A 288358-nucleotide genomic window follows, 5' to 3' on the forward strand; every position below is an offset into this window, starting at 1 on the left:
TAGTCAGGAGACTCCTAAGTTAGACCCTTAAGCCCTAAAGGTGAGAGAAAGTAGTAACAAGGAGGGGGAGGGGCAATTAATACATTATTTTCAATATTTCAAAAACACCACGTGGAAATTGTACAATTACCAGAGATAAGGCTAAGCTAACCACAATGCCTCATTTCTAAGCTTTGGGCTGGAATTATTTCAACTTAAAATAAGAATTCTGGTAATCTTATGCTGATCAGAGGTTTTTGTTGGTAGTTATAAATAGCACTGGTTAACAAAAGTGAGAGAGGAAGCCAATTATTACCTAATAAAGCAGTTTATTTTAAACATGGGTGTGGGTCCAAGAGAACAAAGTAACAATCAAAGGGACTCTTGGAGATAAAATAGATGGAAACCTCTGATATGGCACAGACCTCTCTAGTACAGATAAGGGAACCTGGGGCAGTCCAGAAGGCCACCTGGCAAATTAATAGCAGGAATTGAACCTACATCTATGGGCAATTCAACTTACCCTTTAAGCCTACAAACATAGCATGGAGTACACAGCCACTGCCCACTAAGTCCTATGATTTAAATAATATGAAATATAGACCAGTGCTGTCTAAGAGAACTTTTGCAATGATGGAAATATGCATATCTGTACTGTCCAAAATGGTAGTCACTAGTCACCTGTGACTATTGAGTACTTGAAATATGACTAGTGAAATTGAGGAACTGAATTGAATTTTTACTTCATTTAATTCTAGTGGCTATTGGTCTGGAGAATGAAGATACAGACATTTGTGTCGTTTGTAAAATTAAATTCTTCCTCTAAGCTGTTTGAAGTATAGGGCAGTTATTTTCAAACTTTAAAATCACAGAATCCCTTCTTAAAAAAGGAAAGTATTGTTCCCAAACCAATTCAAAATGTAAACTAGCAGAGCTAACACGGAGGCCTGGAGCCCACATGCTCCCTCTTCTACTTTCTACCATTATTGACTCTCACTTGCCCTGACCCACCCGGACACATGCTCAGAACCCCTAAGACTGACTGTGCTGAGCATGGTGCAAAAATCACCAACAAAAGTGCAGGAGAATAGAGCAGCAGCAAGTAATTCCCCCAACAAATATTTACCAAGCAGCAACAGGGAAGTAGGCACTGGGTTAGATGCTACAGGAGTTACATGGGAAATATGGCCCCTGCCATGAAGAGACAGGAAAAGACAATAAAGTCTATAAATGACATCTTAGCCAGCTGCTGTCCATGCCTTATCTCATTTTGTCATCGTGTTAGCCCTAAAGTATTATGATCCTCATCTCACAGTTTAGTACACCAGGCTCTGAGAGAGAGAGAGCTCACTCAAATGCACACACACAGCTGGTCAAGGAAGTTCTGGGACCCAGGACTGCCAGACACAAAATTGTGTTGTGCCCCTCCAGGGCTCACTATCCTGAGGGGGAGGTTGTCTGTACCTGGAGGCTCACGTGAGCTCCATAGGGAACTGGAAATGTGAGAAATAATATTACTCTATGAGGGTTAAACTGTCATTGCATCAAAGAGGAGATATTCACAAGTAGTTCCCAGGCCCAGAGGCTTCTACTGTCACCAGAGGGAATATATTCAATATCTAAATAAAGTTGTCAGGTGGGGCTGGGGGTGGGTCGGCCATGCAAAGACAGGAAAGAAGAGGCCAAGGCAGACACAAACACAGTCAGGGGACTGGAACTTAGCTGAGGAGCTGAGTTATTTCTAACCCAGACACAGGCTCCCAGGGCATCCAACTATGTGAGGCATACAGTCATGCGCTGCATAATGACATTTTGGTCAACAATGGACCACATATGTGATGGCGGTCCCATAACATTGGTACCATCTAGCCTGGGTGTGTAGTAGGCTGTACCATCTAGGTTTGTGTAAGTACGCTCCATGATGTTCCCACAATGACAAAATCGCCTAAGGATGCATTTCTCAGAATGTCGTTAAGAGATGCACAACTATATATCAGTGTGATATTTGTTGTAATAAGAAATACACATTCAGTCTTCATTCCCACTTCCTGGCATAGAGCTCCTAAAACCGTCATAATTTTCTGAGTGATAGGATCGTCTTTTGTTATATTTGGTTTTAGTCGTTGTTTCCTGACACAAGAGCTGCTAAGACCCTTGGACTCTCCAGAGTGATGAGTGTCTTTCTATATGCTAACGAGACAACTGGTGACTGGGGCCCCCAGATGGCTTCAAGATGGGGACTGATCACCAGAAAGACCAAGGCATGATTTCAGCCCCACTCCCTGACCTCTGGGGAGGGGAGAGGAACAGGAGATTGAGTTCAATAACCAATGGCTAATGATTTAATCAATCATGCCTATATAATGGGACCTCTATTAAAAACTCTGAACAATGGGGTTTGGAGAACTTCTGGGTTGGAGAACACATCAAGGTGCTGGGAGATGGTGTGCCCAGAAGGAGCATGGGAGGTCCACAGCACCCCCCGCCTTCATACTTTGCTCTATGCCTCTTTCCGTTTGGCTATTCCTGAGTTGCATTCTTTATAATAAACTGGTAGTAGTAAGTACAGCCATACCTCATTTTATTGCACTTCACTTTATTGTGCTTCCCAGATATTGCATTTTTTACAAGACCCTCCACCAGCAAAAAAAGGCTAGGACTCACTGAAGTCTCAGATGATGCTTAGCATTTTTTGCAGTAAAGTATTTTTAAATTAAGTTATACGCATTGCTTTTTTAGATGTATTGCTATTGCACACTGAATAGACTACAGTACAGTATTAGCATAACTTTTATATGCACTGGAAAACCAAAAATGTATGCGACTCACTTTATTGTGATATTTGCTTTATTGCGGTAGTCTGGAACCAAACCCACAATATCTTCAAGATATATCTGCAAACTCTTTTTGAGTTCTGTGAGCTGTTTGTGCATATTCTTGAACTCAAGAAAAGAGTCATGGGAACCCCAGATTAATTAAGGAACTCCTGTGGCTACACAGCCAGAAATACAAGAGGCCCAGACATGCGATTGGCATCTTGAATGGGGGCAGTCTTGTGGGACTGAGCCCTCAAAATGTGGAGTCTTCACTAACTCCAGGTAGTTAACATCAGAACTGAATTAAATTCCAGGACATCAGAGACTGCAGAGAACTGGAGAATTGCTTGGCATGGAAAACCCACAGATTTGCTATCAGAAGCGTTTTGAGCAGGAACGGACCATAGTAATCATCCTCTCGAGCTTGAAACCAGAGAATCTTCTGTTCTTCCAGCTCCCCCTGGTTCTGTGTCCAGGCTCACTATGCCCTTCCTCATGGGTTGTGGCAAGAGAGGACATGCTAGCTAGAAAACACTTTCTCTCATCCTTGGCGATGCCTGTCACTGCAGTTCTCCCAGAAGGCCCTGACCACCAAGCCAGGCCGGCCAGCCATGGTTCACGCTTCTTTCTCACCCTAGAGCCCTCTGTCCTCAACTGTTCCAGCCCCAGAGGAGAGTGGCAGCTGATGAGCAAGTCCATAGCCTTATAGGTTTCTATCCTTGGACAGGGATTTCTCACGGTGAATTTTTTTTTTTTTCTTAAAGGAGCCTTTTTTTTCCCCAAAGATTTTATTTTTTCCCCTTTTTCTCCCCAAAGCCCCCCGGTACATAGTTGTATATTCTTTGTTATGGGTTCTTCTAGCTGTGGCATGTGGGACGCCGCCTCAGCTTGGTCTGATGAGCAGTGCCATGTCCGCGCCCAGGATTCGAACCAACGAAACACTGGGCCGCCTGCAGCGGAGCACGCGAACTTAACCACTCGGCCACGGGGCCAGCCCCTCTCACAGTGAATTTTAAAAGTAACTACTTACAATGACTTGGTTTCCCATGAGGTTTTGACCACCGGGAGCGAATGTGCGGATCGCACACTGAGATGCGAGATTCAGGTTTGAGTAACCAGCAGAGCTCATTGACTCTGCACGGGCCCAGAAGTCAGATGTAGCAAAGACTTCAAAGCAGCTGCTATAAATATGTCGAAAGAATTAACGGAAACTATGATGACAATGACTCAGTATATACAGAATCTCAATAGAGAGGTAGAAGCTATAAAAAAGAATTAAATGGGACATTCATTTCTGGCATGATGGAACGAGGAAGTTGACACATCATCTCCCAGCAATTACAAATCTGGACAAAACAGTCAAAACATATATCACATTTACTTCTTAAAACTGAAGAACCCTTTGTTCCAACAGAAGTGTAGATGGGAACTCATCTGGTAAGCAGGGGAATGGCAACACCTGAGGAAGAAGCAGACCACCCTCCACCCCCAGCCTGGCTTGCTGCCTCTTTTGATTGGTCTGAAACGCACCCTTGAGAACCATGTCAGTGATCCAGTAAACCGGCATTTGGGCCTTTAGAACTGAGGGTGAGGTTGTGGATTATCCAGGAATAAGCCCATCCCCAGCCGGCCTTGGAGCTCAGTGCATCTCACTAAAATCAATACCCCCCAGAGGACTTTTGGGGTTACCTAATGATTGGGGGATATTGCTGACCTGCCGTGGGTGAGGGCCAGAGTTGCTAGGCGTGCTAAAATGTGCAGAACTGTGCCCCACAATGAAGAATTGTCCTATATTCCTTGCAACTTCTGAATATCCTTTCAGTCATTCATTAGGTGAAAACCTGTTTATAATTATTTGAATCTAGAACCAAACTCACTTTACATATAATCAAAAAATATTTTTTGAATAGTTTTCATATATACTGAATCACTAGGAATGAGACTACCACATAAATCAAGGTGAGTTGTACCTTGGCTTTTTTTATTTTTTTAACTTCAGCAAAAATTGTTCATCATTTCTGAAAGTCACATATTAGCACCGTAACTCGTGGTATTTGAGTTGTGATACAACACCTTGCATCAGTCTGCATTTTCTCCCTAATTCATTGTGGCTTCTAATGCAACCATGTCAATCATTTACATATTGAAATACATATTACTTCATCATAAGTTACTTTCCTTTTCTCCTCTTTTATACTGTCGCTAGAACATTGTATCGATATATCTTGAAATTATATGTGTAGGTCAGTTACCTTATCTATGAATTTCATGATACATGAAGACATTACAAAAATATTTCTTATGAAAAGGGGATGTTGGTCTGACAGAGTCGAGAACCAGAAACTTAGACGATATTCTTATCACTTTCACCTTCTCTCTACTTTCATTCAACTGGGGGGCCCAGATAAAACATTAACTAACAAGAGAAAATATGGGGTGAGTATAATTAAATGCCAAAATAAACGGCATTTAATTATACTCATATTGGGCATCTAGGAAAGATTCTTCAAAAAAGGTTGCATAGGGGCTGGCTCTGTGGCCGGGTGGTTGGGTTCATGCCCTCCACTGTGGCGGCCCAGGGTTTGGATCCTGGGCGCAGGCATGGCACCGCTCGTTGGGCCACGTTGTGGTGGCGTCCCACATCCCACAACTGGAAAGACCTGCGGCTTAGATCTACAACTATGTATAGGGGGCGTTTGGGGAGATAAAGCAGGAGAAAAAAAAAAAAGGTTGCTTAGTGGAGGCTGGAGTAATCAGGGAGGGTTGGTGGAAATGGGACTTAAGCAGGACTTTTATGGGGGGAGTAGGACTCAGAGCACAGAGTGGGGAACCTCTCCCAGAGCTTTGCACATGGGGAGAACTCTATGCAAATTTATTGAATGCAAAGGCAAGAACCATCTTGGGCCAGACATTGAGCAGCACACACCAGGCAACCATGGGAAGACCCAGGCTGTCGTGCATGTTCTGCTTCCTAAGACGCTCCCGGGGATTTCATTGGTTAGTTATGGATTTCGTTGTTATAGCACTTTAATGGTTGTTTATCGTCATAGCCTGCACTGCTGCTAAGGAACAAATGTTTAATTTTCTAATTTAGAGACACTAAAAATGGTAATATTAGAGTCACTCATTTAAATATAAAGATTGCAGATCCCGGTAATAATGGTAGGGGACACTCAGTTTGTAATAAGCCACTGCTTTTTAACAATGAACATTTCCAAACACATGGCTCTGATTGTTCTGTACTCGAGCCAACGGCATTAAGGCTCTGACTAGAGTCTCACATCTGGGTGACTTTGACTGAAATTGAAGAAAAATCACAAGTGAAATTGATTTTTTAAATAAAGACATTTATAATGTCCCAGAACAGAATTCCAGAGATGAGGCAGTCGCAGGGCTGGTAAAATCAGTGATCTGATGCAGTTCTCGAGGATGCCGGCTCCTCCCACTTCCCTGCCCGGTGATCCTCAGTGTTTTGGCCTCTGAGGCTGCCTCCCTTTGTGGTCCTAAGATGGCTGCCAGCTCATATACAGAAATCCAGAGATACAAAATGGAATGTTGGTATCTTGATTATCTTTTTAAGCTTGAAACAAATCCTCCTAGAAAACGCACCCCAGAAGATTTCCTCTCAAATTTTCTTGGCCAGAATTGCATTACATGCCCATGGTTGAACCAATGGTTTGGCAAAGGGAATGAGATCAATGTGTTGGTTTGATCCAATCAATATTCATCCTCTGGAGCTGAGGAGGGGCCCAGCCTCCATGGAAGGAGACGGCCACTCTGGACAGCGAACAAATGGAGCTTCTGACAGCAAGGAGGAAGCAGGGGAAGGCTGTGGAGGAGACAACAGCAATGTCTGCCACAGTCAGGGATTTCCAGATTGTTTTCTAGAGAGCATTCTTCGGAGGTATAGGAAAAAGTTCTTCAGTCAAGTAAGCGTGGGAAAGGGTGCACGAGATCACCTTCCTGGAAATTCACAATGTCACCAGGACATTAAAGGCTCTGAGAAAGCTTGTACTTTGTGCTTAACCCAGAATTTTCTGGGTGTATTTGACCACGTAAACTTTTGTTTGTGAAAATCTATGAACAATCCAACACAAGTAGCGTTCCATGAAACATCTGTTTGTGAGACACTGGGTGGACACTTGATATTCATTTGGCTTCCATAGCAATATTTTAAGTTGGATTTAGGTGTTAATAAGTTTTATGTGCAGACGCATGTATAAGAAGAATTTTAGACGGCTTTGTTTTGGAATGTTTTGCTACTTTTTTTCAAGAGCTTAAAAATGTTGCCGAATTCATTTGTTCCCTTCTCTGAATTAGAAAGGGTATAGTGGCCGTGGTAGGCTGGAGACTGACTTGTTTCCTGAAACGAGGTCTAGTGAAAAGATCTAGATTCTAGAGCCATTGTTTCCAGTACTTAGCCTTTGGAGCAAACAAAAGTTAAATCTGTTGGCCAGGGTGAGCTCCAGATAAAATGTCCAGCCTCTCTATTATTTTTGTTTTCCCGAAGAACACAGGGATGGGAACATCCAAAGAGACTATCCCAGTCACATGGTACTTAAACCACCCCCAGGGCAACGTAATGGCTAATAGTTTCCAACAATGAGTGTGTGTGGCCTTGCTGAGCTCATTAACCAATCAGAAAAGCTTCAACTTAGGAAGTTGCTCCATATACCCAACCTGCATCTTCTATGCTCACTTAACGAGTGTAATTGAATGTTCGTTGTGTGGACAAGGCCCTGGAAGTTTCAAAGGTGAACAAAACCAGAAATGTGCTCCTTGCTTTAATGAGTGCACGATCTAGTTGAGATATGAGTCCAAATGTTAAAATGATAGAATAGCTAAATGATGCAGGGCAACTTTACAAGAAAAGTCAGCAGACAGTATTAAAACTACATGAGACACACTGTGAATTTTGGGTTAAAAACTTATTTTCCATTGTCTAGTCCTTACCAAAAATAAAGAACAAGTTACAAACAATCATACAAGCATTTTTCACATAATTTAGTTGGCAGGAGCCCCCGCTTAACCTATAGTTCTCTTTTGGATCATCTTCTTCATATGAAAATTCTTATGAATTGCAAATAAGTAATTATATATGAAAACTATGCACACACATATATTGCAATCAATGCTGAGCTCCTTGTTCATGCCTAAAGAGCTTTTGTATACATAGTGTGGGTAGAGAAGCAAATATAAATCTAGTCCTTGTTTATAGAGAAAAATGTGTGGAATTTTTAAAGTCACTGGAAAATCGAGTGTTGTTTCTTTTTTTTTGGAGAGGAAGATTGGCCCTGAGCTAACATCTGTTGCCAATCTTCCTCTTTTTGCTTGAGGAAGACGGTCGCTGAGCTGATGTCTGTGCCAGTCTTCCTCCATTTTGTACATGGGATGCCACCACAGCATGGCGTGTTGAGTGGTACATAGGTCTGCACCTGGGATCTGAATCCCCGAACCCTGGGCTACCGAAGCAGAGCACACAAACTTAGCCACTACGCCACTGGGCCGGCCCCAAGAAGGTGTTTTTTAAAAATATTTTTAGATAAATGGGTAGAATTGAAATGCTCGTGATTTAAAAATCTTGACAATTTTCTGCAAAAATCTTAGGGAAAAAATGCCTTTGGATTTTCTGGATCCCCTCCTCTGCTCCCGCCCCTATTTTCGTTTGGACTTTCTCCTTCCTTTGGCGCTGTAGCCCATGCCCTGATGAATTTAGATGATGCTTCTAGTAGTATCGCCTAAGTGCAGGACTTTCTGGAAGGGACCTTTGTTTTATCGATTTGGAGTTTGCCTCAACTTCATCCCGTCTTTCCGCTGTGGCACTCCCCAGCAGACTGGAGTCTGGAAAATGCCAGACTCACCCAGTCAGGGCTGCTCTTCTCAAGAGGACCCCTCGTGCTGTCTCCTTGCAGAGAGAGGATCTCTTTCTCTTTCTCTCTTCCCTCTTCTCCCCTGAGTGGGCCAGACCTTCCAAAACTAGCGTATAAGAGCTAAAAGGCAAAACTCAGCAGTTACTTTGTTCCTGGAGATCTTTCTCATATGAATGGTACAAAAGTCTTGGAAGCTGAGGAGTTTTGCAAGTGTCTGGACCACGCCTTTGTAACATATGATCCCTCAGGAGTTGGAAGCACAGACGGTAATAATGTACGAGAACCACAGTGGGGAAACAGAGGAATTACACTCTCTTTGGATCCAGACTAGGCGGGTGACTTCTGCTTCACGTTGCAGTTGCAAGTCCAGAAGGGACAGTTGCTCTCATTGGCGTAACTACAGGTTAAACGGTGTGGGAACACAATTCAATGAACTTCCTCTTGTTGAAGTAGGAAAAAAAAAAAGATGATGGGTGATGCCACCAACACACAATGATGGAGTCCGTCATTTTTTGAGAGTATCCATTAAAGAAGCTTAGCCCTGGGGCCTGTTACATAGCCTCTGCTTATAAGAGTGCTCCTTGGTGTGAAAGGTGGTGTCTTTCATGGTGTTCAAACGGCTGAGCTAGAAGTCGGCACAGATGTAAGTGTCATTCTCTGTAAAAAGAGAGATCATCAAATGAAGGAGATAAAGGATATTAAACTTCTTGTTTATACTAGAAACATACATTCACATACATAGAAATTGCAAGGGAAGAGACAACCAGTGGAATCCACATTTATTGAGAGTCTACTATGGGGCAGGCATTCTGCTGGGCACACCACATATTATCTCATTTAATACTTTAATTTTATGAGGTAGATGCTATTTTGGCATTTTACAGATAATAAAACAAGACCAGAGAATTTCAGTAAACTCTCCAAGACTACACAGCTCAGAGGTAGAAGGGCTGGGTTTCAAGCTTAAGTTTATCTCCAAAATCCACATTCTTTCTGTCATGCCATGTTGGCTGATGTGGAGGTAAATAACACAACTCAATAATTATGAGGGACTCTAAATGGGAATTAGCCCTGTGGTATTTAACCGGTTCAGTATTTATGGTCTTTTCTGCAATGTGGTGAAAATATAATGGGAAACACCATGAAATCAACTTGGGGACCCTCAGTCAATCAAGGTTTTTCTGCTCTTGGACACGAGAAAGGTACCCCCTCCCAACAAAATGTTGATATCAGGGATTAGGTTCCCCCAAACACTTCTGAGGCCGCCACTTGGGGTGACTCCCGGTCTCCTCTGCTCCTATACCTGCCATCTTCACTGACGTTCAATACACCAGCTCCACGGTGCCAAGAGGTGCACGGATTTCCAAGAAGAACATACAATTTAGAAAAGGATTGTTGTTAATGAAAGCTGAAGACTTCGTATTTCCTGCTCAGTAAACAAAAAAAGATTTTTGTATTTATATAAGATAACCTATCTGCTTCTCCCTACTCCCAAAGAATGAGATTAATTTATCACTCAAATGCCACATGGTTGCCTGGCAAGGTTAGAAGTGTTAGGATTGAGAATCTCTCAAAAAGGAAGGTCACTTGACCCAGAGGACACACAGAAGAGAGGAGGAGTGAGCAGGGCAGGAGAAGGGACGGAAACTGACTCTCTCACTGGAAGGAGGACCGAAATGCTTTTTACAGGGACAAGATACTACTCTTTGCCTATCAGATTGGTACATAAGATTGCTTGAGGTGAGTTTTGGTAGGGCCAAGGGATATGGGCACTCGCATACACTATTGGTGGGAGTGAATTAATATAGCCTTTTGGAAGGTAATTGGGAGTATGTGTGAGAAGAGTATGGTGTAAGTCAGTGAGTCTCAAACTTTAGCATGCATGAGAATGACCTGGAGGTTCATTAACACACAAATCGCTGGGCGGACCCCCAGGGTTTCTGATTCAGTGGTATGGGGGGGATTCTGAGAATTTGCGTTTCTAACAAGTTCCCAGATGATGCTGATACTGCTGGTCCAGGGAGTATTTTGAGAACCACTGGTACAAACGGTTAGGAATTTGGCTCTGATGCTTATCAGCTGTGTGACTTATACAAGTTACTTAACCTCTCTGTCTCAGTTTTGTTTTTCATTTATTAAAAACTGGGATACTAATGGTGCCCATCTCATTCAGTTGTTGTGAGAATTTAATGAGTTAGTATGTGTAAAGTGCATATAGGAAAGGCTCGGTAAATGTTAGATCAACAAATGTTATCATAATTTAAAAAGCTCATTCCTTTTGACTTGACAATCCTGTGTCTAAGTATATATCGTAAGAGAAATATTTACCTTACAACTTAGATGAAATAAATCAATTGGAAAATACAGCTTAACAAAACTGACTCAAGAAGAAATAGAAAATCTGCATAGCTCTATAGCCTTTAAAGTAATCGAATTTATAATGAAAATGTTTCTCATAAAGAAAACTCCAAGCCCAGAAGGCCTCGCTGGTGTCTTCTACCAAATATTTAAGGAAGAAATAATACAAGTACTGCACAAACTCTTTCAGATAATGAAGGAAGAGAAAACATTTTCCAAGTCATTTTATGACTCCTGCATAACCCTAATACCAAACCTGACAAGAATATCCCAGGAAAATTATAGACCAGTATTCTTCATGAATATAGATACAAAAATCCCTAGCAAAATATTAGTAGATCAAAACCAGCAAATTAGAAAAATGATAATACATCATGGCCAAAATCTGTATTAGCTTCCTATGGTTGCTGTAACAAATTACTACGAACTTGGTGGCTTACAACAGCAGAACTCTATTCTCTTTCAGTTCTGGATGCCAGAAGTCTGAAATGAAGGTGCCAGCAAGGCCACACTCCCTCCAGAGGCTCTAGAGGAGAATTTGTTCCTTGCCTCTTCTAGCTTCTGGTGGCTGACAGCATCCCTTGACTTGTGGCTGCATCATTCCAATCTCTGCATCTTCACATTGCCTTCTCTTCTGTGTTTATCCCAGGAAGGCAAGGATGTTTTAACATTCAAAAAAATCAATCAGTGTAGCTCGTGATGTCTGCACCCTATACAATTCCCCTCACTTGAGCAGGACTTGTCAATATGATGGAATAGTCACATCTGTGATTACATTATATTCCATAAAACTCCATTGTAGCAGACTAGAGAAAAATTTTCCTGATGGCCTTGAAGAAGCCAACTACCATGTTAGGAGATGGCCACATGGCAAGCTACAGTGGGCAGCCTTTAGGAGCTGAGAATGGACCTCCACTGACAGCAAACAAGTCCTACACCCACAGGAGCTGAATTCTACCAACAACTAGTGATCTTGGAAGAGGACCCCAAGTCTTAGATGAGATCGAAGTTCCAGTTACCACCTTGAAATCTGATGAGACACTGAACAGAGGACTCAGTCAACCCATGACTACACTTCTGACCCACAGAAACTGAGATAATAAATTTGTGTGGTTTTAAGTAAAAAAACCCCCAAAACAAAAAAAAACCAATCAATGTAATTCATCCCATTAACAGCATAAAAGAGAAAAATGATCATTTCATATGCAGAAAAGGCATTTAATGAAATTCAGCAGCTGTTCATGATTAAAACTCTTGTCAGAATAGGAACAGAAGGAAATTTCCTCCATTTGATAAAGGACATCTATGAAAAACCTTTATCTAACACCATAGCCAATGGTGAAATACGGAATACTTTCTAAGATTGAGAATGTTGCAAGGTGTTCGTTCACACTAGTTCTATTCCACATTGTATTAGAAGTACCAGCCCATGCATTTAGGCAAGAGAAAGAAATAAAAGTTATTCAGATTGGAAAGGAAAAAGTACTACTGTCTTTATTCACAGATGACATGATCGTATATATAGAAAATCTAAAGGAATTCTCTCCCATCAAAAAGAAAAAAGCTACTAGAACAGTGAATTTGGCAAGGTTGTGGGAGATAAAGGCAATATGCAAAAATAAGTTGTATTTCTACATACTAGCAACAAATAATTAGAAAATGAAATTTTAAAAGTGCCATCTGCACTAGCATCGACAGCTAGGTAAGATGTGTAGATCTCTCCACTGAAATTTGCAAAATATTGCTAAGAAATATTAAAGAATGTGCTAAATACATTTTAATGTTTAAGTCAATATTTTCATTTCTTTTCCATATATTTTATTCTCTCATTTAGATCAAATTTCCCTATTAGGTTTGTGTGTTGCTTGGCCAAGCTGGCTTTCTACTGGCTGCCAGACAAAATGACTCTATGCGAGGCTTTAAAATGCCTACTCTGGGCAGCCAAAAGGAAGATGGCTTCTAAAGAAGATTGGCAAGCATGGCTAACTTAGTTCAATTTTTTCTTCAAATGCAATTTTTTTTCCTGCTTTTTTCTCCCCAATCCCCAAAGCACATAGTTGTAGATTTTTAGTTGTGGGTCCTTCTAGTTGTTGTATGTGGGATGCTGCCTCAACGTGGCCTGACGAGTGGTGCCCTGTCCGTGCCCGGGATCCAAACCAGTGAAACCCTGGGCCACCGAAGCAGAACACGTGAACTTAACCACTCAGCCACTAGGCCGACCCCTCAAATGCAATTTGAATCGTTTGCTCCTCTGGGGTGATATTTTATTATAACTGCAGCCAAAAATGTAAGAAATGAACCTATTTTAAGAAATATCTATTTCTGGCATTTTCATTACTCATGGAACAAAATGACATTCGTTCCTCTTTGTCTATATACAAATAAGGCATATTAAATGATCCAGGAATTCTATGCCAGTGTACAAAAGCGATGTTAATGACTTGCCGTATTAATTGTCTGCTCTGTGTTGGGCACCACGTCAGGTGCTGAAAGTGCAGGAGGAATAAAACCTGGGACTGTCCACAAAGAACTTACAGTCGGCTCGGGAGACAGATCTGCACTTGCAAGCTAGTTTCCCAGGAGTTGGTAAGGGGTGCGCGCAGTCATCCACTTTCTCTTGCCCAGGCGGCCAGTTAGACAGGCAGCTGCAATCAAAGAGCGGTTTTCTAAGAGAAGCTCTACCTTACAAACAGCACAGTATTAAGCCGCAATCTGTGCCGAGCAGGGAGGCAGTGGGACGCAATAGTGCACCATCTATTTTAAATAGAAATGCAAGTTTTGTTTTTATGTCACTGAAACATTTCAATTCACTCCATGATGCCTTTGACCACTGGAGTGACCAGCGAAGCTTCCTCAAGGAGAAGGGGCAGCCAGGTACAACGGAACGTTCTTATAAAAGGAGAAACTCCCAATGCCACTCTACCCACAAAAGGCTGCCTGTTTTTTTCTAAAACATCCTTGTAATTTTCATTTTTAAAAAGAGGATGTTTTCCGTGGAGATGTTTTAAAAGCTGTAATTTTGCTTCTGAGGTGTCTGCAAGCCTTGCCTCTGTGGTTTTGTGACATCATGAGCATCCTGAATAAAATGACACATTGCAGCTCACAGGGAGACTGCATCTCCGCAGGACAAGCGGAATCTGAAAAGCTTCTAGGCACACAGATAAAATGTTAGCACTAAAACTTATAACCAGAGTTTTTCTATAACTAAAAAAACCCACACAGAAACAAAGTCAATTAAGTTTTATTACAACCAGGAATATAAAATAAATGCAATGTAATTTATTTTAGTCTTAACAGTCATTTCAAGAAGGATGTCAGGACAACTCAAAAGCGGGAAGCACTCCGCTCCAAAGCTGCAGCTCGTCCTGCGCCCCCAGAGCAGCCTCGCCCGGGCGCAGCCGGCTCAGCGCATACCTCGCAGTGGAGTCTGGAAAGCACACACAGTCGTCTCTATAATCATAGAAAGAGGGATGCGTGCAGAAAATGACTGAGAAAAGAGACAAGGACAGGTACACTTCACAAATAGGAATTATGGGAAATACAAACTAGGCAGTTTAGAAAGGCTATACTACATAACATATATAAAAAGTACTTTAAATTGTTGTTAAAAAGGACATCTTCGGTCCAGATTTTGTGTAATACTTTTAGTGTCTACACAGACAGATCTTTAAAAAAATTAAATAGTATTAATTTACTAAATATTTAGGAGATAACAGTGCATTAAGGACTTTTTTCATATAATACATACATATCACTCCTTTGCAGTGATAGCATAGAATAGTAAGTATGGCCTTAGGTACAACACATTTTTAAAAAATCCTAAAACAATGAACTTCACTTTATGAGATTTGTGACTATTCTTGAAGATTATGGGGACCTAAACTGCTATGTTTTATATAAGACATTACTTATACTTGACTCCTTCAAGCCTCCTTTAGTCTAACTGCCATCTTACTGCCTTTCTCCATTCCCTAGGAAGATAACACCATAGAGTTTAGGATTTGCAATTTTCATAGAATTCTTCCTTCATTGTAGAGTTTCTGCTACATAAATTTATTCAAAGCAGAGTAAGTGGCAAGCCTTATTGCCCAACTCTTCTTTTCTTTTCTTTTACCTTTAGCAGAGAAAACAGCATCATCTTAGAGGTGTACAACTAGCAGTTGTTTCACCAGGAATGAGGCAGTGAACTCATAGGTAAATGTCATCCCGTTCCATTCTTAAATGTAAATTGTTTACAAGAGCAAGAGAGTAATGCAGAAGGCCAAAATTCTAAGTACTAAAGTTTTAAAACCACACAGATATAAAAATATACAAGTCCTTGGTTTTTGTATGTTACTGCATGATCTACTTCATCACAAGGATTGTTTCAGCCTCGCAGTATCAGCCCTGCTGCCGGGCGACCTTACTGTTGAGCCCAGCTGTCCTGAAATTCTAGAACCCCTTTTCCCAAACTCACACCTCACCAGAAAGCTGACTTGAACACTGACTTGTAATATGGAGAGCAGACAACCTTCACTAGATCCCTTCCTTCAATACCTCTCCTGGTTTGGGTGTTTCCATACGCTGAGGGACGTCCCCCTGGCATTCTCAAGGGACATGACAGTAATAAGCTTTCAAAGAGGAATGTGACCATTTGGGGGCCAAAAAGGTAAATGTTAACCTCAAAAAGCTTCACAGGTCTCCTTTGAGGTCCCACAGTTTTAGGGCTCGTAGGTGTATTAAAGGCTTTGTTCCCTTTTACAGGGTATTATGAACCAAATTATTTCAAAGGGTAATGGGCACCAGTGGGCATCATCAACCCTGAAGTGAGGACACAGCAGGAAAGCACGCTGATGGGAAACCCAGTCACGTGTGTTAACAGGGCTATCTGGCTATATCCTGGAGAACACCATGTACTGGAAGCAACTGATGAAATCCCCTGACAGTTTCCATACCACTTCTGCCAGTAAAATTCACTATAAACAGGAAAGCAAGGTAGTCCTGTGATCGTATAAACACATATCATAAGAACTGTATATCAACGTTGCTTAGAAAGTATTAAGGGGCAAGGTATTTTGGTTCATGCCCACATCTGGGTCCTCCTTTTATGAAATGTACACTCCCCTTGAGGCCAGGAGCAGAGCCTCTATTTTCACTGTAATTTCCTACAACCACTTAGTAGCGGGCGTTCTGCCTACAAGGGCCACCCAATTGTTGTCGAAAGGCTGCTGTGAACATTTCACATACACATTAATGCCGGTTGTGATCTTTAATCACTGGCTTTCTCAAAGGTAATTAGAAACATAGAAACCTCTCCATAACACTGTTTATTATAAAGTAGAACTTGGAATAATAACTCTAACCAAGCGGTTTTAGAAGTAAACAAAAGGACCTTCATATTCTAAGACGGTTTCACTTACAAGCCAATCCTCCCAGGAGAGCTTCCTATCAGGGAATCAATCACAGGCTCCTTAAGGACAGGGAGTACGTCTTGCCCTTTGTGTCTTCCACCCAGCACGGCATTGGGCACACGGTGAGGTGCAATAAGCATCTGATGACCAAGCGCTCTGGACAAGGAGGTTTCAGGGCACAGGACAGAACTTTATACAGGTAGCTACATTATGCAGAGGGCTATTAATTTCTCATTTTACAAAATGGAAGGGGTAAGTTACCATGGAGACAATCAGAAATTCCTCCCAATGGAGCATGTCAACTGTTTCATCTTCAGTGTTGATGAGGGTCACTACATAGTCCTTATTATTAATAATCATTATTATGCTGAGATCAGTAAGGTCCTTGCTGGCTACAGTATCACATCAATAGTGCAAAATGTATACTGGCTTCTGTCTAAGAGTCTTATTTTACTTGTGTATGGACCCAGAGTATCATAACCAGGTAGATAAGTTCACAAAGAATAGTAAAAAAAAAATGCATATAACTTGCATATACAACAATCAGCTATTTCTTCTAGCTCAAGAAAATGTTTAAAACAAGGCTGGTGCTGCTAGTAGCATTCAGAAGAACACAAATTTCCTGCCCCTTACATTACAATGGGAGCTCTACAAGTCTTTACATTTCCTTGTGACTCTGGGGAGTCAGGGGTTCCTTACACTGGCTAAGAAAGAACCCAGCCTCTAATTCATAGATCACGGAAATGCAAATATACATTTGATCTGGTATAGTCATATACTATCTGCCCATAGTCTTTTAGGCACAATTATTAAGTTTTCTCCTAGGGGCAAAAGAAAGCATTCAGTGCAATGAAAAGATTCTTGATAGAATTAAGTTTCAGTAACAACAGCAAAATTATGCATACATAATACATACTTTAAACATGAATGAAACCTAAATTTTTAACATGCTTTAAAAATAGTCACTCTATGTCTAATGCAAATATGAATGGAGAACACTGCTATTTCTTTTAAGAGCAGATTAATTTGCAGGCTTCCACTTGAGTACCCTCGATTATGTAAGAATGTTACTCAAGCTAATCCAGATGCGAAGAAACCAACAGTTCTTTAGAGAAGCCAACTTTATGTACAATACACACTAAAAGCTTTTCCTTCAAAGGGAAGTAATACGTCCTTTGATCAACATTACTCCTTAAAGAAATCCTAGTGCAGTTAGTATTCTCTTCAGCTTTCTGGAGTCGGTCACCACAGGACTGTATTCATCAAAGCTCTTGAAACCCTTTTCAAGGTAGACTGAGCTACACGAAGGTTAAAATTATAAACCTTAATGACCGAATACCATTCAGAATAACAGGATTCTGGGAACTATGTTCCATATGAATGATTACATAAAAATCACCACCTACGTCAGGTCTTCTTAGCATAAAGCATAGTAACTGCAAAAAAATCTAGGCTGTTTTTGGTTGTAGGTTCCCTCTGTCCCACCACTTGTCTTTTTATTAGACCTCCCTGAAACTAGATAAATAAAAACATAATAGTAAAGTACTTTGGGACAGTAACAGATTCTGTTTAAGACTTCATGAGCAGAACAGTTATATTCTGTGAGAACAACGTAGTGCTTTAAAAGGTGCATTTTTACCTGTGTTGCTAAATTAGTTCATGAAGTATAAAACTATACACCACTGGAGTCCTGTTTCTAAAACATTAAAATCCTATTAAAAGAGCTTTGAAAAGATAAATCATAGTGATTGATACAGCATGAGAAAGGTGCACCAGGAAATCCTTCCCAAAAAATGCTGAAGGTTACAGGAGCTAAGTGCTGGGGTTAGATCAGACGCTTTATCAGAGAGCCACGATGGAACACATGCGGGGAAAGGGTGTCGGGAAACTTCACAAAAATCTTCTTTAAGTCAATAAAGAAGAGACATCAGGCAGTCCTGCAAAATGCTCAGTATGTAGTTTTCCTCCTAAGTGGATGAGTTTTAAACGGCATCATAGTTTGCATTTTTGGTTCTTTTCAATGCAGACATCATATTGCTGGAGTCGGTGCTCTGGGCTGCGGCTGGTCAGTACCGGTGGGCCTGGTGAGATGGGTGGTACTGCGTGCTCTGCTGGGACGAGGAGGAGTAGCCTAGTGTGCTCTGGGACTGAGAGGATCCCTGAACGCTGCTTTGGTAATTCAGGCGAGAACTGGAGTGCTAGGAGAAACAAACAAGACAAAGGAATTACTGGTGGAAGAAGAGAATGGCTCAGGATTAATCACAATAGGATGGAGAAATGAACCCTTTCTATCTGAGGCTCCTGGACCAGCTCCATGGGAGCTGACAGCTAACTTAGTTTGTTAATTAGTACATTCTGCTTATTTGAAGTCATAGCCTGCCACCACCGTAACCACATGTTCCGGCAGGCACGAAGTTTGGCTGGATTTCTTTGGGAGATAAGTTACTGGCAAAGAAAGGCAGAGGGGAAACTTATGACCCCCTGCTCTTTATGCTGACAAATTCTCGTTAGTTATTCTTTGGATAACTGACACTTGCAAACAAGAATAATCAATTTGGCATATTGAATCAATGGCATTCATAATGTACACTGAGAGGCTGTTAACATACTCATTATAAATAAGAAGGCTGTGATTAAGAAATCATTTTTAGGGGCCGGCCCTGTGGCCAAGAGGTTAAGTTCACATGCTCCGCTGCAGCAGCTCAGGGTTTCGCCGGTTTGGATCCTGGGCACGGACATGGCACCACTCATCAAGCCATGCTGAGGTGGCGTCCCACACACCACAACTGGAAGGACCCACAACTAAAAATTCACAATTATGTACCGGGAGGCTTTGGGGAGAAAAAGGAAAAATAAAATCTTAAAAAAAAAAAAAAAAGAAATCGTTTTTAGAGAGAAGAGCTTTCAGAGGTAGAAGCTAGAGTGGCATCAGCAGCACCACTCACCTGACAAAGCAGGACACGGCTGGGGGCGGGGCGGCAGAGGTGGGCTTCACAAACTTCAGGTAATATTTAGAATAGAAAATGCCCTCAAGAGAAGGCGGAGACAAATGCGTTTCAACTCCATGTATTTTATTACTTTAAGTGAAACATTCATCTTCATAGCACCAAGAGCAAATATGAAAAAGTATATAAAAGGAAAATTCGTCTCTAGAGTAAGAATATGGAGCCTGGTTAAATACAACTGGGACCCGTGTGTTTGGCTATGCTCAGAAGGCTGGTTCTTCCTGTGAGCCAAGTGGGAAAGCATACACATCACAAAACCATTACTTATAGTTAAAAATGTAAATGGCCTTGAGGTGGCACTAGGGGCTAAAGGAAGGACAAATCAGCAAGGTCCTCCTCTCCTGGACTTGCAAAATGTAGTCCAAGAAAACAGGGCAATAAGACTGTCTTGGTTAAAAACAGCGCCACTTCTCCCCCCTTCCTAAGTTATATAACCCTGACTAGCTGTGTTGGTGTAAGAAGCCTTTCAAAATTCCATATTCTAGCTACATGCTTTATTTTGAAATTTAGTATGAAAAAACGTTCTTTCCACTCAGAAGCCCTAAATTGTTAGGCGGGCTACGATTACTTTTACTTGAACAGAGTAGACTCAGCACAATAGCTCTTCCACACTAGATAAAGAACACACACGTCGATGATGTGCAAGTTGCACACTGGTACAAAGGGACTCCCTCACCCCGCCTCATGCTAGTCTCTCCACCTCAACAGCTGAGATATCTACCCATTTCATAGATATGCTGTTTTGTTTTTAAGTAGATAGCACAGTATGGACAAAGCATTTTGAAGAACTCCTGGATCTGAAAGGAGTAAATACAGCAGGTAAGTATTCTGTCCATGATGGACTATAATCAGGTTAATATAATACAATCACAGACACAAAGATGAGCTGGTATATAGTAATGACTTATTGCTCATATAATAGGAATAAACCAACATTAGGGGAAAAACTGAATGTATAATTAAATTTAAATATGTTCACGACTACCACCCAAAGAGCAAGCTGTTTTTAGTGGATCAAACTGAAGCCTTGATTAGTTTAATTGGAACCAAATGGAAGTGCTGTTATATACTCCTCTGCTCGCAGGGAATCTTCGAAGAGAAGTTTTCAGAACAGCAATTGTGTGAAAACACATTAGTTTGTTGAGATATTCAAAACGTAAAGCCAGTCGAGGCGGCTATTTCTCATGTCGTTTGGACCATGGTGCTAAACCTTTTTTTTTTTACCTTTTTTTCCTCTTCTTAGATCCTTTCTTAGCTTGTTGCTACCTTGAAAATGGTTTTCTTTTGCAAGATTCTCTAGATTTTTCACAAGTATTTTTACCACTCTCTCCAAATACCAATCCTGAGACTTTTTTAAATTTCTCAAATTAGTAGTAGAACTGTAGTTTTCTTTTGATCTTAATAACAAAAAGTACTTCCCAGTCTCAAAATTATTTCAAGTGAGATTTAACAGTTATTTCTGAGAAATCTCAATTTTAATCCCTTTCTCTTCTAAATTTATGTGGCTACTTACTGATTATTTCCTCCCAGTGCCAGCAAATCTTTCTGAAGTATGCAGCTAATTTTGTCCAAAATAAGCTGCCACTCCTCTCCTTTTTCAATTGCTTACCCAGGTATCTTTTTCTGACCCAAAGCTGATAGGCAGCTGTAAGGGCACAATGAGAAACTTCCTTTGAGGAGGAAGGTGTATCAGGATAAACAAATCAAGAGACGGAAATATCTCACAATTACATGAAATATGACAAAAATCTTCATTTTCATGTAATGCCCTAGAAACAAGATTGTACAAACTTCAGGGTTAAGTACTACTTAATTCTAAAAGGATCTATTATAAATCTACTTCCTATTTCATAATACGTGTGAAGGTGAAGAAGTACAAACTTCGGGGAGTACCTGATAATCCGACGGCATCACAGGCCCGCCTGAGTTGGCGCCAGAAGGCCCCAGCCGCGGTTTCTTGTTGGGAGGCACCTGGTTGAGGCTGGAGTCCTGACTGTGCTGCAGCCCTGCTCCGGCGCCCCCGGCCCCAGCCCCGGCCCCTCCTGCAGTCCCGTTGGTCTGGGTGCTGTTCTGCTGTGGTGGGGGCGCCTGTGGAGGGGCTGCTGCCTGCTGTGGAGGGGCTGTGGGCTGCTGATGTTGGTTCTGCTGTTGTTGCTGATTCTTGTAAGGAAAAACAAAAAGCAAGCTTGGTATGGAAATAAATGAACAGGAAATCTCTTTCATTACTTGATATGCACATGTGACTGCTGACCAACCTGGAGAGTGACCTATGCCGGACACCAAAGTGATGGGAATGACTAGAGGATGGAGCAGCCAGGGAATACAGCATCCCCAGAGGTCAAAGTACTGAGCCCTGAATAGGACTCATCCTCTGAAGCTCATTTAGATTGCAGACTAATCCTCCAAATCACACAGACATCCCACTGAAGACCATAAGCACACAGGAAATGGTTCTACATTCACTAAACCAGCTCTACTGGTCTTTTCGATTACGACTTTGGAAAAGTAGAGGAGTGTGGGGAGGGGCCTGATTATCCAATTATGATCAAAGGACAGAATGATGCTTTGAAAAGCAGCCTGCAGAAAGGGATGGTAATGACACTGAACAAACAGAAAGGACAAGAATTAAGAGTCAGAGAAGAAAACAGGCTATAAAACAAATCAGGAAGTTCATTTATCTGTAAGCTGATTATATTTTAAATTTCAAAGGACACCTACAATAAAGTGAATACATACTTGATTAAATAAAAGGCAGTTAAATACATAGGAATTATACTTCCCTAAATTCTCTCCCCCCCCCCCCCCCCCCCCCCCCCCCCCCCGCCTTACTCTCTGGATGTGAAAGTGTCCCATGCAGGCTATACCTTATCACCTTTCTCTTCAGGTTCATCTTCATTAAGGAATTCTCGTTTGGGGTATGGAATCTGGCAGCCAGCAAACACACTAAAAATCATTAAAAAAAAAATATATATATATATATATCATGAACTAAAATCTACAATATCATTGACCTTTTTAATTTAAAATTCCTCTTTTTTTCCTTATTTCCTATTCTTCATCTGTGGCTGGTGTTCCCCGGATGCCTCCCAACACAACTTAATCCAAGCAATAAGAAAAAAACAATTAGTTGTCTGAAGTTTGACACTAATTGCTACTTTCAACAAAAAATCTTAATCGCTGTTAGCTAGCTGACATTTTTGACAGAGACGTCTCTCCACACAAACTTCATCAGCACTAAAAATAACTGAATTTGTATTTGTTTCAACGATGAAAATAATTTTTTTTTTTTTTTTCAAGAAAAGCTGGCCCTCTAATAAATCCGAGCACCATTTGTATACATGGGTGTAACAAGGCTGGGGAAAAACAGGAGTTTGGTAGTGCAGTGGACACACAGAATTTTACATTCTGAGTTCCCTATGAGATTGGTTTAAACTGATCTGGCTGATGGATCTGTAAGAGTCCCATCTGCTCTCAGCTTTAGTTTTTATCTGTAAAACTGATTAACAGTCATTCCTAAAATACTTGTTTTCATTCACACCTCTCTACAGCTTTGCCTATTTCAAAATATAGGACCTTTCTCTTCAGTAGTTCTTCTCTGGGGTAGTGTTAATGAAGAAAGTAAAATACTTCAGTAACAAGTACTTTTCTTGCTTCCAGCCACCATCCGACATGCTCAACCTGGAGCAAGGACAAAGCAAAGGTAGGATACGCACTCTAATGTCGGCAAGGGGTCCTCCTGGAAATAGGGATCCTGCAGAGCCTGCTCTGAGGTAATTCTCTTGGTTGGATCCATAGTAAGGAGTTTCTGAAGCTGTAGGAACCCATAAGTTGAGAGCACATGAGAAGGCTGTTTGCAAGGCAATGTTTTGACTTTTGTATTAATGTCTAACAGGATTAACATCAGATGCCATTTTGTATAGCTCACTGCACTATGAGCATACCACACACACATATGTGAAACTGGCAGAAATCATTAGCATTAAATCCATTATGGAATTTAACTTATTTTCTGCTAAGTCACTAGAAAAAATTAAGACGAGAAGTCAAGGGTGATATCTCTAAAGAAAAATATTTAATTTTGCCCCAGCATCCACCAATTTCTTCATCTTCTAACGAGGAGGAATACCTGGGACAATTCCATGGGAAGTGGGATGAGGTGAGACCTGTGCTAGGGATGTGACTGCCTAGTCTGGGAGAGATGCACCTACCAAGAGGAACACTTTGCTGTCAGGCTTGACCTTGTGTTTCTCCATGTACTTTATGAGGCTACTGTTGGCATACCTGCAAGGACACAACAATTACACATCATTGGGGAGACTCACACCATGTATGTTTTTTAATGGAAAGCTCCAAGATTGGTTTTCCTATAAAGCATGTGTTTACACCACTGTTTTTTCCTGATTAAAAAGGAACATGTAACCAAATATTGGTAAATGTGTGAAGAAATAGGAATTGTTACACACTGCATGTGAGAGTTTATATTGTTACAATCACTTTGGAAAATAATTATGCATTAATCATTAGAGTTGAAAATGTAAATATCTTATGACCCAGCAATTCCTTTCCTAAGTACATACTGTAGTCTAACAGATATCCACCAGGATATATGGACAAGAATGTTTTTAGCAGCATTTTTGTAATAGAAAAAAACTGAAAACAACCCAAATGTCTATCAACTAAAGAATGGGTAATTAAATTGTTATATATTCACAGGATAGGATGTTATACAATAGTAAAAATGAATACAGAGGTTGAGTGGGGAAAAAAAGCAAATTGCAGAAGAAAATACACAGTATGATACTATTTATATAAAGATCAAAGATATATTAAACTGAGCAATAATTTATTTAAAGATACATACATATGAAGTAAAACTATAATGAAAAATGTGGTATGATAAACACAAATTCAGAAAATAATGGCTACCCTTTTGGAGGGACGTGAATAGGAAGGGAGGGTACACAGAGTACTTTAGTAATCTTAGTAATGTTCTGTTTCTTAGGTTGATGAGTGACTGGATGAGTACTCACTTTACTATTCTAAAGAGACTACATATCATATTTTCACCATACATATTCTTTCCTATATGTGAAATATTTTAAATTAAAAAGGTAAAAAATAGGTAATGTATGTTCATGGCAGAAAATTTAGAGACTATAGAAAAGTGTAAAGAAGAAAATTAAAATCACTCATAATCAAGCCTTTCAGTGATAAAGAACCACTGTTGAGATTTTGATAATTTTTCTTTGGCATTTTTTCTATGCATGTATATATGATACAAACACAGAAGAATTTTTTTTTTGTTTTTATAAAATTGGGATCATACTAAATGGATTGTCCTAACATTTTTCACTTAATATTGTTTCATAAACTCTTTTCCTTGTCAAATGCTCTTTAAACTTATTATTTGTAGTGGTTGTATATCTCCTACTGTTACTGTTGTTTGTTGTTTGTTTCACAATAGTTATGAGACGCAGGTCCTTCTAGGTGAATCTGGTATACATTGTAGGGAGACAAGACTGCATAGCAGGTGAGAATCAGAGACCCCTGTGGGACCCCAACTCAGTCATTTACCAGTTGTGTGATCTTGGGCAGTTAGTTAACTTCTATGAAGGGTTTAGATTCCTCATCTGAAAAGTGAGCTTTATAATTATACCTAGCTTATAGAATTGTTATAAGGATCATATTGAGACAATGTAGGTATAGGACTTAGCACCATGCGTGGCACAGAGTAAGAATCTGGTTTGCTATGTGTGGCTGCTCTGCCTGCTCTCACAGGATAAATTCTTGGAATTATTAGGCCAAAGGGTATGTATATTTCAAAGCTTTTTTTCATGTGCTCTAGAACCTTGCTACCCAAACCTGGCCCTCAGATAAGCAACATGGGCACCTAAGAGCCTGCGTTAGAAATGCAAATTCTCAGGTCCTGTCCCAGATTCTGATTCAGAATCTGCATTTTTAACAAGTCCTCCAGTTGATCTGTAGGTACATTAAAGTTCGAGAAGCATTCATTCTCACCAGTAGCATACAAGTAAGAGTGCCCATTTTATTATACTCTTGCCAATACTAGTACTTTCATTTTAAAAAGTCTTTGCCATGTGTGTAAATTAAAAATTTTTTTTTTCCTCCAATACCAGGAACATTTTTATTGGCAAGGTAGCCACTAAGTTTGGTAATGGGAGGAAACTGTTATGTAGAAACGGAGTCTCTCTGTTTGTCTTTAATCTTTACATTGATTCAACTCATTTCTTGGGTTAACTCCAGATTCTAGGTTATTCGTTTCTATCGTAATATAAAAGGTCTTGACCCTGAGAAATCCTTTTTCTCAATTCACATTACGTTTTTTCTTATCTTTCCTAGTATTAAAGGTAAGCTGAACTGTTTGTCACACAGTGTAGGAGCTGAACCATTTTCAAAGTAATTCAAACTCTTTATAAACATTACGAAGCATTTTATCAGACCAAGTTTATTTGAATATTCAGTTTTTAAAGTCAACTTAATGATTTCTTTTTAATTCTCTTTTCACCTTGCCTTCTAATGAGCCAATGAGAGCTGACACTCTGGAAAGATTACAGAAACTTCCATTGTTAGTCTTTCCAATTCACTTTGAGAGAACTTTTGAGGCTCTTTTCTTTTTATCTGATATAATGAAAATAAGTTATTCTTTTACTCTTTATGTCCTTTGAAATAATATTTTCTGGAATTTTTAAATTATATTTTACTTTAGTAACTTATATGTATTGTATTCAATTGAGCTGTCAATAAATCCTGTTTTGTCCTGCATATTAGGAACCTACTTTTGTGCGGGTAGCATTGTTTGCTTAGGAAGTTTGAGTTCTTATCTCTGAACTTTCCCTATTACTTTTCTAACTGAATTTTACTTATCTTTTAAAATTTATGTCCTAAATTTTATTTCTGGTTATTGTGAACACTATCATTTTATGTAAAAATTTTCCTTTGGTCTTTAAATACTAAGTTAAATGTTAAGTACTTTCATTAATTTTCTCCATCTTTTATATTATTAGAGAATCTTTAATTATGTGAATTGCTTTCATTTAATACCCATTTGACAAGTAACTAATGAGTATGTCACTAGGCACCAGGCCCTGGGGATATATATATAAGCCTATAAAACAGACACAATCTATACTGTCTAGAGGAAAGGCAGATAAAGTACCCAGCAGCTGACTAGTACAAAATGCTCAGTGCTGAGAGCAGCAGCACAGGATGCTATACGAGCGCAAAAGGAGCACCTGACTCAGACCCAGGAGGTCAGGGAGGCCTCATCAGGCAAGTGACGCCTAAACCAAGACCTAAAGGAAAAATAGGAGTTAATCTGATGAAATGGGCGAGAGGAAAGTACATCCCAGACTAAGAGAACAGCATGTGTAAAAATCCAGAGGTCAAAGAAAGCTCAGGGTTTTTAAGATTCTTAAAGAAACTCATGATGTCTAGGCTATAGAACACAAAGTGGAGAGTGGTTTAGGAGATGAACTTGGGGATGTAGAAGCCAAAGCTTTGTAAGCCGTACTAAGGAATTGAGAGCAATGGCGAACTAAGAGCGAGGAAGAGACCGACAGGATCAAATTTGCTTTTGGCAATGACTGCAGCGTAGACAGCGAGTTGGAAGGAAGACTGGAAGCAGAAATACCACTTAGGAGGCCACTGCAGGACTCCAGGTGAGAGAGTGGTCGTCTAGACTTTAACAGTGGCAGGTAAACGGAGAGAAATACAAAGTTTCAAAGGATATTTAAAACAAAGAACTGACTAAATTTACTAATTGTGTGGACGCTGGGGGGTAAAATGGAAGAGAATGAGGTAGAAGAAGGATCAGGCATATCTTTGGGTGGAACAACTAAATGAATCACGGAGCCATTTCCTAAGATAGGAAATACAGCAGGAGGGGAGGTTTAGGAGGATAAACGATAAGTTCAGTTTTGGACATTTATTTTGAAGCATTTATGGAATACTCAAGTTGGGATTCCATAAGGCAATTAGATAAATGGGCCTGAAACTCGGAAGAGATCTGAGTAGGGTGTATAAATTGGGAGTTATCAGCATAATTGATGGTAAATTGTGGCCACCAAAATCATGAAGACTGCCTGGGAAAAATGTCTAGAGAGAGAAAAGAGCCCAAGAGAAACCCTTGAGCAGTATCGATGCTATTTGTAAGAGATGGACAGGTGTTGCATGAAAGCAGAGAGCATTAGCACTGCCCTTGACAAGCATGGAAGAGGCCCTCGAGCCTGACAATGGGCATCTGACCATGGTTTTGTTAAAAAAAGATTGAGGCAAAGGACCCTACCAAGGACTGTGTAACAGAGGGGCCAAAAATGATTAGTGCCATTCTCTGCATCTCTTTATGATTCTGCTTTTGTTCTTACACAAGCCATCCTGTCCTGAAATTTTTCTAAGTTGCCCAAAAAAGAACCTTTTCCACCTTTTCCTCTAGGCGCTCATATTTATAACAAACTCCTCTCATGCTGTCATTTCTACTCTCCTCTCATTTCTCCTCAACATACATGGCCCCACCAGTTTCTTTTACTCAGATCCCAGGCCATGTGTCCTTCCTTCTGTCATCCTTCCTGGTTGCCTGGCCCAGCATTTCAGTCACCAGTCATTACTCAGATAAAGATAAAATCACAGTTGTGGCCTTGAACTGAGCCCTTTATCACACTAAATCAGAAGAGACATTTAAACTACCTATTGACCTTTACATTCTTAAAGTTTTTAAATACTGCAGCCTAGGCCTGGCGTATATGTTAACAACATCTGGAATATCTTCTTTAAATCATAGGCATAATTAGTGTACTAAAACCTAAGTTTCTAGTTTAAATAATAATCTATAGCTTCTTTTTAAAAGGATTAATTTAAATATTTGCATTGAAGTTACTACTTATATTTAATATGGAATTACTTACGTTGTTCTTCTAAAGTCTTTTTGAAGTGTGGGGTATTCTGGCATCTTTCTAATATCTTCCCAGTCTTTATCTTACAAAAAAATATTAAATATTGTTATAGGAAATAATGCGTTACTTTTATCAAAAATCTCCTAGTTATTATAGTTTAAAAATATATATACAAAAATTCTTAAAATATGCTTTTGAAAAGGAATTATTTTGAAATATGACTCAAATATTATTTTGAAAAGGAAAATAAATTACCTGCAGGAAACCCCATGACACTAAATATCCGATCTAGTTGATCATGATGAAAGGGATTGCTTGTTTTTATATCTTCCTGACGACAGTGAAAAATAGGTTCTGAAGTCAACAATTCAGCAAATATGCAACCTATTGCCCATATATCTATGAAAGAAGAAAAACACATTTTTGCATACACTTATCATATTTCTTTGGTTATAATTTCTGGGTATAATCACAACCCACATACAAACATACTTTTCACTGAAGCAATATACAAAGTACAATAAGTGTGTTAAGAAAACACATATATGAGACATGGAATAGCTATATCATCACATAACAGATTGAAAGCCAAACAAAAAACATTTACTTACAAATTTCCTGATGAAGACAAGCTTGGAAAACTCAACTGAGTAAGCAATGAATTTACTTCCGATTTAGGCAAAAGCCTTTCTAACCACTGTTAATAATGTGATCACGGAAGCATTCAATTGATAATCTAATTCAGAGCACAATACTCAAGATCTGATAGACTAAAACAACATCATCACCAAGTCTGGCAATGCATTCCCTTAGAGCTATCAAATGCATAACGATAGAGCAGAATTTCTTAGTTGCAAGTCTTGACTGACAGACACTACAGATCACATAAAATGATTTGGAAAAATTCAACTTCTGTCTGAAAGACTACCAACTTCAGTTTTTTCAACAAATTGTAAGGTCTAGAAGCTGATAAACACACCAGTAGACACCAGTAGAGACAGAGGTTATCTAAACATATTCACTTAGATGCTGCCCCAACCCTCTAACACCCCAGGATCAAGTTAGGCATCTTTAAAAGTTTTATTAACTTTTCAAATCACCAGTTAAAGATAATTCTATTTGGATTTTACACATTCAAAAACTGTAATCTAGATTGAGACTATAATATTATATTCACAATGCTTTGCCAAATGTACAGGTGAATTAATTTTTGTGAGATGTATATTCACACTTGCTCACTTAAATAAATGCTGTTTAATAAGTATTTTTTAAAAAGATGATAATGCACAGACTATGATGTAGTATAGAAAAGTACAGTGTTTAGTAGTCTACCACATGTGGGAATCACATTCTGTAAACAAGATAAATATGAAGAAAATAAAATTATATCCATTAGCTAGAATTAGTGTTGGCATGCTATTATGTAAAACAAATTGCCAAGTGTAAAAAAAACCATACAGTAATGTCTCACATATCTGACTCCATTCAAGAATGGATTCCTTCCACATAAGTTAGCCTTTTGGATAATGGGAGCATATCCCTTTAATAACCATTTTTTTATTACATCATTACCTGTCATCTTAAGAGGCTATAAAATATAATTGAATCATTCTTAATGACACAGGAGGATCATCATCATCATGAACATCTGTCACTAAAGAGTGGAGTAATAACATTCTTCAGTGTCTACTTCTGAATTCTTTTCTCTGTCCCACGTCATATTGGTGGTCACTCGTGCCCCTGATACGGCTGTCTGACAATCCCGTCTCTCTTCCTGAGGGCTGCCTCTACTATGCAGTCGACTAGGACCACTACTGTATGTTGCTGGTCACACCAATTCCTGATTTGTCCTCTATTCAAAGGACAGGAGTGAGGATCTAGACTTCCTGAGAATTGCTAAGAGAAGGAACCTTAGTGTAGCAGGCAGTGTTAAATTCTAGGGTGTCCTCTCTCATATTAGCCTCTAATTTTAAATAGTCACCTGGGTCCTGTCCTATCTATACTCATTTCTCAGCTCTCTTTCCTCTATCAATGACTTGTTCTCTTCTCTCTCTCTCTCTCTCACATACACACACACCACCACTCCCCTCTCCCACTAAATGTCACTCCATAAACCTCCACTGATATCAAATCATCAAATTCTCTTTTTTCCATGCTCTGAATAGAAATAATATTCATTTCTGACACGAACCAGGTATGGAAAAGAGTAAGAATGAGTGAAGGTGTTTATTTATATGTCTGCTATGTATATACCTCAAGCTTATTCTTTTTCTGTGTCAACTTTTTCCCTAACTTCTATCCAGAGTGGATAATTGAGACTTGACTAAAATCAGAAATTAGTGATTAAGGTTTTAAGTGGTAAATCTCATTTACTGAGCAAGTAAGTTACAAGCTGGTTAAAATTCAATTTCGGTTCTCCTTATCCTGAGGAAATAAGAAATATAGTTGGTTTCCAATTCATACTCAATTACCTTTATTTCCAAAAAAATACTTCCATTTTTATTTCAACAGTATAGCAGGTAATCAGAAAATATTCATAAAACTGTGCTTCTCAAAGTGTGGGCTGTCAAAGTGTGTGGACAACGTACAACAGGATCACTGGTAGATGTTAAAAATGGGCCTTACCATGGATCTGCTGAATAAAACTCTTCGAGAATGGGACAGAATTTGGTGGGGAGTCAGTTAGTTTAACAGAAGGTTTTGAATTTGCCTTTTCTTACTGGAAATCTCCCTTCTAGATATGGCATGGATCAGTGCACGGTAAGAGCCCAAAGCATGCGGATTTCTGCTGTTATCACATCCTCCACTCCCTACGCCATGCCCTGGCTTATCTCACCGTCAATACTGTTCTAAGGTACCACCTGTTGCTTCCAGCTAACCCTCCCCCTTTCTCTGGCTTACTTTCAGTCTCTTCCTATCCTCAGGTGCCTTCTGCGATTGTCTAAGAGATTTCATTGTTCTCAATAGAGAGACTTAATAGCAGAAAAACAAACACAATTTTAAAAGTCTCGAAAATACAGCCCCTAAGTAAAAGTCAAGTAGAGCCAGGCTCTGATTTTAGCTCTTCCTTCTGAGGACCACTCCATTCTTTCCATTGCTTCCCCCAGTTCTCCTTTCTTCCCCCTTCACAGACAGCTGCCACTGCCAGTTGCTGATAGTGTGGCGGTGGCAGCCTTTGAGGTGGGGCCTGCCTGCGGGCTCAACCGCTCAGGGAAGGGTCTAAGGTCACTCTCACGGTCCTCTGCTGTCAAACACATACTGCCTCCCTCACCGTGCTGAGGCCACTCATAGGCTTTTCCACGAATTTAACACAATCCTGCAGCAGTATTTATGAAGTATTACAATACTCCAGTACCGTGCTGGCATCTCAATCCCTGGACAGAGTAGAAACGCGGTCTGGGTGTCTGAGCTTTGCAGAGATCAGATCTCCTGATGAATGAGGATACTACTACATTTAAATTTGTGTTTTCCTTTCAATCCATGAATAGGTTAATTGTCAGTCTAATCTTTCCAAATGTAAGAACTTCCTTCGTAGTTCTTTGGGCGCCACTAGGTTTTTCATAAGCTGAATAGAGAAGGGATTGTGTTTACTTGTCTATTTTTAGTAATATTATACTTTTAGTGCATTTGTTAATTAGAACTCAACAAAAACAGCTAAATACAGTCAAAATTGATTATTAGTCTAATGCCAGTAAATAGAAAATTCAACAAAAGGGAAATTTACAGAAATACACTTAGCAAATGTAGGTTCCTTATGGAACTAGCCCTTCACACTAGCAGTACTACTTACTCCCTCCCTAGCCTCTCTTTTCACCTCCTTTAAAGAAATCTCTAGGGGGCCAGCCCTGTGGCATAGTGATTAAGTTCAGCACACACCTCAGCAGCCCAGGTTCACAGGTTTGGATCTTGGGAGCAGACCAACACCACTTGTCAGCCATGCTATGGTGGCAACCCACATATAAAGTGGAAGCAGATTGGCACAGACATTAGCTCAGGGTAAATCTTCCTCAGCAAAAAGAAAAAAAAGAAAAGAAATCTCTAGGTTTGAGGTGGGCTCTCTCTTTCTGACTCCCTCAATTCACAGGCAGGCCCTCTGAGGACACTATAGTGACCAGGTAGCAAGATCTCTGAAGGCCCTGTTCAGAATCAGACTTTAAATCCTACACACAGTGTGTTTATAACAGGTTTTCTTACACAGATTTTTTTACTTGGTGAGATGGCAAGATGCTGAGCACAGCTAATCTGCCAGACTGTATTTCCTCCCTTAATGGAGAAACTGCCATTCTGATCACTGTAATGGCAAGAGAGAAAGATCGCTCATATTATTTCTTGCATAGGAAAGGACTGACTGACTAACTTTTCCCCAAAGAAAAGGGGCTCTCTCCAACATCACACTACTCCCATTTTCCTTTTTCTTTTTATGAAGAAAACAATTCGAAACCTCCCTCTAGTTCTTCTGATCAATAGTAGTAGGTAAGTGCAAAATAAAACCTGCATGTTATTGTTTCCATAGCAACTCAACTAGAGAGGATCAGACACTTCTATTCTCTGAAAGGAAATACTTCCTTCTTTTAAAAGAACCGTCTTCTCCTACATAGTTAAAAATCCACATCTACCACAATGTAAAATCTGGGAATACAGAAGACAACAGGACTTTTATAAAGAAATGCACATCAGTTTTTATAAAGCAGCTTTATTATTACACCATTTGGTATGTATGATAATTCAACACTGAGATAGTCAATCATTTTAGACTAACTTACCAATGGCCTTTGTATAGTGCCTTGCACCAAGCAAAAGTTCTGGAGCCCGATACCAAAAAGTCACAACTACTGGATCCAAATCTGCTAGTGGCTTTAGAGGAGAATTGAATAATCTGGCAAAACCCATGTCAGCTAAAAAAACAAAATAAATTAATATAAAACTCAGTCTGGCATGCTATTAGAACCACGCAAGGTTGATGACAGTAGCCACTAACCCACCTCATGAAGCAATCCTTCCCTCCCTTTCCCACAAGCAGTCTGTACCAGGTGCCACATCTCCCCTTCTGAGCTAGCTGCTATTATTGTGCCTATTTTCCTGAAGAAGGAATTGAGGCTTAAAGATATTCTGACTTGCCAAAAGTCAAAGAGCTGGTAAGCACAGAGTCAGAATTAGAATCCAGGTCTGACTGCAGATTCCTGGCCTTCAGAGACAGTCACAATAATATTCTTAAATATTTTTGTAATCAGAAATAGTCTAAAAGTTTCCCTGATAATTATGACTTCTGTATGACTCTGTATGCCTATACATCTAAAAGCTGATACATCCTAGTTCAGTATGTGCTAGAGTCAGCTCTTACGGACTCACAAGAGCCGATCTGTACACATCTCTTCCCAACTCTGTTCAGTGATGTCATGTTGGTGACTTGAAATTGGCTATGGTGGGAGTATTTACATCATGGGAAACAGCAAATGCTACAGATTGGGGCTTTTTTCCCTCAGAGAGCTGGTTGTTATACAGTTACCAGCACATCACATACATGTTTCCAAGAACATACATAGAACACATAAGAGAGGGGGCTGGCCCTGTGGCCAAGTAGTTAAAGTTCTGTGCACTCCACTTCTGTGGCCTGGATTTGCAGGCTCAGATCCCAGGTGTGGACCTACCCCACTCATCAGCCATGCTGTGGAGGCATCCCACATACAAAGTGGAGGAAGATTGGCACAGATGTTAGCTCAGGGCGAATCTTCCTCAAGCAAAAAAAAAAAAGGAGGAGGATTGGCAACAGATGTTAGCTCACTGTGAATCTTCCTCACCAAAAAAAAGAACACATAAGAGATAATTTGTTATAATTCAGCACTTAACAAAGATGTATACCAAAGCTAACAGATTTAAATATCAGAGGTGTACAAAAGTAGTAAAAACAATATTTGCTACTATCATAAGGTCCTGGAGACTATCTAATTTTCTTAAGATTTCATACATAACAAACACCTTATATCTATAAAGCACTTTAGAGTTTACAAATGGTTTTCACATACATCATATATCACTTTATCTAATCCTCATAAAAACGTTGGTTTAATAAGCATTCTGTTCTCCACTTCTGAGATGAAGAATCTAAGGCCCAAACCAGTTAAACGACTTGCCCAAGGTCACAGGGATAGTAAGTAAAGATGCCAGTACTCAAATAAAAACCATGTTATAATTTAGCAGCTACATTCTTAACCACTGATATGACATCCAATAAATGACACATAGGATAACTGCATGTCACAAATGCAAAAGCACAAGAATGCTAAACCTCTGTGATTTGAAATATATAATGTACACAATATATTTTGAGTGTATAAGGGGCCCCAACGTACTATAAAATGCACAAATAGTACATTAAAGTTCCAACTTTAGAGAATCATTTAATCTAAAACTAATATGCTATGATATAACATACATTACAATTTTAATTTACAGCGATTTTGTTTCTTTATAGTATGAATAATTTACAAGACTTCCTGAAAACGCTTTGGCGAACTCAGGTCTTAAAAAATAAAGCTGTCCGAGGAAGCTTATGCTGATGCTTACTCTTTCTTAACTAAATTATTGCCCTATAGCAAACAAAAATATTTGAAATCATTCTACCAATATTATATCTACTTCAAAGCACTGCCTTATAGATTTAATAGATGCTGACTGTTGTTGATGGTAAAGTAATATGATGGAATGCTGTCTCACACGTTAAAAAGCATTTTATTTTTAAATAAAGGCTAAAGCCAGTATTACTCTCCTTATTCTCTATCTCCTTAGTTTTATTTATACCACATCTATTCACTGTCAGATGAAATCAAGGCCAGAGGAAACAATAAATATCCTTAAAAACACTTCCTGTCTATTGTATGAACTTTAAAGGAGTTTTAAACCATTTTTTAAATAATTACTAATTTAGACAAAAGGTAACTAGCCTAAATGTTACTAACAGTTGTTTTCCTACAAATTAGATTATGTGTAAAATTGCTCAATTCAGTGGATAGCGGTAGTAAAATTCTGGTGTGGGGCTAATTAGGCAGGATCAAATGACAGAAAAGTAGCAAAAGCTAATGTCTACCACCAAGGAGCTGGCAGGAAGATGAGATGACAAAGTACATGGACAAATAAAAATAAAAAGGATAAGAACTGTAAGAATAAAGGAAAGCTGCTACTGGTTTCGACTGGTTTCGACTGGGTTCGAAGTCCCTTGAGGGAAGGGTCTAGGTCCCCTTCATGGTTTCATCGGGAACAGTGTTTGATAAACATTTGTAGAAGTCGACTAAACCGAAAGTGGAACTTGAGCTGGATCCTGAAGGATGAATATCGTGAATGGTGAAGAAGGCAATAAGCATTTTAGGTAAGGCCTGGGAAGCCTTTAGGTTGCCGGAAGGGAAAGGCCCAGACACAGGGAGAGCACAGTGTATTTTCCATTCGACTATGCTTTTCTTTTCAGCCAAAAAAGAACTGTATTAAAGTGTTAAGCATGGGCATCAGGGCATTACTAATTTTTAAAAAATAATGTGCTATTAAAACAAAACTTAAAAGCAACTTAATCAACTACATTAATCGTTCACTAGACTTTTATTATTGATTACTGCTTACTTTTAACCCTAGTTTTATCCCTAATCTTGGACAGAATTACAATCTTAAAACTCTTAACAGTAAGGCAACTACCTGGTCTGGCTAGAATACAGAATTTCTGTTGAGGAGTAGTAGAGAGATTCGGGAGTAAGAAGCAGAAGACATTAAGTTTGGGTGACTGGGATAAATGTGATGATGGGTGCAAACAAGGGAGAGTATAAGAAGAGGTGATGAATTTGGTCTGGAACAGTGGAGTACAGGTTGCCAGCAGGACATCCAAATAGAGATAAAATTTCAGCTAGGGTGAGAGACTAGACTGTGAGATCCAGACCTCAGAGTCATTTTCATTGAATCCAAGATTTTGAGGCCACAACTTATCAGTTTCCTAAAGAAGTAACTGTAGAGAGAGGCCATGTCCCAAGCCAGTGCCTAGGGTGTCTTCAAACGAAAGATTACTAGCAGTAAGAGGCAATAATGAATAAAATACAGAAATAACAGCAAAAGCGGTAGATAGAAAAATAGAATTATATGATGTCATAGAGACCAAGGGAAAAGGCAGTCCCAAGGCCAGCCTGGTTGGAAGAACAAATGGCTAAGGCAGTAAAGGAAAATGGTGACTAAATACAGGCTGCTAGATTTGCTTAAGATAGAGGTTATGAGTGTCCTTTCAGAGACCAGTTTCGATAGACGGATGGAATTAGAGGCCAGATTATAAAAGATTAGGGTGATTGGAACAAATGGATAAACATCATGTGTTCCAATAGGGGCGAAAAAATAGAACAATGGTAAAGAAAACAAAATGGATATGAGATGATTTATTTTAAACTTGGCAAGAGGATGACGAATGTTTAATGGTGAAGAGGAGAAACCTGAGAGGGAAGAATGGAGAAAGTGTAATGTGAGGAGCTTAAGCAGAGCAGGAAGGAATTTAGAAGCTAGGAAGGAGACTAGATAGGATTTAGGCAGGAGGAGTCGCTCTTTCTCTGAGACTGTTTCAAAGGCAGAGCTGTGCTGACTAAAAAGTGGTCAGTAAGGTCACGCTGACAGCTCTGATATCACCAGGCAGCAATGTCTGTATGGAAAGAGACTCTCTCTGGACTTGGAATTCAAGTCCTTCCTTTGAAAGGCTGAGCAAGCCACAACCTTTCTAAATCCAGCTTTCCAATCTGTCATATCTACTGTAGAGGGTGATTGTGTAAAATGAGTGAGGTAACATATGAAAGCATCTATCACAGTGGATAGTAAACTGCTTATTTTACGGTTTCTCACAGGGAGGCACCATCCTTCATCTCCCTTTTGCTTTCACTGGTGTCTAGCAAAAAGGTCCTCAATAAATGCCTGCAAGAAAGAGAGTGTAAGAGTGGAGAAGAACTAGCGAGGAGAGGTGGAAAGGGGATGGGCAGGGAAAGGGGAGGAGAGGGCAAGGGGAAGGAAAGCAGCTATGTGGTTCTTAATTAACATCCACAGAATTTCTGAATGACTCTGAAGCTCAGTAAACGCAGCGTCGAGGTTTAGGGAGAGAGAATTTGGTTGAGAACAGCTTCTTCAGGAACTGGGCTAGCAAATTAATCGAAGAAGTAGAAAACCAAGCAGCAGGGCAGGCTCGGCTGAAGCAGGACGGAATGGATTTGTAGGAGGTCAAGTCAGCACAATTTTGCATCACCCCGACCTAGCACAACACATTCTAACAGCAAAGAAAGCAGGTTGATGAAACAAAATTTATTTTAAAACCCTTCTAAAAAGCAATGAACATTAAATAAACGTAATTTCAATGAAAAGAAATTGAATAAAGCATTTCTTAGTTCATTTTCTCCCCAAATGTGTCATAGGTATAAATAACGCTGATCTCTTTTAGAACCTTCAGGGTTGCAAAGGAAATTTTAATATACAGTTAAGACTCCTGTCAGTGCCTTAATCTAAGACAGGCAAGTAAGAGAGTCTATAAACATACATATTCACTTGGAAAAGATGCGTTGGTACCTGTCACAGGGCACACAGTGGGTGGGAGGCAGTAACACGTGAAGATCTGTGCATATTAGCTGAGGGTGGGAGGGACGCATTCAGGGAAAGAACATTCAATAAAGCTGAGGAAGAAGTAAGATTCAGGGCATTATGTTTGGGGTGACTATGGAGGACAGTGACAGTGACATGAACACACGCTTGGGATAGTGTATGGGAATGAATTTTTTGTGGGCTTCCTTGTCAATTCCCAGTGATGCCTCAGTTTGTAATTATAGAACCTTATTTTGGAAATAAACCCAAGGGTTTTATAAACTATCTATCTACATTTCCCAACATCTTTTCTAAAAATACTGAGGAAGTAATTTTAAAATTAACTACTTAAATAAGAGTATTAAAAAGGGAAACCATCTTTGTAGTCGCTTCAGTTTCTTAATAAATTATTTTAGGAATAATTACCTACCTATTTTGACTCTCCCCCTCTCAGGACCTTCTCCCATTACTAGGATATTTGCTGGTTTCTAGAAATAAAAATAGAGCATTCAAATTACTGTGCTTATTCTTTTGACATGCTCTAAAATGTACAAGAGTTCTTATAATATGAAAATATCACTTCTGTAATTTCATCAAAACTATAATCGAATATTAAGCACCCTCGACACAGTTAAAGCATTTGACATACTTGAAGTTAGCACTAACTTTACATAAACATCCTTGCCATGGAAACACATCTTATTTTCAAAATTATATCATACAAATAATTACAAAGGAATCAAAACTATCATTTCTATTTGCCCCACAGAAGTAATGAATATAGTAATTTAAAAACTTGCACAAATTATAAATTGTCTGCTTGTTTCCCACAACAAAGAGTCTTTGTGGTTGAAAATTTTCATAGAAAACCTCAAACCACAACATAATTACCTTCATTTAAATGAATCAAATGGAATATTCCTTGCTAAATATTTCTAAACTACTGTAAGAAAACACAATAAACATTCAACAGACTCCATTAAAATTCATATGCCTTTTCAGCTATAGTTCATGCAAAAGTGAGAAATTCTAAATATAATTTCAAGATGTAGGAAAATAAAAATCAAGGTTAATACTGAGCTATATAAAGAAAAGAGTAGGCTGAAAATGTAACCACCAGCTTTTTTTTTTTTAAAGATTTTATTTTTCCTTTTTCTCTCAAAGCCCCCCAGTACATAGTTGTGTATTTTCAGGTGTGGGTCCTTCTAGTTGGGGCATGTGGGACGCCACCTCAGCGTGGCTTAATGAGCGGTGCCATGTCCGCACCAGGATTCGAACTGGCGAAACCCTGGGCCGCCGAAGCAGAGTGCAAGAACTTAACCACTCCACCACCGGGCGGGCCCCAAACCACCATCTTTTAAGTCATCCTCATTTGTAGGCATTTGGAAACAGAAGAAGTGTGGAGCCAGGTTTTTGGGCAAGTAAGTCACCTCTGGAAACTCTTTGGAGAGAAAATTTATAATTCATTTATCCTATCAATGAATATATTTTTAGTGTCTTTTAGGGACAAAGAACCATGCTAACCATGCTAAGAATTAAGAGGAATGACAAAAGCACAGTAAACCAAGTTCCTAACTTCCAGGTGCTCACTAAATAAGTAGAAAGAAAAATCAGAAGCTTAGTATAATATTAGAAGCTAGTGCTATGTATGAGTTATGGAGAGGATTGAGGTCTTGGGTTAGAGGTTAAACTAGATTACTTTTAAGATTCACTTCCAGGGGCTGGCCCCGTGGCCAAGTGGTTGAGTTCACTACTCTGCATCTCTGGCCCGGGGTTTCACCGGTTCGGATCCTGGGCATGGACCTGGCACTGCTCATTGAGCCATGCTGGGGTGCGTCCTACATGCCACAACTAGAAGGACCCACAACTAAAATATACAACTAACTATGTACTGCGGGGCTTTGGGAGAAGAAAGAAAAAAGAAAGAAAGAAGAAAAGGATTCCCTTCCAATTTAGTGACTCTTTTTTAAGTTTCAATGAAAACAATAAGCACTAAAAAAATAGTTCAAAGGAGGAAGTGATTAGGGTTTCCATTGTTAAGGGAAATGTTCATTGGAGATGGGGGCAGGGGCGGTGTCCATTATCCCAATCCTGAAAAATGGACAGGAACTAGCATGGCAGAGTAGAAAGGCAAGCACACTGCAGGAGGTGGAAAAGGCTACGAAAGAGGTAAGCTTAGGAGACAATAAGGAGTCTGACTTGACAGAAACCAGAGGACTCATGTTGGGGGTAGTAGAATGAACGCAGACTCTGGACAGTCTTAGATGCCAGGTGAAGTCATCTGACCTTTATACTCCAGGTAGTGAGATTACAGGAGGGGGGAAGTGATAAGGGCTTTGTCCAAGGTCTTCTCAGCTGAAACGGAGAGGCAGGCATGGAGTTGAGTAATGTTTTAAAGGAGAAATTAACAGCACTTTGTGACTAGTTGAAGTCAGAAGATTAAGACAAAGGTTGATAAAGATTTCATCTAAGTTTTGAGTTTCTGTGACTGGAAGAATGATGGTGCCTTTTATATGGAAAAGTTATGAGAGGTACTGGTTTGGGAGGCAGAACCACAAAGAGGAGATGACATAGTGAGTTTGAGTAATGTGAGATGCCTAAATCATACTGGCCAGGGGAATAGCAATAGGAAAATTTGGATTTGGAAGTTATTATCACTGGAGTGTGATAATTGAAGACAGGAGACAAGATTAGTTTACCATCAGAAAGAGAAAAATAGCATCGGACAAAAACCAAACCTTCAAAATTCAAGTTTGACAACTATTTATCAAAGATCCATTATGTATAAAACATTATACTGCAGACTTCTAGGAAACAAAGAGAAATAAGACACAAAGCCCTTGACTTAAGGAACTTAAAATCTAGGAGGGAAAGACAGACAGACAGCTTTTTAGAATAGAAGGCAGATTACAAAAAGTACCAAAACAGCAAAATAAAATGCCAGAAATAAATGATTCTTCTTGGAAAGTATAAGGATAGTCTTTAGGAAGGAGATGACTTTGGATGAATTTAAGGATGACTATGATTTTGATAAGCATAAACAAAAGAATGACTTTTCAGGGTCAGAAAACCCTATAAATAAGGGCATTGTCATGTTAAAACACAGACATGGCATAATGGGAGAGCCTGTAAGTATTTTGATATGACTAGAGCATAGAACACTCAGTGCAGAAATAAGACTGGAAACTATGTTGGAAATAAAATGCCACATTTAAGAAACTAGAATTGATTCTACAGGCTAAGCCGAGACAAGATAGTGAGATAATCAGATGTATAGTTAGGGAAAAAAAAACTCTGGTAGCAATGTGAAGGAAGAATTGGAAAGGATGGATGGACCAAAAGGTAGAGACAGAGAGACCAGTTGGAAGTGGGCTACAATAGTCTAGAGAAAAGTAAAGGCACTCTACTCACGACAGTGGTCATGGAGGGACATATAAGAGTATTTCAAGGTAAAAGCTCAAGACTTGGCATCACTCTTTTACACTACCCTCTCCACCCTCCATAGTCATTGAGTGAGCACATATTAAGTATTAGGTAGTGATTTACATGATAGAGATACAGCAGTAAACAAAACCATGAAAAATCCTTGCCCTCATGGAGCTTACATTTTAGTGGAAAGAGAAAGGCAATAAATAAACAAATATACAGTACGTCAGATATTGATGAGTACTGTGGAAAAAAATAAAATAAGAAGAATATAAGAGATTTCCACATCTGGTATTATGGCTGACTAGGTGCTCTGAGGGACCCTGCCATTACAGAATAACAGCCGCATTCCTTGAAGGGTCCCTCATCTCACAAGAGATTGGGGATATCTACAACAACCTCCAGCCCCACCCCAAATAACCTATCCTTGTGACTGGAGAATGAAGGAAAGGCAGGATGAGCCTGAGGGCAGATGCCAGTAACACACTTCAGTGGGAACATTGAACCTTGGGCCACCAGCCAGGTAAAGAAGCTGAGCCTGCTACCCTACAATGAGCTAAGACTCTCAAAGGGACTACAGTAAACCTAGAGCTACCAGTAGAAGCAAAAGGAAACTTTCTCTGGAGGAAAACTTCCTAACTTATGTCTAAGGACTAAATATATTTTCCTGCTAAAAGCATATTATTTCCATATGAGATTAAAAACAAAATCCACTCATACACTCTTTACAAGAGATCCACCTAAATAGAAGGACCATAAAAGTTGAAAGGCTATTAAAAGATATATCAGGGGGCCAGCCCCATGGCCAAGTGGTTAAGTTCACATGCTCCACTTTGGTGGCCCAGGGTTTCGCTGGTTCGGATCCTGGGCATAGACCTAGCACTGCTCATCAGGCATGCTGAGGTGGCATCTCACACAGCAGAGCCAGAAGAACCTACAAGTAGAATATACAACTAGGTACTGGGGGGATTCAGGGAGAAGAAGGAGAAAAAAAAAAAGGATTGGCAACAGATGTTAGCTCAGGTGCCTATCTTTAAAAAAAAGAATAGATGGATGGATAAATTACAAAATAAAAAAGATATATCAGGCAAACTGCTAAAAGAAAGCTGGATCAACTATAGTAATGTCAGACAAAATAGCTTTTAGGACAAAAGCATTATTGAGAGTAGAGATGGTCACTTTATAACAATGCAAGGTTCAACTCACCAGAAAGAGGCAACACTCCTAAACTTGTTACATGCTTGAAACACATATAGAGCAAAAAAATTGATATAACTTCAGAGAGAAAAGACCAATGATAATACACTTTTCTCAATTAGTGATATGTCAAGCAGACAAAAGATTAGTAAGATAAAGACTACCAAAGACACAATGAACAAAATTGACCTAGTGGACATATATACAACTTTTTATCCAAAAATTAGAGAATGCACATTTTTCTCAAGCACACATGGAACATTTATAAATATTGATTCTGTACTAGCAGGTCTCTAGAAATTTCAAGGTATTATTATCAAACAGACTATGTTCTCTGACCACAATGCAATTAAGTTAAAAGTCAACTACAAAAGTATAAATTGAAAACAAAATACTTCCAAATCACTCAGAGGTAAAAGGAGAAACTATGAAGAAATTGAAAATACTCAGAAATGAAATTAGGAAAGTACTATCTATCAAGACCTGCAGGATGCAGCTAATGCAGTACTTATAAGGGAAATTTATAGCCTTAAATATTTATGTTAGGAAGGAAGGAAGGCTGAAAATAATCATATGCCCAAGTTAAGAAGTTGAAAAAAAAAAAAGCTCAACAGAATAAACCAAAAGAAAGTAGAAGCAAAAAGATAAAGGTGAGAGCAGAATCTATGAAGGTTAGAAAGATTTAAAAACCCTATGAAGAACTTTATATCTATTAATTTTAAAATGTATGCAAAACAAAACGTAATCTACAAATTGACTCAAAATGAATTAGAAAACCTGAAAAAACCAAGAAGTGCTAATAAATTGAAACTGTAGCTAAAAATCTTCCTACTGAGAAAACACCAAAGCCTAGATGATCATAGAGGCAAATTCTCCAAATCTTCAATGACAGGTTGTTTCAATCTTTCTTTTTCAGAGACTAGAAAAAGAAAGAATGCTCCCAACACGTTCTAGAAGGCCAGAATAACCTTGACAGCAAAACCAGACAAAATATGAGAAAGAAAAATTTCAAGCCAACCTCATTCATGAGGATAGATGAGAATATACTAAAGAAAACATTATTAAGCCAAATCCAGAAACAAAAATGCCACGGTGGCTTAACATAAGAAAATCTATATGAATCCATCACCTTATTAACAGATTAAAGAAGATGATATAATCATCTTGATAAAGGCTGAAAAAGCAGTTGATAAAATTTAATACTCATTCATGATAAAAAAAACTCTCAGCAAAATAGACTAGAAAAAACTTCCTTAACCTGACAATGTGTATGTACCAAAAACTAAGAAGGAAACATTGGAAGCATTTCCTTTAAAATCAGGAACAATGCAAAGATACCCACTATTACAACTTCCAAATCAACTTCTCAACTATAAGCTCAGTGCTATAAAACAATAATTAAAGCCATATGGATTAGAAAGGCAGACACAAAACTACTGTTATTTGTAGATGATATAATTATCTACATAGAAAACCCAAACTACTTACAGACAAATTATTAGCAATAGTAAAAGATAGTTTAGTTGGATGTCTGGCTAATTGAATAATATGAAAAAGTGAACTATATGTCTACATACCAAGAAAAAAAAAACCGACAACAACTAGGAAATATAATTTTTCAAAGGCAACATTTCTATAGCAACAAAAAAACTATAAGGTGCCTAGGAATAAACATATATCAAAGGATATACAAGATTTTTATACAGAACACCTTGAAACTTTATCTTAAATGACATTAAAAAGTCCTAAATTAAGAACCCATGTTTATAGATAAGAAGACTCAGTATAGTAAAGACATAAATTTTCCCCATACTTATCTGTAAATTTCAATCAAAATTCCTTAATGGCTTTTTTCACGGAACTTGAAAAGCTGATTTTAAAATGTATCTGGAAGAGTGAAGAGCTAAGAACAGCGCCAAGATACTCCTGAAGTGTTACGGGTAGGGGATAAGAAGAGGAACCTGGCTCAAAACATGATATCAAATTTATTTTAAAGCTATGTAATTAAGACAGTGTGATACTGAGAAAGGGACAGACAAACTGGTCAATGGGATAGAATGGAGAACCCAGATGGAACCATGATACTGAAAGAAGACAAACTTCAGATCAGTGGAGAAAGGTGGAACTATTCAATAAATGGTGTTGGCACAACAGGTTATCCAAATGGGGAAAAAATAAATAAAATGAATCCTCACCTCACCATACACACATCAGTTTCAGGCAGATTAAAGACGACTTAAATGTGGAAAGCAAAACTTTAAAACTTTGGGGGGGGAATATAGGAGAATATCTTTCTGAGCCTGAGGTAGGGAAGAATTTCTTATACAAGATATGGAAAATAATCATAAAAGACAAGACTGATAAATTTGGCTATTAAAATAACTTTCAATCATCAAAGATAAATAAAATTTTAAAAGTACAACCCAGCAGAAGTATTTGCAACATACATAAGCAACAAAGATTTAGTATCCAGAATAAGGAACTCCTACAAATCAACATGAAAAACAACCTAATAGAAAAACGGGCAAAATGTCTGAACACACATTTAACAAAAGAAGAAACATGTTTAACCACTAAGCATAAGAAAAGATGTTCAGCCTCACTAATAATGAGGAAAATGCAAATTAAAATCACAGTGATATACCATTTTACACCTAGTAGACTGGTTAAAAATTAAGAACTGTTGAATAGGAAGTGGGTCAGGGGGAATTCCAATACATTGCTAGTGGGAGAATAAATTGGTGTAACTTCTTTGGAAAACAATGTGGCATCATCTTGCAAAATTGAACAATTTCATACCCTTTGACTCAGTAATTCCATTTTTAGATACACCAGAGAATATTCATAGCAGCACAGTTTTTAATACAAAAAAAATCTGGACACAACCCAAATTGCTAGCTAATAGGAAAATGGAGAAATTAATTGTGGTACAGTCACACAATGAATTTTAAAACAGCAGTGAAAATCACTGAATTATAAATAAAGGTAAAAAAATGTTCAAATCTTGGCAGCATTATGTTGAGTAAAAGAAGCAAGTTTTAGAAGACTATATACAGCAGGATGCCATTTTCACAAAACTTAAAAACAAGCCAAGCCAAAGAATATACTGTTTAGGCATGTACACAAATGTGATAAACCTATTTTTAAAAAGAAGTTAATAATAGATTCAAAATTCAGGATATTTATTACCTCTTCGGAGGAGGCAGGAAGATAGGATGGGGGAAAAATCATAAATAGAAACAAGCATTTGGTAACGTTCCAATTATGGGGTTAAGTGACAGGTTCTCGATTGTTATGCTTTGTAGGGTACACAAATGTTCCAAATGTTCTTTTGTATATACCATATATTAAGAAGATAATAAAGACAAAAAATAAAGCAAGGAATGGGGATAGGCACTGTTGAGAGTGGGTTGAAGGGGTGTTATTTTCAACATTATTTAAGTATTATTTTAAGTTACTCAGGGAATGTCTCCGTGAGAAGGTAACATTTGGGATAAGACCTAAAGAAGGTGCAGTAATAAGCCAGATGGAATCTAAGGGAAGAGCAGTCTGGGCAAAGGGAAGAGCAAGTTGAAAGGCCTGAGGCAGGAATTTGCCTGGTGAACTGGAGACACGCTAGAGAGAACAGTCAGTGTCAGGAAGGACAGTGTGATATGGCACTGATGACTCTAAAGAGAAGGAACCCAAGGTGGGGCTTGCTTGCTGTTTCCAATGGTCCTGCTTTTGGCACAAGTCATCTGAGCACCTGAACTGGATAGGTTCTTGAGCATTGTCTGGCCTGTGTTCTGAGAGTTGGTGAGGCTGCCACAAGATTTACAGAAGGGTAAGGTCATGGTGTTTGGAGCAGTTAAGAAAAACCTTGGTGAGCTAGCAGGCTAGCCAACTGGAGACAGCAAAGAGGTCAATGTGGCTGGAGTCAATGCAAGAGGAGGAGAGTCAGTGTAGAAGTTTACTGGAGAGGTAAGGCAAAGCTTGGGGCTGGGGGGTCGATCATACAGAATGATGGAGGAACTTGTAAAGACTTTAGTTTTCACACAACTACAATTAGCATCATTTTGCTATCTTTCTGTCTTACCCATAACTTTTAGAAGTTGCATAATACACACACACACACACACACACACACAGATTTTAGTATTCTGCCCAATCTCTGATAGCAGGGTTTGTAGAGACTGTCATTTTCTACTATATTATATATTTCCATAATGTTTGATTTTGCATATTTTGGTATTGGGTATAATTAGAGATATGGCATTTTAAAAAATATATTAAAGCAATAATGCTGAGAGGAATAAAGGGCAGTTAGAGGAAAAAGGCCAATAGAAGAACCCATGAAGGAGCATCAAAGGTAAGAAAACAGCACAGGTTCTAGAAGCCAAGAGAGTTTAAAAAGGAAGAGGTGGTCGTCAGGCGCAACAGAACAAAAGCTAAGAAAAGGCAACTTTTGGACAATTAGAGGGTCATTGGTGACTCAGAAAAAATAATTTCTGTGCATTTACAGAAGTCAGATAGAGTAAATGAAACCTGAACAAGTAGAAAGAAGGTAAAGGCAGATTTAGAGGATTCTTTTGAAGGCCTTAGTGAGAATGGAATCTCTGAGATATAGCAATTTTTAAAACTGTAAAATTATCAAATAAACCATCTCACATATCATTTGCTACATTATTTGTAACTTCTAAATTTTGCACTTAAATCCTTTCAAAACAAAGTTGTAAGATAAAAACACAAGATATGGGAGATACAGGAGCAAAAACTGCTTTATATAAGAAATGATAATAGATTATGAACTGCTGAATAGAAGAAAAGCAGGAAGCTGGTCTTCGATCACTGTTAGCTCGCTCTTGTTAGAAGGTCCTGCAGTCACGCTACGTGGAAACAGAAAGAGCACCACATGCAATGAGCATACAGAGAGAGAAAAGAGGGTCTAGCTAGTAATGAAGTGAGTAGAGAATATCTTTTATATAACGTACTTTAAGCCTATGGAAGCTCTAATTGTGGGGTCTCCATGTGGAGTCTGAGATGAGGGCAGAGGCAGTGACATGAGCTCTTTTGTACAGTCTGAGAAAGGAACCCAGAGCTTGGGCAATATCTACAGGGCAGGGCTCCCGGAGTCAAGTTAATATCTAGAATTGCAGAGGGAGTCATTTTTAAATGTGCACCCCTTAAGTGAGATTACTTGTCCCCTTCAGAACAAGTAAATAAGTGTTAAGGTCACAAGATACTTGATGTTTCAAAATAAAAATGACAACAACAAAATAAATTACATAATTGACATTAAAATGCGTTTAACTTCTCAAAGTATTTTCACATCAATCATTTCTTTTTTCTTAATGGAAATTCTCAAGGGCCTACAGGTTTAGGAGCAATTCTTGGAACTCCACCTAATCCTCGAGATTCCACATTGAGTCGTACTCACAGATATTATGTTTAATTTTCAAAAGACTAACTTTAATAGTGATTAATTTAAGTGAAAGTACATTTTTAAAAATTAAGGAGCCTGCAGCTCATGCACATGCACCCACACCTACACATACAAAAGAATGAAGAAAGGATACCAAAATTGTTCTGACCTGGTTACATCCCAATTAACACAGTCTATGCTCTACTAAAACTACTCTTCTCACTGTGAACACAAAATGCCAGCTGTGAAAGAAAGTGATACTGCTGGGTTTGCACACTTTCGTTACCATAGAAACAGTAGAAATGGCAGGAGTTGGATGCCTCACATTAAAGTTATCAGCAATAAAATCGGATAGACAAATCAAGGCTGCAGGGTCCATTTTAGTTAAATTGTATTTTAAAGGCAAAAGTCAGGGAAATTATGTGATAAACAATATGACTACTCAGAAACTATTCTTGAAATATCTACATTTTAGCAGAATTTGGTTAATTCTTGAATTTACATTCATGACGCTTTACATGTACTCCAGATTTGCTTTTTCCTTTTATAGAAAACATTTTTTTTCCACAGGGTTAAATTTATTTCAGTTAATTGGCACATCATAAATAGAACAGCCTAAAGATACACAATTATCCTACTACATTTGCTTTGCACTCGCCACCCCAGGACATTTGGAACAAAAATATGAAACCTACAGGATGACTCTTATCAGCCCCAATAAAGAAGACAGAAAAACAAACACAATTGTCTACAATCCTGAGTAACAAGAACAAAACCAGAGTATCAGTCAGACTAGTTTCTGAACAATGAACAGTGCTGGCCTAATACTAATGGCTACAACTATTCTTTTACTTAAATATAGTAGTGGCACAACTCTCCTCACATTTGATACAGGAGTACATTCCCAGGAGAAAACCCTCGGTTTATGTTCCTTTCTTTACACTGTTCTCCATTGTTCACCTTGAACAAATAAAATTCTGTGTTGTAAGAAATACAGCAAAGAACCATTTAAGAGTAAGATGCATGCTTTTTTTCTTAGCAAATATGACAGTCATTTGCTAATAGCATCAGTCCATCATAACTGTTTACCCCTTAAAATAACCTCATTGATATCAGAGGATTTAAAAATGCAGAGAATCTGATCACTGTGATTGCAATCTCCTAAAGGGCATGGAAATACCTTCACCATTTTATGTGTCTGCTGACATCCAGGCACATAGTGTTTAATAAATACCTGTTGAATGAATGAACAAAAATTGCCAGCGGTTATTATTCATGGTCCTTTGATAGGCAAGTTTTCAATTTTAAAAGAAGTTGCAAGAAACTAGAGTAAGCACCTACCCCAAAATATGCCAAGCTCACTTTTGAAGGTAGGTTCTCAAAAATTCTGATTTTACTTTATTCCAGGGTTTCAACGATCACCCATGTACTAATGATTCCCAAATCTATACCTGTAGGTCTTCAAACTTCTACATATTTTAGAGATATGTCAACACTGTGCTGGCCGTCTCCACAATCATCTCAAACTCAACTTGCTCAAATTGAATTTTTACTGCCTCTTTGATATTCCTTTCTCAGTTACTCACTGAACAAAAGCATAAGTCTGAACACCCTGTCCTTTATCCCTCACATCTGATCAATCCTCAGATCTGATTATCTTACTTCCCAAATATGTATCTACTACCTCCCCTTTTCTCCTGAATACCTCTGCCCTAGTCCAGGCCTTTGTCATTTCTCACCAGCTGATTACAACCGCCTGATAAAGCAACTGTCCCTGTACCCTCAAACCAGTTCCTATATCCTTGTCTGAGCGTCTGTCTTAAAACCTGATCACAGGAAAAATCCACACTTCCATACATGACAGTTAAGATGCACCATATCAGGTCCCTACCTTTCTCTTCTGCCTCTTCTTCCACTACTTCTGGCTTTGCCCTAGTCTTACCAAGTGCTTGCAGTTTCCAACCCCAGGCCCTCATTCATGCTGTATCCTCTGCCTGGAATACTCTCCCCATGCACTTCCCCGCTTCATCTTAGAAATTTCTCCTCGTCCTTTTAGATTGAGCTTAGTGTGAGTCCTCCAGGAAAGCCCGCATCCTACCTGGACAAGTATTCTCCTTCTGCGCTCTCAGTACCTTAAGCATAGCTGATCTCCGAATGTACCTCATAATTTCTTTTTTAAACCTTCTTGTTTTATGATTATCCATTTGTGTATCTTCCCCACCATGCACTCGTTGAAAGAAGGGGTTATATTTTATTTATCCATGTACTCCCAGTGCCCACTACAGTGTCTGGTACATATTAGGAGGTCAAAACATGTTTGTAAAGCAAATATTCTACATCTGCAAACCAGTACTTCCCCCACAGAAATCCAGTTATAAACAAATAATCTAGTTAAAAGTGACAGGTTCCAGAGTTCTATGAGTGTCATATTTTAGGTATATTGCAGGTTAAACAGGCCTTCGTATTTAGAGGACCTAACCACTGTTTGCAGTGCTGTTTCTAAGCAAAAATGCCTTCCCAGTTTGAAATTATGTATCTACAACTAGCTGCAGGCTAGCTGTAAATCGGGAGCAGTCTACAATATTAAATGCTGTGACTCATTTCATTTTACCTTAAAATGGTCTAGAGGCATCTGTAACAGGCATCCATGTTAACCAAAGCTTGGCATTCATAGTAAACAATTCTGCCAACCCAGCACTGCACAACAGTTAACAATGCACTTCTTTGTCTCTGCCTTTTAGGAGTGGTTACAGGCCTGAACGGCAGAGATAAGGTTTTCTTTTCTCTAACAAGAACCGATAAAAAGCAGTCATTATAAAAAGCTTAATGCAAGACAAACACATGTATCTAGAAGGCTATTACCTAACTCACTCCAAGGTCACTAAGAGAATATAATCAAGCTATATTCTACATTGACAGCAGTGCCAGGATAACGCTACAAAGACATTCAGATTCTATTCTGTTCATTAACAAATACAATCCATCCTCAGAGAAGCAACACTGGTAGAAAGTAGTTTCCTATTTACATTTGTGACATTCACATTCAAATCAAACAATTCAGTCTTATCATAAGAAATTAAGAGCCCTCTCGTTTTAGTCATGAAGAAACAGAGGCAAAAGACCTACAACCGTAAGCAAGTTCACTGTCCACGGACTCAGGATTGGAACCGAAGTCTCTCAGAGATGCACTCAAGGACAGGGTTACGAGAACAAAAGCACACTTGGAACACGTACAATACTTAATTGATTTATGGCCCTCACCTCTACAAGGCTTCTACCCAGATGTGTGCTTAATATGACCAAACAAAATGACCATCAGATGTAATCTCCCAGTGAATGAACTATCAGTCCTTGCATACAAGATCCCCCTCTTGATGAAGATACCATCGTCCTCACTAAGGGACCTTGAATCATGCTATAGTGCTGGTCAAATACAATGCCTGTGGTGGTGATTACCCAGGTATATACACTTGTTCAAACTCAGCAATTTGTAATTAAAATGGGTGCATCTTATACATATATACATGCATATATACAATATGTACATAAATTCTACCTCAATAAAATTAATTTAATAAAATAATATGTCTCAATTGATTCTTCAGTTTTTAAACACAGGCCTCAAAGTACTGGGGCTCCTGTCTGTAGCCTTTGGTTCTTAATTAGTTCCTGCCTTTGCTGTCAGTGTGGAATATAACTTGACTATACCCAATTAGTGACTTGGAAATTAGTTTGGCACAAGTAGCCTTATAAATTTATGTGTTTGCCACTACAGGCTACTGAAACTTTATGCTAAAGTCAGGGATCATCACAGCAGCCCCATCCCTGAGCCAAACCTTGAGAGGCCTCATGGGCCACTGTGAGTCAACCACATCCCTCTGAAGCTGGCTCTCTTGGAAGGGGGACTCTTAGTGTGTTATCACCTGCCTATAGAATAGATGGTGAAGCATTATGCTCTAACTCAAACTGACTTATGAGTGGGACTCTGTGGAAAGCTCCAGTTATGGGGTTACGGATGTAGATGATGGAAAAACTGTCCTGTCAAAAAATCACAGCCCATGTCTAAAAAACACCCCAACAATACCTTACATTTGTAAGGTGTGTGTCACAATATCCAGAGCACTATAAGGAACATTACCTCATCTGATCCTCGCAAGGCCTGTGGAGAGGCAGCAGGACAGGTGTCCCCATGCATGGAGGACATCACCACCATCAACGGCCTCCAGACTGCAGACATGAACAACTGAGCCACAAACTATCAAGGATCCAGCTCTGAGGAACTATTAATTAGGAACCAAAGTCACCCACAGAAACCCTAATGTGCTCCTACAGCATGACAAGATGTGTAATTGTCCAAAATCACCTAAAATTGCACCTTAGAGGATACCCAAGCCATATTTTACTTTTTAATTGTTAGCTCTGCATTTTGAAAGAGATTAGGATGATTAAGTCATGTTAAAATAAATGCTACTTTCTGGCATAACTCTTTAAGTAGAATGTTCATAAATCAAATGAAAAAAATAAAGAGAAAGTCATTTGATTAGCATAAATCAAATGAAAAAATAAAGAGAAAGTTAGAATGAAAAGTAAGTTATTTGAAGCACTTACTAATTTTGATCTCATTTAAGCAAGTTTTTTTTAACTTTTATATTTTTAAATGCGAAGACTTGGCAAAAAAATATTAGCAATATTTATTCATTGATTCATTTTTGAGGAAGATTAGCCCTGAGCTAACATCTGCTGCCAAGCCTCCTCTTTTGCTGAGGAAGACTGGCCCTAAGCTAACATCTGTGCCCATCTTCCTCTGCTTTATATGTGGGATGCCTGCCACAGCATGGCTTGCCAAGCGGTGCTATGTCCGCACCCGGGATCCGAACCGGTGAACCCCAGGCCGCCGAAGCGGAACGTGCACACTTAACCTCTGCACCACCAGGCCGGCCCCAGTAATATTTAAATACAAACAGGATGAAACATGGCCTACTTTTTTTATTTTAAACACTGAGAGGTATGTTTCACATATTTATATTAGGGCTCTACTTTGTATAGCAGAAGGGGCTGGGATCAGTACCAGGCTAAAGGAATTCTGGGGAAGAAAGCAGTTAAAAGAAAGGGCGTCTTTAGAGTGCTGATGGGATCCAGAAAGAATGTACAGAAGCTCCTACAGATGAGAAATTAGGAGGAATTCAGGAACTCTGGAGCTAAGACTAGAGGGTCAACAACCATATATAGTACCTATCATTATCTTCATTTTACAAATGAGTAAACTGAGACAGAAAGATCAAGACTAGCTATCTTAGAAAAAAATTTTCTTTTAAGTCTAAGATCTCAAAGCTCCCGTATCCTAAGAACTCAGCAAGGCTAAAACTCTAAAACAATATTAAAATATTTGCAAAATGCTGGCAAGACGGCTACATTGAGATTTGAAGGCTTAGTTCCTTTGAGGTATAACACATTCGCCTTATCAGGCTCTGTTCAGCGTAGACAAAATAAAAGACTTGATGTATCTCCTTGTCAGACAGGTTATGAAGAGAAGTTGGGCTGCACATAGAGATGTCTAGACAATTCTCCAACCACCAAGCACTTATTTTAATCACACTTTCACACAGATTAACAGCATAGCACTCTTTTTCCAGCTGAGTAGAAACAGAGGACCATCTCTGACTTTCATACATTGGCCTTTCATACGTGATGCTCCTCAAGAGTCTTCACGTGCTCTCTGTAGCAAAAGGACTGTAACATGTCATGCTTCTGCATGGTGTCTTTTCACTGCTTGTCAGCTAGCTGTTACAACTCAGCAATATGACCAACCTTGGAAAACAATGTTTTTGCCAATATTTAAATTTTTATTTGCTTTTTTGCCCTGTTTTACACAAATGAGTGAAAAATAGAAATTAAAAAGTACTAATACTAGTGATAAGCATAGGCCTCAGAACGCGTAACAAAGATGGAATCACTCAATATGTCCAAAGTGAAAAACTCTGGATCCCGATTGAACACACCCTCTAGAATTAAGCAGGTGATACCTGTGGTTCAATAGTGGGGAGGAGAAGGAGTAGAGGGGACTAGAGAGGAGGAGAAAAGTAAGGAACATATACCAAATTCTGGAAATAAGTCATTGAAGAGTGTTTGTAAAAGGGAAGGGATAATTGGTACATTATAATATTTTTTATTCTCTCCAGAACCAGACCTACTCAAACCCTTACCACCCACGCAACTTTTATACATGGAAAAAATTACATGTGAAAGGAGGGGACTTCTTGCATTTTCTTTATTATATTTATACTAAGTAAAAAGGACAATAGGATCCAAATATCATTTAAAAGCTTCTTAGCCTCTGTGATAGGCAGCTTTGGACCTGGCTTCCAATTATCCCCACCCTGGTATACACACTTCTGTGTAACTTCTCCCCTTGAGGTGGGTTGCACCTAGCGACTTCTAATGAATAGAACACAGCAAAAGTAATGAGCTGTCACTTCCATGATTAACTAGAGAAGACTGTGACTTCCATCGTGCTAACACTCGCCCTCTTGCCCTCTTGTTTGCTCACACTGGTGAAGAAAACTGCTATGTTGTGAGATGCTCCAATGAGAGACCCCTGTGGCAAGGAACCAAGGAAGGCCTCTACCCATCAGCTCGTGAGGAAATGAATCCTGCCAACAACCACATGAGTGAACTAGGAAGTGTGGGAAAAACTAGGAAAAATATCAATAAACTAAAACTATATAGTTCTCTGTCAGCTGGTGTGAAAAGTATCCAGAGTCAAATATTATACATTTCTCTGCAGCTAGAATATCTATTGCATCATTTTCTTTAATCAACTGAATTATATTTGACTCTAAGTATCGGCAACTTTTTATTATTATTATTATAGACACCTAATAGAATAAACAAGTCTTTAGGTCTGTGATAGACGTGACTTTTTGACAATCCAATAATGTTTAGTAGATGTTAATTAACAACAAACCCAAAAGATTATTGGATACAAAATTACTTTCTCCCTCAGCTGGATCTCACAAAATTTCCACGTACTGTGTTTGCAGACTGTGTAGTAATCTGTGCCTGTGGACTTCAAAAGACTACAAATTCACCCACTATTGTGAACAAAATAATTACTATTCAAAACTCAAGTTAGAGTTTTGGGTTGGGATCTCCACAAATATTTTTCAAAGACAGAGCTAGGCTCAGGGTCCTGGAACATTCATTCAAATCCTTCATTCAGTAAAGACCTAGCATTTATCATGTGCTATGTACTGAGATATGAAGGTGAAAAAGAGTTTAACTTCCAGTTCAGTTTACGCCACTGATCCAGTAGCAATATTCTGTAACTAAGGAGGCATAAATCTACTTAAAAATACTACCATTTAGGCAGCATTTCTCTACCTTTGCTAAAGAATAATGTGCAATTGCCAGATGCTTTACTGAAATTCAATTTAAGTAACTTGTGAGCACAAACAATATGCCAACACTAGGAATACAAAAATTAGTGAGAGATGATCCTTGCTCTCAAGAAGCTCATAATTTTGAAAAACGGATAAACTATATCTTGGCATTCTTCCAACCCACCAGAATAGCAATTCCATAAAAATGAGTCATCCTGTATTTCATCTTTTTACTCTTAGCTATATCCTGCTATAAAATTAAAATACATCTTTTCTCCCTTGGTGTTTACAAGTTCCAAATATTTATAGACTTATGTCTCTACTTCACTGTCTCTCAGCCAAGATGAATATATTTAGCTCCTTTTCTCCTTTCCTTTTAAAGCAATTCCTCAATATAAGTAATCTTTTTGGTGACTTTATTTCAATTCTCTATTTCTGTATTAAATTCTAGGATCCAAATAACATAATTTAAATACTGTTCCAGATACGAAATCAATCACAATGAAAAACAGCAACCTCTTTGATGACATAGTACTTCTGTGTGTGAAGTCCAACACACTGGTTTTTATTTACTTTTTAAATTTTGGGAGATATACTATTACATTGCAAATTTATATTTATTCTAACACCTTTAATTATATGCATTTTCCAGGTTTCTCACATAAAATGAAAATTTAGATATGGTATGTCCTCCGAGACAGTTGAGACTAACAAATAGTATAAAGCCAGATCTCTAGAGCAATAGAAAACAAAGCACTAAAAAAACCCAACTACTCATTGACTAAAGCTGCAACTCTACTCTTAAGCTCACACAAAAATAATTTTTATATGTCCCCATCATGCTCCTTTTAACAACATACGTATATTTGATATATTGTATATTTCGGTATCTACTATAGAATATATCTACAACATAAACATACAGTTTAAATCTTCTACTCCTGAAAATACTTTGGCAAAATCATGACAATATGGTCCAGGTATTAGGACTTACGATCAGTGAAAAGAACTGAGTAGGCTGTCAAGACTAGATTCCTATTGGTTCAGGTTTCAAATCTTACTGGAGTTACTTACATGAGGGGTAGAGGCATTTGGTGAATGTGGGGTAAAAGATAAGTGCTATGCTAGGTCAGAATCACATTTTCAACATTGTGGTCATGCTATGGATGAGGTATTAATAATTAGAGGTGGCTTCTTCAGTGGGGAAAAAGTTTCATTTGGGGGGAAAAAACCTTCATTCTGTTGTTTACAAGCTTTTAGTATTTAAAAACAAACTCCGTAGCCTGATATTTAGGGCCTTCCTCAATCAGGCTCCAACCCCTACCTTTCTAGTCTTGCCTCACACTACCCTAACTCAGCTTATGCAAATTTGAGCCGGACAGAACTACACAGACTTTCTGGGATAATTCAAGTTGTTTCTCACCTCAGAGTTTTACATCCTGCACTCCCTTAGGTTACCCTCACCTCTCAAATTTCCATTTAAATTCTGCTCATCCTTCAAAGGCCTGCTAAAATGGCACCTCTCTAAAGCTTTCCCTTATCCTCCCATTCAGAACCTCTTCTTACCTTGAATGGCATTTAGTCTACAACTCTCACAGGGCCATGATCACATTCTCTCTCATCTACCTTACAGGATAACTATTTGTGTATATCATATTTCTTCTCTCAGACTAAACACCGGAGAAGAGGCCTTTGATGCAGTCATATTTGTACTGTCCCCATCCCTCCGTACTTTGCACATACAAGGAAATAATAAACATTTACTGGGGACAGTATGTTGAAATACATAATATATCTTACTTGACCCAAAAACATGCCATAATAATCAACATTCTTACTGATATCCATTCACTTAGGAAATGTTTACTCTGTACCTATGATGTAGTGGAGTAGTAGGGTAGCAAAACCAATCACAGACCCTGCTCTGTCAAGAAATTTATGGTCTAGAAGATGACCTAACATATCTGTCAGATTACTATAACACTCATAGATAAATTCCACAAGAGAAGTCAAGACAAAGTACAGCAGCAACCAATAAGGAGGAGAGATTATTTCCAAGTAAGGATGGATATGAAGATAAGGTTTTGTGTGGGTCCTCAAAGACAGGTAGTATTTGAATATGTACAGACAGGGTAAGGGGTTTTAAGACAGGAGAAATAAAGGCCATTGAGGCAGGAGATCTCAGGAGGATACGGGAAATAATCACTAGCTCAATAGTACAGTGTAAGTGAAAGATTATGGGGATAAATAACATTTTTAAAGACAGTTGGAGCTATATCTCATAAGACCTCGAAAGCCAAATAAAGAACAAGAGCTTTTAGTCTGAAACATGAAGAACTATCTCAAAGTTCTTAAGCAGGAGCTGAGTAATTATTCAGAAGGTCTAAAGTGGACTGGAAGGGAAAGAGATTGTTGATGAGAAGACAAGAGGCAAGTTTCGTACTATAAGAAAGAGATAATAAAGGCCAGAACTAGGAATGAGGCAGTAGGGATGGAAGTAGATGAATGGAAGAGATATTTTAGAGGTGAAATTGACAGGACAAGGCAAGCTCTGGATGTGGAGTACAAGGGTCTGCAAGGGGTAAAAGAAATTTCTAGGCCAGGAAGAGGGTAGGGCCATAGCCAAAATAGAGGACACTAAAGCAGCAGCAATAAGTTTGGATAGGAAAAAACTGAGTCCTGGTCGTACTGAGTTTTAATACCTGTGGACATTCAGATGATGACATCACAAATATAATGCATTAATCAATGCGATTTAGAACAAAATATACAATTCTGTGAAAAACGACAGGAGTTTAAATTAACCTTCAACAAAAGATTCTGATCAATGATTCAAACATGATCTGACCTCAAAAATATAACTCACATAGGTTACATTAAGTATATAGCAAATCAGAATCTGAAAGCATGTATGAAGGAGGTTTTGATCTAGAACAACCTCATGTACCCAAGAGTCATTTAAAAACGTGCTGATTTATGATTAATAGTAAAGTGGGTAGGTGGACATCTTTGAGAACCTTACAGTTTAAAATCATGAGGCGAAATGCTTCTGCTGATACGGTAAATCCCTCTTTGTGGGCATAGTCATTTAGCCCCAGTTTAACTTCAATGCCACAGCAAGAGATGGTCAAGTCAGATGACCAGGCCTGACAAGGTAGCAAGGGATACTAACTAGCTCTCCTTGTGTATTCATTCCTTTTTGTAATAAATACTTCTCCTCAATCATTAAAACTGAGTTGACCTAGATTTATCCCCACCATATGCCTAGAATCTCCAAAAGCCTAAGACATAAATGATCATGAAACCACTTTTGCAGGGAGCAAAATAAAACTACCAGTTATAAACTCATGTGTATTACAGCTATGCAATTATCTTCTCAAGAACAAAGAAAAAATCTCATCAACATGAACTAAAATGACAATAATGTGAAGATGAATAGCACATAATTTGACATTAAGAAATGTCTGTTATATGTGCACTGAATAAAAAAGTGAAATCAAACATTTGAATTGTGGTTAATTTGCCTAATTAGTATATTCCACCTGTTAGATCTATTCATTTATTTATCATTAATACTGATGACAACATTCTATTTATTGGATGCAGTGTCATTCTTTCAGCTTACTCTTAAGGAAAACAAACAATGAGAACTCAGTCGTTAATTATCAATGTTTTTACTAATGATGAGCAATAATATGAAAAACAAAATGGATCGAAAGACACTTTTCACATGACTATCCCACTAAGATTATACCAATCATTTGCTGAAAATCACACTCACATTTTATAGCTATCCATAAATATAAGGGAAGAACATATACCAAATGTTAATAATGATAATCTTTTGATCACAGGCTTATGGGTGATTTTTCTTTCTTTCTTTTTTTGCTTACATGTATTTTCAAAATTTCTATAAGTAATGTTTATCATAATTGTACAGAGAAGAAAAGATGTTTTTTAAGAGAGGGGGAAAAACATATTGATCACTTTAAAAGAAACACACTTACCAGATCTCTGTGAAGCACCCAATTTGCATGGAGGTAATGGATACCATCAAGAATCTGGTAAAGTAATGATTTAACCATAGATCTTGGCAGCTGCATGGGCTTTTTATTTGCTTTTGATGCACGGTGAAACTTAATAATATGCTAAAAATTAAAAAAAATAAAACATACTATAATATATAGTCTTTGCTAATATCTTTATCAATAAAACACAATCAAGGCTGCAATAAATTCTCTACATTTTAAAATTACTTACTAAAGGGCAATAATGTCACAAAGAAAAATAATTTGAATAATAAGGTCAACCAAAAGGGAATCTATATTAGGGGTGAATAGGACAGTGTAAATGTGGGTATTAATGACTAGATTTACTGAAACCATTAAGATTTTCATTAAATAGGACCAAAAGGTAGAAAGGGTTGATATTTAAAAGCCTGCCTAAAAATAGTACTAGTTGTATTCTCTACTGACAGAATGAAAGCTTTTTAAAAACGGAGAAAAAACTGTAAATTTTTACTATTCTATAAAAAGTTAGCACTTAACACATTTAGGTAACATCACTGACTATGTTTATATTTGAATTATTGAGAAGTTTCGCCTTCTTTTGGCACAGAATAAAATTAGGATGAATTCCTAGTAGTAAATATTAAATAGGAAATCACTAGAAAGGAGGAAGGAGAGAAAATGGAGCATTCGATCCCATTGAAATAAATACAACTACATCACCATATTCAAATTTTTATGTCCACATGTTATATTGTGGGTTATTAAAACCTTGTAATAAAAGGGAAGAAACGCTACCTGCGCCCCACATCCCCACCTCTACATCCATCTCCAACCCACCCCTTTCCTAAACACGTCAAAATGGGTACTGAATATCCATGAAAAAGATGGAGAAACACACTGGAGGTTCTTGTCAATATCTGCTGTAATAGCATAAACTCTGAAAGTTCCTTCAAGGCCTAGGAGTCTGTTAAAGTTATTCCTAAATAGATTTGTAATTTATATAGATGACAAACCACACTGCATTGAACCAAAATTTAATTATCCAAAATTCGAACTTACCGCCAAGTTTGAATTTTTTCACTTTTTTGCATCTCCTCGGATAATATGTTTAAAGCCCTGATTCCTAATTTTAAAAGCCTGAAATCAGAATTTTTGGCTTCTTTTATATATTGATAAAACATCCTTAATATTTGCAAAACCAAACATATACTTCCATTTGGTGAAGTTGGTTTTAAATGGCAAAATGCTGCAAGAGATTGACCTTAACTTAGAGAAACTATTCATGAGTACATAACTGATTAAATTTGAACTACTGTGTGTACCACAAAAGAAATTTTCACTACACATCAGTACACTGCCATTAATTACTTGCATAGAATTATAATCTCCCACTCATTAACATTTTCTGAAGTGAAATTTCTGAATATTACAAATACTATCTTCTCAGTAAAATAAGATGTTAATCTTTACTGGTCAGATTCTTTTAAATCAACATTTACATTATATTTATTTTGAACTATGGTCAACAGAGCAAGTTTTCCTTTCTATGCATTAGCAATATGCAGTGCATGCATTTATTTATGCATATCTATATAAAATAATATTAAAAATAGAGTTCAGACTTACCCACAAATCATGTTCTGCATAATCAAACAGCAGCCACACCTTCCTGTCACTGTGAGAAAGGAACACCTTCTGCAGTGCGATCACATTAGGGTGCTTCAGTTCTCGCAAAAGCTGAATGCAAGAGGAAGAGACAGGTCACTATTCTGTGAGCTAGGAGGGGGAATGATGAATCTCCTATAACTTCAAAGTGACAGTTTTGAAAATTTAGACAATTCGGATAAACAAAATGAAAGGAAAAAAATACCACTCTGTTAATATCTTGGTGTGTATCTTTGAAATCCTTTTTCTATGTATATGATGTATGTTTCTAAAATGAGATCATTTTAAATGGTAAAATGTAAAAGGATAAACAAAAGTAACATCATATCACTAAAGAATTAAATTTTGGTATGTGCATAAATTTTTTACTAAAGGAAAACCTTCTTGGGAGGCAAGAATCATGTATTAATACTGTTTCTATCCACCATAGCACAGTATATGCTCAATAAGTATTTGGCAAAAGAAGGAAGGACAATTAACAATCCCCACAATTAGCTATGCCTAGAGCATCCGCTCGAGGTTCTTTAGAAGAGCAGTGAGCATGAGGGAATGATCCTAACTTCTTTCAGCTAAGTTCTCCCTTGCTGATCTGGTTTATCTTGCTGTCTTATTATCAAAGTCCAGCCTGAGAACCTTCTGCTTCGTGGAGGCCTGTTCCTGTTCTCTATTTAAGGACCCCTTCTCCACACCAGTTGTTATCAGTGGGTGTGAGGGCACATAACAGGCAGTTACTTAATACAATATTTAGCAACAATAACATTAGCTGCTCAAGGTGAAAGCCTCATAAATATGCCTGCCTCAGGCAGCCCTTCACCAGGGTTCAGATTTAATAGGCAGAGAGAAACAGACTCAATTTGATAAATATTTTGAATACCTTTAAATGTAAAGCTCTGTGGAAGAAACAAAAAGGGAGACGGAACAAAACTTTTATTGATTGCTTTCTATGTGCAAGATGATTATATATAAATGTTCTTCTCTCATTTAGTCCTTGTAGCAACCCTATGATGCACACAGAACCTGAGGTTCAGTATAATAAAAATAACTTGACCAAAGTCACACACCTAGAAAGAGAAGACGTTTAAATAGATTGGCCTGATTCCAAAGCCCATGCTATGTCCACTACGGCTGTCCACTTGTCTCCAATTCCCACAATGTGTGGGGAAAACACATATAAATAGATCAATGAGGCAGAGAAAAATATGTTGCTTACCCATTCTAACAACTTTAAATGAGTAAAGCATACCTTGAGTGCCTGGGCTGGAATCATGTAAAAATCATCTGAACTCCACCTCTGGAACTTCTTGAGACTACTTCCCAGGTGCCTACTTCTTTAGTACTTTCAATGATAGATTTCCTAGTTCCTCAGTTCTGTCATTTTGGCTCTGTACCTCAGTCTTTATCGTTACCCACACCTTGACAGCCTTACTGGGAAGTGCTCTACCAGCTGTAATTTGGGCACAATTCCTGGATATGACTCCCCAGGCTGTCCCTCCAACCCATATGCCCTGGAACACAGCTAAGAGGCAAGTGCTAGGATGGGCTGGGCTTCTCCTAGCCCACCCTCCACTTTTCAGAGGCTGCCTCACAATTCTGTCTGTATTTCCTGTTGGATCTAGGTGGGAAAAGAGGGAAGACATAATATAGTCCTATCCCTTGGCAGGGAGAGGGAGTGGGGAGCAATTAGATGGGTGCTCAGCTATCAGCTGCTATCTCTGTTCCTGCTGCCTAAGAAAAGTTAGGCAACCCTGCTGCTTGTTTCAGATACAAATGTTAGATATAATATGCTCCCAGTTAATGATGGAATCAGAGAAGGTGGCATTTTGGAGGGATGCAGAGCTATATCCAGACAGTTTCCTGCTTTTGAATGCTTTATGCTCCCAAACTTGGTGGAGTAATGTGTTTAATGACACCACCTGCCATGGTCAACCTTCAAGCACTTGGGCCCTGGTAAAAGTCCTCACTCCGGGCGCAATGACTTGTCTCTCTCTCTCTCTCTCTCTGACTCCTTGGTATTGATGAACTTCACTCCGGGCGCAATGACTTGTCTCTCTCTCTCTCTCTCTCTCTCTGACTCCTTGGTATTGATGAACTTAGGTGCAGAATACGCAAAATATGTTCTCTTTGCTGCTAGCAGAGGAAGGGAAGGTAAAACTCACTTCTGCATCTAAACCAGGCTCTTGAAACACCAAATATTAGCACACACTCCTGACTTCTTGACTCCACTTGTCTAGGAGAGGGGATGTCACATGTAGCAATGTTTAATCAATACCTCTAAAAAATTGTGTTTTCTGTGACCACAAATTATCGATCCTTCTACAACGAATCCACTTGAAGTCCCACTATTAAACACTATTTTGAACAGGTAACACGTTTACCTGGCTCAAAAATCAAAAGTACATAAAAAGAAATACACTGAGATGTCTCATTACCTACCACTCCTGCCCCCAGGGACCCCAGCCCATCTTGCCTCCTAGAGGTAACAACTTTTATTAGCTGTTCATTAAGCCTTCCAGGGTTTCTTTATGCAAATACAAGCAAACATGAATATATATTTTTACCTGACCTTATTTACACAAAAGATAGCATTTTACCCTTTTTATTATTTTTTTTTTTTTACTTAATCTATCTTGGGAATCTCTCAATATCAGTATAATATTAGTATACAGAAATCTTTCTTATTCTTTCTTAGAGCAGCATGGTATTTCTAGGTCATCTTTTTGTATTGTGATAAAATACACATAACATAAAATTTGCCATTTTAAGTGTACAGTTCAGTGGCATTAAGTACATTTGCACTGTCGTGCAAGAATCACCACTACCCTTTCTCCAGAACTTTTTCATCATCTCACACTGAAATTCTGTGCCATTAAACAACATCTCCCCATTCCCAGGCCCTGGTAACCACTATTCTACTTTCTGTCTCGACAAATTTAACTATTCCGGGTACTTGATATAAGTGGAATCAGATAGTATTTGTCCTTTTGTGTCTGGTTTCTGTCACTTAATACGTCTTTAAGGTTCATCCATGTTGCAGCGTGTGTCAGAATTCCCTTCCTTTTTAAGGCTAAACACTATTCCATTGTACATACATACCACATTTGCTTATCCATTCATCCCTCCCATCATCCCGTGGACATCTGGGTTGATTCCCCCTTTTGGCTATTAGGAACAACGCTGCCTTGAACACTAACGCACAAGCATCTGCTTGAGTCCTTGCTTTCAATTCTTCCATACACCCAGAAGGGGAATTGCTGGATCTCATGGTAATTCTATATTTAATATTTTGAGGAACCACCAGATAGGTTACCTATTAATATGACATACAGGAGGGAAGAGTGTAAAGTTTACAACTGCATGCATTTACTAGAAATTTTTCCCTAATTCTCAAATTTGCATTTTCTAGTACAGCAATATACACTTTCCATTTCTTCATACCTGTTTTACCTTTTATACCCTACAGGTGTCTATAAGTCACTAAATACTAATTTGAAGGCAGACTGAGGCAAAGAAATAGCAGACTAATGTTATCAATGTTTATTTTGTTCTAATTTTGTTCTTCTAATTCATCTTTCACTCTACAGCCAGAAATTTCAAAAATTTCAAAATACAAAACTGATCATCTCCATCACTAGGGATAGATCTGAGGAAGTAAAGCAAGAGATAAGACAAAGGCCAAATAATGACGAGCCTTGTAAGTCATGCAGAAGTGTAACTAGCGAGGTTCTTTAATATCACTGGCAACGTGCTGGGTGCAGTGGGTTGTTGTAGAAGCCAGCTGATATAAAAGGTACTACAGGTAACAAAAGCAAAAATAAACAAGTAGGATATATCAAACTAAAAAGCTTCTGCACAGGAAAGGAAATCATCAACAAAATGAAAAGGCAACCTACTGAATAGGATAAAATATTTTCAAATCATATATCTGACAAGGGGTTAAGATACCAAATACATAAAGAACTCATACAACTCAGTAGCAAAAAAACAATCTAATTAAAAAATGGGCAATCTGAATAGGCATTTTCCAAAGAAGATACACAGATGGCCAACAGGTACATGAAAAGATGCTCAACATCACTAATCATCAGGGAAACGCAAATCAAAACAACAGTGAGATATCACCTCACACCTGTTAGACTGGCTATTAGGAAAAAGACATAAAACATGCTGGCAAGGATGTGGAGGAAAAGTGAACCCTTGTGCACTGTTGGTGGGAATATAAATTGGTACAGCCACTATGGAAAATAGTACAGAAGTTCCTCAAAAAATTAAAAATAGAAGTCCCATATGATCCAGCAATTCCACTTCTGGGTATTTCTCCAAAGAAAATGAAAACACTAACTTGAAAAGATATATACACCTCCATGTTCATTGCAGCATTATTTACAGTAGCCATGATATGGAAACAACCTAAGCATCCATAGATAGATGAATGGATAAAGGAGATGTAGTATGGGTATATACACAATGGAATACTATTCGGCCATAAAAAAGAATGAAACTTTGCCATTTGCAACAACATGGATGGACCCTGAGGGCCTTATGCTAAGTGAAATGAGTCAGAGAAGGACAAATACCACATGATCTAACTTATATGTGGAATTAAAAAAAAAACAAAAACTGCAACAAAAAAGCAAGCTCATAGACAGAGAAGAGATTGGTGGTTGCCAGAGGTGTTACCACACAAAGGCACAATCTGCTCACCACGAGACAAAAGCCAATCGTCAAGAGGCAAGATGGTGGCACAGAAAGGGCATTTTATTACAGCTTGCTAGCAAAGGGGAAGATGGTGGACTAATGTTGGAAAGAACCTTCTTAAGGGGCCACAGAATCTTGAAGCAGTTACATAGGCCAGTGGGTTATGGGGGTGGTTAGGAACGTTGACCCTCTGTTGTTACAGACTGGGGGTCGCCACACCAGACCTTTCTGTTTTCATTGATGATGGCTATCAGCATAGACTCTGTTCAGGGGTCATCACGTTCCTAAGGAACTCAAAAGAACGAAATTATCATCTTATTGCAGCTGGGAGGTACATGCACAAGCAGGGGTCATAAAATCTACAGAGTAGGTGGATCTCCTGGAGGGTGCTTATCCAGTCAGGTTAATTAGTCAGAGGTCATTTAAAATTACAACATGGTTTCTTTTCTACAGTAGGCTTCCCTTATGTCAACCTTGTGTTGAGCATGGGTATCAGAGGCGGGCATGGTGGTGGGAGAAATGAGTGAAGGGGGTCAAAAGGTAGAAACTTCCAGTTATAAAATGATGAAGTCATGGAAATGTAATGTACAGCATGGTGACTATAGTTAATAACACTGTATTGCATATTTTAAAGTTGTTAAGACAGTAAGTCTTAAAAGTCCTCATCGCAAGAAAAAAAAATTTTGTAACTATGCATGGTGATGGATGTTACCTAGACTTACTGTGGTGATCATTTCGTAATATACACAAATATCAAATCATTGTGCTGTACATCTGAAACTAACATAATATTATATGTCAGTTATACCTCAACTGAAAAAAAGAGGGGCGGGCCCTGTGGCCGAGTGGTTAAGTTCGCGTGCTCTGCTTTGGCAGACCAGGGTTTCACCGGTTCAGATCCTGTGTACCGACGTGGCACTACTCAACAGGCCATGCTGAGGCGGCATCCACATAGCACAATCAGGAGGACCTACAACTAGAATATACAACTATGTACTGGGGGGCTTTGCGGGGAAGAAGAAGAAAAAAAAGAAGAAGACTGGCAACAGATGTTAGCTCAGGTGCCAATCTTTGAAAAAAAAAAAAAAGAGTCCCACACTGACTACTGCTATGCATGTCTCCCGGCTGGGCCACTGAACAAGCAACTTCAAGAGGGATGGAGTTTAGGATGACTCTCAGATTTGGCTTCGCTGAATCATCTGTACTTTATGTGTATTTACATTAGTATATTTTTATACTGTTTTAACTGTTTATATTTGCCTCCCTTATTAGACAATAAGCTTTTTGCGGACAAAGACAATTTTTAACTTACCTGTGTATCCCCAGGGGCTAGCACAACGCCTGGCACATAGAAGGAGCTTTTTTTAGTGATCTCATCCAGTTTGGGGGGCTTTAAATGTCACCTATACACATTAACTCCCAAATGTTTATCTAGCCTACACATTTTCCCTGAACTCCAGCTATGTGCATCCAACTGCCTCACCATTTCTACTTGAATGTTCAATGCCCAAAACTGAGGTCATGACCTACACCTCCCCTGCCTTCTACCCCAAATGCTCTTCCCGTATCTCAGTTAATAGCAACTCCATCATTCCAGTTACTCAGGCGAAACACCTCATCTACTTTAGCTCTATTCTCAATATCACCTTCTCAGTGAGTCTTCCCTGGCCCTTCTATTTGAAATTATAACCTCCCTTCTGCACCTTTATTTTCCTTTCTTTCTTTCTTTTTTTTTTTTAAGATTGGTACCTGGGCTAACAACTGCTGCCAATCTTTTTTTTTTTTTTTCTACTTTATCTCTCCAACCCCGGCCCCGTACACAGCTGTATATCTTAGCTGCACGTCCCTCTAGTTGTGGGATGTGGGATGCCGCCTCAACGTGTCCTGACGAGCGGTGCCATGTCGGCGCCCAGGATCCGAACCCTGTGCCGCCACAGCGGCACGTGCGAACTTAACCACTTGGCCACGGAGCCGGCCCCTGCTCCTTTATTTTTCTGCAAAGCACTATCACTATGAAACATACTATAGCTCTATATCCCTTCTCTATAATTCTAAAGAGCTCAGAAAACCAAAAGCTTTACAGTAACTAAAGTAGGAAAAAAAATGTACACTTCAATGGGAAAAAAAAAGGCACTGTCAAGGGCACAACCTTCCAGGTTATCTGATTCTGACTCTGTGGAAGCTATTTTACAACTCTATACATTATAGACAATTGATAATAATGCAGAATAACCCTTGTCTATACACATGCAAATTCTGCCCTGTCCAGTTCATTGACTTCCCTCTCCCACTGTGGAAGAAGGGAGTTTTCCCTTAATTTGCACATCATTTTAATATTCCTGATGTATAAATGTCTGTTCTAAGGAGTCTTCTTTGAATGCATTGTAACATCTGTGTGGTTCCTTCATTTAATAAGTTAAATAAAGTCTTTAAAATGTGTTCACTTTATATCTGTATCACAGACATTTTACCTTTTTTGAAAATTATCCTTTAATAGTTATGTTACAAAAATATCTCACTTGCACTAACATGAAGCTGCTACAGTTGTATTTATCCCACTGAGTGTGATGTTCATATTTTTATTACTAAAGAAACATTAATAGGTTTGATTACTGCTTCAGACCGCCCCCCCACCGAGTGTTAGGCAATCTATAATTTACACCATATTATCTTTCTAACATTTAAAAAAATTGAATCTAAAACACATCTGTTCCCAAGACTTTGCTTAAGGAATTGTGGACTTGGGTGTTGTTTGTTTATTTTATCTTGTCTATTGTCTATCTCTCTGCATTAACATATAAGCTGCATGAAAGCAAAGCTTTTTGTTAGTTTTATGTGCCCAGTGCTTAAAATGGTACCTAGCACATAGTAAGCACTCAATAAATATTTGTCAAAAGAATTAAATCTACTGAATTTACCTGGTTACTACTCACAAAATAAACCAGTAAATAGCTTGTAACATAAAACTTCGCTGTCCTTTCGAAAGGTGTTTTGAATGATTTTGTTTTCAATAAATTGAATAGACTATGTCTAAAATACTAGCTATTCTTGGGACGCTAACTCCTCACAAGTTACATTTTCTTTAGCTTAAAAAGGAATAGTTCTCAACTAGCACTCACTCTACCGTGGAAGCATAAGAGTGCCGGCTTGATGTAAAGAGCAGAAACTCAGCTTGCAATCATAATAGCTCGGTGCGAGATATTTAACTGTAGAACCTGAAAAGCAAAAGGATACTATGAGGGTGTTTCCTGAAGGGGATGTGGATGCAGTAAGTGCTGCAAAATCCTGAGGAAACTGATAGATAGGAAAAGAGGACAAAGGAGACAGACTTGCGGAACTAAAGCAGAGATTAATCCAACGAGTGGTTACTTTCAAGGCTAGTTTACTAATAGAACGCTAGGCCCTAAGCAGACGCCACACAGTATTGTATTCTCTACCCTTAGTTATTGAAACAAGTAAAAAAGTAAATTCCTCTACCACAATTTACTGAAGAAACAAATGAGCAAAAACAATAAACAACATAAAGTGTCCAATAATAAGAAAACTGATAAGTAAATTATGGTATGTCCACATATTGTAGCGTCAAGTCTATATGCTAAGAGTATGTAAATACATGAGAAAATACTTATGCTATAATGTTATAATGTTATGATGTAGTACAAAAGGGCTGCAAAATATAAAATATGTTTATAAAACAGGAAATATACCAAAACATTAATATAGTTATCTCTAGGTGATTATGCATGATCTATGGGATTATGTATGATTTTTATTTTTCTATTTTTCTACAATAAAAATTACTCATAATTTAAACACGCATACACACCCCAAATGACAGCTCTTTCTCTCCAGAAATCCACCTGCTAAAATAAGATGCTATCATACTATCCCAGCTTCTTATGCGATTAATCTGAGAAGGGACACAAAGAAAGGAGATGGTCACGCTTGCGCTTTCCTTCATTGTTGGTAATATCAGATCTTACCAATGGACTTTAATCTCTTGTCAGACAAATATTTGCTTAACACGATAGCATGCAACTGCAAATATGCTTTAATCACATCTAAACGGCAGTTAAGTATAGCATCATTTTCCTGTGGAAATCCCACACTAAATAATAACATCTCCTGTGCCAGATACTCACAGAGCACTAACGTGATCCCAAAGGAGCCTAATGAAGAATATGCAACGGACGTGCTGAGACTTTAGCTGATTCCCCTTCAGGGGCACATAAGTACCTATAAAAAGTGTCCACTTTTCTGGGGCCGACCAAGTGGTGTAGTGGTTAAGTTCATGTGCTCTGCTTCTGCAGCCTGGGGTCCACAGGTTTGGATGCCAGGCACAGACCTGCACAATGCTCATCAAGCCATGTGGGAAGGCAGCATCGCACATACAAAACAGAGGAAGACTGGCAAAGACGTTCACTCAGGGACAATCTTCCTCAAGCAAAAAGAGGAAGGTTGGCAACAGATGTTTGCTCAGGGCCAATCTTCCTCACCAAAAAAAAAAAAAAAAAAGGTCCACTTTTCACTATTCTAAACATATAATAATCTAAAGTTACCATCCTAAACTTTTTTCTCTAAAGCATTACTTGGGATTCTGACTCAATTTGGGGAGCTTTGTGCTAGACTAACAATACAGAATCCATTTGTATTTGTATTTTTTATTTTTTCCTTTTTCTCCCCAAAGTCCCCCGGTACATAGTTGTGTATCCTTAGTTGTGGGTCCTTCTAGTTGTGGCATGTGGGACGCTGCCTCAGCATGGCCGAATGAGCGGTGCCATGTCCACGCCCAGGAACCAAACCGGTGAAACCCTGGGCCGCTGAAATGGAGCACGTGAACTTAACCACTTGGCCACAGGGTTGGCCCCCACCATTTGTATTTTTATCCACACATTTTTCTTGCCCTTTCATTGCGACTTTCTGTTCTCCAAGTCTCTGACGCCCTCTTGGGTTCCAGATTCCTTTCCAGAGTATCTGAATGGAAAGGGTCCTCTTATACTTCAATAACTCACTTATCTCAAAGTAAATCCAACTTTCTCTTCTTATTTGATCTGTTATAAGTAACAGTATGATTCATTTGACCATCATTCTTTCCCTTGGTAAGAATGGCTTTATTGTAAAAAGCACTGAGTGTGTCATTTTTTTAAATGTATGCTACACCCCTCCCACCCCCAAACAAAGATAAATAAAGCACTAGATTGTATGGTAAATAGGAGATTCACCTAACTCCGTAATGCTCCAGGATTCCTATACTGAAATTTAAGAATTAGCATTTTGAAACCTGCCACTTTCACACCTGTGACAGGCCTTTTGGAAGCTCATCTTTACCAAGAATACAGACACATCATAACCTCCCAGCAGGTGGCACTCATACTCTGAAAAGGGGTATAGAACAGTAACCCAGCCCTAGTTGAACGTGGCCCTAAACTTTTTGTTTTATTTTATTTTAACGACTCTTCTTAGGTACCAGTCATAAGCTTCAGGGAAGTCAGTGTTTCCCATTGCCACCCAGTACAAGTGACAGTGAGGCAGCAGGTATAATGCAAAAAGTACAGATTTTAGAATTCAGAGACCTATCTGAGTTTGTGTACTGACATACTAGCTGCACGACATAAAAGCAAGTTGCTTAACCCCTCTGGGCCTCATGGAAGAAAAAAAAATCTACTGCCAAACATACACACAGTTTCTGTAAGGATTAAATGAATGTAAGTACATTAACTCTATAACACAATTCTTAGAACATATTAAGTACTTGGCAAATTATAGTTATTACTCCCATTATAACTACCACCATTTGCGAGAATGTTATGAGGACTAAATGACATAATATATGTAGAATGCCTGGCATACTGTAAGTTCTTGGTAACCAATAGCTGTTATTGTTGTACATAAGCGAGAAAGGCTAACCACTCCAGGCAGTCAGATTGCTAGAGAGAGAGAAATGCCGCCATGGGGAATTCCACAGCATTTCCTACCAAAGTGCCTGAAACACTCCTTTAGCAGATTCTGTAAAAATACTATGGCTAGGGACTGGCCCAGTGGTGTAGTGGTTAAGTTTGTGCTCTCCGCTTCGGCACCCCGGGGGATCACAGGTTCGGATCCCAGGTGCAGACCTAGCACTGCTTGTCCAGCCACGCTGTGGCAGGCGTCCCACATAAAACAGAAGAAGATTGGCACAGATGTTAGCTCAGTGACAATCTTCCTCAAGCAAAAAGAGGAAGATTGGCAACAGATGTTAGTTCAGGGCCAACCTTCCTCACATCAAAAAAAAGATACTACTCAGCTTACTTTGTGGAATAAATAAAGTTTTTAAAAATACTACGGCTATATGAAAGTTATTTCCCTTTCCATTTTGCAACAACCTGGCTTCCTTTTCTCTCTGACTTCAAGTACCACATGTACTTAGTCTGAGAGAGTTATGTGAAACCAAGTGAGGTCTACTAATAAATAAGAAGTTTACATCCTCTCAACTATGACACTATAGATATTCTTTCTAAAGTATGAACATTTACTCTTTTTTCTTTTTTAAATCTTTCTTTCCTTTTTCTTTTTTTTTTTGCAGGGGAAGTTTTGCCCTAGGCTCACATGTGTTGTCAATCCTCCTCCTTCCCTCCAACCAAAGCCCCAGGCCATAGTTGTACATAGCTGTAGGTTCTTCTGGTTCTACTATGTGAGCTGCCGCCACAGCGCAGCTACTGACAGACAAGGCGGGTGGTTCCACAACCAGGAACTGAACCAGGCCACTGAAGCAGAGCGCACTGAACTTTAACCACTAGCCCATCAGGGCTGGCTTTGAGTGTTTAATCCTTTATGTAACATACTCCAGTGAGAAAATTGTATACACTTCTTGTAAATCAATGGAAATTTGAATATACAAAGTTAAATATGAAAAATGAAACACACGCAAATCAAAATAAAGAGTTTACAAAGTAAAACCTAAATTACCTGGAATTCTCAGGGGTGTTCTGATTCATTGAGAAGTGATCAGAAAATCTTTCCTTGTTTCAATGCTCCTTACTGAAAACCCTCCCTACCTTCACAATTATTGAACCTAAATTTGTCTTTGACTCTGAGCCTTGGGGTTTCAATAAATAAACTCTTAACCATTGTTCATTTGCTTGTCATTTACCCTTTTTTCTCCTTGAAGTAAAATAAAGAGGGGGAAAAAAAACCCTAATTTAAAACTCCTTATTAGATGCTGACTTAGAAAAAAGGTATTGTCTTATTCTCCAGAATTCTAACTCTATTCCTCTTTTCCCTCTCTATTCTGCAGTCTCTCTTGACATCTTACCAGATGTCTGAGGTTTAGCTACTACTTCTATGGAGAACCCAAAATCTCAATCTCTAGCCCTAATCTCACTCCTAAACTCTGACATCAACTTCCAACTATGCATATATATATCCACAAGGAAATTACACTGTATCCCAAAACCTACACACCCAAAACTGAATACATCTCTCACCCACTTTGACCTCTTAGCGTCCACTATTCCTGCAATTACATCAATATTTCCCAATCACCAAGGCAGGCTCAAAGCCTGATAATAAATCAGTGTTCAGCCACTAAACAAGTGCTACATACTCTGCCTTTCAAATATCACTCGTGAATTTTCACCTTGATAATCAAAATAAACCATTAACTAGCATTTACACATGTGCTCTTCTCTCCACCTGGAAGGCCCTTCCCTATCTTCTTTGCCTGATTAACGCCTACTTGCTTTTTGGAAAGGACTAATTCACTACTGCTTCTAAGAAGCCTTCCCTGAAACACCTCGTCAAAATGGGTGTCTCTCTTCTGTGTTTTCATCCATACTGTATTTCCCTTAAAATACCACTAATTAAATAAAATTATGATGTAGTTTATTTGTCTCCCTTAATAGACTGTAAGGCCCTAGAGTGCAGGGACTATGTCTTCCATGTCTACATTTCCATTGTCTGGTAGAAGACACACACAGTAGGTGTACAAAAACTGCTGGCTGAATTAACGACTGATGATCTATCTCTCTCTCTCATAATACTTACTATGCATTGACATCAGACTATCTTCCTAAAATAAAAAGTCTGATAATGTTAGCTCTCCCGTTCCAAAATCTTAAACAGCTTCAAAGTTAAAACTCCTAAATAGAACACACAAATCCATCCACCCTAAAGGCTAACTCTATTTTTCCTACAAGTAATTTCTTTTGGGGGAGGAGGTGCAGAGACTCAAGATAGAACTCCATTGTAAAGGTTTTAACCAAAAATGAGGCAGATGGGTAAGATCCAAGCTAAAGGCCAATGAAGTTTGACCTGATAAAAGGAGTATCATAATTGGCATATGTTGTGGCCTTCACCTTAAGGATGCTCCCTATGCGATCATCATGAGTGGGCTCCCAAGGTCTCCACTGCACAGGATTCTGCCCATTACACATTATCTCCCATAAAGCCTTGCCCTAGGACATGAGGACAAGGCAAAAGCATGATGGAAAATACCCAGCAGGTAGCAGTAAAAAAAAAAAAGAAAAGAAAAAGTCAAAATTCATTAATAAACATTTGAGTGCCCAGCATATTCCAGGCACAGGGAGCCTCAGGGAGTTTATGGCCTAATAGAGACCAAAGAGGAGACACATTAAAAAGATAATTTTTAAATTATAATTATGATGAGGCTATTTAAGAAAAATACAGAACATGCATAGACAGCAGACCTAACCTACTCTCGAGAGTCAGAGAAGGTACTCCTAAAGAAGTGTGCTTGCTGGAAGGAGGGAACTGAGATTTACAGAGCCTCAACCAGCAAGAAAGTGTCCTAGCGGGTATTCTCATCATGCCATGAATAACTGATTCCAAGAGTTCCTTCATTGTTCGCCTTTTAGAAGCAAATCTAAAATCTCTATTTAAAATCTCTATTTAAATTTTTAAATAGAAATCTCTATTTAAAATTTGCTAAGGCAGATTTCAAGCGCTAGGTAATAGACCACATCTCTTTTCTTTCCAGAGGAATATTTATAGAACCACCTAGCACAGGACCTGGCACAAAGGAGGCACTCAACAAGTCTTGTTGAATGAGAAAATAAAAGCAATAATACATGACCTGGTTTTCAAACATGTTGGTTAGATGACATTTATTCCACATTGAAAGAACATTATTTTCAAAACTGCCATTACCTTTTACCTACAAGAAACTTCCAAATAGAATTAAGAATGTCCAAGGAATTTAATGTCTGATAAATAACTTGAAGTTGTTATCTGATTAATTAAGCAAAATAAAGTAGGAATTTTATCCTAAATGGCCATAATAGACCTTATTTTTATCTCAGTGTCTCATTATGACCTAATAAGGTCATAACAGACCTTATTTTTATTTCAAGCTATCTGGTTTTACACCTAACCCATACCTTTATAACTTATACTTCTAAAATATCCAGTTTACATTTTCTTTAGCAAAAACAGGCAACCAAGTAGCCCTGGAGGTCATCCCCCATTCCCCCCGGCTGTGCTGGCTGAGGACCTGCAGGGAGAGGAAGGGGCTTTTGTTTTCTGAAGGAACCTGTCTACTATGTGTTGGATATTCTGCATCTTAGAATGACCCACATTATCAATGGTCGGATATCCCATCCCAGAGACTACAAGAAATTACATTCACATTTACAATTTATAGCTATGGCTTTTGATTAATTATTAATGGCTAAATTACCAGTACCAGGAATTCAACATACTTCACATCACCACGATTCTAGAGAAGATAAACAGTGAAGTCAAGGCTCAAATAAATTAATCATTTATAGTTCCTGAAGACCTCACAGGAATTTTAACAGTAGTAATAAGGAAAGCTACTAAATGATCTGACCAAAATATCATCCAGGAAATTACTGTATTGTTTCCATTAAACCAAAAATCCACTTCCTTCCTACTCTGTTAAGAAACCTTTATATGCATTATGAGAAAACACAGAGGGCAGTGAGTTTCCACAGTGAAATAAATGATTTCTGTTATATTAAACATCTACTAGATTTAATCAATAAATCCTATATATTTCTGCTAAGGGTGTTAACTTTAAGTTTTTAAAGAGAGCTACATTGTGACATGTGGCTTTTATGAAAATATGTTAAACAACAATTAAAAAGAAAAGCTAGAAATTGCTACACTATAGCAATGCAAAATAATTCACTATTATAACTCTCAATAATTTTGTGTTTAGCAGAATACATATGCAAAAAGGACAAAACTAACTTTAAAGTAGCTTTCTTTGAATAATCTTGGAGCTTTGAAATTTAATGTCTATGCAAAGCTGCTTGAAAAATACATATAAAATGTCGAATCTCACTAGACTCCTCTTCGGAATGCACTTCTCCAACGTAAGTTCTGGTCACAGTCTTCAACACACTGAAAACAAACAACTGCTATGGGGAAAGCTCCTTTTAAATAAAACTCACAGGGAAACTGTTGATCAACTTGATTACAAAACTATCCTAAACAAAGTCAAAAGCCTAACAACAAACTTGGAAAACATCACCAAATGGTAAGACAATAAAGGGCTAATTTGCTTGATTTATAGAGCTTATAAAAATCATTAAGAAGAAAAAATACTTCAATAAAGCAATGGGCAGAGAATATGACTAGACATTTCACAAAAACAAATATAAATTAAAAATCAAAACTTATCTAAAAATATGACTACCTCATTTAATTTAAGAATGCAAACTGAAGCAATGGAGATATATTTTTCATCTATCAGATGGGGAAAATTTTTAGAGCTTAATAGTATGTAAATAGTATCAACAGGAAACAGGTTGAATAAATTAAGATCTATCCCTACAGTGGAATATTACATAGCCATTGAAAAGAACGCAGTAAGAATAAGATAGATTTGTATAGTTGGTATGGAAAGACTAGTAAGATAAAAATATTAAGTGATAAAGATAAAGATGGGACAGAACATGTAGCATCTCTTGGTATTTTTAAAAGACACGTGCTAGCATATGCATAAAAAAAATTGGTAAGGCTATAAGAAGTCATCTATAGTAGTTACTTTTGTGCAGAGGACCAGGTTGAGGACGATAGAGGTTCAAAATTTTCATTTTAAATCTTTCTGTATTTTTTAAATTCTTATTATGCATATATTTCTTTAATATTCCTGAAATGTCAACAGGAGTCACCTGGAGGAACAAATCATGAGTAATTTTGATTTGCTACCTTACACTATTCTGTATTTTTTAAAATTAATTTTTGTAAAAATATACTCTAAGATATTGTTTTTCAAACTGTAGCTTATAACCCGTTAGTGGATCATGAAATCAGTTTAGTTACAACCAGCATTCCCCACTCCCCAACTGAAATCACTCAAACTGGACCAGAATAGGAAGTAATTGAAAACACCAGTGCATATCATACGTTATGAGCAAGAGAAAGAGAGCCAGAGCAAGAGTGGACCACAGTCAAAGATGTTTGAAAACCACTGCTCTAGGATATTATGCTAATAATATTTTGAATAGAGCGCTCAGGAAAAATCTTAACGACCTTATAATTTCCATTTCAAAACCAAGAATCATTTTATATTAAACTAAGGGTCTTTTTTCTTTCTTTCTTCTCCCCAAAGCCCCCCAGTACATAGTTGTGTATTTCAGTTGTGGATCCTTCTAGCTGTGGCATGTGGGACGCCACCTCAGCATGGCCTGATGAGCGATGCCATGTCTGCACCCAGGATCTGAACCCAAGAAACCCTGGGCCACCAAAGCGGAGCACGCAAACTTAACCACTCAGCCATAGGACCGGCCCTTAAACTGAGTTTTCATACGTCAATTGTAAGTGTGACCAATTTGAAAAAATACTATTAGTTGAAATGGTAACAGAGAAAAAATATAATTTCTGAAAACTCACAGCAAAAACTCTAAAAAGATGAATTAATGAGACACCTATACAACATAGACTAAGACTTGAATGAATTCTAAAACATGAATCTATATACATATATTTGGAGTAGCCCCTCGAGTTATTTATACTAACAGTCTCTGGAATTGACAAGATTGAAAAAATTAAAGAAGTCTACTTAAGATTGTTTATCTATAAGGAGATCACCAAAATAACAGATTTTTTTTTAAATGCTAGGCTGAGAATTCGAGAATATTGACAGAAGACCATATAGCTCAAATACACGTACAGCAGATAATCATGAGGGCATGCATTTTAAGTTGGTTTTTTGATGTTTGTTTCAGCTACAAATGCAATCTATTGCCTAACTGTCTGTTTGATCAGGGCAGATAAGTAAAAAATGACTAGCCAGGATTAGGAATATAGTTTAGTCACTAAATTAGGTAAATTAAAGGACTACAGGGGAATGACATCAAAGGCTTTGTTTTCACTAACATGGTAACCAAACCATGTATATTATATAGTCAGAGCATCCATGGAAAGGTAGTGCTTTTTTTCAAAATTTCACTAACTTCAATTTCACGTATTTTAAGGTACTACTTACCTTATTCTCTTTTTCTCTCTCCTAGCCACCCCCTAGTCCTCCACTAACCCCTGCCAGCTTTTTACTTCCTTTGTTCCTTTCCATGCATTAGGGCTTCACTATTTATGGTCTCTCGCTCTTCCAAATCCCTATGGCAATTATATATACCATTCATTTGTACTATTTATCTTTTTTATACATATCCTAATATCTTTATATATAGACATAAACTGTTTGGTAAACTGTGTAGTCATTCCATACTATGAGTGTAGTCAATATCAATAAATCCTTTTAGTTATGTTTTTAAGTTCTCATATAACCTAGAAGTTAAAAGTTGTTCAGGGTTTGGGTGCCATGACTTAATAGATTCAGGTGATCTACATAAGCTCCAGGAGTGTGGATCCATGGGCCAATGCTAATTCTGGAAGCAATGAGTCTAAAAGAGAGAGAGGAGGGAAGATAGTACCTGATATGGGTGATGCCAATAACAGAAAGGAGGAGGTGGATAAAAAGAGGGCAGGACAGAATCAATAGGATTTACTAACTGATAGGCTAAGGGCAAATGATCTAGGACAGTACAAGCAACTGAACAGACAGTGGTACAATTTAGAGATCAAGAAAATTACCGCTTTGAGGTGGGGAGAAACGATGATTTTAGTATCAGACATGAGCAGTTTGAGATGTTCATGGTGCATATTGATGGCAGTCTTGGATATCCGGATCTGGAACTCAGGAGACAGTGTTCGACTCAGGGCAAAAAACTGGGGAGTTATGAGCATAAAGAAGAGATTGCCTAGGAAGTGTTTTACATGAAAAGATGAGGAGGGCAATTAGTAGAGAGCTCTTTGGGGAAATAAAAACATTTAAGGGTCTAAAAAAGAGACATTTAAGAGAAAGAGCATCACACAGACTCAGAATGTGTACTCAGAGAAGGAAAAGCCTCCTTCTCCCAAGAGAGGATATTGTTACAAAAACCAAGAAGGGTTTCCTTCCTCTCAGGAGAGAGAACAGATAATAATTTCAAGTGTTGAGAGAAGTGTCTATTGGATTTGTCAACCTCTATTGGAGGTATTTAAGAAGCTTAGAAAGAACAGTCTTCTCCACTGAAACTGTAAATTCCATGAGGATAGATCATGTCTGTCCTGTTCATTGTTATTTACTGCACGGAGAACAAGGCCAGTCATGTGGTGGGCACTCCATAAATACTTTTGAACTAAACTGGAAGTGGAAATAAATCCAGACAGCAATGAAAGCTACGCTGTCCCTGACGGTTTATCGTGAAAAGAAATCACCTGGCTATGAAGGGAGGCACGCTATGGGCTCAGAGAGGTGGTTTTATAATGTTTTGCTTTGTATGGTAGGAGAGACTTCAATATTTCTAAAATATATAGAGAGAAGAATCCATGTGGGAGAAGAGAAAGTAAACATCTGCTCAGATTTCACATATGACCCTTCCCAGAATTACTTGCTAACTTTAGCCCAAATGAATATCTAGTTGAAGATCTGAAATTTGAGGAAAAAAACAAATAAGCAGGAAAAATCAAATCCAGCAACATAGGATGATGATACGGAACAGAATGGCCTCTTTGTAAGGAAGCGGGTATGGCAATACCAGCAACTAAACCATGTATCTTTTCCCCAACTTCCTCCCTTCCTTTACTTCTAAGTCACAAATTCTTTAAAGATGTTCTTATAGCAGTGACAACAAGACCTTGTGGGAGTCATAAGTTGGTAAAGGTGGTGTGGTAGGGAGGGGGCAGAACCAAAGGAACAGGGAAGGAAGAAGAAGGAGCTGAAAGATCCTTCAGGAAGGGTATTCTTAAATCAGGAACTACCAACATAGTTTCAGTTGTCAATACAGTGATAATGGTAAGAGCCACATCACTAAAAAAAAAAAAAAAAAAGACAAACTATGATCTCACATAAATTTCCATGGTTCAGAACATGTCAATTCTAAATCTATGGAATCTATTAAATGTGAGCACTTTTTAAAAGATCTGATCAACCAAAATAATGGTACTGCACCATCAGCAGTTTCTCTTATCCCAAAAATATTTCTGAAAGTATCAACACTGAAGTTCCATGACCTGATTCCCCAGCTTCCTGACTGGTTTCTCAACCACTTCTAGGCTGCCCAGTGCACCACACTGCCAGCAGAGGGCTGGAACTCTCTTTTCCAATCATCTTCTTCCCCAGAGGCTAGAACACAACTTGACACATAATGTGGATTCTAAGCAAACTAAAATGTAAAAGATTGCTGCAAAAATTTTGGATACAAAATTTAAGACTAGCCACCAAAACAATACCCTAACTAGATGTCTGTCTATAGCTTTGCCGACAAGCCACATCACCATTAGAGCTACTGAATTTGAACCCTACAGATAAGCAATCACAAAACAGAACCATTTCCAAATAGAAATAAATGTACTGTTTTTGCCAAGATTATGAAGGATGCAAGTTAAAATATAACTCAGTGTATACTATGTTGTCTTTCCGGATGTAAATGTGATTAAAACTATAATTCTATATGCAGAAATGTGTTTCAATTACACTACTATATTTCCATTGGCCTTAATTTTACAGATTTTCTATAACCACAAAGGTGGTTATGCAGTTTTAAACAAAGAGAGTGATGAAATTTATATTAGAAGTCATAAATCTTTCAACCACTTACCATGAGTCATTTTTGCTTAACCGGTATATCTTATGTTAACGACTTAGGGACATAGAAAGTTTTAAACACTTAAAAATTATAAAAGTAATATATGCTCAAATGCAAGATGAGAATCATAAAACATAGAAAAGCACAAAGACAGAAAACATAGAAAAGCATAAAGAAGAAAATATAGATCACCTATACTTACCAAAGACAACTTAATATTTTTATGTGTATCTCCTAAACTTTCTCCTATGTATATATACATATGACAACAATAACAATCACCACGACCACGAAGAAGCTGCCATTTAATATGATCTTATCACAGGATTACACAGGCACCATGCTAAGCAATACAGCCATATTATTTCATTTACTCTTCAAAACAACCCAATGAGAAAGGTACTATTTTTAATCTTTCTTTTACAGTGGAAAAACTAAGGAGGCTGAGAGGTTAAGTAATTTGCACAAAGTCACACAGCTAATAAATGGCAGAAGAAGGATTAAGATAAATCTTTTGATGTCTAAATTCCATGTCCTATCCATCTATCTATATATATGTGTATGTATACACACATATACACAATATTTTCAAATATTTACACCAAAATATGGGAACACACCTAACCACATGGTTTTGTAACCAGCCTTTTTTTACTTAACATATTGGAAACAACTTTTCTATCAACAAATGCTTATCAACATCAGCAGTTTTAATGACTGCACAGTATTCCATTGTCTAGGTATGAAATAGGCTGCTTTAAACAGTACATTTATGTTACTCCAATATTACATATGCTTTTTAATATTATAAACAATGCCGTTTGAATAGCTTTTGTCTGATTAACATCTTAAGCTAAAAATAACCAAAAGAAGAGAGCCCTTTTTTAAGGGTTTTAGTACTTATTCAGTTCCTAGCTACATTTCAAGAGCTCAGAAGCCCTGTGACTAGTGGCTACCATATTGGACAGCACAGATATTTCCCTAATTGCAGAGAGTTCTATTCGACAGTGCTGGTCTAGATTGTTCTAGATCATGCAGATCAGTGTTGAATTGTTGGATAGGACAAAGCCTCCCCTTTCAGCCTGAAGCTGGTTGGGGTAGGAAGCTCCTCTATATCCACCTACTCTGCAGTGACCTCGGCTCTGACCCTACAGCTGCGGCACACAGGATGTGCGCTAGAGAGTCGGCTCCCTCCTCCTGCAGCTCCATCCAGGCTAGGAGACAGAGATTTTACCTGCTGACATCACTGCTCCCATTCTTGTCTCCAGCCCTAGCTCCCAGCCTGAACACGTTACTAGGTTTATATGGAGGAGCAGGCTTTCTGACCAACCTCCTTAGCAAGTTTCCCTTGAATGTGATGGCAACTGGCAGGCTGATATGTACCCTCACCCTGCTCTTACCTTTACTGTTTCCTACCAAAGCTCTTCAATATGATGACATTGGGAGTGAGGCCCGTCTTTAATTTTCCAAGGGTGATATAAACTTTACTGCATTCCAGCACTTGGGTTGTTGCAACAGAAAATTAGTAAGAGGGTGAAAGGTGAATCACCGCCTTGGACTCAGAAGTTAAAGTTTCTAAAGTTTATAGATATTAAAACAGTTTTAAATAACAACTTGATATCTCAACTGGCTCTCTTTACCTTTCCATTTAAAATCTGCTTAAGAAATAAGGATCTCGAAAAAGTTTGCCTTAGTAAAGCATCAGAATAAAACAAGCAAGAAACAGCAGATTGTCACAAATTTATTATGTAAACAGCAACTAGACTTTACATAGGATCTTCATTCATGGAAATGCAATTTCTATGAGGTCGAAAGGAAAGAGGTATTTTCCAATTTTCTACGTAAGAAAATAAATATCAGCCCACATGTAATTACAGAAGGAAAGAGCAAAGCCTAAAAAACAGGAATTCTAATTCACAATTCTAACTCTAATTCACTAGAAATCATACTAGAAAGCCTATTTTAAAGAGTTGTAGGGGTTGGCCCGGTGGCGTAGTGGTTAAGTTCACGTCCTCTGCTTCTGCGGCCCGGGGTTCACAGGTTGGATCCTGGGCGTGGACCTAGTACCGCTCGTCAAGCCACCTCTGGTGGCATCCCACATAAAATAGAGGAAGACTGGCACAGATGTTAGCTCAGCAACCATCTTCCTCAAGCACAAAGAGGACGATTGGCAACAGATGTTAGCTCAGGGCCAATCTTCCCCAAACACACAAAAAAAGTTGTATTATTCTTGAAATTTTTACACGCCATCAAAACATATATACAAGAGTAACATCCGACCAAAAATAATATTAAAGATTAAACTTCCTATGTGCAAATTATCTATTTGCTAGTGATATACATCTGTACATCGTTTTCTATTACTATTTTCCCAAGCAGACAAATAGGATTTTGACTTTAGGAATTCATCACAAAAAATATTACAGTATCAATTCTGATTTCATGCTCAAACTCACTCTAATTCAGTCAACAAAATATGTACAGAATTGTAAATATGATGACATACAACTAGTAGATCACATATAACAATGCAAAGTACTAGACACCATTTGAGAAGGATGTTTGTGATTAGAAAAAGCAAAAACAACAGAAAAACATTAATTTCTAAACAAACAAAATTAGTCCTAAAGCCAAGTCAAACAAATAGAGTTTTGTTAGATAAGCCTTCACCCCGTGCTTTGTCTAAGTGCCAAGACTGTCTTGTGAGAGAAGATCTGTTCTGGCTCTTTCAGCAACCCATCTAGGAGTCATTTTATCTCATTTGAGAGCACTTTGAAACCACTATGTTCTGTCACGCCAGATCTGGCTGTCTTGTCTATAGGATCAGGAGCCAACTGCATAGAAACAACTCTAAACAGAACCCTGGGTCATCAGTCAAAAGAGAGAGCAGGTCTAAATGGAAATACAATACACCCCTAAAACACACGAGAGGAATCAAATCCACAGGTCTACAGACTTCGCTTCCCCACAAGACTTATGAACTGCGTCCAAAAAACAACAAAAAAGAGACAAGTCATAACTGCTCTAATCTTATCCCATCTATAATAAGAGAGCTCACAAGCCATTTATGAGTATTAGAGATTTCCATCACAAACTATACATTTCTCAAAAGAAAGGCAATGTAATAAATGAGAGGCATTTTACAGAGAAAAGAAATTCAAACACATGAAAAAGCTAAAGCTTTTTAAAGCTAAAATCCTACACTAATTGAAACTAATGAAAAGAGGAGAAATGATATCACTACAGGCTTCTTAGGAATATATTGTGATATACAATATTAGTGTCTACATATGTATATGTAAATAATGGATAAACACTGAATGCCAGCTATTTTCTCCAGAGAAGGATTAACGAAGTAATGAATTGTGCCTATTTAATTATTATACTTTCTACCTCCAAGGCTAATTACTTTTTTAAGGGTGGGCTTGTCTTGACAAAAATCATTAGTAAATGAAAACATGATTAGGATTTCAAAAAGGTGTTTGAATTATACGTCTTACATTTCATACCAGGCTCAACAAATACAATTTTACGTACTAAAACTTTAACACACGTGGGAAAATTTATTCATCAATTAAAACTGGGAATATCCTAGTGCTTTATTCACCCCTCAAGAAAGACATTTTGATATGATTAAGTAAGAAGGAGCCAGAAAATCAATGAAAGAAAACAATCTGACACTTGTAAGGAAAAGGGAAAAAATGAGGTCTACCTTGATAGAGAATTTATAAGCTAATTAAATATATACATAATATGTACAGTAGAGCATGTGAAACTCAGGTAGTTTTTGGTACCAGCTGGTAAGAGTAGCTACTTTTTTTTCTTTGTGTTACTGCAGTTGCACAAGTTTATAATGCTCTAAGACAGTGTCTCACCAACTGATACTATGTAAGATATTAATAGTTATGCTGTCCCCTCCCTGCCCCCCAAAAAGTTCTGGGCTCAAATAAGTCTGGGAATGCTGAGTCATACAGGTTCCCTGACTGTGTCTCGGGGCCCTGAACAGGCTAAGGTATGCTATGGACCTCCAAGAGGGGGTAAGCAGCCTTTCCCAAATACATTTCACCACGGAATCCTCCTCCTTCCAAAGCAGAGCTTCTAATAATATTTCCAGGTACTAGTATTCTGTGGAACATAGTGCGGGAAAGAAATACTACTCTCAAGACAGTGTACATGTTCTGGACTGAACAGAAATATAAATTTACTAGACAGGCTATAAAGTAAACATTAAATAATGTTTGATCTTTGGAAACAGCAGGCCTATGTGCAACCACGGTGCTAACATCTATGGACAATTTCTCTTCTAACAGATTTCACCAAGAAGACAGGGCCTTCGCTTTAGTAGCTCTCATTCCCTCCTCCTCCCTTATTCCTGTCTCTGGGGTCCTTGCTGCCCAGGTTCCCTTGGTAAGGCAGAGGATTCGAGGAGGCTGAAACATAAGAGGATCTGGGTAAAGTGAACAGGATTGTGGGGAAGTAGGGTGAACAAGTGTTTGCTCACAGTGGCTAGAAACAGTGTCATTAAAGGAGTAGGTTAATCAAAGAAAGGGAAACAGATCAGTGCTAATGGATCAGAATATCGTTTCATGTCAGAAAGGCATGCATGAAGCTCACAACAGTAAGGAGGCAAGCAGATCTAGAATAAGATGGCAAGGAAGGTGTAAAGGGTTGAGACACACTGCTCAAGACTGAAAAGAGGGCCAGCCAGTTAAAAGCCAACCTACTATGCACAATACTCTGCATGAGACTGCCTCGTAGTACTTTATTCTAAGGTTCTTTGTACTTAGCAAAAATCCTTTGAATGAGGCTCAAAACAGACATATCTTTTATTGAAACCTGCTCTAAAGAATTTTTATTTGATTTCATATATATTTCACCAAACATAATGTTTTATAATTTTTCTAAGCACAACATAACAAGGTTGAAATAAAGTTTCCTCTGATTTTAAAATTTTCACTTTGGTAATATTTTATTAAGAAAAGGATTATAATCATACTAGATATTCCCTTTTTTGACTGAACTAAAATTCATATAACATAAACTTCACCATGTTTAAGTATATAATTCAGTTACTTCCAGTACATCCATAATGTTGTGGAATCATCACCACTGTCTAATTCCAGAACATTTTCATTATCCCAAAAAGAAACCCCATTCCCTCATCCCAGCCCCTAGCAACCATTAATCAATCTACTTTCTGTCTCTATGGATTTGCCTATTCAGGACATTTCATATAAATGGAATCACACAATACGCGGCTCTTTGTGTCTGGCTTCTTTCACTTAATGTTATTAAGGTTCATCCATCTTGTAGCAAGTATCAAGTACTTCACTCCTTTCATGGCTGAATAATATTCTATTGTATGGATATATCATATTTTACCTATTTCTTCAGCTGATGGACATGTAGCTTGCTTCCATTTTTTGGCTATTATGAACAATGCTGCTATAAAAATTTGTGTATAAGTTTTTGTTTGAACACCTGTTTTCAGTTCTCTTGGGCATATATCTAGGAGTAGAATTGATGGGTCATATGGTAATTCTATGTTTAACTTTTTGAAGAACCACCAAAATGTTTTCCACAGAATCTGCACTATTTTACATTCTCACCAGCAATGTATAAGGGTTCCAATTCTCCACATTCTTACCAACACTTGCTATTTTCCTTTTATTATTATTATCACCATTCTAGTGGATATGGAGTGCTATCTCAGCATGGCTTTGATTTCTCTAATAATTAATGATATGGAGCATCCATTCATGTGCTTATTGCACATTTGCATATGTTCTTGGGAGAAATGCCTATTCAAGTCCTTTGTCCATTTTTAAATTAGGTTGTTTGCCTTTTTTGTGAATATTCATTTTAAAATCCATTAGGCAACCATCTTTTCTTCAATTTTTCAGGTCTATAGACTGGTTTTATCAATATTTTGGTAGGATATTTCCTATTTTCCTTTAATATTTTCTTCATCTTCCTCCAAGTTCGCATCCTACAAATCTTTCTGGTTCAAAGTCTAACGTATCTAATAGTAGTTTACTCATTAAGTGAAAAAGACAACATTACGTTAGTAGGTTAATAGGGTCAAAATCAACTTGGTCATTTAAACTCAGCCAACGTGTTCTAAACACTCCTATATACTAGGTACTGTGTTGGCTTTGTTTAAGTACTTAGTTAATTAAATTTAATGTCTTTACAATGGTGCTATCATTCATTCTGTGTGTTTAGTTCCTTGGAAAAATCTTTATTTAAAATATCATCAAATCTCTGAATCCTGAAATGTCATGCAGTTTGCTTTTCATAGCATTTTTATATGATTAAGTAACAGATCAAAAACAATGAAACATCTTTCTTTTATAAGAATAATTTTAAAGTATTTTTGGATTGTAAATATTTTTATTTTAGCATCCTAAAATAGTTGGCACTATTCGGTAACATTCTTCATGAACAAAAGCGTATTACAGTTACTAAGAAAGCATACGTTTTCTCTATGGAAGGAAGTATAACAATGCTAATTGTGTTTTAAATCCATGGGGACTGTAAAAAGGAGTTACGTAAATAATATTGTAACTTCTCTTCTGAGCTTGGGGTAGGCAGATTATGAAAAAAATAAGGTCAGTAATTTATAGATGTTAAGCATTTCCTTAATTCCACATCTAACACTTCACTTTTAAGAACTTTTTTTTTAAAAAAAAAAGAATACTCAAGCATAATGAAATCATAAATATACAAACATATGTATCATTTTTATCAGAGTACTTAACATGATATTATTCCATAGAATTAATAAGCACTCTCTCTGTATAAAAAAACAAATAAACCAAGCCATAAAACTCATACTTCCTGTATTTATAAAAAGTATCCATCACTGGACTACCTATGAGTTCAAACATTTTACCAAACTTTAATCTAAACATCATGACAAAAAACATCTAATGAATGATATGGGCATAGTATACACTGTACAATCCCAGGTAATACTGGTGCTGAGGATTCAGGAACCACACTTTGAGAACCACTACCTTAGATCATGGCAAAGAGTCTTTCTAAAGAAAGATTAGTTTAAAGAAGTATTAAATAATCTTTCTAGAACTCTTAGTCAGACGTTATCTGGACATGCCCAGGATGGTTGCAGGCTTTGACAGACTCCTCAAGTTAAACAGAAAACAGGGGCTCAAGTGTATCACTCCAAAAAGTCTACACATATCTCAAAACAGCACTTTAAATCCTTTCGTGGAATAAAGCTGACAATCAATCAATCAATAAGAACTCAGAGCTCTGGACATATTATATCCTTCAACTAACACTTATAATAGTACTCTGGAAATCTCCTGAGATGGAGAAATAAATCTCCTTAGTTCAAACATCTTTGCTTCCATCAGAAAATAATTCTTGTTTTCATATGGTTCAGTGGTTACCAGGGGAAGGGGGGTGGGGGGTAGGCATAGCGGGTCAAGGGGAGCACTTACGTGGTGACAGTCAAGAAATAATGTACAACTGAAATCTCACATTGATGTAAACTATTGTGAACTCAATGAAAAAAAATAATTCTTGTTTTCAAGACTCTCATTTTTTTTATTCCTCCTGTTAAACACATTTTAAATGGTGAATCTGAAAAGACAAAAGGAAGATTCCCAGATGCCAGGAACAAAGAGAGAAATCGAATCAGAGCCACAAGAATGAGCTTATGTGTAAAGCCCATGGCTATCTGAGACCTGGATACAGGCCCTAGGAGCTGGAGTTCCAAATTCCCACTCAAAAATAGAAGATGATGTCTTAGGTGTATTAAGTTTGAGGTAATGGAAATGAGCCCTCTCCACAGAGCCCAGAGCCTAGGAAGAGTTACAGTGAGAAGTCGGTGAAGAGAGCACAAAAAAAGTCAATCCACTGGCCTGGCGAAGTGGTAAGGAAGTTTGCCATATGTCCTGGGCCATGTGTTGTGCCAAATTCAGAACACGTCAAAGGCAGAGAGAAAATCTTAAAGTTAAACAGAGAGAAAAACAGATTACCTAGAAAGGTAAAACCATTAAAATGATAGCAGACATCACATGAACAATAACCAAGGCCAGAGGACCATGGAGAAATCTTCAAAGTGCTGAAAAAACTAACTTCTAATTCTACATCCAGCTAAATTATATTTCAAAAATGAAAGCAAAATAGACATTTCTGGCCAAAGACTAAAAAAATTTGTCATTAAACAAGCCCTTGTTGAAAGAACCACTAAAAATATACCTCAATAAGGAATGTATGCAAAAAAGAAGACCCACGTAAGTAAATCTAAATAAGCTCTGATTGTAAAGAAACAAAAAATATACAAAGTTGCAGGGAGGGGAGGGAGAGGTTAAGTAAAAACAAAGTAGAGCTAAAATAATAGAGAAATAACAGGAAGGAGAGAGCTGAGTTAAAGAGTTGTAAAGTCCTTGCACTACTTAGAGGACGCTGGATAAACCTGAGACTTTAAGCGAAATATGTATGTAAAAATGCAAGAGTATTTATTAAATTAGAAAGAATATGTTATTTCCAAACCAGAAGTTTAGAAAAAAATGAAATAAGGAAAACTTGATCAATACTTCAGAACTCAGAAAAAGAGGGAAAAAAAATCAAAGCATGAGACACAGAAAACATGAGAATAAGATAGAAATAAATCTAAACATATGAATAAATGCATTGATGTAAACAGATTAAACTCTCCCAACTTAAAAACAACATGTAGATTAGAAAGGATATTAACTTTAAAAAAATTAAAATTAATTCCACACAAAAATCAATGTCAATTAGCAGGGCACCACTGTTTCTTTTGAATAAAGAACTAGAACAGTAAGCAATATGGTTTTTAACATGCCAGTGGTTTCAACAATCCAAAAGATAGCTACAAGCATTCTGAAAACCCTTATTCACCAAGTTGCGTAGCAGCAAGTGGAATCAGAATTCCTCACTGCCCTGAGACTTGCTCTTTGGAGAATCAATGAACTTCTCTGCCATAGAATATAACCTTATATCCCACTCCCATTTCTCAAGAGAAGCTCCTTACAAGGCAGGGATTCAAGGCCCTGACTGGGATAAAGTGTGACTTTCAAGACATTGGACAAGACGTCTTTCATGATCTTTGGCAGAGTCTTCGATGCTAATGTAAAAGCAATGATTCACAGTGACCTAGGGAGCTTCTTCCTTCACCAAAGCAGCGAAACCAGATGTGTTACTGGCTATTCCATCAGTTTTGATGGTAAGCCACTTTTCCCTGTTTTATATCTCAATGGTCTTTCCAGTTTCCAAAATGAGTTCACAAAGCAAGAATTCTTTGATGGTATCAGTATCCTCTTAAAGGACAAAATAGAGAAACTAAGCTTCACTAAGAAACATCAGAATTTCATTCGGTTACATGCTGAAGGAAAATGGGATAACTGCCAATTCCCTTAAAACCTTGATTTGAAAGATTACAAGGAAAAAAATGTCAACAATTCTAGAACAATGTCATCTGAAAGAGGCATTCGCTGTTCTCCTGCTCCATCCAGAGTTCAGAGAGTTTCGCCAAGGCCTTCCCAATCATATCACTCCTTTTGCTTACAAGATTTGTAAGATAAAGCTTTTGTGTTGGGACAAATCTAAATTTAGGTGAAGTCCCAGCCTTTTCAAATTAAGCCACATTCTTGTCAAAAGGCTTCACACTGTCCAATATGTTTCTTGGCTGGGCAGACATAAAGAGCTTCTTCAGTTTTGTTGGCTTCCAACTTCCATTTGCAAGAACTTTGCCAGACAAGACAAAGCATGACTTTGTATCCCTGTATACTCAATCTTTAGAGTAAGATAAACGACACACAAGTTTTGTCCTACTTTCTTTTTCTTTTTCTCTTTTTTTCTTTCCTCATCTTTTTAAATTATATTTTTTTGGGGGGGATATTTCTCGATTTAAGTAGACTTTGCATAAATAAAGATGACACAGTAAATTTTCATTGATTCTTATCAATGGGAAACTATTCCATACAGTCTCTACATGCAGCAACAATGAAAACTGCACATAATGTAACTGGATACACTAATGATTTAGGACAACCAACACTTGTTTAAAGTAGGGGAAGGGAAAAAAATACCTAAACAATTTTGACTTTAAGGGGAAAAAGTTTTACAAAGGCAATTTTCAAAGTAACAGAAAAAAAAATATATATATATATAATAATATATACATATATTTTTAAAGATTTTATTTTTCCTTTTTCTCCCCAAAGCCCCCTGGTACACAGTTGTATATTTTAGTTGTGGGTCCTTCTAGTTGTGGCATGTGGGATATCGCCTCAGCATGGCTTGATGAGTGGTGCCATGTCCAGGCCCAGAATCTGAACCGGCGAAACCCTGGGCCGCTGAAGCAGAGCACTCGAACTTAACCACTCAGCCATGGGGCCAGCCCCCAGAAAAATATATTGTTTTTAAACTTTTTTTTTTTTAATGTTTTCAACTTTCAGTTCACAGACTCCAAAGGTCCTAAACTCCATTCATGGATATAGGTAAAACATTCCTGATCTTTTATCTCTAAAGTTATTATAAAACATGGATTTGAAACAAAAATTACCAGCAAGTATAGGACTTGACTACTGTGGCAGAATATGTTTTCCAAAGATGGCCACAAGAGTATCTTCAGTACGTGTTCTTCTAGGCCCTGCCTCTCTCCCAGCAAGAGGTGAAACCAATCTGAGTGTGCATATGACTCACTTGTAACCAAGAGAATACAGCGGAAGCGACAACGCATGGCTTATGAGGCTTTGTCAAACAACAACAACAATGCAGCTTTCTCCCTGTTCACTTTAATACTTAAGCTTGGGGTCTGACTACACTGAGGCCACCATACTGTGTGGAAGCAAGACCACATGTAGGCACTCTGGTCAACAGTCCTTGTCTCTTTGAGTTATCCCAGCCCAGCTGCCACACATGGTGGTGAACAAGCCTACAAATTATCATGTAATTATTCAAATTATTCCAGCCCCCAGCAGTTGATCCCAACCTTCAAGTCTTCCCAGCTCAAACCCTAATCATCATAGAGCTGAGATGTCCCCTTTTTCCAGGGGTAAAAAGTTAATCCCATTTCTAAAATTACATATTTTTTAGCCTAAATAAAGTTAGTCTCCCTGTCTACAAAAGATTGACAAAATTAAATGTGATAAAATGATATATGGACTTTCTCTTCTGTCTACCACCAAAACTTTTACATAAATAAATCAAACCTATACTAACCACTCCTGATTTTTGACAAATGACATTAAAGGTCTTTTATACATTAACTCTTAAATAAGTCCCACAGAAATTATATTGACATGAACAAACCATGGCCACAGGATCATAAGCTAGCTAAATTGCTTATATAAATTGTGATTTTTCCCCTTTTTAAAAGAATACTCTCTTCTCATTATTTAGAAAGAATGATTAACAAAGTCCAATAACACCTAATACTTCTTTTATTTGTAGTCTACAATTGATGATAATCATTTATTGCACAACCTAAGAGTCTGGAAAACATACAAATATTCTAAACAAACTAGTTTTAAAAGGGAATAATCAAAAACTAGCCCTTATAAATGCCAACAAAGTACATGAAATCTTACTAAAGTGCAATCACTGGCTCAAGGCAATGGAAACTGGTTCTGAAATAACCTCTCTAGCATTATTATTCAGAAGATCCCTTTGATCTATTCCAGTGTCTGGAAAGAAAAAGAGAGAAAGAAAAATATATCAACAAAACAAGTACATAGCATGGCGAGGGGTGAAAGAGCATGACTGACCACTGCCCCACTGATCCTCAGGGAGGCCAAGGTTGGGCTGCCCACCACCCCATCCTCCCCAAATCTTAGTTCATGGTTCTCATTCTAGCTGGAAACATTCTGGAGCAGAGGAGTGATAGAATCATATCTACAGTTTAATAAGATTAAATCGGTGGCTATGTTTAGGATAGGTTGGCAGAGAGGCAAGGAGAACAGAACACAATTGCTAAAGTTTAGGCACAAAGAGATAATTAGGGCTTACATGAAGGTAGTAAAAGTAAAATCAGAAAAGCTAAAGTTGAAAAAGTTTTTGAAAGAAAAATGAACAAGATTTGGTAATCAAGTTGGGTAGAACTTGAACTATTACATAAAAGACAGCTTCTAAATAGATTAGAGAAGATATATAGCTAGATAAGACTAATTTTTTGTTTCTGTGCCTCAATTAAACATGACTGAAACTATAGTGCAACATCAGGAAGTGTTAATTTACAGACATCTAGCTGGAACATGAAATATACAAAATCACCCAGAATTCTGAGTTATCCAGAGATGGGGAAGGTATCAGCTGGTGGAGACTTTCAAAATGGCCCTGTGAATAAAGAGATGAATAGAGCCAACTAAGCAAATGCAAAAGTGTCCACAAAAGCATTCAAAATAGTTAAGTCTCCAGCTTGATATCCACTTGCTCCAATGGGACAGAATATTATTGTCTGTATTTTCTTCACTATTGCAGCTCCAGCATATGGAATTTATTGAATGAACCAGTAATTAAACTACCTTAAATACAACTTCCATAAAATACAATCTATTGTAGCATCAAAGGATTTCTTCAGACCTGTAGCTTTCAAAAATCCCAGGAAAGGAAAAGAATGATAGTCAAATTAGAACATATGAAATTAGTTCACACTTTTGGAATGTTTAAAAGGCCAAAAAGTTTGAATTAACAGAAATTAAACCAAATTTAGAGGGAGAAAACTAAAGTAAATAGAAGAGGAAAACATGTGATTAATAATTTTACCTACAAATATAATGTCTTCACTACACCCTCTTGAAAAAGATAATGAATTAAATGCAGAGATGAAACTGAATATTACTAAGGGTCAATAGATAGTAAGAAGTAGCTTAAAATGAATAATATAATGTATACAATTAAACGTAAAAAGATTTAAAATATCTTGACAGTGATTTTACAAAATTGGTAGGCAAAAAAAAAAAATCAGAAGTGTCAAGATGGCAGCAGAGGAAGACTCTGAACTCACCTTCTCCCATGGACACAACCACTTTACAACTACTTGGAGAACAATTACCCCTGAGAGAGAACTGAAAACTGGACAAAAATAACCCCTGCAACAAGGGACAGTCCTGACTGAGGTGGAAGAGGCAGAAATTCCTGTCTAGAGAGAAAAAAAGCCAGCATCACAAGCTGCAGCACTTCACAGCTGGCAAGGAGCAAGCCTAAGGTACGCAGCCTTCCCTGGAGGAGTGGAGGACCTGAGTGTGAGAGCGTTACCACTATAAGCTTCCTTTGGACTCAGCACAAACAAGACAAGTCTCATAATATCTGGCTTTGCTGGCTACTAACAACAACAGGGAATACCCTCAGAAAAGTGATCAGACATAAGGGGGACAAAAGTTGGCTCTTAAAGGGCCCATGCACAAATTCACCCATTTTAGAAAGCAATCTAAAATCACCAGAAAGAAAGGTGCACAATCCTTTGGTGAAGAGACTCACTTGATAGGCTCCAGGTGCATCTTGGTGAGAAGTGAGACCTCTCCGGGGACTGAGACATTGACAGCAGCCATTATTGTGACCTAGTAGAGGCATGGTGACACAGACGCTGGCAGATGCCATTGAAGTTCTCTCCCTGGCCTGTTAGCCCAGGGTCTGCCCCCCACCACCACTAAAGCACAGATTTAATCCAGCTCAGCCAAGGCAGGCAGCCTGCCCTAGGTACTGGCCCCACCCAACAGCAAGCCTTGGGGCAACTTGTGGGCCTGCAAAGGCTGGGTGCCTGGGTCCTCTGAAGCTGGGCAAGTGGGTCCACCTATGCATAGCAGGGCATGCATGAGGAGCAGGTGAGGCGTGTGGGGCACTGGTGGAATTTGTGGGGACTCTGCAGTGGGGTGACTGGGGTCCGCTTCAGGGGGTCAGGCTACATGCACAGGGCAGGACTGTGTTGATGGTGTGTGTGGCCCTGTGGGTGGTGGGACTTGTCAACCGCAGAAGACTTGTGCTTCCCAAACAGCCACATAGGCGATTGGCACCACTTTCCAAAGCCTAAAACAATTGGGTGCTCCTATGCCTGGGGCCAGCCCCACTCAGCTGCAAGCCTCAGAGGGCTGACAAAAGCATTGCAGGCCAGAGGCCTACAGCAATGGTAAGCCACTGAGCCTAGCAACCAGCCACGCTGGGGGCCTACTCACTTAACATAAAAACTGCAACAGGAACATGCTATTAGACCTTGCAGTCAACTGTGCTGGGGCACCCCAACATGATAAAGTGACTGAATGGCCCATAGCAGCCACACACAGTGGAGAATTACAACCAGCCAGCCAGGGGGACAGCCTAGACTCCCTGGGCAGCAAAAGCAAACCTGCCACAACTGAAAGACACACATCGCCCACACAAGGGTCACTATTGGGACATTTGGAACTGGTGTTGAGAGGGAAGTCCACTGCTGGGCCTCATAAGGCATCTCTTACATAAGGCCATCTCTCCAAGATCAGAAGATGTAGCTGACCCACCTAATACACAGATACAAGCACGAAGAAAGAAGCAAAATGAAGAGGTGAAGGAATATGTTCCAAGTAAGGGAACAGGACACAACCACAGAAAAAGAACTGAATGAAAAAGAAATAAACAATCTACCTGACAGAGTTCAAAGAAAAAGTCATAAGGATTCTCACCAATCTTGGGAGAAGAATGGATGAACTCAGTGAGAACATCAACAAACAATTGGAAAATATAAAAAAGAACTAATCAGAAATTACAAATACAATACTGGAAATGAAAAATTCACTAGAGGGACTTAATAGCAGAGTAAATGATACAGAAGAACAGATCAGCAAGCTGGATGAAAGACTAGAGAAAATCACCCAAGCTGAACAGATGAAAGAAAAAAGAATTCAAAAGAATGAGAACAGTCTAAGGGACCTCTGGGACAATATCAAGCACATGAACATTCGTATTATAGATGCCCCAGAAGGAGAAGAGAGAGACAAAGGGACAGAGTATCTGTTTGAAGAAATAATAGCTGGAAACATTCTTAACCTAAGGAAGGAAACAGACGTCTAGGTAGAGGAAGCACAGAGAGCACCAAACAAGACAAATCGAAAGAGTCCCACACCAAGACACGTTATAATTAAAATTTCAAGAATTAAGGATAAAGAGAGAATCCTAAAAGCCATGATAGAAAGGCAACAAGTAACATACAAAGGAAACCCCATAAAGCTATCAGCTGAATTCTCAGCAGAAACCTTACAGGCTAGAAGGGAGTGGCATGATATATTTAAAGTGGTGAAAGGAAAAAACCTACAGCCAAGAATACTCTATCCAGCAAGGTTATCATTCAGAATGGAGAGAAATCGTTTCCCAGACAAGCAAAATTAAAGGAGTCTAACACCAAGAAACCAGTTTTACAAGACATGCTAAAGGGACTTATTTAAGTGGGAAAGAGAAGACTAGAAATATGAATAAGAAAATTATCAAAAGAAAAAAGGCAAAAAAATCACTGGTAAAGGCAAAAATACAGTAAAGGTAGGAGATCAACCACCTATGAAGATGATACGAAGGTCAAAAGACAAAAGTACTAAAATTACCTATTTCAATGATAAGAGGGTAATGGATACACACACACACACACACACACACACAAAGAGGTTAGATATGATATCAAAAACATAAGATGTGGAAGGAAGAGAGTAAAAGAGTAGAGCTTTTAGAAAGAGGTAAAACTAAAGAGACTATCAACGTACTATAGATTGCTATATACGTAGATTATTATATATGAATCTCATGGTAATCATAAAACAGAAACCTATAATGAATACACAAAAACATAAGAGAAAGGAATCCAAACATAATACTAAAGAAAGCCATCAAACCACAAGGGAAGAGAGCAAGAGAAGAAGAAAGGAATGGAGAAGAACTACTAAAACATCCAGAAAAAAAGTAACAAAATGGCAATAAGTAAATACTTATCAATAGCTACTTTAAAAGTCAATGGACTAAATGCTCCAATCAAAAGGCATCGGGTGTCTGATTGGATAAAAATATAAGACCCATATATATGCTGCATACAAGAGACACACTTCAGACCTAAAGACTTTCACTGACTGAAAGTGAAGGTACGGAAAAAGATACTCCATGCAAACAGCAATGAAACGAAAGCTGGAGTAGCAATACTTATATCAGACAAAATAGACTTTAAAACAAAAACTGTAAAAAGAGACAAAGAAGGCCATTACATAATGACAAAGGGAACAATCCAACAAGAGGATATAACACTTATAAATATCTATGTACCCAAAATAGGGGCACCTAAATTTTAAAGCAATTATTAGCAGACATAAAAGGAGAAATAGACAGTAATACAATAATAGTAGGGCATTTTAACACTCCGCTTACATCAACGGATAGATCATCCAAACAGAAGATCAATAAAGAAACATTGGCTTAAATGACACATTAGACCACATGGACTTAGTAGATATATACTGAACATTCCATCCAAAACCCACATATACATTCTTTTCAAATGAATATGGAAGATTCTCCAGAACTGATCACATATTAGGCCTCAAAACAAGTCTCAATAAATTTAAGAAAACTGAAAAATTAAGAAGATTGAAATGTGGTCAGCACCTTTTCTGACCACAAAGGTATGAAACTAGAAATCAACTACCAAAAGAAAACTGGAAAAGCTACAAATATGTGGAGATTAAACAAAATGCTACTGAACAACAACTGGATCAATGAAGAAATGAAAGAAGAAATCAAAAAATACCTGGAAACAAATGAAAATGAAAATATGACATGCCAAAATTTATGGGATACAGCAAAAGCAGTTCTAAGAGGGAAGTGTATAGCAATGCAGGCCTACCTCAACAAACAAGAAAAATCTCAAATAAACAATTTAACAGTGCATCTAAAGGTACTGAAAAAAACAAAGCCCAAAATCAGTAGAAGGAAGGAAATAAGAAAAATCAGAGCAGAAATAAATGAAATAGAGACTAAGAAAACAATAGAAAAAGATCAATGAAACCAAGAGCTGGTTCTTTGAAAAGATAAACAAAATTGACAAACCTTTAGCTAGACTCACCAAGAAAAAAGAGAGAATGCTAAATAAAACTAGAAATGAAAGCAGAGAAATTACAACAGACACCTAGAAATACAAAGATTATAAGATAAGACTACAAAAAGCCATACGCCAACAAATTGGATAATCTACAAGAAACAGATAATTTCTTAGACTCATATAACCTTCCAAAACTGAATCAAGAAGAAATAGAGAATTTGAATAGATCAATCACCAGTAAGAAGATCAAAACAGCAATCAAAAACCTCCCAAAGAATGAAAGTCCAGGACCAGAGAGTTTCCCTAGTGAATTCTACCAAACATTCAAAGAACACCTCATACCCATCCTTCTCAAACTCTTCCAAAAAACTGAAGAGGAGGGGAAGCATCCTAACTCATTCTATGAAGCCAACATTACCCTGATCCAAAACTAGACAAGGACAACACAAAAAAAGAAAATTACAGGCCAATATCACTGATGAACATTGATGCAAAAGTCCTCAACAAAATACTAGCAAATTGAATAAAACAATACATACACCATGATCAAGTGGGATTTATTCCAGGGATGCAGAGATAATTCAACATGTGCAAATCAATCAACGTGATACACCACATTAAGAAAATGAAGAATAAAAATCACATGATCATCTCAATAGATGCCAACAAAGCATTTGACAAGATACAGCATCCATTTATGATAAAAACTCTGAATAAAATGAGTATAGAGGAAAATACCTCAACATAATAAAGGCCATATATGACAAACCCACAGCTAATATCATTCTCAATGGAGAAAAACTGAAAGCTAGCCTTCTAAGAACAGAAACCTGACAAGGATGCCCACTTTCAGCACTCCTATTTAACATAGTATTGGAAGTTCTAGCCAGAGCAATCAGGCAAGAAAAAGAAATAAAAGGGATTCAAATTGGAAAGGAAGAAGTGAAATCATCACTACTTGCAGATAACATGATTTTATATATGGAAAACCCTAAAAAAACCACCAAAAAACTTTTTTTTTTTGAGGAAGATTAACCCTGAGCTAACACCTGCTGCCAATCCTCCTCTTATTTTGCTGAGGAAGACTGGCCCTGAGCTAACATCCATGCCCATCTTCCTCTACTTTATATGTGGGACGCCTACCACAGCATGGCTTGCCAAGCGGTGTCATCTCTGCACCCAGGATCCGAACCAGCAAATCCTGGGCTGCCAAAGCAGAACGTGTGCACTCAATCGTTCTGCCACTGGGCCAGACCCCACCAAAAAAACTTTTAGAAATAATAAATGAACACAGTGAAGTTGCCAGATACAAAATCAACATACAAAAATCAGTTGTGTTTCTATACACTAACAATGAAGTAGCAGAAAGAGAAATTACGAATATACTCCCATTTACAATTACAACAAAAAGAATAAAATACCTAGGAATAAACTTAACCAAAGAAGTGAAAAGTCTGTACATTGAAAACTATAAAACATTGTTGAAAGAAATTGAAGAAGACACAAAGAAATGGAAAGACAGTCCATGCTCTTGGGTTGGACGAATTAATATAGTTAAAATATCCATACTTCCTAAAGCCATCTACAGATTCAATGCAATCCCTATCAAAGTTCCAAAGACATTTTTCACAGAAATAGACGAATCCTAAAATTTATATGGAATAACACAAAACCCCGAATAGCCAAAGCAATCCTGAGAAACAAGAACAAACCTGGAGGTATCACTCTCCCCTAATTTCAAAATATACTACAAATCCATAGTAACCAAAACAGCATGGCGCTGGCACAAAAAGAGACACACAGATCAATGGAAGAGAATTGAGAGCCCAGAAATAAACCCACACATCTATGGACAGCTAATCTTCGACAAAGGAGCCAAGAACATACAATGGAGAAAGGAAAGTCTCTTCAATAGATGGTGTTGTGAAAACCGGACAGCCACATGCAAAAGAATGAAGGTAGACCATCATCTTACACTGTGCACAAAAAGTAACTCAAAATGGATTAAAGACTTGAAAGTAAGACCTGAAACCATGAAATTTCTAGAAGAAAACATAGGCAGTAAGCTCTTCAACATCACTCTTAGCAGCATATTTTCAAGTGCCATGTCTGACTGGGCAAGGAAAAGAACATAAAAAGTAAACAAATGGGACTACATCAAACTAAAAACCTTCTGCACAGCAAAGCAAACCATCAACAAAACGAAAAGACCGCTTAACAATTGGGAGAAGACATTTGCAAACCATATATCGGATAAGGGGTTAATATTCAAAATATATAAAGAACTCATGTATCTCAACAACAAAAAAACTAACAACCCCATTAAAAGATGAGCAAAAGATCTGAACAGACATTTCTCCAAAGATATACAGATGGCCAACAGGCACGTGAAAGGATGTTCAACATCATCAGCTACCAGGGAAATGCAAATCAAAACTACCTGCACTCCTATCAGAATGACTACAATTAAAAAGACAGGAAACAATAAGTGTTGGAGAGGATGTGGAGAGAAGGGACCTCTCATATACTGCCAGCAGGAGTGCAAACTGGTACAACCACTATGGGAAACAATATGGAGATGCCTCAAAAATTAAGAATAGAACTACCAGGCTGGCCCAGTGGCTGAGTGGTTAAGTTCACATGCTGCACTGCAGTGGCCCAGGGTTTCACTGGTTCAGATCCTGGGCAAGGACACAGCACCGCTCACCAAGCCACACTGAGGCGGCGTCCCACATGCCACAACTAGAAGGACCCACAACTATGTATCAGGGGGCTTTAGGGAGAAAAAGGAAAAATAAAATCTCTAAAAAAAAGCATAAACTACCATACAACCCAGCTATTCAACTGCTAGCATTTATCCAAAGAACATAAAAACACAAAAGCATAAAGATATACACACCCCTTCGGGGCTGGCCCCGTGGCCGAGTGGTTAAGTTCGCATGCTCTGCTGCAGGCGGCCCAGTGTTTCGTCAGTTCGAATCCTGGGCGCGGACATGGCACTGCTCGTCAGACCACGCTGAGGCAGCGTCCCACATGCCACAACTAGAGGAACCCACAACGAAGAATACACAACTATGTACCGGGGGGGCTTTGGGGAGAAAAAGGAAAAAATAAAAAAAAAATCTTAAAAAAAAAAAAAAAAAAGATATACACACCCCTATGTTCATTGCAGCATTATTCACAACAGCCAAGACTTGGAAGCAACCTAGGTGCCCATCAAAGGACGAATGGATAAAGAAGATGTGGTATATCTACACAATGGAATACTACTCAGCCATAAGCAATGATAACACCTGGCCATTTGTGACAACATGGATGGACGTTGAGGGTATTATGCTAAGTGAAATAAGTCAGAGGGAGAAAGTCAAATACGTATGATCTCACTCATAATTAGAAGATAAAAACAACAACAATCAATCACATAGAGACAGAGATTGGACTGGTGGTTACCAGAGGGCAAAGGGGGAGGGAGGAGGATGAAAGTGGTGATTAGGCACATGTGTGTGGTGATGGATTGTAATTAGTCTTTGGGTGGTGAACATGATGTAATCTACACAGTAATCGAAATATAATGATGTATAGCTGAAACTTATATAATGTTATAAACCAATGTTACCACAATAAAAAAAAAAAAAGAGAAAAAATCAGGGGCCAACCCCGTGGCCAAGTGGTTAAGTTCCCATGCTCCGCTGCAGTGGCCGACATGGCACCACTCATCAGGCCATGCTGAGGCAGCGTTCCACATGGCACAACTAGAAGGACCCACAACTAAGAATGTGCAACTATGTACCGGGAGGCTTTGGGGAGAAAAAGGAATAAAATAAATCTTTAAAAAAAAAATCAGATGAACAGAGAAGATCCTAACTAAATCCATCATGCAGACTAAGAGGTTGGAAAATCATTACAAGGGTATTATGGACATTGCCTTTAACAGTTTTATAAACAGCCTATAAACTTCTGGGTACAGGTATTATGCACCTTTAAATAGAACATAGAAATTATTTAACTGAAACTTGGCAGTATTTACTTTTTTATTTAAGCTGTTCAAGTCTAATTATGAGGAAAAAAATGGTGATTTAATACAAAGTCAAAGATAAACTTTTACATAAGCAAAAAATTCATTGGGAAGCTCACTTTACATCGATGTGTAAAATCCTTTGTTACATTCTGCTTGAAAATGCTTTTTTAAAAATAAGCAGTTATGTTCTGTTGGCTTGATTTTATAAATAAACTCTCTCAGAAAGTATTTCTCTTTTTCAACCCAACTTGTAAAGGATGCGGTGTTTGCCATAAGAAACTGGTAGGGTGTTGCTATGGGAACATTTTAATATCATGTTAAAACACCAGTAGCTTTAAAGAACAATGAGGTAAAGAAAAACTAAGGAAAAAAGATAATCCTAGTATTTCACAATACAACTATCATAATCATGCTGCAACAGACCTTCACATACTTTTTTCTTTCTGTACTTGGGAGGGAAAGCATTAGGAGATACTTTAGGAGATAATAGCAGAGTACTAGGGAAGGCAAATTAACACCAGCTGTCTTGGGTAAGAATAAACAGATGCAATCAGGTCCTCCTCCCAAGAGATAAAGAAAGGACTCCGGTATTCGAAAAGATCCTTTTAAGTCTGATGTGAAAGAGTATACTGCCTATATTCTCTTCCAGAAGTTTTATGGTTTTAGGTCTTACCTTCAAGTCTTTGGTCCATGTTGAGTTTATTTTTGTGCATGGAGAAAGGGAAAGATAATTAAGGTCTACCTTCATTCTTTTGCGTGTGGCTATCCAGTTTTCCCAGCACCATTTATTGAAGAGGCTTTCCTTTCTCCATTGTATGTTCCTGGCTCCTTTGTCGAAGATTAGCTGTCCATAGATGTGTGGTTTTATTTCTTGGCTTTCAATTCTGTTCCATTGATCTGTGTGTCTGTTCTTGTACCAGTACAACACTGTTTTGATTACCAAAGCTTTGTAATATATTTTGAAGTCAGGGATTGCAGTGCCACCAGCTTTGTTCTTGTTTCTCAGGATTGCTTTGGCTATTTGGGGTCTTTTGCTGCCCCATATGAATTTTAAGATTCTTTGTTCTATTTCTGTGAGGAATGTCATTGGATTCTAATTCGGATCGTGTTGAATCTGTAGGATGCTTTAGGTGGTATGGACATTTTAACTATGTTTATTCTTCCAATCCATGTGCATGGAATATCTTGCCATTTCTTTACGTCATTATCAATTTCTTTCAGTAATGTCTTATAGGATCTTTTCAAATACCATGTCTACTCAGGCAAGGGTAACAAAAGAAAAAATAAAGAAGTGGGACTTCATCAGACTAAAGAGCCTCTGGAAGGCAAAGGAAACCAAGATCAAAATGAAAAACAATCCACCAACTGGGAGAAAATATTTGCAAATCACATATCTGATATGGGGTTAATCTCCATAATATATAAAGAACTCACACAAATGAACTACAAAAAAAAAACCTAATCAAAAAGTGGGCACAAGATATCAACAGACATTTTTCCAAAGAAGATATACGGATGGCCAATAGGCACACGAAAAGATGCTCAACAACACTAATCATCATGGAAATGCAAATCAAAACTACATTTAGCTATCATCTTACACCCGTTAGAATGGCTATAATCACCAAGACAAAAAACAACCAATGTTGGAGAGGTTGTGGAGAAAAGGGAACCCTCATCCACTGCTGGTGGGAATGCAAACTGCTACAGCCACTGTGGGAAACAGTATGGAGATTTCTCAAACAATTAAAAACAGAAATACCATATGACCCACCTATCTCACTACTGGGTATTTACCCAAAGAACTTGAAATCAACAATTTAAAGAGACTTATGCACTCCTATATTCATTGCAGCATTATTCACAATAGCCAAGATGTAGAATCAACCCAAGTGCCCATGGACTGACGACTGAATAAAGAAGATGTGGTATACATATACAATGGAATACTACTTAGCCAAAAAAAAAAGAGACAAAATCGTCGCATTCGTACACAGATGGACCTTGACGGCATCATGTTAAGCAAAATAAGCCAGACAGAGAAAGACAAACACCAAATGATTTCACTCATATGTGGAATATAAACAAACTTATGGACAAAGAGAACAAATTAGTGGTTACCAGGAGAAGGGGGATGGAGAGTGGGCACAAGGGGTGAAGGGGCATACTTACATGGTGTTAAAAAAAAAAAAGGAAGACTTTTCATTAAGGCATTATGCACTTATTTGAAAGTATCTTAATTAAATGTTGTTGTAAATATTCTACTTTGCTAAGAAAGTGGTTTCTGTTTTAGCAATTTCAGGCTGCTAAGCATTGCCTGGGCAGTTTAGCTGAAAGCTGTTACTTATACAATTAATCACTACTGAAATTTAATTCATGCTGTATAATTAAACTAAAAAACTTTTCTTTGGAGGAAAAGAAAGTCTATGGAAATAAAACACACAATTTTTTAAAAAATATAATGCACATAAAGCATTTAGCATGGTATCTAGCACATAGTTAAATAGTGATAACGGCATTGATACTATTATTGGCATTTAACATTCAGCAAACTCGATTTATCTATGCACTTTCCTATTCAACCCATAAATGACCATACTTCAGAATATACTATAATACATAATACTCCTAATATATTTGGTTTTAAAAAGAAACTATAACCACCAATATACTCTCAATCCCCTTTGGGAGTTAGCCAGATATCACTTTCCTAAATCTTAGACAAAGGAGAGTTGTAATAGTTACCACATCAATCAAGGGTGAGGCTGAAATTGAGAGCTGTTTTTAATGGAAATGGACTGTGATATATATGGAAAATTTGCTTGAAATGACATGAAGCTGTAAGGTGGCCGAATGGTGATTTCTATCTTGATAAACGGACTGATGCAATCTAAAGAAGGGTCAGTGTTTCGGCTGTATTACAAGCCCTGCCGAAAGAGATGGATGATGCAACTTCTATAGTAAGAATGGAGTCAACTCTGAGTCACCACTATGACCTTTGACGAGCAAGAAGGAAAAAGAAAAATTCCTGAGCATTGACTCCTATGCTATCACACTTCGTGAACCATGTGTAAGATGTTTCAGTCCTATTTGGACACAGTATTGTACATACCCATAGATCTCAAGAACATATTTAGTGGGAAAAATACTGGAGCCATTAGCTCCTATGATAATGTCCCACACACTTTCTGTAAGTATCTCAAAATATTTTCCATCAGGCATTTGTCCTGTCCATCCTAGGTCCACCAAAAGATTTGTTGAATGAATGAATAAAGGAATTTAATTTAAAAAAAAAAGAAAGGACTCTGATGTGAGGTAAAACTATTAAAGGACTAACCCCATTCATAATCCTGGAAAGCCCTCAGAATCAAAGTGTAAGTGTTCCTTCAACTCAAGCCTGGAGAAAATGGGGCAGGGGGAATTAAGTAATAACTGCTAGGGTAAGGCCTGAAAATGATCCATACCTAATTATAGACACCTAACTGGCTTTTTTCCTTAAATCTTATTTTAATTGCAATTTAGAAAAATGTTTTAACCTAGTGGTTTAAGTTTATTTCATCTGTATTAATAAAGAACTATATATCTTTTTTACAGCAAACACACCATAATTGACGAGGAAGAAAGAGCACTAAACACTTCCAAAATGAAACCTGCCTATGGAGAACCAGCTGTTCAGACCTGAGAGTGAGACAAAGATTTAGGAGGAAAAAAGTCCACTGACTGCAGGCCTTTTGCTATAGAGCAAAAAATATTTACTTTTAGATTTTGAAGAGTAACATGGAATATATGGAAGGATTAAGAACAATAATACTTTGCATTTGCATAATTCTATAAGGTCTACAAGGTACTCTTATATAAATTAAATCAGATGCCATTTTTCCCCTAAGATATCAAGCTGGAAAGGATAACCATTATTAAGCAACACATCTGAACAGTATTAATAACCATATTATATGTCAACAATATAATACTGAGTTTAAATAATATGAACTTTTCAATAAGTGGGAAAGGCAGAAACATGAGAGATTGAATTATGTTATATAAGACAATTTCTCACGAAGATATCAAAACATATTATAAAAATTAACTGAGGTACAAAAGATTCTCGGTTGAGCCATGATGAATACTAAATTGTTCTATGATTAGCAACTGACCTTGGAGACCCTTGCCACCCCCTCCTTTTCACTACCTTTTCTTTCCACTTTACTGTTAGAATACTTTCTCCTCCCTCCCACACTACTCATCTTTTAAAACCCATCTTAACTATGTCTTTATCTATGAAACTTTGAGAACACCATGTCCAAAGTGGCCTCACACCACTTACTGTGCTATTCCTTAAGAACGTATCCATTCACAGCCTTGTAGTAATAACTATACTCGAAAATGTGTCATCCCTCCCACCAGCAGATAAGCTTGGTGAGGGAAAGAACCATGTCACATATTGCTGTTGTACAGTCATCTTCATCATCCAGATCATCAGCGTCTCCCTCCTCTCCTCTCCTCTTAGATGTCTCTAAGGCATCTCAAACTCAACATGTCAAAAAAAAGAAAAAGACTCTCCCTCCCCTCTGCAAGCTAGTTCTCTTCTAGAGTTTCTTTTTCAAAAGGAGCCACCACTAGCTGCTAAAGCCAGAGAAATCGAGAAATCTTTGCCACCTCTTTTCCTCACTGCCCATATCCAATTCCTCAGTTTCTATCAGTTTGACCTCAGAAATACCTCTCAATTTTTTCCACTTCTTTCTATCTTTCCTAGCCTGGATTTCTACAATGTTTTTATAACTACTTTTCTGATACCTTCTTCCCCATCTCTACTTTCATCTATCTACACTACAGTCATAGCGTAATTTTTAAAAAAACAGGGGCCGCCCAGTGGCAGAGTGGTTAAGTTCGCACACTCCGCTTCCGCGGCCCAGGGTTTCACTGGTTCGCATCCTGGGCACTAACATGGCACCAGTCGTCAGGCCATGCTGAGGCAGGGTCCCCACATGCCACAAGTAGAAGGACCCACAACTAAAGTATACAACCATGTTCTGAGGGGATTTGGGGAGAAAAGGCAGGACAAAAAAAAACCCTGATTATGCCATTCTCTTGCTAAAGCTCAAAATCTTGAACAGCCTACACAGAACTATGTGCCGGTCCTGGTTAAGGGATCTTTCTCTCTCAGGCCACTCTCATCCTCACTCGTCATTCCAGGCACATTGGCATCTTCTGTACCCTCAAATGTGCCATGCTACCTCACGCTCGCACACAACATTCCCTCCGCTCTTTGCCTAGTTAGCGCCTACTCATCCTTCAGATCCCTGCACAAGCATTACCTCCTTGGGAAATCCTCCTTGACAACTTAAATTTAGATGAGATTCCCTTGTTATTCTGCCATAGTACTGTGCTTCTCCTTACTTCTTGTCATATTGTGCAAATATTTGTTTGTGTGAATTATTTGCTTATTAACTATCTTCCCCAACAGACTTACAGTGCCTAGCATATAGAACAGCCAATACATACTTACTGAATAATAATGATAGAATCTAATATTTAATGAACCCTATATACCACACTCTATGCTAAGTCTTTCCATGCATTCGCTCACTTCATCTTCCAAAGCCCAATTAGGTAAATAATATCATTATCTCTATTTTTACAGATGAAGAAAGAGAGATCAGTAATTTATGCAAAGTCACAGAGTCATTGAGTGTAAGAGCTAGGACAGGAACCTAAATTTGTCAGACACAAAAACTCACCTTTTTTTACCATTAATTAAACTTGCCTCCCTCAAACCATTGCTTACAGGACTAAATAAATACTTGATTAAATGTCCACTCATACTAAGCAGATAGATATTAATATACTTTTACACTAGGATAAAGGGTAATGGCAAAAAAATACTTAACCAGAGTTTCTTTTAATTTGGAAATATTAATCCATAGAGTTACATAGCAGGTTACTAACTGGGTTCCAGAAAGAGAGACGTAATTGTCCTGGGAATAAAATAGCTAGGGAAACAGGCCTCCACTGACATGACAAAGGCTCTGTGCTGGTATAACACAAGCCTACTGGGGGTAACTATGTCCCCATTTCTGAATTCATCAGGAGTCTTAGCCAAATCCAGGGTCTCCTGATGGGATTTATTATGCTTAAATTAATTGTGGGGTAGGGAAGAATCTTAACGAATTCTCAAAACGTTTTTCTGTGTTCAGCTTAACCTGGCTAACTTACCAAAGGAGGTAGCAACAGTGTCTGTTTTACTTCCTAACAAGTCTAATCAACCCAAAGACAGTGCAAGGAAGCCCACGCCTACCCAGAACTAGATGGATAGAGAATGGATCTGAGTTTGTCAATAATACACTAATATGAAGTTTCTAGGGAAATTTCTTTCAAAAAGTAGTTAGACCTGAATATGAGATGTTTAAATAAAAACAAAGTCATACTTAAAGAACAAGTTCTAACTCAGCTTCTTAACTATTTGATGTCATTAACCTAATTATGGGTACAAATAAGCCCATAATAAGCTGTCTCATAAATGTAGATAGGATGTAGGGGAGAAATGATCACTTTCAAATATAATTAACAAAGAAATACTGCTAAGTAAACTCAATAGATGAATTTCCCCCAGATTAGTGCCAGCTGCTATTTAACAATTCATTTATGTTTATAGTTAAATTTCTTCTGATTCTGAGACTTCTTTGAGCCTTACTACTCAGAGTGACATCTTTGGACCAGCAGCACTGGCATTACCTGAGAGTTTCTTAGAAATTCAAAGTATTAGGCTCTACCCTAGACCTACTCAATGAGAATTTGCATTTTTAACAAGATCCCCAGGTGATATGTAGGCCCATAAAGTTTGAGAATCTCTGGATTATAGAACGACCAGTTGTGATGATGTTGGAGACAGGCTAACATAAGGTTATAGGCAAATCCATAAAGACAGAAAGTAGATTAGTGGTTGCTAGGGGCTGAGAGGAAGAGGGAAAGGGAAATGACTAGTACAGAGTACAGGGTTTCTTTCTGGGGTGATGAAATTGTTGTATAATTTGATAGTAATGTTGGTTGCACAACTGTGTGAATATACTAAAAATCAATGAATTATACACTTTCAAAGGATGAATTTTATGGTATGTGAACTATATCTCAATTTTTAGAAAAGAATAGAACAGGGCTTTGCAGTTTCCCATGAAAGAATCTAACTGGTTATTTCAATGCTATATGGTTGATAAGGCCATTAAGAAAATTTTTTTTAAAACTTAAACACCTCAATAAATACACGTAATACATAAATACAATAGTAATGGTTGGCTATTACAATTAAATATGGAGTTACACTGAAAACCGTTCTCTTGAATAATACCCACCCAACTATTTTTCTTTCCTATTTGTATAGGCTATCCAATGTTCAGTAGTTGTATTTTGTATAGACTGAATGACAAATCATCTATGTCTTCATAAAGAGGAAACAGAAGAAGGGATAATGAATAGCTTGAGCAGAAAGGGATATGTAATCATTTAGGCTGTAATAATTCCTTAAAATTTTACATTTATTATATTTCTAATTATAGTGTTAATATTATATGATCTTCTATATCTTTCCCAAAACTAAGCAATCAAATCTGTGACATTCAGGTCACCATCTTCACCTAATCGGCCCCCTCCTGCCCATCTCTGCTCTTTTGCTTAGTAAATAGTGCCATCATCCACCTAGTTGATCAACAGAGAAACACTGTGGTCAACCTTGTCTGCTTCCAAAAAAATCTCTTAAATTTCAAATACTTCCCTCCAACCCCTCTGTTATGCTCTAATATCAACCACTATCACCTTTTACCTTGGCTTCAGCAAAAGCTTCTTAACAGGTCTTCCTACATCCATTCTTGCCCCACTCCAATCCACTCAGAAGGCTAAGATGATTTTAAAATTCAAACAATATTCTCTGTTAAAAACTTTCAATGCCTTCCTGATGTTCTTAAGATAATCCTTAGTAATTTACAAAGTCATTCAAGATGGCCCCAGCTTAATACTTCAACAATTCTACTCCCAACTCTTCCTCTCAACCCAACTATATGAGACATCTTTCACTCCTTTAATGCACCACACTCTCTAATCTTTATTTCGTAATTTTTTATACTACTAGTACTTTATTGAGGTACAATTTACATACAGTAAAATGCACAAGTCTTAAGTGACTGGCTTGAATTTTGACAAACATATACACCTATGTAACCATCAACCAGATCAAGACACAGAACATTTCCATCACCCCATTTCCATAAAGTTCTCATGTGCCCCTTTCCACTTAACCCTTGCCACACTCCATGCAATCACCATTCCAATTTCTATCATAATAGATATTTCTGTTTTTCCTGAATTTCATGTAAATGAGATCATACCCACATGTACTCTTTTGAGTCTGGCCTCTTTTACTCAACTTAAAGTTTCTGAGATTCATCCATGTTACTATATGTATGTTTTCCTTTTTAGAGTTGAGTAGTAATTCTTCCTGCAGATATACCAAAAATTGTTTATTCTATTGATGGACATTTGGACTGTTTCCTGTTTGGAGCTATTATGAATAAAACTGCTATGAACATTCTTTACAAGTTTTCTGTGGTCACAGGCCTATGACCTTGGATATATAAACCTTCTTGGATATATATACCTGGAAATGGATGCTGGGTCATACTGTAGGTATACATATAAACTCATCAGAAACTCCCAAACTTTTCGCCAAAGTGGCTGTACCATTTTATCCTTTCACCTACACCAGTTACTCCATATCCTCACCAACAATGGTATAATCAGTCTTCTTAATTGTGGCCTTTCTAGTAGATGTATAGTATGTCTTAATCTAGTTTAATTTTTTTAATCAAAATAATATATTTATATTGTTAAAAAACAAAATAACATAGAGATTATAATCAATCCTCTGATCCCTCCCCTTCTTCATATACCAATACTTTTAACTTTTTGTGTTTTTGATTCTTCTGATTATTTTATATCTCTAAGTGTTTATATCACTATTCTTGACTTACCAACTTTAAACATTACTGATTTTCTAACAGATGAAACTATATAGCTCACTTACAGTTCCATCTCCATCTTCCCTCTCCATCTTCTTATACTCAAATGATCATTTTTAATTCATCTATTGTTTACTTTAAAAATTATTCTTAACACCAACTTTTTTTTCAACTTTGAACAGCACCTCTATTCTTCACATGTTAGTGAGGGTAACCCTAGCTGCTGCAGTAAATAAACCCCAAAATTTCAGTTGCTTAACACAACAGAAATTTACATATTGCTGTTATAATAACTAATTAATCTGGTAGGCTTGAAGAGAATTAATGCAATGCACTCCTCCATAGTTGTTCATAAAACTAAGAGCACTGGTTCTCTCTCTTACTTCTGGGCCTTCCTACACATTGTTTCCCCAGGCCAAATGCCCTTCTCCACTCCCTTCCCTCTCCTTCACTCAGCCAGCTCCTATCTGTCTTTCAGATTTACACTAGCACAAAATCACCAAGGAGCCTTCCCAGACTCCAAGTATAGGCTAGGTGCTCCTCCAGCACTCTGTGCTTAACTCTGTCATGGCATTGATTACATAATGTTGAAACTAGTGTTTTCTTATCTGTCTCCTCCAAAACTATAAATTCCTTGGGCAAAAGGGAAAAATTTTATTCTCTAATGTATCCTCAGCACTATGCCTGGATTATAATAGATACTCAAATATTTCATGAAAAACCAATTTATTTGAACAATTATTCATATAAATATTATTTTCCATCACTTATTCATTAAATTATACATAGTTATGGGAAGGAGAATCAGAATGGATCCAAGATTTTAGATAATGAAAACAAATAGTCCACAAAGTTTAACTTTATATTTCAAATAACAATTTGCCTAAGAAGAAAGTTTAAAATCTTCTAGTACTGAGAAAACTTTATCAGAACAAACAGCACAGCCTTTAATTGTTGTTAATGTCATTAAAATAACAAATTCAAATAAACTGTTGTATTTACTCAATAATTTATTAAGAGACCACTTTGATCCAAGCACTGTACTACACAGATTCCAAAGATTCAAGAGTGAATATATCACACACAATCCCTGATCTAAGTTTTATAAAAGCAGAGTGAATTTATACTAAAAATATAAAATGCTAAATAAATGAACTTATAAAATGCTAATATATGGGGGCTGGTCCCGTGGCCGAGTGGTGAAGTTCGCGTGCTCCGCTGCAGGCGGCCCAGTGTTTCGTTGGTTCGAATCCTGGGCGCGGACATGGCACTGCTCATCAAACAATGCTGAGGCAGTGTCCCAGATGCCACAACTAGAAGGACCCACAACGAAGAATATACAACTATGTACTCGGGGGCTTTGGGGAGAAAGGAAAAAAATAAAATCTTTAAAAAAAAAATGCTAATATATGAACAAAAAACGCATACCAATGGGAATCTCAATTCCATAAAGCCCACTGAATTGTTAATTCTTGTTTTAGAGGAAAACTAAAGCATTTCAAATTATTAATAACTTAATTGGGCAATTGTTCATATAATAAAGGATTCCTTATGCCTTCTGGGAAAATTCTGAGTATGAACCTACATACCATGCATAACTGAACAGATAGAAAGACAGTCCCAGATAAGAAGAAGAAAAACAGATAAACAAGTACAAACAGTCTTTGTGGAATCACAAACTGCTGCAGTTGTGGAATAGAGACCTACTTTTGGCAAGTGGTAGAAAAAAGACTGAAAATACACAGGACATAAGGAAGAGAAACAACAAATAGGATAAGCAATGGGAGAAACAGAAGTGAAATGAAAAACCAAATGACAGGATAAAAATATTACTTAGCATACTAACAACCTTCACATTTATGTTGAATTCAAGGTAAGAATTTGGAGAACAATTAAAATTTCTCTTCAGAATCTCCTATTGAATCGTGAAGCCCATAAGTTAATCAGCTCACACAGACTATGTGTGTAGATTTAGCACAACACAAAAAAACAATGGTTAACTCACTGCTATCCAAAACAACACGCTAAGACTCATTTCAATTACAGCTTCAACAATTAGGTATGCATCAATGACCTGAGTAGCATTTAGATATTATAGCAAAAATGCCTGATTCTTATACATTTACATGTTATTTCACTATAAACTACTTTTTAAAATTTTTTTATAGTAAGGTAAGGGATGGATTATAATGACTTTTTTTAATGATACATGTAAATAGGTTATATCATCTTTGAATTTCAGTTTAGGATAGTAAAGGAGTCTATAGAATAACTTATACAAGGGAGAATTACATCAATTGGGGGTTGAGAAGCACTGCTATAGCATCTATAACTAGGAGTGAAGTTATTGGGTAATAAGGTATGTGTATTTTAACTACACTAGATAAACAAATTGCTTTCCTCAATGTTGTAATATAATAATTTACAATTCCACTAGCACTATATGACAGTTCCAGTATTCTACATCATTGTAACTACTTAATACTGCTACCAATATGGTAGGCAAAAAACATATATCTTAATGTGGTTTTATTTTATATTTCTCTGGTCATTAATATAATTGAGCATCTTTTTTATTTATTGGTCATTAATATTTCATTTTTTTAAAGTTCTTGTTTAACTATTTAGCCTATTTTTCTATTGGATTAAAAATAGCTAACTTTAAGAATTCTGAGGAAGAAAAGATTAAAGTGAACACCATGCCAGCAACATCCAAATACCAAAACAACAAATAAATTTAGGCATATTAATCAGATTATTTTAATATAAGGTGGTACAGCAAACTTATCAGAAAGGCAGACAATCTAGAAGAAAAAAAAAGCTTTTTTAAATTAGAATGAACATACAGAGAAAAAAAGGTGACAGAACAGCTTGTACCCAAACCTCAGTTACTTATTACTCTGCAAATAAGATTTGCAACTATCTTTTTCTTATTATGATATTATTTTGCTGTCAAGAATACCCAGCATTATCTTGGGCAAATTTTAATCCTTTGGCAGTCATTTTGTTTCAAATGCTAATTTACTTTCTACTATTTGAATGCTATATTATCTAATAACATCAGTAAAATCTGCAAACTGTAGAATTTCCAATTAATTAGAACATTCTTCTAAAAATATAGCCCATTCAAACTTTGAAATTACTAAGCTGCTAAGTACGCTAAGAAGCTTACAAACCAACTTTATATTTTATCAGTTTATCTCATCCCATTACATACTGCCTGTAATAATAAAATAGAATTATGGTTTTAAATAATAATCTTCATCCTTTCAACATGCAGCCTATTAACTCTAATTTGTATCCGTTAAAGTGCTACCTCATCTTGACTTCGCATTGTTCTGATTGGTTTTTTGTCTATTTATTATTTAAGTCAAAGATATATATTAAAAATGTGAATAGCCAGGGCCAGCGCCATAGCCAAGTGGTTAAGTTCACGAACTCCGCTTAGGCAGCCCAGGGTTTCGCTGGTTCAAATCCTGGGCATGGACATGGCACCGCTCATCAGACCATGCTGAGGCAGAGTCCCACATAGCAGACACTAGAGGGACCTATGACAAGAATATACAACTATATACTGGGGGGCTTTGGGAAGAAGATGAAGAAAATAAAAAGATTGGCAACAGATGTTAGCTCAGGTGCCAATCTTTAAAAAAAAAAAGTGAATCGCTTATGTCACCAGAAAAAGAGGGACAAGGCCAAAGTAACAGAATAATAATATGTGAGACTATGTCATTATGATAATCTACTGGTACTTGAAGTAACTAAACTCCTTTGCCCAATTACGCTAAATTCTTTGCTATAATGTGCTATTGTATCAAAACCCTAATTATGGGCTTTCCCTGTTTTACGAACCATATCACCTTAGATTACCCTGTCCACTGGCTCTCTCCACTGATTCAAGATAGCTACTGACTGGCCAAGTGCCTCCATTCCTCATTTACCTGGTTACTACCTGATACCTCACCAGCTGCCTCCCAGGTCCCCCAGCCTGCCTTAGCTCCTTTATTGTCACCCTCCCTCCTTTTTTCCTCCCAGGAAAAGAGCTTGCTCCCAATCCTCATTGCTCGCATAATACAACTTCTATTCCTGCCTCTGGCTGCCATAAAATCCCCTAACCTCTGACACTATGGCTAATCTCCCCCAATCTCTACTCTAGTTTCTAATGCCTCAGACCCCTGGCCAGTGCCCTGGACCTGAGGAGCCTGTTCCCCTTTAGAAAACTATGACAAGGCAAGATATATTCTGGTGTATAAGATTTTAATTCTGAATGTGTTTCTCCATAGAAACAATGTTATAAATAGTTCTCAGGTACTATAGTACTAGAGTACCGTAACTCAATTACCTACAAGTAAAATAGGTTCTGATGGGGTAGATGGGTAACCTGGGCATCATTTATATCAATATTTCCTGAGGGAAAAGGCATTTCACATTTCAAACAACTAACTTAAAAAGACTTCCACTTTCCTGAAAATACTGCTCTGTATTGTCTCAGCAAGCAACACTATGTGTTACAAAAAGTAGTGATCAGTATCTGTTAATTGACTGATATTTGAGGGGGGGCACAAATGTATCTGCCACTATAGTATTTTTTAAAATATAATTTAGCAAAGACCATAACAAAGTAATTGAATTTTTTTTTTTTAAGTGAGGAAGATTGTCCCTGAGCTAACATCTGTGCCGATCTTCCTCTATTTTGTATGTGGGACACCACCACAGCATGGCTTGATGAGCAGTGTGTAGGTCCATACCTGGGATCCGAACCTGTGAACCCTGGGCCACCAAAGTGGAGCATGAGAACTTAACCACTACACCACCAGGCTGGCCCCAAAGTAATTGAATTTTTAAAAGAGTATTTACTGGCCCCCTATTTATTATTACTGATCTAAACTAAGGCCACCCACAACTTATCTTTCCATCATACTAACAAATTCAATTTAAGAGCAAGGAGGAGAGGATGCAGAGAAGCGGGAACTCACACTGTTAGTGGGAGTGTAAACTGGTGCACCCACCATGGAAAACAGTATGGAGATTCCTCAGAAAATTAAGAATAGAACTACCATATGTTCCAGCTATTCCACTTCTGGGTATTTATCTGAAGTACATGAAAACACTAATTTGAAAAAACATATGCACCCCTATGTTCATTGCAGCATTATTTACAATAGCCAAGATATGGAAATAAGCTAAGTGTCCACCAATGGATGAATGGATAAAGAAGATGTGAGATACACACACACACACACACACACACACACACACACACACACACATATACACACACGGAATACTACACAGCCATAAAAAAGAAGGAAATCTTGCCATTTTCAACAACATGGATGGACTTTGAGGGTATTATGCTAAGTGAAATAAGTCAGATAGAGAAAGACAAATACTCAAAGATTGCTCTTATATGTGAAATCTAAAAAAAAAAAACAAAAACTCATAGACACAGAGAATAGACTGGTGGTTACCAGAGGGAAAGAGGGTTGCAGGGAGGGCAAAATGAGTGAAGGGGATCACTTATATGGTGATGGACAGTATCTAGACTTACAGTGGTGATCACCATGTAATGTATACAAATATCAAATTATAATGTTGTATACCTGAAATATATATAATGTATACCAATTTTACCACAATAATAAAGAAAAAAAACAATGTGGAAAAGGTAGCCAAATAATCCATTTGTGTTCTTGGAAAAAAAAAAAAAGAGAGAAAGAAAGGAGGAAAGATAACCCTCAGTGAGAACTGATTATGAGCCAAAAGGCTGACATATTTTAATTTAGCCTTACTACAATTCTATGAGATTAGGTACTACTAATCCCATTTTATACATGAAGAAAGTAAGGTTCACAGAAATCAGGTATATTGACAGTTGGTTTATAGGATGAATAATTTTTATTAGGCGAAAAAAGAAAAAAGAGATTGTACAAACTGAGAAAGATATTTAATTCCAAATCCAAATAAATCAGAATAAGTAGTCTGAAGGATGAACTAGAAATAAAAGTGGAAATTAGCCATATTTTAACCCAGGAGCTTACATGCAGTATGTACCACTAAAATATATGTAAGGGTCGTTAGAGGGTGGAGCAGAAAATGACCTGGGAAACTAGCCAGTGAAGAGGCTCAGGGCTTCTGAGAATCCAGGGAACCTGTGGACTGCTGCACAGCTGCTTCCTCGGCAATGCCAGCCCTCGAAGCAATTCAAGAGATAACCTGATTCCTCTTTAAAATAGCTTCACTCCTACAGCTACCTAGAAAATAGGTCCTGGTACTACTAGCAACATGTCTAGGATAGACAGGAGTAATGGTGAAGCCCAGATACAACCCCAAGTCTATCTGAATCCAAAGTCCATAGTTTTCTCTCACTTTAAAATCTGAAACCAAAATTGATTGTTTTTATATTTTTAGGAGAACTGAAATAATTGCACTGATTTACTTAGTAGGGAGGGATACTGACATAGCAGGAAGCCCACTCTTTACTCATAACCCACCAATTCTTCAGAGAGAAAGGAGTTGCAGCAACCACAGATGCCTAAAGGCACTACTTCCAACCAGCTAGTCTATGCCCCTAGAGTAGGGCAAGAGGGAGAAGTGGGGAGTTTTCAGTTATATCTATGACTTCCGTTACCACACCAACCCATCTTCCCTCTCCATAACACACACACGTAAGAAACTGGTGAGCGAAACCAATATTACCTCTTCCCATCTGTTCCTTCTCACTTTGTCACCTTTATACAAAACTCCAGAAACCTATAGGGCCCATCTCTTTTCTACCACTGGCAACAATAGGTATTTAAATCAGCTTCTGAGAATACAAAGATTTATCACTTAGTCTTCTCAGAGGAAACGTAAAGTAGCTTGAAATATACCCCAAAAGACCCATGCATACACACAAATAATAATACTAACTTTTAGGAGAGTCATGACCTAACATAAACAGTAAGGCAGAGAGATACACCACAGGACTGGAGAATCTGTCTGCTGGCTGACTCCTTTTACCTGCCCCCTTGTACCTTTTCAGCTCTTAAACAGAGATGAAAGGCACTATAGTATGGTTCCTCCCTATGCATTGATCCTGTATCCATCACCCAGATTCATCCTAAAATAATCCCAAACAGCATCCCCAACTCATACAAGATTTCATTTTTCATTATAAAAGTCAGCAAGAATATATTTATTTTGCCAAGGAAGTTAAATATATTATAACCTGAGAAAAGTATTAACCATCACTAGCCAATGCAAAAAAAAACTACAAACACACATTTTAAAGAGGAAAAAATCTATGCCGTCTTCAATCCCCAAAGTAAACTTTTGTTTGTTTCTAAGGAGAACACAAGGATCACAGCAAAGAACAGACTTTGCTCAAATGCAGTTTCATACATTATTTACTTAGTTCTAATCTCCTAAAATCATGCCAAACTTTTTATGAAAATAATTATTACAGAAGATCATGTTAAAAGTCTACTGAAAAAAGAAAACTTTTTCCACTTTTAGAAACTTCTTTCTTTTTAGAAAACTTTGCTACCTTTAGTGGCTTTCACAAAAACCTTTATACTTAGGTTTTGTCCCTTTCACAGCAAGGGAAAATAACTGAATTTCACAACTATTTCCACAAATCTATACTTGGACAAAGTTGGACACAAATTTAAGGAAAACTTTGCACCAACATAAAAGCAATTGAGATGATATAATTAAATAATCTTAGAACAAACAGATATTTCTCAACCTACAATAAGTGAAATTTAACAAAATCGTTTTAAGACTGATAAAAACCAGTCGTAAGAATTAGAGCCTTCCCCATAAACATTTTAAAGTTCTTCTCAAGGAATCCATACCAAACACACATTCTATCAATTCCATTTCATAAATTTAAAAAAGCAAAAGCTTATTCCTTGATGACAGGGGAAAGTTCCAAGCATTCCATAGCGGAATGAAGTTTACATAGCGGCCTGCGACACCACCATGGTGGCAAGAAAGGGAAGGAAACAGTGGCAAGTCTCTTAACTGCCACTCCCCCATGCCTGCTCTGGGCTAAGCAGAAAAACTGCGAGTGAGAGTCCATTACAGCTGATCCTACCTGTCACCATGGGAGCATCAATGCCGGGATGCTGGCGGCTACATTACACTCTGGACAATACTGAGCACAGGTGAATGAGAGCGGCTTCTCAGCAACGCTAGCCAGAACTGAGGAAGACAGCAGTCTGACAAGAAGTCAGGTTTTCTCTATTTTCTTCCCTCCTCAACCTATGCCCTCCACCCTACTTCCCTTGACTAATTTTCCTTTCAATCTGTCTTCACTTTCTTTGGGAATATCTCAAGTTTTTGAAGAGTTATATCTTATATATAAGTTATATCTTATAATCTTTCTTATATTCCACAAAACCTAGCATGATTAATAAATGTTCCACCAACTTATTTTGGTAGTTGAAACTTACCTTTGTATTACTGCAGATCAAATTATACTTCATAAAAAATTAACAGAACCTCCACTCTTGTGGGGGAAAATCCTCTGTATTTTTGTAAAGAAAAAGTCTAGAAGACTATATACAAAATGTAAATAATGATTATTTCTAAGCATTAACATAACAGATACTTTTAACATCCTTTTCCCACTCTAAGAATTTTATAATGAACATATTCCAATTTCCTAATCAGGCAACAAATTAATGGGATCAAATTCATGGTGTTTAGCACATTTTCAACCTAGTAACCTTATGATTACACAGGCCATAAAGGTAATGAACTTTATATTAGAACTTTCCTGTAATCTCAGGCTGAAAGTGCTAATATTCACATGCTCCTGGTATGTTCACCACCCAGAATTACTCCTTTATGGCATAATGTAAACCATAAAGCACTGTACAAAGGTATGGGGTTATAGTTCACCTTTGATCAATAAGATTCGAATGAAATTAAAATGTGACATGACATTCTTTGTTAATGAGATGAGGTAATAACACATTTTGGTTCTTAAACTTCTTCCTGTTCTGCACACATTCCTGCAAGTTCATTCCACAGCTGCAAGTTCTTTGACGTCTTTTCTCATGATCCAACCCTGCTCTCAGAAGTTCTTCTGAAGTCACAGTCCCACCATTTTGGAATCATGAGTGAAATGTTCCTAATTTTCTCCACATCAAAAGCCTCTTACCTGTGAGCACATACATGAACTAGAAAATACTAGGAGTTAGATAATATCAAAGCATAGAGAAGGAAAAAGGCAAAGGACAAGCTCTATCTGCTCTAAGGTATGGTGTTGCCAACATTCTCCCTAATCTATCAGTCCCTCTTAACTTGTCTGACTCTCAGCCACCTCACACTCTCTGTCCTTCTACCACATCAACCAGGCAAACTCCAATTCTCCCTACCCTGGGCTGCTAATGAAGAAAACCATGCAATCATGCAGACTGCTGCCACGACTGTTCTACTTTAGGTGGACTGCAGTACTTCTATAATCTTATTTTTGGTCAGCAAATTTTCACATATCCTTCATTAATTATTTCAAACTCTCCTACTAGACATTCACACGCACACAAAAGAGACACACAACCATGTAACTACCTCCTCATCTCCCTAGCAAACGGCTATTTGTTGACACCATCCTTTCTTCTTTCACTGCAGTTTCACAGAACAAACTATATATTCCATTTCCTACCCAAGGCCAATCCCTCCAGCTGTGCTTGTGATCCACTGATTCTTACAAATTCCTCTTTTACAGACCCTTGATCCACTAATAATTCCACATACCATTATGATTTTTGCCCCTAAAATTATTGAGGTATAACTGATGTGCAATAAACAAATTTAAAGCATACTATTACTAAGTTTTGATATAGGCACACATCCATGAAACCATCATGACAATCATGATGAAGACAAGATGCACATCAGTAGATGATCTATATCTATATCAGTAAATGACCATCAGTAGATGATATACATAAACAAACTGTAGTACATCCAGACAATGGAATATTATTGAAAGCTAAAAAGAATTGAGCTATCAAGCCATGAAAGACATGGAAGAACCTTAAATGCATATTACCAAGTGAAAGAAGCCAATCTGAAAAGGCTACATACTGTATGATTCCAAGTATATGGCATTCCAGAAAAGGCAAAACTACGGAAGCAGTAAAAAGATCAGTGGCTGCCAAAGATTGGTAGGGGAGGGAGTATAAGATGAATAGGTGAAGCACAGAGGATTTTTAGGGCAGTGGAACTATTCTGTGTGATAACAATCCATAATGGTGGGTACATGTCTTTATACATATTCATTATACATTATGCAGATACATACATATCTGTCCAAACCCACAGAATATACAACACCAAGAGTGAACTCTAATGTAAACTGTAGACTGTGGGTGTCAATGTACGTTCATCAGTTGACAAATGTACCACTCTGGTGGGGGACATTGATAATAGGGTAGGCTATGCATTTGTAGGGGTAGGAAGTATATGGGAAATCTCTAGACCTTCCATTCAATTTGCTATAAACTTAAAACTGCTCTAAAAAGATAAAGTCTATTTTAAAAAATCATATAACAATTTTGGAGTTGAAAAGTACAATAACTAAAATGGAAATTTCACTAGAAGGGGGCTCAGCAGCATATTTGAGCTGGCAGAAGAAAGAATCAGCAAACTTGAAGACAGGCAATTGAGAGTATCCTGTCTGAGTAACAAATAGAAAAAAAGAATTCGGAAAAATGAACAGAGCCTCAGAGACCTGTGAGACACCATCAAGCCTATAAACGTATACAGAAAGGGAGTCTCAGGAGGAGAGAGAAAGAGGCAGAAAGAATATCTGAAAAAGTGATGGCTGAAAATTTTTCCAATTTGATGAAAAATATTAATCCACACATCCAAGAAGCTCAACAAACTCCAAGTAGAATCCATACCTACACATACCATAGTCAAACTGTCAAAACACAAGGACAAAAAGAGAATCTTGAAATTAATAAGAAAAATAACTTCTCATGTACAAGAGATTCCCATAAGATTAATAGCTGACTTCTCATCAGAAACCATGGACGCCAAAAGACAGTGGGATAACAGAATCAAAGTGCTGAAAGAAAAAGACTGTCAATCAAGAATACCATATCCAGCAAAACTCTCCTGCAAAAAACAAAGGAGAATCAAGTGAGGAAGGAAAATCGAAGAAATCAAGATATTCCCAAATACAAAAACTGAGAGAATTCATCAATAGCAGATCTTCTCTACAAAAAAATACTAAGGGTAGACCTTCAGTTAAAATGAAAGAACTATAGAGAGTAACTCAAATCCACACAAAAAGTAAAGAGCACTGGGAAAGGTAACAACACAGTGAAAGAGTAAAGACAGCATAAACATATTTTTATCATGACTCTTTTTTTCTTCTGTATGATTTAAAAGACAACTGCATAAAGCAATAATTATAAAACTGTGTTAGAGTGCTTATGACAAAGATGCTTAGCCACTATGCAATAACATCCATGCTGAACTTGTGTCAAAATCCCTACCATGTTGGAGGCTAAATTGCTTGGGTAGCGATAAAATACTATTCAATCTACAAACTCTGCATGCTTTCTAAAGTTCTATTAAGTAAACTCTCAATAAAACTATGAAAACTGTGAATGACTTTAAGAGTTAAGCTTTTCCAGCTTCTGCACAGCAAAAGAGACAATCAACAAAATGAAAAGGCAACCTACTGAGAGAAAATATTCGCAAGCCATATATCTGATAAAGAGTAAATATCTAAAATACATCAAGAATTCATACAACTCAATAGCAAAAAATAATAATAATCCAATTAAAAAATGGGCAGAGGAACTGAATAGACATTTTTCCAAAGAAGACATAGAAATGGGCAACAGTTACATGAAAAGTTGCTCAACATCACTAATCATCAAGGAAAGCAAATCAAAACCACAATGAAATATCACCTCATAACTGTTAGAATGGCTTTTATCAAAAGACAAGAGATAACCAAGTGCTGACAAGGATGTGGAGAAATTAGAATCCATGGATTCCTCAGCAGATAGAAGTCTCTGTTTCTGAAAGGACACCTCCAACAGGGTTTTCACTTCCTAATAATCAACACCTTAAATTTCAGCTATTTACCCAATTAACTCATGGAAGGTGAACTAATGTTATACTAAATTATGGTACTCTAAAATATTGCACAACAATGATACTCATACTGGTTGAGATAACATTTAAGAATTTAGGGAGTTAAAAATGACTTATCAAATGTTTATTCTGGTAGGGTGCTACAAATACTGCTTTATAATTAATGGAAAACTGCCAAATTGAAATTTCTTAGATAAATTTATATTCTAAAGCAAACTTAGGATCATGCTACTGCTAGTAGAATTTTTTTTTGTCCGTTTATTCACTTATTTACTCAACAAACATTTATGGGGCACCTGCTATATGCCAAGTACTATGCTAGGAACAGGGGATAAAAAGACAAGGTCTCCACCCCTCAAAGTGTGCACACTCTAGTGAGAAGCTCTCATTCTGAAATAAAAGAATTTATGACTAGAAGGGATCTTATAGTTCCCTTATTTCACAAATAAGCAAACTGGGACTCATAGCTAATTTAGCACTCAAACACTCAGGTCTGCAGATTTCCTGCCTCGTGTTCTTTGCACCACCCTTTTTCCGACTAAAGAGTGATGATGGAGTGCTTCCACATGAGTGAAGCAGAAACACGGAACTGTAGACAATACATATAATGGTTACCAAATTAGAAATATGTAAAGGAAATGGATGATATAAATATTTAACAATTTAAAGACAGAAATCCCTATGAGAGGTGATTTCATAATAAAGTCCCAATTAGAAACTAAAGAACTAAAGTAAGAAACTGAAGAACTAAAATAAGGTAATATAACAGTAAGCCTTCTAAGACATAATTATGGTTTTGCCTGTTTACTGATCTGTAAAATGGGGATATTAAAAGCACTTATTTCATATGATTGTTGTGAAAATTAAATTAATTAATACTTGAAAGCATTTAGTAAGCCTTGTACCTAGCATATACTCAGTAAATGTTAGGTATTCTTATGGACAATCCTTTCTTTCCTTTTTTTTTTTTTTGGCTAAGGACGTTCAGCCCTGAATTAACATCTGTTGCCAATCTTCCTCTTTTTTTGCATGAGGAAGATTAGCCCCAAGCTAACGTCTGTGCTAATCTTCCTCCACTTTATATGTGGGTCGCCACCACAGCATGGCTGACAAGTGGTGTAGGTGCACACCCAGGATTCAAACCTAAAAACCCTGGCCAGTGAAGTGGAGTGCACTGAACTTAACCACTACGCTGCAGGGTCAGCCCAGGACAATCTTCTCTTAAATCCACAAGTGTGTCATATAAAGACAAAAAAAGGGAATGATCTATTTTTAAGGTAGTATTATTATGGTCTTATTTTTCTAACAACTAGTAAAATCTAACACTGAAACATGTATTTCAGAAAAAATATTTAATATGCATAATATCTAACAGTATCACTCCTTTCTCTATAAAGACATATATCAGTCCTAAAATTATAGGAAAAATAGACATTAATTAAATCATTAATTTAAATTAATTAAATCATCATTTAGTTCAGTATTCCTCAGCTTATAAATCCTAAACATTAAGAGAATGTTCAAAGATGACTTTCAAGTAATTAAAAAGTTTATGCAACTTTTCTTGTCTTACATGAAATATCCTTAAACTAATTAACATCTTCCAAATAACCATGCATCATGTACATTAATGAAACTATTTTATATTAATGTCAGTCATTATCCAGTATCAACAACAAAATAAATAACATATTAATATCCACTTACTGCAATCTCTCTACAAGCCGACATGGATATTCCTGTGCCTTCAATTTGCTTCAATGCATACTCCTTTTCATCTTTTCTGCACATGAACAAAAAAAAATTATTTTTTCCTACACATTACTTTCATATTCAAAATTATAACTACAAAAACAATGAAAATGCACTAGTGTCTCAGTGATATGTAAATAGTCTCACTATGCATGCACTGTTTATTATTTCTAATAATATTTCAACCACAGAAATATGACATCCCAAAAGAAATTCCTGTCACAATGAAAACATCAGACAGAGCCAAAACACAAAATTTGAAATTAAAACAGAACAGGATACTAAACACAGCATTAGTTTCAAAAAGAAAACAAGCATAAATATAAACTTAAGCATCTTGCAAGATAACTCTACTCCTGTCTTAATTATCTGGAATCTACAAAAGCATTCTGTTATAAACATTAACTACAAAAATAAATGACAGATGTAAACTCCTACATTCATTTAAAGTAATTTCATAATAAAAGAAGCACTTAATAGGAGGCAGGAGCTATAGAAGAATGTCAACCCACTGGGACACCCTAGTTCTCACCTACGACAGGGGACACTCAAAAGCCCCAAGACCTCAAACAAAAGTCTTGGAAAGACTTCAAGACACCAACATCTCATTTTCAAGAACTCTAGGAAAAACCCAGTCATCACATTGAATTTCCCAAATAATGGATGCAGGATTAGGAATTCTAGGAAACCTCAGTACTTATCAGGGTGCTTAACCAAGAGAAGACAGTAGCTCAATAATAGCGAAACAGTCCATAAAAACAGTAATGTATCAGATGAGTGGCTAGGGCAACACAGTATCCTCAGGGTACTGACACCAGAACTAGCCACACCAAGGTGCCAGCTCAGTGTCACAAATGTGGTTCATATTTCGAGTTGTTCTGATAAGAGGAGTATAATCCATCCCTCAGAGTTTTGTCTTTGATTATATTAGAGCCTCAGCAAGGTATCACCATGTCATGATGGTTTTGTCAAATGATAGTACCTAAGGATGTCATTTTCCATGCCTTTTGAAGATCTTCACAATCATCTATGTTACGGGCAAATAAGTGAGTTAAGGTTACTTTCTCCCATAACTAGTTTGAAAATTATATCCATTTTTCTTCCAATACACGGCATTCAGGAAATAATTAAGCAGCACTTTGACAAACAGAAAATGCACCAGATATGTCAACAGGATATCAATTATTGAAATGATAATCATGAAGGTCATTAGAAACATGGAAAATGTTTACCATATACTAGTGAGAAAATATACAGATTATACCATATAAAAATATACATACATCTGGACATAAGTTGATGATATAAAAAATGAAAAACAGTTGTGTTAAGATGTAGGTAGTTATGTTAACAAACTTTAGTGCTAATATTATATTGTCTTTTAAATTAGAAACAGAGAGAAAAAGGAAATACCCAAAACAATTTGACCTTCTGAAAATAGTCACCTACTGAAACAACCTTTAGTATTTTCAAAGTAATATCTTAGGCATGTTTTAAAGAGCAAAGTCAAAAATAGGGAAAGCTTAAATGATCATTTTTTCCTTTTTCTCTATCCTGTTTCCTCTAAACTTAAAACGAGGCTTTTTTCAGACCACCCAGAAGCCACTAAGAAGTACGAGGAGTAGGTGACTGAACGTAATTAAAGCCAAATGTCTCCCCACCTTAAAAGTACATGTGAGCATGTGTCTGAAACACTTGTGCCTGAGATGATTAACACATGCTTACAATGTAAATTTCACACATTTAATAATTAACTACCAGGTATCTATTACTAAGCATTTGAATTTTAAAAATTCTTAAAACAAAATTATATAAGCTTTCTGGAAAAATTTTCATATGAAATAATTTTTTTGACAGAAATATTTCAATCTCCAGTTGCCCTAAATGAAGTGCTCCAGAAGCTCATGTAATTGCATAGTTTTATTTTTAATACTGTAAAGAATATTACACAATCTGGATAGGTTATAGTTGCTATGGAAACTATAAGATTTTTGCAGTAAGTCAAAAAGTGCAAAATTAACACATCACATTAATGACTTTTGAATTTCACATCCAGGCTGTCAAAGGAATTTGAAAGCTTGAGCAGAACAGACTGAAGCATAGGCATCTTACTCTGGATTCCATGGGTAGGATCTAGGAACAAACCCAGTAGTTATTTCACTTAATAAGTTTAAATATAACTTCCATCTGCTAAATTAATAAAATACTCAAAGATCTGCAAACTTAAGATTTATTTGCAGCTTTTACATTAAAAATGAATCAAAGCATCATTCTTATTTCTCTTGTATATTAACTGTCTGATGATAAGTGATGATGTGGCACCTCTGAGGTTCACCGTATGAAGAAGTGGCAGAATCCCAGAGGACATATGGGACTTTCACCACTGTACTATGTCAGTGCCAATCTTTGGTCAGATGCCAATACCTTAGTTATGAAAACTAAAGATGTGCCCTTTCCCATGACATCCACAAATATTTCAATGACTAGCACACGGGCAGGGAAGCTTTATCACTCTCAAACCGTGTGAGTGTCCCTCTCCCAGAGTCCCTCCAAATGGTAGTGACAATTCATACCCCACAGCGTATATGTCTCAGGCACACATAATATTAAGCATTGTAAAGATCTAATTTGTTTTACGTGACAAGGCTGAAAAGCAGGTGAACTTGGCCTACGCTGCTATGATAGCCTGGCTTTTAGAGGCAGTTTAGGTCTTCCTTAAAACTATTTTATTTCTAAATTACTTTTATTTCTAAATAAAAATAGTTTATTATTTACTACAATAAAGACAGACAAAGCAATTCTAAAGCTTCAGGGAAACTGCTTTCTAAATTTTAGTACATATTAGTTACTAAGGTCAGAGCATATTGAAAATTGCATATTGAGAACAATCAGAAGAGTTTACTAAATAAAACCAGGAGAATTAAAAATACATATATTTGAAGTATAAATATGGATATGTTTAATATAGAATTTTTTTTCAATTTAAAGACATTTCTCCTATATGTCTATAATGTGTATCAAAACCATGCAGGCTTCACTCAGCAGTCACAAAGAAAAACAATTGTTCAACAGGAACATTATATAACAACAAAATAGAAAAATACACTTGGCAGAGACTGTGAGTCTATTATGTTTTCCACCTGAGATACGATGTTCTGGAAAACTCCTGACGCAAGTAATTCTATAGATAGCAGAAAAAATAAGAAGCATATATTTGTGCAAATTCTAGAAATCATTGCCTTAAAATGAAAGCTCTGTCCCAGGCAGAAAACCAGGCTCACTGGTAGAACTTAAAGGTAATTCCAGGAGGAATTTTTCAAGCCTAAAGAAGAAAGTTCAGGAGGAACATCTCTTGAATGAAATATTAGGAACTGGTTTAATGAAAAAAACAGTCTTACATCTTTCAATAATGTTCAAATTTGTGCCCAGCTTCAAATCACTTTTAGCAAGGTGAAGCACCATTCAGCATCCTGCATGCACAAGTACAGGTGCATAGAGCCTGTATAGGTAAGGTCTGGCCCAAACCCCATTTGTTGTAATCATAATTAGACAGGCCCAAGGCTTCTTGGCTCCTATAAATAATATTAATAGGTGTCCAGATCAGCCCTTGGCCATCTTTGGCCCCAAGGATCTATGAAAGACAAAAAATTTAGAAGGATCTTTTAAGAAAAGCTGAGGGAATTCAAGCTCAAGCAAGCTGAGGGAAACATTTTAGTCTTCAGACTAATAGGGTTAAAATCCATTTTTGTTTCTAAGGAAAACCGAAGAGGCTTATTATTTTATTTTACATAAACAACAAACTACTCAGTAACTATTTTATGTCCCAACACTGAGCCAAACTCTGAGGATGAACACATTAGAGACTGGCTACCCTAGATAGCACAGAGTTCACAATCCACCTGGAAAGAGATTCTGGGCAAGAGGCAAATATAAACAAATAACTCTGATATGATTCCCTCTGTATCCAAGTAGCATGCATAATAGGTACAGAGAGCATGAGACTAGTATTTCTTTCAGAGCTTTAAGGAGAGTAACTACACGAGTAGTTACTTTGTAGTAACTTTGTACTTTGTAGTAGTTGTTGCCTTTAAAGGAGGGGCTCCTCAGGCAAAGAAGTGATGAGGGTCAGAGAATTCCAGGCAGAAGTATGGCATGAGAAAAATACCAGAGGCACATTCAGGAAATTGCTGGTATTCGATATGGCTGGAAGCTGGGGGCATGATGACAAGGGGCAAGAGATGAGGTTAGAAAAGCAAAGGGAAGGGACCATGTTAGTTCTGCAAAGAAGCTTGTGCTTCATATATAAACAGAGTAGAAGGAAAGGTTTTTAGAACTGAGATGGTACATTAACAGATCTTTGCTCAGAAAGATAACTGTGGTAACGACAAACTGGTGGCAGAGCAAACATTGGGCAGGTTGCGTCAAACGGCCAAATAAGAGGAGATGAAGGACCAGATTAGAATGGGCTAGAATTAGTGGCAGAGGAGAACAAATCTGGATTCAAAAGACATTTCTAAGTCAGAACTGACAGAATTTAGTAACTAATTTGACTCTGCAGGCGAAGGAAAGGAAGACTCTGAAGATGATGAAGTTTCCACTTTGTCTAATTGTGCGAATGATAACACCATTAATCAGAGAAAAGATGACATGAATAAATGGAGACCAGGAAACAAAACTTTTTTCTAAAGGCAATGAAAGTTACATGTGAAGATTAATCTTCTTAGGAAGGACTGAGATGAGAGATGTGAAAAACAATTAGGAGGTCACTGCAATGTAAGTGTGAGAAGGTGAGAAGCTAGATTAGTATAAGAGAATGTTATCTCCTCAAGGGCCTTAAGATAACCCTGTTACAACCTCCTCATTTTAACGATGAAGAAGCTAGGCCAGCAGCTGGAAGCAGAGCTGAGATGAAATCTGCCAATTTCAAGCTCAACATTCTCCATAACAGAGTGGTAACAGTAGGACTGAAGAAAAGAAGGAACACTTGTGACAGTCATTTTAAAACAGAAATTGGTAGGGCCAAATGAATAAATAATGAAGATTAAGAAGGCTGAATGACAGACAAGTCTGAAGCTCTGAGCTGGTTGATGGGAAAGATGAAACCATTGAGAACAGGAGTTGGGTCAGATCTCAAAAGTTTCTTTAGCTCATAAATGATTCTTTTAGATTGAAAGAAACTCCAACCAAAATTAAAAATATCTGAGAAGTTCAAAAAGGAAATGTTCGAAAGATGTTTCCTGAGGGCCTACCATAGTAGTTTCAGACTGAAAGGACTTGAGCCTACAGATGTGATATTGGCTTGAAAGAAGTAGCACATAGACAAAACGACTTTTTGGTGTCCAGGAAAGAATTTAAGGCAAGAAGAAAAGAAGGGAGGGAGACAAAGAGAGAGAGAGGAAAAGACGAAAGACAGAACAATTTCTGAACACTTCTCTCTCACATCCCTTAAGAAGACAGACAATTCTATGAATTCATCCTTTAAGCATTCTTTTCCAAACCTTAAGAGTAGAATGAAATAATGAAATCATCAGAAATATAGTATCCAAGATGCTACAGTATTACCAGTTTTTATAACTACGTGTCACCAATAAGACATTCTTCAAACAATATGACACCTGAATCTAGCCAATGATTTCTTCTTCAAGAAGAATGCTAGCATAAATCAATGTTACATCCCTTTCCTTTAATATTTGATGATTTGGCTAAGCAGATTAAAAGGTTTCCACGTCACACAGAAAAATAAGAAAAAAACAATATGGAATAAAAATTTGGAAAAACAAAAACCCAAAAAGGTCATTTAGTTTTACATTGGTATTATTCTGAATTATTCACTATCATGAACTCAATATTCAGCCAGCCTAGTAGTCATGATTCCTTATTTGGGAACTCTTTATTATCTAATACCATATATTTTTAAATTTTTTATCATGAAATTTTCCAAAAATGAAACAAAAACATAAAATAAATGAGAGTGATACCTATGTGTCTATCACACAGCTTCAACAATTACCAACACATGGACAGTCTTATGTCCACTGCCTCCCCTTTTCTTGATTATTTTGGAACAAAATCCAGACATCATATCATTTCATTTGTGTTAAGCAGTTCATCTCCATAACATTTTTAATTATCAGGAATTTTTTTGGCTTAAATGATAATGGTCCTTTAAAATAATTCTGAAATATTAAAAATCTTCTAACACAAGATACTGTTATTATTTTGTATTCTCCTTATTAATAAACAACGTCAAATACTAGCAACTTCTTTATGCTTTCATCTATCAAATATTTCATCTACTCATTCTCTATCACTAAAATACAGTAATAGTCTCTCTTTCTCAGTAGTCTCCCTTGCAACATGGAAATCTGACAAGAGTTTATCTTTCTGTCTTCGTTCTTGAAAAAGACTGCCTTTAGGGGCCGGCCCCATGGCCGAGTGGTTGGGTTCGCGCACTCTGCTTCGGCGGCCCAAGGTTTCACTGGTTCGAATCCTAGGCGTGGACATGGCACCACTCGTTGGGCCATGCTGGGGCGGTGTCTCACATGACACAACTAGAAGGACCCGAAACAAAAAAAAAATACACTACTATGTACCGGGGGGCTTTGGGAGAAAAAGGAAAAATTAAATCTTTAAAAAAAAAAGAAAAAGACTGCCTTTATTTAGTCACTTTTCTTAAAAACTGATTAATATATCTCTTTCTCTAAAAAACAATCTTCGTTTTACACTATTTCTTTCATTTAGAATTCCAGTTCAGATAAACATTTACTATATTACAGGCTCTAAAATGATAAAATTTCAGAAACTCTTATTATGGCAAATTCTTATTGCTCAGAAGTGATTTTAACTAAAAGAAAGATATCTGCAGTAATGCTTTAAGATTTCAGGCATCAAAAGTATTGTTTAAAACAAACAATTCAGGACTGTATTACAGAGAAAGTAATCATTAGCAAATATTTAGTGTAAACCAATTTTTTATATAAAACATTATCTTCCTTTGAGAATTCATGAATCTCAAGTCAGGCTTACTTGCTACAGAAGATGAAATAACAAGTAATACCAGACATTCCTTTCAGAAATATTTTACTAAGCAGGTGCTGTGTGCCAGGCATCGTGCTGGGCTCTAGGAAGAGTAGGAAGAACAAGATGATCCTTTCCCTTGTGAACCTTTACACAGAGACACACAAGCAATGGACACAATCTGATAAGCACTATAACAGATGTCTTCGCAAAGTACATCAGATAAAGAATGGAAAGAAGGGTTTGGTCTGATGGACGGAGTAGATAGAAAGGGCTATCAGGTAAATAACTTTCAAAGGGAATATCCCAGTGGATGAGAGATGAGCAAGATTTCATTAAGCAAAGAAGAGGGGGTGGGGCCTTATGGACACCAGAAACATATGGACAAAGCCTGAAGATTAAAATCCATACCATATGGGCCAGCCTGGTGGTGCAGCAGTTAAGTGCGCACATTCCGCTTCAGCGGCCCAGGGTTTGCCAGTTTGGATCCCAGGTGTGGACATGGCACCACTTGGCATGCCATGCTGCGGTAGGCATCCCACATATAAAGAAAGTAGAGGAAGATGGGCACGGATGTTAGCTCAGGGCCAATCTTCCTCAGCAAAAAGAGGAGGATTGGCAGCAGTTAGCTCAGGGCTAATCTTCCTCAAAAAAAAAAATCCGTATTCATACACCAGAAATGTACACAATGTTATAAACCGAGATAACCTCAATAAAAGAACTTTTTTTTAAATAGGAACTGGTAGGCACTCGATAAATTTATTGAATAAATGAATGAAATAAATGAATCTTAACAATAAAAATATTCACGCTATATTCAAAAAATTAGCAGAAGACAAATACAGCTAGAACACAAGATGAAGTAACACATGAAAAGAGCAAAGAAGATGGAATTAGCATAATCTTGTATGGTATGCTAAAAAGCTGGCATTTTTCCTTATAATGGGAAGCCATCAGAGGTTTCCAAGCAAGAGAAACATATGATCAAACAGGTATTCTCAATAAGCAAATAGTACGCAGGATGGATCAGAGGATTTAAAACCAGAGGTAGGGAGACCATTGTAAAAGTTCTGAAAAGGGTTGATGAGGACCAAAATTAGAGTAAATATAATAAGACTAGAGGGAATGTATTCAAGAGGCACTCCAGAGACAGGCTTAGCTATTGTGGCCAAATGTATTGCAGGCATTAAAAAAATATTTGATGAATAAATGTGTATGTACATGTGTGTACATGCATATAAAAGAGAGCTAAGCCGATAGCTAAAGAGGAAAACGAAGACGACTGAGGTTTCTGGCCAGCGTGTGGCCTCCATGAAATTAAGGCCATTTACATTACCCTTTCCACATACCACCCCCACCAAAAAGAACGATACTGACAATGAACAAGTTTGCAGGTACAGAATAAATTCACTTGAATATGTTGATTTTAAAGTGGCTAATGGATAGCCAGAAGAAGATGAACAATAGGAAATAAATGGAAGTTAGAAAGTAGAATTTAGAAAAGAAAACATCACTATACAGGCAGCTGTTAAAACCAAAGAAGTAAATGTGATCGCAAAGAGAAAGACCACAGAAGAAAAAAAGAGCTGAAGACGGTGGCCAGTGCTCTTTCACATCATGGCATCTACCTAATGTGAATATTTGTACTGTATACAAGAAAAAACTGACAGCGTTCACGGGCAGTGGTGAGGGACCCACAGGCTTCCACTGCCCAAAACCTCACTGCTGGCCAAAGAACTCAGAGGATTGATAATAGGACCCATAACCCATTCACAGCACCCATGCCACGGGGGTTGGGAAGCCCTTCTCTAGTAAATGCCACCCTTCAATAGGCTGCAGAAGGAGAAACTTTTAAAAGTCCTTGATAATAGGCAAATGTAGATGTGAGACACTCTACAAGAAAATTGGCCTGGATCCTAAAAAGGAAAAAAAAAGAGCGTAGAGAGTCTACTCAAGAAATAAAACAACCAAATACTGTGCATGAAAACCTTGACTAGATTGTGGTTCAAATAGAAAACAGCTATAAAAGTTTATGTGTAGGACACCTGCAGAAATTTGAATATAGACTAGATATTACATGATATAATTTTATGATGGTTATTTAATTTTTTAACTTTTATTTTATTGATTATCTTCAATATAGGAAAATGGTATTGTTGCTATGCAGGAGAATACCCTTATTCTTAGGAGACATAGGGTCATGTATTTTGAGGTGGCAGGTCATGACACTGGCAACTTAATTTCAAATGGTTCAATGACAACAAAAAACACATTTATATATATACAGAGTGAGAGATAAAGCAAATATAGAAAAATGGTAACAATAGTTAAATCTAGGTGGAGGGCATGTGGGCATTCATTGTTCTAGAGTTTGAACTTTTCTGCTTTTACAAAATTTAATTTAAAAAAAAATTGAGACGCCGGCCCTGTGGCCCAGTGGTTAAGTCGCACACTCCACTTTGGGAGACCAGGGTTCACCAGTTCGGATCCTGGGTGCCAACCTAGTACTGCTCATTAGGCCATGTTGTGGAGGCATCCCACATGAAGAAGTAGAATGACTTACAAACTAGACAACTATGTACTGGGGCTTTGGGGGAGGAAAAAAAAAGAGGAAGATTGGCAACAGATGTTAGCTGAGGGTCAATCTTCCTTACCAAAAAAAGTGGGCTCTGCAGCAAAAAAAAAAAAAATTGAGGAGAGAAGTAACTAATAAGCATCAGTTAGAGAGTTAACAGAAAAACAATAAGAAAGTTGTATACAAAAGCCAAAAAACAGGGGCTGGCCCCGTGGCCGAGTGGTTAAGTTCGCGCGCTCCGCTGCAGGCAGCCCAGTGTTTCGTCAGTTCGAATCCTGGGCGCGGACATGGCACTGCTCATCAGACCACGCTGAGGCAGCGTCCCACATGCCACAACTAGAAGAACCCACAACGAAGAATACACAACTATGTACCGAGGGGCTTTGGGGAGAAAAAGGAAAAAATAAAATCTTTAAAAAAAGCCAAAAAACTGGCATTAAAAGGTAGGTGAGTGGGATAGCCCCAGTGGCATAATGGTTAAGTTCATACACTCCACTTCAGTGGCCAAGGGTTCACAGGTGCAGACCCTACACACTACTAATCAAGACATGCTGTGGCAGTGTCCCACATACAATATAGAAGACTAGCATGGATGTTAGCTCAGAGACAATCTTCCTCAAGCAAAAAGAAGATTGGCAACAAGGATTAGCTCAGGGCCAAAAGGTAGGTGGGCAAAAGCATCAAAGACAGAAGCCAAGGCAAACAGGAGAGAATGGAAAAGAGTTTATCACATTTGACAGCTGCTGGTGTTTTGCAAGAGCAGCACCAGTAGAGCAAGCACTCGGTTCAAAGCTCTCTCAAGGATGGTCTTATGGGGGATCGGAATTGGCCACCCCAAAATGTCTCTCTCTGGCTTGATTATTTTTAAGAACAAAAGACTCTGAAAGAAACTTTGACCACCCCCCACACACACACACAACTGCCTAAAAGAATCTAAAATAGAAAGGCCTGTTCCAGGAAGGAGCTAACACCATAAGGATTACTGTAGTGTAACGTAAAACGTATCTCTCAGGTCACATTGTCTGTAGTTGGTCCATTTGCATTTCCATCTCCATGTAAATTGCCTTCCACCCCCTTGAAGTCCTAAACCACTACCCCAACATCCTCCTTTGTCTTTAGGTGAAGATGATATTTAAGCTGGCAGCTGAGCCATTTTGGCGAGTTACTCAGTTGTCCTGGGTCTCTCCCATGTATACATGTTATAAAGCTTTGTTTGATTTTCTCCTGTTATTTTGTCTCTTGTGAATTTAATTCGTAACCAAGCCAGAAGGACCTAGAGAGGGTAGGGGAACTCTCTTCCTCCCCTACAGTACCATACTCTCTTTTGTTATTACAATTACTTATAATTGACTCATGGTTTTTTCCCCCAACTCCAAATGAGGAAGGAAATTGACTATCTTACTCATTTCGGTATACTCCTTGGGAGCCAACAAAGTGCCTTGCAAATAGTAGAAACTAAACATTTGTTGCATTGAAATAAATCTGTTTATTAGTCTTGATCAACTTAAATATTTGCAGAATAGAAAATGTGGAAAATTCTCTTTTAAAAATGTATATTCTAAAGATAAAAATAAAGTATTCTGGGGGCTGGTCTGGTGGCGCAGCGGTTAAGTTCGCATGTCCCCCTTCTCGGTGGCCCAGGGTTTGCCAGTTCGAATCCTGGGTATGGACATGGCACAGCTTGGCAAAAGCCGCGCTGTGACAGGTGTCCCACATATAAAGTAGAGGAAGATGGGCATAGATGTTAGCTCAGGGCCAGTCTTCCTCAGCACAAAGAGGAGGATTGGCAGTAGTTAGCTCAGGGCTAATCTTCCTCAAAAATAAATAAATAAATAAATAAAGTATTCTGGAAAATAAAACTAAAATGACAGTAATAATCAAATACCAATATTTTATTGGAAAAGTAATCATATCCAAAAATTCACCAGAAAGCAACCATCTCCTTTTAGGAAGGAAGGAGAAAAATATAAATGTTTTGTCATTCTCAAATCTAGCACTGTCAGATCAGACAAAACTGGATCAACAATCTGCTCCTTAGGTACATTTTCAGATTTCAGTCTTCATGAAATCATCTCAACTCATAAGTATCAGTGAAAAACAAATACTCAAAAGAAATTAATATTCAAGTGGTCAAAATCAACACTTAAAATTTAAATATACATGCTTTTCACCATACTACTGAAGGGTCTACCAAACCTAGACCACTGAGGAATCATTGTCTGATAAAATTTAGGTTTTGCATATTTTTCCTAGCTGATCTTAATTACTTTGATAACAGAGAAAGTGATATTGTGATATAAGAAATATATATTTTGGTCTTCCTCCAGGGTTCCTGGGTCACAGCTCCTAAAACCCTTATAATTTCTTAAATGATTAGAGCATAGGAACATCTTTATTATGATATTTGGGTTTGGTCCTGGAATAGCTCCAGGATAAAAGTGAAAGAAGCTGTTTTGTTATTCATAAAAAGCCCCTTTCAACCACATCTGAGTTTATGTTAATGAGGAGATTTTTGGAAAGTCCCTAGCTAACGACTGGATGAGGGCTGGTTGCCAGGGGAACAAACCAGGTGATTAGAACTTTCAGCCACCCCCATCCCCAAAGTGGGGCTGGAGGTTGAATTAATCACCAATGGTCAACAATTTAACCAATCATGCTTACATAATGAAGCCTCCATAAAAATGCCTAAAGTGTAGAGTTCCGAGAGCTGCTGGGTTGGTGAACTAGAACACATCCACTTGCAGGGAGGGAAGCACACCCCAAAACTCAATCAGGACAAAAGCTCCTGTGCTCAGGACCCTTCCGGACATAGACCTAGCCCTATGTATTCTTCATCTGGCTGTTCATTTGTATCCTTTAACATATCCTTTGTAATAAACCAATAATGTAGTAAGTAAACTTTTCCTGAGTTTTGTGAGCCATTCTAGCAAATAATTGAGCCTAAGGATGATACCAGCTCAACACAAGGTTGACACAGGGAAGCCATATTGTAGAAAAGAAACCATACTGTAACTTTGAATGACCTCTGAATAACTAACACAGATATGCTCTGTGGATTTTATGGCCCCTGCTAGCTGCTGTAAGTTGATAACTTTGTTCTTTTGATTTCCTTAGGAGTGTGCTGACCCCCAGGCAGAAAGTCTATGCTGACAGCCATCATCAATGAAAACTGAAAGATCAGGGTATAGGGCATTGCTCTGATCTCTGATGCATATCCAGTAAAACAAAAGACTATCAGAAACTATGTCTGCCCCACCTGGAGACCAGCCACCTATATAACTGGCCTGTAGTCTTAGTTCTGTAAGATGGTTCTTTCAGACATTAGTCAGCCGTCTTCCCCCTCACTAGCAAGCTACAATAGAAACCTTTCTCTCCTACCCTTTGCTTCTTGACTATTGGCATGTCTTGCGATGGGCAGATGACCTCCCTCTTGGGCAGTAACATGGGGGTGTCATAGGAACCTCCGATTTGTAGCAGGTCAAACAGAAGTTGTGGGTAATTTAGGGACCCACCACATGTGATTGGCGTCTGAAGTAGGGGGCAGTCTGTGAGACTGAGCCCTTAACCTGTGGGGTCTGTACCAACTCTGAGCAGTTACTGTCAAAATTGAGTTAAATTGTAGGATACCCAAGTGGTGTCAGAAAACTGGTCAGTATGGGAAAAAACCCACATATCTGGTGTCAGAAGTGTTCTGGGAAGTGTGGAGTGTAAGTAGAGTTGTGAATAGAGAGAGAAAAGAGTTCTTCCTTTCAGAGAGTCTATTTCCTAATATAGTAAGCATCCTTGCTGGAACCCAAACTATTTGAACCATTATAATCCACAATCTTTGAAATACACTAGAAGGAAAAAAGTGAATTCCTTTAAAAGACTTTACTTGAAACTTTAATCAACATGGCACATCAATCATAAAGCAAAAAGTCAGCCATTAGCTACTAAGAATTAATTTTCTTTTAAAAGTTTCCATATAGGTTGATCTGATTCAGTCTGCATAAAAATTCAGGTAAACCTAATATTGTCAAATGATCCATTTCATAAGAATGTCAGCCTAAGATCAAATTCTAGTCACTAAAAAGCTGAAAAACAAGAAGTTAGGAAAATAAAGCTGCTGCCTATCGGAGACCAAAGGTAAGTACCAATAGGAACGAGCCAATCAACTCATAACTTATGAGAGAAAAACAGTATTTTTTACCATTATCTTTAAAATATAAAAATTAATACCACCCAGTACCACAACACATTTACAAAGAGTTATAATAATAGCTACATTTACATAGCTCCTAGTACAAGGCAGGCACCATTCTAAGAGTTTCAACTATATTAACTCTTTTAATCCCCACAACATGCTGTGAAGCAGGTATTATTACCATCCCCAGAGGTCCCATTACCATGTCCTCCGAGGAGGACACTGAAAGCAGAGAAGTTAAGTAACTCACTCTAGATCACATAGCTAGTTAAGTGGCAGATCCAGGATTCACATGTATCTAGAAAGTCTGGCTCCAGAGTCTACTGTGCGTTTAATCACTGCAGCATTTCTTCTTATTCCCCTTCTGGAAAAAGGGAATAGCACGTCTCAAGGTTCAAAGGCAAAAGACCATGATGCATTTGAAGTCCAGTAGGGCTAGTCTAGAATAGGCAAAAGCAAGTTAAAGCTGAAGAAGGAGGAGCCAGGACCAGGTCAAGCAGAAGAGGTAAGCCACATGAAAGAAACTGTATTTCACCCTAAGAAAAAAAGGATTTTAAGCAATCTGTGTTTTTGTGAACAGTTTGGAGGTGAAGAAGGCATAGGGAGACTAGTTAAGAGGCCTCTGAAGTAATTTAAGTAAGAGATGACTACAGTCTAAATTAGGATGGTGGCAGAGGGAATAAAAAGAAATGGATGGATCTGAAAGATAATTAGTGTAGGGGATTGGAATTGGCCACCCAAAGATATGTCTCTTTGGCATGAGGATTATTTTGGACTGGTTACTGTTAAAAACTGCAGACATGAGAGACACTCAAAAGTAGAAGTTACCCTTTGTAAGAGACATTTACATTTTTAAGGGAAATCTCCATCTGTAAAGATGTCTCCCTCTCTGTACCAGGAAGAAGGGGGGATGACTTTATCTCTAGAAACTCTTATCAATGCAGAAGGCAAGAAGTTAAATCTGCATAATTATCTTGCTCTTGTTTACTGTGCTTTTCTGGTAATCTCACATAACTGACTCCCCCCACTGCCAACACCCTCCTTTGCCTTTAGCTGGGGAGGGTATTTAAGATGAGAACCTCTGCCATTTTGGTGAGTTACTCAGTTTTTCTGGGTCTCTCCCATGTATACATGTTATAAGGCTTTGCTTGATTTTCTCCTGTTATTCTGTCTCATGTCAACTTAATTCGTAGTCCAGCCAGAAGAACCCAGGATAAGTAGAGGAAATGTCTTCCTCCCCTACATTAGGAAACAGTATCAATAGAACATGTGGTTAAGAAACAAGAGAAAGAAAAGCAAAAATGGTTCTCAGTCTCTGGTTTGGACAAGCGGATGATAGTGGTGCCATTCACTGAGTGAAAAAGAACAAACGGGGGAAGTTTTAGATAAGTTGAAGTTGAGAGGACTGTGGTGTGGTCTAAATGTCAAGATGTCCAAAAGGCATTGGATGACCCTATAACTTAGAAGGGAGAGGTGCTCTAGAGATGGAGACATGAAAGTATTTAGAAATTGAAATCATGAGAATAGCAGAGGAAACAGAACTCTGAAGAACATCATTTAAGGAAAAGAATCCCACAGTATTAACAATGTATACTTTATAATTTGGTGCTTAATTAACACTGCTAAGTGGGTTCCAATTATTATACTTTGGTCTTCCCAACCAAACACTAAGTTCACTGAAAGCAATGACGCCTCCTTATAGGCCTTTGCAACTCCTCAGCTTTTAGCATATGAATGACTATTTATGAGGTACTTTACCAACTGCAATATGGGGAAGGGATAAATACAATATACTTGATTTTAGGAAAATCCTTTTCTTAGAATTCCTTTGATCTTCCATTTTTCCCCAAGCTTTTTTTTTTTAATTTTTTTTAAAGATTGGCCACCTGAGCTAACATCTGTTGCCATTCGTCATGTTTTTTTCCTCCTTTTTCTCCCCAAAGCCCCCCAATACATAGTTGTATATCCTAGTTGTAGGCCCTTCTAGTTGTGCTATGTGGGACACCACCTCAGCATGGCTTGATGAGCAGTGCCAGGTCTGCGCCTACGATCCAAGCCAGCAAAACCCTGGGCCGCCGAAACAGAGGGCATGAACCTAACCAACTGGCCATGGGGCTGGCCCCTTTCCCCAGGCTTTTGCTTCCTCTGTACTTGCTGCACTGATTGCTCTAACCCAGACAAAGATGAGCTCCATGACTGATGATGGGGGAGTTATGCAATGGGTCCTGTGATCCACTCTTATACTCAACACTTAATAAGCAAATCTAGGAGAAATTATTTTAAGAGAAAAGTGGAAGAGAGGAGTTCTTGTTTAAAATAAAAGGTAAAATTTGTTGTATTGCATTTTACTGGTACAGTAGAAATTTTTATTATATTTTTACATTATACTGTCAAATCACAAAATACTTGCTGTTTTTCACCCTCAGTCTTTTCCACACTGACTGAGCTCCTTGATCTTTCTTTTGCCTTATTCTTCCTATCCATCAAACAAGGTCAAGCTTTCCAGAAATTCTGTGAACACTCCAGCCTGAAGTCAAAGCTCTCTTCCCTGTATTCACTAAGCACACCTCTGTACTATACACATGACATTCCTCATATACCATTTTGATGGTAACTTTTCCGCAGTGTGTGATGTAAAGAGCTCAGGGTACGGAATCATACACCTATTACACCAAGGCACACAGCCAATAAGTTATTCATAGCCTTCTTACCAGTTTCTGCATCTGTAAATTGGGAATAATACTACCAACATTTCACAGTTGTTCTACGAAAAATGAGATCACATATGTAAAGTATCTAGCACAACATCCAGCACCCACTACAGGTTTGATAAATAAATGAAAAGCACTAAGATATATTGGAGTATACAAGGAAGCCATTTGGTTTAAAACTAACTCTGCCTGACCCTGTCTTTCTAGAAAGGCCTGATGTGGCCTGTTGAGTATCCATTGTACATCTGCTTTTAACATTTAGTGTCCCAAAGCCAAGAATGAGGCCCTTTAAGATAGGGATGCGTGCCCCCACCCTCCATATCAGCATTTCTTTAAAGATAAGCATTTCTTCCCTGAACCTAAGGGTTAATTACTGACCTACTGTGCTTATCTCGTGACCACTGACCTGCTGACCACTGACCTTCTGTGCTAGCAAAGCATCTCGTGACTGTAATAAGAGGATATTCCTGTCATATGTGATGTACGTTCCTTGTTCCAAGATGGTATATAACCACTCTGTACACCCCACTTCTTCAGAGTGCTTCCTTCCTTAGTGAAGGTTATTTCTCCCGGGCTATAGTCCTCAAAACTGGCTCATATAATAAACTCACCCCAATTTTGGTTTATAAGTTGATTATGGATTATTTGCACCAAGAGGCTCAATAAATATTAGTTCCTGCATCAAAATTGTAAACTTTTCTTTAAAGAACATGAAAGAGGGGCCAGCCCAGTGGTGCAGCGGTTAAGTTCACACGTTCAGCTTCTCGGCAGACTGGGGTTCGCCAGCTCGGATCCCGGGTGAGGACGTGGCACCGCTTGGCAAAAGCCATGCTGTGGTAGGCGTCCCACATATAAAGTAGAGGAAGATGGGCATGAATATTAGCTCAGGGTCAGTCTTCCTCAGCAAAAAGTAGAGGATTGGCAGTAGTTAGTTCAGGGCTAATCTTCCTCAAACAAGAAAAAAAAGAATATGAAAGAATTTCGTGAATAGACATTTCAATTAGAATGCTTAGGAAAAGACACAGGAATAAGAGTTTTCGGCAAATACATATCAGCAAAAATAGAACATGAGATTTGAAATTAACATTTCCTACATGGATAAGTCTCTTGAGAAGAGGTATCATTATCATGTGTGTCTTTTAGCTACCATAATACCTTGCAACTTACAATAAAATATTTGATGGATTGATTAATTAATTAGAGGACTGATGTTATTGGTTATCTGCCTTTTCTTATAAGACAGAAGTTTACAGTAAGAGTCTAGAATTAAGTTTTTCATTCAACAAATAGTTATGTCTAATGTCATGCATATTGGACACTACAAAGGTTGCTATAATATACTGAGGTATAATCTTTGCCCTATGAAAGTTCACAAGAGAGGAGAGGAACTAAGTAATATGCACAGTTGCTAAATAAGGTATATGAAAAACTGCCCAAATCTCATCATTTAAAATATTTTTATAATCATCAATTTAATCCTCTTTCTCATAGAAATTTAGGTGAGAGGAAGGGACTGAGGGGAGGAGGAAGGAGTCCTCCTATGACCTGATATGAGTAGTACGTTATATCCTTTATACTACTGATTAGGATAATCTACTGAGATTATCACACTTCATGAAGAGAAACTAGATGGTTTCCCCACTAAGATCAGGAACAAAGGCAAGGACATCTGCTTTCACCAATCCTATTCAATATCATACTGGAGGTCCTGGCTAACATAATAAAAAAAGAAAAGAAAAAGTAGACAGACTGCTAAGAAAGAAATAAAACTGTATTTGTTCACAGATGACATGATTGTCTTTAAAATCCTAAAGAATCAACAAAAAAACTGGAACAAATAAACGATTATAGTAAGGTTGCAGGATACAAGGTTAACATACAAAAGCCAATTGCTTTCTTATATACCAGCAATGAAAAGCTGGAACTGGAAATTAAAAACACAATAACATTTACATCAGCACCAAAAAAAATGAAATACTTAAGTATAAATCTAACAAAACACGTACATGGTCTATACAAGGAAAACTACAAAACTGAGGAAAGAAATCAAAAAAGATCTAAATAAAGGGAGAGAGATTCCACGTATATGGCTAAGAAGACCCAATATCGTCAAGATGTCAGTTTTTCCCAATTTAAGCTACAGATTCAACACAATCCCAATCAAAATCCCAGCCAGCTATTGTGTGGACATTGGCAAAATGACTCTCAAGTTGATATGGAAAAGCAAAAGATACAGAATAGCTAATACAATATTGAAGGAGAAGAAAAAGACAGAAAACTGACATTACCTTACTTCAAGACTTTTTATAAAGCTACAGCAATCAACAGGGAAATATGAAAGAACAGGCAAATAGATCAATGCAACAGAATAGAGAGTCCAGAAATAGATCCACATAAATATAGTCAACTAATCTTTGACAAAGGAGCAAAGGACAGCACTGGAGAAAAAATAGTCTTTCAACAAATGGTGCTAGAACAAATGGACATCCATGTGAAACAAATTAATCTAGACACAGACCTTACACCCTTCACAAAAATTAACTCAAAAAGGAACACACGGGGCTGGCCCCGTGGCCAAGTTCGCATGCTCCACTTCAGCGGCCCAGTGGTTCACCAGCTCTGATCCTGGGCACGGACATGGCACCACTCATCAAGCCACACTGAGGTGGCATCCCACATGCCACACCTAGAAGGACCCACAACTAAAAATATACAACCATGTACCGGGGGCTTTGGGGAGAAGAAGGAAAAATAAAATCTTAAAAACGGAACACAGATCTAAATGTAAAACGCAAAACTATAAAACTTCTAGAAGATAACATAGCAGAAAATCTAGATGACCTTAGGTTTGGAGATGACTTTTAGATACAATATCAAAACACAATTGATTAAAGAAAAATTGGTAAGTTGGACTTGACTAAAATTAAAAACTTCTGCTCTGCATGAGACATTTTTAATAGAATAAAAAGACAAGCCACAGACTAGGAGAAAATATTTGCAAAACACTATTTGTTAAAGGACTGGTACCCAAAATATACAATTTAATATTGGTAAAGCTCAATAATAACAGAACAAATGACCCAATTAAAAAATGGGCAAAAGATTTGAACAGACACCTCACCAAAGAAAATATGCAAATGACAAATAAGCATATGAAAAGATGCTCAACCTCATACGTCACTAGAGGGTTGCAAATTAAAACATCAAGATACCACTACACACCTATTGGAATGGCTAAAGCCCAGAACAGTGACAACAACAAATGCTAACAAGGATGTGGAGCAATAGGAAAGCTCACTTATTGCTGGTGGGAATGCAAAAGGGTATAGTCACTTTGGAAGACAGTTTGGCAGTTTCTTACAAAACTAAACATACTCTTACCTAATACTATCCAGCAATTGCACTCTTCGGTATTTACCCAAACGAATTGATAACTTATGGCCACACAAAAATCTGCACATGAATGTTTATAGCAGCTTTATTCATAACTGCTAAAACTTGCAAGCAACCAAGATATCTTTCAGACGGTAAATGGATAAACTGTGGTACATCTAACAACAAAATGTTATTTAGTGCTAAAAAGAAATGAGCTATCAAGCCATGAAAAGGCATAGAGGAACCCTTTAAATGTTTATTACTAGGTGAAAGCAGCTAATCTAAAAAGGTTACATACTGTATGATTACTACTATGACATTTTGGGAAAGATTTCAGAACTATAGAGACAGAAGAAGATCAGTGGTTGCCAGGAGCTCAGAGGTAGGGAGGCAGGGATGAATGGATGGAGCACAGGGGATGTTTAGGGTGGTAAAAGTATTCTGTGTGATAATGTAATGGTAGATACACATCATTGTCCGTTTGTCAAACCCACGGAATATACAACACAAAGAGTGAAGCTTAAGGTAAACTACGGATTTTAGTTAACCATAATGTAACAATATTGGTTCATCAATTGTAGCGAATGTACCACACTAAAGCAAGATGTTAATCACAGGGAGGTGGGGTGGGGAGGTGGTAAGGGAGTATATGGGAACTCTCCTTACTTTCCACTCAATTTCTCTGTAAACCTAAAATGCTCGAAAAAACAAAGGCAATTATTTTTGAAAAAATACTTTTATAATCATCCATTTCATCACATTTCTCTCAAGGAAGTTGGGGGGTAAGCACCTGGGGAGGTGTCTTCCTATGCCTTGATATGAGCAGTACTTTACATGTTTTATACTAATGTTTAGGATAATCTATTGAGAGTCTCAATTTGTAACAAAATGTGTTATCAGTCAGATGAGCTAAAGACACGTAAGACTGCATAATTCAACAGTGGTGAAAACAGCCAACCAGCCTGAACATGAAGCATGAAAAGGCCTTCAAGAAATCACTTCTAATCTATTATTGGTAAATAGAAAATATCCCCCAAATGGCCACCAAAAAATGTAAAAGAGAAGAGAAAGGGCTTAAGAGGTAAAATTGTAGCCAACCTCAACAAATAGCCGGAAACTTATCTATCTCCTCTAGTTAAGAAATGCAGCTTCTCTGAATAGGAGGAAAAGTGAAAGAAATAGTGAAACTAGGTTGATTGTAAAACCAAGTAATCCTGTGGTGGGCAGAGTAGAAATTTACTAAGTATGTACCACCTTAACTTCACATAAGGTGTACATCCTAAATATAAGGTATAATGTGCAGCCACTTACTTAATATCAAAACAATATAATTTCCAGAAGACATAAGAAAACCATTCCTCTAACTTCCATTTGGACTCTATTTAAAATTAGCCACGTTATTAACTTTATGTCTAAGAGCACAACATTGTTAGCCGCACTAGATCTTTAAAAAATAAAGAAAAAAACCCCTTCTATTCAAGTATCATCTGAAGAAAGTTCATAAATGGTTTCATAAATTGACAGAAGTAATGTCTATAGTATCCGGCACATAAATGGCAAAATATCTCTATTTTTAAAAAACATCAAGAAGCATCACCCAGCAAAAAAAAATCACATTATTTTCTTAAAAAGTAACTCATTAAGAAGGTCTCTATAAAAACATATTTTACAAGTATGTGGGATGTGTTTGTTTCTCTACTGAAACAAGAACTAACTTGAGAGAAGAGCATATTAGCAAGTTCTGAAGAGAGAGGTAATTAGCATATTGGAAGCTAACATTTTTGGCACAGGGGACCTATCCCAAGAATGTCTATCCTCCAGTCATGAGTCATGGGCTAGGCTGCCTCCCCATTTATTGTGAAGCAATATTTCAGTAAAAAGAGCAGCATGGAAGAACAGAACATATGAATAATGACTTAGACAACTTCCCAGGAAGAAATCATAGTGAAGCTAGGTCTGAGAAAGAGTATATACTACACTTTACACTAATGCTCTCTTTCCTTAATCATTCTTGCTCTTTAGTTAACAGCAGAGAGAGTGAAATTTAGAGGCTTTAGTTCTAACTAAAATTTCTATTTTTTTATAGATTTTAATACTGAATAAAATTACACATGTATTAACTTGGTTTTAAATTTTGTGAAAGTGAATTATTTAACGCATCATTATAAATTAGTTTATGATGACATCAGTGAAAAGCTCTCACCTGTCACATACCCGCCCCAGCACACACACACAATGACACCAGAAGGCAACACTCTGCTTTACCTTCTGCTGAAAAGTCTGCTACCTCCAACGCTTGAGGTCCATACACGAAGGCCTCCTGGAATCTATGAACACAGCAGAGGCAAAAGGCAGAGAAGTTTATGTAGATTTAAAGTTGCGCTGCCCAAAACATAAAATGCCAAATGCCTATCACAAGTCTACATATCTGCCAAGGAAATCAGATTTTAGATTTGAAATGAGCAAATCAACAATATATTGATACATTCAGAGTTCATTATATATTACGCAGCTACTTATATGAAAAAAAAAGTTGAGGCTTAACTAATTTATATTCTCACCAATAGAAGTGATTTACACTATCGGAAATACTAAAAGAGCAACCAAGTATGAATTCATATATGCTGAAAGTAACAATTTAATTTTTAAAATTATGTGAGAGAGCCAATATACATATATAAGGAATATAAAAGAAATTAAGTAGAAAAATATACTTCACAAAATGGAGTGTGGCAGTCCCTACAACTCAAGGTACGTTCTTTCTTAGGACCAGAGATTGTTGAGAACAGAGGAGAAAAACAATTAGAAACAGACCTGGAAGAGGACAAAGGCAGAGGGAAAAAAGGAAAAGTACAAATGTAAAGATGTTCTAATGCCAAGATTTAATTTAAGTCTGACACTAATGTTGAAATGAGCTAGGCAGTACGGGGGAAATCTACCTTGTTGCAATATTTTAAGGTAAATATAAGAACGGAACATGAAAAGCTTTTCAGAAAATATTCACGTCAGAAATTTAGGATTTAATCAGGTAAAATATTTAGATTTCAGATTTCATTTCATTCTCTTCTGATGATGGGGATAAAAGACTACAAAATGCAACTGGTATAGGAGTAAAGGAATCAGATAAATTTTACTAACTATTAAATTTAAAAGAGGGAGCATGTTATCTTTATGTATCATTTAGAAATCCTTAAAAATATCATCAAATAATTAGGAAAGATGGAACAAAGGATTATCTTAAAACATGATGGTATGTCAAGAAAGAAATATAGTATTACAGAACATTGGCCCTGCGGTCAGGTGGCTTGAGTTCAAGTTCCAGCGAAATTACTTAATTGCTTTGTGACATCAGGCAGGTCACCTAATCTCTCAGTACAACTGGACTTGTTCAGTGAGGACTCCTTCACCATCTTGCAGATTTATACTGAATATCAAATGAAATAAGGTATTAAAAAATCACAGAACATTGTATTTGCAAAAATTTAAATCAGTGCATTTGACTTAAATTAACAATTTGTTAATTTAAAGTTGTTAAGTAAGAAATACAGGACTATAGTGTGCCAAGCGAAGGAATGTGGGGAGCTGTGTGGGGAGGAAGCCCAAAAAAGCAAAGCAAAAATGTTGAGCTGGCCAAAACAACCTAGAGGAGTGTCAGGGCTAAACGGCAGCCAGAAGGTCACAGTGCCCAAGAGATGGCTGTATCATATTACTGATTTAGCAATGTGCCCAGCACTATCTGCCTCAGATGTATCTTCTCAATTTCCAAAACAATCTTACAGACTGCACCCTCCTCTAAGGCCGTGCTTGTGACATGTAAGGATCTGAGACAGTAACTATTTGCATATTGCATATATTTCTAAAAGCCAAAGAAATAAGATCCCACCCAACAAAACAATATTGGCAGCAAAGGCTTAAATAGGATGTATGATGTGCCAGGCACAGTTCCAAGAGCTACAGATATTACTAATTTGGTCTTCACAACTCTGAGATGGGTATTATTATTATCCTCACTTTACAGATGAAGAAACTGAGAAACTTGCCCAGGTCCAGCCCCACGGCCGAGTGGTTAAGTTCATGCACTCTGCTTCAATGGTCCAGGGTTTCGCAGGTTCGGATCCCGGGGCACAGACATAGCACCACTCATCAAGCCATGCTGAGGCAGCGTCCCATATGCCACAACTAGAAGGACCCACAACTAAAATATACAACTATGTACTAAGGGGCTTTGGGGAGAAGAAGGAAAAAGAAAAAAAAAGAAAAAGAAATCTTAAAAAAAAAAAAAAGAAACTTGCCCAACACACATAGCCAGATGTGGCACTTATCTATATGTAAGGAACCAAACAATTATAAATGATCTTAAGTATTCAATCATGCTATGTATATTCTTCAGCATTTGCAACATTTTCTCAGAAAATTTAAAGTTCAAATAATTGTACAAAATATGTAAAAAAAATGGGAAAGACTTACAATATAAAACTAAAAGAAAAAATAGAAATTTTTAAAAACAAGCATAGGCCTAAAAAGGACTAAAGAACAGTCTGGCAGTCCCTCAAAAGATTAAAAATAGAATTATCATATTATCCAGCAATATACTTCAGAGCATATAGCCAAAAGAATTGAAAGTGGGGATTCTCAAAAAGATATCTGTACACTCATGTTCATAGCAGCTTTATTCGTAATAGCCAAAAGGACTTGTAAGTCACTCAAGTCTCCACCAATGGATGAACGGATAAACAAATTGTGGTGCACAAACAGTAGAATATTATTCAGCCTTACAAAAGAAGGAAATTCTGCCAGATACTACAACATGGATTAAACTTGAGGCTATTAAATGAAGTAAAGTAGTCACAAAAGGTCAAATACTGTATGATCCTATTTATATGCAGTACCTAGAGTAGTCAAATTCATAGAGATAGAAAGTAGGGTAGCAGTTGCCAGGGGCTAGGGGAAGGGGAGAAATTAGGAGTTATTCCTTAATAGATACAAGGTTTCAGTTTTGCAAGATGAAAAGAGTTCCATGGACACATGGAGGTGATGGTAGCACAAAAATATAAATGTACTTAGTGCCACTGAACTGTACACTTGAAAATGATTAAAATGGTAACTTTTATCTTAAATGTATTTTAATACAATCTTTTTTAAAAATTAAAATGTGCTAAGTGTACAAAATCTAACAAGGGATGTATAAAGAAGAAAACTAAAATCTATTATTTCATCTTCCAGAAACCACTGCAAATCCCTTTTTAATGTATATTGTTACATGGTTGAAAAAAATCATAGTATAGACTTTTCTTAAAAAAGTAATTCCGCAGGGCCAGCCCTGTGGCCGAGTGGTTAAGTTCGAGTGCTCTGCTTCGGCAGCCCCGGGTTTCACGGGTTCAAATCCTGGGCACGGACATGGCACCGCTCATCAAGCCATGCTGAGGCGGCATCCCACATGCCACAACTAGAAGGACCCACAACTAAAAATACACAACTATGTACCGGGGGGCTGTGGGGAGAAAAAGGAAAAACAAAATGTTAAAAAAATAATAATAATAATTCCTATCAATGTCATTCTTACCAATGTTAATCCTCTTTATTACTGAAATATTTTATTTTACTAAAAGTTTAATTGAAAAGACTTTTTTTTAAACTCAAAGGGTAAAATAATTAAAGCAGGGGATGGCCCCATGGCCAAGTAGTTAAAGTTCTGTGCATTCTGCTTTAGCGGCCCAAGTTCTTGGGTTTGGATCCTGGGCGTGAACCTACTCCACTCGTCAGCCATCCTGTGGAGGCATCCCACATACAAAATAGAGGAAGACTGGCACAGGTGTTAGCTCAGACTAATCTTCCTCAAGCAAAAAAAGAGGAAGGCTAGCAATAGATCTTAGCTCAGGACCAATCTTCCTCAACAAAAAAAAATACATAAATAAATAATAAAATAATTAAAGAATAATTTTTGCTTCAAGAACATACACAGTTTGGTATCAAAATAACAGTTTCAATTCTCCAGATTTCCCAGCCAAACAGCTTCTCTAATCAGAGTTACCAAAGAGTTACATTCTTGCATTTCAAGACTATCAACCAAATCTCTCTGTAAGAGATAGGTGTTGTACTAAATTGGTCTCCCTCCCTCCATTCTCAAACTTCTTTGTGGCAGACACTACTGGCTGCCTACCATACACCCATTTCTCTTTTCTTCTTTAGTAACAGACCCTAGTTTTATTCTGGGCAGCATGTACCCACGTAGAAGTGTATATTTTCTAGTCTTCCTTGCTGCTAGGACTGGTCAATGAGCTAGAAGTGGAAGTCATTGGATGGGACTTCCAGGAAAGCTACTTAAAGGGACTGACTCAGCTGAGAGTGTGTCTGTAACTTGGACATGATGGATAGCACTCCAGCAGTCATTCTGGACCATGAGGTAACAGAAACTATGCCAAAGGACAGTAAAGCAGACAGAGGGATGTTAGGTCCTTGATGATCCTAGAGTCATCATATAAAGCCTGGACTTCAGTGTGAGAAATATACCTCTACTTTGGTGAGACCACTTGTTTTGTATTCTAGGCAAATCTAAATCTAACTAATGGACCCACATTTATGCTGCTATCAGTGATTGTTCTAAAATGCAAATCATAACTGTCAAAATCCTTATCTTGGCACATAGGCCCTTTCATAATTTCTTGGGCCTCTGCTTATTTCTTCAGCTTTAGCTTAGCCTTGAAGTCCAGCCATAAAGAACTACTTGTAGGATGGTGACTGTAGTTAATAATACTGTATTGCATCTCTGATAGTTACTAAGAGATAGATCTTAAAATTTCTCATCACAAGGAAAAAAACTATAACTATGTATAGTGACGGATGTTTAACAAAAAAGTGAGAAAAAGTATTCTGCATTCAGGATATGGTATTCTGTCTAGGCCATTATATCAATTTTACTAACTGTGTCATCCAAATTGTCAAAATCCCAAAGATTCACAAGTGTATGGTTGTATCATTTACTGTGAAGGGTATATTAAAACTTTTCTCTTACAGTGAAAAAAAGAAAAGAAAAGAACCACTTGTAGGCTTCTCACACCACCTTGTTTTTGCAGAAGCTGCGTGGAATGTCCTTCTCCTGAATCTTTCTCCATCCATCCTTCAAGTCTCAACTCCTCCCAAAAGCTTTCCTGCTGCACCCACTATATACACAGGCACAGACAACATACTCATGAACCAAATATGAATCGACAATCTTCCTGTGTATTTACCTTTTCTATGCAGGTGCTATAGACCTTTTCAATTATAATGTAATTTTGGTTTTCTTGTCTGCTGTTGTCACTAAAGTGAAAGTCCGAAGGATAGAGACCATCGGTAATTCTTCGGCTTTCCATAGCCCTTAGCACAGGGTCCAGAGCACACAGTAGAATTCAGTAAATGTTGGCAGAATGAATGAAGTTCAGAGAAACGGTCATTCTTAAACACTTCAAAAATTTCATACTCTCAAACACTTAAAAAGCACACTGTTGCCTTCATTTCAAATCACAACAACTCTAGTATCAAGGAATATTTCAAAAGACATCAGGATGTTAAGCCAGTTGGTAATAATTAATTTCCTTAACTATAAAATATCATTTCTCTTCCAAAACAAACCAAGTATTCTCAGGGGATAAATAAATCTTTTTTTTTTTCAGTACAACTTTTGAGGTGTTCAAGAGAAGAAGGCAATAAAGAACATTTTCTCTCTTTGCTTGCATCCCTACAAGAAATATTTATGGAGGATCATTTATGTGCCAAGCATTGTACTAGGCAGTTAAAACACAGAATAATGAGCTCTTTGAAAAAGTCCCAAGATACTATGAGTATCTCTATCCCTATCTCTGTGAGATGAGAAAGCTCAGAGGAGATGGCATTTAGATTTGTTTTTAATTTTTAAAGGAAAAATGAAACTTTTCAGAAAAAGAGATTTTAATTTTCCATTTTTTATCAGCTCAAGTTTGTTTTTAGAGAAGATAGAAGGAACCAGTGTCTTTCAGTATCCACCATGTAGCACTGTATCAGGTTCTTTACATACATTATCTCAATTAAGCCTCATAAAAGTTCTGTGAGATAGTTTTAACCTCATTTTAAAGGCTGAGAAGTAGAGTTTGTGAAAGTTAAACAGCTAGGATCTGAGCTCAGAAATGTCTGCCTCTAACAACTGTTGTCCATTACTTGTTAGCTCTTAAATTCTTAGACAGAAACATAAAATATAGGAGCCAAGAGAAAGATGCTAGTAAATAACTCACCAGTTAACTAAGCTTCCATATGCTTCCTCATTATTTACAACATTTTGGCTGGATGCAAGGAAGCCACTTTTTAAATGATGAGAAAAAAACTTACTTTAAAGAGCACAATTGATAGAACCGAGATTCAAACTTTCTGAAATAAGTTTTAACAAATAAATAAAGCCCGGCAACAAAACTTGAGAATATATCTTTCTCATTACAATCTTCTTCAATTCTCTCCAGTATAAATAGGAGAAACCATTGCAGGGGACAATGCCTCTCCTAAATTCAGTGTATCTGTTATATAATCCCAATCAGTGACCCTAAGGAAAAGCCTATTTATCACCACATAATACTTGGAATAATGCCTCAGATGAGTAACTACATCCATTAAAAGGTTAATAACAATCATAATAATAAGAGTCTAAACAAGAAAGTAACTCTAGGGAAAAAAATTAATTTAACAGCATGATTGTTGTGATTCAATAATCCTTGCCCAGATCTTCTCAAACCCCAAAAGAAATGTATTATGGTGACAGTGCATGTATATTCGAGCAACTCTTTATAAGAGGTTCATGAAAGGATATAACATAAAGCTAAACAAGAAGTGCCCTGAAATGTGGCACAAGGCATGGCATAAAAAATGTCCCAACAGTGAGGATTGTTCAGTGCAAAGATGAAAAACCAAAAGAGTATGAAATTTCCTTCTATGGGAATATTTTAAAATTCAGAAATCTTTATCCATATGAAAGTTCATGTTTAATCCTATCTGAAAGCAAGAGAGGTTGACATTAGTGACCTAAGTCTCTTACCTGGGAACAGATGGCTTAGTCCCAAAACTCCAGCCATTAACCAACCAATCATCTTTCTTTCTTTTTTTTTTTATTTGAGGAAGATTAGCCCTGAGCTAAGTGCTGCCAATCCTCCTCTTTTTGCTGAAGAAGGCTGGCCCTGAGCCAACATCCATGCCCATCTTCCTCTACTTTATATGTGGGACGCCTACCACAGCATGGTTTGCCATTCGGTGCCATGTCCACACCCGGGATCCAAACCGGCAAACCCTAGGCCGCCGAATTGGAACATGTGAACTTAACCACTGTACCACCAGGCCGGCCCCCCAACCAATCATCTTTTAGTTACCTGGATATTGAGGACCCTTCAATGTGTGAGTCTATGCCAATACTAAATTACTACGAAGATAACCCCAGAGGTTTCAGCCTGTAAATTCTATAGCCCTGTTCCCAATGATGAGAAACACAGCAGAACCTGGTGAAAGCAGATCCTACCAGAGACCCAATCAGCCCTTAATTCGAGTCAAAGAACCTCTGCCAATAACTTGCCCAAGTGCCTCCCTCACCCTACTCTGATCCCAATTCCTCAGAATAAACATTTAGAGATTCTAAGAACTTTGTGAAATATAAAAGCTAATGCTACAGTTACACGCCAAAACAGAAGCAGCTTCTCAAAGGAACCTGCTATCCTTAACTGATTCCAGGGAGAAGCATAATTAGTAAGTGAAAAGGGCATGAAATAATAGCTCTTATCTGTCATAACAGAATTGAATTCTTACTTACACCCTCCACTTCTAAATAAGCCTGGAAACAGGAAGAAAATGAGAGCAAAGGAAACACTTTCCACTCTGGAATTACGCAGTTGGTAAAACTGCTACTTTTCCTTTTTATGCCACCTCAAATAACCCCACAATTTGGTCCCAGGTTCTGGGAAATCCACTCAACTATCATCCTGGCCACTTTTCTGGGGTCCTTCATCCCACTCATCCAGCTGGTCACTGAATCCTATCTCCTAAATATCCCTCAAACTTTCCCCACAGCCTTGCCTCTTTTCTACCTCCACAGCTGCTACTAAGAAACAGGTCCTCATCATTTCTCACCGGGACCTCCCTAATGGCCTCCTACTTCCACTCTCATTCGCCTCTTGCCCTTTCCACCATCTACACTGCTGCAAAACTGATGATGAAATTCGCCTCCATGAGGCTACACACCAAACTGCTGGCAGTGGTTCTCTCTAGTGAATGCCTACATTTTTGCATTACTTGTTTGCATTTTACAACAAGCATGTGGTTTCTTTTACAATCAGAAAAAAATTTACTGTTTCCATTTTGGGAACTCGCAGAATCTACCCCATTTGGAATCTATTACTCCACTTCTCCATCAGGTTAAAGGCCAAATTCTTTAGCCAGGCACACAATGATCGTGCTCTGCCTTTCTCAAATGTATGTCCAACCTCCCTCCCAAGTACTTACTCCAGCCATCCTGAATTACCTGCAGTTGTGTTTCTTTATAACACAATTTTATATATTTTGCTTCCTCTGTGTAGAATAGAGATGTTGCAATAATCTTGAGTCTATTCCGAATAATCAACCTGCCACCCACTAATACTTATAAGTCATTAATGTGAAAAGAATGAAGTCTTGTTTATCTCCTCTTGCAGCACACTATTCCTAACCATAGCCTACAGTCCCACAGTCACACCAACACACTAAATTCTTTCCTTCTAATCAGGGAAACTGACGTCTTTAAAAGGATAAAATAAGATGACACTTTCCATCCACAGCCTAAGAGATGACACAGGAGGAGGCACAATGCAGAATGCTAAATTTGGGTAGGGGATGGAAGAGAGTAGAGAAAAATGGGGCAACGACCCTAGATAAATTCACAGCACAACTTTTCACAGAGTGGAATAGCTTTATCTGAAGTGTTATACATTTTCCTATCAAGTAAAAGCATAATAAGGACAAATTTGAAAATACTAGGAATATCCATATTACTTTTCCTCCTCCTTTTAGCATGAAAATTCAAAAGTTGGGCACTTTTCAAAAGCACATAATTGGGTTTACCTTACTTCATTTTCTTCTACTACGTAACAAGTACAAACAGATGGAAATTACAGAGACTATACGTAACTTAATGAGCTCTCTTCTTTTGATTATAAATTACACATAACTCTCTCAAATCATATAAAATAAAGAAACAAAACCCAGATTTTTAAAAATACAAACCAAACATGAAAAAGATCAAAACATTCCTTTCATTTGATTGTGTAATTGGGTCAAATGAAATCAGCAAACAGCATTACCCAATACAGATCTCCACCTAAAGAAATAAATCAAGAAAAAGATAGGGAAAGAGGGAAGAGGATAAAGACAGTTCAACAGGTTACCATGGTGGAGGAGCAAATCTAACGATTTTCATATTTTTTGTGCTGCGTTATATAAAATAAACTTGGTTCCATTAAAAAGAATAAAATTATAATGTTCTTAGCTGTAATAATGGTACCATGATTATGCAAGAGAATGTGTTTATTTTTAGGAGATGCATGCTGAAATAGTAAAGGGTATAGTAACATGATGATTGTACTTTTAATTGGTTCAGAAAAAATACATACGTATATACAAACACATTTACAGAGAAAGCCAATACGGGAACCTTTTAACTGTTTAATCTGGATCTGGGGATGGCAAACTACAGCCCGGGCCAAATCCAGCTGCTATTCTTGTAAATGAACTTTTACTGGAACACTGCCTTGCCCATTCATTCACTTGTCTATGGCTGCTTTCTCACCACAACTACTGAACTGAGTAGTTGTGACAGACGATACGGCCTCCAAAGCCTAAAATATTTACTGGCCCTTTACAGAAACACAGAAAATATCTGGCCCTTTACAGAAAAAAAAAATATGCTAACTCTTTATTTAGACAGTGGATATACAGGTGATCATACATATGTTTGAAATTTTCTGTATGTTTTAAATATTTTATAATCAAAAGTCAGAAATACTACAATTTTATACATGAATCTTGGTGTCTCAAGAATACAGATGAATATAGAAACAGATCATTGAAACAAAGAGCTTGGACACAATCATAAAACTGATATGATACTAAAAAGTGTTATTATGCAGTTTTTAGTGCAAAAGGAACAACTTCTTACAGCAATTTGGTAGTATCTATTTTTAAACACTCCTACCCTAATAGGAATTTATCCTATAGAAACACACAAGTGTGAAAAGATTAACAGTAATAGGAGTGCTTGTTACCTGCCAGCCTCAGTTGCAAGCACTTCACATGTCACATCATCCTCACAACAAACCAATGAGGTGAGTACTACTATTAACCCCATTTTACAGGTGAGGAAACTAAGACACAGAGTTACTTTGCCCAAGTCACACAGCTAATAAGTGGTATATCTGGGATTATGAATCCAGGTAATACAACTTCAAAGCCCAATCTTAATTGCCATTCAACGCTGCCTGTTGAAAAAAGGACAAAGGAAGTGAATGCAAAGTACCCAAAAGATGAATACAAACAGCCAATACACAAATGGAGACAGTCAACCTCCCTGGTAATAAAATAATAACAATAATATAAATAAAGGCAAAGTGTTGTCTGCCTATCAGTTTAGACAAGCAGACAGACAGCCAGTGTGGGCAAGGATGAGGAAGAAGGGGCAGCCCTGTGCCCTGCTGGCAAAAGTATAAGTTGGTTCAACCTACTCGGAAAAGAGTATGGCAATATGTTCCTAACTTTAAAATGGGCATGCCCCATGATCCAACAGTTCTGCTTCTAAGACTTTATTCTAAAGAGATAATCAGACAAGTGGGCAAATATACTAAGCATTATTTACTACAGTAAAAAAACTAGAAACAACTAAATGTTCATCAATAGGGGATTAATCATAGTAAAATATAGTCAGACAATGGAATATCATAAAGCAGTTCAAAATGATTATATGGATCCATATTTACTAACACAGACAAATAACCACATACAGCATCCAAATTAAAAAAGAATAGATTAAAACTACATATGTAGGATGATCCTACTTTTGTAATTTTTTTAAAGTGAGTATGTGTGTTTGTGTACACATCACAAATGGATGAAAAGACGTCAGGAAGGAAATGCACCAAAATATTGAGTAATCATCTCTAGATGGTGGGATTTTGAGTTTCTTACTTTCTCCCTTTTACCCTTCCTTATTATCTAATTACTTTTGCAGACTGTATAACTTGTATAATTATTTTAAAAACCATAGTCAATTTTAAATATTTGCACTTTTTTTTAATATTTTTAACTTTTTTTTTTAATACTTTATTTTTCTCTCCAAAGCCCCCCGGTACATAGTTGTGTATTTTTTTTTTAGCTGTGGGTCCTTCCAGTTGTGGCATGTAGGATGCCGCCTCAGCACGGCTTGATGAGCCGTGCCATGACGGCACCCAGGATTTGAACCGGCAAAACCCTGGGCTGCCGAAGCAGAGCTTGGGAACTTAACCACTCAGCCATGGGGCCGGCCCCTAAATATTTGCTTTTTATAGCTCAATAATCACCATTTCCTTATTTATAACATGCATGATCATTTCCTTACTTATAACATGCAGTATGTATTTAATTAAGGAATTCAGAATAATTTGCTCTTAAGGACTTCAAGACATCTGAGAAATAAGAGATACTAAAGAGCCAATGATCATCAAAATTTCATGTTAAAAAATTAATGGTAATACAATGAACACATATTATTTACAGTATAGAGCATCAGCTCCTTTATTCCTCACAACTCATGAGGTTATGACACCATACTCATTTTACAGATTTCTGTTTTCAGATCCTAATCCTTTCCAGTTCCTCCCAAAGTATAAAAAGCTTTTTATACACATTTAGAATTTATCTGGCCCAAACAAGAACTGAAATCTCCTCCAGATCTCTGAGTTTACTATTTCTTTCACCTCAGCACCACATATTTACCACTCATCTTACCAAACTAAAAACCACTACTCTGTCTGGCTCACTTTTCAGCCTTCAAAACTCAGCTATCACAGGCTTTCCCTCCTCTTGGAAGCTTTCCAAATCACCTGCACACTCCAGGGTCAGTTCAGTGTCCCCCCAGTTACCCCCACAGAATTCTGTGCATACCTGTATAATAGAATATATAGCCCTGTATTGTAATCTATTTGATTCTCTCTCTAGATTGTAACTAGGTCTTTTATCCTTATACTCCTAATTCCCACATAGGTTTATTCAGCAAGTATCAAATAAATGAGTGAATGATATTGCTAGTTATCTTATCACTGTATATATTTAATTTAGTCAAATGCACTATAAATCCTTAAAGGTTGGAACTTTGTCACATATCCCTTCACTTAAAAAAAAAACAAAAAAAACTGCCAAACCTAAATAAAAGAGCTAAAACTACAAAACTCTGAGAAGAAAGCAAAAGAGTAAATCTTTGCAACTTTAGATCAAGCAGTGGTTTCCTAGCTTAAGCAACAAAAGAATAAAAGACATAAATTGGACATCATCAAAATTAAAAATACTTGTGCTTCGAAGGACACTTTCAAGAAAGTGAAAAGATGGGGCCCAGTGGCACAGTGGTTAAGTTCACAAGTTCCACGTCAGGGGCCCAGGGTTCACCCGTTCGGATCCCAGGTGCGGACCTATGCACCACTTGTCAAGCCATGCTGTGGCAGGCGTCCCACATATAAAGTAGAGGAAGATGGGCACAGATGTTAGCTCTGGCCAGTCTTCCTCAGCAAAAGGAGGAGGATTGGCAGCATATGTTAGCTCAGGGCTAATCTTCCTCAAAAAAAAAGAAAGAAAGAAAGAAAGAAAAAGAAAGTGAAAAAGCAATCCACAAAGTGAGAGAAAATATTTGCAAGTCATAAGTCAGATAAGGGCCTTGTATCCAAACTCTTACTATTCAACAACAATGAAAGAGAATAAAAAGGAAACCCAATGAAAAAATGGAAAAGGATTTGAATAGACATTTCTCCAAAGAATATATACAAATGGACAAAAAGCACATGAAAAGTTGCTCAATATCATTAGTTAGTAGGAAAATATTAGTAGGAAAATATTAATCAAAACCACGATGAGATACCACTTCACACCCACGAGGCTGACTAAAATCAAAAAGACAGACAATACCAAATGTTAGGAAGGATGTAAAGAAATTGGAACCCTCACACAGTGCATGTGGGAATGTAAAATGGTGCAGCTGCTTTGGAAAATAGTCTGGTAGTTCTGCAAAAGGTTAAATATAGAGTTAACAAATAACCTAGCAATTCCACTGTTAGGTATATACCCAAAACAACTTAAAATATATGGCCAAACAAAAACTTCTACATGAATGTTCGTAGCATTATTCACAATAGCCAAAAAGTGGTAACAACCCAAATGTCCATCAACTGATGAATGGATAAACAAAATGCGGTATATCCATACAAAAGAGTATTCTTCAGACATTTAAAAGAATGATGTACTCATACATTCTACAACATGGATGAACTTTGAAAACATTATGCTAAGTGAAAGAAGCCAGATACAAACCACATATAGTATGGTTTCACTTATATGAAATGTCCAGAATAGACAAATCCATAGAGAGAGAAAGTAGATTACTGGTTGCCAGGAGATAGGAGAATGGGGAAATAGGGAGTTACTATGACGGGCATAGGGTTTCTTTTGGGGGTGATGAAATGTTCTAAAATTAGACAGTGGTAATGATTATACAACTCTGTGAATATTCCAAAACCACTGAATTGCCAAAAAAAAAAAAAAAAGCCTCTGCCAAGATGAACTTAAATAAACAACTCACTGATGAAAAATGCAGTAACTTATCAATCAATCTCACAGAAAAGCATCCTGACAATTGATAATAAATAATTCACCTTCATCAGTCTTTTCATTAAAGATCATGGATGCTCCATAGGCAAATAGTTCTCATTACCTTTATATTAGATATCTTATCACAGATAAGGATGTTGGGGCAGGAGTTAGAAAACTACACCAATATACTAAACACTGAAATACACTACATGATCTTAAGGGAGGTATTTAAGGCAAGTGATTTGAACAAAATGTAGCTTGGCAACAGATGTTAGCTCAGGGCTAATCTTCCTCACCAAAAAATAATAATAATTATATATATATATATATATATATATATGAAAAACAGATTTTCTGGGGAAAGAAGAGCAGAAAGCAGATTTTTACGCTTATCCTCAAGAATAACTGCATATAATTAATAATTATTGATGGAAGCACTACATATGTGAATGATACAGATTTTCTTTTAAGAGAAAACCACTGCTGAAAAAGAAGATTTAATGAAACAAGAAAATAAAATGCAGGTTATCAAAAATCATGTAAAATTTGAACACATTCTTGAGAAAATAAAAGCATATGTTTGCCCAGAAAAACATGTAGAAAAATATATACCACACCATTCATAATGTTCATCTACGAGTTATTTTACTTCTTTTTGCTTATCTTTATTTTTTGCCAGCTTTGAGATATTACTGACATACAGCATTGTGTAAGTTTAAGGTGTACAACACCACGATTTGATTCATGTATATACCTTGAAATGATTACCGTAATAAGGTTACATCCATCATCTCATAGTTACAATTACAAACACATCATCTCACAGTTACATAGTTACAAAACAGTTACACACAAGTGTGTGTGCTTATCTTTATTACCTAATTTTTCTTAAAGGCGTTCTATTTATATGACAAAAATTTTAATTTAGGAAAAAATAAGGTTCTCCTCTTGCATCTGTTTTCTTTACTTTGAAGGCTTAAAGTAAAATAGCCCATCATGGAACTCATTTTTCTTTCCTAATACAATAAAGTTTTTTATAACAATTCATTGTACAGGAGGAAAATATTCTATCTTCCTACTGAACCTAACAAGGTTAATCTTCATTCTCAAAACTAAGGTGACTGTAATTTTTACTCAGTACCTACCCTTTTTATTTGCTAATTTAATCTTCAGGGAAATTTATCATGGAAACCCCCTTATATATTTGGAGAATTAATAAACAAATAATTTTCTGGGGACTTTTATACATTATAATTTAATTACTTCTCATAGCAACCACAAAAGAGAGTAATTTATCATCACACAAATTTTACAGGTGGGGAAATTGAAGTTCAGAGATATTACTTTACCACAATCCTATAGCTAGAGAATATTAGCCCAGATATGAAATAAGTGTTTCCAATTTCAAGATTTCCTTACACCACAGTTGTGCTTTTTATTTACACCTATATTTATTGAGAATCAGAAGCAAAAACCTCTTAAGTAGTACTTTAAGAGGGAACATCTTTATTTAAATCATTTGGACAAAAGTACTTTGTTTATTCAAATACCTTTGTGATGGAAAATGTCTTTTTGATAAAAGTACTGAATTTACAACCTCGATAAACTAAACAAAGAAGCTTAGTTACAGCTGGCCAGGAGCAAAGATCTCCTGTAAAATTTAATATGACCAAGTTCTGTTCTCTTCTAAGTATCAAATTGCTCTGTTTTCCTATCATTTGTTTTAAAAGAGAAGGACTCCCATGATGTCATATGGCTTCACTTAAAAGCCCATGCTTATCAACCTAAATTTTAAACCTTTATATTTATATGGACGTAAAGGTCTACAAAACATTTTAGTTAATTATGTAAAGTCTTTACAAAGTGTGGGAGGCAGTGATAGCTCATAAATTGTTTTTATCATAAGCACTTGGGTGATAGCTAAGCTTTGTTAAAAACAAGACAACAGGACTCCCAAAAGGGAGTCACTTATGCTAAGCTCCCAACATCCAACGGAGACTTAATTGCAGTTTTGCCTCTTCCAGAAATGGAATCTTAAACTAATCAATCAGGAATTGCCTAATCAGCACTAGTGAGGTAATCTGCCTGATAGACTCCTGTCATCCCCTAAAGGAAAGTGACCTTGCCATAACCAATCCACTTTTTTGCCTAGTCTAACTTCCTCGTTCTCACTTTCTTCTGCCTATTAAAGTCTTTCATTCTGGACAGCTCCTCAGAGCTCCTTTCTATCTACTAGATGGGATTTAATGAACCATTAACTAACCAATAAGATCTTTGAATTTTGCACATTGAATTTTGCTTTTTAACAGCTTAAAATTAACTCAAAGGTTTCTTTCTCCTTCACCACCTCAAACTGGACTGTGCCGCAGTGTGGCACAGATTATTATTAACTGGCTTCTCAAAAGCCATTCACAATTTGCTTTTCCTTTGCCTTCCTCTACTTCAGAGAAGGCACTCGCTTGCCACTTGGTTGGCACAGCCTCTTTTGCCTTCATGCCTTGCTTCTTCCCCTGCTCCCTGACTAGAACATGGAAGCAACACCTGGAAGTGCAACAATCATTTGGGACCACGTAGACAAAAAAGAGCGAACAGAGGGCAAGAGGTAGCTCTTCGGTACTATCCTTGAGCAGCCGCACCAGCCCAGCATTCCTCATCTCTAGACTTTTTGATACAAGATGAAAATAAACCTTACTTGTTTAAACCATATTGATTGGTTTTTCTGTTGTGTGAAGCCAAAATGACACAGAAATACCTTAGCTTGTGTTCTTTCCAGGGTTTAAAGGACAGCTGGATGTGCTCTCTCCCCTCTCTAGTAGTTCGAAATTTTTTAAATGCTTTTAACAATTTCTACATCTAAAACAGAACATGGAACTTTGTTTGTTCTTTTACCACTCATTAGAATGACAGTCTATATATCTTTTTAAAAAAATCAGACTTCGTTATAATAAAAATTAGAGTAGAAAATTTAAGATGACTAGAAAACTTCTTAATGAACTGTATACTAACAAATTATATTTCTGAACCTATCTTCAACACAAAAGTAAGAAAAACATGGATACCATGATTCCATAAATATACCGTTTTCCAAGGGAAAAAATGCTGCTTTTTAACAAGCCGAAGGTATTTCCAACTATAAATTGTGTTAAACACTGGTGAGAGGTGGAATGAGAGGTATTTCAACCATGAAGTGCAATCCCTGAGGAGCTAAAGAGAGATGTAAACTGTAAAGCTGGCCAGACCTTTATCTCAGCTTCTGGCAAAGTATAGAGAAAACAGCTCTAATTACGAACAGGCTAAGACAAAAACCATTTCACCTAGCAAATTGCGATAAGGAACAGTCAAAGCTACTGAAGTCAAGATAAGAGGGGCACATATATATTGTCAGTGGTGGCGAATGAAACTATACATGAAAAGCAATTAGGAAATATATACTAAGAGCTTTAAAATAACTAATATCCTTTGACACAGTAAATTTATTTATAAGACTTTATTGTAGGAAAGAATCATATATGGACCAAGATTTACATACAAGAACAACTATTAGTGTTATGTATATTATTAAAATACTGGAAAGAACTTAAATGTTTAATAATTAGAAAGGGTTAACTAAAGCATTCTATATCCACATGATAGAAGAATGTAGATAGTCATTAAAAATCATGTTTTCAAAGGGAATTTAATAATATGGATAAACATTCATCATATCTTAAGTCAGAGGATCCCAAACTCATTCAGAGTGCTCTTAGTATCTTAGTAATTTGTTCATGACACCTCTAGGTCAAAAGAGATACCTAATAATTCCAGTACGGAGGTTCCTCAAAAAGTTAAAAATAGACCTGCCATATGATCCAGCAATTCCACTTCTAGGAATGCACTCAAAGGAAACGAAAGCACTGTCTCAAAGAGACATCTGCACCCCATGTCCACTGCAGCATTATTCACAACAGCCAAGACATGGAAACAACTTAAATGTCCACTGGCAGATAAATGGATAAAGAAAATGTGGTGTATATGTACAATGGAATATTATTCCACCATAAAAAAGAAGGAAATCCTGCCATTTGCAACAACATGTATGGACCTTGAGGGCATTATGTTAAGTGGTATAAGTCAGACAGAGAAAGATAAATACAGTATGATCTCACTTAAGCGGAATCTAAAAAACAGAACTCACAGAAACAGAGAAGGATTGGTGGCTGCCAGAGGCAGAGGGGGTTGAAGGTGGGGGTATGGCTGGGTGAAGGTGGTCAAAAGGTACAAATTTCCAGTTATAAGATAAGTAAGTTCTGAGGATGTGAGGTACAGCATGGTGACTCTAGCTAACAATACTGTGTTGTATATTTGAAAGTTGCCAAGAGAGTAAATATTAAAAGCTCTCATCACAAGAAAAAAAATCTGTAACTTTGAGGTGATGGATGTTAACTAAACTTATTGTGGTAACCATTTCACAACATATACATATATCAAATCATCATGTTGTACACCTTAAACTAATACAATGTTATATGTCAATTATATCTCCATAAAACTGGGGGGGGGGGGACCCACCACAATGAGATAACTACTTCACACACACTAGAATGGCTATAATAAAAGAAAAAAACAGAAAATAACAAGTGTTGGCGAGGACATGGAGAAACTGGAACCCTCATACATTGTATGTGGGAATGTAAAATGGTGCGGCCACTGTGGAAAAGATTTGGCAGTTCCTCAATAAGTTAAATATACAATTACCATAAGATCCAGCAATCACAGCAGCATTATTCACAACAGCCAAAAAGTAGAACCCCAAATTCCCATCAATGGATGAATGGATAAATAAAATGTGGTATAACCATACAGTCATATATTATTCAGCCATAAAAAGCAGTGAAGTACTGACATACACTACAATACGGTGGACTTGAAAACATGCTAAGTGAAAGAAGCCAGCCACAAAAGGCCACAGAGTATATAATTCCATTTATATAAAATATCCACAATAGGCAAATCCATAGCAGAAAGTAGATAGTGGTTGCCAGGATCTAGAGGAGGAGAAATTGGGAACTGACTGCCTAACAGATATGGGGTTTCCTTTTGGGGTGATGAAAATGTTCTGGAATTAAGTAGTGGTGGCAGGTGCACAATGCTATGAATATACTAAAACTCACTGACTTGTACACTTTAAAATGGTGAACTTTATGTTATGTCAATTTTACGTCTAATAAAAAATACATTATTATGTATAAATAATCCATAGAAAACACTAGGAGAGGCGGAATGGGAATTGGAGGAAGGGAGTCAAAAGGTACAAACTTCCAGTTATAAGATACATAAGTACTATGGATGTAAGGTATAACATATATAACCACAGTTAACACTTCTGTATGATACATGGGAAAGTTGTTAAGAGAGTAGATCCTAAGAGTTCTCATCACAAGGAGAAATATTGTTTTTCTTTTCTTTCTATTGTATCCGTATGAGATGATGGGTGTTAACTAAACCTATTGTGGTAATCATTTTACAATATATGTAAGTCAAACCATCATGCTGTACACCTTAAACTTATACAGTGATGTATATAAATTACTAATCAATAAAATTGGGGGAAAAAAGAAAACACCAGGAGAAAATATGCCAAAATATTGTCAATGCTTCTCTCTGAGTGGTCTTATTACAACTGATTTATGTTTTCTTCTTTATGTTCCTATAATTCCTAACTTTTCTTTAATGAACATATATTGGTTTTTTGTTAAAACACCGATTTTTATAAGAAAAGAAAAGTTGTTTTATTTTTTTTAAATCTTGCCTTTTTCCAATAATAAAAGTTAACCATAGTCTACTTTTTAAATGCTTTATATTTTAAAGTAGGTAATATCACATAGTAAAACAAATACATATAGATATTTTTCAAATAATTCAGAGTATACAGGTTATTTAAAAGGTCTTCCTCTCAACCCAAATTCCCTTGCCATAAACAATCACTGTTAGCAATTTGTTGTGAATACTTCCAGTCCCAGTTTTTGCAGTCAGAGATTATATCTCATTTATCCTTGTATCCTCATTACGTATGGCACAATACTTGACTCATGGAAAGGAATCAAATGATAAACAGCAAAGGATGGATAAATGAATGGATAGCCAGAAAAATGGGACAGAGATGATGGACAGATGGATAGAAGATAGGCAGATGGAGAATGGATGGATAGAAATTTGAACAGAGAATAGATTGATGGATGAATACGTAAGTAGATGGATGTTATTGAGAAATTACTATTAAATGACTTAAAGTGATAACCTTACTAACTGACCTTTCTAATGATTCCTTTCAGCTACTGTACCCTGATCCTTTATACTATTACATCTGCCTATTACGACTGACCTCTATTGTGCCCTTCTTGAAAACAGTTTGGGTAAGAAAAATTTAAAAGGAATTATAATTGAACATAAATGAACCAGTTTTTACTTATGTGAGGAAAATGTGAACCAGAGATTTTCAGTCCTATCAACTATATTCTACTCAGTGGCCTCAAATTTGCAGCTAGCTCAGTGCCAGACACAAAGTACAATTCAGTAAGTTATTATATTGATTGGAATTACCTATATATTGATAAGTAAAACAAATATAATTTCTCTATAAGTGAAAACAGAAAAATGTTTCCATTGTCTTGGTCTAGTCCTCAGATTATAAGAAAAACACTAAGAAGGAAAAGCTAAAAACAGCACATAGAGTATACAAAAAAAAATTACTGAAGAATTGTTTATAATGGTGAAACACTAGAAACAACCTAAATATTAATAGGTAATTTATTTATTTTATTAAACCAATGCCCTGTAGAACTCAGGCAGTCAGACTCCTGAATTCAGGTCATTCTGAATAAAAGAATAGCCACAACCACCGAAGACCAACGTGGTAATCCAGACGATTAAATAAAAGAAATCTTCCAGAATGTAGAGGGGGGAAAAGAGTTGAAAATTTTGAGAATGAATTTAAGAGACATGGAAGATGGAGCCTAAAATGTCAACATTTCTTAATAAGCACATTTGAAGAAGAGAACAAGAGAGGCTACACAGAGAGGAGAGGAAATAATAAATAAATAACAGGAAATAAAAATTGCCCTACCCCAAAGACAAAAGAAAGGGCCCACTAAAAGATCCCTAAGGAACCGGCAGCATTGGAAAAGGGGAGTGAAGGAGTGGAGTGTGGGGTGGGGGGAGTGCAACTAAAGCTACTGACTACCACTTTCCAACATGTGAAGTTCAATCATGTGCAGAAGTTATCTATGTAAAAAACAATTTGTAAACGACAGAAGAAACAAAGCCAGATGAATTAAAAAAGAAAAAAAAAGACCTACATTTTCTAGACAGACTTTGGTAAAATTTTAGAATGCATGGATAAAGTGAAAAATCCTAAGAGACTCCAGAGAGGAAAAAAACATTCCAGTAAAGAAACTTCCCATGAACAACAAGAAATACCAGAAGACACGAAGCAATAGTTTTGGGTTCTGAGAAAAAAATTATTCTTAATATAGAATTCTATATTCAGCCAAACTATCAATCAAGTATGAAGACAAAATCAGAGATGCAAGAACTCAGAAAATCTACACATCCTGTATGAAAAAGTTACTCAAAAAGATGTACTCAACTAAACAACAAAAAAAATTCCAAGAGAAAAACACACATGGGGTATAAAGAAAAACTATTAGCTGGGCATGACTCGGAAGACTTGAAGAAAGGGCAAAATAAGAAGAGCCATTAGGCCCTAATACCTGGAAGATTGTTTCAAGCAGCACTTACTTAATACGCAAGATTACATTTCCTTCTCCACGGGTCTCAACATACTAATTCATTCAGCAATAAATAAATTTCATAATCATAATATTTTAAAGCTGTTGAATGGTTTCCAATGGTTACTTTCTAGAATCAACCCATAGACAAAAAGAAATGAATAAACCAGGATGCTATAAAACTATACTTTAAAAATCAGGAGATAAAGAAAAAGAGTAAGAAAAATGTTACTTTCCTTAATATTCACATCAGGAAGATCACAGATAACACTTGGGGAGTCAAGAAAAAGAAATTTAAGTTTATAATTTAAAGTCATAAAAGTATTCACCACAAAAAAATGTAAAATACCAAAGATAATAAACGTGAAGGTTGAGATAGGAAATGGAGAAAAAAGCAGGTAGTGAGATTTCACAAAATTGCTCAGCTTTTCTAATGGAAAGTCAACAGAAAATGCCTAAAGTAGATAAATCAAGAAACACAATTATATGTGTTTACTTAAAGTTATAATGGTAAGCACCAACAAAACTTAGAAACAGTTAACACTCATCACCTCTTGAGAAGTGAAGGGGGCTTGGGAGTGGACAGTGAGAAGGAAAGCTTTTACTTTTCATTTTACGTACAATTGTACTGTTGGAGCATTTTTAATCATGTGCAACTATCATTTGATAAATTTTAAAAGCATAAAAGTAAAAATATTTTCACTTCGATACAAATATACTATAAAGATCAAAAGATTGCTGAGAAATTAGTTAATAGAACTCTGGTTTTCCAAGTTACACAAGCTCAAATTACACATAACTTTTCAGAAGAACGGAAGGCCAATTTTTTTTTTTTAATTTGCACCTAAACCAAAGCAATAGGATTGACTCAGTGTTTAAGTCACTCTGAAAATGCCATTATAATAATCACATTGCAAAAGAAAAGGGGGAAAAGGAAACTAACTGTTGTAGTTTGTGCCTCAAACTGCTTGGTACTTTTAGAGATGAGCTTATTTAACACTTTGAACGAAAATGATAACTTTCCTGCAGAAAGACGCAACTAACCCACCCATAAGGCAGAAGTTTTACCTTATCTTTCCAGCAGCCAGGGACTTACCTTTCTGTCCAAACGTAAAAACCTACAAATATCTGCAAAACAGTTTGCCATGACAGGGTTTTGGTCTGTGGTCACAGAACAAATCAAAGTTAGCTGGCCTACTTGGTAATTAAATCCATTCCCTAATCCCATTCAGCTTAGTAACTGAGATCATCAACCACAAAGTCTCATTAAAATAATATTTTTAAATAGAAAATACACAACAGGTTTAAAGCCTCTATAAGGATGTCATGTTTTTCCTTTAGAAAGATTTATTCTGTTAGAAATTGAAGGTATTTTATAAGGATACCAATTATTCAGGACTTTCCAGGGTTTTATTTCTCTTTGATTCATCACTCACTTCTGGATAACGACTCAAACCCTCAATAAAAAACTACCACTGCACACTTGTATCCTGAATTACATCCTGTCGTCTCTCTTGAGACTCTCTTTTATCCTGCACAATGCATGCTCAAAACGGCTATTACAGGAAGTGCTGGGCTATCAGCTATTTATAAATGGACAAAAATCTTTAAATAGCCTTGTCAGCCACAACTTTATGATTCTAGACCTTTAAAACTACCTGTTTTTAAAGAAATATGTTAGTAATTCAAAATATTAAAATGTTCCCCCCCCAAAAAGAGTCTTGCCCCTTTGTTTTGGAATTCAAAAGTAGTATTAACATTATACAGTCACAACATCTCAAAATAATGAACAAGTTGATCTTTAAAAACATATTAGCTGGGGCTGGCCCAGTGGCCTAGTGGTTGAGTTCACACACTCCACTCTGGCACCCTGGGGTTTGCCAGCCCGGATCCTGGGCGTAAACCTACACACCGCTCATCGAGCTATGCTGTGGAAGCATCCCACATACAAAACAGAAGAAGATTGGCACAGATGTTAGCTCAGGGCCACTCTCCCTCAAGCAAAAAGAGGAAGATTGGCAACAGGTGTTAGCTCAGGGCCAATCTTCCTCACCAAAAAAATAAAAATAAAAATAAAATTATTATTATTATTATTTTTAAAGCCTTAACATTTCTCTGCCTTATTCTCAGCCCCCTCCGTCTCCAGTCTTTAGATATTTATATCTCATACATCACCATATTAGCAAATCATTTCAAGCCATTACCTCCAAAGGTAAACAGCTTCTAGGAATTTAACTTACAGCTATACTAATATGCACAAAATACTGGACCTACTAAGATAATCTTGGCAGTGTTAGCACTAGCAAAAGACTGGAGACAGCCTAAATGTCCATCAACAGGGATAGTTAAATTATGTAAGTCAATACAATGGAGTACAATGAAACTATTAAGAGGAACTAGGTACATAAGATATGTAATGATCTTCAAGTTATATTTAAGGTTAAAAAACATAGAGAAGAAAGCATACAGTACGCTATCATTTACCATTAAACACATCCCTCAAGAAAATCTCTAAAAAGGAAAGCCAAGAATGCTTGCCTCTAGAAAGAGAAAAGGGGGCTGGGAAAGGGAAGGCTTATATTACATTGTATATTTTTTTACACACATACACTTATTACTTACTAAACACACACTTTTTTTTTTTTACAAAATACTTTTTTGAAGAAGTAATCAAATATCCTTGATTCCACTCACAAATTAACAGTTTTTCAGTTTGAGTCCTGGTTTTGCTTTATCAAACTATTTCAGCCTCAAAATTTCTCCCATAACTTGAAAGAAAAGACACGAGCTTTCCTATTTCATTTGTCCACACTGTCATTTATACATTTTTATTAAAAGGTCACTTCATGGATTTGAGCATTATAAAGGTGCTGCTAAGCCACTTGTTCCAAAAACTCTAAACTTGTGCAATCCAGTATTACAGCTACCAGCTAGTTTCTCGGTCACACTAATCACATTTCTTGAGCCACATGTGGCCAGTGGCTATCATTATGGATAGCACAGACGCATTTTCATCATTGCAGAAAGTTCTGCTGGACATCACTGCTCCAGACTAAGGGTCAGCAAACTACAGCCAGCAGGCCAAATCCAGCCCACCACCTGTTTTTGTAAATACAGTGTAACTGGAACACGGCCCTTCTGATTTGTCTTCATCTATATATTGTCTGTGGGCACTCTGGCACTACGGCAGCAGATTCAAGTAACTGCAACATAGATGGAATGGCCCACAAAGCCACAATATTTAGTATCTGTCTCTCGACAGAAAAAGTTTGTGACCACTGCTCTAGACAACCAAATTTCATTGAAAAGAACATTTGTTTCCCTTGGGTCTCAAAAATAAAGTTTTGAAGGCTTGCAATGCATAAATAAAGAATTACTTAAACATAAACCAGTGTCCACTTGATTTACTAAGTGCTAAAAATACTTAATTTTTCAACATAAATCCATAATAGCAAAAAATTTCCTAAAATTTGTTTGAATGCTGACATTTTCTAAGCATCTCTACAAAATAGCTAGCAAAATCACAGAAGACAGATTACTACACTCTAGATATTTTAAAACAGCTGACTGAAGAGAAAAAAATACCTAATAATTCAGAAAAATTTACCTATGCTCCTTTTTAATCTATTAAGTGTATCAAGTCTTGAAAAGCAACATATAATTTCTGAAAAAAATTACACTAGATCTAGTTAGTGCTACAGAAATATTTATATTTAACCAGTTATCTCCTGCAACATCACAATACTTCAGGCTTTAAGGACATGAGTGAAGTATGTTTACCAATTTAGGGTACTTTTTAAAATTTAATAAAATTTTTGAGTGTGCATTGTATGCCCAACCCTGTACAAGGCACTAGAAATAGGATGACCCATGTGTAGTTAACAGGTTATGGGGCAGATAATTATCACTGATAGTAATGATATCACACACATAAGAACAAAGAGGGGCAGAAGCACAGCTAATGAGTACACGGGGTGAATAAGGGAAGGCTTCTAGAAGAAAAGCTACTTGAATTGGGTATTGAAGTGTGAGCAGGAGTTTGCTAGGTTTGTGGGGGGCGAAGGGAAGGGGAGGAAGGAATGGCAGAGCAACACCATCCTAGTTTGAATGAAGAAAAAAGAAAATGAGGCATAAAAAGGACTTAGCAAGTCCTAGAAAATAGGAGTTCAATGCTACAGAAGCATATGGCTTGAACATACTGGAAAAGGAGGGAGTTGGCGGCAGGTGTCAAGGCTGTAAAGACTTCGACTTTAGGATCCGAATGCAAATGCCTTTCCATGCTAAACTAAGGAATTAAGATTGGATGTGATTATATGAGCCACAAAGAACAGTTTTCCAAGAAGAGATATGCCATGATTGATTTTATTTTGTAGGAAAATGACACTGGCAGCAACCTGGATCTTGGACTATAGTTAGGAAAGACCAGTGGCAGAGACCCACTGGGCTACTGTGCAAGTGAGAGATGACGGCCAAGAGTAATGACAGTGAGGATGAAGAGAAACCAGATGAAGAGCAGCAACTACATGTGGTAGAATCTAGTCCTGCACTCCTATTTTTTTAAACTGTCCCTCATCTGTGATATTTTCCCTTTTCCATACTTTTTGGTATTGATGTATCCTTTGCAAGAAAAAAGTTTATACAATAAGACTGTCAAAACTGGAGGCAATATGGCCTTTTTTTTCCTCCCATGGTATTAGGAAGGAAAACACATTAGAAAATGTAAGAACTCAAGAGTCAAGAGATCTGGATTATAGGCTTGTCTTTGCTGTGAGACCATGGGCATGACAATTAACCTCTAAAAGTTCTGGTTTTCTCATTTGTAAAAAGAGGAAATTAGACTAGATGATCTAAAACTCTTTTGAGAGTTCTAAAACGTTACAGTCATACTGATACATCTTTAAACTTTGGGAGGTCTCAAAAAAAATGCAAACAGATTCACCTATTTTAACTACAAACCAAATATAAAAAAATCCATCAAAAAAGGGCAGACACTATTGTACCTATTATTTACCTATATGTATCTACATGTACCTACATTTATTTGTGAAAAATTTCATGACATACATTAAGACATGCAGTCACCAACTATTCATCTGGAACCCTAAGGCAAAACTGAAACTCTAAGATGTCTCTGTCAGCCATTTCACTTTCAATTACTAAGTATCTTTCAAAAACGTCTCCAAAAAGGAGCATGCTTTTTTCGGAGTGCTTCAAAAAACTAAGTGAACGTCTGCAAAGTTGAATAGGAGTATCGTCGGGTACAACGGTTTTCAGACATACTACTAGCCTATGGAATCATATTTGTCTGAACCTACTACTGACAAAAGAACTTTTTAACAATATTCCTTTATCAATCAAAACAAAGTGGTTCAAACTTGAGAAATATGGTCTTGAGATTTGTAACCATAAACAGTTATGTGTGACTCTTTACTAATGTTTAAAGAAAAATTGTACTATAAATTCTTGTTCATACTAGAAAGTCTAGAAATATTATGAACTTGTTTCCAAGAATAACTTTTATGCCTGATTTTTAAAAAAAGTAGTTGAGTCAAAAGACTCTCTCCCTTCAAAACCAAAAGATGGAACAAACATTTTTCTTAAAGGTGAAAAACCCAGATGTAAGTCTTGCATTTCCAGTCAGCTATAAATTTATGTAACATAATTAATATAGCCTAAGTTAAAGTCATATTTCAAGGGAAATAACATTCTAAGGTTTTGTAAACTGTAGTATTAAATTATAAACAGACTTTTCTAATGACATTTTATGTTACATTACTTCTTTCAGGGTTTCTTCTAAACACCTGAACAATTTTTTGGTTGTATACTACATTATACACACCAGAATAATTTCTCCTCAACATACCCATGTGATTTCTTTCTTGCTCCCTAAAATAGCATTATTTTTCTGAGTTAACCAAAATAAATTCCGGAAAGAGCCAAACTGTAACTTACCATGATCAGAGTATAAAATCTATTACTATGCAAATCTGTATCAGTTTAGAACCATCACTAAAAACTTTTTGTTCTTTCAAACCACTAGCATCAATGAACATACAGCTAATCCTGCTACCAACCCGCAGAGATGTGGGTGTTTACTGTAACGCCTCAAATCTCAACTAGACCCTTGGTCCAAGAAAAAAGCCTTCATAATGATTTTTCTTACACGTAATATAGTGATTTAAACTAATGCTTTCAGATCCTGAAAGCTTTTTTTAAAGTATAGTATTTTGAAGATACACAAACGGATCTTACTCTACTAAAGCTTTATTAATTCTAACCAAACAAATTTCACTCAAGAAGGAAGTGTATTCGAATCAAGAACTTTATTAGAAGGGAAAATATTCCAAAAGAATAAATAGAAGCAGGATTTAAAATACTTTTTAGTTGTAGCCCATACTATTCAAATACAATTCAGAAGCAGAATTTTTAACTTTTCTCAAAAGTTGCCTGCTAAAAAGAAGCTATTTTAACAAAAAAAAAGTATATTTTTAAAATTCCAGATCAAGTATATTACAAAGTTAGCATGAGGAATACGAAAAAAAAAAAAACATCTGATTTGTTTTGTAAGGCCAGTGTCTAAACAGGAAAACTAGACGTGCTTTCCCCAAATACATCTGATAAGAGTCCCGCAGGAATACAAGTGTAACGAGGAGAGTGGCTACTCCAAAAACAAAATACAAGTTAACTATAGGACCTCACATTCCAAAATACTCATTCAAGGACTCCTGGCAATCAACTCAAAGAATCATGAGAGAAGGTTAGAAACAACTGAATACTATGGGGCCCGTTCAATTATAACAAGAAAAAAATTAACTGCAATAATAACAATTCTTTACACTTGTATATTACCTTGTAATTTTCAGGATACTTTATGATAAAACAATTTATAAAGTTGTGCTTTTTCGTTCCCTGGATGAAATTAGCACGCACACACACAAGCTCCTACCTACTTTGGTCCTAGAGTTCATAAATCAACCATATCAATTACAACAGAGTGCGCGGAACGATAAACAGCACTTCAAATCTTACTAATGTCACTGTGGCTGATATTCCGTTTATTCGGAAAACGTTGTGCGACGATCCTAAAAACTCTCTTCCATAGAGAGTCTAAGCGGACAGGCAGATGTTCCTGGGCTCCCTAACTCTGGGGGAGGGGAATTCCTGGCAGGATGGGCCGCGGGGGGACGACTGGTTTCAAGCTACCCTTCGCAGGCAGGGAGCTGGTTCCACCTGTCCTGCAGTGGAGCCCGTCTGCCCTGCAGGACGAAGGACAGGCGTTCTCAGCACTAGCCAGCTCGCCTTCTCCAGAGAGAACAATCAGTAAGGGCTTCCTAAGGAGTTCCTACGGGTCTCCCTCGACTCCCAGGAAAACAAAGGTTCAGGCCCAGCTCTGTGTCACTCCGCATTCCGTTCTGGATAATCTAGGTGCCCGATGAACCCCAGCAAGCAGTTATTTGGCAGAGGATGGAGAAGAGGACATAACACCCGAGGTGGCAGAAACGAGTTGCCAGAGAACTAGGCGGACTCTGAAGTTCTGCGGGCAGAACGCGGTTAGTCTCCCAGGAGAGCCTACGTTCGAGGGAAGGTGTGGAATTCAGAACGCGAGAAAGCGAAATCCGGGGCCGGGGAGGAGGGGTCCAGAAGCCGCCCAGCGTGCGACAGGGACGGGAGGGACTGCGCTGAGGGGCCAGTGGCTGGCCGGCCCCAAGGGCGGTGGTGCCCAGCGGGTCAGCCCTGTGAGGCTGGCCAGGACCCCGGCGCTCGGCCGCCCGACGGGCTCCTCGGCGCGGTTTCAAACCGCCGCCCCCGGAGGCGCTCCGCCGATTGGAAGTTCCACACGACCGTCACCAGCCCAGGGCCGGAGCGGCAACTCCTCGGCGGGGCTCTCCCAGCCCTCCGCGTCGCCCCAGGAGACCAGAGCCCACCAACTCCCCCTCCCACCCAGGTTCCAACTCCAGTCCCGCCGCCAGCGCCAGGCACGCGGAGGGCGCCCTCCGGGACGGCACCGACGCCCCCCGACCGGGCTGCGCCGCGGGAGTCCGAGGGGCGCGACGGGGCCGCGCGGGAGGCGGGCAGAACCCGCGTCCCTCAGAGTCTGCCCCGGGAGGCGGCCCCGCGACCACCTCCGCCTCGCCCCTCCAGCAGGGCCCGACCGGGCTCCGACCCACCCATCCCGCGCGGTCGCGGGCAGGGCGAGGACCCGAGCGAGCCTACTCCCCCCGCCCCTGCTCTTACCCATCTTTCCGCCTCGCCTTGTAGACGTGCCCGTAGGTGCCGCGTCCCACTTTGCACCCTTCGTACTCAAACAAATCCTCCACCCGCTCCCGCTCCGCCGCCAGCTTCGCCTTGAAATCATAATCCATTGTCTGCTTCCCCCATAGAGGCACCGGGACGCGGGGGCCGCCGCCGCTCAGTCCCTCCTCCTCCTCCCCCCGCGACCGCCGCTCCACTTCTCTAACAGCCGCCTCTCGGGCGCGCGCGCGCGCCGCCCGCCGCCCCACGGTCCGCCTTCAGCAAGGGACTCCTCGGCGGCCGCAGCAGCCACCTCCTCCACCTCCTCCTCCTCCGCGGCAGCGGCGGCGGCGGCTCCCGCAGGCACCCCCAGTCCCGCCTCCCCCCTTCATTTCCTTGTTTTGGAACCTGGTGGGCCGCGCCGCGGCTTCCTCGAGCTCATTAACGAACCAGCCCTCCCGCCCCGAGGTCGCAGAAGCTCCTGGGAAATGTAGTTTCGGATGCCTCAGGAGCAGTGGAGTTTTGCCAGAGAAAGTAATACAACTCCCAGGTTGCCATGGGCCTCCACAGCCTCGCCTCCACAAGGCATGCACGCCTGCGCACTGGGGCCGCCCCCCCCCCCCCCTCAGGTAGCGCCGGACTGCGAGTTCCCGTGAAGGTAGAAAGCGCAAAGTTGTAGTGTGCTTTCTGCGAGTCTGTGGGAGATGGTGGGAAAAAAGACCCTTGCTCTGGTGTGAGGAAGCTACTCCACTATAACTGCCTCCGGGCGAGAAGGAGAGGGGAAACTATTTAACAAGCGACTGGCCCAGGAGTTTGTTCCAGTGATTTGAGAGGCGAGGACTGTGGTTAGGGCAGCTGTACTGCAGATTGTTGTTTGTTTTTTGTGGCAATTGGTCCGCCTGTTACCCCGCCCCCTGTCCAACCGCTCATTGGCGGAGGCTGGAGAATGACGTCCTCGTTGGTCCGTGGGTATCCCCAGGCTTTGGCTTCCTTCCCGCTCTTGATTGGTAATTGGTTGTGCTCGGTTCTTCCTGATAGGTTAATCTTTTTTCTTTACGATGCCGAAACCGTATTTCAAAAACTGAACATCCAGCGGTTTCCTAGTTCTAGCATTGGTCTGAGGAGAACATGTAACTTCGGAGCCCTAGCTGCTAATCATCGTTTTCTTGGCGCTCTAGTCGTGGTCTCCTCCTAGCATCTGCGGTTGCCATAACCAAGCTTTGGCCATCTGTCTGAGGACAATTAAAGCGCCTGGAGGATGCAGCGTTTTAAAAGCAATCGTTTGGGTTGGATTGTAAAGGGTTTTTTACGATCTATGCATAGTGGTGATGTTCTCCTAGAATGTTTAAGTCAGTCTCCTTAATCAAGGTGAACACTGATTCATTTCATTATTGGTGGATAACGTCAGATGCTCGGGATACTGTCTTAAGCAGGATCGGTGCTAGGATAGGGCGTATAAACCACATTCAGTGGGAGGACAAAAGAGCGAATGGTCGATTCTACCTGAAGTGGTAAGGGAACTTAATAGTGACGAACCTGCCTGCTAAATTTTGGAAGAAACGTGGGAAACTAGAGGGAGGAGGGGAGAGGATCGTTTATTTACTACGACAGTAAGTTTCCTGGGCAACGTCCTCAGATCTTGAAGTCAATCCAGAGGCATCTGAGTTTCTGTTATTTCAAGGCACTATGACAAGTGGTGGAGATACCAAATGAAAATTGGTTTTTTTCCAGTGAGGAACTAAAACCTATTGAAGAAATAAAACATGCAAGCAAATTAAAAATAAACTGTGTGAGTATAAAGAGCAACGGTAGAATAGGAGGACTTCTAGAGGAGTCAGGTGAGGCTTCACAAAGGAGGTAGATTTGAGCCAAGATTTAAAGGACCTTCTTTGGAGGATAAGTGGGGAAGAAGGGAGCAGGCAATTATTTCAGGCAGAACAGCATGTGCATACATCATGAGGGAACATGATATATTCTGAGAAAAGCAACTAGCCTAAATATGATAAATCAAGGCAGGGAGAGGGGATAGCTAAGAAGAGACTGGACTGATAAGCAAAGGTCAAATTATGAAGGGCTATATATGTCAATTGGAAGTTTTAGATTTCATCTCTCGGTAGGCAATAGGAAGCCATTAAAGCCTTTTGAGCTAAGGAGCAACGTAATCGGTGTTGTGTTTTCAAAAACTCCTTCTGACAACAGTGTTTGGGATAAATTGGAGGTCAGTGAGAAGAGTAAAGAAGCTATTGCATTAATACTTGTAAATTACAAGGATCTGAACCACGGAGTAGCAATGCTGATTATGAGAAAAAGGCCAATACCAGAGTTATTTATGAAACAAATTCTTTTTTTTCTTTTTTGAGGAAGATCAGCCCTGAGCTAATCACTGCCAATCCTCCTCTTTTTGCTGAGGAAGACTGGCCCTGAGCTAACATCTGGGCCCATCTTCTTCTACTTTATATATGGGACGCCTACCACAGCATGGCTTGCCAAGCAGTGCCACCTCTGCACCCGGGATTCTAACCGGCGAACCCTGGGCCACCAAAGTGGAACGTGCACAGTTAACCGCTGCGCCATCTGATCGGCTCCCTATGAAACAAATTCAATAGGACCTGGTGATTAAATAAATGTGAGGTTAAGGGAAAGAAAATAATCCAAGGTGACTTCGAGGTTTTTGGCTTTAACAATAAGATATGACATAAAGAAATTGGGGCAGTTTTTAAGAGAAGGATGATGAGTTTGACTGGGGCATGTTGAATTTAAAGTGCTGTGGGGCATCAACATAGAAATAACAAGAAAGCAGATCAATATTTTTACCTACCAATAAGACATCTGGCCCAAACGTATAGATTTGGAAATCATCAATGTATGTTGGTGGGATATGGAGAATATTTTTTGGTTGGTTGCTATTTTTAAATATGAGGTTTTGCATTCATTATATCCCCAAAATATCCCTATAAGATATGTTGTATTATTATTCCCATTTTACATATGAACAAACTGAGACAGCTAGTAAATTGCAGAGCCAGGGCTTAATGAATATGTACTTTGGAGTAAATGGAAAATGGGAAAATGTGTTAGTAAAAATTAAATACAGATTATGAGAAGCCTAACTAAAAAATTCAAAAAGTCTGGGGCCAGCCTGGTGGCATAGTGGTTAAGTTCATGCACTCCATTTTGGCAACCTGGGGTTGGCCGGTTTGGATCCTGGGTGTGGATCTGCGCACCACTTGTCAAGCTATGCTGTGGTGGCATCCCACATAAAAGAACTAGAAGGACTTATAACTAGGATATACAACTATGTACCAGGGCTTTGGGGAGAAAAAAAAAAGAGGAAGATTGGCAACAGATGTTAGCTCAGGGCAATCTTCCTCACTAAAAAATAAAATAGAAAAGTTTGACCACACGTTGTGTCACCAAGGCTATGGGGAAGCAGACGCTCTCCTACATTGCCAGTGGAAGTATATAGTCACAAAATATATACCAATATACACATTTGATTTTGATAATGGCAACATCTACCAAAATTACATGGTAGTATCCTACAGCTCCTTGTGGTGGCTGCTGTGATGTGCCTCCCAGACCCCTCTTTAGGACTAAAGCATGTATTCCCCCAAGCTGCTGGGAGTGCTGCTACAGATAGCCTTCAGCTGTCGGCCCTCTTCAGGAATTGCCTTGACTGAAGAGCCACCTCACCTAGGTCATGCCACTTTCCTAGAGCAGCCTACATCCAGTGACTGATCAATGCAGGGATATAAAGGCCCAGACCTCTCACCCCATTTCAGGACAACTCTGATGGGTCATCCTATCTTCAGAAATCTCTGTGGAACTGACTGAGGCTGTCACTGAGAATGCATTACAGACCAACTGTTCAATCTCCCTCATCCTGCTTTCTTCCTTTCCCTTCCAGAGGTATTGATCTCTGAAACACTCTGTAATAAACTGATTACATGTTAATCTCCATCTCAGGGTCTGCTTCCCCAGGAGCCCAATTTTTAATATTCCCCACATGTGCAAGATGGTATAATTCAAGATGATTCATTGAGCATTGTTTCTAATAGGAAAGGACTGGAAACAACAGAAATGTTCATTGGAAGGGGACTAGGCAATTTATGGCACATATATCAATGGATTATTATGCAGCCCTAAAAAAGCTATGAAATATACTTCTCAGATCTCTTCCCTACAGGGAGGTCCCAGCTGCGGAGCTCTGAATCTACCACTGCATTTGCAATGGGACCATACTCCTCATGGGCTGCTCCCAGCCTATGGCTAAGCATAGCAGGATACTACTGCAGGTCCATTCCTACAAGATACAGGATTCCTGTGATGGGTGACTTTGGCTTAAGGACTCCCCAGGCTTAAGTCCGTCTGAAACTTTCTTAGAACTCTGTTGTAGGGTGAGTCACTGTCTACCCAATGCTCCTTCCTTCCCTCTCTCCTTCACAGGAGTCAGATCAGCATCACAATCTGATGGCCCTTTCAGCTCCCTCCTTTTTCTCCCTCACAGGCATTTCCTCCAATACTCTTGCATGTCTAATCCCATCTTGGCATCTGTTTTTCAGAAGACCCAAACAAGGAGGAAATTGTTTAGGTACTGATATGCAAAGACCTCCAAGATATATTTTTAAGTGAAAAAAAGCAAAAACCAGAAGAGTGTCTATAATATGCTAACTTTTTTACAAAAGAAAAAATATTTATTTGCTTGTATATGCATAGACTTATCTCTAAAAAGGCCACAAGAAACTGCTTGCTCAGAAACGGAAACTGTGCTTGAGAATCAGGGGTAGGAGGGAGAATTTGTACTGTAGACCCTTTTGATTTTTGATCCATGGAATGTTGCCTTTTCAAAAGGTAAATAAAATTTAAATGAAAAAAAAAAGTAGGAGCTTGGCTAAGAAATGAAGGAGAAAGATGGACGAGATTGTAGCTACCATGGTCAAGACAGTTTCAGAGTTTGGTTTTGTTAGTAGTTTGTTTTTAATAGGAGGAAGGAACTTTTCATATATTGAGGGGAGAGAGCTGGTGGAGAAAGAAAATGTGAAACCATAGGAAACATTGGGGCTAAAATATGGAGCTCCAAGAGGACAGAACCATGCACAGGTAGCTTCACAGGGAAAGGGGGAAAGCACTTCTTTAGAGAGTGGCTGAGGAGAGTCAGACTGGGTTCACATGAAGAAAATGGGATTGAAAAACAGAGATGCCTACCCTCATCCTAATAAAAATAATAACTTTTTTTTTCTCTATGATGTGGGAAGCAAGATCAAATGCAAAGAAAAAAGATAGTAGGGGTAAGGGCAGGGGGCTTGAGGAAGAAATGATGGTTTGGGTATGGTTTTTTGGTAAGTAAGTGGAATGAGAATGAGAGCTAACATTTGTTGAATCCCAGGCATTTTATATAAGTTAGCTAATACAATCCTTACAACTGCCCTGTGAGGAAGGTATATATTATCTCCATTTTACAGATTAAAAAACTGAGGCTCCGGGAGGATAATTTGTGTAGTGTTGCAGTTAGTCACGGATAGGATTTAACCCCAGGTCTTCAAGACAATAGAAGACAAAGACCACATTGCCAAGTATTGATAGTGCCATTTATCAAGATCAAAGATCCCAATGAGACATTCCATCCTCTGTCTTAAACTCTCCTTAGTATTTTAAACATACTTTGTATGTTAAAATTACTACCTCTGCTTTCTTTTTCTTCATATTTGGTTGACATGAATCCTTCGTTCCCCCTTCTCAGTGCATGAAAGAGTCACAAGGCTTTTGAAATACAGAGAATGTATAGTTGCCACTGCCATTGAGATGTTCATTGTCTCAGTATGGATAAGAGGGCTTCCTTGCCTTTGCTCTTTCCATTCAACCAGCAAGAGTTCTCTGGCCAATCAGATTTCAGAGTATTAACTGCTATGTGAATACTTTTTACTCTTCTGGGAGGCATATTCAGACTACTTAAACATTGATTAAAAGTCTGAGAACAAAGCTCCTTTTAATAAGGATGGTCTAAGTGCAAAGGCTGTTGGGGAAGAAGATTCTGCTCTCTTTACAGAGTCAACGTCAGGGGACCTGAGGAAGAGGAATGGGAGGCAGTGGGATTAAGAATCAAACCTCTCCGGGCCGGCCCCGTGGCCGAGTGGTTAAGTGGTTAAGTTCGTGCACTCCACTTCAGTGGCCCAGGGATTCACTGGTTCAGATCCTGGGCGCAGACCTAGCATTGCTCATCAACTCATGCTGAGGCCGCATCCCACATAGCAGAGCCAGAAGGACCTACAACGAGAATACACAACTAGGTACTAGGGGGCTTTGGGGAGAAGAAGAAGGAAAAGAAGAAAAAAAGATTAGCAACATGTGTTAGCTCAGGGGCCAATCTTTAAAAAAAAAAAAAAAAGAATCAAACCGCTCCTTGCTGGATGAGGATGCAGGCCAGACTAAGGGAGGGATGCCCACGTTCTGCTGATAGGGTGTAGGAAGAGCTTGATGCCTGTGTCAGTTTCCTGGGGCTGTTGTAATAAATGACCACAAACTGGGTAGCTTAAAACAACAGGAGTTTATGCTCTTGCACTTCCGGAGACCAGAAGTCTGAAATCGGGATGTGGGCAAGCTTGGTTCCTTCCAGGGACTCAGAGGGAGAATCTGTTCCATGCCTCTCTCCTAGATTCTGGTGGTTGCTGGTAATCCTTGGCATTCCTTGCCTTGTGGCAGCATAACTCCAGTCTCTGCCTGTGTCTACACATGGCCATCTTCCATCTGTGTCTGTATCTGAATTCCCCTCTTCTTAAAAGGACATCAGTCATATTGGATTTAGGTCCTACCCTAATCCAGTATAACTTCATTGTAACTTGTATACATCTCCAAGGACCTTGTTTGCAAATAAGATCACCCTCTCAGGCTCCAGGTGAACAGGAATTTTTGGTGGAACACCACTGAACCCAGGAGAGTGCCCAAGCTTTGACTCTGTCACTAAATGAGGGGCCATCCTGAAAAAGGGAAAAAAATGGTCCTTGCCCTCATCTCACACCACATTCAGAGGCAGTGGGAGGGAATCCTTGGCATCCCCAGACTGGGCTTTCTTATTTATATTTTTCTTTTAATAAAAGAGAGTCTAACTACAAGAATGTTATTAAAATACTCCCTCTTCATCTTTTAGCTGTATGAATCTGATTCTTAAAATTTAGCCTCATATTCTCTGTAGAGAGATTACAAGATCTTTTTAGGGTTTTTTTAATTGTCATTTTTTGGTAAATCATGTACAGGAAAATATAGGATGTCCTCAAATATAGAGTAAATACAATGTGCTACAAAACTGTCACCCAGTGAAGTCCCTAAAAACGTTTGCCATGTCTACTGTTTTGTTTTTAAGTTGTGCTTTCTTATGGGAACTGAGGCAGAACATTGCCAGGTGGCCAAACCACAGAACTGGTCCAAACTAGAAAGGTCCAAGATGGTGATGGGGTGCCATGTGCAAGGAGGGAAGATCTGCACATGCCCCAACTGCCCCCGCCCCAAGGGATGACGCAGAGATCCCCTCCCCCTTCACATCCCATAAGAACCCTGCTTGCCTCCCCTTTGCAGAGAAGGTGTTTTGGAGCCTGAGCTCTGCCTCCTTCATTCATTGATCAATGAATAAAGTTTCTGCTCTGCTATTCGGAACCCAGTCTCAGTCTATTGGTGAGAGTGGCTCCAGGCAAAAGGACCCATTTGCCAGTCTCTGGTCCCCTAGAGTATTGCTGAACCAGGTTCATTTTTGCCCACTGCCCAGAAAGCCAAACACCAAGCCTATGAGATTGCAGCAGAGAGAGGGTTAATCACAAGGCAGCCATGTGAGGAAGCGATACAGTGAGTCTCACATCCACATCCTCGAAAATGGGGACTTAGGGATATTTATGAGGTAGCGGGGCGAGGTGGTCTGAAATGTGGAGATAGATGATTGGAGGTGAGGAGAGGTGAGGTAATGATGATCTGCACAAGCACAGTCAGACTCCACGCCTCTTCACAGGACGCATGCTCACAAAATGGCAGCGTTAGCATGACCTGAGAGTGGAGTTTTTAGACTCTGGACGTCAAAAGTCCGCTTATCAGACATCTGTGCAGACCAGTTAATGGATTGGTTGTTTCAAACCACCTAAAGTGGACAAGGGGTTCTAATTCCTGTAAAACAACTCAAACACCCATTAATTACCACGGTGACCCAGGCTCTAGGGAGATGTTACCTATAGGAACCTAGTGGGAGTCAGATAGCATATTGCCTAAGCAGCACAGTTGACAATGGGCGGGGAAACAACTGAAAGCTATAATCATTAATTGCAAAAAGGAAAAGAAACTTTAGCTACTAGCTACTTAATCATCAATGGCCATTGGCGGGAAGGGCTTGGTAACAAACATGGCGAGTCTAGCAGCTGAAATACTCGTTGGCTCCTCTCCTTGATTCCAGCTTCTTGAGGCCAGAAGCCAACAGGTGAAGCAATGGCTGCAGCAGTAAGTCCCCAGCTGACTCACCTATGTGGTCAGTGGCTTATGAAGAGAGGGAAACTAGGACTGTCCTGCCTGGCATTGGACTGCCAGACTCTCATTCCTGACTCTTACCAGCCAGCCCCTGCAGCCGCACATGGATTTTTGTCTTTCGTTGCATTGCTGGAGTCAAGGCAGATCTCCCTCAAGTCAATAGAAAGTCTATTTTTGTTTTAGCATCGGAACAGGTGTGAGCACTCAGAACTGAGGGAGAGGGGGGCTTCTCCCCAGGAAAGAACCGAGGGAGAGGAGAGGCCTTTCTCTAGGAATGAACTGAGGGAGCCCCTCTCCCCAGGAACAGTTTTGCCAGTCCATTAAGGGAACCTCTCTCCCAAGGACTGGTATCCATGAGGGACGGACTGGGTGAGAGGTCAGGGATGTCTGAGCACCCCAGGTCACAGTTGGGGGCTCCCACCCTTGCAGCTAAGACGCCTCAGTGGGAGGTTTTGAGATGGCAACAGAAGAAAGTAGGAACAGCTGTTATCCTTAAACTCTATTTGTCTGTCTGTGTCCTGTCCTTGTCAGACTGGCCTCTTCAGTTCCCTGCCTGCTGACGAGATGGTCACTGGGTTTCTCTGTGTCTGACATGTGATTCGTTAACCTTCTAAACCGTGATAAAGAAATTATCCACAGTCTCCACTGACCTGGCAGGAACTCCCTGGCATCTTTCGCCTAGTTGGTCCTACTTCATCAAGAACTTCATCAGACTCTCTTTTGGTGTCTGGACTTTTGCTCTGTCCTTCCTCTACTCCATTTGGTGTCTCTGTTCATCAAGAGTGAAATATCTTTTCTGTTTTCCCTCAGGCCTGAACTAATCCCTTCTTTTCCCTTGTGGGAACTTTTCTGTGTGAGAATGGGACCACCCTCCTGGAAGGGTAAAACCTTCTTTAAGGGTCCTAATCTTAAGTGTCCAGGGTGGCATTCTCAGGGTCCTCACGGTCTGAAGTGTCCCACCTCTTGACCCCCTGGGGAAAATAAACACACATTCCTAGGTGATTTGGTGTTGATTCCAGGCCCTGAAGGTTGGCAGTCTGAGGTGGGCAAAACCTTGTGGCATCTGTCACCACTAACCATTGGAATTGGCCCTTTGGGGGTGGTGTGGAAACAGACCACAGAATATGGGGAAGCAGGCCTCCACAATCATCCCGGAGGGAAGCCCACTCAGGTGTTTATTACACCACTGGAAGGCATTCGGTTACCACTCACTAACAAAGAAACAGCTCATCTTCTTATGTAATACAGCTTGGTCACAATATAAATTGGAAGATGGGGAAACTTGACCCATTAACAGGTCCCTAAATTACAATACTATTCTACAATTGGATTTGTTTTGCCAGAAGTTAAAGAAATGGGATGAACTCGCATATGTACAATTCTTCATTGCCTTATATCAAAATAAAGTCCTCCAAAAACACTACAAACTAGAGGCAATAGGATCTCCTCCCCTAGGGAAAGCTCCAATACTGCCAGTATTGGAAAACCCACCCGAAGATGTCTTCAATTCCCTCTCCTCTCCCTGGCGTGAATTCTATCCTCCCCTCCCTAGCACCTCTTCCTCTACCCCATCTGACAACATCCTTCCCAACACCCATCTTCTCTCCCTCTGCCCCTCCTGAACACCTGACCTCAAGTTCTCCCAACCTTCCTCCCCCTTACCAGCCTGCTCCCATATGTGCCCCACCCGGACCCAGTCCGGCCAGCACTTGGACTGGCACTATCAACCCAGGACTGTTTGTACCCTCAGGCAGGTCCCGAACAGGGAGGGTGGATTGGTTACTGTAAATCTTCCCTTCACCACCTTGGATTTATATAACTGGAAGAGAAAAACCAAGGGACAAAGGGAAGACCCAGAAGGATTGTGAGATCTTATCAGGAGTATTCTTATGACCCATAACACAACATGGGCAGACATACAATCTTTCTTGAATGTCCTCCTCATGGGGGAACAAAAGGCAATGGCCCTAGCCATGGCTAAGGAAGAAGCAGATAAGGACAACTGGGACAATGCTGGCCATCTCATAAAGAGGCCACGCAATCTAGCTGTCCCAGATGTGGACCCAAACAGGGACCATGAGACAACCACTGGGAAGGAACAATGAGAACATCACAGGAACATGATATTAAAAGACCTAAAGGCCATTGGTAAGAAGCCTGTGAATGGGGGAAAGGTTAAAGACATCCAACAGAGTCCCTAGGAAAGCCTCTCAGCCTTCCTAGAAGCACTGAGGGAATGCCTCCAGCAATATACCACCCTAGACATAGATTCTCTAGGAGGCACAACGGTGATAAATACCTACTTTATTTCTCAAAGCACCTCACATATCTGCCACAAGCTGCAAAAACTAGAGGTCAGTTCTGAGTTCCCTACATCCCAGTTGGCCAGGATGGCTCTTAAGATATTCAATAATTCACAACTAGAAGGACCCACGACTAAAATATACAACTATGTACTGGGGCAGAGAGGGGGGAGTTGGGGAGAAAAAGCAGAAAGGAAAAAAAGATATTCAATAACCAAGATGTAGAAGAGGAAAGAAAAGAGGACAGAAACACACAGAGACATGCCACCCTACTGGCTGTTGCCCTCCAGTGTCAACCGGGTGAGAACAGAAGGGGATACAATCAACCAAGAGGCACACCACCAAGAGTCACCTCTTGGGAGGCAAGAGAGCCCCCAAACCAGAAGACTCAGAAACCTCAAGCCATCCTGAATTCTCTTGAATTCTGCTGAATTCTCAGACCTGAAACTCTTGTTCCAGCAACATCAAAAAGATAAGTAAATACCAATGACCTGCCAACTTACTTTGACAGAAGCACTAGAGATTGCATTTGCTATATTTATGCTAATAGCTTTAACCCTCACACTTACCTGTGCTTCACCTGGGACACCTATAACCAAGTGCTTTGGCTTTACTAATAGAACATATCCCTAACCCCAAAATTACATTTCTTTCATTGGATAATAATAGTAACCCTCACTTTGGAAACTTTCTTGGTGTCGGGATGGAGATGGGAAAACAATACTCTCATCAGGCTAATATAAGATATCCTCCAAGGAAATGACCACTCTTACTGTTGGATCTGTCACCACCAGCCCATAGTAAATGGGGCCCATCCTCTCCTGCAAGGGATACTGACATCTACCAGGGATATTTGCAGGCAAACACCTACTTGAGAGAGTCTATCTTACCCCAACCCAATAGTCCAGATAAACTCCAAGCTGCCTATGGGTTCCCCTACACCTTGGTGTTTTCCATCAATGATTCCAACATGGTAGGCTAACATGGACACTAATTTCAACCTTGCAAGGAACCTCAAATGTTTGGGGGACCCAAACATAACACATACAACCAAGTGGGAAACACATCAAAACAAGAACTTTGACCTTTGACACCCCCACAATGATTTCAAATAACCTATTTAAATGAGACTATAAACTCTGGCCTTGCAATGACTCCATCATAGATGCCAGGGTAAGGGAAAACAGGTGGTTGTAAGCTGGCCACTGGAGTGCAAAAATAGGGGGACCAAATGGAATAACTGGGTAAACTGGATTAAAGTTGATGATGAGATTAGCCCTAAACTCCGAAGTCATTACCCTGGGTGTGATCCATTCAGGATGGCTGGTCTAAAAGCATGGTTACAATCTGCTATTACTCTTCTACCAAATAAGACTATTCCTCCCAAACCAGGCCTTGTCTGTACCGTTGGGATTTATGTTTACCCTTGGGACTCATGTTCCTTTGGGACCAAACGAGCCAGGGATGGGGGGGTCAGATGTCTAGATACCACTCAAATGAGAAGTACATAGACAATAGGTATGTAATTCCACCTGAAGACAAGATTAAAATTTTCGCAAATAAAACACATACACAAAAAACTCACCCTAGATGTACAAAACGAGTTGGTGGCCTAGTGATGGCAGGGTAATTGCCCTAATTAGGTCACTAGTGACGTTAGCAGGAGGTACCATTTATAATACAGTTACTATTAAGGAAGTCACTGCCAGAGTGGCCATGGTGGCTAGCAAATCAGGCCTAGACTTTAAGGTGTTACAAAAATCTGTTGAATCTTTACACAAAATGGTACTCAATAATAGAATGGCTTTAGACTACCTTTTGGCAGATCAGGGCAGAGTAGATGCCTTAGCAAATACATCTTGTTTCTATGTTAATGCTAGCAGCACTATAGAAGAAAGTGCAACCAGGCTACTGGAAAGGGCTACTTGGCTGACTGAAAAAAGTCAGCCAGGAGAGTGACATCAGCATCATGGCAGAGTGAGCTGTTCCTTTAGGTTCTCCCCTCTAAGATATAATGAAAAGGATATTCATTAACCAGCAGAGGAAATACACACAACACAATAGAGGTCTGAGAAACCCACACAGCCATACTTCTGAAGATGGGGCTGCTGGACCCCCAGGGAGGCTATGGAAGGAGGTAAGTGGATCTCCTTGCCCTTCACAGCAGCAGTGATCTAGGCTGTGGGACCTCATGCAGCAGCTGACATGTAACTCTGAGAGGAGACGGGGGAAAAGGCAGCCCTCTGAAGGAACACTTTTACTCTTGGACTTGCTGCCAAGCCCTCAGGAACACTCCATAGTGAGGCAGCTAAGCGACCATGGGGGCAACCCCACCAAACTGAGAAGCCCAGGTGGGCAGCCAGTGAGTGCAGAGCAGGAGCACAGTTGGGAAAGAGGGTGCCAACTCCCCCAATCCCACGTGGCATATCAGGTTGGCCAGTTGGCTAGAGCAGGGGATCTCCGCCAGAGCTCCTGCACCTGTGTGAGTGAAGCATCAGCAGCCAGACACAGAAAGCCCTATCACCACAACTTCCAACAGATGGGCACAACAGCCAGGGGTTGCAGCGGGCTCAGAAAACATAGCTTCTGCGCCGCCCCCCCCCCCCCAGTGGTGGCAGGTGGAATCTGGACCAGATACTACCACTATGCGATATTAAAGGTCCACTCCCATCAAACAGCATGAAGAAATACATTAGTACTCCAGACCAGAAGGAAAATGACAAGTATCCAGAAACCAATCCTGAAGTCACAGAAATTTACAATCTAAATGACAGAGAATTCAAAATAGTTATCATAAAGAAACTCAACAAGGTACAAGAAAACTCAGAAAGACTGTTCAATAAACTCAGGAATAAAATTAATGAACAGAGGGAATTCATTACAAAAGAGATTGAAACTATTTTTAAAAAACGGAAATGTTGGAGATAAAGAACACAAGGTATGAATAAAAAAACATTCTGGAATCCTTAAAAAACAGAGTTGATATTATGAAGGACAGAATTAGTAATTTAGAGGACAGAAATATAGTAATGCTTCAGGTTGAGGAGAGAGAACTAAGACTAAAGAGAAATGAAGAAATTCTCTAAGAAATATCCAACTCAAATAGGAAAAGCAACGTGAGGATTATAGATATTCCAGAAGGAGAAAGGAGCAGAGAGCTTGTTCAAAGAAATAATACCAAATACCAATAATACCAAAAGAACTTCCCAAATCTAGGGAAGGAGCTGAAATTACATGTAAATGAAGCTAATAAAACTCCTAATTGCATCAATGTAAAAAGACCTTCTCCAGGAATATATTAATAAAACTGGCAAAAGTTAATGACAAAGAAAGAGTATTAAGGGCAGCAAGGCAGAAGAAAATAACTTACAAAGGAATCCCTATTAGGCTTTCAGTGGATTTCTCAGCAGAAACCTTACAGACTAGGAGAGAGGGGAATGCTGTATTCAAAATACTGAATGACAAAAACTTTCACCCAAGAATACTCTATCCAGTGAAACTATCCTTCAGGTATGATGAAGAAATAAAAACTTTCCCAGGTAAACAAAAGCTGAGGGAGTTCATCACCAAAAAAAAAACCCTACAAGAAATTGTCAAGAAGGCCCTCATACCTGGGGGAAAAAAAGAAGAAGAAGAAGAAAGGGGTTACAAAGCCTTGAGCAAGGAGATAAATAGACAGACAAAATCAGAAATTGCAGCTCTCTATCAGGACAGGTTAGCAAACAATTATAACATTAAAGATAAAGGGAAGGAAAGCATCAAAAATAACTATAATCACTTCATTTTAATTACAAACTCACAACAAAAAATGGAATAAGTTGTGACAACAATAACTTAGGGAAGAGAAAATGGATGGAACCTGCTTAGGCTAAGGAGATAAGAAACTAAGGAGATAAGATCAGAAAATGTACTATCTCATCTACAAGATCTTTTATAGAAACTTCATGGTAACCACGAAACAAAAAATCAGAACAACACAAATGATAAATAAAGAGAAAATTGAGAAAACTATCATAGAAAATCATCAAACTGAACTGGCAGTTGGAAACACACAGGATGAGAAACAAGGGAAATACAGAACAACTGGAAAATGATGTAAAATGGCAATATTAAGCCCTTGTATATCAATAATTGCTCCACATGTAAATGGATTGAATTCTCCAATCAAAAGACACAGAGTGGCAAGATGTATTAAAAAACAAGACCCAGTAATCTGCTGTCTCCAGGAAATATATCTCAGCTCCAAAGACAAACACTGGCTTAGAGTGAACGGATGAAAGATGATACTCCAAGCTAATGGCAAACAAATGAAAGCAGATGTTGCCATAATTATATCAGACAAAGTAGACTTCTAGATAAAAAAGGCAACGAGAGACAAAGAGGGGCACTATACAGCAATAAAAGGGACACTCCACCAAGAGAACATAACACTTATAAATATATATTCACCTAACACAGGAGCACCAAAGTACATAAAGCAACTATTAACAGACCTAAAAGGAGAAATTAACAGCAACACAATAATAGTAGGGGACCTCAACACCCCACTTACATCAATGGATAGATCATCCAGACAGAAAGTCAAAAAGGAAACAGTGGAATTAAATGAAATACTAGACCAGATGGACTTAATAGATATATATAGAACACTCCATCCAAAAAACAACAGAATACACATTCTTCTCAAGTGTGCATGGAAGATTCTGAAAGATAGACCATATGTTGAGAAACAAGGCAAGCCTCAGTAAGTTGAAGAAGATTGAAATTATATCAAGCATTTTTCTGATGACAAGGTTATGAAACTAGAAATAAACTAAAAGAAAAAAGCTGGGAAAGTCACAAATATGTGGAGACAAAACGACATGCTACTGAATAGCAAATAGATCAATAAAACAATTAAAGGATAAATCAAAAAATATCTGGTGACAAATGAAAATGAAAATAAATCATACCAATTCCCATGGGATTCAGCAAAAGTGGTCCTAAGAAGGAAATTCATAGTGATACAGGCCCATCTTAACAAACAAGAAAAATCTCAGATAAGTAATTTTAAATTACACCTAACAAAACTAGAAAAAGAAGAACAAAGAAAGCCCAAAGACAGCAGAAGGAGGGAAATAGTAAAAATTAGAACAGAAATAAATGAAAGAGAAACTAAAAAGCAGTAGAAAAGATCAATGAAACTAAGAGCTGGTTCTTTGAGAAGATGAACAAAATTAATAAACCCTTAGCCAGACTCACTAACAAAAAAAGAGAGAAGGCTCAAATAAATAAAATGAAAAATTAAAGAGGAGAAACTACAATGGATACCACAGAAATACAAAGGACTATAAGAGAATGCTATGAAAATCTATATGTCAACACATTGGACACTCTAGAGGAAATGGATAAATTCTTAGACTTATACAACCTCCCAAAAGTGAATCAAGAAGATATAGAGAATCTGAATAGGCCAAGCACAAGTAAACAGATTGACACAGTAGTCAAAAGCCTCCAAAAAAACAAAACACCAGGACCAGATGGCTTCTCTGGAGAATTCTACCAAACATTCAAAGAAGTTTTAATAACTATCCTTCTCAAACTATTCCAAAAATTTAAGAAAATAGAGTACTTCCTAACTCATTCTATGAGGCCAGCATTCCCCTGATACCAAAGCCAGACAAAGACAACACAAAGATGGAAGATTACAGGCCAATATCACTGAGGAACATAGATGCAAAATCCTCAACAAAATATTGGCAAACCTAATACAGCAATACATTAAAAGGATCATACACTGTGATCAAGTGGGATTTACACCAGGGACACAGTGAGGGTTCAACATCCACAAATAAATCACCTTTATACACCACATTAACAAAATGAGGAATAAAAATCACATGATCATCTCAATAGATGCAGAGAAAGCATTTGACAACATTTGACATCCATTTATGATAAAAACTCTCAACAAAATGGATGTAGAAGAAACATACCTCAACATAATAAAGGCTACTTATGACAAACCCACAGCCAACATCGTACTCAATGAGGAAACACTGAAAGCCATCCCTCTGAGAACAGGAACAAGACAAGGGTGCCCACTGTCACCACTCTTATTCAACATAGTACTGGAAGTTTGGCCAGAGCAAGTAGGCAAGAAAAAGAAATAAAATGTATCCAAATTGGCAAGGAAGAAGTGAAACTCTCCCTGTTTGCAGATGACATGATCCTATATATAGAAAACCCTAAAGAATCCATCTGAAAACTATTAAAAATAATCAACAACTACAAGAAAGCTGTCGGGGAACAAAATCAACTTACAAAAATCACTTGCATTTCTATATTTCAATAACAAACTAACAGAAAGAGAACTCAAGAATACAATCTCATTTACAATTGCAAGAAAAAGAATAAAATCTCTAGGAATAAATTTAACCAAGGAGGTGAAAGACCTATATAATGAAAACTATAAGACATTATTGAAAGATATCAATGGGGACATAAAGAAATGGAAAGATATTCCATGCACGTGGATTGGAAGAATAAATATAACTAAAAACTCCATACTACCTAAAGCAATCTACAGATTCAATGCTATCCCAATCAGAATCCCAATGACATTCTTTTTTAATTTTTAATTTTTATTATTATTATTATTTTTTTTGGCTGAGCAAGAGTCCCCCTGAGCTAACATCTGTTGCCAATCTTACTCTATTTTTGCTTGAGGAAGATTAGTCTTGAGATAACATCCATGCCAATCTTTATTTTCTAGTGGGTTGCTGCCACAGAATGTCTGATGAGTAGTCTACGTCCACCCCCGGCCTCCGAACCCGCACACCTGGGCCACTGAAGCAGAGTGCACTGAACTTAACCCATTAGGCCATGGGGCTGGTCCCCCAACGACATTCTTCATGGAAATAGAACAAAGAATCCTAAAATTCATATGAAGCACAGAAGACCCTGAATAGCTAAAGAAATCTGGAGAAAAAGAACAAAGATAGAGGCATCACAATCCCTGACTTCAAAATATAATACAAACCTATAGTAATCAAAACAGCATGGTACTGGTACAAAAACACACACACACAGATCAATGGAACAGAATTGAAGGCCCAGAAATGAAACCACACATCTACGGACAGCTAATCTTTGACAAGGGTGCCAAGAACATACAATGGAGGGAGGAAAGTGTCTTCAATAAATGGTGTTGGGAAAACTGAACAGCCACATGCAAAAGAATGAAAGTAGACCATTATCTCACGCCATACGCAAAAATTAATTCGAAATAGGTTAAAGACTTAAGGTAAGACCTGAAACCATAAAACTCCTAGAAGAAAATATAGGCAGTACACTCCTTGACGTCAGTCTTAGAAGCATCTTTTCGAATACCATGTCTACTCAGGCAAGGGAAACAAAAGAAAAGTAAACAAATGGGACTACATCAGACTAAAGAGCTTCTGCAAGGCAAAAGAAACCAGGAACAAAATAAAAAGACAACCCACCAACTGGGAGAAAATATTTGCAAATCATCTATTCGACAAGGGGTTAATTTCCAAAATATATAAAGAACTCATACAAGTCAACAACAAAAAAAACAAACAACCCGATTGAAAAATGGGCAGAGGATATGAACAGACATTTTTCAAAGAAGATGGCCAACAGGCGCATGAAAAGATATTCAATATCACTAATCATTAGGGAAATGCTAATCAAAACTACAATGAGATATCTCCTTACATCTGTTAGAATGACTATAATTACCAAGACGAAAAAACAAAAAATAACAAAGATAAGAAATGTTGGAGAGGATGTGGAGAAAAGGAAACCTCACACACTGCTGGCAGGAGTGCAAACTCCTGCAGCCACTATGGAAAACAGTATGGAGATTTCTCAAAAAATTAAAAACAGAAATACCATATGACCCAACTATCCCACTACTGGGTATTTATCCAAAGAACTTGACATGAACAATTCAAAGAGACTTATGCACCCTTATGTTCATTGCAGCATTATTCACAATAGCCAGGATTTTTAAGCAACCCAAGTACCCATCATCTGATGAACGGATAAAGAAAATGTGATATATAGGAATACTACTCAGCCATAAAAATGATAAAATCATCCCATTTGCAACAACATAGATGGACCTCGAGGGTATGATGTTAACCGAAATAAGCCAGACAGAGAGAGACAAAGACGGCATGATTTCACTCATATGTGGAAGATAAACACATGGACAAAGAGAACAGATTAGTGGTTACCAGAGGGGAAGGGGGCTGGGGGCTGAGCATAACAGGTAAAGGGGCACATATATATGGTGACTGATAACTAGTAACGTACAGCTGAAATTTCACAATGTTATAAACTATCATCTCAATAAAATTTAAAAAAAAAAAAAAAGCCTGCCAGATCATACAGAACAAATCAAACAAGCCCTTCCCAGCTTAATGGTTCCTCCCACTTCTTGGGCCCCTTGGTAGCTATCCTCCTTTTGCTCCTTGGACCTTGCATACTTAATTGTTTGGTGCAATTTGTGAATAAGCTCATCAAGGCCATAAAATTACAGATTGCATTGACTTGGAGATGTTAGAGGTTCACAACCAAACATGTCTAAAAGTTTCTAGAGCCAAGTTCTGCTCCACTCTGAGCCCCTAGAACGATGCCCCTGGCTAGCTGGAAGTAGTTACAAAAGGCAGACCTTCATCCATGGCCCGCTCAAGAATGAGGAGCAGGAAATAGAGGAGGAATTTTGTCACCCAGAGAAGTCCCTAAAAACGTTTTCCATGTCTTATGCTTTGTTTTTAAGTTATGCTTGCTTTTAGGAACCAAGGCAGAAAATTGCCAGATGGCCAAACCACAGAACCAGTCCAAACTAGAAAGGTCCCAGATGGCAATGGGGTGCCTGTGCAAAATGAAACGTGTTCAAAAGGTGCCGTGTGCAAGAAGGGAAGATCTGCACATGCGCCAACTGCCCGCACCCTGAGCGATGACGTGGAGACCCCTACCCCTTCACATCCCATAGGAACCCTGCTCTCCTCCCTTTCGGGAAGAAGCACGAGCTCCGCCTCCTCCATCCATTGATGAATGAATAAAGTTTCTACTCTGCTATTCCAAACCTGGTCTCTTTCTATTGGAGAGAGTGGCACCAGGCAAAAGTCCCTACTTGTGTGTCTCCCATACCTTAGGGCTGGGTAAAAAAACAACAAGGTTGGTAGATCTGTTCCACTATGGAGCTGATGCTTATTTCAAAGAGAGCTGGGGGACCTTTTTTTTCTTCATTCAGAAAAAATAGTCAAATTCCTTTCAAGTAGGAACAGGACTACAGGGTAATTTTATTTGTCTCTTTGGCTTAGTATGTTTTCGGGAAGACAGAGAAAGAAATAAAAAGCCCACAAATAGAACTTTGCCAGTCATCCTTTCATTCGTTAAACTTCTTAGCCCCAATATAGCAGGAATTGTTCCCTGACACCAGAATGCAGCCCGCCTGAGGTTTTATGTCAAAAAAAAAAATCAAATAAATGATACTCACACAAAAATGAATAAATCCTAATCACATGCCAGTAAGGAATTTGAAAACTTTAGTCTAAACATTAAAAAGTTGAGTTCATTTGGCACAGAACCGCAAGGAAAGAAAAAAGTAATGGTTTCAACAGTTTGTTCAAGTCAGAAGGAAAGGTGGGTGCGCCCCACTTTCGATGAATTAGTCAAGAGGAGAACTGAGCTGCAAATCTTGCAAGTCAGGTTCACTGCATACGTGATAGAAATAGTAAGCAAAATCGTGACTATTTTTTAATGCTTATGCCCTGAGTCATGACCAGCTCCTAAGCTATGTAGACGTCAACTTTGAATATGGAGATAAAATTCTCTCACCAGAGTCTAATCTAGTTCTGAGAAATTTATTAAAAAGATTTACCAAGTTGTTTCCTCATAGTTTGAGGCTCAGCTCAGGATCCTCTCCTTCGGGAAGTCTTTTCTTGCCTCCCCCAGACTAGGCGGGGTGCCTGGCCATGCTGGTAACACCTTGTGAAATCTCTTTACACTTTCCTTATCTTGTGTGTATCTTGTTTATATGTCTTTCTTCTCAGATAGGCCATGAGCTCCTCAATGAGCAAGGAGTAGATTGGTTGCTCTTCAAATTCTTCTATTTGATTATTTTTTGGCTGGGTATACAATTCCGACCTAAAAAGGAATTTCCTCAGAATCCTGAACACATTACCCCCGCTATTTTCTAACATTCAGTGGTCCAGATGTGTTAGAAGTCTGTTTTACCCCTTTTGAAGTGTCCTGTTTTTTCCATAGTAATGTTTAGTATCTATTCTTTGATCTTGGAGAGCTGATCTTTCACAAGGATGTGTCTGGGTGTGGGTATTTTTAATTTATTTTACTCTACTGTTTTTTCTGATATTTTTCTTCCTCCTCTCCACTGCCATCATGTCACCACTCCATCTTGCACTGTTTTGGGGACTCTCGTTGATTCTCTTTGGACCTTAGATTGATTCTTAATGCGTCTTATCAGTTCTCTCTTTCCCTTTCCTATGAGGAGCTAATACTTATATTAGGGGCCTTAGCATTTCCCTTCTCCTAGAGAACAGCACTACTGTTTTGGTCTCAGCGCTAAATGTCAAATTTAGCACTTTGCTCTGACAACATTTTGCCTCTAGGAGGAATGGAGCAGATAAGATAAGGGAATGTGAGCTGTTCTATATGCAATTCTCCAATTAATGTCCCAGCTCTTGAGTCTATTGCTGCTGTCCCTTGTATGCCATCTCTAGCAGTGCCAGAACTTCTCAGAGATTCGTGGCAGACCACCTGCGTCTCTCCAACCTTGTGGGTGTGGCTTGCACCTTCCTCTATTACATTTGTCAGAATAGTCTCATAGAAATGTTTTAAAAGCTCATTCTCAAGTCTCTTCACTTCTAATTTATTCTCCTTTGTATTTCAGTGGTGTCTTAAGAGGGACAGGAAGGAAACATGTGCGTTCAGCCACCCATCTTTAACCAGAAGCAAAAATCATGGTACGAGAACAAAAGCTATGTCTACGTTATTTACCAATAAATATGCAGTGCCTAGAAGTTTATAGTACTCCTTAGACACTCAATAATTTGTTAAATAAAAGAATGCTTTGGGTATCCAAAGAGTTTATATTTCTTTTCTTCATGTCTTACTATCTGCAGTGGCCAAGTGAACATGGCAATAGAATTGGGGATATAGCACTGGTTTGGGGTTTTTTTTAACTTTATTTATTTATTTATTTATATGTTTTGGTGAGCAAGATTGGTCCTGAGCTAACATCTGTTGCCAATCTTCCCCTTTTTGCTTGAGGAAGATTGGCCCTGAGCTAACATCTGTTGCCAATCTTCCCGTTTTTGCTTGAGGAAGATTGGCCCTGAGCTAACATCTGTGCCAGTCTTCCTCCATTTTGTATGCGGGATGCCAACATGTCATGGCCTGAAGAGCAATGTGTAGGTTCATGCCCAGGATCTGAACCTGTGAACCCTGGGCCACCAAAGCAAAGCATGTGAACTAAACCACTGTGCCACTGGGCCAGGCCCCTTGACTTTATTTTTTAGAGCAGTTCTAGGTTCACAGCAAAATCTAGAGGAAGGTGTAGAGATTTCCCATATACTCCCTGTCCCCACAAATGCATAGCCTCCCCCATTATCAAGGGATATAGCACTAATTTTGATATGCAAATACACATAAAGAAATTAAACAAAGATGGTTTTATGCACTAGGAAAAAAATGTTTCAGATAGCCTAATTTCAAGAACTAATAAAACTGAAATTGAAGCTGGAAGCCGCTGTTAGTGAAGTAAATCTGCGGAAAGAATTGGAATGTGCCTGATTAAACATTCTCAGAAATGGTGTAGTATAATATCTTCCCATTGACTTTATCATTATTGATTGATAAGTGGTATTTATTCAATATACCTATACACATTTGTAAAATTTTAATTATTTAAAGTTGTTTTTGAGAACAAGACTCATAGTATACCAACTACTCTCAAAGTCTTGGGACTCAACTCTTTTACCCTCCTAAAAGTTGAGGACTCCAAGAACTTTTGTTTATGAGAGTTATGTTTATCAATATTTAGCATATTAGAAATAGCAACTAATAATTTTTTAACATTTTTATTAATTATTCAAAAAAACAATAAATATGCTAGCATATTTATATGAAAAATAACTGTGTTCCAAAACAAAAATAAAATTAGTAAGAAGAACATCATTTTTTTACATGTTTGCAAATCCCTATATCTGGATTAATAGAATACAGGTAGATTTCCGTATCTGCTTCGGCATTCATTCTGTTACAGCATGTTGTTTTGTTTAGTTGATTATGTTTTGTTATGAAGAAAATCCAGCATCACACGGGTATATAGTTTAAAAAGGGAGGGATTTTTAATAGCATTTTCAGATAATTATGTGGATATTGCTTTATGATACAATATCAAAATTCAACAAGTGGTAGTTTTTTAAGGGATAGTTACAATGTAGAATCTGAAACCAATAGCAATGAAGTTTTCATACTCTATTACTTAAAAATCCATTGGTCTATCTTGAAGTTTGAATGGATCTTCTTCTCACACATAAATTTGTAACATCCTGCATGAGTCATTTGGAAAATGTTTCACAAAGTTATGCAGATCTCCAAATGTTGACACATTCCATTATCAAAAAAATCACATTTGTTAATATCACCATGATCACATCAGGAAAATCTTTAAGTATTGGGAAGATAATCAAGCTCATGGTATCAGATAGGTTTTTCAAAATACTAATTTTTGCTTGCAAGCTCAATTGTTATCATTGGGAACAAATACCACAACTCTTTTCCTTGAAGTAACAGTCCGACTTCATTCATTTCCAAGAAAATGTCAAGTACTCAAGTCTGAATAATCTTGGTTTGTCAGGCTGTCATTTCTTCAAGTAAAAATGATAGTCTATGAAAAAAATTGGCTAGTTAAGCTCACACTTTCAATGATTATACAAGTGCTTTTCCTCAAGACCACCATCATACTTCAGTATGTACCAGAAGTGTTTTAGGCTGATTTCCCATTTTGTCACACAAAATACTAAAAAGACGTGAACTCTAGGGTCAAGATTTAATAAAGATTTAATCATTTTTCTGCTCCATCAAGGGCATTCCTTTGTGTAACTGGCATTTTCTTTATTGTGAGTATGTGCCGAGGAAGAATATGACTATTAATACAGTTTGGTGCCACTGTCTCATAGATACTGAGACACGAGCAGTTTCGTCCACCATTGGTTGCTTTTGCACTATTAGTGCAAATGCCAAAATGAAGTAAAAAAAAAAAAAAGGCAAATAACGTCTTAATATTATTAGGAAAATAGTTTTAAACTTATAGACTCCCAGAAAGTGTAATAGAGATGACCAGGAGTCCATGGACCATATTTTAAGAATGGCTGTGGTAGATAGCCAGTGCCCCACTTTATTAGTTCTCTAGGGCTGCTATAACAAAATACTGCATACTAGGTGTCTGGAAACAACAGAAATTTGTTCTCTCACAGTTCTGGAGGCTGTAAGTCTGAAATCAAAATATTAATAGGCCCATGGTCCCACAGATGGTTCTTCCAGATTCTAGTGGCCCCAGGCATTCCTTGGCTTGTGGCAACGTAACTCTAATCTCTGCCTTCATCTTCACATGGGCTTCTTCTCCCTGTGTGTCTCTATGTGTTCTGTTCTTCTTATGAGGACACTAGTCATTGGATTTAGGGTCTACTCTAATCTAGTATGACATTTTAAGGGAGAGGAAAGTTTTCCTTGACCCTCTTAGGGTCCCTGGCTGGGTCTGAAAATAAAATTTATGTGACACTAGAGAACTTCATAAGGAAATGAAGACCCATAGAAATGGTTAGACCTGAGTATTTTTGTGCTAGGTTTGATGAAGTGTGGACAATTTGGAGGAAGATAAGTTAGAAAGGACGAGGTAAGTGTAGTAAACTGAGGAAAACTTAGCGAGTCCTGCTTTTTCACATTCTTCTTGGCTGCACTTTGTGTTCAGAGATAAGGATGCTCCTTTCTCCCAGGTATAGGGAGGGCACCTCTCACATGAGAGTCTTATCACTTGTTTCAGGAGAGAAGAAGAGGAGGGGTCAGTGTGACCTTCCTGCTTCCATTGTTTTCTCGAACTCCTTCAGCTTAAAATATTCAGTATGCTAAGGTGGCATATTTTGGGTTAGTGTCCTGTACCCCATCAACCTCATCTTAACTAATTACATCTGCGAGACTTTATTTTCAGATAAGGTCACATTCTGAGGTTCTGAATGTACATGAATTTGGGGGAACACTGCTCAACTCACCACACCCACAAGTATTACCTACAGGAAGGTATACCCATCCCAGAGCTGCCATGGGTGTTGATGGCTAAATGATCACAGCTGTCCTTTCTCTAGAGTCTAGAGAATTGCCCTTGACAAAGGGAACTGTTCATCCAAGAAGGTACTTACCTCCCCCAGAGGCAGCTCACAGCCAATGACCAGCTGAAATTGTAGGACACGAAGTTGGTGCCCTTGCCTCAAGGCAGTACTTTTCAGGAGCAAGTCATACACCAGAGCTCCCTGTGTGATATGGCTGAAGCTAGTCTCCAGCTGAGACTACAATAGGACTTAACTTTTCCCCCTACCTCATCCTGCTTCCCTTGGTCCCCTTTTTTTTTTTTTTTTTTAAAGATTTTATTTTATTTCCTTTTTCTCCCCAAAGCCCCCCTGTACATGGTTGTATATTCTTCGTGGTGGGTCCTTCTAGTTGTGGCATGTGGGATGCTGCCTCAGCGTGGTTTGATGAGCAGTGCCATGTCCGCGCCCAGGATTCGAACCAACGAAACACTGGGCCGCCTGCAGCAGAGCGCGCGAACTTAACCACTAGGCCACGGGGCCAGCCCCCTTGGTCCCCTTTTTTTTGAGAGCACAACCTAAAATAATTCCTGAATCACTTTTCACCTCCCTGATTGGCAAATATTTAAATAATTGCTGTGTGATTTTCACTGACTATAGGGAAATTAGACAATGTTATACATTCTCAGTGGGAAGGTAAATTCATATAATCTTTCTTGAATGCCATCTGGCAATATGAACTTTAAAATTTGAATATATCCCCTTTGATCTAACAATTCCACTTCTGAGAACTCGTAAGAAAGTAATCAGGCAAGTGTGCATAGATATCTGTACAAAGATGAACATGACGATATTTTTTATGATAAAAAAATTAGAAACAGTTTAAATATTGGTCAAATAACTAATGATACATCCCTTCAGTGGATTACAGTGCAGTGTAGTACAGTACAGTATAGTGCAGTGATTACTTTTAAGTGCCACTTTAAAGAATGGTATAAATCTAGATTGTATTAACAGAGATGAATGTCCATTTATATTGTAGAATTTTAAAACAAAAGACACAACAATATAGGCCATGGATAACTTGCCAAAATACTTTTTATTTAGGATATCTCCCAAATATTACTGATCATGCATTTTGTTTCAAACTGTTAGGAAATTCATAGAAAACTTGTATGCTAATATTTTCTGTTAAAATCATAATAAAACATAAGCCACCAACTGGCTTAAGTTTGGGGTTTTTAAAAAAATATATACCTTCATTTATTTTACTGGGGCTGAAACTAGTGGGACGAGCAAGTTGACAATATTTGTAGGCTGGTAAAGAGTTGGTTCCATGCTTATATTAGACAAAGCAGACTTAAAGGTAAAAAAGACAACAAGAGAGAAAAAGGGGCAGTATATAATGATAAAAGGGACATTCCACCAAGGGGACATAACACTTATGATTATATATGCACCTAACACAGGAGCACCAAGGTATATAAAGGAGCTATTAATAGAACTAAAGGGAGAAATTAACAGCAACACAATAATAATAGGGGACCTCAACACCCCACTTACCTCAGTGGATACATCATCCAGACAGACAGTCAACAAGGAAAGAGTGGCCTTAAATGAAATACTAGATCAGACAGACTTAATAGATATATAGAGAACATTCCATCCAAAAACAGCAGAATATACATTCTTCTCAAGTGCACAAGGAACATTCTCAAAGATAGATCATATGTTGGTAAAGAAAGCAAGCCTCATTAAATTTAAGAAGATTAAAATCATATCAAGCTTCTTTTCTAAACACAACGCTATGAAACTAGAAGTCAACTACAAGAAAAAAGCTGGGGAAGTGACAAATATGTGGAGACTAAACAACATGCTACTGAACAATCATCGGATCAATGAAGAAATTAAAGGAGAAATCAAAAAATACTTGGAGAAAAATGAAAATGAAAAAACAACATACCAACTCTTATGGGATGTAGCAAAAGTAGTTCTAAGAGGGAAATTCATGGGGCCAGCCCCATGGCCGAGTGGTTAAGTTTGCATGCTCCACTTCCGTGGCCCAGGGTTTCACTGGTTCAAATCCTGGGTGGGGACATGGCATCGCTCATCAAGCCATGCTGAGGCGGCATCCCACATGCCACAACTAGAAGGACCCACAACTAAAAATACATAACTTTGTACCAGGGGCTTTGGGAGAAAAAGGAAAAATAAAATCTTTAAAAAAAAAAAAGAAAGAAAGATTACAAACCATGGAAGATAGAGTAAAAAGTCTACATAAATCAGAGTTCCAGAAGAAAAGAGAGAGAATCAAGAAGAGGGAATATTATAAGTTATAATGACTGAAAATTTTCCAGAACTAATGAAAGACACTGAATTAGTTTCCTATCACTACTGTACCAAATTATCATAACTTAATGACTTAACACGAATTTATTTTCTTACAATTCTGTAGGCAAGAAGTCCAACACAGGTCTCACTGGGCTAAGATCAAGATGTTGGCAGGATTGTGTTTATTTTTGGGGTCTCTAGAAGAGAATCTGTTTCCTTGACCTTTCCAGCTTCTAGAGGCTGCCTATATTCCTCGGTTCATGGCCCTCTTTCTCCATCTTCAAAGCCAGCACAGCAGGTCAAGTTTATCTCACATCACATCATTTCTGACCTCCTCTTCTGCCTGCCTTTTCCAAATTTAAGGACATTTGTGATTATATTGAGCCCACCTGAATAATCCAAGATAATCTCCCTATTTTAAAGTCATCTGATTAGCCATCTTAATTTCACCTGCAACCTCAACTCCTCTTTGTCATGTAATCTAACATATTCATAGATCCTGAAGATTAAGACATGGACATCTTTGAGGGTGCTTTATTCTACCTACCGTAGACACTAATCCACACATTCAAGAATTTCAATCAATTTTAAGAAGAATAAAAATAATCCATACCTAGTCAAAATCCATACCTAGTCATGTCATAATAAAACTCTAGAATGCCAAAGACAAAAAGAAAATATGAAAACAGCTAAGGAGACGAGAGATGTCCTACAGATAGACTGTAATTATGCTAATAGTTGACCTAACAGCTACAATGAAAGTCAGAAGACAGAAGAGTAATTCCCTCATTCTGTGGAGGAAAAATGATAGTCAACCTACAGTCATTTACCCAAAAATTGTATTTTAAGAACAAGCAACAAATAGAATAATTTTCTAATTATGTGTAAACTCAGAGAACTTTCCACCCAAAGACTCTCAGGGCATTCTAAAGGGCAAACTTTAGGCTGAAAGAAAGCATACAGAGATCTGAGATGCAAGAAGTAGTGATAAACAAAGAAAATGCAAAATACGCATTAGCCAGACTTTTACTACAATATGCTGCATAACAAACCACACCCAAGACCCAGTGGATTACAATGACAAGGTTTTATTCTCATGCTTACTGGTCTGCAGGCCTACTGTGGTTTAGCTGGTCTAGGTTGGCCCATCTGTGCAGTAAGCTTCAGGCTGCAGGTTAGGCTCAGCTTTATTCTTCTTGTCTCATTCTGGGTATAATGACTGAGGGGAAGTAACTATTGTTTACTAGTACAGGTGTCCCCAACTAGATTCTAAGTATTCTGGGGAATAGGGAGGAGCATAGTTACTCACTATTGAATTCCTGGTAGATAGTACTTTGCCCCATATTAGGTGGGAATTTAAGAAATTTTTGCTAAAGGAATACATAAATCAACTGTAATTGCCATTATGAATTATAATTATGAATTACAATTATGAGTTACATTATGAATTAAGTTCATAATTTCCAAAGAGCCCAGCAAGTGTTAGGTACTTAATAAGGGTTCAATAAATATTTTTAACCACATTAAAGGTGGGAGGCAGGGAAGAAAGAAAGAGGAAGGAAGGAAGAGAATGAGATTTGATAGATTTTTTAGGTAATTTATTTTATTTTAATTTTTTTAAATTTTTTTGAGGAAGATTAGCCCTGAGCTAACATCCACAGCCAATCCTCCTCTTTTTGCTGAGGAAGACTGGCCCTGAGCTAACATCTGTGCCCATCTTCCTCTACTGTATATGTGGGATGCCTACCACAACGTGGCTTGATGAACAGTGAGTAGGTCCACATCCAGGATCCTAACTGGAGAACCCCCAGCCACCAAAGCAGAGCACACAAACTTCACTACACCACCAGCCGGCCCCTTAAGTAAATTTACCTAAAATGAACTGTACTTACCTATTAACCTTTCAATTCACTTGGCCTGTGGTAACAGAATAATTTTCTATTGTTATCATGACCTTTTGAAAACAGTGCTCCAAAATACAAAGAGGCATTTTTTAATTCATAAGGTATTAATCTGCTTTTATATTTGAATTTAAAATGTTTTTTAAAGCTTTACAAGAAGTTCTAAAATTGGATTTTATAAATTTACTTGGAAACATACTGTTTATGCCCAAAATTTCTTTCGAAATTAAGAAAAGTTTGAAAATATTATTTTAATTTTAATTATTTTTTAGATTTAGTTTAATATTTTTATAATATCTAGATTAAGTCTATGATTTCTCAGGGAATCACCAAATCTGAAGGTTTCCCCTAGCCACTCCTTTTCTCCCTCCTTTTGTCTTTCATAGGCGTTGCCCCGGATAAATCTACCACACTCCTAATTCATTCTTGCCATGTGCCTCCTAGAAGACCCCGTCTCCGCAGACACTGACCGTGTATTCCTTATATGGTAAACTGACTCTCGAGAAGGGAATCTGGGAGTTGTGTCACTCACCTAGTACAGCACAGATGAAGGGAAATTAGTGTGCTGGTCATTCATGCAGGGCTGCTTCGTGGGTTCATGACCTCACCCTCAGAAGAGCTTCATACTTAAATTTATATTTGAATTTGTGTTTTGTAAGTGAAGTTACATAGAACAGTGAAGCACTCGTATGAGCAACAGAGATACACTAGGAGGGAGGGAGGCAGCGCATGCAGACAAGGGTTCAGACCCCTGAGCAGAGCAGGCAGCCTGCGTGCTGAGCAATTGGCCTGGCAGCCCAGTGCCCATGCCTATGCCCGGGCCAGCGCCTGGGCCCAGATTGGTGTTGGTCATAATGGGAGCAGCAGCACAAGTCACAGAGGTGGCAGCGTCTGCACAAATACTAACTCTCAGGCCTGAGTGCCCAGAGAGGAACAGCCAGCACTCTGCCAATAAACACCGTCAACAAATTCTTACAAAATGAAAGCGTATATATGGATATTGTAATAAAACATGTTAAAAAAGAAACAACAGGGGCCGCCCCATGGCCAAGTGGTTAAGTTCGGACCCTCCAGTTCAGCGGCCCAGGGTTTCGCAGGTTTGGATCCTGGGCGTGGACATGGTACCACTCATTAGGCCACGCTGAGGTGGCATCTCACATGCCACAACTAGAAGGACCCACAACTAAAAAAAAATATACAACTATGTACTGGGGCGATTGGGGGAGAAGAAGGAAAAATAAAATCTTTTAAAAAAAAAAAGAAACAGGCCCAAAATGGAGTCAGGTATGCTAAGCCCCACATCAGCAGACCAAGACTTAATGGTAGTTTCAATCCCTCCTAGGAATGGGATCTTTACCCAGTCAGTCTGGAATTATCTGGTCTGCACTAGTGAGGTAATTTGCCTGATGGATCCCCCCCTTATACAAAGGAAAGGGACCTTGCCTGAAATAATCTACCGTTTGCTAGAAACTTCCTTTTTTCTGTCCATAAAAGCCTTCCATTTTGTACAGCTCCTTGGAGCTCCTTCTCTTTGCTAGACGGGACATTCCCCGATTCAGGAGTCATTGAATAATGCCAATTAGATCTTTAAATATACTCAGTCAAATTTTGTTTTTTAACAGATTTGGTGACAGCGGTGGGATCCAAAGCAAACTTCTGATGACATTCAGGGACAACAAGAAACAGAGACATGGTACCTTTTTTTTTTTTTTTTTTTGAGGAAGATTAGCCCTGAGCTAACATCTGCTGCCAATCCTCCTCTTTTTGCTGAGGAACACTGGCCCTGAGCTAACATTTGTGCCCCTCTTTCTCTACTTTATATGTGGGATGCCTGCCACAGCATGGCTTGCCAAGTGATGCCATGTCCACACCCGGGATCCAAAATGGCAAACCCCGGGCCACCGAAGCAGAACATGCACGCTTAACCGCTGTGCCACAGGGCTGGCCCCTCGTGGTACCCTTTTGAGTTCTCGTTCTTTCTTGCCATTTCCAAGGACTATGGGTAAGTTCCTCTCAGTTCTGAGCTCTGCTCTCTTTGCGTCGAGCACCCGATCTAACTGGCTTTCCGAAAGTCACATATATATTGGGAGCTGCTAGTAGTTCAGACTGCAATTCCCCATTTGGGTGGAAAACCTGCCCTTGGTTCTGTCCCCAGATTCCACATTGGAAACTGCAGGCAGTTTAGTCTAGAGTTCCCTATTTATTTGGAATCCTTCCGCAGATTCTACCTTAGGAACTGCTGGTGGCAGCTGCGGGTCCCCAATTGTTTGAAATCAGTGTGCAGTCCTCATTCTTTAGGGTCTGCTAGTTGAGTCCTTTCCCCAGTCCCAGGTTCCATGGGAATTGGTGGTGGTGTGCGCAGAGCCTTTGCTTGGCCTGGCTACAGTGACATCTCTTGGTTACTGCTGGTATGTTAAGGTGCACATTTTTGTTTGTCTCGTTTGGGGTAGGTAAAGCCTATTGCTAATGGGAATCTTGGAAGCCAAAAAGCTGCACAAATTGGTGGAAACAGGTCGAGAATTGACAAGCTGTTAGAGCGCTTGCCCCCTAACCCAAAGACTCCTGTGTTAGGATAAGTTGGTCAAGGAACAGATTAGAGTGACATTAGATCACCTGCCAACCTCAAGAAGATTTCCAAGCAACAAAGTACACCGTAAAACATCACACAATTCCCAACCCAGCGGCACGTCCCTTTTAGGTATTAGTTTGGCTCCAACAGACCCAAAGGCTTAGCTAAAGAAAGAAAGAATAAGATGGGATTTATAAATTCCAAAGAGTTGAGTGCGTCACATTCTGGTATCCTGCTTATTTCATGTCTAAGAACTGCAGACCTAGAAACTGTAGATATCTACAAAAATGGCAAAGTCTTACTAAAAACAAGGTACAATTACAATGGCCGTTACGGGAATGTTCCAATTAGACAGATCAATCATTTAAGAAGTACACTTGAAAGCAAAGGTTCCCAAATCAAAAAAACTGAATGGGATACCTATTTTTATTGATATACAAAAAATTCCAGGGAGCCAGCCCTGTGGCTGACTGGTTAAGTTTGCGTGCTCCACGTCAGGAGCCTGGGGTTCACCAGTTCAGACCCTGGGCGCGGACCTACACATGGTTCATCAAACCATGCTGTAGCAGCATCCCACATAGAAGAATTAAAATGACTTACAACTAGGATTACAGCTATGTACTGGGGCTTTGGGGAGAAAAAGAAAAAGAGGAAGATTGGCAACAGATGTTGGCTCACGGCCAATCTTACTTGCCTCCCCCCAAAAAAACACCCCTCTCAACTCCTAAGAAAATTAAGTGTAAAAAAAATAAGAAGACTTCCAGAAGGATTCAAAACTCCAAAATAGCTTCATTAAAAAATTCTTTGCAGAGTGGCCAGGTGGTGCAGCAGTTAAGTGCGCACGTTCCATTTTAGCGGCCCGGGGTTTGCAAGTTCGGAACCCAGGTGCAGACATGGCACCGCTTATCAAGCCATGCTGTGGTAGGCGTCCCACATATAAAGTAGAGGAAAATGGGCATGGATGTTAGCTTAGGGCCAGTCTTCCTCAGCAAAAAGAGGAGGATTGGCAGCAGATGTTAGCTCAGAGCTAATCTTCTTTGAAAAGAAATTCTTTGCAAACGGCTAGTGAAAATTTAGAGACACAAGATTGTAAACAAAAGTCTAGCAAACCACTAGCCTTACAGTTATAAGAGTTCAAGGCCAGGCACCTAAAATAACACCTGGGCCTCCCCCATTACATCCTTCTGGGGGTCCATCATCAAAACATTGGCCCAGAAATTGATGTACCATTTGTAATCAACTGGGACATTGGACAAAAGATTGTCCTCAAAGGTTTTGTGCAAATCCTTCAACACCAACTCAAATGCCTCAATATCTACTGTCAAAGAAGGGCCTTCATATGGGCCCCGCTGAGAGTTGATGATACACTGAGGAATTTTCTAGTAGACTGCTGTATTATTCCTTTTAACTGTCTAGGGAAAACTAAAATGAAAATTAATGGAAAACCTTGCCAAATTCTGGTAGATGCTGGAGCCAGCAGATGGGATCCTGGGAAAACTGGCAGAACCAGGTCAAGAGCTCTCCCAGATCTCTGTCTGTAGTGCCCAGTCAAGAGAGGAAAATAAAATTCCACTTTGTCCCTTCCTTTCCAAATCCAGACCCCTCAATTATTGATCCTTTCTCTCGTGGGAACATTTCTTACCTTCTTGTCTGTCTTGTTTTGTGTCCTAAGAACTTGTCTTAGTAAATGTCAGGTTGGGGGCCCCAAAATGTGGGCAGACAAAATGTAGGTTGTGCTCCATTTGTGGCTAGGGTCATATCAAACTGCTCACAGCTCTCAGAGGAATTGTTGAAATCTTTTCTTTCTTTTGGCTATTTTTGGAAGTGGCTATAAGATCTTTGGAGGATAATATCTTTTGCTCCATCTCTGAGAATGCCTCTTGGGTCCATGGCGTTGTTTAGTACTACTAGAAATCTTTACTGTCTGTCCCAGCTGAAACTTTTCAAGATATTTGAGGGGCCAGCCCAGTGGTGCAGTGGTTAAGTTTGCACATTCCCCTATGATGGCCCAGAGTTCACCAGTTCGGATCCCAGGTGTGGACGTACTCATTGCTTGTCAAGCCATGCTGTGGCAGCCATCCCACACAAAATGGAGGAAGATGGGCACGGATGTTAGCTCAGGGCCAGTCTTCCACAGCAAAAAAGAGGAGGATTGGTAGCAGATGTTAGCTCAGGGCTAATCTTCCTCAAAAAAAAAAAAAAAAGATATCTAAAAGGATTTAATAAGTCCATGATCAGAAACTTGGCCAAATTGGAAGCTGACATTCAGAGCCTGATAGAAACTTATTTTAGGTCTCCTCCCCTAAGCTATGTGTACCCAGAGGGGAAAGGGAAATCTTCTGAAGATTTACTAAAACATTTCAAAGGCAAACAGCTCTAAATCCAGAATATGGGAATCTATTTATCCCTCTCTTAGTTGGAAATCTTCTCCCTGATATTAAAAAAAAAAATTGAGGATGATGTAGTTAGATGGGCAGATCAACCTATAATGTCATTTAGGCTGCAACCCAATTCTTTGAAGAACTGGGAGCAACTGTCATCTTACAAATTCTTGCAAAACTAGAAATACAGTGGTAGAGGCAGTTCAAAGTTCACCTATCCTTTTTACCAATCTCCAAACCTGCCGCATTTATCTCAAAAGGCTTGTAAATATTGGCCTTAGGAAATCAAAGTCCTTCTTGGAGGAACTGGGGTTCTTTCTTTGTGGCTTGGAGATGCAAATGTTAACACTTATCTAGGCCATCTGTTTAAGGTACAAACTTCATAGGGGTAAATCTTATCAGAAATAGAATGAAATGTGGAGAGGTTATTGAAACTGAAACAAATGAAAAATCTTAAGTGTCTTCTCCACAAATATTAGTATAAAGCTTTAGCCATCTGGGTAGGTGGCTTAACTTATTCCATCTACCAGAAAAACAACTTAGATCCAAATTCTTTTGTAACTAGTGAGTTTGTATTGTTGTACCTGATTCATGGCAGTAATTTTAAAATGAAAGCTATAAGGTCTCTGTTTGCGACTATTTGTGTGTGTCTATATATGTGTTGTAGATGTGTGGTATTTTTCTACCTCTGGACAGTATTGCTAAAATTAATGTGTAAAAGAGCTCTATTTAATTGGCTTACAGAAAATTAAGCACTTATATAAATTGTGTTCATAAAATTCTCAGAAATATAATGGAAACTAGGCCAAATGCTTTTTAGGTTTATGTGATCTGGGAAAATATGCAATATTGAAGTTAATTTAAAGTTTGTTGGTTTAATTAAAATAGAACATGCCTTTAGAGTTATTACCATTGAATATTGGGGCTGGCTCAGTGGCGCAGCATTTAAGTGCACACGTTCCACTTTGGTGGCCCAGAGTTCACCACTTCAGATCCTGGGTGCAGACATGGCACCACTTGACAAGCCATGCTGTGGTAGGCATCCCACATATAAAGTAGAGGAAGATGGGCATGGATGTGAGCTCAGGGCCAGCTTTCCTCAGCAAAAAGAGGAGGATTGGCAGCAGTTAGCTCGGGGCTAATCTTCCTCAAAAAAAAAAAGACATTGAATATGTAATGCAGATGTACAACTTTTTTCTACCTGAGTTTATGTTATCGCTTACAAAATTTGTCATCAAGAAAAATAACTTGGTGTAGTAAAATTTTCATATCATAATTGTTGATAACAATTAAGTTAAATAGATGAAAGTGGGATAAAAGTTTTTAGGCAAACTTCTTAAATAGTGTCCCCAAATCTTTTGGGTAACCTGAAACCTTAGAGTTTTGCTAAGTTAAGTTAAATGATAGAAATTCATTAAAATTCTAGATCTTTTCCAAATAAGATAAAGCACAAAAACTTTAGTTACTGAACATAAGTTTATCTACTTTGGGCTTCCTTTTACAGAAGAACTAAAGATATTTGGGTCTATTAGTGAACATGTCCTGTGTCACACTGAAAAAGTTACTGTGAGAAAACATATGTTTCTAGAAATTATAAAAAGTATTTATAAATTGCTAAGCCACAGAATGCTAATGTAAAACTCAGTTCATATTTGCTTACTGGTTTTTATTAGAAATTAGGGTTTTTCTGGGACCGGCCTGGTGGTGCAGCAGTTAAGTTCACACGTTCCACTTCAGCGGCCTGAGGTTCACCAATTCAGATCCCGGGTGCAGACATGGCACCACTTGGCAAGCCATGCTGTCGTAGGCATCCCACATATAAAGCAGAGGAAGATGGGCATGGATGTTAGCTCAGGGCCAGTCTTCCTCAGCAGAAAGAGGAGGATTGGCGGTGCATGTTAGCTCAGGGCTAATCTTCCTCAAGAAAAAAAAAATTCTAATATATGTAATCAAAGCTACTCAAAATGATGAGGGAAACATGTTCAAATGTAAGGAAAATAGGATATGTGTTTTCAGTAAAAGAAGACATGATGAATGGAAATGCATTTTCTTTTAAGGAAAAGAATGTAATTTTGTCCTAAAGTGAGGCTGGTTATTTCAAAATGAGAAAGAGGAAAAACATAGAACAAAATCTGAATGTAAAAAAAGAATGCTGCAGAAGGTTTCTGAAAAGGACTCTTTGGAAAGGAATTAATGCATGGTCAAGCTGGCTAAGATTAGAATAACCTTAATTAAGGTAAATAACTTTTAATATCAAAAGTAAGCTGGTGCAAAATTAGAATTTAAGTTTCTCTCTGTTAAAAGGATGACTATGTATTGTTTCACAGTGACCTGTGATCCTATTTGACCAAGTATTTTAAAACCTTTTGATATTTTTGACAAACTTCCCAAAATCAAATTCTAAATGAAGTCTCTTTTACCTTGAATTAACTTCGGGATTTTCCCAAACCTCCCTGGAACTTCTCAAAAGATTTATTCTCTCTTTATAAAAGGGGAGATGTTAAACTAATTAGGCTTATTTGATATGTTAAATTACATGGGAAATATTGTCAAATGAGAAGTTATAGTAAGCCTTCTTCATGTTGTATTTATATTACTATTGTTAGTGCCATCGAGTCAATTCCATCTCCTAGCAATTCTGCATACAGGAGAGCAGAATCCTGCCTGGTCTTTTGTTCAGCTGCTCTTCATGGGGTTTTCACGGCCCATTTTTTTGGAAGTGGGTGGCCAGGTCCTTCTTCTTAGTCTGTCTTAATCTGGAAGCTCCACTGAAACCTGTCTACCGTGGGTGACCCTGCAGGTATTTGAAATACCAGTGGCATAGCTTTCAGCATCACAGCAGCACACAGCCACTACAGTGTGACAACCAACAGACAGGTAGTGTAGTTCCCTGACCGGGAAATGAATCTGGGCCACTGTGGCAAGAGCACAGAATCTTAACCAGTAGACTACCGTGTATTTGTATAGGTATATGTTATAAGCGTTCCAGAAGTTGTATGAAATTCCTAAAGTCTGGTATGTCCTGGGGTAATGCTATCATCATAATTCCAGTCGTTATTTAAAATATTGTGTGTCACAGAAATAACCAAACTTCCTTATCAATTCCATTATAATGAAGTCTCATTACATCTTGAACAAAGGGCATTTCTTAAGTCTTTTGCCATTTATGGATAGTTATTGTTTTACTCAGATGTGTTTGCAGAAGTATTCCTCCAAAAATGTTTCCTCATTCACACATCTCACACCTGACGAAGGCTTCACCTGACATCTAGTCCTGTACAAACACTGGAGACCTCTGAACCAAACTGACGAGGAAGAGAAGTACCTGACATCAATGTAGGCTGCTTCTGCCCAAGATGCCAGATTAAGACTTTGTACTTTAAATGAACATGAAACCCTTTCTTCTTTCTTTCCTTTACTATGGCATTGGCTTGGAAAGATAACACCATCATCCATATCTCCTTGGCCATTGCTAAGGGAGGTAGCCTTTTGGACTGCTGGATTTGTCATCAAAAACTCTGATCTGTCCATTAACAGGGCCAATTTAGTGGAAGTGGTTTGTGCCCAACAGGATCTATCTTTGTCTGTGGTGGTTTTCATTCTTCTTGGGCCTATGAATGCCTAGATGGCTGGCACATAAGGGGATGATGCCTCGTAGGTTATCTAACTGTCCCCCTAGTGGTTCACAAACTAAGACACCTCATTGGTCAACTACCCTGAATTTACATCATGGAGTTAGAAAGACCTACCAGGAGGTGTTCTTGATTCAAGATTCACTTCCTTTAGCAGATCCCTGCTTCCCTAGTTAGGAGTGACTACAAATGAGGCTCTGATCAGAAACCACTCCTTAACTCTTGAAAGTATTGCAGAATCTGCTGCTAAAACAACAGCTGCCCAAGAAAAATCCTTAGACTCGCTGGCCAAAGTTGTTCTTTTTGTTTTTTCTCCCCAAAGCCCCAGTACATAGTTGCATATCCTAGTTGTAGGTCATTCTAGCTCTGTGTGGGACACCGCCACAGCATGGCTTGATGAGCGGTGCTAGGGCCACGGCCAGGATCCGAACCAGTGAACTCTGGGCCGCCAAAGTGGAATCTGTGAACTTAACCACTTGGCCAAGGGGTCGGCCCTTGAAAGTTGTTCTTGATAATAGGATAACCCTTGATTGTCTTTTAGCTGAGCAAGCAGGTGTCTATGTTGTGGCCAACACCTCTTGCTGCACCTGGATTAACACTTCTGGGAAGTTGAAACTCAGTTATGTAAGTTCACCAAGCAAGCCGCTTGACTTAAAAAGGTGACTCCTTCAACGAGGTCTTTCTTTGACTTCTTTGATTTTGATTGGTTTGGGTCTTGGGGACTATGGCTCTGAAGAGCCCTCCAGACATCGGGAATTATCCTACTTTTAACAGTCATAGTCGTCTCCCTGGTGCACTGTATTCTCTCGAAAGCTTTAAGTGCACATTTGCAGCTGCTAACCACCAAGTGAATGATCTCCCTAAGACTGGAATGTTGAAAAGCTACAAAGAGAATGACCAGCTTGAAAAATGTGAAACTGAAGTCGTGACCCGTGAATACCTCAGGGATTCAGCAAACATCATGACCTGTGAATAGCACACAGAGGGTTGGTAAAAGCCACAAAACTCTAGAGCAGTAGCTGGGAGTGGTGCTAATGCCTTAAATTCGGATCACATCCCTTAGTTAGTAAGCGTTCGATCAAAATTGGGGACTTGTTAAAAAAGAAAGAACAGGCTCAAAATGGAGTCACTTCTGCAAAGCCCCACATCAGCAAACCAAGACTTAATTGCAGTTTCAGCCGCTCCCAGGAGTATGACGTTTAACCAGTCACTCTGGAATTACCTGGTCTGCACTAGTGAGGTAATTTGCCTGATAGACCCCCACCTTTCCCCAAAGGAAGGGGACCTTGCCTGAAATAATCCACTCTTTGCTAGAAACTTCTTTTCTACCCTCTTCTGCCTATAAAAGCCTTTCGTTTTATACAGTTCCTTGGAACACCTCTCTATTTGCTAAATGGGATGTTGCCCAATTCATGAATCATTGAACAAAGCTGATAGACCTGTAAATTAACTCAGTTCAATTTTTTTTTTTTTTTTGCTGAGGAAGATTTGCCCTGCGCTAACATCTGTGCCAGTCTTCCTCTAGTTTCTATGTGGGTTGCCGCCTCAGCATGACCACCACCAAGTGGTGTAGATCCACGCCCAGGAACCAAACCCCAGCTGCCAAAGCAGAGTACACAGAACTTAACCACTAGACCGTGGGGCTGGTCCCTGAATTTTGTTTTCTAATGCGTATCAGAGAGTTATTAAAATTCCTCTTTCAAGGTTTGAAAACTGCTACAGTATTGCAAAGCAAGTATTCACAGGTTTACAAATAACTGAGTTTAAGGATTGTCACCTTTAGTGGAAAAGAACACCATTTTCATAGGAAGCTTCACATGAACAAATTATTAAGGAAGAAGACAATTTTAAAATTAACTTTTCCTTTTAACTGAAGACACAATAACGGAATGTGTAAACAGCTATCTTGAATTATATACAAATCACAAAGCCACTTTCAATTTCTTGTATGACTGTTACAGGAAATGTCAGAGGAAACATTAAAATGCCATTCCATAAAGTTGCATTCACAATTAAATTCAGGCTTACGTGAAGCTCGCGTATAGGTGGAGTTAAATCCTTTTGGAAAAACTCTTCTATGTGAATCATTAGCTCTACCTGAATTAAACTATATATTTCAAAATAACATCAGAAATTGACCTCATTGTTGTCCTAGTCTATAAAATACTCTTAATTGCTGCAGTAACAGCTGCATCAGCAGAAAGATCCTTCTGAAAATTTAAAATTATCAAAAATTACTTGCAATGTGTCATTTGCCAAGACCAACTGATGTTGCTTTCAATTATGTTGATTGAAAATGAAGATGCTAAAAGTATAAATTTTGATGAGCTAACAAATGAATTTGCAGACAGCTGGCCAGAATAATCTTATGATCAATCAAGATATCACATTAATAAAATATTATTTGTCAAAATTATAACACCAAAAATAAGTTTTTGTAATTAGTAAGTTTACGTTGTTATTCATGTTTACTTCTGTGGTCTTTTATAACTAATAAAATATTTTTATTTTTTATTCTTTTTTAAGATTGACACCTGAGCTAACAACTGTTGCCAATCTTTTTTTTTTTCTGCTTTTTCTCCCCAAATCCCCCCAGTACATAGTTGTATATTTTTTAGTTGTGGGTCCTTCTACTTGTGGCATGTGGGACGCCGCCTGAGTGTGGCCTGATGAGCGGGGCCATGTCCGTGCCCAGGATCCGAACTGGCAAAACCCTGGGCCGCTGAAGAGGAGCATGCGAACCCAATCACTCGGCCATGGGACCGCCCCCCAATAAAATATTTTTAAAGGAAAAACTTTATCTTTTAGCACCTTTAATAGCACTTCTTTCTTGCTCTTTGAACAAGGGTCCCCACATTTTCATTTTGCACTGGGCCGAGCAAGTTATGTAGCTAGCCCTGAATACGTGACATGTGTATCAGTCAGGTTCTACCAGAGAAACAGAACTCAGTTTTATGTATATATATGCTGTTTCTCTAGTACGTACATAGTGTTGCTTAGCATGGGGATACATTCTGGGAAGTAAGTTGTTAGACAGTTTCGTCACTGTGAGAGCATCCCAGAGTGCACTTACACAAACCTAGGCGGTACAGCCAACTATACACCTAGGCTCTATGGTGTAGCCTGTTGCTCCTGGGCTACAAACGTGTATGGCATGTTACTGTTGGCAATTGTAACACAATGGTAAGTGTTTGTGTATCTAAACATAGAAGAGTTACAGTAAAAAAAGATAAAAAATGGTACACACCTGTGTAGGGTACTTACCACGAATGGAGCCTGCAGGACTGGAAGTTGCTCTGGGTGAGTCAGTGAGTGAGCGGTGAGTGAATTTGAAGGCTAGGACATTACGGTACACTGCTGTAGACTTATAAACACTGTACGCTGGGCCACACTACATTTATAAAAGTACATTTTTCTTTTTTCGATAATAAAATAACCTTAGCTTACTGTAACTTTTATAACCTTTTAAATCTTTTTAACTTTTTGACTCTTCTGTAATAACAGAGCTTAAAACACATATTATACACCTGTACAAAAAGTTTCTTTCTTTATGTCCTTATTCTATAAGCTTTCTACTTAAATTTTTTTTTGTTGTTTATTTTTTACTTCTTGAACTTTTTTGTTAAAAACTAAGACACAGGCACCGGCCTGGTGGCGCAGCGGTTAAGTGCGCACGCTCTGCTTCTCGGCGGCCTGGGGTTCGCTGGTTCAGATCCCGGGTGCAGACATGGCACCTCTTGGCAAAAGCCATGCTGTGGTAGGCGTCCCACATATAAAGTAGAGGAAGGTGGGCATGGATGTTAGCTCAGGGCCAGTCTTCCTCAGCAAAAAGAGGAGGATTGGCAGCAGATGTTAGCTCAGGGCTAATCTTCCTCAAAAAAAAGAAAAACTAAGACACAAACACACATTAGCATAGGCCTGTACAGGGTCAGGACCATCAACATCACTGTCTTCCACCTCTACATCTTGATCCACTGGAGGGTCCTCGGGAGCAGTAACACGCACGGAGCTGTCATCTCCTATGATAACAATGCTTCTTCTGGAAAACCTCCTGAAGAACCTGCCTGAGGCTCTTCTTAAGGAGGTGTCACTCTTTTCAGAAATATGTTCATGATGGTTTGCTTCAGTTTGTTTATTTTATCATAGATTTGCTTGGGAATAGATAATGCGCTATGAACATTCCTCTCTCATAATGAAAACCTTTCAGTCCATGTTTTCAAACTTTTTAAGGAGCTTGTTGAGGTCTGCAAAAGCTTCTGCTAAACCCTTCACTGAATTTTCTTGGGGGCTTCTTTTTTTCTTCTCCTGCAGTTTCCTTTTCTCTTGCCTCTTCTTCAGCTATGCATTCCTGTTCCAGTTCCAGCAACTCCTGACGTGAGAAATGCATTGAGCTGTGATGTTATGACAGCCAAGACATCACTAGGCAATAGCAATTTTTCTGCTTCATTATAATCTTATGGGACCACTGTTGTAAATGCGGTCAGTCGTTCGTGTCGTTCATGACTGTATTAATATAAATGTATATATTGCAAGGAATTATTACCTTAAGCAACGTGGGGGCTGGGTAGGCAAGTCTGCAATCTGCAGGGCGTGCCCTTAAGCTAGAAACTCAGGTGGAAACTGAAGCTGAGACTCAATAGGTGCAATTTCTTCCTCAGGGATTTTACTCTTAAGGCCATTGAATTGATTGGAGAATAATCATCCAATTAACAATAATAACAGAGGATAATCTCCTTTACTTAAAGTCATCTGAGGGTAGAAATTAATCCCATTCCACCTACAAATTTCCTAACAGCATCACCTGAAACAGCGTTCGATTGGGTAACTAGGTACTCTAGCCTAGCCAAGTTAACACATGAAACCAACCACCACAGCATGGGATGACATCATGATTCCTTAAAATGTGATTTGTTTGTTTGGGATGACGGGTCTGAAAAAGGCAAGGCTTTGAGAATTCAAGTACTGGCTAGCCTAGTATGATAATAAAGATGGCCACAAGAACTGAGAGGTGAGATATTTTCTTCTAATTGTACTGGAGAATAAAAGAATATTCAGTAAGAATAAGAAAACGTCAGGGCCTTGAGCTCTGAGCTCAAGGAATATGTAGAACCAGAGAAATTCTATAATCTCAAAAGAACTGATCTCTTGCAACTGCTTGGCAGACAAGGCCCCAATATAATTTTACTGATGACAGAATTACAACAGAACACACAACCTCACCGAGTCTTTTGTGTTAAGATTAAGATATCTTAGCTGGGAAGAAGGGAAACTCTTGAGATTCTAATTGGGGCTGCGTGGATGGACTCAGACAAAGCTGGGAATCGTCTACCCACAAATTCCCCTGAATCGCCCTTGCAAGTGAAAACAGAACCTCCTTTCCTGCCTGAGGAAACTGGTTTCCCTTGTTTAAAGGCTCTGGAAAACCTCACCTAAGGCCGTAACCTTGCTAGGGGATGCCTATTCTCCTGAAGACCCACCCACACCACCCCTTCCTGCTTCCAGAAACCAGTTAGCTCATAGGGTACCTTAAGGGGAAAACTGCATTTGTCTTCCAAGGAGATATGGCTTTACATACCAAAATAATTGCAAAATCTTGAAAATTTGTCGTAATAGGAAACTGAAAAACTTGTGGGGATGGATTCTAAAGAGTGTTAGAGCAAGGAAGATAGAATATAACACTGAAGTGGGCAAAATTTGTTAACATGAAGCCTCTGGAGCAGCTGAGTGGCTCTAACAGTTTGCTTGATTAGTGAGTAAAACCTAGACTGAGCAGTGGTGATTATTTAGAAAGGGGGACATCTTGGTTTTAGTTCCGTTTGTGATTAATTTTTTGAACATTCAGAGGTAGTTTTTGAAATACAGAAGTAATATATGATCATTGTAAAACCACGTAACTAATAGAAAGGCATGTAATATAAAAAATTAAAATCCAGACTGGATACCTTCAAACTTATTCCCCAGAAGTAACAGTGGTTACTGTTAACCATTTGGTGTGTATCTTCAAAACCTTTTGTTTAATGTGTATGCAAATGTAAATACATACTTTCTGAGCACATTTCTAAGACCTGAGTAAACGGACTGAGAGCAAGAATAGATCATTACTACCAGGAGTGAAAGATCAGGGTTGGAGGAGAGTCATCCTTACAAGGACTGTACATCCGAAGTTTCTGGGATGAACCTAGTTCCAATGTTCTGCCCCGTCATTGGATTATCAATCAAATCCCAGTCTCAAGCTTAGATGTGGAGAAGATGATTATCATAATGAGGCCTCAGAGGCAAGACACATCCCTGTCTGACTTATGCAGAGAGAATGGATTACGGTGTATCAGGTGAGCGAGATTAGGTCAGACAAAGCGAGGCAGTGAAACGACAAGCTCAGAGGAGTTCGTACTTGATATATGAGGTGATCTGGAACTACTCCAGATCTGAGAAAGGATGTAGATCAATTAAATCCTGCAGTTAGGAAGCATTCCTTGTGTCCAGGTTCTAATATGACAAAAGAAACAGACCCACCTCACAAAGTCCTGCAACTTCAACCTTCTCAGTAGAGCTCAACTAACAAGTTGTAAGTTTTGAGTAAATTTTTGTCTCTCTAAGCCTCAATCTCTTCCTTAGTGAAAAAGGGCTAACCAGCTACCTCATAGAGTTTATGGAAGAAGCAAATGAAAGAATATTTACATGAAGATGGATTTAAAATATAGTCATAGAAATAAAGGTCATCATTATCTCAATATTACTTTATGTAATAATAACTTACATCGAGTGCTAACTATGTGCCAGGTACCCTTCTAGGGGCTTTATGTGTATTAATGATGTCACACAAAAATGGGATTCTCCTCCCTGATGGGCATAAACAACCCAGTTGATGACATCATCAGCTTTGGGGAAAGACTTCAGCTTTATTCTGCAAGATTGATCCCCAGGGAGACAAGGGTCTGAGTCCTCAGATCTGTCTCCCTGATTTAGGATTTGGGGCAAAATTTAAGAGGTTAGGGAGAACAGGCTGGCATGCGGAAACGCTGACAGGACAGGCTTTGATTGGTGGGCCTCAAGCATTTATGGTAAGGATCTAAACATTTATGATGAGGTTTTAAACATTTATGATGAGCTAGGGAAGGAATTTTTTAGTTTTTAAAGATTTTATTACTTTCCTTTTTCTCCCCAAAGCCCCCCGGTACATAGTTGTATATTCTTCGTTATGGGTCCTTCTAGTTGTGGCATGTGGGACTCTGCCTCAGCGTGGTTTGATGAGCAGTGCCATGTTTGCGCCCAGGATTCGAACCAATGAAACACTGGGCCACCTGCAGCGGAGCACGAGAACTTAACCACTTAGCCACTGGGCCAGCCCCTGGGGAAGGAATTTTAAGACCGCACCTTCCTGAATGACAACTCCTTGCTTCTGGTAAGAGTCTGACTTTTAAGTTCCAGTCATGTCCCTGTCCTTTGGTTCCGTGGGGAGGAGAGTCTTTGGTTCCTCTGTCATTTTAGGTCAAGATTTCTTCTTCTGTGCATGCTCTGGCTACGTGACTTTGCAAATTTTCTGAAAGACAATTTCTTAATTACTCTGTTGATAAGATGGGGTCAGTTGAACTGGTCCTGGGGTTACATTAACTCTTTCAATTAATACAAAGTCTAATAAAATGCTCAGCAATTAATTACTCTTATACATACTGGGAAGATTTTACATTACTTATCTCATTTAATCTTCAAAACAACTCTGTAGTAAGTTACTACTAATACAATCTCCATTGTGCAGATAGAAAGCTGAGGAAAAGAGAAGTTAAGTAATTTGTACAATGTCACTTACCTGGGAAGGGGCAGAGCTGAGATTTGAATTCAAATGCCACAGTAACTATCATTTTGTGTGCAAATTCCATGACCCAGAAATCCTGAGAGTTTTTTTCTTTATTTTATATTGTGCTTAATTCTATAATAGTTCTGTTAACAAGTAGTTTATTAACAAGCCCAAACATATTTATTGGATGTCATAATACAAAGCCAAATGTCCTTCTACATTTTCATGCACAGCTATAATCAAAATATGTATTCTTCATTATTTCTGGTGAAAAGCAATGTTTTTCCAAGTTTCCTTAATGAGAAGGCTTACCTAGGAGATTGTCTGCAACAGAGATTCCTGGGTCCCAATCAAGTCTCAATGAATCAGGATGTCCAGGAGAGAGGCTTGATAATCTGCAAATTTGACAAGTGGCCCAGGTGCGAGAGATGTTTGGAATACCCTAGTATAGAAGAAATGGGCTCCGAGATCCTACACACCCTTAACTTTGCTTAATATTTATGTTTTTCAACTTTTTTTACTATCCCTTTCATAGAAATGTGTACTCTTATCACTCCTTAGAAATTTAAAAAGTCATTTCATGATTGTAATATGGTCTATGATGAAGAGCTGATTTTTTTTAACTTTTTATTTTTTTGAGGAAGATTAGCCCTGAGCTAACATCTGTTCCCAATCTTCCTCTTTTACTGTTATTATTTTTTGCTTGAAGAAGATTGGCCCTGAGCTAACATCTGTACCAGTCTTCCTTCACTTTATATGTGGGTCACTGCTACAGCATGGCTGATGAGTGGTATAGTTCTGTACCAGGGATCCAAACCCATGAACCCAGGCCGCCGAAGCAGGGTGCGCTGAACTTAACCACCATGCCATGGGGCTGGCCCCTTTTTCTTTTCTTATGGGGAAGATTCACCCTGAGCTAACATCCATGCCAATCCTCCTCTATTTTTTAGTATGTTAGGCTGCCAGCACAGCATGACTGCTAACAGAGTGGTGTAGATCTATGCCCAGGAACCAAACCCAGGTCGCTGATATGGAATGTGCTGAACTTAACTGCTAGGCCACTGGGGCTGGCCCCCAAGAGCTGATTTTAAATATAAAATATTTTAGGACTATTATTAAAAATGTTAGTTCATTTTAATATATTGTTTAATAATATCAATCACACACATGTTCCTGTTTGAGGCAGCACAATAAACATTATTCCTCTTCCCCACCTGAGTTCTGAAGTAAATGAGAGCTAAAACAAAGAATAGGCATATGAAGAAGCAAGATATCCTCTTTATTAATGATGAAAACAGATATTAGAGAATATAGCTTACATCTGTGGGCATGTGGGCTTCCTAATTCTGAACTCCAAAAGTAGGCAGATTAGCCCATCTTGTCACAGGTAATGCTGGAAAACCACAGGCTTCGCTTGAAAAGACTGGCCCCTTCCCTCGTATGACAGTCCTCAGATGTTCCTTGAAGCTGCCAGCTCTCAGGGGAACGGAAGAAGTGAGTGGGATACACAAACCTAGTTTCTTCTCCCAAATACCATCATCAAATCACTAACCCTCACTGGGAGGCATGGGGAGAGTAGCTGGGATTGTTAGGTTAGTGAAACCTTCACAGAAAAGAAAACATTTCCCATTTCACAAGAGAGGTATGCTGTTTAATTTACTTTATATTCATTATGTTTAAAAAACAAGTATAGGGGCTAGCCCGGAGGCACAACAGTTAAGTGCGCACATTCCGCTTCGGCACCCCGGGTTCGGATCCGGTGCCGACACAGCACCGCTTGGCAAAAGCCAAGCTGCGGCAGGCGTCCCACATATAAAGAAGAGGAAGATTGGCACGGATGTTAGCTCAGGGCCAGTCTTCCTCAGCAAAAAGAGGAGGATTGGCAGCAGATGTTAGCTCAGGGTTAATCTTCCTTAAAAAAATAATAAATAACTAAATAAAAAACAAAAAAATAAAACAAATGAAATATAGACTGAAATTAAACTCCAATTGTTATGGCATCAAAAGTAAATAAAAATCAACCCAAGAAACAAACTTACTTTTATGTCTTGATACACGAATTCATGAATTTTGCCTTTAAAAAGCAGTATCACTTATTTTTATAATTTTACGTGTTTTGTTTCTAAATGCAATAAGAGAAAAAGTGTTAGGCTGCTATTTTTAAGCACTTCTCTGTGATTAACACATTGTGGATATGAGTGGATTTTATTCCCTATAAAAGAGGAGGCAAAGTGCATCGACTAAACACTGTAGTTCTCTAGTTCAACATTTTTTTTTTTTAAGATTTTTTCTCTTTCCTTTTTCTCCCAAAGCGCCCCCACCCCCCCCCGGGGTAGACAGTTGAATAATTTTAGTTGTGGGTCTTTCTAATTGTGGCATGTGGGACGCCACCTCAGCATGGTCTGATGAGTGGTGCCGTGTCCTCGCCCAGGATCCGAACCTCGAAACCCTGAACCACTGAAGTGGAGTGTGCGAACTTAACCACTCAGCCATGGGGCCAGCCCCCTATTTCAACGTTCTTAAGTGCTAGGGACTTCTTGAGGTCCACATGAGATTTTGGTCAGATGAATACAACAGAAGCTCCTGGGGATTGTATAGCGTAGTGATTAATGGGGGAGGTTCTGGAGACAGGCTGCCCAGATTTGGTTCTGTAGCTTACTAGCTGTAGGACTTTGGCCAACTTACTTAAGCTTAGTTTTACTATCTGCAAAGTGAAGATAATAACAGTATCTACTTCTTAGAACTTAAGTGATTTAAACCATGTAGTATGCAGCATCACTCCAGCTTGTATAAATTGAGTGCTCAATAAATATTAATCTGTTCATGTAGTTTAGGCATATTAAGTTTGCCAGAAAAAAAAGGAAAGTTATCCCAAAAGAATAGGGGATGAATAGAATAGGGGATGAATATGCAAAAGTCAATAACATGCGAAGCTCACTTTAGACAATAATATGCTTTTACAAATGTGTATAAATCAGATTAAAGTCAAATCAAGAGTTTCTTGTTTACAAGGGAACTCTGGTAAATTCTTCTATAGCATAATGTGTTTTCCAATATTTATTATGTAGCTATTCATGTTTAGACTTCCTCCCGACCTTCCTTAACAATTGGGAAATATCTGCTTTTTAACCCAGAGCCATATCAAATAAAGGCTCATATTCTAGCCTTATCTTAAAAATAAAACGCAACAGGGGCCTCCCCGGCAGTGCAGTGGTTAAGTACGCACGCTCTGCTTCGGCAGCCCGGGGTTCGCCGGTTCGGATTCCGGGTGCGGACATGGCACCGCTTGGCACGCCATGCTGTGGCAGGCATCCCACGTATAAAGTAGAGGAAGGTGGGCACGGATGTGAGCTCAGGGTCAGCTTTCCTCAGCAAAAAGAGGAGGACTGGCAGTAGTTAGCTCAGGGCTAATCTTCATCAAAAAAAAAAGCAACAATAATAAATAATTCAAGGAATTGATTTTTATCTCTATACTTTTTCTTTTCTTTTCTTTTCTTTTTGAGGAAGATTAGCCCTGAGCTAACATCTACTGCCAATTCTCCTCTTTTTGCTGAGGAAGTCTGGCCCTCAGTTAACATCTGTGCCCATCTTCCTCTACTTTATATGTGGGACGCCTGCCACAGCATGGCTTGCCAAGTGGTGCCATGTCAGCACCCAGGGTCTGAACCAGTGAGCCCCGGGCTGCCCAAGCAGAACATGCACACTTAACCACTGTGCCACCGGGCCAGCCCCTATACTTTTTCATTTTTATAACCTCTTCTTATGGAAACCTTACAATATCAATATAGGAGGCTCAATTTTAGTGCGTAAGACCTAACACAATGCCATAATAGGTACTCAATGAATAGTTGTTGGATGAATGAATGATTGAACTAATTAGTTAATTAATTCATGAATATGTAAAGATGACACCTAAATCTTGTGTTCTGGGAAATAAATACGACTAACAGGAAAAATTTATAGCTATCAGTAACCATATCATTCTTAAACTACCTGACCTTTTGGAGCTAATCGTTGAGGTTAGGAATTCTCTCTCTTGCCTCTCTGTGTCTACATAATATTGCGGCTCTTTTATTATCTTGTGAAATGACCGTGAACCAGCACAAGGCTCCCATTTGTGTCCTTAGATAGGCCCCCTGCATAGCTGTACCCAGAGTGTTACTTAGCAAAGTTTCCCTGCCACTCTCTCTCACCTCCTATTGTGAAACCTGCCTGGAAGCTGTGGAACTTGGCAGCGGTGAAGGAAAATCCAGTGACTGATACTTCATGTCTAGGAATTTTCAGAGGCTATAGTTGACTTTTGGTTTGGGAAAATGGTTTCTGTTTTTCTTTCTAGCTTTTTTCCTTTGCTTGAGGATTAGAACGTATGTATTAGAGAGTTTACCACACAGCGGAAGATGCAGAACAGAAACACGTTTGACTGGAATCAGGTTCTTTAGCGCTGGCAATGCCACACCTTAATTGCTAACGATGGTACTGTTGGGGAAACGCTGACACTCCCCTTTTCACACTTTGTTGAGTTAGGCAATACACTACTTCACGCTGGGACCTGAATTTAAATGAGTTACAACTAACTTTAATGTAGGTCAGCAAGGTTCATAAAACGGAAAATAAGTGAGTATAAAGGAGAAAGGAATCACTTCCTTCTGTATAACTCCTTGGGTATAAGAGTAAATCTGACTGGATAAAGTAAATACTCCTTGAGTATAATTATAACTTTGAGTGAATAAAGTATATACATCAATATCAGCCTATTTGGACAAAGCTAAGCTAAAATTACTGCAATACCTTGTTCACATAATTGCTTTCTTAAAAAAAAACAAGCTTTAAAATATCCATTGGGAAATTAAAGTAATAATTAGATAGATTGAAATTATTAATTACTTCCTTAAATATTGTTTTACTTAGGAAAAGCTTATATATTTTTTAATGCTAAGTGGAAGTAATGCAAGATATGAAATAGATTGTAGAAATATCAAAGTGAATGAAAAGGGCCGGCCCGGTGGCACAGCGGTTAAGTGTGCACGTTCCACTTCAGCAGCCTGGGGTTCGGATCCGGGGTGCGGACATGACAACGCTTGGCATGCCATGCTGTGGTAGGTGTCCCATGTATAAGGTAGAGGAGGATGGGCACGGATGTTAGCTCAGGGCCAGTCTTCCTCAGCGAAAAGAGGAGGATTGGCAGCAGTTAGCTCAGGGCTAATCTTCCTAAAAAAAAAAAAAAAAAAGGTGAATGAAAATTTTCACATTTGGTTTATGTATGAAACGAAATTTACAATATTGTGACTTCATTATTCAGAGTAGATAAGAGTTAGATTGTCATATGTAAACTTATGAAATGTTCTAATTTTTAATTATCCAAGGGTAGAAATAATTTATCTCCTTTCATCCAAAATGATAATGATTTTCATTTTGGTCTACCTTACTTTCATAAGGATTTAAAGATTGTAAATAGTGTGACTGATTTATAAATTAATGTATGATTTTTATTGTCTCGCAGTTTGAAAGTCACTTTAAGAGGAAACTACTTTAAAAGTGTATACTTTGTGATATGACCAGATGCCAACATACCCATAATTATCTGATGTTTGCCCATACAAAAAGTTATCAACTTTACTTTTTGTTTTTTTGAGGAAGATTAGCCCTGAGCTAACATGCACCACCAATCCTCCTCTTTTTGCTGAGGAAGGCTGGCCCTGAGCTAACATCCGTGCCCATCTTCCTCTACTTTATATGTGGGATGCCTGCCACAGCATGGCTTGCCAAGCGGTGCCATATCCGCACCCAGGATCCGGGCCAGCGAACCCTGGGCCGCCAAAGCGGAACGTGCACACTTAACCGCTGCACCACGGGGCCAGCCCCTCAACTTTACTATTCTTAACAATGGGATCTCTTCTACTTCAGATTATTGTAATTCTTACATTCTGAGGAATAAAATTCATCCGTTGAGTTTATACTGAAATGCATAAAGTCCTAGTTTCATCATTTTATGTGTGGTCCTTGCAAGAGTCGTGATCTTATGCTTTCACATAGAGCTAACTACACAGTAGATGCAACAAAATTTTGCTAAATTGAAAACTACAATTGCGGATTTTGAATAAGTAATACTAAACTGGTTCTGTAAAAACTGTGAAGGTGAGGGATATTTGTGACTATCTACCTAGGGGGGTTCTTTCCACATTCTCTGAGCGCATGGCTGAAAATTCTTTACTTTGATAATTTCTCAGCAGAGGCATTCTCAGATAGAGATCTCAATACCATATAGTTTGTTAAAATAAGATTTCCACAAGGGATAAAGAAAAAAATTCCATTCCCACACAAAAAAATGTAATCTTGCATTTTTTAAAAACAAGAAAATAGTTTAAAGAAAATATTTTGACTGCAATATACAGCAGTATTTTCAACATCTGGCGGTGGGGAGCTTGTCCAGCAAAGCATTATCCGTCCCATTAATTATGTCAATGTACAGAGGAAAGATTTATCTCGTTTTTAGACTTTAATTTACTGAATGTATGAAGGTTATAATTTTAAACAATAACTTTCTTCACTGCAAATTCCCCACTATTGTTTTAGAATCTGGTCTCTCTGGCAGATAAAGTCTATCTAGGTTGATACTTTAATCAAATTCATTTTGGTTTTTGCAAAATTCTTTATTTTTTCAGATTTTTAAGAATCCTAAGATCAAAGAAATAAATGAAAATTTTCTTAAAAGGTCCATGTATATTAAAACACTGTAACTATATGTATTAAGTGTACAGAAAAACTCATAGTTAGGAACTGGCAACCAAGATTTAATAACTTCATTTTACAAAAGAGTACTGAAACAACAACAAACCATAATAAATTTAATAATTTTATTACAACATTTACTCACAAATAACAGTTTGATATAATTATAAATTAATAAATGGTATTGAATAAAATAGATTATTCATTAGGTCGCTGATCATCCAGTTTCTTCCAACATGTTCCAGAACTGCTGAAGAGCAGGCTGAGTCTTGAAGAAGGTGACCCTTTAAGCACCTCCGAATCCTTGTAACTAGAAGGATCCTGGCATCTCTTCTGTAGGACATTGCAAGGAAATGTCTTCTCTCTGATATTTCCCGGCTCCCAACCTACTTAAAACAGATTGCAGGGGATCTGTAGGATCTGAGCGGTTATGAGGTATGAAAAGGTAGAGGTGTGGGGTGCCAAAGACGAACTTTTTAAAACTATTGAGTCAGATTCTTTTGTTACAAGCAAAAGGAAGCTATGCAAATTAATCCAAGTACAAAGGGGGTGATTAGAAGTCCAGAAATCTCATGGATTCCAAAAACAAGTATAGAGACCATCAAAATTGTCAGACCACTACTCTCTCCATCTTTCTCTAGGGCTGGGTGATTTCTGCTTCCTTTGGCACATCCAGGTTATTGCTTATCTTTGAAGACTAGATTTCTCAGTTTATTTGCATGCGTAGAGCAAAAAATGGCTGCCACTCCTGAGTCTAGCTGACCTTACAGCTCCAGCGTCCTCCACAGGGTTACTGACTCAGTGTCTAGGTCTCAGGTTCAAATAATCAAGCAAATGAATCTGATTGGTTTAGGTGTTCTCCTTTGGTCCAAGCAGCCCTGGCTCAGAAGACAAGGTCTAATGGAAGCAGGGCTGCCTCTTCCAGGGACTGTGGGTAGGGCAGAGTCTCTGAGAAGGGGTTGTAGGTGGGGATGAAACAATTAGTATCTCAAGTTCCTAGCTACCAGATAGGTTGAAGTTGGACTTTCTCTTTTGGTTTAAGTTTCTTTCAAGTTGGGAGTTCAAGCTAGGGATGGCAGAAGAGTCAGATTGTAACATCATATTCTCCTTATTTCAAAACAAGGCAGGATTTTGGTATATGGCAGGTATAGTTTGGTCTATTAACAATGGGAGGGGGAGTGTACTAAGGGTTCTTGGTTCCCAACTCCTTCTCTAGCTTCCATCATGAGTGGAAGCTCTGAGTGACTAATGAAAACCTGTTTCCAACATGCCAGAATATCTTTTGTTCTTCAGCTCTAAATAAAGATGTCCTAAGAGAGAGAATTTATTGAGAGTGATAGTTTATTGCTCCAATTACTCCAGTTATTATCCTTCTCAAACAAGAAGAGTACAAGAGAATAAGCCATGAAGAGAACTTAAACAATTCTTTGTTACTTTGGTTTCATTGCACTAATCGTAATACCATTCTGTGTGTGATAAAAACAGACTTTACTTCTGATTTTTAATAGCTTGTGGAAATCATTTGCTTTTATTAATTAATTATTAACAGGCTATATAATAAGTTGTAGTGACAATTTGCTTTTACTAACTCTTTGCATAAAACATGATATATTCAGTTTCTATCAAGAAACCTAGGGACCAATGTACACCACAGTGACTATAGTTAATAATATTGGGCTAGCCCCAGTGGCCTAGTGGTTAAGTGTGGCACATTCCACTTCAGTGGCCCAGATTTGGTTCCTGGACATGGACCTACATCACTTCTCTGTCAGTGGCCATGCTGTGGTGGCAGCTCACATACAAAAAGAGGAAGATTGGCAACAGATGTTAGCTCAGGGCAAATCTTCCTCAGCAAAAAAGTAAATAAATAAACAAATAATACTGTACTACATATTTGAAAGTTTCTAAGAAAGTAAATCTTTTTTTTTAAACAGTTGAGATTCCTTTTTTTTTAGGTAGCACCTGAGCTAACAACTGTTGCCAATCTTTTTTTTTTCTGCTTTATTTTCTTGCCAACCCCCCCAGTACATAGTTGTATGTTTTAGTTGTGGGTCATTCTACTTGTGGCATATGGGATGCCACCTCAACTTAACCACTTGGTCACGGGGCCAGCCCCTCTAAGAAAGTAAATCTTAAAAGTCCTCAACACAAGAAAAAAAGTTTTTGTAACCATGTATGGTGACAGATGGTAACTAGAATTATTGTGGTGATCATTTCACAATGTATACAAATATTGAATCATTATGTTGTACACCTGAAACAAATATAAAGTTATATGTCAATTATACCTCAATAAATAGATAAATAACTGACCAAAAACAAAGAAAAGAAACGAAACCTAGGTGCTGCCTGAAACTAGGTATAGAGTTGTCAGCTAAAAATACTTTTTCCTCAAAAATTTTGAAGGTATTCTTCCATTGTCTTTAAGCTTCCAATGTTGCTATTGAAAAGTCCAATGCTTTCTGATTCTTTATCCTTTGATTGTGACTTTTTTTTCTCTATGGGAGGTTTTAAAATGTTTATCCAAAGTGTCCTGAAATTTCATAATTATGTGCCTTGGTTTGGGTCTTTTTTTTTTTTCATTCATTTTGTGGGGCACTAGGTGAGCCCTTTCAATCAATGTACTCCTGTTGTGAAGTTGTTTTTGTTTTTGTTTTTGCTGAGGAAGATTTGCCCTGAGCTAACATCTGCTGCCAATCTTCCTCTTTTTGTACATGAACCACCACCACAGCATGGCCACTAATAGACAAGTGGCATAGGTCTGTGCCGAGGGAACTGACCCAGGGCTGCCGAAGTGGAGTGAACCAAACTTAATCACTAAGCAACTGGGGCTGGCCTGAAATCTTTCACTATTTCTTTGATAATTACCTCCTCTCTCTTTTTCTTTTTAAAACTCTTATTATTGGGGTTTGAGGACTGTTGAATTGATCAATCAATTTTCCTGTCTTTTCTCTCCTTTTTTTTTTTTTGAAAGATTTTTAATTTTTTTCCTTTTTCTCCCCAAAGCCACCCCGTACATAGTTGTATATTCTTCGTTGTGGGTCCTTCTAGTTGTGGCATGTGGAACGCCGCCTCAGCGTGGTTTGATGAGCAGTGCCGTGTCCGCGCCCAGGATTCGAACCAACGAAACACTGGGCCGCCTGCAGCGGAGCGCACGAACTTAACCACTCAGCCACGGGGCCAGCCCCTCTCTCCTATCTTTTATCCCTGGCTTGTCCTACTTGCTGAAAGATTTCTTCAAATTTATCTCCCACCTTTTTTTTTTAATCTCTGCTATCCTATTTTTAATTTCCAAGCACCTTTTTTATTCTTTAAACAATTCTTGGTTATTTTTATCATTCTTTGAACAATTCTTGTTTATATAGAATTTTTGTTCTTATGGATAGAATATCTTCTCTTATCCCTATGGAGCAGGACTATGGTCTTTTTTTCTCGGAAGTTTATTTCTACATCCTACATTATTTCTGTTTCTTCTGGTTTCCCGTTTACTTTGATTAAGTGTTGAAGGCTTTCTTCAAATATTGGATACTTGGTATTAGTATTTAAGTGTGAAGCACTACAAAACAGATTGTAAGCTCTAGGCCTTTGGGCTTACCGTAGGAAGGCCGAGTTGAGTTTTTCTTACTGAGATGAGGCTCGACAGTCAGTCTATAGGTAGAGGTCTTTCCCTTGGAGCTGCTAAGTTGCTACAGAGTAGAGGCCTCCAAACTCTGGGACATAGAAACTTAACTCTGCTTTCTGAAATTAGCCACCAGACCTGGGGGGAGGGGAAGAATAGGGCTAATTTTCCCTAAGAATTTATAAATTAATATTCAAAAGAACTTACTTCCCATGATACCTGACTCAAAAATTTACCATACACAATAGACACAAGAACTGAATTTCTGTAAATATTTGGCCTCAGAAAATGTGGACTTTTTCATTTCAGTTTGACAGGTTTTTTGAAATAGAGTAACTGGAGGGGCCCAAAAGATTAAAAACCTCTACTCTAAGAAACCTTTATGCCTACCAGTGGCATAGAAGACTAGGGAAGAGCTAGGGGTTTGAGACTTTAAGCTACAGCTATAAAAGGCTGTTAGAAGCTGCAGTCCAGAGATAATAATTCTGTGAACTGGAAGCAATATCTTAGACCCAGCAAGAAGGGCTCTGCCCTGGACCCTGCACGTCACAAACATACCCAAAAAGGCATTTATTAAATAACGCATGGGGAACTCTGTCGCTTGGAATCCAGTGCACGTTACAGGTATAGTATGACTCATAAACTTAAACATCCATTACGGGAAATAACAACAATTAGACTCCAGGGAAATATTTCTCCATGTCTCTTACCCTATGTCCACAATACAAAAGGCAACTGAGTACAAATGCCATAAGGGTTCATGGTTTATGGTGCTGTTGACATAGGAGAAAGAACTTGCTTAGGAATGTGGGGAGGACTTGAATAGCAGAAACAATTAGATAACAGAAAAGACAAAAAACAGGCATTAACTTGTCAAATTCTTCCTCTCATTGTGAACGCAATAGTTTTGGGTCTAATGAAGTATCTTTTCCTAGTGCCAAGTATCCATTTTCTTGCTTTTCTCAGGACACCAGAGATACTCACCAATGAGGATGAAATTTCAAATAGTTGAATATGTGGCTGAGGAACACTTTGCCATACTGAACGCCTTTATGTTTTTCTTAAATTTGCGTATATGTAGGGATAGACATAACACACATGAAGTGTAATATAGACTCTTTACATTAGTAGCAAAATGGGCGTATTATACTAGAATTGCAGATAGTTTAATTTTCATAAAGATATTTAATAAGGTTTCATTAACGTTTTAAAAATTAAAAAACTTTATCATTGCAAATTTAAGAGTTATTGTTACTAATTATAACTCATATATTTATTGTCTTTAACAAATAATTATACATTTTGGAAGAAAAGCAGCTTTTTGAAGTATCTGAAAAGAGTTTTAATTTGTAATTTTTAACATTTTAATTTATATTTTACACACATTCAAAACAATTACTTTTTTAATCCTTTAGATGACAGAATGAGTCCAAGTTGAGATCATGATAAAACAAGAAAATACAAAAGTGGAACTCAAAAACAGTAAAAAAAAAAAAACCTCAAAAGAAAAAAAACCTTCAAAGAGGCTATCTGCTTAAATATTTAAAAACTGAAACGATGAAAGTGTTTATGAACCACATGAAATTTGCAAACAGCACATTACAAATTCTTTGCTTACTGAATATTTAATTACTGATGAAAATAAGTAAGAAAATTATGTTGGTATATTTTGTCAGGACCGTGGTCAACAAAATTGTTTATAAATAGCTTTGTCCCTTTCCATTAGGGTCATTGTCTATCTTTTCTTATTTTTAACTTTATATCTGCTGTTAAATATTTAATTCATCCTAGGAAACATCGTCACTAAATTTGTTATATTCTGAGTTTCTTATTCTTTCTTCTTAGTTTCATTTTCTTCTGTTACCTGCGTTTCCTCTATGTCTGGTAAGTTGAAATACAATACAGAACTTAAGGGGAGTCACTCCAAACAAAACTGCATTTTCATTTTTGGCATATTTCCTCTTATCCACATTAGTCACAAGAAAGAAGTCAGCTTTTGGGAGCGATTATATCTGGGCCCTTTTGTTTCACAATTTAATGTGAAATGTCTCAGGCCTTGCAGCGTTTTTCCTTTCTTCAGAACTTTCACATCAGTATTTTGTAATAATGATACTGTATCTTCTCTTTCCATGCTGTTCTACAGTTTCCAAAACACTTTTCTCCTTTGTAATCCTAATGAAGCCCCACAACAGCCTTGGGTAGTGGCACTCACATTTCTATTAGAAAAAACCATGTTTTCAACACCATCGAAGTGACAGATGTGACAACTAGTGGTGTACTGGTAAATGTTTAATGACTGCCTCTTGGAGGGTATGGAGAGCCCTGCTTTAGTCCCCAATCTCCTTGAAGTAAATACTCCCACCATAGCCAATTTCAAGCTACCAACGTGGTGTCAACTGCTCCTAAAACTTCTGAAAACTTAACAAATGGCTCTTGCAAACAAGGAGAAGTCAGCTCCAGCACACCACCCTGTCACTTTGAATTCAACGTGAAAGCATATGAAAATTTACGTGTGTGCCTTGTTTTGAGACTGGGATATCAAAACAAAACACTTGGATGTGCCAATTTAGTTGGCAGATTAAACCAACAATGAAGCCATGAAGCGGTAACTTATGTGGTCTTAATTACAAATGCTTTGGAAGGTCCCAGAGGGTGGTGAGCGTGGTGGCTGGGTTCTAAACTGGCCCTCAATCATCCCTAATTCCCGGAGTCATGCCCTTGTGAAATCCACTCCCCTTCGGCGTGAGCGGAACCTTTGACTTTCTCCTAACCGTCTTAACCAATAGAATACGTCAAAGGTGCAAAGGTGATGGATGCCACTGCCATGATTATATTAGATTGTAATTTCTGACTTACCAGCAGACTCTCTGTTTCTGCCTTTGATGAAGCGAGCTGTTAATGTTGTGAGCTGACCTATGGAGAGGCCCACATGGCAAGGAACTGAGGCCCTCAGTCCAACAGCTTGTAAGGAAGTGAATTCTGCCAACAACCATGTGAGCTTGGACGTACATCTTTTCCTGGTGGAACCTTGAGATGAGACTGCAGCATGGACCAACACCTTGTCTGCAGCCTTGTGAGAGACCCTGAAGCAGAGGACCCAGCTAAACCATGTGCAAACTCCCAACCGACACAAGTAATGGATAATACGTGTGTTGTTTTAAGCCACTAGGTTTGTGTAATTTGTTATGCAGCAAGAGATAATGAACACAGTCAGCGTGTGCAGGAGTGTTGTCCTGGAGAATGTTATGTGGAATTGTAACTAGCATCGGAAACTGAGTAAGATTTTGACAGCACAGGGAATGGTGTGTGGGGGGGGAGGGGGCACTTTAATGGAATGTTGGGAGATAAAGTCAGTTTGAAAGAGCACATCTATTAGGAGGGTGCTTAAAAATTCACTTATTCGACTAATACTGATTAAATACCAACCTTATGCCAAATACTTCCTTTGGGCAATGCTATACAGTATTATATAGCAAGCTTTTACGTAGCTTAAAATGTAATTGAGGGTGAGAGGGAGCTGACAACCAACAAACTAGTAAATACAAGAGAACAATAAGATCACACAGAGAATTAAAGCAGAACGGTGTGTCAGGGAGTGACTAGCTGGCTACTGTAGATTAAGTGGTAAGGAAAGGCATGACAGGCCCCACATCCATTCTCTCCCTCCTTCCTTTCAGTAGTAGAATACTCCAAGCTCTCACCAGCCAACTAGCTACCCAGGCAGCAACTATATTTCCCAGCCTCCCTTGCAGCTGGGTGTGAACATATGACTAAGCGAGCAGAAATGATGTTACAATTTCCAGACCTTGTTTTCATAAGGAAATTGGGTTTTTTCCTCCACTTTCTCTTCCTCCTCTTTTTCCAGGCTGGAATGTAGACAGTTGTAGGCCAGCTTCAATCATGTGAATTAACGTTTCACCCTATTTACCAGAGGGTCTAGAAAAAGCTAGAAGGAACCTGGGTCCCTGAATGATCTCATGGAGCTGAGCTGCCCATTTGCCTGTTACCAGCTGCCTCCATCTAGTCATTATGTGAGAGAGAAATAAACTTTAATCTCTTTTGAGTTACTATATTTGGGGATCTCTGTTATAGTAGCTTAGCCTGTGCGCTACATTACAGGGGACCTCTCAGAAGAAGTGACATTTAAGCTAAGACCTAAGTGACAAGGATGAACAAGGCATACAAAGAGGAGGAGAAAGAGCACTTCAGACAAGTGAAAAGGACCTAAAAGGAGAAAGGTCAATACAGCTGGGGCACAGGGTGTGAATGGTGGAGATGAGCTGGAGGAGAATTAGTCTTGGACCAGATCATGGAGGGGTTTGAAACCTAAGGTAACGAATTTTGATTTTAAGTGTCATGGGAAACCACTGGAGAATTTTAAAATATTAAAATAAGAGAAGTGTCATAATTGGATTTATGTTTAAAAAAATCACCCTGGCTGCTCTGTAGTAAGTTATCTAAGAGGGACAAAGTATAGGCAGAAAGACTGGCTAGAAAGCTACTGCAGGAGTCCAAGGAGAACCAATTTGAGCGCTCTGAATTAGGGTCGTGGGAGCAGTGAAGACAGAAGATAACACATTCTTGAAATGTTCTAGAAGTATCATCAACAAGGCAAATGATAGACTGGACTGGTAGGGGGAGCGCAGGAAAGAGTAGAATCAAGAATGACTGGGGGCTTGAGTAAGTGCTATTTAATGAGATGGTTGCTGGAGTGGATGGGCTGAAGGGTAGGCCATAGGGAAGCAAGAACAGAGGCAGAGAGGTCAGCCAGGGAATTGAGTTGGGGATAGCTGAGTTTTTTGTTTCTTTTCATTTTTGTGGGGAGGGGCCAGATTTTGCTGTGAAAAGAAGCAGCTCTCTTTGAGTCATCTTAGCTTCGATATGCTTATTAGACATTCAAATAGAAATGTCAGATATGCAACTGTGCCAAAGTCTGGAATTCAAAGGAGATGTCTGGGCTGGAGACATAGATTTGAAAGTCATTAATATATGGATGTGTCATATGCCATGGACTGGATGACATAAGTCATTTAGGGAGAATGTGCACATAGAGAAGAGGGCAGAGGAGAAGCCAAGGGCACTGCGGCATTGGGAAGGATATCCAGATGTAGAGGGAAAACCGAAAGACAGGTGTCACAAAAGCCTGGAGAATTGTTTCAAGAAGGAAGGTGTAGTTAATTGTGTCACAAGCTATTGAAAGACTGAGTCAAATGAAGATTGACACCACTCTTTGAACCATTAGCTTTGACAAGATGTGGGCCTTGAGAAGGGCCATTTCAGTCAAGCAGGTAGGGAGACATACCCATTTGGAGGGTTTGAAGAAGAGATAAGGAGGTGAAGACCAAAAGGATAGATATGTCTTTATGTCTTTTAGGGAGTTTCGCTGTGAAAGAGAGCAGAAAAATTGGGTGATAGCTGAAGGTAAAAGTGGGGTCAAGTACGGATTTTTTAAAATTTAGGTAAGATCTCAATAGGAAGGATTACTAAAGAGAGTAAGGGGGTGGGAGGGTACAATTAGAGGTGCCTTAAGAAGGCACAGGGGATGGGAGTCCTTTAAGTCCTTTAAGCAATCCTTTATGTTCAGAGTGCAAAATGATCATTAAGCACTTTTTTTTAACTGGTAAAGTGGGAAAAACAGTCACTTTGATAGAAATGGGGCTGATGATAAAGGAATGATGATAGATATATTTTGGACATATTAAGTTCAGAGAAATATTTAAATAAGAATTTACTGACCAACTTAGCAAATAGTACAAGAGACTTTGAGCTTCTAGATAGTAGTGATGCTTAAGAAAAATAATAGATTTTACAAAGGACCAGTACAGTTGATGGGCACTATTTAAATTATCCTATATCAAATTAGCAAGGACTTACCTTGCCAAGATTCTTGGCACTTTTACATTAACTTAAATTGCATTGGGAAAAAGCATAATAGTAACTGAAAAGCAACTAATTACAAGCAATTATAAGCCAAATTATGTTTACACCACAATTAGTGTTTGAGGTGGTTTAGTAGACTGATCCTTCATTTCAATAAGCAACCATCAAATAATTGAATAGCTTGTAAAACACAAATACTTCTTTTATCTTTATTCCAAGTATAACCACCACATTCTCTTTGAATTACTATTGTAATAAAATAAGCAACATTTATTATCTTTTGTCCCAATCCCCAGTTTGAGTTGGAAGCTTTTAAAAACATGGCAGGAGTGGTGTTATGTACCTACCTCACAACACAGCTTCTTTCAACAGGTTTCACGGAGAAATGTGAACAAATTCACGTGGTTGTAAGACTAGTACTACGCTGCAGGGCATCTAGAGCGCAAAGTGAAACCATGTCTTTTTTTAATTAGGTTTTTTATGCTTACATTCTTATCTCATTTTTAGTTGAGGAAAGTCTAAGGATGATAAGGAAAAATCTTTTGTCTTGTGACAATGGTAATTTTTATGTCAAGTTGGATTTTTTCTCCCATATTTCCAAGTATAAGTCGTAACTTTGTACTTAGACAATTATTTTACATCTTATTTTGATTACTGAAATATTAGATTCATGTTTCTTTAAACCACCACTAGTGATAGATCTGAATCCCTTTTCTATCAATTTCCATGTAAATTCTGAAGCACGTGAGATAATAGTATTGTAAATTTTGGAGGTGGGGAAGAACCCCTTTCAATTACTTCATCAGTTTGAGAAAATTCAAAGAAAAATATTATCAAACAATTTCAGATTATATTTAATAAATCAGTTTCTAGAAATAGTTTTGCATAATAAATTCCCACCAGTTGACCTAATGGAGCACGGAGTTGCCAGTTCTGCACGGCAGCTGCTGCGCTCGGCCAACTCCGAGGCTTGGCGAGCCACATGGTGGGAGGTAGGTAGAGCCGGAGCCCTTCAGGGCTGGGCGCCACGTTGCTTTTCCCTTTTTAAATAGGGAGACAACGCTCCTGGCTATTGTGTAAACGGATCGAGAACCGCGTCCATTCGCGCATCAGCTAAGGCGTAAGCAGAATTAAAGCGCCTTCTAATCCGACCCTCGGCAACATGTGTGCCATGGACAAATGAGTTTTAATGCCGGGCTTCGTTCACCTTGGGGAAACACTTTACAGAATGGCCAAGTACCCGGGCGATTGCGGTGAACTGCACAGGATCAAAACCACCACGCCAGTCCAGCAGTGGCCACCGCCCCCGCCGAACCCCGCCAACGCTCCGAAGGACCCACCCATGTGCTCGGCTAACCAGTTGTTTTATGCAGAGCCGCACAGCCTTCCCTCACTCCGTTCCCGCTCTCCCCACCCACTCTACGTTCGACCCCCGGTCCCTAATACCCAGCCGGACTACACAGCGCCGTCTCCCGCCCAGGGGACAGCGCAAACGCGGACAGCACAGTGGCGGGCAGCTCCCCGCGCTCCCTGCAGGCCGGCGGCCAGCCAGCCGCAACTCTGCGCCTGGTGATTGACAGGGGTCTGCAGCTATGAGCCGCAGGGGCGGGAGGCTGCGTCACTTCCTGGCCTTTCGGCGGAGACGGGGTATATAAACCCGGTGCTCACGCAGCGCCCTCGCTTCCACAGTATGGCCGGCGACATTAGCTAGCGCTCGCTCTACTCTCTCTAACGGGGAAACAGCGGACTACAAGAGACTGAACTGTATCTGCCTCTATTTCCAACAGACTCACGTTCAACTTTCGCTCACAACAAAAAAAAAAGCCGGGAAAATTTTATTAATCCTTTTTTTTAAAAAAAAAGTTAATATAAAATTATAGCAAAAAAAAAAAAAAAGGAACCTGAACTTTAGTAACACAGCTGGAACAATCCGCAGCGGCGGCGGCAGCGGCGGGAGAAGAGATTTAATTTAGTTGATTTTCTGTGGTTGTTGGTTGTTCGCTAGTCTCACGGTGATGGAAGCTGCACATTTTTTCGAAGGGACCGAAAAGCTGCTGGAGGTTTGGTTCTCCAGGCAGCAGCCCGACGCAAACCAAGGATCTGGGGATCTCCGCACCATCCCGAGGTGGGTGCCCGGGGCTCTCGCCCACACTCGGGGCTGGGGGCTGTGGCCGCCTGGCAGGCACCAGCCACGGGCGGGGCCGGGTTCCCGCAGCCTTCAGGTGGGGCAGGTCCGCGGGCGGGATCGTTTCGGCGGCCGTGGAGGGGGGCCGGGGGCAGCGGCCGCGTCCACGCGGGGCCCGAGCCGGCTTCTCCCGCCGCCGTTGCCGGGCCGGGCGCCGCCCGGGGGGAGGGGAGGAGGCCCGCGCCGCCGCGTGCTCAGGTAGCGCGTGCGGGGCGGCGGGCGGCGCCGCCCGACTCTCCCCTCCGGAGTTGGCGGGCCGCGGCCCGGGCGGGGGCCGGGGGACCGCGCGGGCTCCCTCCCGGCAGGTGTGGCTCGGCGGGCTTAGTCAGGCGCTCATTCGGGCGTGCCCGCCTCGCCTAGCGGAGGAGGGAGGGCGCGGGGCTGCAGCCGGCCTCGTTCTCGCCGCCCGCGTGCGCCGGAGGAGGGGGCCCTGCGGCCGCGGGCTGCGGGGCTGGGAGCAGGCCTCCGGCCCGTGGTCCGCGCTGGCAGCATGTGGCGCTGGGCCGGCGGGGATTGAGCGGGAGCGGTGATGTCGCAGTGGCTGGGCCCCACCGCCGCCCGAACGCGCGCTGCACCACAGCCTTCTCGGGCGGGCGGCCCCGGGCGAGGCGCGGAGCCCGCCGGGGCTCGCCCCCGGGGCTCTTGACCTTGGGCTGGGGAACCTGTTACGGAGGCGGCGGGGTCCGGCCGTGGGCCGGGGTGGGGCGAGCTTTGCCTGCGCGGACGGGCTGGAGGCCCGGCGGGCCCGGGCCATAATACCTTCAATGCCGGAGCCTGCAGAGGCATCCGGGGCCCCAGCGTCCCACCCGGGCAGTCACGCGAGAGAGCCGGGCATCCCGCGCGGAAGAGCGGCGGGCGTGCGGCGCGCTCGGGGTCGGGGCCTGGGCGCCGGCGCTCGCGCCCCCGCCGCCCCCAGCCTCGGTCGGCTTCGCGGCGCGCGAGTGCGGCGATCGCGGCGGTGCGGCGCCGCAGCCGGCGTGGCCGCTTCATTGAGAGGCGGCGACCAATGAGCTGCGGGGCCCGGCCGGGACCTTGGCCCCGGGGCGTGGGCCAATGGGCGTTTCAGGAATGTTGGCTGCGCTCCCCGCCGTCCCGGACAAAAAGCGGCTGGAGCAGGGAATCCAGGCAGACACGTGCTGCCGAGACTTCAAGGCAGTATTTCTTGAAGGCGTCTCTTGTAGAAAAACATGATCGAGTTAGCCAAAATGTCACGGGTCTCATCTTCCACGCTTTGTGCGACTTTTAAAATGTCCAGCAGAGCCCTTTACTCCTATGGCAGGCTCAGTTCTAAGCCCTTTATATGTATGCTGTAGGAAGCAGTTACTTTTCTTGTAAGTATGCAGAAGCTTGGTATTTCCTCCATTTTACAGACGGGAAAACTCCCTGGTATTGGTAATAGGCGTTTGGCAAAACGATTGTGATCGGTAATCTAGGTAATCTTGTCAAGGAAGAAGTAATGAGTAACAACTGTCTTATAAAATGAAAAATTGTTTTGCTCTAGCTCTTTAAATGTTTTGAAGTTTTATTTGTAAGCACACGTTCTTAATAAAAAGAGGGTTTTTCCTCCCCAAGTTCTTGGGCAAAAGTGCCAGAATTTAAGCTGGGGCTTTTTTTTTTGGTGGTTGAGTTTTCTGAGTCAATGACGGGGAGAAAGGTTTAGAAAAGGGCAGCCTGCTTGCTTTAAACGTTTGAGAACCCCCTTTGCTGTGTACTTTAATCAGTTGAAATTGTTTTACTGCCTCAGTGTTGCTCTTAAAGTGATGGAAAATTAAATCTTCAGGAACAGAGTATTCCGTTTTGTCGAGTTCATGACTTAATGCCGTACGTTTTATAGACATTTAACGTTCGTTAAACCACTCTTTTTGAGAGTTCACTACCACGTTTCAGCTGTTGTAGATACAGCAAGTAAGAATGGATGTGAGAGGTCCATTAGTAACCTTCGTGGGGATATTTTTCAGTGACCTGTCAAGCAAAGATACACAGGTCGGGTTATTTACTAGGAGGTAAAGTACCTGCAAATAGTAGATGCTAGGTAAATCACCTGGAGTCAATGGCCTAGCAAGCGGGAGTCATTGGAGTCTGGTCTCTGAGGAGGTGGAGTGCAGGCCTCAGAGACGGTGGAAGGATTATCAGTCATCTAGAAGAGGAATGCATAATAAAGTGGTTAAGTGCATGGCCTCCGGCGTGACTAGATTTGAATTCGAACAGTATTTAATAGCTAGCTGTGTAATGTGTCCTCATCTCTAAAATGGAGACAATAATGGTACCCACTTCGTAGGGTAGTTGTGAGGATTAAGTGGGTTAATACATGTACAGTAGCACTCTTAAGTGTTACCATCTTTTTCTTTGCCCTTAAAATCTTTTTTCTTTTCCTTTTTTTTTTTAAGCAAACAAGGCTGGAGAAGGAGGTATATCAGATTGTAGTCTAAAAGGTGACACGTTAAAGGCTGCTCTAGCAATTTGAAGTACTTTTTATTCTATTTTGTTGTTGTGCTGAGGAAGATTCACCCTGCGCTAGCATTTGTTGCTAGTCTTCCTCTGTTTTCGCTTGAGGAAGATTCACCCTGAGCTATCATCGGTGCCAAACTTTCTCTTTTCTGTATGTGGGTCACTGCCTCAGCATGGCTGCTGATGAGTGGTGTGGTTCCGCACCAGGGAACCGAACCCCGGGCTGCCAAAGCAGAGCATGCCACAAGGTCATGGGCTGGCCCGCAATTTGGTGTATTTTTATACAAGAAGAGGAGATAGTGTCACTGGGGAGTTTTCAGTTGCTTCCTTAATATTAATCCTTCGATGGCATAGATGGAATGATCAGTCTTTAGTGGCTTTGTTTTTATTTAATTATATAAAAATTTGGAAGCCAGAAAGTCATTGCTTGTGCTTGCCTCAGATGCCCACCCTCAGTAATTCCAATAAAATGCAAATAGACTAAAAGTCATAGTTAGGAGTTAATCCAGACTGGATTAAACTAAACAATTACGTTTACACTGTTGAAAAGAGTATATAAAACCTAAGGATGTGGAAAGGATTAAGAGTGAGAAGCCACAAATGTCCTAAGAGGGCATCACTACAGATGCTAAAGACATTAAAAAGATAACAAGGATATCGTGGAAAAGCTCCCAGAAAAATACCTTTCCAATATTGATGCAAAAAGAAGTAGAAAATCTAAACAGTCCTATAATGGTTACATAAATTGAACTGGTCATTAATTATCCCATAAAGAAAACTCTAGACCCAGATGGTTTCACTGGAGTATTCTCTCTAACTTTCAAGGAAGAAATAATTCCCGCCTTTTCCACACATTCTAATAGTAGAGAGGGAACACACTTCCCACACTTCATTTTGGGATTTGCATAATTTTGATGTAAAACTCTGACAAGCTGTGAAGGAACCAGAATTTTCATGTACTGCTGATGAGAATGGAAAACAGTACAGCAACTTCAGAAAATGATTTGGCAGTTTCTTAAGTTACACATCTTGTACAGTCCAGCCAGTCCACTCATGTATTTACCCATAAGAACAGGAAATATATGTCCATAAAAAGATTTGCACGTGGGGGCTGGCCCCATGGTGCAGCGGTTACGTGTACACGTTCTGCTTCGGCAGCCCGGGGTTCACTGGTTCAGATCCCGGGTGTGGACATGGCACTGCTTGGCAAAAGCCATGCTGTGGTAGGCATCCCACATATAAAGTAGAGGAAGATGGGCACGGATGTTAGCTCAGGGCCAGTCTTCCTCAGCAAAAAGAGGAGGATTGGCAGCAGATGTTAGCTCAGTGCTAATCTTCCTCAAAGAACAAATTGTACATGAGTGTTCATAATAGCTTTATTTTTAATAGCCTGCAAACTGGAAACAAATCTCTGTTAACACGCAAGTGGATAAACAAATTTTGATATATCTGTACGATAGAATACTCAGTAATAAAAAGAATTGTTATTGATAGACACATGCAACAAGTAATTGTGCTGGAGTAAAAAAATAAGCCACACAAAAAAGTACTATACTATAAGATTTCATCTCTGTAAAACTCGAGAAAATGCATGCTAATCTGAGTGGTTGCTGGAGGATAGGAGTAAAGGGAAGAGTGGATTACCAACAGGCACGAGAGACCTTTTGGAGGTGATGGAGGTAGTGACTATCTTTAGGTGATAGTTTCCTAGGTATCTGTGTATGTCAAAATCTTGTAGATAAAATGTAAATGAAAAGAGTAGAATGTGAAGTTCTGTAACACAGCTTAAAATAAATGGGTACATGCCCCCAGTAAGCAGAATCTGATCATTTTTGCCTTAGTAACTTCATCTTTTCAGTGATTCTCACCTCTTACATGGCTGAATTGCCTTGCTGATAGAAATATTAATGTAGCCATTATTGGCATGTGTTGTATTTACTGCTACAAACTAAAGGATACGTAAGCCCTCCCCTGTGTAAACCTACCATTTAGCACCTGTTCTAAGTCAACTTAGAGCATTGTATGCCCCCAAATTCTTTGTACAATAACAGATGGATATGAGTTTGGAAAGCTGCTGAAATGATTTTAGAGAAAAGATTCTATCATCAGGTGTGTGAATCAAAAATCATTTAATTGGAAGCAGTGTGGGGTTTGAAGAATTTATAGTTATTCCAGAGACTTGAACCAGGAGAAAAAACTATTATTTCAAAGGAATATTTCAAAGGTTATTTTGAAGGAAATAGTCAGCAATTTGAGGACTTGGTAATCTGCAAAGGAAAAAAGTATGGTATGAAAAATCTGGCTATTAGTAAAACTTACCTTACGAATACAGATATTTTGGATTTTTTAAACTTTTTGTTGAAGCATAACACAAAGTGTTATGAAAATCATAAATACATCCCATGTTTTCACAAAGTGGTGACACTTAGGAAACCGGCACTCAAATCCAAGACTGTAGCTAGTGCTGGCTTTGTACCACCTTCCAGTTACTATCCTCTCCCCACCCCACCTAGAATAACCACTATCCTGACTTCTCATCCTACCATAGATTAGCTTTCCCTGTTTTCAAACCATGTGTAATGTGGAATCATTTGGTATACATTGTGTAAGGCCTCCATATGTCAAGATTATGTTTGAGGTTTTGTGGTTCATTCTCATTGGTGTATAGTATTTTGTGTCAATATACCACAGTTTGTCCACTCTACTGTTAAGGGGTACTTGAGTAGTTTCCAGTTTGCTGATAGAAATATATTGCTGTAAACACTGTTGTACGTGTTTCTTAGTGAACACTATGTATGCATTTTTATTAGATACACAGTCACCTAGGAGTGGAATTAAGTGATAGGGTATGCATATAGCTAGCGTGAGCGTTCCAGTTGCTCCGTATCTTCATCCAACACTTGGTGTTGTCTTTTTAATTTTAGCTACTGTGGGTATTTGGCAGTATGTATTTCCCATCAGATAATGGAGTTGAGCATCCTTTCATATCTTTATTTGCCATTTTGATAACTTTTGTGAAATGCTTGTTCAAGTCTGTTTACCTATTTTTCTTTTGGGATGAGTTTTCAATTTGCAGGAGTTCTTTATATATTGTGGATGGGTTCTCTGTCCAGTATGTATATTACAAATATCTTACACCCTCTGTGGCTTCCCTTTTCGTTCTGTCAGTATCTTTAGAAACAGGTTCATAATTTTAGTGTAATCCAGTTTATCAGTGTTTTCCCTTTAATGGTTAGCAGTTTTTGTATCCTACTTAAGATATCTTTGCTCATCCTAAGGTGATGAAGATACTCTTTTTTTCCCCTAAACTTTGTTTTACTTTTCATATTTAGATCTGCAATCCATCTGGAATTGATTTTTTTTTTTTTTAATATGGTATGAGGGAATAGAATGCACTTGACACAAAATTGGCTCGTCTTTCCTAGCTCTGATTCCCAAGTCAAGCTGAAACTCTCTGAAGGCTCTGCCTTTTCTATTAAACATTTCCCACCCTCCCGTAGGCCATTTAGTGGGGTTTATACCCTGTGTGATCTGGACAAATTACATAATACTGGGATCTTTTCTTGCTGGTTTTTCCAAGGGAGTCAAAAGGCGCACATTATATAATTTTTGTTTTTAAGAAGGAAAGTCCTGTCTGGTATGGCTTGGATTAAAGAATACTGATTAACAGTAGTTGGAGAAAAGCAGCAGTCCCGGCATAGTCAAATAAATGGAGGAACAGGTGATGCATTCTAAAACTGCCAGGTTTCACAGTGTGTAAAGTTGAAGTGTGAAAAGGACGGGGTAGTATCCTAGGTTTAATCTGCAGTTTTCTCTGAGCTTTTCAGATTTCAGCAGGATATTGAAGAGAAATCAGTGACCATATATAAAAATGTCTTAGAGTTGCTGGAGCAAGCAAAAGTCTTTTTTATAAAATGGCAGTTTGGGGAGGAAGTCTGTTAGAAAGTTAAGAAATTTTGGTTAGACAAAAGATAGTTTAATTTGGTCTTTCAGGACTTTCAGATTGGCTTTCCTCCTTGCTTTAGAATACATCCCAGACCTGAGTTATTCTTAGAAGTGGGGTGGGTTCAGATGGGAAGTTCTAGTGGAGGTGAAGACGAGAAATATTTTATTAATTGTGGGACGGTTAGAGGTATTTTATTTTTACAGTTAGGTGAAAATAATGAAAAATGGAATCTCTTGTTAATGTTAGAAAAGACATTTAGGACTAGTGGGATGTTCTGCGATTCTTACTTTCTCTTCACTCAAATTTTATAAGCTAAAATATAACTTTCAGTGAAGGATTAGGGGCAGTTGCAAAGATAGATAGTAAATCACCCCTCAGTGTTAACTTTCCCAGCACTCACGCCACACTTGACTCCATCATTGCACATTATTGAAGTATCAGTAATTTACATTGAAGGAATTTACAACTCTGCCAAAAAACCTTTTAGTGTAAATGTTTTGGAGTAGAAAAGCTTCCCGTTGAATTAAGCTTCTCATTACGTTCCTCACAACAGTTTCAAAAAACTTTGAACTGCTATGTCCAAAACACCTTTCCTTAAGAAGTACACATTGAAAGAAATAGTCAACACATTGGTGCAATAATTACACTATGATTTACATTTTGGGTAAAAGTTTGAGATGGAGAACTTAATACTGTGATTATAATTAGCAGTGCATTCTGGGTTGATGCCTTTGAACAGAAGGGGAAGGCGTAATTCTCTGGATATCCGAATCAACGGCCATAGGAAGGCATCTTCAGAATTTAACTTAACTCCTCGTCAGCCTAGGCTTTGCTGACGAAGAATCTGATGTTTTAGGATGCTTTTGGCCCAAAGACTACTTAATACCTTGGGTAAGGTGTAGAGGCCTGAAGATAATGTGGTAAGGGGAGTCTCTGAAATAGGCAAGTTAGGCTGTTAGCTAAGGTCACAGTTGAGGGGAACTTCAAATAGTTGTGGCTTTTGGGGTAAATTACTTGATAACTCTGAAACCAGCGATTTTTACTTTAAGAAAGTACTCTGAGGAATCTGATCACATGGAGGCCTTTTGGCAAATTTCCAGGCACCATCTGCAGAGTGTTTGACCTACTGGATCTGAGAGGGTAAAATTCAGCTCAGCTCTTCAGGTGATGCGTGAAATCCTACTCTAAAGGGTTTCTTCCACCTGCCAGCAGCATTCTGTTCTCTCAGTCATTCACTTTTTTAAATTGTGGTAAAAAAAAAAAATCTAACTTTAGATTTACTATTTTAACCATTTTTACATGTACAGTTCACTATTATTAAGAATATTCACATTGTTGTGAACAGATTTCTAGAACTTTTTTATCTTGCAAAACTGAAACTATACCCATTAAACCCTAATTTCCCCTCTGCCCTTTGAAACTACCTTTCTATTTTCTTTGTTTTTTGACAATTTTAGATAACTTCATGTGAGTGTATGAGTACCTCAATTAAGTGGAATCACACAACATTTGTCCTTTTGTGACTGGCTTATTTCACTTAGCATAATGTCCTCAAGATTCATCCATGTTGTAGTACGTATGTACCACATTTTCTTATGCTTTAATCCCTTGGTTAATTTGGGTTCCTTCTACCTCTTGACAGTTGTGAATAACAATGAACGTGGGTGTGCAAATATCTCTTCCAGATCCTGTTTTGAATTCTTTTGGATATATACCCAGAAGTGGGATTGCTGGATCCTATGGTAATTCTGTTTTTAAGTTTTTGAGGAGCATTCATCTGTTTTCCATAATGGCTGCACCATTTTACTTTCCCACCAACAGTGTACAAGTGTTAGAATTTCTCCACATCCTTGCCAACATTTGTTATTTTTTATTTGTAGATGTCTTAATGGGTGTGAGGTGTGGTATCTTGCAGTTTTGATTGGCATTTCTTTTATGATTAGTGATGTTGAGCATCTTGTCATATGCTTCTTGGCCATTTTGTATATCTTTGGAGAATTGTCTGTTCAAGTCTGTTGCTTATTTTTTAATTGGTTTATTTTTGTTGTAGTAGTTCCTTATATATCCTAGATATTAACCTCTTATCAGATATGATTTGCAAATATTTTCTCCCATTCTGTAAGTTGTCCTTTTTTCACTCTGTTGAGTGTTTTTCTGTGATGTGTGAAAATTAAGTTTGATGTAGTTCCATTTGTTTATTTTTGCTTTTGTTGCCTGTGCATTTTCTCATCTCCAAGACAGCATTGCCAGATTAGTCACTTGGCCATTTTAAGTCTTATTGAATCAGATGTTGTAGGAGTCTTTCTCATCATTTTAATTCTATCTTTTCCCTTGTAAACATCCCAACTTGTTCTATTTTTATTGGACCACAGATTCTTTAAGAAAACTGTAAATATAAATTATGGTGTACCTTAATGTTTTGCTTTTTAAGCATAGTGACTAAGATTATTCGGTTCATGGGATTACCATTTGTAAAGAGCACAGTATCTCCTTGGGATCATTTATCATGATCTGATAGTATTTTTTAGTATTTTAAATACCTACTTGTTAAGTTAATCAGGGTTTCTCAACCTCAGCACTGTTGACTTTCTGGGCCAAATAATTTTTTATTGAGTAACAGTCCTGTTCACTATATGGTGTGGCAGCATGCCTAGTTTCTACCCACTACCCTCCAGCACCAGCACCACCACCACCCTCAGTTTGATAACCAAAAATGTCTCCAAAATGTTTCCTGGGTGGCAGAATCATCCCCAGTTGGTCTGCTGAGTTAGACCAGTATGAGGTGGGCATCATTTAAGTAAACAAAAAGGAATTCAAATCAGGAGATATTTTGGTTTACCTGTGAATTTCTTTGTTTTATAAGCACATAACAATTGTGTAACACTTTTGAATACCTTTTACAATATTTTCCAGTCAGTATATGTGATTCTATAATATGGACACATCCCCAAATTGTCTTTATTCTGCTTCATGTCTTATTAGTTTATGACTTATTGAACTCGTCTATGTTTAAAACTTAAGAAGAATATTAAGGATATGCCAGAAAGACCAATTTTGTAAAATAGTTTAATATAGACTGGTGATTCTCAGTCTAGATGTTAGTGTGTTTGGGAGCAAAGTTCAGACGCCTTCCACCGTCGTTATTGAGCCTGCTGTGACATTCTGACTTGATACTGTCTCTTTGAAATCACAGATATGTAATTGAGAAAATGTCTCGGGCAACTGTGTGAAGCCCTCTGTCCTTTTCATCATTAAATTTGGACACAAAGCCAGGGCACTGAAAACCTTTCCTCTAAAACAGGAGCCAGCAAACAGTCTGTAAAGGGCCAGAGAGTACATTTTAAATTTTGCAAGGCAGACAGTGTGCTGTAACTGCAGCTCTGCCCTTCCTTATAGGGAGAGAACAACCAGAGACAATACACATGGAAGTGAATGGGTGTGGCGAGGATCCCATAAAGCTTCATTTACAAGAGGAGGCTTATTGTCCCCACAAAAATGTGATAATATAATTTGCTGAAATTCTCACCTGTTTTGGTGTTGGTTTTCACCTTTCTCTTAGCATCATATTGATGTAGTTTTACTTCTGTCACATCTTCTTTGTCCTTTGATTTATTTTTTTGATCCTGGCAGCTCTCCTAAGAGCATGTCTTTCTAATAATTATTTGGTTGATAGACCATCCAACTGTGTCTATCTTAGGGTGTTTCAAAGCAATTGCTTTCTTTCATATGGTGACTTTGAAAAAATACCAACTACTTGAGGGTTTCCATTAGGAAGAGTTTGGTTGGAGAGTTTATTAACTAATGATAAATGATCACAAGAGAATTCTGGTTTCCCTCAAAATGGAATAAGCACACTCTACTTTTGTCTCTTAGTAATTGCAACTAAAAACCCTGGACAGAAGGCATGGAGCAACTATCTGTGGACTCTGAAAAGTAAATGTTAGCAGATGAATAGGAGAAGGAAACCAGAACTCAAAACCACTGAAACAGCCATGATTTTCTGTTTCTTTTTTTCTCTGATATCTCCTGGGCTGGTCCCAAAGACTGCCAGACGCCTGGAGCTGCACACTAGGTGCAGACAAAAAGAGCTCCAAGAGAGGCCCTCTTTTTCTGGTCTGCAAAGAGGGAATGGAGGCCCCTTTGGGTCAGAGAGCGTGGGAAAATCTTTTTTGTTTTGTCGCCTTACTCTTTTTCTGTTCTCCTGCCACTGCTCAGTAGCAATTTTAACACCAGGCAGATGCTAAAATTGCAAGGGAGGTTTGACCAGAGGAACTGTGGTCCCAAGAGTGGAGAATGGAGAACATCAGGGATATCCCTGTTACTCCTTTCCTTCTTTGTTGTCTCTCCATTTGGCCCCAGAGGAAGACACAGTCACAGGCAGCCTGCTGCAGAGTAGAGAAACTAAAGCCTTGGCTGTCTAGCTGGAGGATCCAGATGTCCCCCTACCTCCCCCCTCCCCCCCCCCCCCCGCCCCCGAGCTAGAGATTATCTGAGAGATTATGGAGAGGAGAAAGGTGAAGGAAGAGATCCCATAGATTTATATGAACACCCCTGAGCTACTCATATATAGATCTGACCCTAAATAGCATATCAAACGCTTTGAAAACTGATAAGATTGCCTCCCAGTCCCAGATTGGCCACCAGGTAGCACATAAGCTGGGCATTGCTGAACACCATGGCAAAGGCTTTCATGAGTAGACTGAAACCACAACATGATCCAAGAACTTGAAGGCTTCTTATAGAAGAGTGAATGGAGACTCTTAGAATGAAAGAAAGTCTTAGCAGAGGAGTAGAGAAGATGGAACTTAAAAATAGAATAACTGCAATTAAAAGTTCACTGGATAGGCTTTAGTGCACTGGAGATGATAGAAGAGTGAGTGAACTGGAAGATAGATTAGTAGGAATTATCCAGTCTGAACAATGGAGAGAAAATGAATGAAGAGAACCTGAGGGACCAGTGGGACAAGCCAAAAGCTTTAACATTTTGTGTCAGCAGATTCACAGAAAGAGGAAAGAATGCTACAGAAAAAATATTTGAGAAAATAATCCATGTCTGTGTTCATTATAATGAATGGGTCCTATAAAATTAAGTTGTTTGGCAGTGAAATGAGTAAGCTTCATTGATGTGTAGATTAAAATAAGATGGCGTTTCAAGTGGAATATATAATCACAGTTGGTTAACAGGATTATTCTGGTAAATGAATATCTCTTCAATAACTTGCCCTCTTAAATACCTGAGCTATCATGGTGAATAATTTAAAATACAGTAGAGAACCGTGTAACAGTAATTTTAGATTTTAAGAATTGAAGGCTGTTCGTGGTTTTCCAGCAAGTCCATAAGAACCTAATCAAAATAATTATTTATTGTAATTATTCAGCAATATTCAGCTATTTGAGGACAAGTTATAATAAAACAAACAGTCCCTAACAACATGGAATGACTAGTGGGATTGACATGAATACCAAAATAGCCACACAAATAAAATACTTTGGTAAGCTTTCTGAATTTTAAAACCTTTGAGTGACAGATTTGACTTGGCCGGGATAGTGGGGTGACTTTTGGGCTGGAAGAAGGGGACTGGGGACAAGGGTTCTGTGTAGGGTGAAATCATTCCAGCAGTACCCAGAGCGGTCATGGTTTACATATATTTTCCCAACATGATTATGATGTTCCTTTTACCCTCAAGTGGGCTTGATTTGGGTGAACAAGTTTATGGTGCCCTGTTTTGAGGAAGAGAGAATAGTTTGTGGAAAAGCCCAGTGTGAATGAAGTATAGAAGATGGAGGTAGGTTCAGTTATCTATGTATCTGTCCATATATGTTTTATTTATTTTGATTGTTCTTCTGATTCATTGTCTTTGTATTATACACTTTAGTTGTGGGTCCCTCTAGTTGTGGCATGTGGGATGCCCCTTCAACATGGCCTGATGAGCAGTGCCGTATCCGCGCCCAGGATCCAAACCGGCGAAACCCTGAGCCGCCGAAGCGGAGCGCGCGAACTTAACCACTCGGCCGGCCCCCAGAGCCCTTGGTTAAAGCATATTATTTGTGGAATTGAAATGCCATGAGTTCTGAAATGTTGTTTGTACATTAGTGAACTTTGAGTCTTAGAAAAATGAAACTCAAAGCTACTGCTTGGCTGCCTAAAATACGAGGATTAAAACAATCTATAAATTTGTTTTATACAGAACTAAGTCCTAATTGCAAATTTTCCTCCCCTGGATAATAAATTGCACCATTTTTTAAAATGTTAAACTGCAAAACCATGGTCCAGTCTAGTGTGTATTTATTTTTTCTTGATAAACAATTATTAGCATCTTTTAAAGGGGGAGCTAATTGTTAGCTCTTTTTAAAAATTGCTTGGTTAGGTTATGGGCAAATAGGCTCTAAAATTATTAGCAAGCCTAACTCATTTAAGGTTTTCAGGTGGGTCTCAGTACTGTTCTATTTAACTTATTTACCCATTGTAGGAATTACTGCCTTCTGTGATTGGTCTTACAATTTCCTTGTGGGCCAGTAACGACTTCTTTTAGCAAAATGATGAAACAGACGCAAAATTCTAACAAGATTGATTGGTACTGTGCTTGTTTTTGTTGGTGAGGAAGTCTGGCCCTGAGCTAATATGTGTTACCAATCTTCCTCTCCCTTCCCCACTCCCCAAGCCCTGTTACATAGCTGTATATCCTAGTTCTGAGTCCTTCTAGTTCTTCTCTGTGGGATGCTGCCGTGGCATGGCCTGAAGAGCAGTGTGCAGGTTGGCACCCATGAACCCACCCACTACACCACTGCGGGCCCCTATGCTTGCTTTTTAATACAAAAGAATACTTGTTTTTGTGCTCGCTATGCTGTTGAGGATTTCCCTTACAAAGTTTTGACTAGAAAAGAAAACTTTAACCATAATAATGCTATTCTCTTGAGTGTGGAAGAATGACCTGCCCAATACTAAGAGCCATAACATATTTCTGAGCTTTAATCTGGTAATTTCACGCTGTCCCATGGAACTATTCTGTGCTTTCTGTTTTATAGTGGACACACTAAAGAGGAAGCACTTCTTAGGTCTCAATCAGGTAAATGAAGATTATTTAGTTATGCCCACATGGCTTCCGTTTTCCTATCTGTTGCCTATGCTGCAGACTTTTCACTTTGTTGAAGTGAGTATTTTCTCATCCCGTTAGAGAGCTGCATAGATTTCCCAAGATCCTATGGGTATGCTTGTACTGTTGAATTGCCAGCCAAAAGCATTTTTCATTTTTTTGACAATGCTTCTAGACTTTTAGACACCACTAGGTATTGTGATTAGCTGCCAATTTGATAGCAGACTGTAGTATCTAAACAATGTGAGAGTACTAGCTTGCTTACTCTCAGCCTTTTAAATCTCTTTGCCAATCTAATTGGTGAAGGAACTAATGCTTTTTAAATTTTAATGCATAGAGTAAGGTTAATTTAGAGAATTTGACAGACAAAAAAGTATTTCGCTGTAACTTGTATTTCTTACACTTACTAGTGAGCGGTAGTGATTTTCCTTGGTTTGTGAGCCTTTTGAATCTGTACATGGCTTTTTCATGTTGTTTTGTCCATTTGTCTTTTTCTTAGTAAATTGCAAAAACATAGTCTAATTTCCAGTTTGCTTTTTTGTTTTTCATATATAGCAAACATCCATCTTATTTGGTGGATATGTGAATATAGACAAACTACTTTGAAACAAATTGTTAGTATTCATAAGAGAAGCTGGAGCAAGAATGTGACAACAAATATAAAATATGGAGTCTTAATCACTGGAAAACTCTTAAGTGTGCGGGCTTTGTAATTTTTATGAGAGTAGGCAAGTACTGTTATGAATTAATCATCCTTTCTTTTGGTTAAATAATAGATCCGAGTGGGACATACTTTTGAAGGATGTGCAATGTTCAATCATAAGTGTGACAAAAACTGACAAGCAGGAAGCTTATGTACTCAGGTAAGTCCTGTAGAACCAGTGCAAGCTAACCGATTTCTTTCTGAATCGTACTTTACATGTAAGAGCAAATCGTTCCTCTGGATCTTAGTTCTGTTATCATTTTTCCTTACTGTAAAAAATATAGCATAAAATTAAATGTTTACTTCAGGTGTCTTTAGGAAAGTAGCTTTTGAAGTCTTACCTAAAAGGTGCTTAAAATGGTTGCCATCTTTACCTCCTTGTAGTTAGCAGGAAGAATCTGTAAAGGAGGGTAGAATGGCATTGTACCTTTACCCTCGACCTCATATATTAAATCCCTTTTTAGTGTATGCCTCTCAATATCAGAACTTCAGGCAGAGTGAAAATTAGCTTCACCACACAAATAGGATTGCTATGTGTAAGAGAAGAAAACCATTTAACCTTTTTAAAGATACAAAGTTAATTTATTCAATAAATACGTTGAATTTTTATAATACGTATTTTAATCGGCCCTGGGGCTATTAGATTGAATAAGGTGCATACAGTGCCTGCTTTTTACTAAGCTTGTGTTTGACATATACTGATATTTGTAAGATGCTTATTATGTGCCAGACCGTGAGGGTATAATGATGGATATAAACAAACATTCCTTTCCTCATGGAGCTTATTATCTAGTGAAAGAAGTAATGAGATGGTTACAGAAGTACCTGTGACAGTGGGTGGTACAAGAAGAGGTATAAATATAAAAGTATGAATTTGGTAAATAACATCCTACGATAGATGAGGTCGAGAGGAAAGTTTAGTAGTAAAAGAGCTTTGTGAAATGAACTAATATGCTTTATACCTAATTTCAAGGCCTGTTTCAGTGGGGCTCTAGAACCTTAAGCAGATTTTTGGATAATAGAAGAGGAAGAATGCAGTAGTACATTACTCGCTCCCTTGAGATCTTAACATGTAACATTACTAGCCAAACATCTGCGTTGTAAATAATAGTCCCGTAATTGATTAATTGCATCTCAGTAGTAGTACATAAACATCATTATGATACTGTGACCATTTTCATCTGCAGTGAGAGTAGCATGTTTGTCTCCAAGAGACGTTTCATTTTGAAGACATGTGGTACCACCCTCTTGCTGAAAGCACTGGTTCCCCTGTTGAAACTTGCTCGGGATTACAGTGGGTTTGACTCCATTCAAGTAAGTAAGCAAAAAACTTGATCTGATCTTTTTTTTCAGGTATAAATGTTTAGGGTTCTGTGATATGCCTAGTAAATAAAGTTGTATGCTTATTGCTTCAGTTGTAATGAGTGAGGATGCTCACACCATGGGAGAAACAATGTTCTGCCTATTGCTCAAGAACAGCAGAAAATACAGAGGCAGCAGAGAACTAGTTGGGATAAAACGCAAATGGGAGAAAGAAATGAAGAAACCAGACATTTTCAATGGTTAACTCCTTGATATGGTTACTGGAAATGGTAGAGAAACTAAGGGAGGGAACAGCAAGGAAAATGACCCAGTCTTCATCGTGAAGAGTTGATTGTGTTGAAGAGCAACCCTCTGTATTGGGTTAAATTCTGATAGCAGTCAACAATTAAGGTGATTATACCTGGGGTATAATTGTTCTGACAAACAGATGTTGATTTTAAATATTGCACTTAATTAGGGTAAAGGACAGCTTGTCCTTAGGACTTAAAAGAGTTTTTGTTAATTTTTGATCCTTATAAGAAATCTAAAGCAATATGTTTTTAATTTTTGGGTCACTGACTTTTTTAAAACTAAATGTACACATGTTCTCCCACAAAATTTTTGCTTACGTTAGTATTTAAAAGCTCAGAAACCACTGCTCTAGACATACATCTTACTCTTTGTCTCTATAGTTGTTATGACCCATCGTCAGTAGCTTGGGTATTTTTTAGTTTCTAGAACTCATCCGTGCAACCTGCATTATTAATGCTCCGTTGAGACTCTCCACAGCTTAAACACACAGTTGCTCTGTATGACACTGACTTGTGGACCTTGGTCTGAAACCTTGCTCTCTGACACAGTGGCCTTCGTTTTTGTTTGTTGGCCAGCAAAAGCCTGTATCTGTTTAGCATATTAAAGGGAAAACATTATGCTGAATGTCACTGGGGAACATATTTGTAGAGGTAGAGTTTTGATTTTGGTGTGCATATGTAGAAAACAGTTGATTAGTTTAGGAAAGGTGGTGGAATTCTGTGTGTGATGTTATCTGTCTTTTTTTAGAGCTTCTTTTATTCTCGTAAGAATTTCATGAAGCCTTCTCACCAAGGGTACCCACACCGGAATTTCCAGGAAGAAATAGAGTTTCTCAATGCAATTTTCCCAAGTAAGTTTAAATAAACAATTGGAGCGTATTTTCTTAAAGTTAAAGCACGTATCATTTCAGAGATATTTTATATATATGAAAGCATATGTATGCGAATATGTAGCACATTATGTAGTTAAGATAAATGTATCAGTATAGCTGATTACATATTTTAGAGTGTGTGTGTGTGTGTGTGTAACTCAGGTCAGTGTTGTTGAAATGATGGACCAAGAAAACGAAGGACTTGATCACCTGCCAGAAGGCGAGTTCATCTTCAACTAGCCAGTTGCTCCAATTTACGTCTAACTTAGTGGTTATGAAGGCTGATCTCTTCATCCAGAAAAATGCCCAGTGACTTCATAAACCTGTGCTAAGACACTCACTGGTCCATGTTAAGAAACTCTGGACGGGCATTCTATACAGGAATTGAGCTGACTTAAAAATGATCAACACAATGAGATCACAGTGTCTCTTGAACCAAATTGGCGAGATTTTCTTCCATCCATTTTGCTAAGCTCTTATTTATAGACCTTCCTTTTTTGGGCTTCGAGGTTAGGGAATTAAAGGTTATCTAATCTAACACCGTTATCTTCTAGATGAGGCTGAAAACCTAGGATGATTTTAATAACATGACACAAAGTCAGTCACAGGCATGATTTAACAAGAAAATCAGATTTCTACCTATTGTTTTTAACTTGCCTACTAAAACAAAAACTATACTAGGCTATATCAGTGAGTGCTGAGTATAATTTAGTGTAAATTTCTATCAATTGTTAATTTACTGTGTTGAGTAAGGCTTTGAAACAATATGGAAAGGAGGACGTATTTGATAAAATGGCTTGTATTTACTTGGGAGAGTAGATAAATGGGTGACCAAATTCCATTTCCTGGTGGAGTTTTAGGAGAGAGTGAGTTTTTCTCAGCACCGTTTAGACTGACTCACTGTCTGAAGTGTATCTTTAAATAGCAACCAATAGAAGATTTTTTTTAAAGAGGAGGGAGGGGAAGAATCTTACCCACTTGCAAATTCACCCACTTAAGTTTCCCTTCACTGAGGACATTTCTGATGGGAGGCAGGTAGTATCGTCCTAGCTATCGGAAGTGGGGAAGCCCTCCCATCAAGTGGATCTCACGTTTCGTTTACATTCTCTTCCCTCAACAGATGGAGCAGCATATTGTATGGGACGTATGAATTCTGACTGTTGGTATGTTGGACACACTTTTGTGGATTTTTTGGTACTCTATAGCATTTATTTTAAACTACCGATTGTCATTTTTAGAAACTATTTTTTATTTTTACATAGGTACTTGTATACTTTGGATTTCCCAGAGAGTCGGGTAATCAGCCAGCCAGATCAAACCCTGGAAATTCTGATGAGTGAGCTTGACCCAGCAGTTATGGACCAGTTCTACATGAAAGATGGTGTTACTGCAAAGGATGTCACTCGTGTAAGATTTTAAATAATAACTCTGGATTCTTCAGTGTGGGGACTAAATCTTTTGTTTAACTCATTCTCAGTTTATTTTTCAAATTTGTGTTTAACTCAATCTTTCGCCCCTTTTTCCAGGAGAGTGGAATTCGTGACCTGATACCAGGTTCTGTCATTGATGCCACAATGTTCAATCCTTGTGGGTATTCAATGAATGGAATGAAATCGGATGTAAGTAATAATATTTTGCTTAATTCTTATTTAAATATTTCAGTGTACCCTTTCCATTATTAATACAAAACTTGTTCTCTAAGGGAACTTATTGGACTATTCACATTACTCCAGAACCAGAATTTTCTTATGTTAGCTTTGAAACAAACTTAAGTCAGACCTCCTATGATGACCTGATCAGGAAAGTTGTGGAAGTCTTCAAGCCAGGAAAATTTGTGACCACCCTGTTTGTAAATCAGGTAATTCATTTTATTATTGACAATAAAATCTCACAGGAAATAAAGAGACTGAGGCGTGTCATAAATGTATTCTAAGACGGCGCATTTCAGTCGAATATCCATTGGCACTGCTAGTGGAGATTTGTTGGTGGATGAACAGCTTTATGTGTTTCATTAAATGTCCGTTCGTCCTTGTTGTATATCTAGTCCAGTTGATGGGCTCCTCCTGTCCTGTCTGTTTTCCCTGTTAACAGACTGGGGTGGGGGGAGGATGGGGACGACCTAAGATGTCCCACTTGATTCAGCAGCTAAGAAGGCAGCTAAAATACTCAAATGCCACAGTTTCGTTAAGATAGTAGTCTTAAATATTTATTGCATGACTGTTTTGTTTCGAAAGACTTCTACAGATTGGAAGCACTAATGGTTCGTTTAAATTTTTTCCCCAGAGTTCTAAATGTCGCACAGTGCTTTCTTCGCCCCAGAAGATTGAAGGTTTTAAACGTCTTGATTGCCAGAGTGCTATGTTCAATGATTACAATTTTGTTTTTACCAGTTTTGCTAAGAAGCAGCAACAACAGCAGAGTTGATTAAGAAAAATGAAGAAAAAACGCAAAAAGAGAACATACATAGAAGAAGGTGGTGGCTGCTTTTTAGATATTGATACCGGGGGCCATGCTTTCCATAACCGCCACCTTGTAGTTGCAGAAAGCCCTAGATGTAATGATAGTGTAATCATTTTGAATTGTATGCATTATTATATCAAGGAATTAGATATCTTGCATGAATGCTCTCTTCTGTGTTTAGGTATCCTATGCCACTCTTGCTGTGAAATTGAAGTGCATGTAGAAAAAACCTTTTACTATATGAAACTTTACAACACTTGTGAAAACAATTCAATTTGGTTTACGCACAGTGTAATATTTCTCCAGGTATCTTCCAAAATTCCCCACAGACAAGGCTTTCGTCCTCACTAGGTGTTGGCCTCAGCCTAACCACGTGGGACTGTTCTATTAAATTGCTGCCAGGATTTTACATCCAGTTACCTCCACTTTCTAGAACGTATTCTCTACTAATGTTATTGAAACCAATTTCTATTTCATACAGATGTTTTTTGCAACAGCAATTAAAGTTTTTCTTCCACGAGTCAAGTCCTCATAAGAAAATGATTGTAGTTATCCATTTTGTGTATTACTGTTTTAACATTATTGCTTCCTGCACTTGTATTCCCTTAATTGATTTCGTTGCTCATCGTGGTGTCTCCCCTCCCAACCCCCGCTCCCAATAAAGCAATACACTGTTACACTGTGGGTTATACTAATCCTAACCTCCAGAGGGGGCAGGCGGGTGGACCCTGGGCTTAATTTTCTTTTAAGGTCAGGGGAGTTTGGCCTCCTTTTTATTGGCATGAGCTCTCCTGGGAGAGAATGACAAAAGTAAACTTCTAGTGTTGGTTACCAAGAGAGACTCACAGGTTGCTTTTAGGGTATGCTGGCAGAACTGTGTGGGAAGTGTGTGCCGTTCTGTGCTCTCCAGAAGTGAGATTAGCTTCTCAGGAGTACCATGCCTTTACTAACGTGCTAAGTAGTAGTATAAGAGTATTGTTATCGCTGAGTTTATTAGCAAGGAGATTGAAGGTAAAGGTTGTATTGGATTCAATAAATCAAGCAGCTCAGACCATTCACCTTAACTTCTATTTTAGCAACCATTTCCAGTAATTTCTGTTAATAGTATGCCATAAACTTTGGTTCAAAGCAGAATTAATGTCTTTGCCATCTTGTGACTAAAAGTTCTGTGACTTGAGATGTATGTGATAGTGTTCTGACTTTATTTGTTCCTCCTACTGGTGTTCCTTTCACCGTGGTTTCACAGGATCAAGTGAATGACTGCCCAGAATGAGAACTGTTCAGGTTATTCAGACGTACGCAGTGAAGCAGAATGCTATCCATAAAACTTGATGTATAAAATTCCAAAATAGTTGATGGGAAATGACTAGAAATACAGGCTTTCAAGAGTTGGCATCTTCTAGCTATATTTGCAAATACTATGAGATTTAAGCAGCTGAGAAAACAGCACAGTTGACTAAATTTTGTATTTCTTCCTTTCCTCACAAAATTTTTTTGATCCTTTCTGGATTGAATGCAGTGATGTTTTTGTTCCTTCCGTATTTATAAATGAAACACTTTTTTTTTTTTAGTGTTTCTAAACAAAATCTACTTGGTTTGAAATCAAGTGGTTGGAACACTTTTGACTTTTATTTTAAGCAAGTTGTTGATTCAAAGTTTCATTGAAGAAGCTTTCAGTCAGTGGGTCAGTTGGATTCTGTACTAGTGCACCGTGCCTGGTGTTTGGTGCTGTGTTGAGGACCAGTGCTCAAAGTGGGTTTTGTTCTTGAACAGTGTCCCACTAGATTCGATGACATTTGTTGGCTTGAGGTCTGCTTTTTTTTTCTAATAGGTTTAAGATTTCTATCTAATGTTGGAAAACTGCACAAATTTGTATGAAACAAAGCCTAGAAAAATGAAAACTGTAGATTGAATAGTAATCTAAATTAATCCTAGTATGTGTGCTAGAGGAGGGAAATTTTGGTGCCGTAATTTCTCTCTTCCTGGTGTTGGACTTAAATCAGTCGAAATGTATTTCTGTGCCACAATTTAAGCTTCAATAAAAGTTTGCTTAATTCATTGTCTAGTGACATTCAGAAAGTTTTCTGTTCATGTATTTTTTTAATAGTATACATGACCGAATGCTAGATATCTAAAGTTTTTATAATTGAGGAAATCGATATTTAACAATTTTATTCTCAGATTTGTGCGAGTATCATGAAGACGTAAGATCTGTAAGTTCCTGGGAGAATATCTAGTTTGTATTCAGATTTAGACATTTTTTGTTAATGGCTTCATAACTGAAGCTCAAAAGAAATATCTGGGGTATATACTAGGATATCAGAGTAGAAAGGGTAAGTAAGAAGGATGTATATTTGTGAGTTTGAAGTTGGAGGAAGTCAAAGTTTGAGGGTGGAATGTTCCGACCTTTATTTTATAGGCTCTTAATGGTGGGGTGAGGGAGGAACAAGCTGTAAGCTTCCTTTATTCCATTCATGATTATTTCTATCAAATAGAACAAAGTTAGAAGCTTGACCATTTTGCCATGCAGGTGATCGTTCATTTGGCAAAGATTCAGTTTTTCTGTTTCATGTCTACAATAAGCTGAAAATCAGAATCATAGAAATGTATATTCATATCTTAGAATAAGCTTATTAAACAATATTTTCCAAAATTTGAGTAAAAAGACAGAGAACTGTCAATCCTAGAAAAGCATTTGTGTCCATACCTGCTTTGCAAGATTCTTTTGCAGGAACAGGTAAGTGGGTGTTCAGGCCACTAATGAGCAGTCATTGGATTAATTGATCAGATTTCAGGCATGTAGGTGGTAAATGTGAAACTATACTATGAAAGATCCAGGACTTGACTTTTACTGTTCTAGCCAGATGATTGTCACCAGTTCCTGGCTCCCCGCCTACAAACTCTGTTCTCATCCACCCTTGTCTCCCTGTCGTAATGGAAGAAGTGGTCTGCCGTGGGTTCCGGCCCTTCCTACCTTCGGAGACTGTGGCTGAGCTCTCTATAGGGATTCCTACTGTTGATAACTTTCTTAAAACTCACCTATTCTACTTTCTAGAAAAAGTTTTCTTCCCACTTCCTTTTGCTCCTTAGGATCCGTTTCGTTAGTCGTTTACAAGATGACAAGTGTACAATTTTTAACCCTAAACTGAACCTCTTAAAACTGCTTGCTCCGTTCCATCATTTTCCTGGATGCTCAAACCAGAAATCGAGGATGAAATTGAGGTAGGGTCACACCTAGAAGTCTGATGTGACTAAGATGGGAAGAACACCATTGTTGGAAAGTGTCAAGAGATGTCCAATAGGTTGTTGGGTGTGTGAGCTAGGAACCCAGGAGATAGATGGAGATTTGTGATTAAAGATTTTAGTTTGAGACTTTTCAAACCTACAAGTAGTAAACAAAATAGTATCTTGAGCCTTCATACCCTAGCTTCAGCAATCCTCAATTCTGCTTTGATACATCTGTCTATTCACTACACGCACACATCTTTTCGTGTAAGATTTATATAAATTGAAATACACAAATCTTAACTACAATTTTGGAAAACTGATGTTCTCCTTAGCCCACAGCCGCATCAGGACAAAAGAAGGTTTGCTCATATCCCTACCCAGGCATCTAAGCCCCCCATCCCGCTCCCAAGGAGCACCACTCTTACAATTTTTTTTTGCCATAGTCGGGGGTTGTACTTCCCCCTCTGGAACTTTATATAAATTGAATCTCATATATATATACTCAATGCTTTCATTTGGTATAAAGTTTTTGAGAGGTTGAACCGTGTATTCCTTATTGCCGGGTAGTATTCCATTGTATGAATGTAGCACAGTTTGTTCATCCATCTGTCAATGAACATTTTATTGGTTTCCGATTTTTGGAGAACGTGAATAAAGCTGCTATGAACGTTTGCATACAGGCATTTCTGTGGCTTCTGGGTGGGCAGTAGTGGTACCTCCGTATTAATCTGAGTGATAAATTCTCAGCAGTGTTTTGTGTGATGCTTTGTCTCGCATGATTTTTTATTAGTCCCTCAGTTTTTTTTTTTTTTTCGTTTTTTTTTTTTTTTAAGATTTTATTTTTTCCTTTTTCTCCCCAAAGCACCCCGGTACATAGTTGTGTATTCTTCGTTGTGGGTTCTTCTAGTTGTGGCATGTGGGATGCTGCCTCAGCGTGGTCTGATGAGCAGTGCCATGTCCGCGCCCAGGATTCGAACTAACGAAACACTGGGCCGCCTGCAGCGGAGCGCGTGAACGTAACCACTCGGCCACGGGGCCCGCCCCAGTCCCTCAGTTTTTTAGGTTTTTTGATGCTACTGTCAATGGAGTCAATATCTTTTTCCAGTTGACAGTTTATAGATAGTATAGTTTAAATTTTTATTTCATCTTGTATCATGAGATGTTGCTGAAACTTAGTGGTTTTTATTTTGTTTTCATTATTGCACTGCTTAGGACCTATAATACATGTTGAGTATAAGTGGTAAGAGCAGGCTGCGACTAAGGTGAAGTGAACAAGACACCTAGGGAGTGAAAGTCAAGGAGAGATACTGGGGTGGTGAAAGTGGGCATCTGAGAGTGAGTTCATCCTTGCATTTTGCTCCCTAGGGGCTTTGCTTGCCTGAGTCTTAACCCTAGTCCTGGATTAAAGGCATGCTCCTTGTCCCAGTTGTAGGAAGACATTCAGTATTCCATCAGTGTTTGCTGTCAGTTTTATGTGGATCCCTTTTACATAGTCTGTTTGTGGTTGGCTGTTTTCTCATGAATAGGGTATTGAGTTTTGTCAGATGCCCTTTTCTTTTGCATTCATTGAGGTGATCATATAGTTTGACTCCTTTGTTCTGGTAAGACAGTGTTCCTGTCCTTGAGGAGTTTAGTATTGGAAGATTATGACTGAAAGAGGCCCCCAAACATTGGAGGCAGAAACACCTAAAGTAACTGCCCAAGGTGCGCAAGTAGAAATGGAAGAACCAAGATTCAAATTCTGGCTCTCTGTCTTAGTTAGTTACTCCGCTCTCAGCTAAACCTCTTTTCTTTTCATTGTCTTTGCTCCGTTTGCACCTACCCAAATCGTGGGAACTCTGTTATTTCACCTACTTTATTTACAATTCAAGAATCATTTCCCCATCCTTGATAGCATGTTTGCTTCCTTTAGCTTCAGCTTCAGCATTTTCGTAGTAAGGGAGTCTGAGCTGAACCCTGGGATAGAAAAGCCACCTTCAGTAACCCCTGATGTGCTTGACCCTGGTGCTCCAAGCAGGTTCATGGTACCTCCCACTCTCCCATTTTCCCTGGCCAACCCTGATTGGGATTCAAAGCCTGCAAAATACGGGGAAATAATGAAACCAATGCTGGTGAGGCTTTATGGAAATAAAGATACCAGCTCAACACTGTTAGCCTGGGAACAGTTTCTAGGGAGGATAATCTAGCAATGCGTATTTAGCTAGAAGTTTTTAAAACTCATGTATATGTATACAGTGGTGTACAAAGGCACACGTAGAAACAATCCAGATGTTAAAAATTAGGGTGCTGGTTAATGTCATAATGTCTATGCAATTAAATCTTCAAAGCAAATGTGTTCACTAACAACTAGGTAAAACTACACGAATGTTCAGTCAGTTAAAAATGCTGAGAATTAAATGCAGGTCATGGGAGTATAAAAATGAATGAGCCAACATCGCAATCCCTTCAAGGATGGATTACAGAAAGATAGGCTGGATGCTAGGGGACCGGTTGGACTACCGCAGGAGGAGAGATGAGAAATGTTAGGGCGAACGTGATGAAGTCACAGATACAAAATGATAAATAGACACTAAAGAGGTAAAAAGTAGACTTCGGGTCTTCTGGCTTGGTTCTGCTGACAGCCCAGAGATCGAGAAGGATTGGGATGGAAGATAATAGGTCTGCTCTCGGATGTGTTTGATGTTTAATGAGCCAAAAAGTAGATAAAAGTAACCCACATTTGCTGTGTCAGGATAGTGAGATTATGGCCACTTTTCATAAAGAACATTTAACCCTTTCTGCAAACTTTTTAAATTTGTTTACTTTGAATTTAAAAGAATTGGTTAAGATAAAAACCTGTGCACCTGCAGGGGACCTGGTTAAATAATCGTACATTGACATATGTTGAAGCTGTCACAACTCAGCTGTGTTGGCATGATAGCATTTTTATAACAAGTTATAGAATAATAGTAAATGGTCATCTTTGTTGTCTTAAGTACATACAACAGGCATTTACAGATGTGCACAGAAGTGTGGAATAGTGAATACAGGGAGTTCAGTGGTGCCATTTCGGTGGTGGATTACAGGTGTGCTTTTACTCACCTATTTCTACACTTTACGTGGACTATTTGAGTAGTAAATAAAACTATCTAGCAAAAAAGTGTCCCTACTCCCCAGTTTACTTGAGCCGCCTACCCTAATCTAGACCACGCAGGCAGAGTAGCGTGCGAATCAGAGGACAGAGCTCCCGCGGGCCGACACCGCCCTGTGGAGGCAGGCTGAGTTGAACATGCTGGATTTCAACCCTGGTGAGGAAACAGCATGGAGGCCAAGGTTAAGGTGAGACCGAGTAGGTCCAGAGACTGAGGTCAGTGTCATTCACACACTGAAAATGACAGGACTGGATCGATGCAGGCAGCACTGGGCATTTTTCTGATGGCACTGGGGTAAAGGGTCATTTAGAAAAGTCTTCCTCAAAGTTTTGACATGGAGGACCAGTGTTTATTTTCAGTCTGTCACCAACAATCAAATTTTCAAAATTACCAAATTTTGAAAACTGCACTAAGTCAATTATTAGGAAGATGAATTTTTAAAAGGCCTGATTTTCAGCAGACAAAATTACTCTGCCGAATAGTTATAAGAACTCTAAATGCCCTCAGTTCCCATGCTTATCTCATTGCAAACCGGTAACCGTTGGTGGCCGCCAGCAGTCTGCAGACGCGCAGCTTGGATCTGCAGCTTTGTGTTCTTCAGAATGTAGACACTGGATGGGGCGTGACGGGAGGGTCGTTTTCCTGTCTTTGTGGGAATCATGCCACCCTGAGCCAAGTGGCATTTGGGACCAGATGCTCCCCTGTCCACACAGCTCATTTGTTCATTGGTTGGTTCCAAAAACACTTGAGTGCTGATACTACCTATCCTCAGAAGATGAACTCTATTTGCTCAGGCAGAATAACTGGGTAATTTGTAGACGTTTTCATTAGACATTTACAAAACATAACAAAATACAGATGAAATAAGGGGTGTGACAGCACCCACTTCTTGAATAACAAACAGTTCTTAGAGCTGAAAAGCAGACCGTCCCATTTAAAATCATCATCATTGTTACTATACTGAGGCAAGACTGCTCAAGGACGCTGGAACCTAATTAAAGTAGGTGCTTCACAAGCTAACCTTTCTCGATTCTGACAATTAGGCTCAGTAAGACCCTAATGTAACTAACTCTTCTGTGTCCTGGAAGGAAATTTGGTCATTTTTTCTTACCAGATTATCAGATCTTAACATTGTGGATTCTCCTTTTAAAAACATGACGTTGTCACTAAATAGCCTATTTATGATGTACTACCTATTGTGTGGTCATAGTATAAAAAACTATCAAGGGTTACCAGAGAAAACAAAGGGAAGCCTTTACTTCGATTCAAAAGATGAAGTAAATGAGAAAGAGAGTGGGAATGAAGACCTATTAAGTACTGGAAGCATTTTTTCTTTCTTTTTTTTTTTTTTTTTTTGGTGAGGAAGATTGGCCCTGAGCTAACATCAGTGCCAGTCTTCTGCTATTTTGGATGTGGGACGCCACCACAGCATGGCTTGATGAGTGTTGTGTAGGTCCACACCCAGGATTCAAACCTGCAAATGCTGGGTCAGGGAAGCAGAACATGCGAACTTAACCACTCTGCCACCTGGCTGGCCCCTGGATACAATTTTTGAAGATGGTCTAGCTACAAAAGTTTGTTGTCAAAATTAAATAATTACTGAATTTCATTTCTAAATTGTTTTTAGCTATGTGGTGTAGTCTGAAGGTTCCACGATGTATTGTCTGCCTCTAAACATGTCTGCCTCTGCCTGCCCTGGGGCTACCCAGCAGTTGTCACTATTCGTATATAACTCTTAAGTCAGCGTTTTAACATGGCTCCCACTGAAATCAGTCCACAAATTTTACTGAACAGAAGTGCCTGGTGAGAGGAAATGTAAAAAAAGTGTAAAACCCTGTGCTCAAAAATCTTCCAATAGTTCCCCATTTCAGTCCATTTCAAGCCAAAGTCCTTACAGTGGCCTACAGGGCCTTATAAGTCTGTCTCTGACCTCATCTACTGTCCCCTTGCTCACCACTCTCCAGGAATACTGGTTCCTTGCTGTTCCTAGAACACACCAGGCATGATTCTGTCTCAGGACCTTTGCACTAACTGTCCTGGACTGCTCTTCCTTTAGATATCTACACAGCTCTTTCTCTCCCAACCTAACGCTTTATTTTAATATCTTGTTAAGAACTACCCTATTTTAAATTGCAACCTGACCCCAAAGCAATCCTGATGTCCCTTAATCTTTATTAGATTTTAACATTAGATGTTAAATAATTTATTATTGTTTATCATTAGTGGCTTTTACTATAATGTAAACTTTGAGGGCAGGGATTTATTTCTGTTTTGTTTACTTCCTAAGTGTGGAGGCCAGCCTCCAAGATGGTCCCCAATGATTCCGACAGTGACAGGGCTGACTTATGTAGCCAATAGGATACTGCAGAAATTAAAGAGTATGACTTCCAAAGATAGCTCATAAAAGGCATCTTGGAAATAAATCCTCTAGACCACGTTGAGCCTTTATATGACTGCAGTCCTGGCCAACATCTTTCCTGCAGCCTGACGCTCTGACCCAGAAGCACCCAGATGAGCTGCTCCCAGATTTCAGAGAAATTGGTAAAGGTTTACTGATTTAAGCGCTAAATTTTGGGGTAGTTACATAGGAAGAGATAGCTCATGTACGAAGTATCTAGAACTATATACCTGGCACATAGTAGGCATTTGATAAATGGAGGAAAGAACAAAACTGCCAGAAGTAACCTGAATTGCCATCAAGATTAGCCAGGATTATCATCACTTATCAGGAAACAACATGGACTCTCACACAAGTGAACGTGGAGTAAGAAAGTTTAGGAAGAGAAGTCGAGGATGGGATGAGATGGAATGGAACACGAAATACTGCCTGGGGAGAGGGAAGTGACTCTGCTCCCCCAGAATTCCCAACCATCTTACTGCCACTCATGTCTTACCCCCCTGTGCACTGTGGGGCATGAAAATCAATGTTTGAGCATTAATAAATTTGCCTAGAGTACCATCTCTGTCATTTTGTCAAGTAATATATGATATAGGCACCTTATTTCTTCTTTAAAAGTTGGAGATAAACTTCTGTTTCTGGCGAATATGGAATAACGGGGAAAGGATTTACCCTCTCACCTGAAACAACTAAGAAAACTTAAAAACAACAATAATTTTTAAGGTGAACAGGCAGTGAAGGAAATTGAACTCCAAAAGTAGGAAAATAAACAAGGTAAACGATTGTCCCAGTGTAGTGGATGGAAAGACCTCTGGCTGTGGCACAGGGTGGGGGAACCCAGGCAGTTAGCAGCACCTCTGGTTTGAGATCTTGAGCTGTGGGTCCTGGGAGGCCAATGCAGCTGGAGTTCACAGGATAGAGTGCCACAGAGGAGGGACACACTAAGAATTTGAAGATTTACAGAGGGTTCTTCTTGAATATGTAAATATCGATCACTCCATGTGTGTGTTGAAACTACCAGATACTGAGAGAAGAGCCACCCAAAAGGATTAAAGGTAACAATCCTTGGAGCTTACACAGAGCTAGTAGTAGTTCCTGCTCCCAGCATCTGGAGTGAAAAACATGGTAATTTATAGGACGTTGGGTAGAGGAGCTGGAAGGCCTACACCAAATGCTTCCCTGCTCTTGCAAAGCAAGACCCAAAAGGATCGAATTATTTCTAAGTAACTTAACTGCAGCCCAGAACAAGGCTCAAGAAATTCACAAGGTTTAACTTACGCTATTAGCCAATAAAAAGGTTGCCTAGCATGCAAAGAAGCAGGAAAAGGGGTGGAACCGGTGGCCCAGCGGTTAAGTTCTCAAGTTCCGCTTCAGTGGCCCAGGGTTCGCTGGTTCAGATCCTGGTTGGGGACATGGCACCACTCATCAGGCCATGCTGTGGCAGGCATCGCACATATAAAGTAGAGGAAGATGGGCACAGATGTTAGCTCAAGGCCAGTCTTCCTCAGCAAAAAGAAGAGGATTGGCAGCAGTTAGCTCAGGACTAATCTTCCTCAAAAAAAAAAAAAAAGCAGGAAAATACAAACCCATACTAAAGAGAAAAATCAATCAAAATGGACCTAGAAATAATTCAGATGATAGAATTTTTAAGACAGCAATAGAAGCTACCCAAAATGAGATACAAAGAAGACTGGAAACGGCCGGCCCGGTGGCCAGCAGTTAAGTGCACACATTCCACTTTGGCGGCCCAGGATTTGCTGTTTCAGATCCCAAGTGCAGACATGGCACCTCTTGGCAAGCCATGCTGTGGTAGGCGTCTCACATATAAAGTAGAGGAAGATGGGTATGGATGTGAGCTCAGGGCCAGTCTTCCTCAGCAAAAAGAGGAAGATTGGCAGCAGATGTTAGCTGAGGGCTAATCTTCCTCATAAAATAAAATAAAATAGTAAAGTAAAATAAAATAAAATATAAAATAAAAAAGACTGGATGGGCTGGCCCGGTGGCACAGCGGTTAAGTGCACATTCTGTTTTGGCAGCCTGAGATCTACGGGTTTGGATCCCAGGTGCAGACATGGCACCGCTTGGCACACCATGGTGTGGCAGGCGTCCCACATATAAAGTAGAGGCAGATGGGCACGGATGTTAGCTCGGGCCAGTCTTCCTCAGCAAAAAGAGAAGGATTGGCAGATGTTAGCTCAGGGCTGATCTTCCTCAAAAAAAAAAAAAAAAAAGACTGGAAAAAAGGAACAGCATGAATGAACCATAGGACAACTTCAAGAGGCCTAGTATACATGTAATTGGAGTTCCTGAAGGACAGAGAAAAATATTTGAAGGGGGAATGGCTGGAAGTTTCCCAAATTTCATAAAAACTAAAAACTCACAGTTCTAAGAATTTCAGTAAATCCCAAGCAAAAGAAACATAAGCAACATCAAATTGCTTAAAATCAGTGATAAAAAGACCTTAAAAACAGCCAGGGGAGTCAAGATACATTACCTGCAGGGCAACAAACAACAATGGTAGCAGGTATCTTGTCAGGAACAATGCAAGCTGGAAGACATCGGAGCAGTATTTTCAAAGGAATGAGAAAAACTCTAAACCTAGAATTCTCTACCAAGTGAAAATATCTTTCAAAAACCTAGGTGAAATAAAGACTTGCAGACATAAACCATTATTAGTCATTAGGAAAATGCAAACTCAAACCACAATGAGGTAGCACTACGTACCTATAAGAATGGCTACAATTTAAAAGGTTGGTGAGTAGAATCAACCCAAATGTCCATCAACTGGTGAATGGATATGTGGTATAGCCATACAATGGTACACTATTCAGCCACATACAGGAATGAGGTACTGAAACATGCTAGAAGATAGAAGAACCTTGAAAACATGCTATGTGTAAGAAACCAGTCAGACAACTCCACGTATTATGATTCCATTTACGTAAAATGTCCAGAATAGGCAAATCCATAGATTAATCCGGAAAGTGGATTAGTGATTGCATAGGACTGGGGCTGAGGGTTGGGGGGAGAATGAGAATGACTGCTAATGGATACAGGGGTTTCTTTTTGGGCTGATGGAAATGTTCTAAAATTGATTGTGACGATAGGTGCACATCTCTGTGAATACGTTATGGTGTATTTCATGGTATATGAAATATATCTCAAAGCTGTCATTTAAAAAATATTAAAGTGTTTGAAAGAATGTGTAGCAGCTGGGATACACTGCTGGTGGGCACACCAACTTGAAAAAGAGTTTGTCAGTTTCTTAAAAAGTTAAGAATCCATCTACCACAGGAATCAGTCATTCCATTTACACATTCACACGAGGAGTGAAAGCATATGTTCATACAAAGACGTGTGCATGAATTTTAAATTTTAATTTTAAGTTCTTGATACAAATAACAGAGGAATCTCTATGCTGAGTGTAAGAAGCAGACAAAAAAGAGTACATACTGTATGATTCCATTTATACAAAATTCTGGAAATTGCCAACTATTCTATAGTGATAGACAGTGTTTGCCTAGGGAGAGGAGGTCGTCTGGGTGGAGGGGCAGAAGGGAGAGATTACAACAGGGCACAAGCAAATTTTTAGAGGCGATGAGTATGTTCGTTATCTTGATTGTGGTGATAGCTGTACACATGGCAAACTTGATCAGGTTGTATGCTTTTTGTGTGTGCAATTTATTGTGTGTTAATTATACCTCAATAAAGCTGTTTTAAAAACCCTGCAAGTTAAACTGTCGGCAACAAAACTAAATTTCTTGTCATGGTTTCGCCAAATTGGCCGTCCTACTTCTGGGAAAGAATAAGGGGTTTTGCGATCCAATTTGGTTTGGGGCTGAGTGGATCAACGGAGATTTCAAACACAGTACAAGCTGTCATGTCAGGGTTAGTTAGTTCTACGAGAAAGCGCAAAACCCCTGAAGCCTATGGGTGGAGCCTGGGCACCACCTGAACCTGTTTCGACAGAGTGTCTATTGTATGAAATGAAACTGCCTCAGGTGTTTTTGGAAACCTTATCTAGGAATTTTGATAGCTGAGGAGTTTTTCCCACATTAGCCAAAAGCCAAAATATTTCAATTCCCTCATTTTCACAAACACCAACGTTTTTGTTTCCCCTACACCGCGTGTGCATACATACACGCTTTTTCTTTGAATGTTAAATTTGGTAAAAGTTACAACTTGCAGAAAACACACTAGTATGTAAAACATTTAAAAACTTGTGGGGTTTTCTTCCTATATAAAACCTCTGTTCCTAGGTTTCTGCTTACTATTTTCAAAGCTCAGTTAATTTTAATTAATACTTGTGCATAATATATTCAATAACGGAATTCATACAAATGCAAATGGCACCAAAGGGTATAGGGTGTAAAGTCACTCTCCTACCTCTGTTCCCCATCTACTCAAATCCTCCTCCCCAGAGGCATCCAGGTTTGCCAGTTTCTTGTATGAACTGCCAAAAAGTCTATGCATATGCAGGCAAATACACACACACACACATGCACATATGCACACACATATGCACACAGCACACAGTCTCATTATCTCAGTTTTTTAAAACTAATTTCAACTTTTAGATAGATAATATACTCGTGTGTTAAAATTCAATAGGGATAACACTGAAGTTTCCCTTCTGTCCGTGCCCTGCTTCTATCTTGTTCCCCTCCTAGACAAGCAGTGCCGTTGTGTTTCCTTCTGGACGTGGCTTGTGCATGTCTAACTGGTTTTCTACTAGTAACATAATCTGGCTCCCTCAGTGTGGGACTTTGCCTATTTGGTTCAGTGTTTCTTCCCCAGCACGCATAACACAGTTCCTGGCACAGAGTAAGTACTCAAAAAATATTTTTGGGACGAAATGACATAAACACTGACATCATCCTTACCTCCCTAATCTCTCTCATCATTTTCAAATGTATCTCGCCAGTCGGATTGATTCTCCACTGGGACTTTTTCTGGTTCATCCCTTCCCTGCGTGTTCTGTGATCACACCAAGCTCAGGGGCTCAGCATGATGTGCTTGGGACTATTACAACCTCCTCAGGAATCTCCTAGCTGTCTCTCACATAGAGAAACAGCTCCGTGGAAAGACAGGCCATGTCACTTAATGGTTAAGACACCAGGTTTAGAATCAGACTGCCAGAGTTCACATTCCAGGTCTGCTATTTAGAAGCAATGGGAACTTTGGGAAACAAGTTACTTTAACAGAGCTTTGCCTCAGTTTCCCTGTCTGTACAATAGAGATAAGAGTGTCTCCATCCTCGGGTTGTAAGATTAAAGGGCTAATATGTGAAGCGCTTACATACATGCCGCTGGCATACAGTAAGTGTTCAGTAAATGTTAGCTATTATTATTATAGCACAAATCCTCTTCCTCAAGCGCCATTTTGAATATATCATAAGTCCTTTTTCATAAACCTTCAAAGGTTTTATGAAATGTTTAAGGCAGCTCCTCATAGAAACTGTTCATTATTAACACTGAGCCTTAAGGCCCACTTAGTCAACTTACCTCCTCCTTATTCAGTTTCTTAACCTGCTGTGGAGCGTGAGCTCCAGGAACCCAGTCGGCTCACTCAACCGCACGGGTCATGCACGCTCAGCCCAAAGCTGCACTTTGCGCCATCCCTCCTTCCTAGCGCCCATCTTCATCTTGCTTTTTCTTCCTTCTTTCCCTCCTCTATCCTCTTCCTGCCTCTCTCCTTCCATCAGGCCTGCTTTGACTAGTTCTGGCTCTGAGTATAGAGGTACAATTGTTTAGACATGATATATTACATTTGTAGTTCTACATTACATGTTCTTACATAACTTTCATTGTATGTGTACAGATTATCCCATTAGATTATAATGTCCTCGAGATCTGCTTATCTATTTTTTGTTACTCTTTGTACAATATGTTCACAATTAACTCACAGAAAAACATTTTAATTTTCTCTTTCTTTTTTTCATGCTTAATCCTCCTCCAAATCCCTTGGCTCCCAGGAAAACGAAGACAATAAACTATAGAGAAGGGTATGAGCTGAGACAGGCTGCAGGTGTCTGGAAGGGAGGCCTCTACCAAGGTGCACGGGAGCAAAGCTGCCACCCCAAAGCACTTTCCTCCTAGAAAACGTGTAGTTGCAGCTACATTGTTTGTTTGTTTGTTTGTTATAAGCAACTGATCTGAACTGTTAACAGCAAATCACTTATTATTGATCACTATGATCCCTGTGATCATCACCAAATATTTATTTAGAACCTTTGTTGTTAAGGCACCATGCCTGCAGGATACAAGGAGGCATTGAATGCTTCTTTCCCTGTAACCAGCATAGGCTAATTTGTACTGGCCCTTTTGTATCCTATTGTATCAATGACAATCTTGTTTCAAAAGTTGCTTTGCAGGGGTAACAAAGCAAAAACTCTAAGTCGTGTAGATGGAAACTTTGTCCTCAGCTGACCTGGAGCATCCTAGGAACCAAAATTTCCCCAACTACAGAACTCAGTGTAAACAGAAAGTGGAATGGGGAACTCCTAATAAGAAGCAAAGGGTCCCTGATGTGTAGCACATAGGACTTATAAGACTGTTACACTCCCACCCTCCAATCAGATTCCACCAGGTTAACATTTTGTATAACCACTCCCACTCCCAGCTCCCTAAAAGTCTGTCCCAGCTTCAGCGCAGGGAGACAGATTTGAGTCTTGTCTCCTGTCTCCTTGCTGGTTGGCCCTACAATAAAGCTCTTCCTTCTCTCAAAAACCAGTGCTATAGTATTGGCTTCTACGTGCATCAGGCAGCAAGGCTTCACTTGGTAACACCTGTGATAAACTAAAAATCTAATGTGATATAGACCCAATATTTCACCCAATACGCTAAGCCATGTGAGTGGTACAAAAAACAAGAAGCCATCATCAAGGCTGTAACAGCCAATTAGTGCTTCATAGAGAAGAATAAACCTAATCTGACCCCTGAAGAAAGGGTCAAATGTTTAATGAGGGAAAAGCAAATGTTTTAGGTGGTAGATATATGAATATTATATTCTTTAATGTTAAATGCCGTTTAAAAACTAGGTTTCAGGCCCAGCCCCGTGACCGAGTGGTTAATTAAGTTCAGACACTCTGCTTTGGCGGCCCAAGGTTTTGCCGGTTTGGATCCTGGGTGTGGACATGGCAACACTCGTCAGGCCATGCTGAGGCGGCGTCCCACACAGCAGAGCCAGAAGGACCACAACTACAATATATAACTATGTATTGGAGGGTTTGGGGAGAAAAAGAAAAAGAAGAAAAAAAAAGAGATTGGAGAGAGATATTAGCTCAGGTGCCAATCTTTAAAAAAAATTAAAAAATAAAAACTAGGTTTCATTATTTATAGACAAAAAGATCATTCAAATGACATTATTTGAGTACCTACTATGTGCAAAGCACTACACAAGGTATAATGGGTTGTAGACACGGCAGGAGCTGTGATCCCTGCCCTGCAAGAGCTTACAGCATAGTGGATGCAAATGCTTACGAAGAACTTGCACAATGAAGGACGCTCAGAGAGCTGGAACAAGGATTTCCTGACCACCGTACTGTGGTGTAGTCTATCTCTAGAGCTCTGCAAACTCCTTTATGGCAAATTTTGACAAAAGATTCTAAGTGTGGATGACATCAGGTGGATAACAAGCTTGTACACTGCTCCAGAAGCCCACCGATCTGCATTACTGAATGGGAGACTATATATTACTCTATCATCCTTATCATTATTCTTGTAGTTACTGGCTTGTGTCAGTTCCTTGTCTCAGCCACCGAAACTTTTTGTTCCTGAAAAAGCATTAAGCAAGCTGTGTGGAAGAGACCTTAGTATTATCCAATCCAATTTTCTCATTTTATAAAGGAGGCAGCTGGGAACTTGGGTGAAGGTCATGAGGCTTTTTCTTTCATTCATTTCTTTAATGAAAAAGGCACTTATATTTGAGTTTTATATTGTAATTTGTCACTTTTGGACCTTTCTTAAACTTCCTATCTCGTGACTAATCTAGGATGTGACATGTGTCACCGAAAGTTAGCGCTGATATCATGAAGTGCTCCATGAAACTTCTGCCCATCCCCACATCCCCATTAGTAGTGCGACACTTTCTTTCCATGCCGCTTAAAAAAGAACCTTTGCTATTTCTCCAAAGAGAACGTCGATACTATCAAACACAATAATACATGAGAAATTTGAAATTACTTTTTATTGGTATATTTTATCTTTTTTTCCAAGCTTCAACTTTAAGTGATAGCCGCTTGGATTTGGTAAGATACTTCTGAATAGAAATATCTGTGGTTTTAATGTTAGGAACGTTAGAAGAACTTAGGTTGCTTTGTTTTCCCAAGTCAATCCTTTTTTGCCCTTTTGTACTGAATTTTCATCCAGTTTTATTACAGAACTGATATTTTGCAGTTGTTCCAATTCATCAAATATCTATCAGTCTCCTACAATGTGCACTGTTTCATGCTTAATACCAAAGGATAACACCAAACAATCATAAGTAAGCCATGGTCCCATACTCTCAAACTGCCTATCAGATACTGGGCAGTGTTTCATGGACACAAGTTCATGAAGGATAAATAAATGCTGTTAATTTAGCCTCATGTGAGTAAAATATTTTTTCTTCTTCTTAAAGTGTGTCTAAAGTTATCAGGGGCTTATGAAAAGCCACTGGGGATGCCCATTTGTGTTCCCAACCTACCAGAGAAAATTATATGATGAATCCTTATAGGAGCTCTGCAGCTCTGAAGCAAGCACCTCTCTCCTTAAAAAAAAAAAAAAAAAAAAAAAAACCCAAACACACCCAGATGTAAGAGTTAACACCGGACAAAATAAATACAAACTAAAAGACAGAGCATGGGAAAATCCAGTTAGATGATCCTTAGTGGTGTTCATTGCTTATAGTAAAGATGTCATTTTAAACAAAGACTGGGGAGGAATAAAATAAAAGGCAGATCTAATAACAACTACTTAGTCACGTGCTTTTTTTAAATTACAGGAAAATTTGTATTTAATGTTAGATTGTCTTATCCTTAACTAGCTGCTATCCTACATTTCAAACTATGAGTATTTCATAAAGTATGAAAAGAAACATTATCTTTGTGGAAAAATCACAGCCTCATAAATCTTAGTGCAAAGTCATCAAGTTGCATCATCAAATTTTAATTTATTCCACAGTCATGAATACATAAAAGAGTCTCACGTACTAGGGAAGCTTGATAAATATCCACAGACACTGCATTTCTACAGCAGGCAATGAGGTTAGTTGGGGTTGTTTTTACCAGTAGTCTTTTGACTATCAACACTAGGAAAATTACGTGCATTTGACTTGTGTTCACATTATAAAGTATTCTTTTTCAGACCTTAACTAGCCAAAGCGACACTGGCACCAGAAAGATGGCAGTACCCTCTCAATATTAGACACTACTGAAACAGTAAGTCATGTTCTGTTCATCTGGTAAGAAGCCAGTTTCACACTGGTGAGCACAGAATGACGAGGTTATAACTAAGGTTTAGACATCTTTCATAAATTTGTCCTTTCAAATATGAGAAATAAGTGTGTTCCAAAGGTTTATGCTTAAAACCAGGAATAAGGGTCTAACTGTTGTTAAAAAGTTGTTGCTATAAAATTCTCATGCATGGGGCTGGCCCGGTGGCACAGCGGTTAAGTGCGCAGTTCCACTTCGGCAGCCCGGGGTTCGCCAGTTCAGATCCTGGGTGCAGACATGGCACCGCTTGGCATGCCATGCTGTGGTAGGCATATCACGTATAAAGTAGAGGAAGATGGGCATGGATGTTAGCTCAGGGCCACTCTTCCTTAGCAAAAAGAGGAGGATTGGTAGCAGTTAGCTCAGGGCTGATCTTCCTCAAAAAAAAAAAAAAAAACTCTCATGCTCATGGAGATGAGCTTGGCTTATGCCAGGCCATTTTGCTCTCTGATTATTTATGCTATCTATATAATGATGATAACTAACTTCCTACACAAGGATGCCTTGTTCGCAAAGGATAGCTCTGGAAATCCAGTGTGCTTAAATAAACGTCAAGTATTATTATTGTCCCTCTGTTCCCTTTGGCTACTCAGCGCTCCTGTGGCAGTTTTACTATAAGGGCACCTGTGTTAATTGTCCACTGTCCCCTTAATATGATCTCACAAAATCTCTGGCTGTTGATTCATGTGGAGATCTGGATAGAATGTGTATTCAAGGTGACAAGTTAAAGAGTTTCCTTAGTACTGTAAGCAGCCACTGAGTGTCAACATCAGCTGGAAGACAGTGCAATAGAAGCAAGAAAGAGACACTTCTCCAAGACCTATTTGACACCCTCCAATTTCATTCCAACTTCAACAGAAACGGAAACAGCTAACACAACCATAAAAGTGAAGAAAACAAAACTGAATTCTTAGAGAGTTCAGAACTGGTCATTTTAGATCTCTGATTTGAGCCTTTGATCCTTCAGCTACAAGCAAATGCATTTTATTTTAAATCCTCTTCTCACTCTGAAAGAAAATGCTTCAGCGTATAAGGGGAAAATAGGGCAAAAGAATAAAAGAGAGAGACAGAGAGAGGGAAATCTTTGTTGAGCTCAGCAACTCTCAAATGAACGAAGTATGGATGTTTTATTCTTCCATCCACCAGGGCACCAATGTACTCTTTAGTAAATATCTATGAGAGAAAAGACTATATTAATTGTTCTTACAGCTAGATTTTTATCTATCATTGTTCAAGTCAGAAGATGCTACAATTTGAAAATGATGCGATCAACAATGATTATTATCTGTCTGAGTGGGTGTTGGTGAAAAGACCGATACTGGATTACTCTCCAGTTCCTGGGTGTGGTATAGTTTTTCCAGTTAAGAATTAAGGTTAAAAGGGCGTCATGTCTGCAGCTTACTCTTAAATGGGTCATAAAAAAAAGGTGTATATATAAATAGAAACATAGAAATATATATATATAATGTTAGAATGTGAAGACTATCTGGGGACTCTTTGTACTATCCTTGCCACTTTTCTGTATATCTGAAATTATATTTAGAAATCTTTAAGTAGAATTTAGGTTCATGGAAGTGAAATATACTTTTGATGAGTGATAGAAAATTAGAACCATTTTTTAACTGAGATATAGTTCATATACCATACTGAAATAATTTTTTAAAATAATTGATTCATTAAAACATTAATTAAAATTATGATCCAAAATTATGAAAAATACGTATTCACAGAAACTTTTGGGCTGGCCCGGTGGTGTAGTAGTTAAGTTCATGTGCTTGGTTTCAGTGGCCTGGGGGTTGCCGGTTCAGATCGCAGACATGGACCTATGCATCACTTATCAAGCCATGCTGTGGCAGGCATCCCACATATAAAGTAGAGGAAGATGGGCACAGATGTTAGCTCAGGGCCAGTCTTCCTCAGCAAAAAGAGGAGAATTAGCAGCAGATGTTAGCTCAGGGCTAATCTTCCTCAAAAAAGAAAAGAAGGAAACTTTTAAAATTCTGTATCTTATTGTTTAACGGCAAAGTTTCTATTATATTCTCATTAGATGAAATACTAGAAAATAATTCTTTATGTTTTTATTCATTTGCTAGATTTTCAGAAATAATTAATATCAAAAAAGTAAAGTACCGATAGCGTTTACATTTTTGGCCTTCAAGCCAAAATTTTAGTTTCCCCAATTTTAGCCCTTTGTTAAAAGCAAAATTAACTAAATTCCACAAATTTTACTCCTGACCCCACCACTTACAAGCTCTTTGACCTAAGCAAGTCCTTCAATGTCTCTGGATCTAGCTTCTCTATAAAAATTTAAAGAGTTATATTACATTGTCTAGAAGTTCCTTCTAGCACTAGCATTCTACTATAAGTTCCTTTTTACAAACAGGGAAATAGAAATTCTAATCTTAAGTAACTTGCCAGAAGTCATATGATAAGAAGAAAGCCTCATTTAAAAAGAGCCCATTAATGTATCCAGTGTGGATACATACACCAACAAAGAGCCCATTGTAGACAAACCGTCCTGGGTTCCCGGGCACACCTGCTGTCAGGGATCCGTCCTCCAGCCATCAGTAGCTGAAGCTCATCTCACTCTTAAGGGGAGAGGGATGGGGAGTTACAAACACTCTGGTTTGGTCTTGGGAGTGTTTTCCACCTATCAGAGGCTAGCAAGCCTCCTGGAGAAGAGACTAGGAAGGACGGAGAGGCCTGGAGTCAACATGGTCTCCACAGAGACTGGGGACAGGAGATGACTTGGCCATAGGATTGTTGCTACCATAGGCTTTGTGTTTTGTTACCCTTGGTAGCTACCCAGACGCTTTCTGGTAAGTGAGAAAACACGATAGACTCATTTGAATCCCTGCCCTTTTTATGTGGTTTTAATTATGGGGAAGCTGTAGAAAAGATTGAGTGCTGATCTCTGGCTCACCAGCATGCAGTAAAAGAGCTAAGCTTTCTCTGTACAGGTTTGCCCTGCAATAAGGTAATATCCTGGTTTGAAGTGTCTACTTCTCTGCAACAGAAAAGGAGAAAGGAAAGGAAGGACAAACCCTGTGGATTAGGTTTTCTGCAATAAGACAGGCTTTATACAGAAATGTATGTGTTGGAAATTGGATACTCATAATTTGGATAGTGGCAAACATATACACCGTGTTTACGGTTTACACTGTCAGGTTCTGTTCCAAGCACCTTACATATATTGACTACTTCAAATATTGGGTCCCTGCCATGAAGGAGCTTTTACTCTTATGGCAAAGGCTAAACACAATACACAATCATTCCTTTTGATAATTAACAAGCACTTTCTGAACGCTTAACATGTGTCCGTCACTGGGTCAACTGACTTCTATAGAGAAGAAATAATGTAAATGGTGAATGCATAAGCGTCAAAAATAAGTGATTCCAGTCAAAAATGCTCAAGGAGGAGTGCACAGCACAGACATGGGCCACTCAATTGAATCATTTACAACGTAACCCTCAAAGCTGTTTGAACTTAAAATGACTTTTAAATTCTAGTTATTTCCCTCAAATTCCTCTGAGTTCAACCAGTTTCACATTATTTAATTCATCCATCCATCCCTTCATTCCATAACCCTGATGAAGCCAGAACACTGTACAAAGAAGCCAAAAAATTAACTCAATGCGCTTAAAATCAAGTTGAGAAAAAAATACACATACACCAACTAACAAATACAAAGTAGAATGTGAACGATATGATTCAAAGTCGTGTTAAAGATAAACTGAGGCATATTAACCTTTTTAAGAGTTTATTTCAGCAAAAATCTACTGGAATCAGGCAGCGCCAGATCAGAAGCGGGCGGGGAGCACTCCGCATACAGGAAATGGGGAGAATTCTATGGAGAAAGGGTGAAAGCAAAGTAAGATGATTGTTGATTGGCTAGAGCCTAAAGCCTCGTTGGCTGTTTGTGATTGGTTGTCCTTAGGTTTAGGGTTCGTAAACTTGAGGCATTTACAGGCCTAGGTTTTGGTTTGCTTACCGCAGGTAACCACGGCATTAAAGCCAGCTCTGCCTAATGACCTCCTTCTTTAATTCAACAGTTGCGTGCAGAAATTCATAGGAAAAGTGGAGGGAGGGCTTAGCAGATATTAAGCGCTCAGTAACTTAGGTTGAATGAATGAATGTGAGATTAGAGTAGGTTAGTCAAGACATATTTCTTGGAGTGAGAGAAGTCATGGGCATGGACTGAGAAGGAGCAAAGGTCAGCCTGGCAGAGCAAATGACATTCGCAAAGGCCCAGTGGGCAAAAAAAGAAAGAAAGAACGAAAAAAAAAGGCAGGATGTAGAGTTTCAACAGATTGGCTCGGTTGAAACACAAGGGTTAGTTGGTGGGTGAAAAGGAAGAGTGCGAGGTTTGATAACGTGTGGTACATTCTGATACCAGCCAGACTGTCATAAACTCAACATTTGTAACACCCGAAGGATAACAGCTTTGTTCTTCCAGCTTTGACTTCCTTTCTTGAAATGTATTGATAATAACATGATAGTTCTCCGAGACCAAGCTATTTAAATAAGTAATATTTTGTAACTAGACAAAAGGGAAATGCCATCAAGATGATAAAGCAAAATATAATGGTATAGGCAATGTCAGGGATGGAAAAAATTTAGAGACTGTTTCTTCTCATTCAACCCCTCTTTGACCAGACGAGGGTCAAGGAGCAGGGAGGGGAGCGTCCAGTCTGAGATGCAGATGAGGCGAGGCCGGGCTGCTGCCTCACTCATCAACGGTTGATGGCCTTTTTAATCTTTACACCTCTACCTGAATGGCACGATGGTTATTATTGGAAGATCAACACGAAAAATGTAAAACCTATAAAAAAATAGAAAAAGAGAAGATAAAGACACCATAGACAGAAGATGTTGAAATCTGAGCGTGGGAAGTTTAGACGTGGGTTAGGACAGTAGCTGAGGGAAATGAGAGGTGAGGTCAAGAGACATTCTGGGTGAAAAAGTAATAGTCCTTTTTCAGAGTGACTGCCTGAATAGGGAGGCCAATAACAGATTTAAAAAAAACAGACAAAACTCCAAGTATGAACCTGATGGTTAAGTGTGGAAATTGTCCAGTTGCTCAGGAGGAAAAGTGATAGCATTAAATACATTTCATCAAAAAGTAATTCTTTGAAAGTAATTCTTTGCAAGATGAAAAAGTTCTGGAGATTGCTCACACAACAATGCGAATCTACTTAACTCCTGGACCATACACTGAAAAGTGGTTGACGGTAAATTTTATTTTTTTAAAAATGCTCATCATCTTTTTAAAGGAATTCTTTTTATTAATTTAAACTTTCACCCTGTCTGCTTGGGAGCTGTACCAGCTTTTTATGTTTTGGGAACACAGATTCACTCAGGTCACCTCAAGTAATGGGAAGTTGGTCTATTTTAAGGATACACGTGACAATAAAGGAGATAAGAATATCAGAGGAACCTAAGAATAGCAATATGATTGGGCTTCAGTTGGGAACTGAAATGAACATGGAACTGGACAAATTCCACGCACACTTAGCCACTGAGTTCACTTGTCGCTCTTGGCTGCAGCAGTAATACAGTACTCCTCCACCATGGCGTGTCACCATTCCTCCGTCTCTATGACCATAGCAACTAGCTCCTTTAGTCATAGCTTCTGCTTACTCATAATTCCAGCTTACTCATAGTCTCTCTATAACCGACTTTCAGCTTCCCTCCCACAATCAACAGACTGATTCTGTATATCCCAGTTCAGATTCTTGAAAGAAAAAACAATCTGACTGGCCGAGCTCAGTTTTCAACTTCAGTGTCCATCAGAATCACCTGGAGAGCTGGTTAAACCACAGATGGTTGGGCCCCATTCCCATTGTTTCTGATTTAGAAGTCTGGGGACAGGGCCCGAGAATTTGCGTTTGTAACAACATGCTGACTACACAGGTCTGGGGACCACACTTGGGAACCACTGACCTGCTTACTCACCCTGTTGTCTGTTTGGCCAGAGCAGCTGGGGCTCCACCTCATGTCGCCAAAACCATACTTCTGAACTGACTCTCATGCTTATAATTGGAGATTTTTGTAAACTTCCTTCTCCTATTGGTCTCCTGGTTTAGGCACTCACCAAAGTCCAATTGCTTTTTCAACAGGAATGTCTCTGACCTCTCCTTTTGTTTTCCTCAGTCACTGCCCTAACCCAGGATCTCATCTCCCCATACCTAAGTATCTACAGAAAGCTTCCTGTTCCAAGCCATGCTCCCCAAAACACACATCTGCCAAATTACCTTTCCCACTGATAGCTCTCAAATGCTTTGTCTCTGGGTTTCCTTTGCCTATCACATTAAACTAAACTTTGGAACACCTCTAAACTTTTTGTTTTTAAGTCAATAATATTTAAATGCTTGCTTTTCCACACTGATATTGCTTTTCTTTTCTTTTCTTTTTGCTGAGGAAGATTTGCCCTGAGCTAACATCTGCTGCCAATCTTCCTCTTTTTTTTTTTTTGTATATGAGCTGCCATCACAACATGGCCACTGACAGATGAGTAGTGTAGGTCCGTGCCCAAGAACTGAACCTGGGCCGCTGAAGTGGAGCCCGCCAACCTTAACCACTAGGCCACTGGGCCTGGCCCTGATATTCCTTTTTCTATCCTTTCCCTTGAGTAAGCCACCTATCTGAAACCTCTTAGGACCAGATTTTAGGAAAAGGCTTCAACTTGTTTCTATAAAGATGCCTCTAGAATTTAACCTCTAAACTCTCGCAAGTTCCATGACTACATTTCCACTACTAGCTGCTAGCTCCACCTAACTACACTCCAGGGAGCTCAGACTTAGTGTCCAAGGCCAGCCTCAACATTTACCCCTCAAACTAGTTCCTCCCCGTGTTTTTCTTCTTCCTTTAAAACAAAACAAAAACTCCCATGTAACCAGTCATCTAGGCTCTTAATTGTAGTAATTTGGATTTTTTCTCTCTCTCTGTTCATCCTCTTCTCTCTTCCCCTCATCCTACTCCATCTAATTAGAAGCCAAATTCTGCAGATTCTACCATCTATCACGGGGGCTGCTGAAACCTGGCACCTCTCCAATTACGATGTCATCCTGATGTTCCACACTGTCATTTACTTTTGACCTAGACCAGTATTTCTCAAACTTTTCCACAAAAGTAGTTCTAGGGGCCGGCCCCGTGGCTGAGTGGTTAAGTTCGTGCACTCTGCTCCAGTGGCCCAGGGTTTTGCCGTTTCGGATCCTGGCTGAGGACCTAGCACCGCTCATCAGGCCATGCTGAGGAGGCGGCTGTCCCACATGCCACAACTAGAAGGACCCACAACTAGAATACACAACTATGTACTGGGGAGGCTTTGGGGAGAAAAAAGAAAAATAAAAAATAAAATTAAAAAAAAAGTACTTCTAACAGCAGAGAAAATATAAAAGGTGGAAAGGAGGGTAACCTTAGGGAATGTAGCCCTTAGCAGCTTTTAAATTTTTCCTGACCCACTTTGGAGAAATTTCTTGGTAGACTCCTGTTATCTTTCAAAAGTTATACAGCTTCTGTATCCTCCCCAGTCTATTTTTGTTTTAAAATTAAAGGAATAATGTTAGCTGCTTGTCAATGAGCCAAAATGATGGTTTGGGAACATTTTCTTGTTTTCAGCAGCCTCATATGGGTAACCTGTGCTCTCGTTTGGGAAGGAGCCCTGTAGACGTCACCCCGTCTCTCTGCCCTCAGTCTCTCTAGGTGCCATTTTATTTTCACCACTGCCTAAAACACACTCCAGGGGCTTCTAATAGTGCTGTGCTGCTACCAAATTAAATATAAACTGCTTTCTTTTGAATTCAAAGCCCTCCAGCAATGATCATTCCAATCTTATTTCCAATCCTAAGTTACTTTCTAGCAAACTGAAATACTTTAGTGTGTTTTCAATGTTGAATTGACTCTGGTTGTTGGCAAATGGTTTCCTTCTACAGCCATCTAGCACAGTGGTTCTCAAAGTCTGTTCCGCAGACCAGAAGCATCAGCATCGCCTGGGAACTTGTCAGAAATGCACATTTTCTGTCCTGTCCTACACCTGACCTGCTGAATCCAGACTCAGCGGGGGGCTGAGCAACCTGCGTTTTAACAAGCCCCCCAGCTGAACGCAAACTTCAGCTGGTTCTGATGCAGCAGGAATTTGAAGGCCACTGGTCTAGCATTTAGTTTTCAGATCTAAAACGGAGTAAGAATGTATACATTAAAAAGGAGAAAAAAAGACCTGAATGGAGTATAAACTATTATTTAAGTGTAAAATGTTCATTTTTAAGGCAAGATGTTAATACTCACTAAAGGCTCTTTTACTAGAATTCTGCTGCTAAATATATTTTTTATCTAGGCTCGTCTTAATTTAGAAAATGTGTTCTCAAGGACGAAGAGCAGATTAAACAATTTTTAATTCATTTGTCTCCTCCTAGTGGCAGGCTTTTAAATATTTAGCATGACATCCCATTTACATTTCTCAATAATTGTATTTCTGAATTTTTTTCATAAGATTCCTCTTACTAACTACAATTAAAATCAATTGCCCCTCTACACCCAATTAAATAGATTTTTTCTCTGTTAGTTCCAACTGTGGCTGCAGAAAATGATGTAATGTGTCTCCTACGTGGCTGTTTCTAATCTGACTTGTAAATTTTCCCTCATTTAGTTACCCATAACTTCCAGCAGAACTTCCTTAGTACTTAGAACACTTTGAAATGAGCCTTCTTCCTTTACAGGATTCAATAACACCTAGGTGTTTATCCTTTACTCCTCTCATTCCACTCCCTTTCCTTTTTTTTTTTTTCCCTACTGAGGAAGATTTGCCCTGAGCTAACATCTGTTGCCAATCTTCCTCTTTTCTTTGCTTGAGGAAGATTTGCTCTGAGCTAACGTCTGTGCCAATCTTCCTCCATTTGGTATGTTGCCACCACAGCATGGCCAATGAGTGGTGTAGGCCTGCACCCGGCATCTGAACCCACAAACTCGGGCCACAGGAGCAGAGCATGCCAAACTTAACTACTATGCCATGGGGCCAGCCCCAACTTCACTCCCCTTCTTGCAAGGCCCTAGGAACCACACAAGATCTCCAGGGTACTGGGATAGCCACTGCCACCAAATCTCTTTTCAGCGAGCACTTTGAGCCCTCAGACTCGCAGGCTTTATTGACCTAGAGTGTGAACAAATTCCTTTGACTCTTAAAACCAATAAGACAAGGTTTGATTTGCTTGCAAAAGAGTTTATTGATAGGACGAGATGATTTATGGAGATACCAATGTCCTACATTTTCCCTTTTATTACTTCCAAGCAGGTAGCCAGGCCATTTGTACTCCTTCATCTGGGATGGCTAAAGAATGGGAAAGCTCAAGCTACTTGAAGACTGTGCCTTTTCCTGTGTATTGTTAGAGTCTCAGCTCACTGAAGAAATTTTTTTTTAAGGATTGGCACCTGGGCTAACAATTGTTGCCAATCTTTTTTTTTTTTTTTCTGTTTTATCTCCCCAAACCCCCCTGTACACAGTTGTATATCTTAGTCTCAGGTCCTTCTAGTTGTGGGATGTGGGACCCTGCCTCAACGTGGCCTGACGAGCGGTGCCATGTCCTCGCCCAGGATCCGAACCCTGGGCCGCCGCAGCAGAGTGCACGAACTTAACCACTTGGCCACGGAGCCGGCCCCTCACTGAAGAAATTATGCTAGATGTCTTAGAGGGAAAACAGGATGAGTGCCTTTATTTAAAACTGAAGGAGAGGGGCCAACCCCGTGGCCGAGTGGTTAAGTTCACACTGTCTGCTTCGGCGGCCCAGGGTTTCGCCGGTTCAGATCCTGGACACAGACATGGCACCACTTGTCAGGCCATGCTGAGGCAGCATCCCACACAGCACAACTAGAAGGACCCACAACTAAAATATACACCTATGTACTGGGCGGCGGGGGGGGGGAGGGGGGGGTTGGGGAGAAAAAGCAGAAAGAAAAAATAAAAATGAAAAAATAAAAATAAAGAAATAAAACTGACAGAGAGAATGGAGATTTCCTTAGGCTGGAAAGGAGTATAAATTGGTGTGTCCTCATTCCCCTGGTAGCACCCTGGAGAGGTGCCAAGACTTATGGTCTGCGTAGAAAGGCGAGAACTTGTGATTAATCAAGGAAAACATCATTTAAAATGGAGTCACAGGGCCAGCCCCAGTGGCCTAGTGGTTAAGTTCAGCATGCTCTGCTTTAGCAGACTGGGTTCAGCTCCCAGGTATGGACCTACAGCACTTGTCCGTCAGTGGCCATGCTGTGGTAGCGGCTCACATACAAAAAGAGGAAGAATGGAAACAGATGTTAGCTCAAGGTGAATCTTCCTCAACAAAAAAAAAAAGAAAGAAAGAAAAAGTAAAATGGAGTTGGGAGGCCAAAACAGGGAGCTCTCAGCAGTACCACTCCCAGTCAATTACAGGAAAGATAGTCAATT

General features: G+C 38.7%; 2 protein-coding genes, 1 long non-coding RNA gene and 1 pseudogene across 9 annotated transcripts; 3 read left to right on the forward strand and 1 right to left on the reverse strand.

The window, feature by feature from the left end:
* Nucleotides 1-14248: 14248 nt before the first annotated feature.
* CDK19 (cyclin dependent kinase 19) lies at nucleotides 14249-176862 on the reverse strand. Of its 7 annotated transcripts, XM_070225408.1 has the most exons (16): nucleotides 176401-176536; nucleotides 146822-146883; nucleotides 124651-124726; nucleotides 69506-69589; nucleotides 68799-68894; nucleotides 60946-61056; nucleotides 59317-59457; nucleotides 38337-38394; nucleotides 33091-33222; nucleotides 28583-28726; nucleotides 28340-28409; nucleotides 23627-23699; nucleotides 23132-23229; nucleotides 22283-22361; nucleotides 21312-21578; nucleotides 14249-18611 (listed from the first exon to the last, which is right to left on the reverse strand). In XM_070225408.1, the coding sequence occupies exons 7-16, from the start codon at nucleotides 59410-59412 to the stop codon at nucleotides 18480-18482; spliced, it is 1149 nt and encodes a 382-aa protein (XP_070081509.1). In that variant the 5' UTR covers nucleotides 59413-59457; nucleotides 60946-61056; nucleotides 68799-68894; nucleotides 69506-69589; nucleotides 124651-124726; nucleotides 146822-146883; nucleotides 176401-176536; the 3' UTR covers nucleotides 14249-18479. The 7 variants fall into 7 exon arrangements, with proteins under 7 accessions (XP_070081509.1, XP_023506691.1, XP_023506694.1 ...); XM_023650923.2 differs by lacking the exon at nucleotides 68799-68894 and having other exon boundaries at nucleotides 176401-176767; XM_023650926.2 differs by lacking the exons at nucleotides 68799-68894; nucleotides 69506-69589 and having other exon boundaries at nucleotides 176401-176840.
* LOC111775538 (U6atac minor spliceosomal RNA) lies at nucleotides 27602-27694 on the forward strand (annotated as a pseudogene).
* A 56127-nt stretch (nucleotides 176863-232989) lies between the features above and the next one.
* LOC138916002 (uncharacterized) lies at nucleotides 232990-235929 on the forward strand. Its single transcript, XR_011422612.1, has 3 exons — nucleotides 232990-233119; nucleotides 234341-234379; nucleotides 235384-235929. It is a non-coding gene; the product is annotated as an uncharacterized lncRNA (long non-coding RNA).
* A 4063-nt stretch (nucleotides 235930-239992) lies between these two features.
* Nucleotides 239993-261754, forward strand: AMD1 (adenosylmethionine decarboxylase 1). The gene is made up of 9 exons (XM_023650930.2): nucleotides 239993-240500; nucleotides 254825-254911; nucleotides 255939-256065; nucleotides 257113-257215; nucleotides 258357-258399; nucleotides 258499-258643; nucleotides 258763-258855; nucleotides 258939-259094; nucleotides 259520-261754. The coding sequence occupies exons 1-9, from the start codon at nucleotides 240391-240393 to the stop codon at nucleotides 259658-259660; spliced, it is 1005 nt and encodes a 334-aa protein (XP_023506698.1). The 5' UTR covers nucleotides 239993-240390; the 3' UTR covers nucleotides 259661-261754.
* Nucleotides 261755-288358: the final 26604 nt, after the last annotated feature.

Source organism: Equus caballus, chromosome 10 (genome assembly GCF_041296265.1).
Source record: "Equus caballus isolate H_3958 breed thoroughbred chromosome 10, TB-T2T, whole genome shotgun sequence".
NCBI lineage: Eukaryota > Metazoa > Chordata > Mammalia > Perissodactyla > Equidae > Equus > Equus caballus.

Bases quoted from the DNA above. Each gene is read 5' to 3' on its own strand.
- AMD1 (XM_023650930.2), top strand. From the start codon at position 240,391: ATGGAAGCTGCACATTTTTTCGAAGGGACCGAAAAGCTGCTGGAGGTT. The intron at 240,501-254,824 runs GTGGGTGCCCGG...GTTAAATAATAG, and splicing joins GATCTCCGCACCATCCCGAG to ATCCGAGTGGGACATACTTT. The intron at 256,066-257,112 runs GTAAGTAAGCAA...GTCTTTTTTTAG, and splicing joins GTGGGTTTGACTCCATTCAA to AGCTTCTTTTATTCTCGTAA.
- CDK19 (XM_023650921.2), bottom strand. From the start codon at position 176,528: ATGGATTATGATTTCAAGGCGAAGCTGGCGGCGGAGCGGGAGCGGGTG. The intron at 28,410-28,582 runs GTAATTTATTTT...TTTTTTTGTAAG, and splicing joins TGTCATGGGGTTTCCTGCAG to ATAAAGACTGGGAAGATATT. The intron at 18,612-21,311 runs GTACTCCCCGAA...TGTTTCTCCTAG, and splicing joins TGATGCCGTCGGATTATCAG to CACTCCAGTTCTCGCCTGAA.